General features: G+C 40.3%; 2 protein-coding genes across 4 annotated transcripts; one reads left to right on the top strand and one right to left on the bottom strand.

Annotated features, from left to right (window-relative positions):
• The first annotated feature begins 20109 nt into the window (after positions 1-20109).
• Positions 20110-186557, top strand: FSIP1 (fibrous sheath interacting protein 1). 2 transcript variants are annotated; one of them, XM_040968534.1, is made up of 11 exons: positions 20110-20664; positions 26421-26553; positions 35858-36044; positions 41903-42057; positions 43994-44087; positions 61710-61808; positions 64449-64573; positions 66810-66920; positions 72681-72839; positions 83795-83932; positions 185956-186557. In XM_040968534.1, exons 2-11 carry the CDS (start codon positions 26428-26430, stop codon positions 186508-186510), a joined length of 1749 nt encoding a protein of 582 aa, XP_040824468.1. In that variant the 5' UTR covers positions 20110-20664; positions 26421-26427; the 3' UTR covers positions 186511-186557. The 2 variants fall into 2 exon arrangements, with proteins under 2 accessions (XP_040824468.1, XP_040824469.1); XM_040968535.1 differs by lacking the exon at positions 20110-20664 and having other exon boundaries at positions 26169-26553.
• A 13216-nt stretch (positions 186558-199773) lies between these two features.
• On the bottom strand, positions 199774-215862 carry THBS1 (thrombospondin 1). 2 transcript variants are annotated; one of them, XM_040968533.1, is made up of 22 exons: positions 215687-215862; positions 215077-215178; positions 214291-214850; positions 213435-213510; positions 212955-213148; positions 212699-212821; positions 211576-211669; positions 209810-209983; positions 209148-209324; positions 208639-208812; positions 208336-208463; positions 208075-208227; positions 207428-207646; positions 206862-206969; positions 206123-206282; positions 205858-205976; positions 203913-204147; positions 203498-203725; positions 203060-203331; positions 202536-202633; positions 202274-202413; positions 199774-201827 (listed from the first exon to the last, which is right to left on the bottom strand). In XM_040968533.1, exons 2-22 carry the CDS (start codon positions 215141-215143, stop codon positions 201820-201822), a joined length of 3507 nt encoding a protein of 1168 aa, XP_040824467.1. In that variant the 5' UTR covers positions 215144-215178; positions 215687-215862; the 3' UTR covers positions 199774-201819. The 2 variants fall into 2 exon arrangements, with proteins under 2 accessions (XP_040824467.1, XP_040824466.1); XM_040968532.1 differs by having other exon boundaries at positions 215077-215172; positions 215687-215728.
• Between the last annotated feature and the right edge of the window lie 41374 nt (positions 215863-257236).

Here is a 257236-nt window from a genome sequence, read left to right as displayed (position 1 = left end):
AGGTCTACTTAAAAGAATTATTTTATGCAAACTTTTGGAATTAAAAAGGATAATTTGAAATGCACAGTTGGTGTGAACTGGGTCCTTTGGAAATTTCAGGCTAGAAAATGCTCGATGAGAAACGATGACTCTGTGCAGGACTGGCAAGAGAATGATGAAGAGAGCTCTGTTTTGAAGAGGAGTCCACAACTCATTTTCAGTCTGTATAACTAATATTCTCCTCTTGCTGTGGACATAGAGGAAGAGCATAACATCAAGAAATAGAGCAAGGTATTAACTGCTAAGGTGACGCTGGCTCAGGTGTGCCCTTCCCAGTGAAGTTCCATCAGAAGCCAGAGTGGGTAGAAGAGGGAAGTCAGTGTCCCAGCTGCTCAGACTTAGAGGTGATTGGCATCCATGTGGGAGTGGGTTCAGGCAGCTGAATCCCCCCAGCCTCTCCAACCCTGAAGCTTCATTCATAAGGAGGGAAATGGAGAATCAGCTTTGCCTTTCTCTCTAGAGCATCTTGTTCTTGTTAAGAGTACTTGGGGGTGCCAAACAAGATTGATACGCAGTGGGTCCTCATGGGCAACAACCCACACCTCCAGGCCGTGGTCGTCACACACTGCCTTCTGTGGCCACCCTGACCCTTTGATCTCCGAGCAGGCTCTGTCCATGGGAAGGAAGGTTTTCTTGTCTTTGTGTTCTCTTGGGTGTGACATCTTGTGATTCCTGATCGAGAACGCCAGGACTTGATCGCTGGAGAGGGAGTCCCTTCCTCTTTGTGTTAGTCTTCTCGCAGAAGAAACAGGGCTGCCTTGTGGCCCCCTGCCTTCTGGACCCTATGTGCATGGCATCTGTGGCTCATTGCCTTGGTAATTAGTGTCGTGCCCCCCCCCCAAGTTTATCTTTCCAAACCTTCATCATTGTAACAACCTCCATCAATATGAAAAATAATCTGCCAGACAGTGTGTTCATCTAGAGACATCTGTCGAATGTAGCCCCTGTGATGTCATTGTAATACTATATACATGTACAATTTACTAAATGCTGATGCATCAGGATTTGGTTGGGTACGTTTCTTATGCACATGTGAAGCAGATGGTTGACTTCTAACAGGTCATCACCAGATGTGTTTCTATACTCCGAAGAACATTTTAATAAAAAATTGAAAAGCAATTTTTGAACTCAAAGTTGTGTGAGCTTTGCTTTCTTTCCCCTTCATTTTCTTCTCTGTTTCCACATGGTCATATATGGAAGATATTCTTTTTTATTTCATAATTCAGATGGCAGCATCACAATAGCATTTTCCCGAGTTGTTGCTACTAAAAGAAAATGAACTCCCAAAGGAAAAAAAAATGTAACATTTCCATGGATATCACAAAGACGGAGTTCAAACTGATCTCTAAGTGGAACTACACAAGGAGGGAGTGGGATACACTGCCGTCACCTGTCGTACAGGAGGGGCAGTGGTATAGAGTGAGAACCAGGGGCTCTGAGGTTAGATTAGTCTATACAACTGGCTTACCCTGTGGCCTTGGACCTCAGGTTCCTCTCTGTGAAATGAGGTGATAAGAGTTATGCCAAAGGCTCTGTCACTCTGGCTGCATTCCTCATCTCTGATGTGATTATAGCTGTGTGTGCAGGGGGTTGTTCCTGGCTGCTTCGTCTCACTTCCCTGCTGGAAGTCAAGGCCTGGCTTCTCTGCTTTCTGCCCTGTGGGCACCCCTTGACCTGTGGGTCCTGGAAACGTGTGGATAAGCACCTCTGTGCTGGGCACAATTGTGAAGGGCATCTGTTCAGTGCCCTTGCGGAGGTCAAGCAGAACTGTGGCCTTGTTGCATATCCAAGGGGCCTAAATAATGCATATCTGTGTTGGCTCTTCTTCTTCCTAGTCTCTCTCCAGTTTCATTCATGCCCTCAGAAGCTACCCTCCAAATCTGCCTGCACAAAACCTATGAAAGACACTGTAATCAGGAGAATCCGAGACAAAATAATGAAACTCTTGGGCAGGATGACACCCAACAAGGTCTGCTGAAGATGATGTCTAACACACATTGACGCTATGTCAGCATTTATGCTTACAGACTATGTTGAAAAAGTGATTGAGAAATGTGTTTGGAATATTATTCAAAGAGTGCATTAATGTGTTTTCACCTGCTAGTTCATCAATAATTAATATTCATAATGTTGGTACTTCAAGGCAATACATAATTGACTTCCTGAAAAAATAATTGTAAGTCATAATATTTCTTAACTAGACAATGACAATTCTGCTTTTTAAAATCGTTTTTAAAAACAGAATGTTCAACTTTATTACAACTCTCTAATTCAGACTGAAACAATTTGCCATGTTAAAGTTTGAACCGAGAATACAGCGTATCTAAGGGCAGGCCTGCAAGTCCAAGTGGCCCCCATTCATAGAGGAGGTGCTGTAAGGTAAGTGACCCAGCATCCTGAATCTCCTCCTGGGGTTCAAGCACACTTCCAGTTTAGTTGGAAAGAAAAACTACTGCTCACTCATGCTCAGCTCTTGCAGGCCTGCACCTGGACTGGGCTGTCATGACCTGCTCACAGCTTCTGACATGTGAGTACTCTGAGATGCTCAAGAGAAAAATGCTAATTTCAGACTGACTTGGTGTGGAAGGGATTTATGTATTCATACTGCTATCTACTAGTGTATCAACATGCAAGTGTTGCTGTTACAATGTGTCTAGCTTCCCTCAAGATTTGTATATATTTAGCAGGTTTATATCACAACTAATGTGCTATGTTAGAGTACTATAGCCAAAAGAAAAATGAATTGTGGTAAATAATGTGTGAGTATGAGAATAAAGCAGGGATTGAAATCAGTGCTAATGCCCAGGGCAGCATTCAGACCTTTCTGTGAGCACTCTGTAAATTGAGTTGGAATGAACGTCAATTCTCCACAAATCAAGGTTCTCTTAGCCTAAGGTTCAAATACTGTTTCCTCCCATTTGTACCAACGGGAGAAGTTAGTTAATCAGCAGAATAAAGGCCTAAAGGCCTTTCAGAGAAACTATAACCTCTAACAATGTTCTGGGAACTGGGGGCTTCTTATCACCAAATTTAAGTGACACATGAATGCATAAGTAATATCACCTGGAGCAGCAAGAACATTGTCACACAGAAGCTGATGAAAGATTCACTTTCAAGTCTTGAAGGAGAAATTGAGCTCTAAGGTTCTTTTTATCACTGAAAATTTGATTCTATAGCTTTTTAGCTTATTCCACATAAAGACAAGCTTATAAAAAATCTTATACTTTTTATTTATTTGACAATCTGGAACACAAAAAGACAAGCAGCTAGAGATTTTCCATCTTTTGGTTCATTCCCCCAGATGTTTGCAATGGCTGGCTAGGCCAGGCTGTAGCTGGGAGCCTAGGACTAGGGAGTACCTTGTGCAGGCAGGGAACCAAGTGCTTGAGCCACCAGTTGCTGCTTCCCAGTTTGTGTATTAGCAGCAAATTGGAATCAGAAACAGATGCAGGACTCAAATCTAGGCACTCTGATGTGGCACATGGGCATCCCAAGCAGCATCCTAACCACTGCATCACCCACCTGCCTTCAAAAGTGCTTTATAGGCTTTTTGTTTTTCCTTTCCCCTACCAAAATCCTCACTACCTGTTTTCATTTTCTTCCTTGCCAGACTTCCTGGAGGAAATTTGGTGTAAATAATTTCATATAATAGTATTCTAGGATCCACATCAAAGTAAACTCTGGTTTCTGCCCAGGTTGTTTCCCTCAGTTCATGATTCCTTCGAAGGCAAACTCAGCCCTTGAAAGACATTAGGACTGTATCCAGTTTTGCATACTGGAGGCACTGATGTGGGCAAGGCAAGGAGTCAAGACACTAAGAAGCTAAGGATGGCAACACCAAAGCCCTGTGCCCATGATCATCCACGCTGATTCAACCTGACTGCAGGCTCAGCACATCCACACCTCATCATGCAACTAGTCCTCGCTTGACTTAAGGCATTAGGTGCCTGACACCTTCATGAAGACCACTACATGCACTGTGCACTTGCCCTAAATCCTGCCTCCTAGCCTTCAGTAAGGCCCCACCCTGGGTACCATCTCTGTCAAATGAAACGGGGACCGCAGCCTAGGTGGGAACCATTCCTGTACCCATGCTGATGTGTGCTCTCCTGCCTTTCAGCTAATTCTGCAGTTTTGTTCACTTCTACTTCTGTCTCCTGGATGTAACACAGGAAGACAGGAACCTGGTCTAAGTCCCTTTGGGGGAAGTTTCCCTGAGCCTCACAATTTGGGGATCCCCATTCCCACAATAAAATCGTGATGGCAATTCTTGAGGAATGAGAAACTTGAAATTGCTACAAAATTTGATCAAGTGTTACACTGGTGTACTAGTAGGTGATTGTGGGAAAGAAAGGCTGGCATATGTAGTCACTGTGGAAACTTCTGGACACATGAGAGTATGTTTACATGATCACAGATATGAGCTATCATATATGTCAGACCCTAAGCATCCATATGTCTCCTTTCCTTTCCCTAACAGACACCCCATAAGAAACCCCTAACAGATCCCCTTTCCTTTTCTCCAGGGACAAGTGATGATTGGGGAAAACTGGTGACTCTCACTCTTGCGGGGCCAGGATTGTAGCCTGAGCTGATGGATCAGATTTGGAACCCGGGGTTTCTTTTCTGTGAATGACTTAGCAGTGAAGCTCTCCTAACTGGTGTGAGTGAGCAAGCATGGAGATCAGAACTTGTCTGGTGTTCACCTTGGGATTGTAAAATACGATCCTCAGCATATTCTCCTGGTATGTAGAATTTATAATCTGATGAGACTACTGGATCTTGTGCTCCAACATAATGAGGGTGTAACGCATGAGAATGGAAGACAGGAATTCCAGGGATGGGAAACCAGCTCAGGGACTCAGAGCATGAGAGTGGGAAAATATCCAGGGTAAGGTGCAACAGACTCAGGGAGAAGAGGATGGGAGTCAGTATGAGGGATGTATCCAGGAAAAGAGAACAACTCACGGGTTATTTGTTGTTCTTGAGCTAATGCACAGTGAGGTATTTGGGAAATGTGGGAAGAATTAGCAATTAAATGCAAGGAGAACTAAGCAAAGGAAACAATAAGAAAATTCTTAACTTTAGCAGAAATTAAAGGTGAGAAAGTATAACCATAATAGGATGTAATTTTTAGCAGTCAATAGTATTTTTGTAAGCATGTTAATAAACACATTAACTGTTGATTTAACAAAAAATGATAATGATGTTATTGGGAAGGTGAAAGAGGAAAAGCAAAGGAGATGGTTGTGCAAGAGCTGTACTGTTATCTACCTTGATGGGAGGTAGCAAAATTATGTTCAAAAAGGATGATACCAAACAGAATGGAATGTGCTTGTATAGAGATATGGAGAAACTTGAACGCAGAAAAGACCGTTGATATTAGGTCCTTCTCTCCAAGACTTTGTCTCTGTATTCTTTTAAGCCTTTCAGTTATATTTAAAATAACCAACAAATATCATGTTGATAAAAATGTAGGCTAAGTTTTAAAAACTTCTGAATTTTTTAGTATGTCATCGGATTGAACTAAAGACAAAAGAAGAAATCACACGTGTCACTAAAGGAAACTGAGAAAACAAGGCAATTTCACCTGCCAGGTCAGAGGAACTGACACCTTTTGCGGCTGTACTCAGATCATGTCAATTTACCCAGATGATTTCTTTGACTGGCTGTGTAGAGTAGACAATTGTGGGCTGGTCTGGATTGTACTTTTCTCATATCTCCTCAGTAACCAAGAGGAAAGATTTATTATTTTTTTTTCTTTGTATATTTATTGCAGTGATTTTAAAGAATTATTTGTTAAAATATTTATTTGAAAAGCAGATATTTCTTCCATCTCCTGATTCATTTTCCAAATGCTCACAACAGCCATACAAGGTGAAGTTAAAGCCAGGAGCAGGGCCCAGCAGTGTGGCCTAGCGGCTCAAGTCCTCCTCTTGAACGTGTCAGGATCCTATATAGGGACCGGTTCTAATCCCAGCAGCCCCGCTTCCCATCCAGCTCCCTGCTTGTGGCCTGGGAAAGCAGTGGAGGACAGCCCAAAGCCTTGGGATCCTGCACCTACGTGGGAAATCTGGAAGAGCTCCCGGCTCCTGGCTTGGATCGGCTCAGCTCTGGCCATTGATGTCACTTGGGGAGTGAATCATCAGACAGAAGATCTTCTGTCTCTCCTCCTCTATGTATATCTGACTTTCCAATAACAATAAATAAATCTTTTAAAAAAATGCCAGGAGCACAGAACTCAACTGAGTTTCCCATATGTAATGGCAGGACCATCACTACTGTTTTCCAGGGTGCCAATTAGCAGGAAGCTGGATTGGAAGTGTGGAATAGCTGGGACTTGAACCAGACACTCCAGTATGAGATATGTGTTCCCAAGCAGTGGCTTAACCTGTGGTGCCACAATGCCCATCCCAGTCTTAAAAATCATTACTACTTTGTTAGAGTAAGTTTAACTAATGCTAGTTTGCTTTGGAAACTTAGAACCCAGGTAGTGGTTTACATAAATAAACTTGGAAGTGCTGAGTCTGTTGAGTCAAAACAGCCTACAATTTGCTCACCTCCTTATGATTTATATTCTCATCTAAACAGTCTAAAATGAATGCTACCTTTGTATAACCACTTCATATTGTTAGAATATTCCATGCAGCTCTTGATGAATTTTAATTTGTAATTTTCTGTGTCTTAAAACTGGTTCTTTTGGGAGCACATGGCTTCTGTTCGTCTGCTTGGCATTTCTATGAGAAATTTCACTGGGGACATTAAGTGTAGCCCACCAAATTTCTGCAGGAAGTGATTGAGCTTCTGCTTTGCAGATGGAGCAGCTGGGGGCAGCAATGGCCTGCCTCTTTAGCCCTGAAAGATGAAGCAGTCAGAGGCAGAGCTACAGGCAGGGCAGAAGGCAGGAAGGACAACCCTTCTCTCTCCAAAGTACCCAGCATCAGGATTGCCCACGGTTACGTTTGAATGCCTAGACGGCATATCTCATTAAACTGTACTGAGGACTAGATAAAAATCCTTAATGCATGGTAGCTGTTTGTCTCAGTGTTTTCCAATTCCCCTGCCCCATGATTCTCTGTGTTTCTTTGTTTTGTGGGTTTTTTGTTTTTGTTTGTTTGTTTGGTAAGGGCATTCAGTTCAGAGTCATAGTAAAGAAACTCATCAAGGAATGCCAAGAATGAGACCACTCTGCTGGGAATGCTTCGTTGTAGGCCTCGAATGTTCTCTGTTGATTTTAGGAGTCACTGCTGTCAAACCATTCTCACCTATCATCCACACTCCCAAAGGGCACTTAATAGTTTTCCCTCCAAGTAGATAAAATATTAGTAAGATTAATTTATTTACAGCAGTAAATTATTACATTGAACATATACTATTATATTAGAATATAAAGTGTTCAGGATACAATCCCTGCTCTTTACATAGCTTAGGGAGGAGACAGAGAAGGAGAGAGAGAAAACATGAACAAAGACTGTTAAGAACTGTGTGAGCAAAGAGAAAATTGTTTCATGGAGAGAATACATCCTCCTCAATGATGTTATTTGATGGATGGCATAATTTTTTGTTTTTAGATTTATTTTATTTTTATTGCAAAGTCAGATATACAGAGAGGATGAGAGACAGAGAGGAAGATCTTCATCCGATGATTCACTCCCCAAGTGGCTGCAATGGCTGGTGCTGCGCCAATACAATGCCAGGAGCCAGGAACTTCTTCTGAGTCTCCCACACGGGTGCAGGGTCTCAAGGCTTTGGGCCATCCTCAACTGCTTTCCCAGGCCACAAGTAGGGAGCTGGATGGGAAGTGGAGCTGCCGGGATTAGAACCGGTCCCCATATGAGATCCTGGTGCATTGAAGGTGAGGACTTGAGCCGCTAGGCCATGCCGCTGGGCCAAAGAATGGCTTTTTTTTTTTTTTTAAAAAAAGATCTGCATTTCTTTTTCTATAAAATGCCCATTTACTTTATATAGTCATGGCACTTAATATTACAATGATCTTAACATAGCTTTATACCAACTTTGATTTTAGCATTAAAAGGATTTTAGCCTAACCATCTACCACTTCATAGTCTAATTTGAAGAGTTGGTTTTTTAAAGATGATTATTTCTGCTTGAAAGGCAGAGTTACAGAGAGAAGAAGAAGCACAGACCAAGATTTGCATCCACTGGTTCACTCTTCAAATGGCCACAACAGCCAGAGCCGAGCTGATTCAAAGCCATGAGCTTCTTCCAGGTCTCCCACATGGGTGCAGGGACCCAAGGACTTGAGCCATCCTCTGCTACTTTCTTAGGCCATAAACAAGGAACTGTATTAGAAATGGAGCAGCCAAGACAGGCACCAGAGCCCATAGGCAATGCTGGAGCCGCAGGTGGAGGCTTAGTGTACTAAACCATGGTACGAACCCCTCATTTAAAGACTTTAGTACTCCCAGGCAAGTAAGTGTTTTGCTGAAGATTATAGACCAGACGTCTTTAAAAAATTCCTAATAGATAAGTAAGGTATGGGGAGTGGAGACCAATGATTTTTAAATACATTTTCATTATGAAATTTAAGTAATTTAAATAACTGATGGAGAAGATAAGGAAATACTTCTCTAATCAAGACTTTCCATTTTCTCAGTGCCAGTTAATGTGGATGAATAAGCAACAGTGACTTAGTTTATTCTCAGCCATACCCTTGACTCCTGATGCTGTTTTTCTAGAATGAGTGGAATTAGGAGTGGGAGAGGTTTTATGTGACCAACCAGTTCCTGCCCCAACAGTCTCTGAGTAACTAGGTGTGATTAAGGAAGTCCTGAAGAGAAGTTTACTTGCCCAGATATTTCTTGCTAGAGAATTTGACTCAGTAAATAGCCAATGGATGATAGACAAACAAATGCTTTAATGTAAGCGTGTCACTTGAGTACAAATTCCCATTAATTTTTGTCAATTTGCTGATCTCTATATTCATGAAAAATAGTTATAACTTCCACAAAATGCTAGCTTCTACAGCTAGGTATGCACAATAAATGAGCATTAAGTGCTGAACAGACGAAAATGTCCCCTGAAAATGCCTATTTTCATTTTCCAGCATTGATGGCTGGTTGGTTTTATTGGAAATAGAAGTGCTCATCTTATTAGCAATTGCAATAAAATGTTCAGTGTAATGTCTCAAGAACATTTTTTACCCTATTTTACAGAATAAGTAAACAAGTTGAGGGGTTAACTCCCCATTATTTGGTAGAAAGGCTTGTCCTTTCCGAATCAATAATAGAAATGCAACATGAATGGAAATCTTATAAACCCAAAACCATATCTCAAACCATTGTGTTGCATCATGCTGTCAAAATAGGCCATGCCTCTTGTGGCGTAGCTTTGCTTAATTCCTTTTTGGAAGGCTGCAGGGGACAAAACAGATGGCTGTCACCATGGCCCAGATGTTTCTAAACAGGCAATTCTTGTCCAGCATATTTAGCAGGTGCCTTTTACATTGATGCGAATATTGTTTTGGCTTGAGCTGGAACATGGGAGCAGTTTATTTTCACAGACGAGAAGCTACTTCAATCGGAGGATCACAATCTCTAAGTTGAGAGTAGCTGGGAAAACCTTCACCTTCTTGATCCTTCTATTAGATAGATATTGAGATGGAAAGGGTTAGCAGGCTGGCCCCTGGCCTCATAACTCTTGGCAGAAATAATATGAAAACCCAAGTATGGATAACTTACAGTGGTTTTGCAGGCTGGGTGATGGTGGTGGAGGTGGTGTTTACAACTGTTAAGATACCCTCAGAGACTCGTGCATCTATGCTGGAGTACCTGGCTTCAATTCCTGGCTCTACTTATGATTTGTTTCCTGCTGAGTCACACCTTGCACAGTAACAGTGAAGGCTTCAAGTGGTTGGGTTCAACATGGGAGATGTGGATTGAGCTCCAGGCTCCTGGTCCTGTGTGGTGCATCCCTAGCTGTTCTGGACATTTGGGGAGGCTTCCAGTGGATGAAAACACATTCTCAATCTCTCTCTTTCTCTGTCTCTGAGTGTACCTTTCTGATCTCTCAAAGAAAAATATTAAATAAATCAAAAATAATTTTAAATGGTTTTATGTTTCCTTTTGGATAGAATATCATAAAATATACATTTTGAATGAAATGAGAACATTAACACCAATTGGCTATTATGATACAAATGAGGGGATGATAAATAAGCCTCACTAAACAAGGAACTTGGAAGATCAAGTAAGAAAAAGATCTAAATACCAAATCCAAGAGTAATCAAAACAAGGATCAGTTCTTAGTCTAATAAGCACATTGTATGTTCAGATAGGAATGTTACCTTGAATTTCAACTAGGAAAGGAGACCTACAAAAATCAAGTGAGGGCCTGGCACGGTAGCCTAGTTGCTAAGGTCCTTGCATAGCACGCCCCAGGATCTCATATGGGCGCCAGTTCAGCTCCCTGCTTGTGGCCTGGGAAGGCAGTCGAAGATGGCCCAAAGCCTTAAGATCATGCATCTGCACGAGAGACCTGGAAGAGGTTCCTGGCTTCATATTGGCACAGCTCCAGCTGTTGTGGCCACTTGGGGAGTGAATCAATGGATGGAAGATCTTCTTCTCTGTCTCTCCTCCTCTTTGTATATTTGACTTTCCAATTAAAATAAATAAATATTTGTAAAAAATAAAAAAAAATAAGAAAGTGGGTTGGAATTGCCAAGCTGGGGCTGAGATGTTGTTGGTAGCCTGTTCATTGTGACCAACAAACAAACCTCTGTGGCTGTTCCCTGATACTACCTTCAGCTCTGTGAAGCCGATTCTGAGAAAAGTCCGTTCTGAGTATTGTAGGATAAGATCTGAATAGCTGGTTTGAATATATTTCTAACATTGTGTTGTGTTAGTTACTTTATATGAAAAGAATACAAAAGTTTCCATAACAGTAAAGGTTTTTCTAGCTTACTGTACAAATCAGTAGGTCTAATTTAACACAGAAGATAGGGCCCGGCGCGGTGGCCTAGTGGCTAAAGTCCTTGCCTTGCATGCGCCAGGATCCTATATAGGGACCGGTTCTAATCCCAGCAGCTCCACGTCCCGTCTGGCTCCCTACTTGTGGCCTGGGAAGGCAGTCGGGGACGACCCAAGCCTTGAGATCCTACAGCTGCATGGGACACCCTGAAGAGCTCCTGGCTTTGTATTGGCGCGGCACCAGTCGTTGCAGTCCCTTGGGGAGTGACACATCAGATGGAAGATCTTCCTCTCTGTCTCTCCTCCTCTGTATATCTGACTTTGTAATAAAAATAAAATAAAGCTTTTTTTTTTTTAAAGAAGATAAACAAACAAATGCCCTATGGGATCACAGGGGCCAACTTCAACAGAAAAGTGCTGGTTTGGACTCAAAGACAAACTTGCCAGCAGGTTGAAGCCTGCAGCATGACATTCCATGCATAACATATCAGGCCAGGATTGATGGTGGCCACGAAACTACCTAATTCCTCTTCAGCCATTGTTGGCAAGCAGTGCCTCCTACATTCTATGGACAGAAATGGAATGCCAGGTGCAGGACCCGAAGCTGGCATCTGACACCCACACTGCAGCTCCTTCATTTGGTTACTGTCACACTCCACAGGCACAGGGCTGCTGCAGGAGGCTCAGCTTTGGAGCCGGCAGTTCAGTGGGTGAGTTTAGACCCCTTGTTCCTGCCAGCAAGGAAATAGAGTTCATCCTTTCTGATGAGCAGCACCCTTGGGGCGGAGACCTGATGTACCCCCCCTCCACCATTTTCATCGGTTGACTTTACCATCTTTTAACAAAGGAGCCATCACCTGCTGTCTGCCGGGTTGTACATGAGATTAGAAATGAAAGAGCTAGGACTAAATGTGCATTGTTTCCTTGTGGCCACTGGAGAGGAGGATTCTTAACTGCGACATCATATTTTTATTGTTTGTTTTGAGGTCTCATTTTCACTTTTCCTATTTAAATAGATATTTAAAGATGCACCAAAGTACTGTTCAAAACATACAGGATTTTTTGGCTTCGTGGTTTCTTGAATCACATCTAAAATCCATGGAAAATGAGTGACAGTGCTTGCCGTGGTTTTCTTTACCAGAAGACAACCAGCGCCATCTAGTGTGCACAAATAACATTCTTTCTTTATTTCAAAAAACTGGGGTCCGCTCGCAGTGACCTGGGCGCTGAGGGTGCAGATTCTGAGGAGGATAAGAAGGTAAGTTCCAAAGACTTAGTAAATGTAATTTTTGTGATAGTAAGCACAGATTCACAGGAGGTGGGAGTTGTCCAATGATGTACACTAATAGTTCCCTTCATAAGAACTGACTACTTCACCCTGCCCGTATCATCTGTGACATGAAGTTTAGTGGGATCCATCTGACAGCATGATCTTACATGTGGTTAAAGCTTAAGATGAGAAAGGAGCTGTGGAGAGAGGAAGGTTGGAGCCCAGCTAGACCACACGGTGGGCTCCCTCTCACTCATCCCAATCTGACTCCACACAGGAGGGTGTCGAGAGTAGGGAGAGCCGGCAAACAGAAACCAAAGCTAACTCCCAAGCCCACACTGCCATGTGTCACCCACCTGGAATAAGGCCAGGGATATTTTAACTTGAAATCTCCTGATTCTGGAACACATTTTTTATGAATGACTTTGAAAGGCATGGAACGTTCCCAGAATATGTTTGCAGTGTTTGAACACAGAACTGTAGAAGGCACAGCACAGAGAAATATGGTGTTGACTCCTATTTGGATGTTGAGTTGAAGCTGCCACCTGCAATGACAGGAAATCAAAAACAAATACACAACAAAAACACTTTATTGAAGTTTGCCCTAAAGGCACACACAGCTTCTCAGCTGTTTGCAAAAGGGAGACAAATAGGGTGAAATGATACAGACAGAAGACAATTCAAGATAAGGCTTATGCAAAATACAATCAGTGGGGACTTGGTAAAGACACTCATCATTTCTCTTGAAGCTGAGTTTCATTTTTACTTGCTTTACATGTATTTTCTTTTTTATTGTATAAATTTTATTTTTGATGCTTTTAAACCTATTTGATTAGGGTGTGAAGGGCTAGAGGAAAGTGGGTGAGGCCATTGTTTTCATATTCTCTTTTTCCCTTCCTGTATCTGGAGGGAGGGGAGAGACAAGGGGAGAAGCCACACCCAGCCTCCCAACCATCCCAGAGTCCCGGATGTGAGGCATGTATTGAGGGTCCTGCTCAAGTTCAACAGTTCTGCATCGCTACCAAACTTGCCACTCCAATCATGATGAAATCTTTCCAGAATCTACCAGCTGACATAGTCCATCTTAGAGTCTCTGTTTGCCCAGATATTCATTGCCAACTCTTGCCTGGAGTTGGTGATCGATTTACTCTGTCCTCTGTCCTTTGTTATGGCACCAGGTATCCTCTGCAGGCTCCAGTGTACTGCCGAATCTTCCATTTGCATCTGGATATGCTGTCCCCTGCTCCATCTAAGCTACTTAGGAGGTCCAGCTTTGACACATGCATTCCATGGTCAGACCATACAACCTGCAATTTTCTCCAAGGTTGGAGTTCTGAGTCCAGTGGTTCAGTTGGGAGGATTTCGAAAGAAACTTCATCTGAGGTAATCCCAGACCTGATTCTTGTGTGCACATGCCAATACAGGGTCTGGCACAATCTGTCACCCAAATTGGCCTGTGCACACTGTTAGCATCAATTGCTGGGTCAGTTCTGTTCTCCAGCCCTATCTTCTATGCAAACTAATGGGTGATGTAGTCCAGCCCTATCCTGCCCTTTGCACACTCAGCCCCCACAGAAAACAGTGGGAGTTGTACCCTAGTAGGAGTGACCCACAATAACCCCTACCAGGCCCACCTCCTGCCCTGGTTTCCATGCTTGTCAGTATGTACAGCAGACTGGTCCAGTCTGTCCCACATCCCATTCAGCTCTCATACATGTCAATGGGCATTGATGTCTAGTTCATCCCAACCAAACCCACTATCCAGCCCATACATGAGCTGGTGGGTGCCACTCTGCCTAGCTCAGTCCTGGTTCTCATTCTCACCAGTTGGAGTGGCAACCCAAGAGGGAGGTGTTCACTGGTTCCCTACTGGGTCCATTCCCACTCCTGGATCATGCACCCTCCAAGTGGTACTGTAGTTCAGCTCGACAGAGTTTTTCCCCTGTGCTAGCATCTGCTAGCTGATGCTGCAGCAAAGCCTAACCAACCCTCACTCCCTCTGGCTTATGCATGTACCAGTAGGTACAGTTCACCCAGCCTGGCTTATCCCCAATTCAACTTACATGCTGGTCAACAGGTGTTGTAGCCCTGCCCTCAATCCCAGCTTTCAGTCTCACCAGTGGGAATAGTGGTCCAGCAGGGGAGCTCCCTGCATCCTCCCTGTTGGATTGGCCCACTCTTCCCCGTGTCTCATGCGTTCTGGTTGGATTCTGCAGCCCAGCCTGGTATGTATGGCTCACTTCACCTCAGCCTTTGCCAGTGGGTGCTGTAGCCTGGCCCAGCCCAGCCAGTCCCCAGTCCCAGTCCTAATGTGAATTGGCTGGTTTTGTGGCCCAACCTGGCATGATCCATGGCTCTTGAATTTGGCAGTGGATTATATGAACTGGTCCAGTCTGACTTGCCCCAGACCTGAGCCAAAGGTAAGCCCAAAGCTGCCCTGGTCTGGGCTGCTCTCTGTTGTGATTCTTGTACTCATCTGCAGGGATTGTGTCCTGACAGAGGACCAGCCTTTGTATGAGCCAGTGCAGTCTTGATCCACTGCAGCCTGGATCTGCCCCACTTGTGTCAAGCCCCAGTACTGGTGTGCATTAGTGACTTCCATGATCATGCCTTGCTCAGCCTATCACCATCCCAACTCTCAAGCTAACCAGTGGGACTTGTAGTTCCATAGGGTTGGGCCCACATACCCCTGACAGAATTTACCCTGGACCTGGTTCTCTTGCGTGCTGGTTGATGTCATGGCCCAGTCTAATGTAAACCATCCCCTGATCTGATACTTAATGTCAGGTATTGGGATCTAGCCTTGCCAGACATGCCCCCAGTCATAGCTTGTGTGTGTGCTGGTGTGTGGTGGTCAGCCATGTTCCATGCTAACAAGCCCAACCCAGGATTTTTATGTGGGCTGGTGCATCAGTCTGACCCATAAAGAGCCTCAGGTCTCTCCCCTCCAAACCACCAGGTCTCAGTCCCCTGGCTTACCTTCAAGTACAGTAGCCCTGTCATTGGATGTCCCTCAGAATTCATTCCTTGCCTACAAACACTGTGGCCTTATCCATGGATGTCTCAAGGCAGTAATTCCATAACCTCAAAACCCCAGAGTTCACTGCCTGGTGGCCAGCAGGCAGAGTCTGGTGCCACTTGGTGTACTGGCCGCCAAAAGGCTCAGGACCCTCCCCCTGCCTAGCAGCATTGCATGGGAGCTAGGTTCCCTAGCAGGAAGCCTGGGCTGGCATGGGTATCCCCAACCATAGCTACATGGCTGGGGGACCCAGACTCCCATGCTGTGCCACTGCTCAGACTTACCTGGACTCCCTGTATGTATTTTCTATTGCATATAACTCTTGAAAGCAAGAGTTAACAAAACACCTACCAAATCTCTCTTCTTCCTTAGTTCTCTATTCCTTGTATCTCCAAGAAATCTGGAATGTGCTATTGTCTTAATGGCCACCATTTTGCACCAAAGCTTGAAAGCTGGAAAAAAATGGTCTTTGCTTGTAGCATCTGAGGCCTGGATGGGCTCTTGGAGATGACTCAGTCCACGGCTGCTCAGAGAGAGGCTGCTGGAGCAGGAGACCTGTCATTGCCTGGGAGCCAGGTAGAGTCTTTGGGCCCACCTGACGCTGAAAACCAGCAGTTTAAATGAACTCCCCAGGTGATGTGTCTGCATGTAAATGTCTGAGAAGCCCCTGGACTACAGCTTGAGATTCAGTTGATCTCAGACACAGACCTGGGATCAGTACTCAGAGTGAGTCTAATGCGCAGTGGAATTAAGAGTCAAAAAAACAGCTCCAAGGGTGGAGTGGTGGCACAGGAGGTAAATCCACTTCCTGAAATGCCTGCACCCATATGGGTGCCTGGTGGGGTCCTGGCTGCGCCACTGCTGATCCAGCTCGCTGCTAATGGCCTGGGAGCAGAAGATGGCCCAAGTCTTTGGGCCCCTGCCATCATGGAGAAGATCTAGACGAAGTTCCTGGCTTTGACCTGAGTCAGCCCTGAATATTCTGGCCATTCTAGAGAATCAAAATGGTAGAATAGGGTAAGGACATGTTTAAACAGAGAAACATTAGCCAGTGTGAAGCAGAGAGGGCACATTCCAGGAAAGAGGAGAGGACAGAACGACAGCAGAAGGGCGTCTGGAGACTGACAGACACAGGAAAGCAGCAGACACAATGGTGTGGTGTTGCAGTGACCGATACTCCAGCTGCAATCAGTGAGTGGTGATCTGAACTCCACCAGCAACAAGGTGGGAAAGGGCGTTCACCAGGAGCTCAGGAGGTGAACCCAGACAAAGAACTGTTCATCCTGCTTGTCTGTTTGGTTTGACCAGGAGCAGAGACAGAGTGGCAGGTCCCAGATGGGTAATGCAGGAACAGGGTGGATTTCACAGCCCAGTCTGCTCCCTAAAGCCGAATCAGGTGCCATTTAGCATAGGGAGGCAAAGGCTATGGACAATACTGTGCATGTACTGGGCTGGAAGTAAATTCATTTCTGGCTTAGTGAACTGCAACACTATGGCATTCTACAGGTTCCACCCAAGACATTCTGGCCATTCTAGGGGAGTGAAGCAGTGTATGGAGGCTCTCTTCTCTCCAACTGTCTCTCCCTTTCTCTGTAGCGCTAACACTTTTAATTAAATAAATGAATAAATCATATTTTTAGGGAAAAAACCAATTCCACTTCATTTTTCAAATGAGGAATTCATGGCCCACGGAAATGTCGTCGTTCAGCTATTTAGTACCAGAATCCAATTAACGGCGTTTCTCCTCCTTATAAAAAATAAAGATTGAGGGAACAGAGGGTAGGGAGTATGAAGAAGAAGGGGATGATCATTTTGTTCAGGGTGGTTAGGAAGGGCTCCTGGCAAAAGACTGAGCTGGAGGTATAGGGGTAGCTGGGTTTCTGATAGAGAAGCCAGCTGGGGGTAGGGTGGGGTGGTGTGCGTGTCTCATTGCTTGCATTGGCAGAACAACAAACATGAAGTAACATTTCCTGATCTTTGGATATAGAAAGAGGAAGTCAGTATTGCTAGGCATTCCTGACACTTAAGTTATTCTTTTTTTAAATAAAAGATTTCTTTTGGGTCTCCCACATAGGTGCAGGGTCCCAAAGTATAGGGTGAACCTCTGCTGCCTTCCCCGGCTACAAGCTGGAAGCTGGATGGGAAGTGGAGCAGCCAGGATATGAACTGGCACACATATGGGATGCTGGCACCACAGCTGGAGGATTAGCCTGTTATGTCACTGTACTAGCCCCAGAAACTTAAGCTATTCTTAAAACACTTCCCAACATTCTTAACATTTTTGTTATTAGAACTGAACATTTGTTTGAAAAGTTAGAGCCACTATAGAAGTGCTTATAAGAACTGTATCCCACAGCAAAATGCAAACACTGGGAAACGCAGAAAACATTATTGGTTGCTATAAGCTAAGATAGACATACACATCAAAGAAAATAGCATTTATCTGGAAGACAAACCCTTGTAAATGGGTAGGGCTGAATAGCATCCTACCAGGCAGGAGATTTTTTATTTTTAATTTTTTTTTTTTTAGATATAAGGGGATTTCCACAGACTTGTTTTCAAAGGCAGTTAATTGGCTGGGCAGAAATTCTAACTTGCAAGTCCACTCTGATTGGTGAGTTCATTAGTCCCAGCTGAATCGTGTTGAAGGCAAGGAGGATAGTGACTTGCTTTGTTTATGTAAGCCCACTGGAACATTCTGTGGTTTGACCTTTAGCAAGTGTGGGTGCAGTCTGCTCCCAGTCTCCTGACTTCCCATTAACGCTAGAGCATCAGTAACACAGAACTCTACCAGCAAGGTTGAGCAGCGCCACACAGCATCACAGGTTGGAAATAGCAATTCAAGGACATTATTACTTCCAAAATTTTTTAACGTTGGAGACAGTGCTCTTATAAGTCGCATGAAGTATACAATGATGATCAACGTATTAATATTTCTTTTCAAGGAACCAGTGGCAGACAGGACAGGGAACAAGCACCTAACAACAATACACTCCTACACCTAGGATAGATCTGATTTTGACTACGCTTCCTCCCCATGCTCCTGCCCTGGTCCCCGAGAATATTGCCCTCACATTCCGACTCACAGCGTCCTAATTTCCTGGTCTTGCTTTTAGTGAGGTATCCATGAACCTCTCCAGGAACACCCTTCTGTCACCTGCCAGACCCATGGCTGCAAATGCCAGCCACACATTTCATTCTCATGGGAGAATTAGAATGTGACGTCTTGTTTTCCTGGTCCCTCAATTGTCATTCAGCATTTTTTCCCTTTACATTTGATTTTAACAAAATGCCAGTGTCTGGAGAAATTCATAGTGAGGACAGTGTGGAGGTGGGGGCAGCAGTGAGAACGGTACCAGAACATGCTCTCATAGGACTAGGACGGGGCACCCGCAGGACTCCGCAATGCAACAGGGGAGCCGCCAGGGACTCACAATCAGAGGCAAGGCATTCAGGCTTTTCTGTTGATTCCTGGGAAGGGACAAGGGAGGCCTTTTGTAAAACCAAGGACAAACTACCGTTAGGAAATTTGCTAAGAACTGGCCCGAAGGTGCACTTGCAGGCGCTGAAGCCATGAGAAGTGGTTGGATCCTGCCTATGTTTCGAAGTTGAAGCTGACAGAACACATGGTGGAGCTTGAGAAGAATTCCTGAGGATGTCTCTGAGGTTTCTGGTGAAGTCCGGCAGGATGCAGTCTCTACCCACTGAGATGGCCTGGGGCTGGGGTAGGATGGGAGGGCAGTTTGTTCAGCGTGCTTTCGACACACGTCAATCTACCTGCACGCTTCAATGGACATGTCAGATAAAGCAGTCTGGACTCGAGGGTGGATCTGCAGGGCTCAACAGCGCGTGGCTGGCATTTGCAGCCATGGGTCTGGACTGTGGGCTGTGTTTCTTGGGCCAATCACTGAACCTGGACCTATTTGCTGCACTGAAAAACCCCTGCACAAAACCACGAGGTCCAAAGGGCCATGGATGTGAAAAAGTTGAGAAACGGCAAAACGCGCCTGGCACTGGAAAGCAGCAGAAATCTGTCCGAGATGGGGAGGAAGACAGTTTGGGAATCCAGGGACACGGTTTCAGTGCACCGAAAATGAGAGAAACTACGAATACAAGAAGGTGCAAAGCGCAGTCGCTAAGAATGCCTGGATTGTGGCCCGTCCTGTGCAGAATTAACCCTTTTTAACACTGCTACTCAGGAGCCAAGGGTTTCACCTGAACCCGCTAGCTGAGCCACACAGCAGCCGGCTGAGGGACTTGTCATCACCCCTGTTCTACGGCGGAGAATCTGAGTTCAGAGGGAAATCGCAATAACAAGAGGCACAGCCATGGAATTAGCCAGACGCCCACTTTCCGCGTTCAACCCCAAGAGCACCAATCCAGCGGTGGTCGCGAAGACGCCAGCTGACAGACTGCGGCGGCGGCCTCGCCGTCCCCACCCACCCACATCCCGTTTCCAGATGGTACGGCTCTTCTCGCATATCGCGAGATCGGAAGCGGCGAGCTTCTGGTTGCCTAGGTAACGGCGTCCCCGGACGCAGGAGGGCTTGGGACCGGCCGCCTCTGCCGACTCCAGCGAGGCTGCGTTGGCGGGAAAGAGCCCTCCTCTGTGGGGAAAACAGGTGAAGCTCCCAGTGTCACTGGGCGTTTCTGCGTCCGGCGGTATCCTGCCGAGGGACCGTCGTTCCTCGGGTCCCCGCCCGGAGGCGAGAGCCGCGGAGACGCCCGCCCCTCCCCGCCGCGCGTGTCCCGAGGACGCGCTGAGGGAGAGCGTGCGGAGCCAATGAGAGGGCCGTGCGGGCCGAGCGGGGGCGGGCCCTGTCCCCGGACGGGCCAATGAGGGGCGGAGGAGGAGCCGGCCGGCCTAGTTCCCGGGTTTCTAGGCTCTCTTCGGGGTGGCTCTGCCGAGCTTCCCTGGAGCTTGTAGTAAAGTAGCCACCCTCGGGAACCCGGCTTTCGCCGCTGAGACTTAGAGCGACACTACACCAAACCCGCCAGAATGAAGCGGGCCTTCCACACACGCACGTTTGTGAGACGCCACTTGTAGCTTTTATCCGTGGCCAAAGAAACGCAGGGTTTTCCCTGCGTTTTGGGTGTAGTGTTCTTTGAGCTTTCACAAACGCACCCGCGTGTTGGTGTAATTGCCACCAAAATCGGCATACAGCTTAGCTTACAGCGTTCCCCCAGTCACCCAGCATAACCTGTGGTAAAAGCCCTCAGTTTTCGGTCCGAGTAGCTTGTTTGTCCCAGAATGTCACGTTGATGGGAGCGAACGCCGCACGGCCTTATGCATTCTATGGGTGGCTGGCTGCTCTCTGACTTTGCCGAGTACTGTTCCACTGAATGAATGCATCATGATTTCTCAACCCATTCTATAGAGGGCACAATTGGATAGTTTACGGATTTTGGCAAGTATTATGTTTCTGTACATATTCATGTATAGTTTTTGTGTGAATATAAGTTTTCATTTATCGGCTGAATGTCTATATATGGTGAATATACGGTTACCCTAAGAAGAAGCCACCAGGAATTTGGCTAAGTGGCTGATGTATTTTTTTTTCTAATGGTTTATTTATTTTTATTGGAAAGTCAGATAAACAGAGGAAGATCTTTCGTCTGCTGAATTGCTGCCCATGTGGCTGCAATGGCTGGAGCTGCGCCAATCCGAAGCCAGGAGCCTCTTCCAGGTCTCCCATGCGTGCACGGTCCCAAGGTTTTGGGCTATGCTCTACTATTATCCCAGGCTACAGGCAGGGAGCTGAATCTGAAGTGTGGCTGCTGGGATTAGAACTGCCACCCATATGGGATCTCGGCACATGCAAGGCTAGGACTTTAGCTGTTAGGCTACCGCACCAGGCCCTGGCTGATGTATTTTGCGTTCTCACCAGCTGTATATGAGGGTTTCTGTTCCTCCTTAATTTTGGTAATTCTTGGTATGTCATTTTTTTTAAAATTAATTTTCACCGAATAGGTGTGTATTTGAAAAGGTATTTAATTGGGGTTTTAAAATTATTTTTAGAATTTTATTTGAAAGGCAGGTGTGTATGGAGGGTTCATATTTTATCTATTGGCTCACTCCCCAAATGCGCAATAGCCAGGGCTGGGCCAGGCTGAAGTCAGGAGCCTATAACTGTTTCAGGGTCTCCCCAATAGATGTCAGGGACCCGTGTCCATGAACCATCACCTGCTGCGTCCAGGATGTACACTGGTAGGAAGTGGGATGTGAAGTGGAGGAGCTGGGACTGGAACCCGACACTCCTGCATGGGGTGTGTATGCACTGCTGAGCCAAATGGCCGCACTGTCATCGTGGTTTAAATTCAAAGGTTTCTGAGGACTAATGGTTTTGAACATCTTTGTGTACTGTTCAGTGGCTTTAAGAAATGTCTAAATCAGATACAAGTTTGGCAGATATTTTTTCTCACAGTCGTTGGATTTTATTTTCCATTTCATGAAATCTTTTGAAGAGTTCAAATCTTAAGTTTGATGCATTGCAAATTGTCAGTGTCTCTTTTATAAATTATGATTTTAGTAATGCATGTGATAAATCTTTGCTTAGCCTACAGTTGCATATATTTTCTAAAAATTTTATAGTTATAATTTTTCTTTTTTACCAATTTGTGATCCATTTGAAGTTTTAAAGTTGGTTTTATTAGCAAATACTTTATATACAAACTACATGAGTTGACTTAAAGAATAGTTTATCTATGTGATGGAATATTATGGTGGTATTTGAAAGCATGAAATAATCTAGGGATAGACAATTCTCTAAAACATATAAAATTTGAGAAAGCAAGTTGCAAAGTACCATGCTGTTTGTGTTTGTGTGTGTCAGGGAGAAGTAAGAAGGCCCAAAGGATTTAAAGCTTGCATATGCCTTCAAAGATGACATAGGAATCGATTACACTGGTTCTTGGGATGAGGAATATTTTAAAATTTATGGACAAGTAAAGATTCTGTATTTGTAATTTTTACACTTAAGAATTTATGATAACAGGGCCCTGGACAGAAGCCTAACAGCTAAAGTCCTTGCCTTGCACGTGCTGAGATCCCATATGGGTGCTGGTTCTAATCCCGGCTGCTCTGCTTCTCATCCAGCTCCCTGCTTGTGATCTGGGAAAGCAGTGGAGGACGGCCCAAAGCCTTAGAACACTACACTCGTATGGGAGACTCAGATGAGGCTCCTGGCTTCAGATTGGCTCAGCTCCAGCCATTGCAGCAACTTGAGAAATGAATCAACAGATGGAAGATCTTTGTCTCTCCTCCTTTCTATATATCCTACTTTCCAATAAAAGTAAGATAAATCTTTAAAAAAAATTCATGAAAATGAAGATTGCACTTTTAAAGTTTTATTGTACATAATTTAATACGCGTTTTTGTTGGATTGCTTTATTCATCTAAAATATCAAATTAATGGCAATTATATGTCCCTGTTTTGGTTTTAAATTACCCATAGTTGTTGCATTTCTCTTTAATTTCATCTTGCTTGAACTGACAAAGTTTTATCTTATTTGAATCAAATGTTATATAAAGTTGGTTGTGTTGGTTATAGTTTTTATAATTTAGAATTTGATTATATATGTATATATATTTAATCAAATGTAATTAAGTGAATAATAGCCTAAGTGTAAAGTGTCTTGGTGACATAAGGAGGAAATATCAGTCTAGTTTTGTTGAAAAAGACATACAGCAAAAATGGAAAATAACCAGTAGTGCTTATCATGGAGTGGTGAAATGTTTGGTGATTGCTTATTTTTGAATACTTTTTAGTAAATTCTAGAAATCTTCTTCCAAAAATTGCGTTCTTTACTTATGGTTATATGACATGCTTAATTGAAATCAGCAAGAACATTACTTAAAAACAAGGAGAAATTACCAATTTAGAATACAGTGCTCTTCCTTAATATGTAATAATTTTCCAAATCTCTTTCTTACATATTCCTTTAGTTAGAGACACTGAAATTTTTAAAAAAATATATACTTATTTATTTTAAAAGTTAGAGAGAGAGAGAGACAGAGACTGAAGGAGATTAATATTCCAGTGGTTCCCTCCCCAGATGAAGAGTACTGAATCAGATGGAAGCCAAGCGCCAGGAGCTTCTTGTGGGTCTCACATGTGGCTGCAGGGGCCCTCATGCATGGGCCATCTTCCGCCGCTTTTCCCAGGTCGTTAGTAGGCAGATGGATCAGAAGTGAAACTCTGGGACACAAACTAGGACCTATATGGGATGCTGGCATTGTGGGTGGTGATTTTACTAGTTATACAACGTTAGCCCCTGTAATTGAGGTTTTAAAAGTAAGATTATTCACAGTTTTTGTTTCCCTGTTCTCTTTTCCTCCTTTCTTTCCTCCCTTCTTCCTTTCTTCCCTCATTTTCTCTTTGTGTTTTTAATATTATACTGATTGTTTATGCTTTTAGTCAGTTTTCTATTGAACTGTGCTTTCCTCTTGATTAGTAAGAAGTCTTGAGATAACTTTATTAATCTTTTTTATATTTGTGTTACGTATATTCTATCCAGCTTTTCTGGTACATTTTAGTTTTAAGTTAGATTTATTTTTTATGGTTGAGATGCAAGATAATTACATGTTTTACAATCAAATTTTTCTGTTCCTTTTTTTTTTATTTATGCTCCTGATAGCATGCTTAACCAGTCACTCATTCTGTGATTATGAAAATTGCCTTTTCTTTCTAGTCCCTTAGCAATTTAATATTTCATATTTATTTACTACCTTTAAAATTAGTTTTTCCTCTTATTATAGTAATATAGTAAACAATGCCAAACTGTACTGTAACATGCATCATGGAGGGGAACAAAAAGACTCCTTGTTCTCCTGTTGCAGAGGCAACCGTCTTGAACTTGTCAAGTTATGTTTATTTAACTGTTTGGATTTACCAAATTTGGCATATTCCCTTTGATTCTCTGTTATGACAGCCCTGGTGTCTTAAGCAGTTCGCTTCTTTTTACACACTCCTTCCCACGTACACTCAATGTAGTAATGAAGCCCGCCCCCACCACAAAAATAAAACAAATAAGGAAGGCTCAATATTTGGTTAAATTCACATTCAATTCCTATGCAACTATTATTGCTTGTTGCTTGTCTATTTTCTTTCTATTACATGCTTTATTTTTCTTGTGAAATTTCTCTCTGACAACTGAGATTTCCTACCAAATCCTGAAACGTATCTTCAAGAGGCTATGTCAGTGTCCTTTAGCCACCTTTCTTTGCACATGACCAAATTCATGAAATAGTTGGTAGTTACATCCTCACTTATGTCTAGACTTACATTTCATTTAATGCATTATTTTTAGGGACACACATAATAAAAAGCTCTGCTGCTGAAGCAAACTGAAAGGTTTGTGGAACTTTTTAGCTGAGCTGTGTCATGGATGGCTTCCTGTGCCCTGCCGGCTGTTGGAGTGTATTATTTCGTCTTGCACGTGCATCCATCTCTTTGCTCCCTCTGAGAGTTACAATAACTCTCCCTTGACAGGCTGCTGGGGCATTTACAAGACATTTGGCCTTTGGCGACTTGTGCTTCATGGTTGTGATGTGATAGACTAGAGTGATCCATCATTCTCCTATAAGAATGTCAATGCCTTCTTAGCAAGCCCAGAGCCCTTTACAGAGGTGAATAATGCTGGGCTCAGTGCCTTTTTTCGTTTGTGGAGATGGAAAGAGTTGACCTGCTGTTCTCTTGAGCATCAGCTCTGACACATGTACTGGTTAGAGGCCAAGCCATCTTGTCCCATGCTTAGGAGGAGCTACAGGTTGTTTATGTGTGTGCCTCTGCTGAAGTCCTAAGCTTCTCTGGTGTCTGCCTCTGAGGTTAAACAACAACAACAGCAACAATAGCAACAACAGAAAACGACCGTTTTATAGGCTAACACAAAAAGATAATGTTACACATGCAAGTGGGTAGATTTGTCTTTTTTGTGTTTTGAGAGAAGTGGTTTAATTTAGAAAAGGATTTGCAGGAATATACTATTCATATGTACTCTGAATGCAAGCTAGCTAGAATTCTCCCTGTTTTCTTCTTTTACCCAACATGCATGTTAGACTAATACCACCGGACAGATCTGCAATAGTTTTGATTAATGTGTTGCAGTGCCTGCACTCCCCATCTACCTTAAGCTGTTTGCTCAGTATTCCTGGCTTCAGAAATCAGTATTGTCAGTAGAGTAGCTGGAATGGTGAAAGGCCTTGGTTTCACATAACACTAACTAAAGAGATGGGCCAAGAGAATCAGATGAAGGAATTCTGTCTTCTCCTAAGGGAAATAGATTTTGTTCTCCTATGCCAGAGGGCACAAATAGAGTATTGGAGCCTGGCGTGATGGCTGTATGACTAAATCCTCACCTTGTATGCGTGGGATCCTGTGTCAGCACTGGTTCATGTTCTGAGTGGTCTACGTTCCATCCAGCTCTCTGCTTGTAGCCTGGGAAAGCAGTAGAGGACGGCCCAAAGCCTTGGGACCCTGCACCTGTGTGGGAAACCAGGAAGAAGCTCCTGGCCCCTGACTTCAGATCACCTCAGCTCTGGCCTCTGAGGCTACTTGGTTAGTGAACCAGTGGATGGAAGATCTTTCTCTGTCACTCCTTCTCTCTGTAAATCTGGCTTTTCAATAAAATAAATCTTTTTAAAAAAAAGCCCAAAGTAGAATGTTGATTTAGAAAAAGGGAAGGTTGGTAAAATTAGGGCAATGCCCTGGAGACAGGAATTCCATGAAAATGTGACACCAAAAGAGTATTAGAAAGCCCAGGCTGAAGGCTGAGCCAGGATGGCAAGGCTGGTGATGGGGGGGTGAAAGCAGGAGGAGAGAGCAGAGGAGCCTTTGTGTGTCATGAAGATCAAGTAGATTGTGGTTGGGTAAGTGTCAGCTCAGGGAGCACCAGGACCACTGTTGCTGTTTTATTATGGCTGCACAGGAAGCCACCAAGCTGTTGTTCACTTCTGCACTCTCTTGGCTTCCTTTAGTATCTGGTGTTCTGAGCCTACAGTGATATATGATTTAACAATCTGCACATAGGATGCCTTCATAAAATTGTGTGACTTGGGGAGTAATAAAGCACTTAAAGGAAGACTGAATAATTGGCTGTTCACATTACCTAATGGGAAAGATGAACATTGAAGTCACCTTACTTTTTAATTCTTCATTTCTTTCAGTTTATCCATGGATATTATAAAGGGGAACCTAGATGGAATTTCGAAACCAGCCTCAAATTCAAGAACCCGTCCTGGGAGCAGAAACTCAAATGCTTCTATGGAAGTGCTCTCACCGGAACCTGCCTCTTTTAAGGTAGTTTGCTATTGAGAAATATAAAGGCATGAGCTATTGGTCAAGGTTAAAATAGCTTTGCATATAGCTTATCTAATTATTTGGTATTAATGTGCAGCTCCATATAATTTTTAAAGGTTTACTTGCTTATTCAAAGGGCAGAATTACACACACACACACACACACACACACAGACACACACACACACACACACACACACACACACACACAGCAACAGAGATAAAGAGAGAGAAATATCTTCCATCTGTTGGTTCACTCCCCAGTGACTGCAATGCCTGGGGCTTGGCCAGTCTGAAGCCAGGAACCAAAAGCTTCTTCCAGGTCTCCCAGGTAGTGCAGGGACCCAAGGTCCTGGACCACCCCCTGCTCCTTTCTAGGAACATTAGCAGGTAGTTTGATAGGAAGTGGAGCAGCTGGGACTTGATGCCTTATTTAAATAGTGTGCTGCGTCACCAATGACAACTTTATGTGCTATGCTACAGCATAGGCTCCTCCAAATAATTTTTAGGCATTCTGTCTTTTTATGCTTTAAGCTGTATTTTATTTTATTCAATCTGAAGCCAGATTGAATCAATGTTTTATTCTGGATATAGTAATATATTCTTACATATTTGGATTTATTTCTAGCATATTTTAAAATGTGTCCTATTTTTATAGAGTTGGTTGACTTTATTTCCTCTGCTTCAGTCTACTGTATTGAAAATTATACATTTATTTCTTTTCTTACCAACCATCCCCATTTAAAAATGATTGATTTATTTGTCTGAAAGGCAGAGTTACAGGAAGGGAAGAGGAGAGACAGTGCAAGAATATTCAGTCTCCACAGTAACCCAGCCTGGGTCAGGCCAAAGCCAGGAATCAGGACCTTCTAGCTTTCATGTGGGTATCAGGGCCCCAAACACTTGGGTCATATTTGCTGCTTTATCAGCCATGTTAGTGGAAAGACAGACTGGAAATGGAGCAGCCAGGACTTGAACTGGTACCCATAAGGGATGCTAGTGTAGCAATTGGTAGCTTAATCTGGTGCCAAAACTCTGACCTTTCCTTAAAATTTTAATACACATACATGAAATAATAGCTTTTAAAGTTTCCCAATATTCCTACTTTCCTCTAATGAAATACAAAGACTGCAGAAGTTAATTTTGTCTTTCTGGTTACATATAATTAATGTTCTGTGTGGTGGATGTTATTATCATGACTATTATTTGGACTTGCTAGTTTCAATTTACCTTTCTGGTTTCTGTTTTTTTTTTAATTTCCTCCCTTTCTTCTAGCTCTAATTTTCTTGAACCAACGCTACAGGGTACTTCAGAAAACACATAACACACAGAAAAAATCAAATTAAAAGTTTGTTTTGGTGCAAAATATTTTGAAACTCATGCATAGTTTCTCATAATACACATTATCCATGAACTTTTCTATAACCTCTATATATGTCAATTTCAGAATCTTTTTGCACAATGTTTTGAGAACTTTTTTGTGTATCCTTGTACGTATACCCTCTAGTGCTCTTTCAGTGGGAGTTACTGAGTGGTAAACACAGTTTCTTCTGAAAAGTGTCTTTATTTTCCCCTCATTCTTGAGAAATATGTTGGCGGAATGTGAAACTCTAGATTGACAGTTATTTTCAAAAAGCATTTTGAAGATATCAATCTCTTGGTTTGTGGTTCTCTTGTTGCCAACAAGAAAGCCTTTGAAAGCCTAGAATATTAATTCCACTGTAGTTTGTCTAGCTTAGATATTTTTCTCTGGGTTGCCTTTTTCTCTTTGTTTTTGATGTCTGTTGTGACTCACCTAGGGATGGATTTATTTCATCTGTCTTTCTGAAGATTAAAACTTTTTTTTTTTTTGGTAATCTAAGCATTTGTGTTTTTCATTTATTCTTAACATTTCCCAGCCGTATTTTCAATATCGTATTAGTCTGCTTCTCATTTCTCCTTTGAAGTACTTGAGATGATCTGATTGTGAATGGAAGAGGTTTATTTTGGCTTATGGTTCTGGAACTTCTAGTGCAGGGTTAGGCAGTCCCTTTGGCTTCATGTCTAGGGAGAGTGATAGATGGCAGTGGGGGGATATATTCAGAGGAAAAATTTCAGAGAGAATGGTTGGGCCTGTGGCGGACTTTGCTGATCATTCGTCTCATGAGGATTTTCATCCAAGAGTATGCTCCCAGTGACCTGAGGACCACCCACTAGGCCCACACTCCAAACACCATAATTGGATTAAGTTTCCATCCTATTCAAATGATTGATTTATGACTTTGGAATTTCAATGTCAGTAGGAGTTTGGAAGCCATATCTTGTTTGAAGTATACCACATATTTTCACATGCTGTCAAATGTTTACATATTTTCACATTTCAAATATTACCTGTATAGTTTTTGTTTCTGTATCCTAGAAATTTACATTTGCTGACCCTTCCCTTTTTATTTTTCATGTCTCTTATTTTGAAGACCTACTGTCCTATCTCTACATGGGACTTGAAGGTCAAGCCAAAATCTTTGTGAAGATAGCAAATTTTCATTCCCCTCTCCTTGTTGCTCTTTCTTCCACCTACAGCCAGGGAAGCTGATATAGGGATTTGCACGGTTTCTATTCCAATTTTCAGTTTTCTTTTATTTTCTATTATTGGCAATTTCCCAAATATTCTTGTGAGTTCATCTGTGTATTTCTTCATTTTTTACATTTGTTTGAAAGGCAGAGTTACAGAGAAAGAAAGAGAGAGAGAGAGAGAGATTGATTTTCCAGTTGCTGATTCACTATGCAAATGGATCAGAATGGTCAGGGCTGGCTCAGGCTGAAGCCACAAGCCTTGAATCCCTTCCAGGACTCCTTATGTGTATCTTATGGTTTTCCAAGTGTATTAGCAGGGAGCTGGATCAGAAGTGGAGCAGCCAGGACTCAAACAGGTACTCATGTGAAGTGTGCTGGCATCATAAATGGTAGCTCAACCTTCTGCTCTATACTCTATACACTCTCTACAACTGATGTGTTTGTAGGTAGATGGAGGTCTGTTAAATTCCTTGTATAGCCCAGCTGGAACATACAACTTATTTTAGGTTTTTTAGTCCCACGCATAGTTGTTAAAAGCATAAATTCCTGAGTTATGCCGTGAGGATTCAAATCAAGGGTCTACCAGTCACATTTTATGTGATTTTGGGCAAATTACTTTCACTCTCTGGGCCACAGCTTCCTCTCTGGTCATAATATATATTCATCTGAGGCATAGGAGATTAAATATATAATGTTCTTAGAACAGCTACTGTTACCCAGTAAACAGTCAAAGCATCTTAGTTATTGGCCTCAACTTTTGAACTCATTTGATGCGTCTTTCCTGTATTATTCCCAGCATTTAATATAAAATCTGTAGGTATTCATGAAATGCTCATTCAATAAATTTAAAGTCAAGACTTTCATATTTCTTTTGTAGCTAGGATGTTCTGTAGATACTAAATCATTTCATAGCAGCACAGAATTAGTATTACTACTTATATATTCCTGGATGAGTTTCTAAAAAATAACATGTTTATGATACTGACACATGTTTAATACACAGAATATTCCTTCATTTAACACTTATTTAAAAGAAAGATGTCAGTGATCACTTAAAGTCATTTCATTGGAAGTTCCAAAGCTTCAGATCAAACTTAACATATTTATTAGCCAACATAGACTTTAATAGTTACATTGAATGCAAAATTTTCTATAAGTTGTGATTTTTTTGTTAATCAAAAATTCACGGACAATTTCTAAGGTCTACCTCATATTGGGGAAGAGCCTACAAATATACTATCTGCTCCTTGCTGGTGGTGGAGATTTCAGTGTTTATGAAGCCTCACCTATTGTTGGAATAATAAGTCTTATTTTGGTTAGTTTTATTGTGAGATATGCTTTCCAGTAGATTCCTAATACAGGTTTATGCAGAATAAAAAATGACTTTAAAAAGCTGGAGTTTTTGGGCCCGGCGCGGTGACGCAGTGGTTAAGGTCCTCACCTTGCACGCCCGGGATCCCATATGGGCACTGGTTCTAATCCCAGCAGCTCCGCTTCCCATCCAGCTCCCTGCCTGTGGCCTGGGAAAGCAGTCGAGGACGGCCCCAAACCTTGGGACCCTGCTCCCACGTGGGAGACCTGGAAGAGGCTCCTGGCTTTGGATCGGCATAGTATCGGCCGTTGTGCTCACTTGAGGAGTGAATCATTGGACAGAAGATCTTCCTCTCTGTCTCTCCTCTCTGTATATCCACCTTTCCAATAAAAATAAAATCAATCTTTAAAAAACAAACAAACAAACAAAAAAGCTGGAGTTTTACTGAAATTTCTGTAGTAATGTGTTTCATTCTAAATTTTTGGTTTATTGTGGCTTATTAATATTTTCCCCCCAAATAGCCAATAATTGCATTTCATGCAAAATTTCCATTTACTCTAATTGTTGGGAAGGGTTTTCCTGGGGTATTTACCTTTTCTGCAGATATGAAGTGGAGATCATGGAACAATGACAACTGGAGGTGGGGGTATGGTATTGAGAGTGTAGAAGAAAGAAGAATCAGGCATGTAAGCCGACAGAGTAGAAGGGCAGAAGGAATAGGGCACAGAGTCCAGTGGGCAGTGGGATGGGGAAGCTGGGTGATACCTAGTTAGTGAGGAATTATTGGTTAACTGTGAAGTTTGTCTGTAGTTCTTCAGTTTCATCCTTTTGACTCATTGTTTTCTATTCCTTCTGAGTCAGAATCATGTGGAATGTTAGGAGTGAAAGGTCTTTGTATAATCAGAAGCATGCTGTCCAAGTATGTTACCACCATCTGGTTACCATTTGTATATTGTCAGTTCCCTCGTCTGGAACACTTGTCCAGAGAAAGGGCTGCTGCCTTCACTTATGCCCAACATGTAAGTGACTGATGGAACTTTTCCCAGAAATTGTAGCATTTCTGTAGAACCAGATGGCCTAGAGGACTAACTGGATATTGTGGGATTTTAGACCCTTTCAGACCTTCAATAAGATTGTTTTTCAGTGGCCAGCATGGTGGTTCAACAGGCTAATCTTCCACGTACAAGTGCTGGAATTCCATGTGGGCTTCGGTTCATGTTGTGGCTGTTCCACTTCTAATCCAGCTCCTTCCTTATGGCCTGGGACAGCAGTTGAAGATGAACCAAGTCCTTAGGACCCTGCACCCATGTGAGAGACCTGGAAAAAGCTCCTGGGTTCAGATCAACTCAGCTCCAGCTGTTGTGACTATCTGGGGAGTGAATTAGTGGATGGAAGATTTTTCTCTCTGTCTTTCCTTCTCTCTGGAAATGTCCCTCTCAAGTAAAAATAAGTATTTAAATAATTGTTTTTGAACAAGGAATCTTTTTTTTTTAAAACAACTCAAGAATACATAAAGTAGGTACTATTGTACTTACTTAAAAGCTGGATTTTCGCTAGCTTCCTTCTCTTCTGGATCTGTTTTCCTCACTGTTATATTGGCCTGGCAATACCTGTGGCACAGGGTCATTGAGAGGCTGAATGCGGCAATGGGTGGAAGGTGCCTAACACAGGACAGACTGATAGCAATTCTTCAACAAGTGGTAGATATCATTGCTACACTATAGACTCAGTGCAGTTCCACTGGGTTTATATCTTGGTTCAGGCAAAGAGATGCTTGCCCAATGAACTGTATTCCTGTCAGTTGAATTCTTAGCACCTCTCATCTTCTGCCCTGGAGATTCCCAAGGCGAAAGCAAAGTGCAGTAGTGCAGCATTGAGTATGTTGGTGTACAGAGGACAGGGAGCATGCCAAAGGCTGAGGCCAGCCACAGTCTGTTTGTTGAGAAGGGAAGCCCTCTTTGAGAAGTGGCTGACACTGTCTCTGAGGTCTTGCTGTTCCTTTGGGCTGTGCTTGCTTCTGCTGAGGGCACAAATGAGGGCCCCATGATCTCTGTTGGTTCCGATTCAGCCATGAATATCCTTTTTTACTCTGTGAAAACACAACTCTATTTTCCAAATGAACTTAGCCAATGTAAAGGGAATCCAAAAATGAAATAGAAAACTGTGAATAACATGAAAATAAATTACCAAAGCCTATGATTCTGATGGGAAGACACTCATTAGCAGCATATCTCCATTTGGCCTGGCCTCTTTGCCGCTGTCCAGTGACCACATGAGACAAGTCACTGTCATTTTGGATGGTGCCTGCTGTACTATTGCTGGAGGTTGTGAACAATGGTGCATATTTCTCCAGTTTAAATATTGTCAAATATAATTGTGTGTAGGTTAAATTATACCAAATTGGGGTATGTGTAGATTAAATTATACTAAATTGTAGCGTGATTAGTTGCAGTGTATTTTTTTAAAGATTTATTTTTTATTTTTTATTGGAAAGGCGGATATACAGAGAGGAGAGACAGAGAGGAAGATCTTCCGTCCAATGATTCACTCTCCAAGTGAGCGCAACAGTCTATGCTCTGCCGATCCAAAGCCAGGAGCCTCTTCTGGGTCTCCCACGTGGGTGCAGGGTCCCAAGGCTTTGGGCTGTCCTCGACTGCTTTCCCAGGCCATAGGCAGGGAGCTGGATGGGAAGCAGGGCTTCTGGGATTAGAAGCAGTGCCCATATGGGATCCCGGGTGTGCAAGGCGAGGACCTTAACCACTGCGTCACCGCGCCGGGCCCACAGTGTATTTTTTTAAATTTTATTTTTGATGATGTTTACATAGTTGATTAGGGTGGGAAGAGTCCAGGATTAGGGGAAAATGGGTGAGACCTTTGTTTCCACATTTTCTTTTCTTTCTTCCTGTATCTAGGGTAGGGGAGAGACAAAGGGAGAAGCCATATTCAGCCTCCCAACTGCCTCAGCCCCCAGAGATGGGGAATGGCCACCCGATGTCATTCCAAAGTCCTTGATGTGGAGGCTGCTCCGAGGGTTCCACTACTGTCAGTCTCGCATATGCAAGGATGACGATATCCTTCAAGGGTCCATTGGTTGACACAGTCCACCTCTGAGTCTCTGTTTGCTCAGAAATTTGCTGTCATCCTTCACTGGGGTAGTTGACCAATTGGTTCTGCTTTCCTTCCTCTGCTGTGGTACCAGGTGTTCTCTGCAGGCTCTAGTGGTCTGACATATCCTTCATGTGCCTCTGGGTATGCCGTCCACTCTCCGTCAAAGATGCTGAGAAGGTCCAGTTCTGACACTTGTGCTCCCTGGTCAGACCACAGGTCCTACCATTCTCCCCATGGTTGGAGTTATGAGTCCAGCGGTTTAGTTGCAGGGACTCTCAAAGTAATATCGTTTGAGGTGATCTCAGACATATCTCTGTGTGTGCCTGCCTGCATGGGGTCAAGTTCATTCTGTCACCCACATCAGCCTATGTCCACTCTGGTGATTGTGATTGCTGGGTCAGATCTATCTCCAGCCCAATTTCTTAAGCAAACCAATGGGTTTTGTGGCCCAGCCCAACCCTGCCCTCCACACAGTTGGCCCTCACATACACAGTTAGGAGCTCCAGCCCAGTCAGAGTAACCCCCACTGGGTTGGCCTCCAGTCCTGATTTCTGTGCTGCCAGCATGTGCAGTGGACTGATCTGGTCTGTTCCACCTCTTGTTCAGCTCTCATACAAATAATTGGGTGTTGAAGCCTAACTCGTCCCAGCTGACTCCACCCTCTATCCCACACTCATGCCAGCAGTGCCTCCACCTGTCTATCCAGGCCTGCTCACAGTCCTGGTTCTCATGCTCACCAGTGGGAGTTGCAGCCCATCAGGGTGCCCACAGTTTCCCTACTGGACCTACTCGCAGTCCTGGATCTTGCACTGTCCAGCTGGTTCTGCAGTTTGGCTCAACAGGACTTGCCCCCTGTCCCAATACTTGCCAGCTGATGCTGCAGCAAAGCCCAACCAGTCTGCACCAATTAGTCCAGCCTAGCTTTCCCAGTTTACATGTAGGCCAACAAGTATTGTAGCCCTGCCCAGCCTGGTCTGCTCTCCGGTCCCAGCTCACACACTTACCAGCAGGAGCAGTGGCCTAGCAGGAGGGTCCCCACAGTCCCCCTACCAGGCTTGCGCCTCCCCTGTACCCGCCGGGTCTTACATGTGTTGGTGGGTGCAGCAACCCAGTCTGGCATGGCCCATCTTACCTCAGCATTTGCTAGTGGGTGCTATAGCCTGGTCTGGCCTGGTCTGCCATCAGTTCTAGCTCATGCTGGTAAGTATTGCCACCCAACCTGGCCCAGCCAGCCCCCAGTCCTAGCCCTAATGTTTACTGGCTGATACTGTGGCCTGACCCGGCCTGTCCCACACCCTATCCTGGTTCTCAGATCTGTCAGTGGGTTTTATGAACTGACCCAGTTTGGCCTACCTCCAGGCCTGAGCCACACATATGTTGATGGATACTGTAACCTGATCAGTTCTGAGCTTCTAGCACACAAATTTTTGAAAAAAAAAATCTATTTTGGGACTAGCATTGTGGTGCAGTGTGTTAAGCTTTTACTTGCAATGCTGGCATCCATGTGAGCACAGATTAAAGTTCCAACCTCTCTACTTCTGTTCCAGTACCCTGCTTGTGTGCCTAGGAAAGCAGAAAAACATGGGCCACATGCTTGGAACTGTCACTCAAGGAGAAAACCTGGATCGAGTTTCAGGTTCTTAGCTTTAGCCTAGCCTGGCCCTGGATGTTGCTGTCACTGAGGAATGCATCAGCAAATGGATGATTTCTTTCTCTATGTCTTTCCCTTCTCTGTAACTATGCCTTCAAATAAATAAATCACAAATTAAAAAAAATTACCTGGCAATATGTACACACACACACACACACACACACACACACACACACACACACACACACAATCTCCCATCTGCTGGTTTATTCCCCAAATACCTGAGGATCTGGGAACTCATTCCAGGTCTTCCATAAGGGTACCAGGGACCCAACTTCTTGAGCCATCATGTTGTTTCCCAGGGGCTGCATCAGCTGTCATATTGGATAGCACAGCTTCCAGCAGCAGGCTAGAGTTAGAACAGAGCTAAGACTCAAGTCCAGGCGCTCCAATGTGGTTTGCTGATATCTACAATGGTTTGTTAACTATTGTACCAAATGCCCATCCCTCCTGAGTGCTTGAATGATAGCATATGTATCTGTGTGTCCCCACATATGTGGTTCCTCTAGTGCTAACATATTCTAGAAGTGTATAGTTTAAGAAACAGATTCCTTGCTGTAAAATATTCCTTTCTGCAAAGTCCCCACATATGCTTCTTCTAGTGCTAAAATATTCTAGACATGTATAGTTCAAGAAATAGATTCCTTTCTACAAAGTTCTGTTTTTGACACTTATTTTTAGGTTGATACTGCGATCAAGTTGCTGAACTCTGGTGAAGAAGACCAATCAGAAAACAGTGATACGGAGGGAAGAAGAGAAAGTAACAATGAGGGTGGAGAAAGCTTCCCTGAGGAAACAAAACTGGACAAAGAGGGCTCAGATGATGATTTGGAGTTGGTTCAATGTCAGATAATCCCTGAATGTTCAGGTAGGAAAATCCTTAGATGTTTGGCTAATGATAATTTATAGATGTTCTGTTTAAAATATTGGAACCACGTGTGTTTTTATTGACTGAGCAGAAATAATAAGCTTCCCCCCACCAAGGACATTACTTGTGTGAGCAAGCAGTTATTTCTGAGAATATTAAGAGTCCTGTCCAAAAAAACGAAGGGGCCCTGTGCTGTGGTATTTCAGGTTAATACTCTGCCTGTTGTGCCAGCTCACATATAGGCATCAGTTCGAATTATGGCTGCTCCAGTTTCCATCCACTTCCCTGCAAATATCCCTGGGAAAGCAATGGAGGAGAGCCCAGTGCCTTGGACCCCTGCACGCACATGGAAACCCGAAAGAAGCTTCTGGCTTCAGATTAGCCCAGCTCTGGCTGTTGTGACCATTTGGGAGTAAACCAATTGGTGGAAGATTCTGTCTGTCTATGTAACTCTTTCAAATAAAATAAATAAATCTCTTAAGAAGAGTCCTTAAATGCACTTAGAAATATAACAACATTTATCGTTTCTTAAAATTATAATTGTGGTGATTTTACATAAATTCAGTAGGGAATATTTCAACATTTAATATCATAGTTTATTGATGTAGTTGATGACAAAAGTGTACATTAAGATGCTTTTCTGGAATTTTATTTATTTATTTATTTTTTAAAGATTTATTTTTATTATTTTTTCATTGGAAAGGCGGATATACAGAGAGGAGAGACAGAGAGGAAGATCTTCCGTCCGATGATTCACTCCCCAAGTGAGTGCAACGGGCCGATACTATGCCGATCCGAAGCCAGGAGCCTCTTCCGGGTCTCCCACGCGGGTGCAGGTTCCCAAAGCTTTGGGCCGTCCTCGACTGCTTTCCCAGGCCACAGGCAGGGAGCTGGAAGGGAAGCGGGGCTGCCGGGATTAGAACCGGCGCCCATATGGGATCCCGGGCGTGCAAGGCGAGGACCTTTAACCACTTGCGCCACCACGCCGGGCCCCTTTTCTGGAATTTTAAAATGCCGTTTTAGGGACAGTCCCACTCAGTGACATTTGGAATTTGAAAGACTACTTTTTCTTGATGCTATTGAATCATTTCTGAGCAGAGTGAGTTATAACAGTGGTTTTCAAAATGTGATCTGCAGAGCACTTTCAGAGGTTCTGTAGGTTCAACACCATTTTCAAAATGACACCGAGGTGCTTTTTGCCTGTTCGTCCATGGTGTTGATATTTGCATTAATGGAGTGACAGTAATGATGGACAGGATTGCTGATGCCTTCACATGGATTAGTGGCAGTATGTTTTACTGGCATCCTTGCTTTTTTTGCAAGCAGGTAGTGGCAGGATAAAGAACTACTCAGTGACACCCAAGGATGTTCTTGGTGAGGCAGTAAGAATTATTGATACCGTAAAATCTGGGCTCTGGGGTATTTATCTTCTTCATGTCCCCTGGGGCCAACTGGGAAAAATACATAAAGCAATTGTGCTGTACACCAAAGTGTGACAGTTGTGAGGAGGGCAAGTATTTGTGTGCCAGTTTGAGAGCCTGAACTGCTGCTTTTATTTAGAGAGAAAGAACTCTTCCATCCATGGGTTCATTCTTGAGATGACTGTGATAGGACTGTACCAGAACAAAACCAGGAACATGGAACACCATCTGGGTTTCCTACCTGGGTGGCAGGGGCTCAAACATTTGGGCCATCTTATGTTGCCTGTCCAGTTGCTGCAAGGAGCTGGATTGGACACAGAGCAGTCAGGGCTTGAACTGATGACCATATGGCATGCCAGTGTCACAGAGAGTGGTTTAACGTTCTAAGCCAAAATACTAGCCTTAGGACTGTCTGCTTTAAAATGGACTACCAGTTTTTATTGGAAAGAGAATTGAAAGAAAAAACTACCTGGAGTATTTGACAGGCTTATGCAGATGGTATGTTTTACCAATGGTGAAGTCTGAATTTTTATGTTTAGGATCAGAATATTTGAAAAGATGGTGTATGTCACTGTGAGTTTGTTAGCTTGCTATTTAGGCTCTTCTGATAGAAATTGGTGTCAGTATTAATAAGTGTTATTTCCTAATGTTGTATAATGAAATGTTAACATTACTTATGTCTATGTAGTTCAGTGAACCAGCAGTTAGATAACCAGTGCAGGAGAAAAGAACCATACAAGATGGAAGATAGAACCATGGGTTTTAATAGAAAAAAATGTAGAAATCACACTGATGAGGTTATAGATTTCACATTACAACTTTTTTTTTTTTTTTTAAAGATATGTGCGTCGGGGCTGGCCCAATGGCTCAATGGTTAAATCCTTGCCCTACCCACGCTGGGATTTCCTAAGTGCTCTGCTTTGTGTCCTGGCTGCTTCACTTCCCATCCAGCTCCTTGCTTGTGGTCAGGGAAAGCAGTTGAGGACAGCCCAAAGCCCCTCTGCCTACGTGCGGGGTCTGGAGGAGACTTCTGGCTTTGGGATGGCTCAACTCTGATTGTGGCCACTTGGGAAGTGAACTGTGGATGGAAGATTTGTCTCTGCTCTCTGTAAATCTCTCTTTCCAATAAAATTAATGACACCTCAAATTAGGTGTATTATCGAAGATGAATATTCAATTATCTGAGTAGGATGTTATGTTTATTTAACCTTGTATAACTCTGAAAAGCCAGATTTTCTGTATTTGCTTCCACCAAACTGGCATGTTACAATAGATTGGCTCTGGAAGCAGTCATGAGGGTCAAGCTGTTTTCTATTAATAGAGATATTGAAAACTTCAAGCACAAACCAAATCCCAAATTAACAGGAGGAAAGAAATAATTAAGATTAAAGAAGAAATAAACAAAAATTGAACCCATCTCAAAAAGATTCAAATAATCAATGAAATAAATAGCTGCTTTTTTAAAATAAGGAAAATCGGCAACTCATTGGCTCAACTGTCCAAAAAAGGAGAGAGGAAAGACTCAAATTAACAAAATCAGAAATGAAAATAGAGGTATCAATAGTGGATATCACAGAAACAAAAAGAATTATCATATAAGGTAAACTTCATGCAAAATACAAGATCAACAGTTATATAAGAAAGCATGTATGTACATATGTTAGAGGAACTGTATAATGAAGACTAGCATACTTAGAAGGGAAAACATTACAGTATGCATCTCTACTCCTGAATAAAAGATGGACTCCCAGTGAAATTTAAATATATCTTGACAGTTGGACTTTGCAACATTATATATGTCTGCGAAGTCATGATACACTTAAATAGAATAATGGACTTGTGACTATCCTATTGTTGAAGGACTATGCTATTGTAATAGTATAGGGGAAATCACTTGGGGGGAGTAGAAATGGGAAGGTGGAAGGGGAAATCTCTGAGCCTATGGAACTGTATCATGAAAAATAGGAATCATCAAAAATTACTAGAAATAGCTATATACCAGTAAATTGGAAGATAAAGAAGAAATGGATGGATTTTTAGACAAATGCAGTCTACAAAAATAGAGTCATGAGGAAGACACAGAAAACCTAGGTAGGCCAATAATCAAGACAGATTGAATCAGTAATGAAGATTCTGCCAACAAAGAAAACTCCAGTACTGGATGGCTTCACTGCTGAATTCTACTAAACTCTGAAAAAGTACTAATTCCAATTCATTTCTGCTATTCAGAACAACTAAAAGGAATTGAGGGAGCCCTCTCATACCCCTTCTGTAAGGCCAGCATCACCTTAGTTCAAGCAAGAAAGATATGGTAAAGAAAGAAAACTGTAGACCAGGGCCTAGTGCAATGGCTCAGTTGGCTAATCCTTTCCTTGCTAGTGCCAGGATCCCATATGGATGCCATTTCATGTCCTGGCTGCTCTACTTCCAATCCAACTCCCTGCTTGTGGCCTAGGAAAGCAGTGGAGGATGGTCCAGGACCTTGGAACTCTGCACCCATGTGGGAGACCCAGAGAAGGCTCCTGGCTCCTGGCTTCAGATCACCTCAACTGCAGCCATTGCAGCCATTTGGGGAATGAAATAGCAAATGGAAAATCTTTCTCTTTATCTCTCTTTCCCCTCTAAATTTGCCTTTCCAATAGAAATAAATAAATCTTAAAAAAAGTAAAGCTCCTACAGATCAGTTACCTTGATGAAAGGTGCCAGCCAGTATCATGGACTGGTAGGCTGAGCCTCTGCCTGTGGCTTTGGCATTCCATATGGATATCGGTTAATGTTCTAGCTGCTCCACTGCTGATCCAGAATTCTCACCAAAATAATAACTGATCAATCCAACAGCACATCAGAAAGATCATACCCCTGAACTACAGTGGGATCTGTCTCTGGTACACAACAGGGCTGGTTCAGCATCTGCAAATCATTAATGTGATATATCACATTAAGAAGTTGAAGAATAAAAGGCATATGTTTATTTCAATGGGTATAGAGAAAGCATTTTCTAAAATTCAACATCATTTTATGATAAAAGCTTTAGCCAAATTGGAGATAGAAGGAGCATACCTCAGAACAATCAAGGTAGTACATGACAAACCCACAGCCAGTATCAGACTAAATGGGGAAAAACTGGAAGGATTTCCATTTAGTATTCGGTATAGTTCTGGAAGTCTTAGCCAGAGCGAAAAAAAGGAACTGAAGAATGCAAATGTGAAAGGAGGAAGTCAGGCTGTTTCTATTTGCAGATGGTGTGATCCTATCTATAGGGGACTCAGAAGACTACACTAAGAGTTTGGCAAAGTTGCAGAATATAAAATTAACACACAAAAATTAATATGCTTTGTATGTATAAACAGTGTCATGGTTGAGAAAGAACTTGTAGAATTAGTGCCATTCCCAAAAGGTACAAAAAATTGAAATAATTTGGGTTTAATATAATCATATATGTGAAAGATATCTACAATGAAAATTATAAAACATTAAGGAAAGAAATAGAAGGCATGCAGGAAAAAGGAAAACTTACGTGTGTATATTGCATGAATTAATATAATCAAATGACTATCAAAATGTCCATATTACCTGGAGCAATTTACAGAATTCATGTGATCCCAGTGAAAACACCAAAGATGGTCTCATAACTGGGAAAAGTGACCCTGAAATGGATGTGAAATCACAACACACCTTGAGACCATTTCTAAGCAATAAAAATAAAGCTGGGTCATAAAAATATCTGATGTCAAGGACTGTTACAGTGAAACTATAATCAGAATAGCCATGTAATGTAGCTGTCAAGATTTTTCATTATCACTAACTTGTATGTCAAAACTTAAATGGTAGATGTTTTGTAGAACCCTTCATTTCACTTAAGTTACTATCTGTTATCTACAACTGAAGAGTGTCTTCAGGAACTTTACCAAATGAGGACAAATGGGAGGGATGTGAAATATCATGTGTAGCTGTGTGAAGTACTTGTTTGCTTTTTTCCCCTACACCTTGAATACACTGTATGTCAGTTTTGACATACTACTTTTTTTTTTTCTTACTGTAGCTCTTTGTGGACTTATTTTCTCTTTCAGTAAGTCTGTAGCAGCTTTAGGATAGGACTTATGTCTTCTTTATTTTCTGCTTGTTAATCATGAGTAAGTATAGAACGAGGGGGAGGGAATTTGGAGTCAGTCATAAGAGATCGACTTTTGAGCTCAAAAGTATACTAGCCATGTGAATGGGCTCAATTATTTGCCTGTAAAATAGACCTAAGTGGCTGTTTATCATGAGTAATTATATGAAATCTGCAAAAATACCTCCTAAATGTGGAGATGTGACACCTGTGTAGTTACTACCATCAGCCTTCCATTTTTATTGAATGGAAGAATAATAAAACAAAATACAATTTTTATAATTTTATTAAACTTAAAACCCATTCATCTGTTTGACACAATTTAGATAAACTGAAATTAAAAGAAGAAGATTCTCAACTCCAAGATGCTATTTCTAAGATGAAGCGACTTGATAAAATATTGGCAAAGAGGCGATGTAGAGAAAAGGAAGTTAAGAAGCAAGGTCTAGAAATGAGAATAAAGCTGTGGGAGGACCTTAAGGTAAGAAATGTGTGGCCATATGCCAACATGTAACAATGAGGATTCTCTGGATGAGTAAGGAGAGTCTGGAATGTTCACGTGGTTCACCTTCAGTGACTTCCTTCTGTGGAGGTGGTGATAGAGGGGGCTGTGCATGTGTATGTGTGTGTGTGTGTGTATACACTCATCAACAGTGACATTTTGTGGGGCTGCAGGAGGTGTTCCTGATTCTGGACACTGTGCTGGTGGGTTCATTTCCCTGTGAACAGACTCTGCTGACCATCCTTAGCTCTGCCAGCCTGAGGCTTCCTCATTTCTGGAGTAGGAAGGTGTGGGGTCACTACTTTTATCAGTTCTGTGGATCTGCTGTTTCTTTATAAACAGACAAATACACAAGCATGTAAGACTCTCGTTCATATTATTACTGGAGTGACAAACAAGTTGGGGAGTTTACTTTGCCGTGTCAGGTTAAGATCTCTTTAGGAAGCCATAAAGGGTTTGGGCTGAGGGCATGCTGTATTTGTTTCTGTCTCAACGTGTTTCTCATGCTCAATTAACTGTCCTTGGCCTTCTTGGACCCCTTCTTTTCTGTGTGTAAGGTGTTGAGCACTGACTTGATGTGCAGTCATTGGCTCAGGTTTGGTTTTTACATCTCAAAGGGGAACACATCTGAGGTAAGGAACCTTGTAATAACACATTGCTTATTTCTGATAAAAGTCGTCTTTGTTCATTTAACTGACTTCAGAGGAAATTTCCAAGGCAGTGACATGAGTTATGAGTGAAGTAATTAAGAATATGTTTTTACAAGGTTCCCAGGAAAACTGTTGGAAAGTAAAGACAGGATGGAAAGAAAGCAATATCCACAATGAAGTGCTTTTTATGAAAGAAATAACTTCTGTAAATTTTAGCATTTGAAGTTAATTTATCACTTTTTCCTACTGAGTTTCTTTTAAAAAGATTTGTTTGAAAGTTTTTCTAGAGAGATGGAAATACATACAGAGATACTCTGCCCACTGATTAATTCTGAAAATAGCTGTAACAGCTGGAGCTTGATCAGCCCAAGCCAGAAGCTTTTTCCAGGCTTCCCACATGGGTACAGAGGCCCAAGGACTTGGGCCATTCTCTGTTGTCTTTCCAGGCTTCCCACTAGCAGGAAGCTGGATTGGAAGTGGAGCAGCCAGGATTTGAAGTAAACATCATAGGACTTTTATTTCCCTTAAAACAAGAATTATTTGTAGTGATGGTGCTGTGGCATAGTGGGTAAAGCTGCCCTCTGCATAATCGTCATCCCATATGGGCAGTGGTTTGAATCCTGGATACTCTACTTTTTTTTTTTATTAGTTACGTTGCATTATGTGACACAGTTTCATAAGCTCTGGGATTCCCCCAACCCCTCCCCGTGCCCTCCTCCTACTTTTGATCCAGCTCCTTGCTAATGGTCTGGGGGAAAAGGCAGGAAATGGCCCAAGTGATTGGGCCCCTGCCAACTTCATAGGAGACTTGGAAGAAACTCCTGGCTGTTGACTTTGGTCTGGCTCCACCCTGGCCACTTAGAGAGTGAGCCCATCAAGGAAGGATCTCTGTCTCTTTCTCTCTGTAGCTGACTTTCAAATAAGTGAATAATTTTTAAAAAGGAATTATTATGAAATATTAAAAATGCAGCAATGGATAAAATATCTAAAATTTTGATCAGGTCATGTTTCTTAGTTCTATCAATAGGAATGTAAGGTAGTTTAAGAAAGGTAACTATCATAATGATAGGCTTGTACTTCAACTCTAGTTGTGGACAGACTTTTATAGATTAAACAGGTTAAATGAGTTGACTTCCTGATTTGATGAATATAAATGGCCGAACAGTTTTGTTTGCATGTCAATGATTGGGAACCATTTTGGCGTTGAAGAAAAAATCAAGTTGCTTTTTTTCCCCAAGTTTAAATGTTAATTTTCATTTCAATAGTCTGCACAAAAAGCTGAAGCATTCCAAAGTAATGAGGAGATTGAAAATACCAAAAAGTTTTTGTCTTTGACGGCTGCGTCTGAAGAAATGCATGGTGAGTAGACAGAAATCTTTAATTTAGTCATAGAATATTGGGATTAAACGAATGCTCCCACTCTGATCTTTGCCTTCCCTTACCCCTGCTTTTCCTTGTACATTTGCCTGTTGCTTAAGTAAAGCGGTTATTTTCATTAGGTAGGAGTGTATGGAACTACTCTGACCTTGGGTATGTTTCAATGTCTTTGAGAGTTTGAATCTCCTCAAGAGTAAGGGGACAAGGAAGGAGAAACTTGGAAAGCAGACTGCATTTGTTTGTCTCTTCACATGCTATCTCTCTTAGATCATTCTGGATGCTGGTTTTGTAGAGTCCCATCTTGCTCAGAATCCTCTCACCGCATATCTCTGAGGCCTTGGCAACCTCTGGCATCAGCATTCACTACTGATTTGACTTATTTCCTGTTCTCTCACAGTTTTATTTTTTGAGACTAGCCAAATAATTATACATCATATTTCTACTCCCAACCCTTGCTGTATGTGTGTATTTGTGAGTATTATTTTTTGGAACAAATATTATTGGGATGTATACCTCTTAATATACCTAAAAAAAGTGTTTTTTCTTTCTTTATTATTATTATTTGATAATAATTGATGAGAGTACAAAGGGCCAAGGGCTATAGGAAAGTGAGTAAGACCATTGTTTCCACACTAATATAAAATTCTGTTTATTGTTTTTCCCCTCTATCTGGGGTCAGAGGAGAAATGAAGGGGGAAGCTCCACCCAGCCTCCCACCCCAGGTCTGCGATGTAGAGTATGTTCTGAGGGTCCTGCTCAAGCAGTTTTGATAGTTCAAGAGTTCTGAATTGCTGCCAATCTCGCTGTTCCGATAACGATGAAATCTATTCAGAATCCACTGGCTGACATAGTCTCTTTATGTTTGGGGTTCTGAAATCAGCAGTTCAGTTGGAGGGATCTCCAAAGAAAGTTCGTCTGAGGTAATCCCAGACCTGATTCTTGTGTGTGCTTGCCAGTACAGGATATGGCACTGTCCGTCGGCCCAATCTGGTTATGCACATGCTGGTTATTGCAATTGCTGGGTCAGTTCTGTCTTCCACGCGAACCAATGGGTGTTAAAGTCCAACCTGATCCTTCCTACTTCATACTCGGCCCTCATGCAAATCAGTGGCAGCTGCAGCATAGTTGGGGTGACTCCCTATAACCCCTACCAGGCCAGTCCCCTACCCTGGTTCCCATGCTTGCCACTATGTACCGCAGACTTGTTTAGTCTGTCGCACATCCCATTTAGCTCTTATACATGTCAATGGGCATTTAAGCCTAATTCAACCCAACCAGCCCTACTATCCAGCCCAGACACATACTGGTGGGTGCCACTCTGTCTAGCCACCCCTGCCTTGTCCTGGTTTTCATGCTTTCCAGTGGGAGTGGTAACCCAAGAGGGAGCTGCCCACTATTTCCCTACTAGGGCATTCCCACTCCCAGATTATGCACTCTCCAGGTGGTTCTGGAGTTTAACTTGACAGATTTAGTCCCCAGTGCCAGCCTGTGCCAGCTGATGCTGTGGCAAAGCCCAACCAGCCCTCACCCACTCTAATTTTTGTTTGTACCAGTTGGAACAGTCAGCCCAACCTGGCTTTTCCATGATCTAGCTCACATGAGGCCCACAGGTGTTGTAGCCCTGCCTGGTCTGGTCTGCCCCCCTCCCAACTCACACTCTCCAATGGGAGTAGTTGTCCAGCAGGGGAGCCCACATTCCCTCTGCCGGCTTTGCCCCCTCCCTCCCTAGTTCTCATGTGTGCTGTTTGGGTGTTGCAGCCACATTTGATACGGCTTACCTCACCTTGGCATTCCGTAATGTGCACTGGTTTGTGTTGCGACCAAACCTGGCCTGACCCACACTGTGTTCTGGTGCTCGGATTCGCCAGCGGGTGGTGTGAATGGGTTCAGCCTGGTCTGCCCCCCACCTATGCCAAATGTATGCCAGTGGGTGTCTTCCTCTGGCCTGGTCTGGGTTGCTCCCTCTGTCATGGTTCTTGTGCTCACCCGCAGGGACTGTGTCCCGACAGAGGAGTTTCCCAAGCTCCTCCATCAGAACCTCTCCCTATTGCCAGATTTTGCGCATACTGATGAGTCCATGGGCCAGCCCTACTTAGTCTACCTCCTGTCCTGGTAGGAACAGTGGCCTTTTCTTGTGGCCTTCAATCCATTCTGGTTCTTACTGTTGGTTGTTTCAGCCCAGCCAAGGCTTGTCCATACCCAAACACGGCTCACACATGGTTCAGTAGGGGCAGAGACCTAGCCTAGTTCGTCCTACATCTATGCAGGTTCTCCAGAGCACCAGATGGTACTGGTGTCTAGCCCGGCTAGGTGTATGCAGCCCCAGTTCATGCTTGTGCCAAGGCCTTTTAAATGTATAACTATATTAAAATATGCCTGCATGTTCCTATTTAATATAGTTATCTTATGACAATATTATATGTTAATATACTTATAATGTATTTTGCTGTCAGTATAGAAAGTTGATTTAATTTTTGTCTTTTAAAAAATTTATTTTATTTACTCGAAAGGCACAGTTACAGATGGGGAGAGACAGAGAGAATGATCTCACATCCGCTGGTTCACTTTTCAGGTGGCTGTAATAGCTGGGGTTGGACTGGTTTGAAGTCAGGAGCCAGGAGTTTCTTTTGGTCTCCCATGTAAGTGCAGGGGCCCAAGCACTTGGACCATTTTCTGCTACTTTCAAGGTGTTGTATTGGAAGTAAAGCAGCCAGGATTCAACCCAGTGCCTGTACGGGATGGTGGTGCTGTAGGCTGTGGTTTTACCCAGCAATCAAAGTGCCAGCTCCTGGTTTATTTTTTTTTCCCCAAAATTTGCTAGTCATTTATTCCAAGACACTTTATAGTATAATCCGCAACTCCCTCCTTTATTTGAAATTCTGTTTATTGTGTAATAGTTAGATTTACTATCAAGTTTTTCTTTTATTGCTATAATTTTTTGTGCTAATGCTAGAGACATACTATTTAGATAATTGTAGTTTTGTAAGATATTTTATTAGGGTAGTATAATGTCTTGTTTTTTACTTTTTTTTAAATAAAACATTCTCAAACCTATTTTTCTCTCCCAAATTTAGCAATGACTACATTAATTAAAATAATAGATGGCAAACATTGTGTCACAAAGGGTTTAAGCCATCATTTGTGATAAATGGCATCTCCTGTTGGAGTTTCCTGGATGATAGGAATGAGAGATGCATTGTCACAATAGAGAAAGTATCAGTTTCTGGTAAAACTTTGAGCATTTTTCTACCAAAGCTTTGGATAATTTAAAAAACTCATAATGTCTAACTATTATCATTCTTTGGCCTTCCAAAAACTCAAAAGCAAAATGCCTTGAGTATCCCAAAATACTGTTCATGACTTTTGCTCAAGACTGTCTGCTTTTGCTATGATGAGGTAATTTTGACCTCTTGGTAGACATTACTTTATTTGATTTTAGGTAGAGCTGTGTTTTCATCTCCTGTTAATGTTCTTTGAAGGAAAGTGCTTCAGCTTTCAGTTGAAACCTCTGCTCTCGTCTGTAGCTGATTTGAGTGCAACAGTCTTGGCACTCACGGAGAGAAGGTTTGCCTTGCCTGAGTTTCTCCATCAGAATTGTGTACACTGAAGCAGCTGTTATGTCTGTGGTGTTGATTATGGTTCTGCTGTTCATCATTGCTCCTTTTCAGTGAGGGCATGAACAACTGTGTGTACCTATAATAGTGTTACATTACTGTTATTCTAGCATAGAAATTAAGCAGACTTAGTGAACAGAAAACTGAAACTAGAAAGATATGCCCAGAGAATCTGCTCTAAGCATTGTTTCACTTTGTAGATTTCACATTCCTAGTTATTATATCTTAAAAGTATATGGAGAACATAGTAGATGCAAAAATTGGGTCATTGTAACAGGAGATGGTAATAAAAGTTAGTGTCAGGCGAATCAGATGTCTGTTGTCTTTTGTGCTTGCTGTTTGCAGTCTTGATTAATTGACAGTTCAGCAGTTCTCCAAAATAGAGACTTTCTTATATTCCTCTTCTTCAGATTTACTTTTTATGATCACTGTTTTATTTTACAGAAAAGCCAATTCATTAATGAAAGTTTCTGTTTACATCATAGCCATGTTTAGCAGTGGCTTATCAACCCATGTATGTGATTTTCTGAAATCTCAGGAAGAGAGGCGGGTGTAGTGGCATAGTAGGTAAGCTGCTGCATGCGATGCCTGCATCCCGTATCAGAGGGCTTGATTCAAGTCCAGTTTCCTCTGCTTCCTGCTAATGTGGCCTTGGAGGAAGCAGGTGATGCTTTAGGTGTTTGGGTCCCTGCCACTCATGTGGAAGACACAGCTGGAGCTGCAGGCTTTGTCCTGTCCTAATAGTGGCTGCTATAGTCATTTGGAGAGAGAACCAGTGTGTCTCTTTGTATCTGTTGCTCTGATTTTCTAATAAAAACAAGTAAGTAAAACTTGACGATCTTGGAAAACGAGAAAGAAAGTAATATTTATTGTTAGGCAACACCATTAATCTAATTTAATATCTTGAATTTTCTACTACATAATTATTACCTTATTCTAAAAGAGGAAACTTTGGGAGTGAGCAGCTTAAGAAAAGTATCATTAGCAGATTATTTTCACTGTAAGAATGAAAGAAATGAATAAAAATTTAAGAGTCCAGTTTGATCACATAGTACTGACTTGAAAGTCTCGTATTCTTCCTGGTTTTGTTCAAGATAGCCACATACAAGTGTTATGATAGAAGCTGCTCCTATTTGTTTCATACTAAGATGAATTTCTTTCCACTTGTTTATAGAACCTCAGATACCAGTCTTAATTAGAAGTGTAAAAATTTAGAAATGATTTTAATCAGCCTTATTTGTATATATAGACTTTTCAAGAAAATATTTCTGTAACCAGCAATCTTTCTCTGTATTGTGCAAAATACTTGTAAACTGTCCAGTAGGTGGCAGCATCTGGTTATAATAATGCTATACAAGACTGCATGCTCTTTGAGTTAGTCCTGTTTTGATTTGAACTTCAAACACATGCTGAGAAGATCTGTATTCCCCCTTTGTTTCAATTGTCTCGTTTTAAACAAAGGAAGAAATCCTCAGAATGAATATTTTCTTTGTCTACTCCAATCAATTTTCCTTAACTGCTTACTTAATAGCTTATACTTTAGGTTGGTGGCTGAATGGTAGTCATCAACCTATTTTCCAAATGTTAAAATGTTTAAATTTACATATATATATTTATATATATATTATATATAAATAAAATAGGTTTATACAAATATATATTTCTATAATATATAAATTTATAGATATATATATAATATGTACATATTATATATGTATGTAATGTGTGTGTGCATACATACACATACATAAATACACACACATACACACATACATATATATTTAATTGGAAAGGCAGAGATATATAGAGAAGGAGAGATAGAATGGCCACAATGGCCGGAGCTGAGCTAATCCTAAGCCAGGAGCTTCCTCCAGTTCCCCAACATGGGTTCAGGGTCTCAAGGCTTTGGGCCATCCTCTACTATTTTCCCAAGCCACAAGCAGGGAGGTAGATGAGCCTGAAGCAGCTGGGATATGAACTGGAGCCCATATGGGATCCCAGCAAATGCAAGGCGAGGAATTAGCCAGTAGGCTATTGCACTGGGCCCCATTTTTGAAGTTTTTTATATAGTTGAGAGTGATACAAGCCTATGTTGGCCTCCAATTAGGGTGAAGAATGTCAAGATATGGAGGAAGGTGGGTGGGACAAATTTTCCAATTTCTTTTTCTGTGTTCTCAGAGGGGGAAAGGGAAGGAGCTGCTCTTTCAGATTACCTCAGCACCTGAGATTGGGGAAGTTCATCCGATGCCTTAGAGACCCCAATATTGAGGAAAAATGTTCTGAGGATGTTAACTTGAGTAGATTGATAGTTTTGAGACATTGTTAGCTTCATTGCACCAGGGTTGGAAAAATCTTTCCAAGGTCTGTTGGCTAAGTCTACTTTAGTGCATCCACAGGTCCAGACATGTGCTGCAAAGCTTGACCAGGAGAGTGGTCCTACCTGTTCTGCTTTCCTTGTTTTGATTAGGCACTCGACATCCTCTACTAGCCTAGGTGAGCTGGCTGTCATGACCCCTGTGTGCCTCTGTGCATGCTGTCCACTGCACAGGCATCAGTGACTGAGGAAGCCCAGTCCTGATACATATACTCCAAGGTTGGACCACATGTCTTATAATTTTCCTTGTGGCTAGGGTTTGAGTTCAGCGATTTAGTTTGGGAGTCTCCCAAGAAACCTCCCCACCTGGGGTGACCTCAGACTTGTGTCTCTGTTTTCCAACCAGTGCAGTGTCAGGTTTGGTCTGTCACCTGCAGCAGCCAATGCACATACCAATGGGTGCAGCTGCCTGGTCAGTTCTACCCATGGCTCTATCTCTCACATGAATTGACAGGTGCTGTGGCCTAGCCCAGCCCAGCCCAGCCCACTACAAGCCTGGTCCTTTTGCACACCAGCAGGGGACCCAGTTGGGGCAATCCACAATAAATCTCACCAGGCCTGCCCCCAGACCCAGCCCACGCATCTGCTGATGGAGGCTGCTGCCCAGTCCAGCCTGCTTACCAGTGGGAGCTGCAGCTTGGCAGGGGAATATCCATATTTCCCCTAGCAGGCCTGCTCTCAGCCCAGGATTTTGTGCTTTCCAGGAAGTACTGTGGTTCAGCTTGACATTACTTGACCAAGTCCCAGCACTTGCCAGCTAGTGCTGCTGCCTGAAGCAGCTGGTCTTCACCCATTCTGGTTCTCACATGTACTAGCAGGTGCGGCAGCCTAGCACAGCCTGGCCTAATTCTGACGAAGCCCTCATGCTGGCTGATGGGTGCTGCAGCTTTGCCCAGATAAACCTGACCCCAGTCCCAGATCTCACACCCACCCATGGAAGCAATGGCCCCATAGGAGAGTGTGTACAGTTCCCCTACCAAGCCCACTCTCAGCTGGCAGGTGCTGCAAACCAGTCTTATCCCAGTCCCTTTTATGTCACAACAGCCAAAACTGTTGGGTTTTGTAATTGGTTTTGTTTGTAGGTGTTGAATACAGATGAGACCTTGATTCTAACAGAAAAAGGTCAACATTACGTTGAATTTTCTCTTGATTACCAGCGTTTGTCTAATGAGTACAAGTAAAATCCAATATTGTTTGAGGTGAAAAATTCTAGTGATAACAGTTGTTTATCATCTGTGCTTTGGATAGAATTTCTTCTTTTTTGCATTTGTTTAATTTCTCTTTTCTGTTTTCAGCTCCAAATTTATGAATATATATATAAACACAAAATATATCTTAATAGATTAGGTTTTTCATGTTTTTGTATACTTCTTTCATGGTGCTTTTTTTTTTTAGAAATTGAGACATATTATATATCTGCTTTTGACTAACTATTCAAAGAAAATCTGGTAGTCTTTTGCTCTGGTTGGCAGAGGACTGAGGGGGAAAGGTAAAGGCTTGTACTCACTGATACAGTTAACCATTTCTGGGTTTTAGCTTCAGTTGAGTTCTCTGCATTGCTTAGTCGTCTCTTGCATTCTCCAAGGTGACTGTTCTAAACTGTCCCTTTGTGCTTTACCTCTCATATTTTGTAAGGTCTTCATTCTGGTGGTCTTACTTACCAGAGAAAATGGGCCCACTAGGTGGGAATCCCTTTCATGTTGTTACTTCTGTTTTTTTTTTATTATTTTGTTTTAAGATTTATTTATTGATTTGAAAGAGAATTACACAGAGAGATCTTGTGTCTGCTGGTTCACTCCCCAAATAGTTGCAGTGGCTGGGAATGGGCCAGGCTGAACAGACTCGAGCATTGGAACAACTTCTCCTGTCATCTCAGGTGCATTAGCAGAAAGTTGGATCAGAAGTGGGGCAGCTGGGACTAGGACTGGTGCCCATATAGGATACCAACACTGTAGGTGACAGCTTAGTCTGATATACACAACATCAACCACTTTAATTCTGTTTTTGTTTCACTCTGTGCTTGTCTCCTATACCCTCACTCTGACTTTGGATAGAAGGAAGGGACTGTTACTCTCCAACATCCCAGTCCTGTTGTCAGGCTGCCGGCCCAGATTTATCTGTCATTCTATCTTTTATGTAATTCTTCGTTCACTCTCTTCTCTGGCTTCAGTGACTATGTTTAAATTTTCGCCTTCTAAAACAAAACCAATGACCAACCAGACATACAAATAAAATTTTTTCCTTTAGTTTTTCACCTAATTTCCAAATGGGTATCCCTTTTTTAAGCTCAGGCTGCTTGAAGGCACAGTTCACACCTGCTGACGCTAACTGGGCATATCCTACTGGTTCTCAACTCTGACTGAAACTACTGCATCAGTAGTTCTCTGAATTTCTAAATATCAGGGCATACTTCTCATTTTTTTCTTGACATCTCTGTGGCAGCTGATACATTTGAGTGAGAGCATAGTAAAATTTTCACTGGGTTCATTATTTCCTGCTGTTTCTCTTTTGTTGCTTCCTTCATTCTCCCTATTGTTGAAATGTCTTCATTTTTATTAAACATTTTGGGTTTGAGAGGCAGCGATAGAAAGAGAAACTGGGAGGGAATAACAGAAGAGAGGGGGAGAGAGAAAAAGTGCTTCCATGTGGTGGTTCACTCCCCAAAAGTCTAGGACTGGGCTAGACCAAATCTGGGAGCTGGCAATTCAATTCAGATCTCCCATGCAGGTGGCAGGGACCCAGTTACTTGAATCATTACTTTTGCTTCCAAGGATCTGTTTCAGTAGGAACCTGGAGTCAGGAATAGAAGCAAGAAATCAAATACATATACTCCTATTGTGGCGTATGAGCATCTTAACAGACATCTTAGCCATTAAATATCTACCTCTTCCTTCTGTTATTTTGATTAATGGTTTCATCATACATCCAGTTTTCTAAACTAGAAACCTTTGAGCCATTCTTAGTTCTCCCCTTTTCATGTTTACACTTTTCCTAGAGGAATGGTTCCTCAAAAAGTGTGTTTGTTCTACCTTTTGTGTAGTTGACTGTGGTTTTCATCTCTGTTATCAGTGGTTTGAGCCTAGATTTTAGCATTTATCTCTTTGGCTATTGAAATAGTTGTCATCCTTTTCATCCTGTCTCCTAGGTGTCTCTTTTTCTGTGCAGTTTGTTTTGTAAGGCTTGCCAGCAAATTACTGCTAAAACATGGAAATTTTAAATAATGAACATGTATATTCTTACAGTTTTTCTTGTAGGGGAGGGTCAGGAATCTAGGAGTACTTAGCCGGCTGGCTCTGCCTCAGTATCCTTCATGAGGATGCAATCAGATGGGCAGCTGGTGCTATTGTCATCTGAAATTTCAGCTGTACTTCGAAGCTCTGCTTCCTGGCTCACTTCCATGGTTTGAATCTTACTGAATGATGACAGGATATTTTAGATCTTTTTTTTCTTAGTTCTTCTAGAGGTTAGAACCTCACCATGAGACGTCTGTGTGTTCTCTCAACATGGCAACTTATGAACCTTAAAACATGTAGCCAGAGTCCAGTAAGTGAGCCCTATTTGTATTTCTGTAATGACTGGACATCATCATCAACAACATAGTGTCGTGTAAATTATCTTTCATAAATCAAGAATATTTTTGCAACTTTTGTGTATTGAATAATCCATAGGTTTTATGTATCTTTATTGTTATCACCCTGTTTGGTAGTTATGCTGTCATATGTTGTTAATGGTTTATTAAATGATATAGCTAGAGAAAGGCTAGTGACTTTTTGAGTGTTTACAATTGGACATTTACGAAAGCATTTCATTAATTTTAATTGTCTTTAATTATTTGCCTTTTGTTAGTCTAGATTATAACAACAGGGAATAATGGTAAACCTTGTTTTTTTTCAGTAGTTATTTCTAAGAACTGTAAGACTTAGTGTTGAAATTTATTGAATATATTTCATTATATACTTAAATTATTACAAGTGTTTTCTCTTTACAGCCTTATTCAATGTTTTACGGTTAACAGATTTAAATAGTAAGTTGATCTTTTATTTGTGGGCCAATTCTTGGTTATGGAGAATTGAGTGACTGACTGATTCAGAATTTTTCATCTGTGAGTAAGATCAGTTGTGTGTGTGTGTGTTTGTGTGTGTGTGTGTGTGTGTGTGTGTGTGTGTGTGTGTGTGTGATGAAGGTGATTGTGGAACTTGCGGGAGTACATATGTGTGTGTTTGCCCTGTCAGGTTATGTTAACTTCATGAAATGAATGGGAGTTTTTGCCCACTTATTTCCGTGCTTTGAAAATGTTTATATAACATGGGGATTATCTGTTCCTTAAAAATTTGAAAGATTTCACTGGGAAAGCCATCTGGTTCAAATAACATCTTAGAGGCAGTTCCCTGATTCTTTTCTCAGCATCTTTCACAAGTGCCATTCTGCTTCCAAAATTCTCTAGTTCTTCTGGAATATAGCAATATATCCATGTCACTGAGATTTTAAAGTATGCATTTCACAAAGATTCAAACTCTTTGTTTATACATTCCATTGTTTCTTTTATATTGTTTGTATTTTCATTCATCTTTTATTCAGGAGATTTAAAAATTTTTTTGGAGTTTTTGCTTTAATTTTACAGAAATATCTCAAGGGTAGTATAGAGATTTTCCATATATACACATCAAATTTCTTCTATTAGAAACATAATTTGTAGAGTAATTTATTATCATTAGTGAACCATTATGTATGCATTATCCTGATTAAAGTTCAGCTCTATTCAGATTTGCTTTACTTAGATTTCCTTTTGCTTTCACACCAGTGCTAAATGAGGAAGTTCTTGTTAATTTTATGCCTTTGTCTGTAAATAGTGTCATCATTTTTTCACCATTCTAATGGATATGCAATGATATGTAATTATTACTTTAATTTGTACTTCCGTGATGATAAATGATAAGCATCTTTTCATATTCATCGGCATTTAAAACATGTTTTGAAAGTCAGGACAGTGAGGGAGAGATTGAGAGAGAAAGAACTTTTTATCCATTGGTTCACACCCCATATAGCTGCAAGGACTAGCACTGAACTAGGCCAAAATGAGGAGCCAGGAGTTTCTTCTTATCTTCCATATGGGTGTCTGGCCTAAACACATGGGTCAATCTCTGCTGCTTTTCCTAAACTCCCAAGTTGGATCGGAATTGGAGCAGCTAGTCGGATTGGAATTGTATAAGTGGTACAGCACAACGCCAGACTCAGTGTGATGTTTTCAGATTTGTTGCTCCTGTTTTTATATTGAATGCTTTTCTTACCATGGCCTTTTAACAGTTCTTTGTGTGTTTTGGGTACAGATATTTTAATGGACATGAATTTTGCAAGTACTTTTTTCCAATCTATGGCCTGTATTTTCATTCTCTTAACAGTGTCTTTTGGTAGGCAAAATGAAGCAGGATTATAAGGAAAGATGCATTTATTGCACTGCAGAGTGTAACCAAGGAAAATCAGAGCAATGAGGGATGTCCCACAAACTGGGGGAGTAAATAGTGAGGACATGGTTAAAGGAATGATAAGCAGTGTTGAGGCTGGAAACAGGAATCTGAGCTGAAAATTATGTGAATTCTTGTGAGTTTATTCAGTAAAATTCTTACTGAAACAGTATTCAAAGGGAACTTTGATTACCTGAAGATATTGTATACTTATTAATGCTGAACGTACATATAGCCTGCAAAGAATTTTAAACCATGGGAGTTCATTAGAAAAATCTTACGAGCACTTGGGGCAAAATTAGAATAACTTTATTTTGTTTCTCTGTAAAAGAATTAGTGGCTGATTTTTTTTTTCAGTAAAGTACAATAATCAGGAATATTTATTTTCTTTGTTGTTTTTCTTAAAGATTTATTTATTTAACTTGAAAATCATAGTTAATGGACCCGGCATGATGGCTCAATGGTTAAATCCTCACCTTGCAGGTAACAAGATCCCATTTGGTTTCTGTTTGTGTTTTTGTCCAGGCTGTTCTACTTCCATCCAGCTCCCTCTTTGAGGCCTGCTAAAACGGAAGAGATGGCCCAGAGCCTTGGAACCCTGCACACATTTGGGAGACCTGAAAGAAGCTCCTGGTTCCTGTCTTTATATTGGCTGGGGTCCAGCCATTGCTGCCATTTGGGGAGTGAACCAGTGGACGGAAGATGTTTCTCTGTGTCTCTCCTTCTCTCCAAATCTGATCTGCTTTTACAATAAAAATAAATAAATATTATAAAAAAAAGAAAATCAGAGTTGCTAAGGTGGGTAGGGGACAGAGAGGGAGGCAATGAGAGTGAGAGAGAGTGAGAGATTATCCGTTCTCTGTTTCACTCCCAGATGTCCTCCAGGGCCAGAACTGTGCTGATCTAAAGCCGGGAGACAGGAATTTCCTGAAGGGCTCCCATGAGGGTACAGGGCTCAATGATTTGGACTGTCCTCTTCTGTTTTCCTAGTCCATAAGAAGGAAGCTTGATCAAAAGTAGTTGGCACGGGGCCCGGCGCAGTGGCACAAGTGGTTAAAGGTCCTCGCCTTGCACTCCCGGGATCCCATATGGGCGCCGATTCTAATCCCGGCAGCCCCGCTTCCCTTCCAGCTCCCTGCCTGTGGCCTGGGAAAGCAGTCGAGGACGGCCCAAAGCTTTGGGACCCTGCACCTGCGTGGGAGACCCAGAAGAGTCTCCTGGCTTCGGATCGGCATAGCATCGGCCCGTTGCGCTCACTTGGGGGGTGAATCATTGGACAGAAGATCTTCCTCTCTGTCTCTCCTCTCTGTATATCCGCCTTTCCAATAAAAAAATAATAAAAATAAATCTTTAAAAAAAAAAGTAGTTGGCACGATACGAACTGACACCCATATTGGATGACAGTGCCATAGGCAGAGAATTAGCTTGCTATGCCACATGCAACCCTCTTGTTATCTTTTATTATTCTTGTTAATAGTGCATAAAGGTAACAATGACATTCTATTATGGCAGAGACTAGATAGTTCACCACTAATACTGATTTTGGAAAAAATTTTGCTTGAAAACATACTAAGCCAACTGGTAAGTGAATCAAAATTTAGATACAGTGTTAGTAAACTGCTATATAAAGGAATTATTAGTAATGCCACTGTTAAATCATTTAAAATTTGTCATTTCTGAACAGATTAGTAAAAATAATTGTTATTTACCCAAAAATCAGGATGTCAGAAATTGCTCAGTAAAAAGAGGTGAGAAAGATGATCTAGATCTAAAACTCCATATTGCATTAACAAACATTTTTAGGAGGAAAAAAAATCTGAGTGTAGGCAGTGTAATTTCAACTTTCACATGGTAGAGGGACACACATCACATTTATTCTTGACTTACTGAGACTAGAAAAACATATTGTTCATGGAAGGCTATAATTGATCATGATCTATATGGGAAAAAGATAGAAAAAAAGAAACAAAGGAGCATTACACAAATGAAAGGAAGGAATGGAAAGGGAAGAAAAGAGGAGGGAAGGAAGAAAGGGAGGGAGATGAAAGGGGAACAGGGAAAGAGGATGAAAGGCAAGTCAGCCAAGCAGGAAACCAGTTAAGGCCTGGGAACATACCTGTTAGTTAAGGCAGTATCCTTTTTTTAAAAAAAAGATTTCATTTATTTTTATTGGAAAGGCAGATTTACAGAGAAGAAGAGGTAGAAATCTTCTGTCTGTTGGTTCCCTCCTCAAATGGCCACGATGGCTGAAGCTGAGCCAATCTGAAGCCAGGAATCAGAGTTTCTACTGGGTCTCCTATGTGGGTGCAGGTTCCAAGGCTTTCGGCCATGTCTACTGCTTTCCCAGGCCACAAGCAGGGAGCTGGATAGGAAATGAAGAAGCTGGGATAAGAACTGGAGTCCATATGATATCCTGGTACCTGCAAGGTGAGGATTTATCCACTGAGCTATCACTCTAGGACTGTGAGCATCTATTTTTAAACTAGCCTGTTAAAAGGCATATTTTCATAGTGGTTTCCTTGCAATTCTTTCCATTATCATCCTCCTTCCTCCTCATTTGTCCTTAATTTTAAATCTTACCTCTTGGTTTTATATCAGCTATCTTGCGACATTTTTCTCTAGCATAGCAAATATCATGTGGTCTGTGTACTAAGCATGTCAAAGAGTATTCAGTGATTTTATGATAAACTCAAAATGTCTGCTTTCCTGCTGATTGCCAGGAGGTTGTTACGTTTCCATTTTCTGTTTCCCCTTCTGTTTCTTTGTCCTCCAGTGAGGTGAAATCCATCCACAGCTGGTGTTTGCCAAGAGTGTAGGGTGCATCTGCCTCCAGTCTGTCACTGTCCATCTGCGTGCTGGCAGATTGCTGAGGGAGATCATCCCTGGATCTCTGCCTACTTGGCCCATGTAGGAGGTCATAAGGACATGGCACAGTGTCTCCCTGGGGGAGCCCCTGGCAATGGTCTTGGCACACAGGGACCTCAACCAGAGCTGATCATTGGCCAGTCAGGCAAGAGCGAGGTGCTGTGGCCTAGTCTTCTTTGTCTGTCCTTGGAAGCTGTACTGGGGCTTTCTTCATAATAAGCTCTGAGAAGTTGGTGAAGTTCCACATTACATGCCAACCATATGCAGTGTCTGTGACTGCAGCAAGACTGGAGGCTCCAGAGAGAGAGCTGCTTTCTAGCCAATTACAGTGCCATTGTTTGGTGGGAGGATTGCTGCGAGATGCCCTTCTGCCTTTCCCTTTTTCTTGGGCTACAAAAGATTGTTCTTGCTTTGCAATAAACAGACATACTCTTTGGTCATTCTTGCTGAGGACCATGCTGTTGCCTCATCCCCTCAGTGCTTGTGGGGTCTTGATGGTCACACCCCCAAGAGGTTGTTCCTCACTGCTCTTCTAACTTCAATTGGTATTCACCCCTTTGGCTCGACTATACTGGGTGGGGTTTTGAAGCCCCTTGGCTTATATAGTTCTGGAGACAAGTACAACCCTGACCTCCAGAGCTCGTCATATCAAATCTGTGTCCTCACAAGGAGGATTTGTCTGCATTACTCTTCTCTGCATCCATGCTGTCTGGGTGTTTTCTAGGAGTTACAGCCTGGGAGGAAGGAAAATGACAGGAGTTGGGTAACAGCATGTGGGCTGCCACAAGGGACACCACGGGTGCTTAAGAAGTGGCCTTGGTGTTCTGGTTGCTGCATTCCCTTAACCTCTGGTTTAAGAGGCAAAACGTGGTGGCCTGCTGTCCTTCTATACCCAGGTCAGTCCTGCTATTAGAGGTAATGCTTGCATGGCCACTGATAGCTCTTTCCTATCCCTTTCTATTGTTAGCACAGAGGCCATTTCTCTCAGATCCTGCCAGTAGGTGCTTGTGTAATGGGTCTAAAGATTCTACAGTGTGACTTAGATATTCTGGTGTTAGGGCTGTTTTTCCCTATCTGAATTCAGGTTGACTGATGAACCTCCATCTTTGCAGAGGGGGAACCATTCAGGGGAAGTTATTTTTGATGCAAAACTTAGCCTTCTCCAAGAAAGTTCAGTTTTTCCAGGTAAATGCTGACTTATTAAAATTTCTTCATCCCTACTAAGGAGGAGGATTGTGGAGCATCCTGCTGTCATTGGGGTGCAACCAGGAAGGAAGCACTTCTGGTCCTTACTCTTCTCTCAGAGGTGTCTTGTCCTGCTTGATCTGTGTCTGTAACCCAGGCTGGGCCCCTGCTGATGATGGTTAGTCACATTTAGCCTTTTGTCAAATTCTAGCAGATGCTACTCATGTACATGGGTCCTGCCATCCTCCCTGGCTTTGAGGATTGCTATCTATCCCATCCTTTCATCATTACCTCAGGAGGCAATGTGAGAAATTCTGGTGCCTTCCATTTCACAGGCTGGCTGTGTCGCATGTGGCAGGTGTGTGACTACGTCAGACCCTGTCTTCCTGTATGTATGTATGGCCTTGTTGCTTTGCACCTGTTTTGGGTAGATGGTGAGCAGCTGTGTGCCATGTCTGTTCCCCAAGCTTCAGGAGTTCAGTGTAGCACAGCCTAGACTGTTCTGGGTTCCATCATCCTGTAGTGAATCTCTTTTCACCTCCGGGAATGCCTTCTCATTTGTGGGTTTGTACATTTGTTCATGCTCTGTTATGCCCTTGTAACATCTCCTCCTTTATCTAGGGTGAGTTTAATTAGTTTCTGAGATGGCAAGAAACAACAACATCTTGTCATCCTTCTCTTCCAGGACTTGGTCCTTGATCTCTGCAGGGAGATGTTTTTTTTCTTTTTCCCCTCGGTCATATAGATGTTTGTAATGAGGAAACAAATTTTTCCTCTTAACATTTTATTTCGATATAATTTCAGATTTAAAATTGCAAGAAAAGTACACAGGATTCTCAGATATCCTTTATCCAGCTTTTCCAAATGTTAACATTTTACTACATTCTCCCCCCTTGCTGATTTTTAGATTAATATTGTTTTTTAGCAAGAGATGACTGCAGATAGTGCATTGCTTTTAGTTGTTTTTGGTCTTTCTTTTTGTTAGGACACTGGTGTTTTGAAGCCATAAGTCTGTTATATTGTAGTAAGTCCTCTACTTTGGATTTGTTTAGCCATGGTAGGCTCAGGTCATGCATTTTTGCAAGAATCCCAGAGAAGTGAGACCGTGTCCTTCTTGATAGACTATTACAGGAAATACATGATATTGATTTCCCCATTATTGTGGTATTAACTTTGATCTCTTGGTTAAGAGGTTGTCTGCCATTTTTCCTCACTGTAAGGTTATTATGTTTTTCTCTTGAAATTAATAAATTACCTTGTGGGAAGATACTTTGAAGCTATTAACTTCTTAGTTCTCAAATGTTTATCATTTCATTATTTATTGATGACTCTTCCCTGCATCAGTTATTATTATGAAGTTTGCCAAATGATTATTTTCTAATTCAGCAACTTCTTCCGGGAAGACTCTCTCATATGAAGTATTGAGACAAACTTTGAGAAAATAAATATATTTATGTTAGCAGTTTCTTGAAAAGATGCAATGTCTAAATTGCCAATAGAAAAATATAAAAAGAAATAGATTTAAAAGAATTTGGAAAACACAGTGTCCCATTTTTTTAATGGAGATTGGAAGAGAATAAATTGCAAAAGAAAATTAACAGGTAGGGGTCTCCTGAAGTTTGCTCTTCCAAACACATTCTTTGATCGTTATGACTGATCATGTATTTGAAATCTCTGCCCAGGAGTATCTAAAGTAAGGAAGAGAAACACAATCATAGTTATTCAGCATCGATTCTTGGCCTTTTGGCTAAGATCAGGTGTGTCGCTATTCAGCATGTGTATCTGTGTACTCTAGACATTAGGATTTGAGTACATTGTCTCTGCAGATAGAATGATATTTTATCACACTCTTGTGTCACACTCTTCACATTGAGTTTCTAGAGAAAAGCTTTCTAACCATACTGAGCTAAGTTGTGTTTGTGATTCATGTTCATAAAGTGATTATCATTTGCATTTAAAAGTGACATTCACATCATGTAAAAAAAATTTGTGTGTGTGGGTGGTATATATTGGAGAGAATACTAGATCTTACCTCTCTTTAAAATAACTTTATAGACCTTAATTATTTAGTGAATATTGAACAAATAATTTTTTAAATTGATAGATCCTTCTCATTGTAAGGATGAAGGTGTGTTTTTCTCAGTGTTTCATACTCAAGTCCCTCCAGAAGAATATGAAAAACACATGCAGACTGTTAATCAAGGTATGTTCTGCTTCATGAGATTGTCAATATAGCCACAGGGAATGCTGATTATGTACAGAAATATCCAATTGTTTTCATAAAAATGTATTCCTTAATGTTTAAACCTGTTAAATCTTTGATAATTTGCTATAAACATGCCAATTAAATGGATTCCTTATTCCTTGTTAGTGTGGTTACTGTACCTAATAGATGTCTAGGTTAGTTACTGATACATTTTTCCCACTTGGGCTTTAATGTGATGGTTTGTCTTATTTTGTAGATGATCACCATTTGTCATTTGTAAAGAGAGGGTTATTTTTATTTATAAGAACTTTTATATAAGTTTATATGACCTTGATTTTTTTAATTAGAAAATTTTAAAGGTTTATTTTACTTGAAAGTCAGAGTTACAGACAGAGAGGAAGACATTTATGTATAGAGAGATCTTTCATCTGCTGTTTCACTCCCTAAATTGTTACAGTGGCCAGAACTGAGCTGATCAGAACCAGGTGGTGTTTCTAGGTCTCCCACATGGGTGTAAGGTCCCAAGGCTTTCGCCCATCCTATAATGCTTTCCCAGGCCGTTAGTAGGGAGCTGGATCAGAAATTGAGTAGCCAGGACTTGAACTGGCTCCCATATGGGATCCCAGCACCATAGACAGAAATCAGCCATGGTGCCAGCCCCATGGCCTTTTGTAGCGAAATAGTAAAAACAAGATGTTTATTTAAAGGAACAATGGTCTGCAAGTATTTTTTTGAAGATACGTTTGTTATTTATTTATAAGGTAGAGTTATAAAGAGAGAGAGAGAGGGAGGAATGGAAAAAGAAGGTTAGATCTTCCACTCACTGATTCATTCCCATATTGCTTCAGTGTTGCCAGGAGCCCATCACTAGGCCACCAAAACCAAGAACCTGGAGTTTCCCCTGGGTATCCCATGTAGGGCAGGAACACTGCCTTTGTGCCATCTATTGTTGCTTTCCCAGATACCTTAGCAGGGAGCTGAATTGAAAGTGGAGCAGCTGGAGCATGAACTGGGCCAACTCATATGGGATTCTGGTATTATAGGTACAATTTAACATACCACACAGTAATGCCAGCCTCTACAAGTATGTTTTGTATTCTGTAAGGATTTAAGATGAAAGAGAAAGAGGAGACAGAATGAGGTAGAAACAACATGAACTTAAAGGCACAGTTATATTCAGGGACAGATCTGCTAGAAAGGGAAGAGAGCCCCCTCCTGCACAGGCTGAGTTTACATAGATGAGAGTGGGTAGGCTCTGGGCTTGAATGGGGTTGGAATAACTGAGGAAGAATGCAGGGTGTTGGTATCTGCTCTCAGTATTTTAGGCATGAGACAGAAAGAGATCTAAAGCTTTTGTCTTTGCTCTGCTGCTTGCTTGAAGCCCTCAGGATCTGAATATTTAAGAGCTTTACTTAAGAGCTTCTTCTGAAATGTTGAGACAAACCGATAATCTGACATGGACTGTGGGAATGTGTAAGGACGGGAGGTAGGTCCAGGACACTTACTTCTAAACTTCTTCTAAAAGACAAGCTGGAGTTCAAAGTTTATTGTTCAGAAAGGGTGATACCAATTTAAAATGGTCTTTAAGGGAAAGTTTTGTTTCCCATAACGACTAAAAACCTACATATTGGGGGCTGGCGTGATAGCTCAATGGCTAATCCTCTTCTTGCAATCTCTGGGATCCCATATGGGTGCTGGTTCATGTCCTGGCTGATCCAATTCCAAGTCAGCCTGAGAAAGCAGCAGAGAATGGGCCAAAGCCTCGGGATCTTGCACCCATGTGGGAGAGCTGGCTGCTGGCTTCAGATTGGCTCAGGTCCAGCCATTGCAGCCATTTGAGGAGTGAACCAGCTCTTTCTCTCTGTAAATCTGATTTGCCTTTCCAATAAATGTAAATAAATCTTAAAAAATAACCTGAAAGCTTTAGTCTTTGTCACATAATAACTTATTCTTTCCATATATACTATGATTTTCTGTACATATTTCCTGTTATTTATAAGGAATCAGTAGTAGAAAGTTTAATATGTGATAACTCAATGTATTATGAATAATTCAAGGAGTTTTATCAGAACTTCATTGTAAATTATGGTAGCACATTTACTTTTTTTTTTTTAAAAAGAGTTATTTATTTATTTATTTAATTGGAAAATCAGTTATACAGAGAGGAGGAGAGACAGAGAGGAAGATCTTCCATCTGCTGATTCATTCCCCAAGTGGCCACAACTGCCAGAGCTGAGCCTATCTGAAGCCAGGAACTAGGAGACTCCTCTGGGTCTCCCATGTGAGTGCAGGATCCCAAGGCCTTGGGCCATCCTTGACTACCTTCACAGGCTACAAGCAGGGAGCTGGGTGGGAATCAGGGTGGCCAGGACATGAACCAGCACCCATATGATATCCTGGTGTGTACAGGGTGAGGATTTTAGCCACTAGGCTACCACGCTGGGCCCAGCATACTTGCCTTTTAAGAAAAGCATCTCTATACATTAAGTTCCTGGATCTGGAATTTAGACATTAATTCTTTTGTGTATGTTTTATCTATATTTCATAAAAAAGTTAATAGATACATAGAGTGAAGTTCTGGTAGACCATATAATTCTAATTGGGAGAAAAATTTTATGTTAACTTTTTGAATACTAGATTTTACCAATGATGTGGAAAGACATGATTCATTGGTCAAAGCTGAAAAGAAACCTTCCTCAACTACAGAGAAGATGGAACTCCAGGGTAAACACAACCAGGATTTTATTAAGAGAAACATTGAGGTATGTAAGTGGAAAATTGCAAGGTAGAAACAAGGACTAAATTAATTTTAAAATGGTAATAGTATGTTCAGTGTTTTAAAATATTTTCTGATCATGACAAATCTATGTGAATGACTACAGGAAAAGTTTTGTTAAGCCAATGCTTATTATTTTCTATTCTGTAATGATTTTTTAAAAAATTATTTTTTATTCATTTAGTTTAGAGGCAGACACACACAGAGTAAACAGGGGTGACGAGAGCTCTCATCCATCTGCTGTTTCTCTGAGTGCTCACAAGGCCTGCCAAACATGGGGATGGAGCAGGAACTCAGCCCAGGACTCCTGTGTGGGGAGGAGGAACCCACCCACTTGAGCCATTCTGTCGTAGCCTGATATGTTCTATCCTGTTCTGATCCCTTTTAAAAGGTACTGACGGGCAGCTAGCATTGAATCATCACCCAGAAATCCTTTAGTTTTTGCAATCCAAAAGTAATTTATTGAGGTACTAGCTTTGGACAATGTTTCATGGAATATAAGTCACATATTAACATTTTTAAAAAAGGTAGCAAGACTGGTTTTATAGCCCAAGCCTCTAGAACTCTGAATGGAAAATGCTCCTGGCAGAACAGCAGCAGGTGGAGGCTGAGAATCAGCTGTTTGGCTGTAACCTGGTGAACCTCCTGGAGCTGGTCACTCACTGGCCTTGATTGGCCCCTGGCCTCAGAAGCTCTTCCTTGATCTTGCAGGTCCCTCAAGTTGACTTGGTTTGTCTTTGAGGCAAACTTAGACTAACCAGGAACACAGGGGCTCCCAAATTAGATCACATGCTAATTACTCTACAACCAGAATAGACATGGGCTGGGCAGAAGGCTCATGGCAAGTGACCTGAGCAGCTTGTTGCAAGAAACTGCATTGGCGGGTGTGAAAGGCTAACAAGAGGACAGAGTGAGGCAGTTCCTCATGCTTCAGATCTGATGCTGTTTAACACAATTGACTATCACTTCCAGGCATAGTGGATTCATGTGTCAGCTCGCCACTGCTAGGATTGGCCCCTGGAACTCTTGATTTTTCTGTGTTCCATCTTATGATTTTCTTCAGGAAACTTTCTATTTGATCTGCCTATTTTTTGTACTGGCCACAGCATAGTCATTTGTTGTTTAGTTTCCAAGTGAAGTGATTTACCCAGTATCCCAAGTTCTTATTCATACAGACAACAGCCTCACCTTAGATTTCCCTTTTAATAATAGAAGCTTTATTTAATAACAGAATCTTTATTTAAATTATTTGCATGATATTTAACAGCAGTTTCAGGATTGGTTGTTCTGGTGCATGTAAGCTGCCACTTGAGATACCCACATCTCATACTGGCTTTCTGGGATGGAGTCCCGCTTCCACTTCTGATCTGGCTTCCTGCTAACGTGCCTGTAACTGGGCAAATGATGGTCTACGTACAAGGGTTTCTGACACCCACATGGACCCAGATGCAGTTCCCGGCTCCTGGCTTTAATCTGCCTGGCCCATTCCCCTCTGTTGTGGGTATTTTGGAAGTGAACTGTAGGTGGAAGCTCTCTGTACCTGTCTTTCTCTGCTACTATGCCTTTAAAGTAAGTAAGTAAAAAAGAAAGAAAGAAATAAAAACTTAAAAAAAAAGCAATTTCGTTTACTGGAGATATGCCAGAGAAGTGGCAAGATTTCTTACAGATGTCTTAGCAAGTATGTTTTTGCCTGTGAAATGTATACACTCATATTTTTCGTATTTCCATTTTCCTAGGTATCTTTAGTACTTCAGAAAGCTTATGAAAATGGAGTTAAAATAAGTTTATTTTATTATAGTTTTTTGAAATCTGTGCATATGAGGGATCTTGTAAGTTTGTATAAAGTGTGTACCATGGAAAAAATATACATGGATTTCACAATTTTTTGCAGCAGAATAAATTTATTTTCTAATTCTATTTTTTTGCAAACTTCTTGAGATGCCTTTATATTTTTTTGAACACTGCTCAGTTTATTTTAAGAAATGAAATGTTTATTGAAATGGTTAACAAGAGAGGACCTACTTGGTGGGAATTTTTTATTTGTAAAATGACCCTATACAAATAAGTTGCCACAGAACAAAATTACCTAGCAATTGTAAAATGCCAAATCTCCCAAATTTTACCTTTGTGTATCTATATTGTAATAGCCATAAGTTTCATTTTTATTTTTTGAACTCTAAATTGCTCTAACTGTTCAATATTTTCCTTAATAAATTCTGTAGTTGGCCAAGAACTCAAGAGACCTAGTGGTTATGACTGACAAAGAGAAGAAAAGACTGGTTGAACTTCTGAGGGATTTAGATGACCAAGAATCAGTGCTGCCCTGTTGTGAGGTATATAGATTTAATGGGTGATGGCTTCTGAATTTCATAGCTTTGATTCTTTTATTATGTTATTGACCCATTACTACAAATTTACAAGAATTATTCAGATTATGAGATAATGGTTTCTAGCTTTAAAAACAATCCTGTTTTACACATTTATTTTATAAGTTTTTAATATATTGTCTGTCAATTTATTACCTACTCTGAAAGGATTATTTTGTGCTTTTAAGAGTTATTATGATATCTACCACTGCTTTCAAGAAAATAATTATGTTTATAAATATATATGTGTGTGTAATGTTAATAAATGAAACAAATATCACAAAGTGTTGAACACAGCTAAAGTAAAAATAAAAAAGAGTGACAACACCCTGAATATCATACCTCTGCCTGTGATGGCTTAATACTGATGACACTTGAATGTTTATCTGTGTCCTTTTGGACATCTGTTCTTACTCCTAAATTGACTTCTAGGTGTTTCTGTGTAGTCTTAAGTGACCCCAGAGAGCACCATCTGGCTCCTATCCAGTTAGAGAAGCTCCTATCCTGGAGTTTCTCATTCCCTGGAGAGTCTGGTGGGAGTGAGGGGGAGACAAAGACTGAGCTGAAAGTAGGGCAGCATGTAATCTGGGGGAAAAAGATATCACATAAGGAGTACAGTTCATATAAGGAGAGCAGTAGCCCAGTATTTGCATGCATTTGCCTTTTAAAAGTGTAGGAGGATTCTGTACTTTCACAAAGAAGTAGACTCTCCCATCATCCTTGAAGCATTTAGTCACAATGCCTGATTTAATTCTCCTCTATTGAGTGGAGACTTGATGAAGTGAATGAAGTTGGCATCCTGCCCAGATGCCCTTTGTCTGATGCCTGTTTGAGTCCATTCCCAACCCCATGCTAAGGGCATGCAGCTTCCTCTCTCCTAGTTTCCCCAAACAGGATTCCCGTTTGGTGTGATTTGTGCTGTGGAGTTTCCCCAGGAACCATTTTGAAGCTGGCCATCAGCCCAGAGCACATCCTGACCTGGCTCTGTGCTCACCTCCTCATGCTCGTGCTGCTAATGGCACGACCCCCATCAGTCTCTTGAGCAGGAATCCTTGTCTCAGCTTCTGCATCCAGGAAGCCCAGTTTAAGACACAGATTTGGAAGACAGTTTCTACTTTAGCACCCGAGAGTAAGTAGCCAAGTGCCATGGAAGGAAATTCCTATTCAGTGGCAGCCAGTATTCAACATCAACTGCTTGAATTGTCTAGTTTCTCAAGAGAATCTGGAAACTCAGGTTTTTATGAGAAATAGTACATTTTTAAAATTGTTAACAGTGAGTTCCATTTAAAGAAGTCATATGGAAACAAACAGAATATTTCCTACCCTTTCCCACACACCACAAGCAAGTCTGCATATTGTCATAGACTACAACCTCTGGAATCATATTTGCTGTGATGGGAGGGTCTTGTGCTGGCTGATTGGGAATGGATGAAGGTGTTACTTTGGGTAACACCTTCATGGGCTGACACATTATTCTGATATAATTTAGGTTGACTTATCTATGGTAATTTTCTTGTTTGATTAACAAAAGTTTTTGATAGTAAGACTAAAAGGGACTTGATTTTAATATCGATTGTCAGGTTGGACAAGCTGCTACCTACTGTGTCTGTGAGTACCCCACGTATAGATACCTGTCTATGTATTCTAGAAGAAGCTTTACATTTTTCTTATGAATATTGCCTTTTGCATATTATTTTTGTTAGTATTTATGTCTTGTCCCTTTGTTTTAAAGCCTTGTTATGATAATTTTGAGCTTTCACAAATATTGTGCAGCTGAATTTCTTCAATTTCCTGAAGAAGCAGTAAGCTTCAGACTGAGAAGGCCTACCAGGCGTCAAGGAGCAACATTTTTAATGTCACACATAAATATAATCTGATAAATATGCTTACCCTCCCAACTACAGAAAATCCTGCATGCTTTCAAAAGGAAAGAATTCCGCATCTAAAATCATCTAGAATTTAGTTTCCATCAAAGTTATTTGAAACAAGAAAAAGGAAATTTTAGAATATACAATGTTCCAAAATTTTTCACATAAAAATGATATGACTAAAAATTTGCACTGAAATTCCTAAAGTGGAAGAAACTATTTTAAAGGTAAAAAAGCTACAGTATTCTGGAACTAAAATGTAATTCATTTCTGATTTCACTATGTACCAAAGGAAAGAAACTAGGAGAAAAGGGTAATAAAAACATATCAAAGATTCAGCCTTGTTAATATATGGAACTTTAGAAAGTAATCACTGAAGTTGAAAAGACAACATATGTTTTTCTGTGTTAGGGACTGCTTCTTCAGGAAATTCTATTTTTTTCCTTCATCATATCTTTGCTCTCCCTTTGGGGTATCTGTAGAATGGGATATTATTTGGGCATGTCATTGGTTGCAAGTACCAGAGAAGTTTAGTAACTGTGGCTTAAACAAATAACGAGTTAATTTTTGTTTAGTAAGAAGAAATCCAGGAGTAAGTGGCTAGTGTTTTCCTATGTTTTTCCTCCATATTCTTTTTGTGTCTTTTTTTTTGTCTAGGTGTGCAAAAATGCTGCTATACCTGTAGGTATGTTTTCTAGGCAGAAAGGGTATATAGACCCAAGAGTCACTTCTCTGAGGTTTTGCCTCACCTTCTGAGGAGTGGTGTGTCCCAAGACTTCTACCTGCAACTCCGTGTTAAGCTGTCATGTAGCACTTTGTTTTCTATTTTGCTTCTATATTCTAAATTGCTTTTGTTTTTGTAGCAGAGGTGGACAAGGAACAAGGTCACCCTCTTCATGGAGGAGCTCCTGGATCTGTTTTCCAGATCATAGGACATTTTTCTCATAAGATTCACTTTTTGTGTCATTGTTCTCATATGAGCTCATTTTGCAGTTTTCTAAGTTGGGTTCACCATTTTCCTTCTGCTTATTAGTTTTGTCACCCCCCTTTTAAAAAAAATTTCTTTCAGTTATTGTTTTTGGAACTATTTGCTGAGAGTCCTTTCAGCAAGTGCTCCATCTGATAAGGGAGATGAACACAACATGCACAAATTCTGTAATGGCAGCTCGATGATGACACATGTTGGCACAGCATTTCCTAGGGAGAAGACACAAAATGTAGCAAGAAGAATTCAGGAAGACATGAAGGAAGGAGCTCGTTGACTTGTAATCTCAAACCACACCAGACTTCTTTGGCATTCTCCAGTTTCTCCGTACTCTTTCAGAGCTCCATGTTCTCAGATATTCCTTTTCCTTCATCTTTGTCGAATGCCTGCACAGCTTAAAAAGGATGACTGAAATGTTAATTTTGTTTAATCTCCAGTCCTTTATCATGACAAGTTTGATTTTAAGGATGTTATATCCTCTTGATTCTTAGATGTTTGCTTAGAGTTTAAAAAATATTTTCCTCTGTGTTGGAAATCCATACTTGAAACTAATTGAAATTGTGCATCAGATCGCTATTATTCATGCGTGTCAGAACTGAAGAGATGAGGCTGTTTTCTGGGCCTTTGTTCAACACTAGCTATAAAGAAGACTAAGCGAAGAACATTTTGGTTTATGTCTTAGGAAGGCAAGAATTAAAAGCTGGAAGTTTCTCACTCATAACAAATATATGTAGAAAGTGCTAGACAAAAAAATACCATCTACTACTTACATATAACTTATTTCAGTAGTTGCATAGTACATGAAGCATTTAGTTTGCTGTTGGATTTAATCTAACATGTTCTTTTAAGCACCAATGCTATTAAAAATAATTTGATTCAGGTAAGAGTTTAAAATTTGTTAACCACTAATATTAGTCATTGACTCAGCAGTGTCTGTGTTCTGAGCTGTAATCGTAGCAATGAGTGTGTTGGGAGATTTAGATAGATCATACATTCAGTAGGAAGTCTCCAGAATCAGGTTTGTTAAGCAGGTGAAAAATCAAGGTGACCAGCATTGATAGTTCAGGAACAGCTCAGGTACAGGTTGATTAGGGGCTATTCCTGGTACCACCAGAGACATGCCCTCAGTTGACGCACACTGCTGCTGATGCTGGATCTCACAGTCACCATTAATCATTGCCTGAATTGTTCTGCATTAGATCTCAGATTTCGAAACCAGTAATATGGAATGTGTGGATCTGGTAGGTGGGCTGTGCTTGAACCCTAACTATAAAGAAAGCCAATGAAGAACATTTTCTGTTACTGACTTAGGAAGGCAAGACTGAAAAACTAGAGACCTGGTGCCATGGCATATCAGGTTAAGCATCTACCTGTGGTGCTAGCATCCCATTTCACTACTGGGTCAGGTCTTGGATGCTCCACTTCTGCTGCAGCTCTCAGCTCCTGGTCTGGGAAAGCAACAAAGGAAGGTCCAAGTGCTTGGGACCTTGTACCCAAGTAGGATATTTGAACGAAACTCCTGGTTACTGGTTTTGAACTAGTCTGGCTGTTAGCCATTTGGAGAGTGAATCAACAGATGAAAGACCTCTCTTTTGTAATTTTCCTTTTCAAACAAAAATAAAATTCGAAAAGAAACTCAAAAATTGAAACAGTCCATTAAGAAATAGGCAAAGGACATGAACAGGTATTTTGCAAAGAACGAGATACAAGTGACTTATAGACACATGAAAAAATGCTCAGAATCACTAACCATCAGAGAAATGCAAATGAAAATCAAAATAGATTTTACTTAATCCCAGTTAGAGTGACTATCATCTAAGAATCAGCAACATTAATAAATACTGGCGAATATGTGGAGGGAAGGTTCCCCAATATACTGGGAATATTGATGGAAAAGTAAACTCATACAATTGTTATGGATGAGAGTATGTAGATTCCCCTTCTCTCTGTTAATCTGTCTGCCTTTGCAATAAAAATAAATTTTTAAAAAGAAGTCTGAAAATAGATTTACCGTATGACCCAGCCATTCCACTCCTGGGAATTTACTCAAATAAAAAAGTCAGCTTAGTTAATTGTACCTACATGTTTATTTTATATCAATTCACGGTAGCTAAGCAGTGAAATAAACCTAGATGTTCACTAACTGATGCCTGGATATAGGAATTGTAATGTACACTATGAAAAACTCCTCAACTATAAAAGAATGAACTCTTATCTTTCGCAACAAAATGAGTGCAACTGGAAACCATTGTACTTGCTGAAATAAGCCAGTTTCTTTTTTGTCTCTCCTTTCTTTTATTTTTTTCTGATGTGTAACAGTTAATATAGAATAGAAAAATGTGTAGTAAGTCATCTTGTTATTTATTGTTGTTTTTAGTCCTTGCTTATACTCTTCTGAAACTGTCCCCTTTCTACCTTTTACTTGTTAAGTATTATAGTAAATGGCGCATTAAGCTTGTTGCTATAGTGTAGGTTGAAATTTCCTTTTTGTAGAAATTAAAGGAGTGTAGAAAGGGAGGAGATTGAGGGAGAGAGGGATGGAGGAAAGTACAGTTATGCTAGAATTGTACCTCTGAAATGCATGAAATCTGTTCTCTAACAAAAATATGTGGGGACAAAAGAAAATGATAGTTTCTATTATAAAGCAAAACTAATTTGTTTGTATTTAAGATATCACAAACTAATTTTTTAAAGTTGGGAAATGAGAAAATTTTGGAATTGAAGCTGTGAGTTTAAGAGATTTATTCCTTAGAGGGAAAAACGCACAAAATATAAGATACTTTATATACAGGGTTGATGGACAATGGACTTAAGGTCTGTTTTGGAAAAAAAAAAACACACTGTGAGAATGACCTGGTAATCCTATCCTCTTAGGGTGAGCAGAGTGGCTGGTTGTTTCCCGGAGAAGGATACACACTGGCTCCCACCCAGTATGCACAACTTGCTGAAATCAACACAAAACTCCAAGAACTTTCTGTAGCCTCATTGGCCGTGCCCAGTTTGTTCCCAAAACCCGACTGTCAGAATGAACAGGTATGTTTACCCAAGAACACATTGGTGGTGTAAGTTTGAACTGGTTAAAACTTGTTTGTATAATTTTACACAAATTTTATGTAATTTTACATAAATGAAGATGTTTCTTCCAAATTGCTGTTGCCGTAACTGCAACTGTAGTAGTGATAATCTCCACAATAATGTGTATTTTTGTCTGATTCCTTCCTCTTTGTAACCTGTTTTTGTTTTATTTGGCAATTCTTAAGGAGGAGAGTCATTGAGGAAGCATTGATAATGTTGAATCTCTGTGATTTAAGCTAGTTCTTGGTTATGACTAAAGAGAAGAAAATTGACATAGCACACATAGTCCATTGAGTGTCTTATTTCTTTTTGGTACCCTGGCCCCACTGATTCCGTACTCTGCCTTATTCATCTAGCACCTTGAATTTAACATCAGGTGGGGATGCTCACCCTGTCAATCACATCTCTCCTGTGAAGAGTTTAAAATGAATGTGTTCCTTCTTGTCAAGTCTTATTTCTAAATAAAGAAAGTAGATGCTTTTAATGTTTATTTGTCTATTTGAAAGGCATAGCGGGAGAGGGAGAAGGAGGGAGGGACGGGGGGTGGGGGGAGAGAGAGACTGACTGACTGAGTTGTATCTGCTAGTTCTTTCCCTGAAAGGCTGCAACAGACAGAGTGGGCCAGGCTGAAGCCAGGAGCCCAGAACTCCATTGTGGTCTCCCATGGGCAGCAGGGACCATCTTCTGCAGTCTTTCCAGGTGCATTAGTGGGAAGCTGGATTGGAGGGTAGAAAAACCAGGGTTAAAATTAGCACTTGATGCTTGATGCCAGCATTGCAGGTGGTGGCTTAACTCGATGCAGCACAGTACTGACTCCACCTTCAAATATTATTTTGCAACGCTGGTTGAGGTGAAGAGGACTTTAGAGAGTAGTAAAATGCAATTCTTTACCTTCCTGTAATCTAGTTCAGGATGACTGTTGGTCTGAAAAGAAAAATGTCTGGTCTTTTGTTATTCTACTAACCCTTTACCAGCTTTGTAATTTTCACTAAATCATTTTCTGTGTAGTTGTAGATGGTTGTAGTTTTCTTGATCCTTCAAAAGATTTTAATATCAGTAGCCTGTGGGTAATAATGCTGAAATAAAGTGGGTAGTAATGCTGAAATAAAGTGATCCTTGCTACAAGCTCTCAAGTGTATATGAGGGATCTGACCAGTGGCCAGTTGAAACCACTTCAAGGAGAAGAGAAGAGCCAAGATACCATAGATAGAGTTGCTGGCTGGCAAAACAAATCCCATTTGGGAAGCCTTCTCTGTTGCCTTGGGATATGTTTCTGAGGGCAAGGCATAGCTTCTGACCCCCCGGAGATAACAGAAGTGTTGGTGGTGTTCCCACCACTGATATTTGGATTGGAATCAGTATTCAAGAAAACAGAATTCGAATCTTTTTTTTTTTTAAAGATTTATCTATTTTCATTGCAAAGTCAGATATACAGAGGAAGAGAGACAGAGAGAAAGATCTGTCCAATGATTCACTCCCCAAGCGGCCGCAACAGATGGTGCTAAGCCAATCCAAAGCCAAGAACCAGGAGCTTCTTCTGGGTCTCCCACATGGGTGCAGGATCCCAAGGCTTTGGCCCATCCTTGACTACTTTCCCAAGCCACAAGCAGGGAGCTGGATAGGAAGTGGGGCCACCGGGATTAGAACTGGTGCCCATATGGGATCTCAGGCATGCAAGGCGAGGACCTTAGCCACTATGCTATCATGCCAGGCCCAGAATTGGAATCTTCATCCCCACCCAAGTGTTCCCCATGACTTTGACATGAGTTATACTCATTTGTTTATGTTATTGATTTCTCAAAAGAAGAAAGTCAAGATTGAGTGACGAAATGGTTGAGAGATATGCTTTGTACTGCTAGTTTTTATTGTTGCTAAATTTTTGCAATAGCTAAGGTTTCATGGCTGAATAATGGTTTTAAAGATAGAAAATGTTTTCTTCATGTCTGTCAAATGTTACTATTGAGAGACCGAGGATTTAGAGATTTGTTCAGCCAATTGGACATTAGAACTTCAAATAAAGCATGTATTTTATCAGATTCTGTCATCATTATTTCAATCATATTTTTGGAATTCAGTTATAGTTCATTTAAAATATTTGAAAAATGATGAAAGGAAAAAAACAGTACATTATTTTGTTGTTACATACTGAGGTTATGTATTATTTCTATGAAATGATATACATTTACAAAGCCAAGACAGAAATACATTTTTACACTCTGAATGCAGAAATAAAAATGGAACATCATAGATGTTGAAATAATTGATACTTTTTGCATGAAAAAAAGAATCTTTTGGGCTTCTGCTGAATTTCCATTTGTCATTTTCCAGTTTCTAACTAGCAGCAGAAATTGCATGCTGAATTTTTAAGTCCAAAATGTTAACATGGCAAATTATTTGGTGGATATTGTTTTTTTTTGATTATAGCACTTTTTGGATAAAGATACTTTAAATAATATCTTGAATAAACTCTGCCTGTGTACTTAGCTGATATATGGCTCCAATCCATTGCTGAACTATAAATAATTATGGTATTTACCCACTTTATTTATGCTTTTCACTGTTCTTCAAATGATTAGAAATTTCTCCCCATGCTCCTCAAAAATAGCTTAAGGTGAATACAATTTCCACTTTAAAATAATTAATCCAATGAATATTAATTGAGTTCTCACTGTATATAAAGAATTGAAGGGACCTAAAGGTTTAGCACTTTGCTTAAATAACTTTGCTTCAAATTGTGGCTCTCCCACTTGTTAGATTTATGGACTTGGATATTAGAAACACCCTAAACCTCAGTTTCTTCATTTATAAAAGTCATATTTAGATTTCTTAATATTAGTAGCTAGATTAATATATTTGTAGTCCTTAACATAATATCTGAACTAGAACTCAGTCAGTGACACTAATATTGTTACAGTAATATGCGAGTTAAGGAACTTATTTCCTATGAGTACATGTGCATGATAACATTGGTAAGTGCCAGCATGTACTGGGGTGGACAGAGGAGAGAGAGAGCACATCCAGAAGGGTTATCAAGAAAATTGATTTTCCTATGGGAGGAGAAAGAGGAGGATGAGGAGCTAGAGAAGGAGGCAGAGTCCCACAATATTGCAGGAGGTTGGCAACTGGGGACCAACAGAGCAAATTCAGCTCACAGATTTCTATTAGCTCACTACCGATAAAAAAAAAAAAAGGTGCTATGTAAAGTTCAGGCAAATTCATATAAGAATACAAATAGCTAGTTTCTCTTGACAGATATGGCAAAATATGGCAACATTGCATCCGAACTCTTGCTTTTTAGTTGCTCTGTTAGACGGAGCTGAGTAGCAACTGGTTCTTTCTAGGGGACCCAGACCCTCCGGTTTGTCCAAGTACCTGCCACTCTGTGTTGGAACTGTCAAGAAAACAGTTCTCTGAGTAAGGTGAAGCGTGCAGACATCCTGACTTTTCCATTAGTGAAAACTAAAAGGTACAAAATTGATGGTCACAGAGGTCTAAGATGATGCATGCAGAGCAGTTTGAGGGACTCAAGAAAAGTGGCTCAGAGGTGAACGAATTGTTCATCATTATAGGAATGACAGCTAAAAAATCTTTCCTTATGAGTTTGGAGTTTGCTTATTATAATGTTCTCCTATAGGTGGCCTGGCCTGCCACTTAACTGTATGGCAGAGTTTTGAAAGCAGCATTTGGCTTTCACGTATCTGATTTCCTTGGTGTGAAACAAAACATGCAAGCACAATCAGGAGAAAGAATGGCATAGTGTTGCTGTCACTGTCATCTAGGTAATGTCAGTTTTTACATCTGCTTTTTATTTTCATTTCGTCTTAGCAAAAGAGAGCTAAATGAAGCATATTCCCCTGTTAGGATCAGTGGTTTAACTGTGCATGCGTTCTTGCGTCCATGCCCTAACCCTCCAACAAATTAGCTAGTTCTTTCCACATATTGTAAATCCCACCATAAAATTGACTGATGTCCCAATCATCTAGTTTTTATTATTTATAGATGTATTGGAGTCTGGTTTTTGGCATTTTTTGCAGAAATGTCCAAGATGCAGGAGTTACATAAGCATTCAGTTTCTTAAATCCTTAGCAAATGGATTCAATCATGAACTCTATTCTGTTTGGCTCTGGTAAATAAGTGTATTTTATTCATCTCTCATGTGGTCAGTCTTACCAAATCTAGAATTCCAGATCATGGTTAGGTCGTTTTTTTTTTTTTTTTCTCCTGGTGGAGGGACTTCAGAAACAGCTCTCATTGACAAGAGGCATTTCTTTGTTCTTAAACCAAAAAGTTTAATAGAATATAAAAGTCTTGGGCCCAGTATGATAGCTTAGCGGTTATATCCTCAACTTGAATGTGCTGGGATCCCAATATGGGTGCCAGTTTCAATCTCAGCAACCCCACTTCCCATCCAGCTCCCTGCTTGTGGCCTGGGAAAGCAGTTGATTACTGCTCAAAGCCTTGGGATCCTGTACTTACTTGGGAGAGGTAGAAGTTCCTGGCTCCTGGCTTTGAATCAGTTCAGCTCTGGCCATTGTGGTCATGTGGGGAGTGAATCATCAGATGGAAGATCTTCCTCTGTGTCTCTTCTTGTCTCTGTATATCTGACTTTGCAATAAAAACTAAAAAATAAATCTTTAAAAAGTTGGTAGGGCAGTGGGGGGTGGCTCAGCAGTGCTGGCATCCCATATGGGTGCCAGTTTGTGTTCCGAGTGTTTCACTTACATTCCAGATCTCTGCTTATGGCCTAGGAAAGAAGTGAAGGATGGTCCAAGTCCTAGGACCCTTGCTTCCTCATGGGAGACCCTGGAGGGAGCTCCTGGCTTTGGATTGGCTCAACTGCAGCTTTGTGGCCATTTGGGAGTGAGCCAGTGGTTGGAAGATTTCTCTCTAGCTATCCTTCTTTCTCTGTAGCTTTGCCTTTCAAATAAAAATGAATAAATGAAAGTCTTCATTTATAAAATAAAATGAAGGTCTTCCTTCATTTGATCATTTTCCTTATAGTATTTAGTTTAATAAGTTACAAATTTTTATTAAAATAAATTTTATTTTATAAGTTTTATTAAAATTTACAGCAATAATGAACTTTTCTGGGTCTCGTTAGCTAAAACATAGGAAATAGTCCTGAAAGATAGTTTATATTTGAGTTCAGGGATTTGTCCAGTTCCAGTGATGACCATGGAATTTACTTGACCTCAGATATACTGTGCTGGTTGAAGGCAGGAATCTTGAACTTTTTAAATGTATACTAGTGTCAAGCACAAAACTCTTATTGCCATCTGCTCATTTCCAGAAATATGGCAGCATGCCACAGGAACATGGATTTCTGGACTGGAGAGTAAGCAAGAAGTTACTTCCAAGGTCTTTGGTTCCAGTGCCAACCTGTCAGACATTCTCAGTTAAATCTGGGAAATTGCTTTTGCCACCTGTTTTACAGTTTGCTTTGAAGTTTGTATTTCTTTGTTTTTGTATGTTAAACCTCTGTTGCAGTCAAGGTTTCTTTCATTTCGTGGCAGTATTCCAAGATGATAAAAACAATCTGCCTAAAAGACTTTTTCCCTACTTTGAGTACTGGCAGGCAAATGATCCATCTGATGACAGGAAACAGCAGTAGCCTGTGGACATGGATAGCATTAACCTGAAAATGCAGGGCAAGGCTGGCTTCGTTTAGCCAGGTTTACACTTTCTAGTCCTTTAACACATGGTTTATTTGCATACCTGTTAACTTATGAACCTGTTAATAATTTCCTCTTTTGAAAATGGGTTCTTCTAGCTTCAGAGATCCCTTATTGGTTTTTCTAAGGATGAACTCAGAACCTCTTGGCAAACAATTGGTGAAATCAACAAATATCTTTTGTCCTCAGGGACAGTTCTCTTTTTGTGGCTCCAAAGACATTCTTTAAGTATTTGGAAGTGCTTTTACTGAATTCTTCCTGCAAGCATTTTTGTGTGACTCAGAAATACGGAAATAGTATGTTGGCCAATGGAGCTGCTTAAACATTTCTACTGTGTGTGGTACATTTTTTCATGGTGCTGTAATTTGTTGTTGATGTTGTTGTTGTTGTGGCTGTTCTAACTCATACCATACCAGTTGTTGACGTGGTTTCATGCCTTCTCAATTATGGAAATGTATAGTGATGGAGTACTGGGGTCTGTCATGTACAGATGTGGGGGTATAATGGAACATGCGTCTCTGCTTTCAGATGAAAGGTGGATTCCCAGTGAAACTGTTGGATATGTGTGGACAATGGGATGCTTGACTGCCTGACATTGTCTGTACCAACAATTTTGGGGTTCACTTAAATAAGAGACGAATACAATTATGATCCTTATGAAGGACTACACTATTGTAGTAAAATGGGGAAAATATGTCGGGGGTGGGAGTTTGCGGGGGAATCCCAGCCTATACGAAATTGTACCGCATGATTCAAAATTTAAAAAAAAAATATATATAAAAGACATTTATAAACTTTATTTTTCTCATTACAACTTCTCTACCTTTCTTCCAAATTTTCCTGTAGTATGATCTGTATCCCATGTAATCACCTAATATGTAGTTTTACAAGTATATCATGAATACATAGTTTATTAATAACAAATGATAATAATCATATTAGCTATATTTACATATGTGCTTTATATTTCTGTATGTGTATAGCAGGTAATATACCTATCTGTAAATATCTGGACACACATACATAGATGTACAAAGTTGTCAGTTTCATAGGTACTTCAAAGGTACTTCAAAAAGTTATGGGAAATACAAATAAATGAGAAAAAACAAAATTAAAAGAAAACATTTCTACTGTATGAAAGTAAAATATTTCTTGATGCTCATAAAAGCAAGCAGTACTGGTTGGCATTTTGCTGTGAGCAAAAGAAAACACCAAATTACTTCTGATGCCACAGAACTTTTTGAATATGCAAGTGAGCCTGTTTTGCCAGCAACAGTGACTACCTTTTCTTGCTCCTTCTTTGATATTCAAATATTTGAACTATATGGTTATGCTGTCAGACGTCCAGGAATTATAAAAAAAATGAGAAAAATAAGATAAAATAATTTAGACTTTTGCTATCCAGTTAATTACAATGAAATTTCCAGTATGTCTGCAGATACATACGCAGAGACATGCATGGAAACAAGTGTGTACACACAAACATAAGTAGTCTAACGGAATTCTGGACAGGAAATAGAAGGAACTTTCAGCCTGAGTTATGAAGATAAATTAAGAGCCTATTGTCAATGTAAAAGCAGTAACAAGGGATACTGGGGTTCCTGGAGACTAGCAGCAATGGACAGGGTGTTAAAAACTGTTCTAGGAGCCTTAGGAGAGTTGGTGTCATGGTTGAAGAATTGGCCATCTGGGTGCTGACAAAAGACTTACCGGCCCCTCCAACTTCAGAGCTGTAGTTAATTTCTTAACTCTGTTTCTATGGTGATTTGATAAAAGTTGGAATACTTGCTGTGCTAGGAGGCATCTTTGCTTATGTTAAAAATGTTCCCTGGATTGGGAGAGTTATGAAGATCTGGTAGGGAAACCTTAGTTCGGGCTTTCCTAAGTGCTCTGATTCCTCTGGCTGGGCATGTCTCTTGCTGGATCCCTGGGCTCTCTGCCTGTGGTATTATTTCAGGATTTTAGGATGAGGTAACTTCCTTGCCCCTCATACCTGTTCTGTTTTAGTATGAATGATAATAAACACTCCCATGGCAAAAGGTGTGCCCATTACTGCCTTGCTGAATTTCTTAACCTCATATTGGTTAAGTGTGATTTTGTTAGCTTTGTTATTATGAATATTCAGTTGGATTTCAGAAAATTCTGGCCAGTACAGAGGTATATCACTGCTTGGACTGTGATATCAAAACAAGAAAGGGAAGGAAAAAATTCATCAAGCCATCCAACTTTGCTTCTTCCGACGTCTTAGTAACAGCCTTCTTCTCACATTGACTAAACCTTTTCGGTGAAAAGAAATCAAAGAGAAAGTCTGATTTTCCCAGCCTAGTCTGCTGTTCACCAGTTACCATTTTCCTGTCAATGGATGCATGGACTTTTTTCAGTTTTTGGCTCATTGACATTGGGCTTGAGTCATATATCTTAGTTTGTAGGATAGGCAAATGTTTACATTTATAAGAAAGTGTGAGGTTTTCAAAGTGGTTGTATGATTATATATTCCCATCAACAATTTATAAAAAGTTCTGTACCGTAATTTTCCAATATTTGGTGTTAATGAACTTTTTCATTGGATCATTTTAGTGATGGTGTAGAGATATCTTGTTTTACTTATAATATTACATTTCTCCTATGGCTAACACTATTGGCAACTTTCTTTTGCTCTTATATGTCATTTTTGTATCTTTTTTTTTTTAAAGCTATAGCAGTATAACATTCTTTTTTTTTTAAAGATTTATTTTTATTATTTTTTTATTGGAAAGGCGAATGTACAGAGAGGAGAGACAGAGAGGAAGATCTTCCGTCCAATGATTCACTCCCCAAGTGAGCACAACGGCCAATGCTATGCCGATCTGAAGCCAGGAGCCTCTTCCGGGTCTCCCACGCGGGTGCAGGTTCCCAAAGCTTTGGGCCGTCCTCGACTGCTTTCCCAGGCCACTGGCAGGGAGCTGGAAGGGAAGCGGGGCTGCCGGGATTAGAACCGGCGCCCATATGGGATCCCGGGTGTGCAAGGCGAGGACCTTAACCACTTGCGCCACCGCGCCGGGCCCCATTTTTGTATCTTTTTGATGAAGTATGTGTTCACATCTTTGTCAAATTCAACTTTTTTTATTGCTTATTTTATTATTTTTATTTTTGGATTATAGGAGTTCCTTGTATTGCTTCTGTTCAAATTCTTTGTCTGATTTGTATGTTATAAACATTTATCTCAGACCATGATTTGTCTATTTTCTAAATGGTAGTTTGGGCAAGCAAAAGTTAAACATCCTATAAGTCAAATTATAATTTTTCTTTCTCTGTTACACCTCACGTTTCTTTTAAAAATCATAGTTATAAGTTATTAAAGCTGTTTTGTTTTTTCTATTTAAAAGTGCTTACCATTTAAAAATGAAATCCTGGGTAGCTGTTTTCAAAACACCGTGAATCCCCTTTTCTAGGATTTTCCAAATACGTACTGTCCTGTCTGAACTACTCCCTAACATTAGGTTGCCCTTTTTAAAAATTCTTTAAAATATTCAGCTTCTGGAAGCTTTTAGAGATTGAAATATCCCTGAAGTAAAACAAAATATCAATATTTTCTTTAAATTGATGCACTCTCTTGGTAGTTTACTCATTAGCATTTTATACAACAAGAATTTCACTGAAATCTTATTCATAGGCAAACATTTGTTCTAGAGACTGGGAGCTAAAGCAAAGTGTCTTGTACCACACCTAGGCTTCTTTGGGATTCCAGTTTATGTTGGGATGTAGAATAGGATCAGTCATGTCACTCCCTGGTTTATGACAGTGTAGTAAGTTCAGCCAAGTAACACTTGGCAAACATGAGAGGATAACTGCTTGTTCCTTGCATGTTAGGGAATATTTTAAACAGACTATGCTTGAGCTAGGCTCAAAATGGATGAGTTACCACAGAGTTTGAAGACAGAATCATAGATGAGAAGTGGAAAATTAGCAGGAGTAAATATTGCTGGGGTTTTGAGTCTGAGACCCAAGCAATGGGTGAGATGAGATGGAGAGCGTGGCAGGGCCTTGACCCTGTTCTATGGTTTCTCGGCAAAGAGCAACTGGTGACATCAAGATCTAGTAGGACCCTCAGGCAATAACTCGAGTCAATAGTTCTCAGATTCTCTAGTGCTTCTGAATGCAGGTTGGCAGGGCTTAACTCTTGCCCTGTGAATGAGATCTGGAGTCAGCATTTGCTGGGTGGAGCTGTGGCTATGTGTTTATTCCCCACAGCCTCTGTAGGTGATTCTGAAGTGTGCTGGAATTTGAAAATTACTGGTGAATGGAAGAGATCTAAACTAAGGCATGAGAAGAAAGTAAGTGCCATATTAAAGGAGATGCCATATTAAAATGCCATATTAAAAACTAAAATGGTGAGTCTTGTTGATGGCCAACAGTGTGGCAGGAAGGAGGGAGCAGGAGAATTCTGGCTTGAGTAACTTTTTAAATTTCATCTCATGCTAAATACTTAGGTGGTAGTGCAGAGAAGAAAGTCTATGGAAGAGGGGAAGGGAAGCTTACATTCAAATTTAGGATTAACTCGCTATCAGGAAATACCAATTTTTGTCACATAAAAGTAACATTAATTGGTGAATAATGATCCTGTCAACATTAATGTTGCTTTCAAAATTGAAGCACTTTCATCACATAATGGTCATTCTTTCACATTTGTTAGATGCTAGGATCTGCTTCATCTGGAGTACGTACTCTAGAGACTTTTGGGCTCCATCATGTCATTGATATCATTTTACTGATCTTGGAACTGAAACTCAGAGATTGATTTGCGTAAGGCCATCTTTGTTAGGAACCAGGTTGAAACAAGATTTAAAAACTCCTGCGTTTCTTCCCAATATCACTCAGCTTCCTCTTATACCCATGGATCTCGTGGTTTTTCATATGATTTATATGATGTTTGATGAACTTGAAGTCCCAAGAAATTATGAGTTGCTGGCATCCCAAGCTTACATGTATCACACCAGAGACCAGAATATGGGTCCTTACTTCCTGGCAGCCCCTTTTTACCACTGTATCTTCCTGCTGTGCAGATGATGCAGAAGTTAAGTTTGTTTCCTGATTTGTGAGGTTGAACATCCACTCTCTCAAATAGGAAAATTTTAAAACATTATGAATATTGATCTGAAGAGAAGACACATGTTGTGTAAGAGGTCAAAGCTCAGTTGCTTTGGAGTAATGAGTGGCAGAAACTCAGTTTTGCCTATGATTTTTTTTTTTTCAAAAATTCAGGCATGTGGCCTTAATAATGAAAGAAATATGGAAATATCTCCAGGAGAAAAGGTCCTCCGGAACACCAAAGAGGAGCGGGACCAGCAAAATCGACTACGAGAGATAAATGAAAAGCTGAGAAGGATGAAGGAAAACGTGGTAAGTCAGTTAAAGTTGAATTGGAGGCAGTGGTGTAATTGGAGGTAGTACTAAGAGATGTTTCAGTCCTTTATTTTAGGGTTGTTCTTAAATGTTAAACCAAACATGGCAATCTGTCAGTAAGAATTTGAGTAACAGCCAAAAAGGACTTATAGTATTTGTAACTTATGCAATGTAATAAGCCTGAAAAATACTATCTGAAATCAGGGTAATGATTCATAATCCTAATAGGCCCTGTTGGAGAGTGATACAAATGTTTTCATGGGAAACTTTGGTAGTTCTCCAAAACTATCTGTATATATTGAATTTATAGCTTAAATACTCCTACTTTTGTTCAGAATGACTATATTTATTGATCATTATTTTAACATGTACTAAATCTTTTTTTGAGCCTACTTTATATTTTCATGTCTTTTTGTCTTTTTGTCTTTTTAATTTAAAGACATATTATTACTGATGAGGGAGGAATGTTTGCAACTGAATACTTGGCTTTTACCTACAATTAAACATGGTAAAAATTGAACTTGTCATTCTTCTTACATCCTGCCTTCCATGGCTGCTCCAGCTGCAATTCATAGCTGTACTATTTGATGTCTCTTACTAAATTCTATCACTGGGATGATCATTAAGATGCATCACGTTTTAACCATATGGCCCCTTTGTTGCCATACCCTGCTACAGGTTCCTATGACTTGTAATTTTTTTTTTTTTTTGGTTCCTACTTTTATCATCATTCTCAGCACTGTTGCCTCATGCCTAGCTTCTTAGAACCTGGTCCTGTTTCCAGTTACTATGTTATGTTATTATTCAATCTATATGTTGCTCCCTGGCAATGATTAAGGTATTATCCCAAAAAGGTAAGTCAGTCCTGACTGTGGGTTGTTATATCTCATGGTCATATCTAGCTGAGCTGTTCTTACTACTCACTGGCAATGGATCACAGCACTGACTCAGCCCTAATGGAGATGTCAGACCACCTAACATGAGTAAGTTGGGAGATTGAAAGGGAGTACAAAGTCTTGTACTTCTTACTGTAGATTGTCTTTGTTCACTTTTCATGGAATTTTGATTTCTGGAGCCTTCTTTCCATCTGAAGTTTATTGATATGGTAAAGAAATAGAAGAAATGAGAATTCTTAAGAAGTGTATAAGAGTTTTTGGAAGTAGTTGTAGTAGTAGTGATGGACATTGCAAACTTGATATGATAAATAAAATATTTGTGGTTTGACTGGTTTTGAAAACTTTGGTACTTCCTCTTACCTTAAACCTGCCAATCTAAGGTAGGTAAGACTTATCATTCAAAAATTTATTCAGACTGCTATAGCCTGGATGTATTTTTGTCACCTTAAAATTAATGTTGAAATCCTTTCCCCCATGGTGGTATGGTGGTGTTAAGAGTGTAGGGGAGCATTTGGGAGACTATCAGATGGAGCCCTCATGAATAGGAATGGTGATGTGATTAAAATAGTCATAGGGTACCATCTGTCAGGAAGCCACCCTTTCTCAGATACTGAATTTGCCAGCACTATGTTTCTAGATTTCCTAGCTTCTATAGCTGTCAGAAATAAAATTTTTGTTACTTTTAAGTTGCCATGTTTAAGGAATTTTGTTACAGAAGCCAAAAGAGGCGAAGATATGGCTTATTTATTATATGTCCTGAATATGTGTCTGTTTTCTCTACCATGTTTTTATGGTTTTATTTTTGGCTGAAAATCTGGATTCTATAAGAAATCTTATATATCATTCCAGTGCCTTGTGGTATTTGGCTGCAGACTTAAAGAAATAAAATAAATATCAGGAGTTGGTTATTATCCGAGTGGGAAAGAATACTGCAGAATTGGACAACAGCAATTCTTAAGTAGCAGCTCTGGGCCAGATATTATTCTAAGTTCTTTACAAATATTAAATTATTTAATCCTTACAACTGCAGTGTAGGATAAATGCTGCCATCTTTATTTTGTAGATGAAGCAGTGGAGGCCAAGATGTGTTGCAAAACCTCCTCAGGGTTACACAGCTTGTAAGTGGAGAAGGCTGGATGGAAGTGATTAACTGCTAGTAACTGTCCTGTCCTGAAACTTATTCTTCTCTTCATGATTAATTTTGTTCTTTGTTTATTCCAGTTTGAGAGTAAAATTTATGAGTAAAATGTTTGCACATTCATATAGTTTTACTTTCATAGTTCTTTGATTTTGAGTCAACACTTTTAGAGGGTTTTTCAAATGATAATTTCTAGAAATGGCTAATCTTGAAATTTTGTCTTATTTTCCTTCCTATAACATAATATCCTTTCAAGATCACTGATGTGGGCAAAAGAGGTAAACTGTAGCCATAAATTGATGGTTTAGGTTCAACTCCATATTTAATATTAGAGATAAAGGAGGAATGAAAAAGCTAAGGGATAACACAGAGATGCTAAGGGCTACTTCTGGAGATGCCTAATATTAGGATTAGTTTGCCAGTAAAGACTGAAAAAAGACTTAATTCTGTGTTTCACATGTTAGGCTAAGGCCATTGATGTACTCTTGTCTTGATCAAGATCAGTTGAGGTAGTGGGACTTAGTTTAGTCTGTAATGTTTTGGCACTAGTGGATTTAGCTATTAGAAGTTAGGGGAAGTAGTCACAACTTTTTAAATGAAGTCCAAGTTCACAAATCTGGTATTAAATTTAGTAGGTATACAGGGACTCTGTAAAATAGCTACATGAGTAGAAGAAGGGTGAACAATGATTACTAGAAATAACATATATGAAACAAATCTTTAGAATATACTTAGGGCTTGGTGTGGTGGCCTAGTGGCTAAAGTCCTCACCTTGAACGTGCCAGGATCTCATATGGCTGCTGGTTCTTATCCTGGCAGCCCTACTTACCATCCAACTCCATGCTTGTGGCCTGGGAAAGCAGTCGAGGACGGCCTAAAGCCTTGGAACCCTGCACCCGTGTGGTAGACCTAGAGGAAGTTCCTGGCTCCTGGCTTTGGATTAGCTCAGTTTCAGCTATTGTGGCCACTTGGGCAGTGGGTCATCAGATGGAAGATCTTCTTCTCTGTCTCTCCTCCTCTCTGTATATCTGACTTTCCAATAAAAATAAATAAATTAAAAATATATGCTTAATATGAGCAAGTATCATAATATTCCTGCTATGGGACACAGTAAGAGACAAGTGAAAAACATAGATCATATTTGGACATTAGAATGGGCAAGATGAGGAAGTGATTTATTTTATTTTATTTTTGAATAAGTATTTATTTATTTGAAAGAATTCAGCCTGCTACAGCCTGAATGCTGGAGCCTGAGCTGTAGCTGGATGTCCAATGTGGGTTCAAGGGCTCAAATACTTGGGGCCATTTTATGCTGCTTTCTCAGGCATACTAATAGGGAGCTGGATCAAAAAACAAGTAGAGGGACTTGAACCAGCACTCATATGGGATACTGTCATTGCAGATGATGGTTTAACTCACTGCTGTAAGATGCCAGCCCCTGATGGAGTGATTTAAACCCAAGTTAAATGAAGGGTTGTTTGTGCAGCTGAGCATATGTATTTGGAAGGCAGGTAGTGGTAAAATCACACATGGTAACTTTTAGAAGAGATTTAAAGAACTATAGTTTCAAGTACAACTCTTCATAAAATATATAGTAAAAATGACCTGGTGACGAGAATCTCAGAGAAATGTCAAGGAATGAAGTTGGAGTCATCTCACTAGGAATAGGCTGTCTGGGAGCAAAGTATTCAAATTAGGCTGAAGTGACACTTGTTGGGTGGCCTAGAAAACATGCAAGTATCCCAAGGCTGCCTGAATAACTTTTGAGTTTCCAGCACAACCTGAAGTATGCTGGGAGGGTATGAAGAGGTGATGGACTATACGCCTTGTCACATGTCAGAGAACATTCCCAACCTCTTACCTGATTGGTTTTGTGAGGTTAGGACTATCGGCTTTATCCCTGGATAAGAGTTTGTTTGCCAGGCTGACTACTTGTATGGAGGTTAGTTGAGGTGACATGTTCAAAAGACAGTGGAAATGACCATTTTGAAAGAATAGGCCCTAAAAGACAGTTCTTCACACTGTCATTTGCTATGCAGTGTTCATTGATACTTCTAAACTCTGATTTTTTTTTTTCATACGGCCCAGAGTTGCTTTCTCTTGAGTATCTTACAGGCCTCTTTGCCCATCTAGTTTTCTAACCCCACTATGGTCTGCATTGCTTCTCTGGGCTTCTCTGAGTAATTATATGTAAGATTCTTAGTATAGAATATTGTGGCTTATTCCATAGCCCAGAGAACTGAAATTTGACTGTGTGACCTTGACTTTCATGCTTCAGTTCTCACATCTGTAGGATGGAGATAATTGTGATTGACACCTATCTCACAAGATTGTTGACATATATTACATTGGCTTATATATTAAATAATTAGAATGGGGCCTGGGATAATTTAAGGGCTATATAGATGTTATTGACATTATTATTATGATTTTCGTTCCCACGATACAGATTTACATGCATAGGGGATCATCCTTTCTACTCCCTCTTGCTCTTCCCCCTTTTTATATGCTCCTCCTATTATTTGTCCCCCAAATTATTACCATGGTTTGGCCATTAATTTTACCATTACAGGTTTGCTTTCTGATATAAAGATATATCATGACATAACAGTGTAAGAAAAGGAAGAAAAGGGCCTGGCATGATGACTCATTGGTTATATCCTTGCCTTGCAAGTGCTGGGATCCCATGTGGGCACTGGCTTGTGTCCTGGTTGCTTCACTTCCCATGTACCTCCCTGCTTATGGCATGGGAAAGCCTTTAGGCCAGGGGCCAAAGCTTTGGGATCTTTTACCAACTGGGAGACCCAAAGGAGTCTTCTGGCTCCTGGCTTCAGATTGGCTCAGCTCTGACCATTGCGGCCATTTGAGGAGTGAACATGTGGATGGAAGATCTTTTTCTCTATCTCTCCATAAATTTGATCTGCCTTTTCAATAAAAGTAAATAAATCTTTAAAAAAGAAGAAAATGAAGTAATGTAACATAAAAGTTTAATTTTACTATCATTCAGGAATAAAGATGCATACTGTATACATTCATTATTTCCCAGTATGCCAATCTCATTTGTAGAGTTTGCAGTTTGTGTGTGTGTTCTGTGTGTTAGTTGTCACAAATCAGAGAAAACATGTGACATTTGCCTTTTGGGGATTGACTTATTTCACTAACGATAATGGTTTCCATTTGGGTCCATTTTTGCTGCAAACAGTAAGATTTCATTTTTATGGCTGAATAGTATTCCATGGAATAAATGTACCACTTTTAAAAAAAAATGATGTTTACATACTTGATCAGGGTGGAAAGGATTGAGGGTTAGGGAAAAATAGGTGTGATCATTGTTCCCAAATTTTCTGTTCTTCCTGAATCTGGCGAAGAGAAGACATAAGGGGAAAAGTCATACTCAGTCTCCCAACCACCCAATACCCAATAATGAGGAAAGGCCACCCAATATGAACCAGGATCCCAGATACGGCACATGCTCCGAGGGTTCTGCCCAAGTGGTTATACTAGTTTTAGTGTTGTTAATCTTGCTGATCCAAGGGTGAGGAACCCCTTCCAATGTGCATTGGTTGACATAGTTGACCTTAGAGTCTGTATTCACCAGATATTTGCTGTCATCATTTGGCTAGGGTAGTTGTATAATTTGTTCTGTCTTCCTTCCTCTGCTATGGTACTAGATGTCTTCTGCAGGCCTCAGTGGGCTGCCATATCATCTGGTATAGCCATCCACTACTCATCTTATTTACTGAGGAGGAACAGCTCTGAACTCCATGGTCAGACCATCAATCTTTTTTTTTTTAAATTAATTGGATTGCATTATGTGACACAGTTTTATAGGCAGAGGGGTTCCCCCCCACCCCTCCCCGAACCCTCTCCCCATGGTGGATTTCTCCACCTTGCTGCATTACCACAGTTCAAATTCAGTTGAGGTTCTTTCATTGGAAGTATTTACCAAGCATAAAGTTCAGCATCTTATTATCCTAGTGGGTTCAACAATTTCTTGGTGAGACCATCTCTGGTCTGAAGGTAAAGCCGGCAAAATATCATCCCAATCAATTAAAAGCCCCGACATAACATTAACAACCATTTACAACCTTATGGCATTAATTGACATGGTATTGATTAACAATATGTTAATAGGAAAATGCGGGTTCTTAACTACATCCTGTGACTTCTTCATAGACATTTCAATTTTTGGTTTATATTCAACTGGATTCCATACACCTCAAAATGGCTGTAGATTACTATTCAGCTGTCTTGTCTATTTTTATTTTAGTATTTAGCTGTTTATAGTGTTGAAGCATGATTTTGCTGAACTTAGTTGTTTTTCAGATGGTCTGAACTGGCTTATAACTCTAGCAAGACGTGTCATCAGTTTAGGTACAGAAAATTTTTTTTTCTTTTTTTTTTGAGGAGTGTGCAGAGAAATCCCCAATACCCCAGTGAGGCGTAACTAATATTTGTGTCCCACCTAGCGAGGTATAAGTGAATCCATGCTGACCCTTTCATGTCTGATTCTTTTTTTTTTTTTAAAGATTTATTTTTATTATTTTTTCATTGGAAAGGCGGATATACAGAGAGGAGAGACAGAGAGGAAGATCTTCCATCCGATGATTCACTCCCCAAGTGAGCGCAACGGCCGATACTATGCCCATCCGAAGCCAGGAGCCTCTTCCGGGTCTCCCACGCGGGTGCAGGCTCCCAAAGCTGCTTTCCCAGGCCACAGGCAGGGAGCTGGAAGGGAAGCAGGGCTGCCGGGATAAGAACCAGCGCCCATATGGGATCCCGGGCGTGCAAGGCGAGGACCTTTAACCACTGCGCCACTGTGCGCCGGGCCCTCATGTCTGATTCTAAGCTTTCCTTGTTATCTGTTCATTGTAGTAGACCATCAATCCTTAATGTGAGACCCCAGGCTTCCGCACTCCCTTGCCTATGTCATTGCCAGACCACTGGAAGCCTATACACTAAGTCTCCACAAGTGTGCCTCTGGGTGGGCAGTGAGCTTCCCTGTATCATTGGTACCCCAGACTGCCTCATCAGGACACCTTAGGGCTGCCTACCTCTGGGGCTCATGGGCCCAGCCCCCCCAGTGCAGGTGGATTCAAGGAGCTGGGCCATGCTCCACTGGACTCCCCACCTCCAGGGCTGATGGACCTGGCATGCCCTGAACAGGCAGGCCCAGGGACCTGGGTAAAGCAACCTAGGTCCCATTAGACCCCTTCCACCAGTACCTACCAGGTAGGCAGGCCCTAGGACCCGGGACATGTGACCTGGGCTCTGCCAGATCCTCAACCCCTGGGCTCATGGACTTGCCATCCACCACACCTAGATTGGCATGTCTTGTCTTACCTTAGCATCCCTAATGGGAACTGGCTGGTGGTGTGGCCTGACCTGGCCTATCCTGTAACCTGTCCTGGTTCTCGGATCTGCCAGTGGATGTGTTAAACTGGCCCAGCCTAGCCTGCCCCTAGACCTAACCCACTGTGCCACTGGGTACTATAACTTGGCCTGGTCTGAGCTGCTCCTAGTCTTGGTTCTTGTGCTCACCTGCAAAAACTGCGTCCTGACAAAGGAGTTCTGCAGGTTCCTCTATCAGATCTCCTCCCAGTGTCAGATCTCGTGCAAACACCGGTGGGTCCTTGGTCAAAGTTGACTTAGTACATCTCTTGTCTGGGAAGGAACAGTCTTTATCAACTGGCCTACACCCGTTCTGGTTCTTACTGTTGGTTTTACAGCCAAGTCACATCTGGTCCACACCCAGACACAACTCTCATGTGGTTCAATGGACGGGAGTCAAGACCTAGCTCAGCCCGTTCTATACCCACCCTGGCTATCAAGAGTACCACTGGGTGCTGGAACTAGTCTATTTGGGCGCGGTGCAGACCCAGCACAACAATGCCAAAGGAGACTGCAGCCACATCCAAACCAGACTACTGCCTCCATTTCAGTCCTTGTGTTCACTAGTGGGAACTGCTGCCCAGTCAGGGCATCCCCTAAGCTCCCCATCCAGGCCTGTTTCAATCCACAGCTCTTGGGTGTGCCAATGGAGATGGCAGCCCACTGAGAATGAGACTCTCAGTGGTGTGCACTGTGATCTGGCTCTGCCAGGTAGGCCCACAGCACTAGCTTTAGTGTGTACCAGTTGGTGGTGTTCAGTGGTGGTTGATGCTAACCACCCCAGAAATTTCCCTTATTATTTCATTAAATACATTTTTAAACCTGGCTTTCTGTACCTTTTGGGAGTTCATAACTCTTATATTTGGCCTTTTAATAGTGTCTTTCAATTCTTGAATACTTTTTTTAAAGCTTGACCCAGCTCTGCTTCCAGTGTTTTGTTTGTTTTCCCCCTGGTAACAGGAAATATCTACCAGTTCTGAGATTCTTTTTTCTGCCTAATTCAGTATATTTTGGAGACTCTCCATTTTGCTTTTAATTTGCTCCACTATGTCCTTTATTTCTGATATATCAGCTTTCATTTGAATCATTTCCAGTGTGACATATTCCTTACATTCCTTGAACTCCTGCTTTATGTGCTTCTCATTGCTGATAAGAAGCTTTATGACAAGAGTTTTGAATTCTGTATCCCCCATTGTCTTAATGTATTCCTAAGTTAACTCTGAGGTTGGCATGGGGTTTTGCTCCTTTGCAGGGGAGTCTTCAGTAGTTTTCATTGTGACTTTGTCTCTTCTTTTGCTTTTGGTCATTGTACTTCTGGTTACCAGAGTCTTCTTTTTGGGGCAGGGTTCTAAGCTGTGTCACCCACAGGTCTACAATTTGATCTTACTTATTGTGGTTGGTACATGGCTCTTTGTTTGCAGTCACTTGTGCCACTCCCTCCAGCAAGTTCCAGGTCTGGGTTCTTATGTTAGACTTCCAGCATGGTCTCCACAGCCCTGGCTCCTGGCTCACCACTTTGACCTCCTGTTATACCATCTTGCAGCTCCACCATTGTCTGTACAACCTTTCTCCCACTTCTCGTTGGAGCAGTTTCCAGGATTAGGGAGACACCAGAAGTCCTATATAACTAGATTGTTGGTGGTGCTGGTCTTGCCAGGGCCTCTTGGCTGTTTGTTCTGGGGCCACATGGACCTATTTTGACCCTTATGATGCCAAAGTCAGTATTGTTTTCCTGTGGGACCAGTGCAATGCACTGATCTTCATGAGTTCTTGCTGAGCTCAGCGCATGAGCAGCTCACTCTTGTCGCTACAGTCTTAAAATTTTTCCACACTGACAAAATGGCATCTAATGTGGCACTATTAGAGTTCTTAATCTGCTGGCCATCAGGTTTGAGGGCTACCCAGACCTGTCTTGGGTGGAACCTGTAGAATGCCCCATTGTTGCGGTTCATTGAACCCGAAATGAATTCACTCCCAGCTCAGTGCATATGTAGTACTATCCCATAGCCTTTGTCTCCCTACACAAAATGTTGCCTTATCCAGCTGCAGGGATCAGGCTGGGCTGTGAAATCCACTCTGTTCCCCATCTGGGACCTGCCACTCTGTCTCTGTTCCTGGTCAGATCAAACAGGATGGGCAGTTCTTTGGGTTTACCTCCTGAGCTCCAGTGATTATCCCTTCCCACATTGTTGATGGTGGAGTTCCGAATGCCAATGTAGTTCATATCACCGTTTGCTAAATGTGGTCACTGCAGACACTGTTCTGTCTGCTGCTTTCCATGTCTGTCACTCTCCATGTGCCCCTTTGCTGTCGATCTGTTCTCTCTTATTTCCTGAACTTATTTCCTCTGTGCTTCACACTGGCTAATGTTTCTCTATCTGTTTAAATATGCCCTTACTCTATTTTCTGCCATCTTGATTATCCCTTGACTCAGTTTTGTAACTGATTGTACGTACACAAAATAAAAATCTGTATGCCAGCAAAAAGTATGAGGTAACTCTGTATGTCTTGAGCATATGTCTGTGTTACAATCTTAAGGAAAAGGAAACTTTTTCAGAAGACACTGGTTAGTGTGATTTGGTTTTTTTATTTTAAAGATTTATTTTTATTATTATTATTTTTTTTATTGGAAAGGCAGATATACAGAGAGGAGAGACAGAGAGGAAGATCTTTCGTCCGATGATTCACTCCCCAGTGAGCGCCACTGCCAATGCTATGCCGATCCGAAGCCAGGAGACTCTTCTGGGGCTCCCACTTGGGTGCAGGGTCCCAAAGCTTTGGGCCGTCCTCGACTGCTTTCCCGGGCCACAGACAGGGAGCTGGAAGGGAGCTGGAAAGGAAGTGGGGCTGCCGGGCTAGAACCGGCGCCCATATGGGATCCTGGGCGTTCAAGGCGAGGACCTTAACCACTTGCGCCACTGCGGCGGGCCCGTGATTTGGTTTTAATACAAAAAGCCATAGGGACAGACATTTAATGTAGTGGTGAAGATGCCACTTGGAATGCCTGGCTTTGAATCCTGGCTTATCTTGCAATTCCAGCTTCCTTTTAATATGCATTTTAGGGGTAGCAGCTGTTGGATTCAGTCATTGACTCTGTTACCTAAGTGGGACACCTGATTGCTTGGCCTTACCCTGACACAGTCCTGGCTGTTGTGGGCATTTGGGAAGTGAACTAGCAGATGGAAATCTCTGTGTCCAGATTTTAATGAAAATAAATCATTTTTGGAAAATATTTATTTATTTATTTATTTATTTATTTATTGGAAAGGTAGATTTATAGAGAGAAGGAAAGAGAGGAAGATCTTCTGCCTCTTGAATTACTACCCAAGTGGCCTCAACAGCTGGAACTGAGCTAAAAGTCATAGATAAACCTTGAATAATATGGACTAAACACTTAGCAGTGATTATATGTTGTGGGAATGTAAGTGTATGGAGAAGTGACTAAAGAAACTGTTAAACTAAAGTTTAGTTAAATAGTAATAATTGTTCATTATTTTTTTCCTATGTTTTTAAAGTTGTACTGATTGTTCCACAAAGAATTTTGTTTAAAGATAAAGAACATCTTTAACTTATGGGGGGTGATGTAAAAATATCTTTAACGAAGTTGCATGCAAATTCTACCTTTCACAAATCAAAAGAATTCAGTTTTAGTGTTTGCATTTTAGAAAAAAAGAATCATCAATCTATTTTATTTCATTGATCCCTTTAATGATAAAATGTTCTCAAAGCTGTTTTGTTTGGATTGTTAAGAAAACCTTTGTATGGTTTCAATGATTCCAAATGAATTGACCACACTTTTTTTTTTAGTCTTTATTGTGTTTCTTTTTGAGTCTCAGTTTGAACTTCATTCACTTTTTTCATCATGTAAAGTCTCCACGATTTCTTTCCACATTCTTTCTCTTTCCTGTCTCCTGGAAACGGCTGAGCTTGGCCCTCTTTCGTGAACTGCATTGTTTCCACTGCATCAAAGTGTTGGGCACTCTCAGCTTGGGTTGCTGAGCTTTGTAGATAAGAATGTGGCTCACAAAGATGGCAAATCCTTATGTTCTGATTCTTATTTCAACATAGTTTTGTCATTTAACCTGGTATAAGAAAATACGGACCCCAGTCAGGAGATTGGAGGATTTCTTCTGCTCAGAGAATAGGGTCTACCTTCATTTTCAAACATGTTATAGAAACCAATTTCTAGAATGTGAGAGCTGACAGACCCTTAGAAGCTACATGGGATAGTTTTATAGATTAGACACCAATGTACTGAACAGCTGAGTGGTTTTGAAAACACTACAAGCAGTTCATAGTAGACCTGGGCGATCCTGAGTTCTGACATCTCCGTCTATGAGCCTTGCACTTGCTGCAACAGCTCTGTTACATCTGTGTAGTTTAGCCAATTTTCAGCTAAGATTTATGGCCACCAACAAATGTGAGCTTCTTTCTAAACCTTTTGAACTGTTACCAGTTGGATATACATCTTTTCAAGATTCTAGAAACCTGACTTTTTTTGTGGTTAATCAGGATTATCTGCCTGTGTGCTTTGGTATTCTTATACAGCTAAGGCCCGAATTGGAAAAGTATTTATCCTCTCTTTTGGAGTCATTGTATACAACTGTATAAGTAATTTTAATTTTTCATTGCTAATGACTTTTAGGAAGATAGGCAATAATATTAACACATGATTGGTATTTTTATAGGATGTACAACATTTGTTCTTTGGATGTGTGTTTTCATCTGTCAGGTGTGTGCAGTAATGATCCAGAATACTTGCTTGTGAAATTTTGAGAATGAGACTTATGTACTAACATTTAATTAAAACTTAAAAAATTTTTCTTGTGTGGTATGTTGAGCAAAGTGTTTCATAAAATGTTTAGAAATTCTTGTGAATGTTTAGAAATTACTTGCAAATGCTTATGATATATAGTGGTTGAGAAACAGTCTGCAGCACAGTTATATGGTATATGATTGGTGCTTATGGACTATTTTCAAGCTGGTGATTATTTGAAAGTTTGTGGTTACATATGATATTTTAGTATAATTTTGGATAAATGGAACACACATTTAGCTAGAGTGCTTTCAGAAGATGGTAAGGAAAATTGCATGTTTTTTCATTGACTGCTTCAAACGTGGTTGAAGTAGCCCCAAGGTTCCCAGACACTGAGACTATCTTCTGTTGGTCTCCTAAGCTCATTAGCTTGGAGCCGGATTACAAGTGGGCCAGCCAGAACTCAGTGCTCCTGGGGAGGCAGGCCTCTCAGTCAGAGGTTTAGCATGTCACACCACCATGCCAGCAATCTCATCTTTGTCTTTTAAATGGTTTGATTACTCATTTTTTTTTTAACTACTGAGAAATACTCAGTTTTATGGCTATACCACATTGACTTTTTAAAAACTCCATCTTGATTACTTACAAGTTTTGGCAATGGTAAATGAAGTAGCCATAAACAGTTATGAGTTGTTATGTGAATACATTTTCAGCTTATTTGCTGGATCATGAGTGAGACTATGTTTAATTCTGAAAGAAATTGCCGTACAATAATTAAAAGGGACTATGTCATTTTGCATTGCCACTGGCTTCGTGTCCTTGCCAGTACCTGGAGGTGTAAGGGTTTTGGACTTTTGCCATTCTAATACATGTTTGAATTTATAGATGCCTGATGACAAATGATATTGAATGTATTTTTACATGTATTTTCCATGTATAGATTTTCTGTAATAAGGTGTTTGTTCATCTTTTGCCCATTTTAAAATTGAGCTGCTTTCTTATTGTTGAGGGTTTTTTTTCTAAAGATTTATTTATTTTTCTTTGGAAAAGCAGATTTACAGAGATAAAGAAATACAAAGAGAAAGATCTGTCCATTGGTTTACTCTCCAAGTGGCTGAAATGGCTGGCACTAAACCAATTTGAAGCTAGGAGCTTCCTCTGGGTTTCCGAGGCAGGGACAGGGTCCCAGGGCTTTAGGCCAACCTCTACTGCTTTTCTAGGCCACAAGCAGGGAACTAGATGGAAAGTAGAGCTGCTAGGACGCAAACTGGTGCCCATATGGGATACTGGGGCAGGCAAGGAGAGTGTTTAGCCAGTGAGCCAATGTGACAGACCCTCTTATTGTTAAGTTAAGAATTCTTTGGAAAAAAAAAAAAAAGAATTCTTTGGGGCCCGGCGTGATGGCGCAGTGGTTAAGGTCCTCTCCTTGCACGCCCGGGATCCCATATGGGCGCTGATTCTAATCCTGGCAGCCCCACTTCCCATCCAACTCCCTGCCTGTGGCCTGGGAAAGCAGTCGAGGACAGCCCAAAGCTTTGGGACCCTGCACCTGCATGGGAGACCTGGAAGAGGCTTTGGATCGGCATAGCATCAGCATCGACCCTTGTGCTCACTTGCATAGCATTGACTGTTGCTTGGGGAATGAATCATCGGACGGAAGATCTTCCTCTCTGTCTCTCCTCTCTGTATATCTGCCTTTCCAATAAAAATAAAAATAGAATAAATCTTTAGATATAAGAATTTTATCAGATATTGGCCTCACAAATATTTTGTACAAGTCTGTGGCTTCTCTATCATTCTCTTAATGCTTGATAAAATTTTCAATGATTTTCAAGTAGTATATATACATCTTTGTTACAAAATTTTTTTTAGAATATGTATATATTCTAAATATTTACTTATTTTTATTGGAAAGTCAGATTTACATAGAGAAGAAAGAGGAAGCTCTTCCATATGCTGGTTTACTCCTCAATTGGCTACTTTGGCCAGAGCTAAGCCCATCTGAAGCCAGGAACCAAGAGCTTCTTCTGGGTTTCTTATACATGTGCAGAGTTCCAAGCATTTGGGCCATCCTCGACTGTTTTCCCAGGTCAGAAGCAGGGAGCTGGATGGGAAGTGGGGCAGCTGAGACACAAACTGGCACCCATATGGGATGCTGGCACTTGCAAAGTGAGGACTTTAGCCATTAAGCTACAGCACTGGGCCCTGGAAAGGCAAAGTTTACAGAGAAAAGGAGACAGAAAAATCCTTCATTCACTGGGTTGCTCCCCAAGTGGCCACAACTGCCAGAGCTGAACCTATCCGAAGCCAGGTACAATGAGCTCCCTCCAGGTCTCCCACCGGAGTGCAGGGTCCCAAGGCTTTAAGCCATCCTCGACTGCTTTCCCATGGAGCTGGATAGTAAGTGGAATAGCCAGGACACAAACTGGCATCCATATGGAATCCTGGCACTTGCAAGGTGAGGATTTAGCCACTAAGCCATTTCATTGGGCCCTAGAATATAATATTTTAAAAATGTAAAATACTAGGGTATTAAAAACTAGTTGAGCCATATACAGTTCTTTTCCATAGATTAAAAATAATAGAATATTGGTAATTTTGTAGAGCTCAACCTAATAGAAATGAAAAATATTTCTCTGTAAATCTCTGCATGTGCACTTCTATCAGCAACAAACCACTACTTTGTGTTTGAGGTAATTTTTAGTGAAAACCAATCCTATGTTGAAATCAAAAGCAGATGGAGAAGTTATAATCACAAAGTCTCAATTTAGAAAAGGTAGCTATGGTTTTAAATGTTCTAGTTATTCCAAGACCTCTTCACATTTAAAACTATGCTTTAAATGGGAATTCACTGGAGAGCAGCACAAAAATCCAGTTTTCTGGTTTTTGGTTTAGGACATCTCTTTATCCTCCACAGAAAATCAGGAATATTTGTTCCACTGCTGAATTGATGTTGTGGGAGTGGGAGTGTAATAGATTGCATAGTGAATAATGAATGTCTTATGTAGAATCTTTTCTCCTTGCTAAAGCCATAAGGCATCCCTTTAGATGTTTGTAAGTGTTCTGTGGACTTTAGAACAGAAAGCAATGTGGTACGTATAATTTTGAGAGTCATATTTCACAACTAGACTTTGAAAACTGTTGAAGTCATTGATGTTGCAAGATAATTTTTAATTGTTGTGTCAAATAGAAAAAAGGTTTTATTAAATAGGAACAAATAGCTGCATGTGTATTATGTGTAAAACATTGTTAAACATGATGTATAGTGTCAAGCATTTGATTTGGCTTGAAGGTTTAGGACTGGTCATCAAAAAAAGTAAAATATAAAGCAGAATTAAAGAATAAAGAAGTGCAAAGGAAGTGCTGTATTTGTTTTAAACAGAGAACATTTATAGTTCTGAAAAAAGTTTTGTGAAAAATGTTAAACCTGAGTTGTGTCTTGAGGAATGAGTAGGGTTTCCTTTCCCTTGATTCGACTGAAGTGGGGATGTAGAAAGAAGACACTGCAGAAGGTTTACTGTTACAGTTTCGGCCATTTTAGGCAACAGAAAGGTCATCAATATTATTGAGTTAATTATAAAAAGTTTTGCATTCCTGTCCGTGTCTCAAAGTTATAAAACTTTGAGTTTGGAAACCTGAATCTTGCTGAAGTAAGACTGTGAGGTAAGCTTTCTGGAGGTCAGTTAGCTGAGTCTCTAACATTCAGAGCCAACACAGCTTTCCTCCTCTTCTCACACTGGCATGGGCTCTCACACTTGTAAGGTATAAAAATTATGTTTTTGTCTTTTTTTTTTGAAACAAAATGTACTGCAGTGGTAGTGACTGAAATGCAAAGAGAACAAAAGTAGCATACTTATTAACAACAGCAGCACTGTTTCTCATATATGCAAGAGAAGTTCTGGATATGATATTGGATCAGATTGGAGACACCAGTTTAAAATTTTACAGATGGCCTGGGACAACATTTTTATTTTAAAAATATTTATTTTCATATTATTTCAAAGACAGAGACTGCTTCATTCTTCCGAATGTCTGCAGTAATTATTATTGCACAAGGTTGAGGCCAAGAGCCTGGAATAAAGTTCATGTCTCTCATGTGGATGACCGAGATCCTGATATTTGAATCATCACCAGCTGCTTCCCAGAGTGTGTGTTAGCAGGAAGCTGGGTAGCAACTGGAGGACCTGGGGTTCAGATGCAGGTACTCCAGATGGGATGTGAGCATCCTAAGCAGTGTCTTGACTGCTGAACCAAGTAGGTCCCCGAAATCCTTCTAATATTGAGGGTCCACTTTGTAGTGTAGATGGGAGAAACAGAGGGAAATAAGATTATAAAAGCATAAAGGAGTTATATCGGGGTGCGTGCAGTTCAGAATGACGTGAGGAACTAGCATCCTAGACCAATACTGTTAATACAGCTACGAGGAAATCCACATGATTCTGAGTCTTCTAGAAGTCACATGAAAAATGTAAAAAGAAATGGAGTTAAACTAAGCCCAACATGTCCAAATCTTATCATTTTAATATGTAATAGATATAAAATTGAATATTGTATATTTCATATGAAGTTTTTAAAATCCAATGTGTATTTTTCACTTAGTGCACGTCTTGGCTTGAGTAAGTCATATTTCTAGTGACCTATAGCTGCGGGAGGCCAGTGACTCTCAGACAGGGAAATTCAAGAGAACAAAGTGATGTATTTATTCAAATAATAATACATTTATTTATTTATTTTTTTTTTTTTAAGATTTATTTTTATTATTTTTTTTATTGGAAAGGCGGATATACAGAGAGGAGAGACAGAGAGGAAGATCTTCCATCCGATGATTCACTCCCCAAGTGAGCGCAACGGCCGATACTATGCCGATCCGAAGCCAGGAGCCTCTTCCGGGTCTCCCATGCGGGTGCAGGGTCCCAAAGCTTTGGGCCGTCCTCGACTGCTTTCCCAGGCCACAGGCAGGGAGCTGGATGGGAAGCGGGGCTGCCGGGATTAGAACCGGCGCCCATATGGGATCCCGGGCGTGCTAGGCGAGGACTTAACCACTTGCGCCACCGCGCCGGGCCCAATACATTTATTTTTTAAAAAGCTATTTCAGGGAAATTACAATTTTCTAGGGTTGTAGAATAAGCAGAATTAGCAACTTCTGGAGAATCTAACAATGAAGAAAAAAGTCCTGTAGAATAATCTGTTTTTACAGTGAACATGCTTTACATTATTAGATGTGGTCTAGAACAATGATGGCCGACGCATGAAAATTGAAATCTAAGAAATATTGAAACCACATGAATGAACTTGGAAAAGAAAATAATGCTTTCAATTTTACCTTTTGGTTAAACTGTTAAATAGGAAAAGTACTTGTGTCTTTTTAGGATTATTCCCTGTCTGTGTAAGACGGTGGGATTCAATTGCTTTACCCTTCTGTTGTTTCAAGTTTTTTCCTTCCTTACATTGGAAGAAAAGGAGAAGACAGATATGGAGAACACAAGGCAGGCTGTATCAGTCCCTTTTTACAGTAGTTGAACTTCACTTCAGCTCATTTTGTGTCTCACTCCTGAACCCTGAATATCTCATTGATCCTTTTTGGGGCACTGTTTGTTGGCTAATGTGATTATTACTTATCTCTATTCACTTAATGAATGAACCTTCTGGAAGGATGTTGAGTTCATTGTTACAAATCCTATTCAACCAGCATCGAATACATGGTATGGTCTTTTAGATCATGCCTCCACTAGAAGCTCTAGAAAAAATTGAAAGGATTTTATAGACATACAGCAAGTTTTATTGTCTGTTTTTCTTTGGGTGTACTGCAAGCTTTAGTGTATATTTTTCTTTTCTTTTTTTTTGGAATACCTAGAGATACTTGGCAATATAAAAAGTTCTGTTTAGCTTACTAAAAATAATAGTATTGCCTTTGTAAATAAGGTAGGAAAATTTCTTGATAGATTTCTCTTTAATTATAGAGTGGTTATACAAACATGGTAATGGATTAAATTTATTTTTGTACTGGGTATAGCTTTTTAGCAAACTCAGGTAAGCTAGAAAATTATAAACAAAAATTATCCAAATAGCCATGATTAATATATACTTGGAAATTCTCCTATGTGACATTTTTCTTCCTCACATGTTCCCTATAGGGTTATACTTCCTCTCTGTCTGTCTGTCTCACACACAGAAACACACAAACTCCTCTGTTATCTTGCTTCTTCTCTTTCTTCTCTTTACTTCCCTATTTTTTGTCTTTTTACAAATAAAATATCATATTCTTCCATTTTAGAACCTCCTCTTTTTTTAAAAAAAGATTTATTTTATTTTTATTGGAAAGTCAGATATACAGAGAGGAGGGGAGATAGAGAAGAAGATCTTCTGTCCAATGTGTGCAATGGCCCGTGCTGTGCCGATCCGAAGCCAGGATCCATGAATTTCTTCCAGGTCTCCCACATGGGTGCAGGGTCCCAGGCTTTGGGCTGTGCTCGACTGCTTTCTCAGGCCACAGGCAGGGAGCTGGATGGGAAGTGGAGCAGCTGGGATTAGAACCAGCACCCATATGGGATCCTGGCATGTTCAAGAGGAGGACTTTAGCTGCTAGGCCACGCATGCTGCACTGGGCCCTAGAACCTCCTGTTTGATTTCACAATACATTATGGACAAATTTCTATGGTAATGAAGTGTATGAGGGTACTTCAACAAAGTCATGGAAAGGTGGAATTTAAAGTTGTCAGTTTTTGTGTGAAAAATTTGAAATCCGTGCTTATGAGGTGATCTCTCATGGGCAGTGCATATTATGAAAAAAACCTATGCATGGATTTCAGATTTTTGCACCAAAATAAACTGCTCTTGTTTCCAATTCTCCATGGGATATCTGAAGTGTCTTCATAAATATACTTTATTATTCATAATAGAATGCTCTGCTATCGAATGCTTCCTTCTTTGTATTTCTGATCATATTCAGTATTTTTGTAGTTATAAACCCTGAAGGAGTATCCTTTCTTGCGTATGAATTAGTTGTTTTCTAAGGACATGATTTTTTAGTGGAATTGTGTGTGTGTGTGTGTGTGTGTGTGTGTGTGTGTGTGTGTGTGTTAGGAGTTTGGATCCATCTGCCCATTTGCCCTCCGGAGAGGATGTTTGTTTTGTATGTGCGCTAATGGTGTTCCAGAGTACCAGCAACGTTATCATTCTTTTTATTTTTCCCAATTTGATAGTTTTAAGAAGTTTTTGTTGTAATTTCATTAAAGATTTATTTATTTCTATTAGAAAATTAGATTTATAAAGAAGGAAACAGAGAAAGATCTTCAGTTCACTGGTTTATTCTTCAAGTGGCTGAAATGATACTAAACCAAACCGAAGCCAGGAACCAGGAGACAGGAGCTTCTTCGGGGACTCCTACGCATGTGCAGGGTCCCAAGGCTTTGGCCCATCCTCCACTGCTTTCCCAGGCCACACTCAGGGAGTCGGATGGCAAGTGAAGCAGCCAGAACATGAACTGGCACCCTTATGGGATGCTGGCATGTGTAAGAAAAGGATTTAGCCACTGGCCACATTGCCTATTAAGGGCACCCTATTAAGATTCTTTAAACATATAGGACACACTCTGTTTATCACATGTGCTACAGACTTACGTGTTTACAAAATGTGAATTATACTTACTGTCATCCAGTCTGCAAGGTGCTATTTTTCTTATTTTCATATGGAGCCATTTTATCAGAAATATTTGTTGGTTGTTGCAGCATGATTTCTGTTTCTTGAAGTGATCCATCAAACATATTTAAATGCTTTCGTGTTGAAACATTGCCTCATTTTTAGAATATATTTGGGTAAATATTGTCAAAGAGAAATTATCTTCTAATTAAAAGTACCTGCTGGGCCCAGCACAGTAGCCCAGTGGCTAAAGTTCTCACCTTGCATGCACCAGCATTCCATATGGGTGCTGGTTCATCAGCCAGCTGCTCCATGTCCCATCCAGCTCCCTGCCTGTGTCCTGGGAAAGCAGCAGTCGAAGATGGCACATGGCTTTGGGACTCCACACCTACATGGGAGATCTGGAAAAGCTCCTGGCAACTGATTTTAGATCAGCTCAATGCTGGCCATTGTGGGCACTTGGGAAGTGAGCCAGTGGACAGAGTATCTTTCTCTCTGTGTCTCCTTCTCTCTGCATGTCTGCCTTTCCAATAAAAATAAATAAATCTTTGAAAAAAGTGCCTGCTAATTGCTTTCAAGTCTACTGCTACTTTTCCTAGCTGCATTTTTTAGCATCTGAAGTTTAAACGAGCAGTGACAAGTAGAAACACACAGAAGAATGCAATTTTTGAGTGTCTGGTTTAATGTTCAAATTCTGTATTAATTGAAAAGTAGCAAATCCACCATATTTATTTTTATTTATTCTGTCTGTACATGATATATAAACATACATAATTAGTATCAATGATCTTAGATTATTATACAAAAAAACCTTGGTAGTCAGATATTCAATGTCCAATAGTCAGTGAACTATTTTCATTTCTATTAAAAAAAAAATAGGACTTTTCTTAGCATGGAAAGTCCTTCCATTGTCATACTTTTGGGCATCAAAATAACATGATAATATTATGATTGTTTATTAAAGGTAGTGGCATACTAAACCTGGGTTTAAGAGAGGAGACCCAGAGGCCAATAAATATAATAAGAATGTATAAAGCATAAATTCAAAGTTGTGGAGGATAGATTATAAGAGAAAGAACATAAAAGTTTGTAAGTGTTCAGAAAGGATATTTTATGGGTGTAACTTAAATTATCACCCAAAAGGAATGAAGTGAGACAAGCAGAGGAGAAACAGTTGAGTACTGGAAGCTGAAGGATGCTAGTCAAGGTTGGCAGCCAGTGAGAGCTAGATGGCAGAGAACACCAAGGCCGTGAACAATGTTGTACCTGGATGTAGGGACATGGACTGTACCCTGGTGAGATGCTAGTGCTTTTCTAGAATGGTGGGCATGACATGGTTATTACAAGCCATGTAGTTTATGATTATAACTAAAATGCTGACTATGTTCAAACAGGATACAAGTACAACCTACATAAAAGCAAGGCAGTTCTAGAAACCGTGTGGTTCTGTGATTCTTATTAACTAGGAGAATGTCAATGTCACCGACAGTGCATTACTAATCACAAATTTATGGGAGTACAAATGACCTACGAGAAAGAGGTTTGGTAATCCATTATGATCTTTCTCATGGTTTCCAACTGACTTTAGATAAGTTTGTAAACATTTTTACTAATTGCAAAAGTACTTTTAAGTGCTTTTTAGGTGGGTCACCGTATGATTCAAATTTTGCATATAAGTATGTATAAAGACCTGCATGTGGTAGTCACTGGCAGTTTTGCATTGGATCTCTTAAAACTGACTCTGTTTTGTATTCCTTGTTCATTTTTAGCCATCCGTTTTACATTATATATTCCCTTTAGAAAAATTTCATAACTCTTAAAATGTTGACATTCTGATCTTTGTATTCTTGACACTGGATTTGGGATTACCCAGTGATTACTCATTGAAAATGAAATGTGATTTCAAGACCTCCTTAGCTAGGAGGGCCACATGTTGAAAGCCTTAAGTCAAAGTGAAAAAAAAGTTGCTTGGTGTTATTTGCAGAACATGATTGTTCATTTTATTTTTATAGTGTGTCGTAGCTTGCAAAGTGCTTATTTCTGCAGTTTAAAAAATATTTATTTGGAAAATAATTATTTTATAAATTTATGGAGTACAACTGGACTTTTCTTTGTATGTACACATTATAGAAAGGTTAAACAGCATAATTAAAATATCCATCATCTCGCTCCTTTTTAAATTTATTTTTGGTGGTGAGAACATTTAAAATCTGTTCTTTCATATTCTGTCTTTTTGAAATGACATTCCTAAAAACGCTGGAGTTAGGTGGCATAGCCATCATAGCATCTGCTGGTCCAGGTGAATCGCCACGCAGGGTCACCCACTTCTGCCTTCCCTGAGAGTCCTTCAAATGCTTCTGGCTTCTAAAACCATTATTTGATCATAGCTCCTAAATCAGATAATAATGGAAGGTAGGAATCTTGATTTTCTTCTTTATCTGTGCCATTCTAGTTCAGGCTTTACAAAATTGATGCTCAAATATTTAAACAAATTTGTTTTCCCAAATGAGAAAATGGTCTAACTCTATCATAGGTGTTATAATACTTAAGTGTTACTCTGGCAAGTGTTTTGAGGGGGAAAAAAAAAAAACTAGATGTAGTGCTGGATCTGCTTGATTGCTTTCCAGAGATTTCTGAGAGCAGTTAAGCCTAGAGAGCGAGGCGGGGCAGGCGAGGCTTTTAATCGGCCGTGATCTTGAAGCATGCCTCGTTCATTAAATGCATCTGCAAGGGCACAAGCAGCGGCCCTTTCAAATCGTTTTGGTGCTGTTTTTGCGTTTTGTATACTTGACTGTTCAGGAGCTACCAGACCATAAAATCCAGCCAGTGAGAGCGTTGGAAGTCACAGAGCTCAAAGGTTTATTAAGTGGTGTGAAATGCTATTGTTTTGTGCGTGTGTTAAATAGTTGCTGTCAGTGCAAGACTGTTAAAAATTCCTGGCTAGTAATAACACGAATAGCACTTAGGGCTTCAAAAGAAACGTCTTAGTCAGCACTTTGACAGTACTCCTGCATCTGTCAGTTCTGTTATTGTGAGAACCTACTTTTGGCAGATGCTCTCCCTTCTGGCAGCAGAGCTCTAATTACCATATAAATTAAGCTGGGAGATGAGTGGAGGGCATGCAGCTTGGCCCCATCTGCTTGTGCCCAGGTTGCAGGGGCTGCAGCGCCAAGCGGGCATCACGTGCTGACACTACAGAGAGGGTTTTGCCTCCCCTTCTGCCCTTTCTTCCCATTCACATCGATTAGAGGAACATTAAGCGGCTTAGCTGCTGTGCAAACACAGGAGCCTTTCTCCTCCTCCCCCTTCTTTTCACTTTTCCTTTCTTTTTTAGCCCAGGGTTTTGTCTCCAATAGCATTCTAGGAATTAGCTTAATCCATCATGCCTTAATTCATAGGCATTAATTATGTTTCCGTCTACATTCTTACACTCTAAATTATAAGTATCCTTACTTTAATCACTTGTAACCAGTCCTTAAAATGAGAGGCTTGTCCTTTCCTTTTAGAGGTTAACAGGCTTTGGTGTGTTAGGTGATGTGGGATTAAACCTTTTATTTGGGATGTAGCATTGAAGATGTAGATGATACATTATTTTTTTTTTTCATCCTGAAGAACTTTGTATTGTCTTCTAGCCAGAGTACAATTCAAAACTATACAAGGTCCTTTTAAATTTTGAAATCCGTGTCTAAGGCTTAGGTGATTGGAAATGTGTGCCCATACAAGCACTATTTGTAGGACCACAATTTTAGTCCTTAGAGATGAATAATGGTTTTTAGTTTATAGTGGCAAAGCATTGTTCTCACTTTAGGGATTAGTGTGAGATGGTTCCTGCGGGCCATGCAGGTAGCAGAACTGGTGCTGGGACCTAAGTCCCCTCTCCTTTCAGGAGCTCTTGCCTTCCACCTCATGTGCCTGTTGACTGTATGGTCCCGCTACCAAAAGGCTTCCATACTTAAGAAGCTTCCTATCAGCTTTCCTCATGTTTTCATTAGATTGCGTGGATAATCATCATGATTTGTGCTTGTGAAGTGAATCACATTCAAGCATCCTGCAAATTTCACATTGTATCGATGGTGTGGAATCAAGCAGAGTTATCTCTCTCTCTCTCTGGGAAATTATTGAGTTTCACTGTCTTCAGTAATCTGTCCGATAGCCTCTCCGTGTTTTCTCACAGGGTTTTAACTCTTTTCAGACAGTTGTACGGAAGCTAGGTCGGTGATTATCCCTTGGAGAAGGGACATTCCAGAGAAGAGGGGAGGTTATGAATCACCTTTTTTTCTGGGTGGAGCTAGGGAAGAATCAACCCCATTGGGAAACACCATAACTTCTAGTGCAGGGCACCAGTGTTCAGAATAGGATTGTGCCCATCAGACTCCCTATCTCCCCCGCAACCCACTGCCATCTTTATCTTAACAAAACCTCTCTTATTTAAGAGAGGAGGCTCCGTAGGAAGGACTATAATTTGCCAAGGGCAGACACCCGCCCTGGAGGTTAATGTCTTCAAAAACATTGCTCTCAGTAGTCTCAGGCAGTGCTGTTGGGTTACTGTGCAATGCCTAGAGGTGACTGGCTCAGGGTGAGACGGAACTAAATCCATTGTGGATTTTCTGAGCAGTGCCTGTCAATACTCTGCTTCTGGCACAGATGACTCCAGGCTCATCATGTGGGGTTCCTTTCACCTGGAGAGCAGGAGGGACAATTTTACCAATTTCCTCAAAGGCCTCCCATCTGTGAGCACTGCCAGCTGTAGGCATCAACAAAGGCAGTTCCATTACCATCAACCCAGCCACCAGAGCAAGAGAACCAAGTCTTGGCACTTTGCTCTTAAGGTGTATGTGGGAAGTCACTCATGTGACCTAAACATTTGACTGGACTCTGTTAATTCTACAAGGGCAAGGCAAATAAGTAACCACCATTGAGAGAACAGGGACAGAAAATTGGTGGTCAAAGTCACCACTTCTAGTATCCCTTAGTGTGTGTGTGCTGATTGTACACGGGACCAGGGCACTCCCTGGGAGGAAAGGGAACCCAACTAACCCTGTTGTTTCTTTGGCTCAGTTTATCTAAAATGTTTCTGATGGATTGATACAGCCCTAGCTGAGGACCATGGGAAGGAAAAATTCCAAGTGACCCAAAAGAAATTTCACCATGGAGGAAGGAGGAGGGTGAACAGGTTAGCATCAAAACCTTCTAGGCTTGGGAAGAGGGCTTCTGCCTCAGCCTGGGTTCCCAGCACAGCACTGGTCCTTTAATGGAGCTTGTGAGTTAAGGTGACACAGCAGTTCCGGTGGATCCCAAGTGCGAAGCTCCAAGTGCGAAGCTCCAATGCGAGGCAACACGGTGAACTCTGTGGAGCTTTGGACACCAGGACTTGGGGCTGACAACCCTAGAGCCTCACCAGGCACCCTGGCAGCTGGACGTGGGTGCCCATCTAGTGCTGTAGAGACAGTTCCAAAGTGCCAGGGACCACATAGGAGGCAGAAACCAACCCTGGAAGTAACAGATTCTATACCTTTGCCTGGGTCATTCTGGGGAAGGGAGGAAGGGCAGAAATTGACATTGGACAAAAGGCTATTAGAGAGTGGCACAGTTTACAGAGGCAAAGGAGAAATTGTGGTTGCCTTAGAGAAGTGGCACACACTTAAACTTTGAATAGTACCTGAAGTCAAGGTGGTATTTTGCAAATATACAGAGCTGCTTGTCCCATTCTTGCCAGTTACAAGCACATAACAACATTCCCACTAAACAAAATGCCTTCCCTCATCGAATCTAATGAAGTTACACCAATCTTGAGAGATTTACTATTGTTTTTGATTGCTGCAAGATAGTATTTTATAACTGGTTTTAAAAAGTATTTAAAACCGCAACACTTTTTAGTTTTATAGAAAATAAATTGTGTTTATAAATTGTGAAGAAAGGGTGTACACTGCCTGGTCAGCAGTGTTGTCTCCTATGTCTCGCTGCTGGCTGAGGCCTGAGGGATATCTGAGGATGCCACTTACTGTTTTTTTTTTTTTCTCTCAGACACAGTCTTTGCCCAGAGAGGCATTTTGAAACTGTTTCAATTCAGTTACATGCGCTGTGAAAACTTCACCTACCGAGTTCCCAAACATGAAAAATCTCAAATCATTTTGAATAGATGCTTTTATGTGTATGTGTCAGTAAAGAAATTTAGTTGCTAATGGCCTTTTTCAAAATATTTTGAAAAAAGTGACATTATATGCACTATTCCACTTCCAGACACATACCTTATCTACTTCTCTTATGTGCTTCTAGAAGACATTTATAACAAATAGGAATGAAAATAAATTTATCCCAATCCTATATTGGAATATTGCATTGCCAAAGACATACAGTTAGCATACCAATTTATACTTAGTTGGGCGAGAAATTCTTCAGTGTCTGAATACCAAAGCATTATATGTAGAAGTTATAGGAAGAATTTTTTATTAAGATATTATCATCTAAATTTGATTTTACCGTTTTTTCCATCTGCTAAAGTGGGGCACCTGTGTTTTGAATTATTCATTCACTGCTGGTGCCTTGGCAAAGGTTAGTGAAGGCCCATCCATGATTTTGAGATGAAACAGTGTGGAGGCTCCACCTGGTGGTTACATAGCTGTGTCTGTCCAGTCGGCTCTAGTTTGCCAGTAGTGTAGGTGGTTCTCAGAATCCTCTAAGACATAAGTGGAAATTTGATTAGCATATTATTGTCTTTGATAAGCTTTTATTTTATGTTCACTAAAATTATTTTGCTTCAAATTCATCATTTGAAATTAGTTTTATTAGTTGGGCTGTCTTTGTTATCTTTTTGGTTAATAAATGTGTTTATTTTTTGGGTGCTGTGAGACACACAGATAGACATACACACACACTCTCTCTCTCTCTCTCTCTCTCTCTCTCTCTCTTTCTCTCTCTCTCTCTCTCTAGCATACTCCTGCCCAATGGGTCACTCCCCTGATGCCTTCAGTAGCTGGAACACCACAGCAGAGAACCAGGAATTCACACTAGGTCTCTTAGGGGTTACAATGACCCAGTTACTTGAGCCATCACTTCTGCCTGGGTAGCAGTGCCTTCATTAGCCAGGGTCCGCATTAACAGAAAGCTGCAATCGGGAGCTGGAGCTGGGCTCCAACCCAGGCGCCCCAGTGTGGGGTATAGGCATCGTAATCAGTGTCATCGTTGCCAGATATACACCTGCTTCTTTGCTAAGAAGCTTAGCTAATTATGTCAGAAAAAATAGGGTTAAACTTGAAAATCATAGCTTAAGTAGTATTACACCATTTCATTGAAGTATTCTCATGTGTACCATATAAAACCATACTGAATATCTGAGCTGGGTCAGGGAAACCTCACCAAATCTGGAAGGTGACCATTTGCAATGACATTCCTTTCAGAGTCTTTCTTGTTCTTGCAGGAGTAATCTCTCTCTATTAGAAGGTTGTAGAAGAAAACTATCCATGATAAAATTCAGGGATTTCTTTTTGCAGGTGAGAAATGTTCAGGAAGCAAAAACTTCATTAACGAGAGGCAAATACAATAATTTCTTCATCCTTAACTACACATAATTCAGAATTATGCTAGATATTGAGTTTTTTTTTTTAAAACAAACCACAAATGCTAGAGATCTTGGGAATGATCGCAATTCCTGGAGGGCACTGTAAACTCTATCTCCTCAGGGACAGTCCATCTTTTTGAAGTTTCCTTTGCCATCAAAAGGAGAGGGGGTCTGCAGGACAGAATTTTCACTGAGAGAGAAAATGATTTTCCCAAGAAGGGTTGTCACCTTGATGTTATTGTTTTATTGTCCATTTTGAGCAGTGTTTTCTTAAAAGTCTTAGCATCTGATGAATTTAACATTTATTACACTTGAATAGTTTCTGTCATGAAAGTTCTCATGGTGGAATTAAAGAAAAATAGAAATTTCAAGAGGGCTCTTCGGGACAGGACAACACAGACTTGAGCTAACAACTTCTTTCAAAGGTTCTCTCAGTTTCCAAAAGACAGCTCAGAGAACACACAGGTCGTTTGGGAGCATGCCCAATACTGTGCTATGGGTTAGTTGCTAAGGCATGGGTTCTGTGCCATAGGTTGCTATGGCACAGTGTGGGTTCACAGGACCTTTCTAGGAGGCAGTGGGTGGAGGGAAGAGTGGACTCAGATGGTGTGTGTTTGAGTTCTTGCTGTGTCAGGTACCAGCAGTTGTGACCTTGAAAAGTTACTTGACCTCTCTGTCACAGTTTCTTCTTCTCGGAGAGGCACAATAATAATCTGTCTTGTGGGACCAGCAGGAAGTGCTTTTTCTAGTGCTGAGTGAGGACTGCTACGTGTCAGCTGGTTGGTTGCCTCCTCACCCTCTGTGGGAGAGGCCGAGCTGAGGTATCCCACACTAGGGAACAGAGTAGTACTATCTTCCCAGGAGGGACTGTTAAGACCACTTGCTAGGAGAGTCAACAGAAAGAGAAACCAGGTGGTGGTAAGGTTTTGGAAGAGAAGTAACAAGCGATAGATATAGTCTTCGAATATTCCAATGCAAAATTTAATTCTAAACAATTTTTCCCCATTTGGTTTTAAAACATATACGTCTGTGTTTTCCAGTGTAACATTGCCTTGATTACTATAGCTTTATATGAAAATTTAAAATCAAGTCATTGAATTTCTTCAAGTTTTCTTTGGTCAAAATTGCTTTGTTATTTTGTACTTTCATGTAAATTGCAGAGTAAGCAATAGAAAATCATCTTGAGATTTTGATTGATATTATATAAATCTGTTAATCAATTTAATGGGAACCCACATGTTTCTTTCATTGAGCCTGCCACTGCATTAACATGACACACCTCTTTTTTGTACTCCGATTTTCTTCAGGAGCATTTTGTTGTCCTCAGCACATAGATCTTATAAATGTTTTTCAAGATACATGTTTAAGTATTTATTTTATGGAACAGTTATAAATGGTTTTTAAAAATTTCTAAGTATATATTGCTAGGTGTAGACATATGATTAACTTTTGTGCTATATCCTGTTAAGTAGCTAAAGTCATTTATTATTAGTACAAAGAGTTCCCTCCCCTCTTAATCCCTTGGAATTTTTCTACATAGTTCATCTTGTTTGTGAATCAGATCACTTTCAGTTACTTCCACTTGTTAGGTCTGGTTTCTTCCCATTTCCCTTTTTCTCAGGCTAGCTAGATCTTCCATTACAACATTAAATAGGTGTAATGAGAGGTGACAGACATTTTTTCCTTGCTCCTGATTTTAGGGAGAGAAAGTAGGTTTTAATAAACTAAAGAAGTTCCCTGGCATTCCTGATTTATTGAGTATTTTTTTCTTGTCATGGATGGATGTTACTTTTTGTCAAAAACTTTTCTGCATGAGTTGGTTTTTCTCCCCCCTTTAAACTACTCATCTGGTACATTACACTGGTTGGCTTTCGAATACTGAACTGTTCTTACAGTCCCACAGCAGACTCTGCTTGGTGAGTGTTTGAGTCAGGCCTTCCAGTGCCAGTCGGCTTGTCTCATATCGGCAGTTGCGGAGATCAGAGAGATTGGTGTTTGTGTGTCTGCCGACCTCACCTGCTTCCCCAAAGCCACTCAGGAGCAGCGAGCTTTGACTGGCAGCGTGCGTTTCCTCCACCCCTCTACCTGTGTGTGTTTATTCATTCACTTTCCTCACTCATACTGGGCCAGGAACTTTCCTCTTTTGGAGTCATCTTTAGACATCCTTTCCTTTCATTACGTATGAATTTATAACTAGAGAACTCTGGAAGAAATTGTATTTTAAGAAACAAACACATATTTAAATGTATGCATATCTGATTAGAGTTTACAGTTTACATTTCAGTAATATTAAACAATAGTTTTTCCATTTTCATGGGGCAAAAATATATACGGAGGTTTTATCAAATGTAGTCTTCTAATATGTGACTTTAAATTGTAATTTATTTGGGGAGGTAATGGAGGGGAAAAAAACCAGACAGCAATATAAATGTTTGCTTGTGGTTAACATAATTTTCCTGCCTCCCCAGAGGTAAAATTCCAAGGAATCTGGTTCTGTATTTTTGGGTCTAGAGATCCCTGTGAAGTTGAGCTGTCATCTGGGGAGTCTCAGAGTATGTGCCCACCCCCCTCACCCTCCTCCTTTGCAGAACTGACAACACCAGGGGCTGCGGCATGAGTTCACAGGGCAGCTTTCTGTGCAAGCATCTTTTCAGTCTCTTTGAGCAAACTGTTAATAGATGTCAAGTGCATGTTACAGATTTTAGTTCGCAACAAGGGTTAGAAGCAAATGTGTGCGGCTTTATGATTCCGGCTGTCCCTCTGGTGCCCCCCCCCTGTCATTTTTTTTCAAAGTAAAATATGTAGGTTTTGGTTTTCAGCAGGCCACACTTCTTCTAATGAAAACAGTTGGAACAAAATGTGTTTTATAAGCATGTAAAAATGTCACAGTGTGATTATTTTAGTGCTGCATATTTAAAGCCCATTGCTAATATTTAAGATACTAGCATCTGCAGAGAAAGCAGTTTATGAAAAGAAAATTACAATATGTCTTTTATGTAAAAAAGAAGTGGCTGGAAACTAACTAGCCACGGCATTGAAACCATTTTATTTGAGCTTCTACATAGCATGCTTACCTTTCAGCTTTCAGTTATCCAGATTTACTACAAATTGCTAAACTTCCGTACTTGAAATTGGGCCCCAAAATTATAAATTCTGCTTGTCTTAGAAAGTTTGTAATGTGAAAAAATTCTTCCCTTTGTGTACTCACTAGAGAAAACAGCTCAGTCTGCACCCAGGTCAGCTGCTTCTCTGTGAGTTGCCTGCTTTCTGCTGGTCCACCAGCGCCCCGAGCTCCTTTTCCCTCAACTGCTAGGAAGGTCAGGAAACTCTGGCTCCTGTCTAAGGCGGGCACAGGGTGTTAACCAGTGTGCCCCAAGAGTCTGCAGCCATTTGTATCTTCTTTCCTTAACTCCTTTTTTCCGCCTTGCTCTCGTCATACTGGAGCTTGTTATGAGCTGCTTTAAATCCTCATTGCCTCTTACTGTTGAACTCTTTATTAAGTAGAGCATAAAGACTATGACATCAATTAAAAAATATGCTTCTCAAGGAGGGAGGAAGGAATAGGAAAGGAGGCAAGGAAGGGAGAATTAAGGGAAAAGGGAGGGATGGAGGGGAGGAGGAACAGAGAAAAAAGAGAGGAAGAAAATATGATGTTGTTAGAATTGTATTTATGAGCTACACTGTATTAATATGACATTAATGTGAGAATTGATGAGAATTATTTTGTACTAGTTATCAGGCATTTGTTGTGACCCTGTGAATCTAATCTATTAATAAATTCCTTTAGTAAATCCATTTTGGAGAAATGTAGTTGGAGATAGCTTTTATAAAAACTCTGATTTCATCTTGGCATTTTGTTATTTATGAATCTATATGTAAACTTAAATAAAAAAATTGCCCCCCTCCCCTAAAAATTAGATTAGATAGACAGAGACCAATAAAGAAAGCTTAGAACAGACAACAAATGGTCAACCTGGACTCATGCATACCTTACTAGGTAGGACACAAAGATTAGTTACTCCTCACTAAGGTATTGAGGATTTCTCTGCACACCTCACCTAAAACTGTCTGCGCCCCTATTGTTAACATATGCCCTGTTAGAGTAATCAGCCTGTCTAGACTGTCCTAAAATTTGCCAAGTTCAGTTAAATCAAGCTTCAATACTATAAGCTGCTAAATGTAAAAATGAAAAAAGACACAAGATAGCTGAATAGTACCCTATAACCTTCTTAAAGTGTATAGCAGCCAGTTGTGTATAAACTAAAATTGAAATGTCAATGAAGTAGTCACAGGATGTGGTTAAGAACTTGCATTTTCTAACATATTGGTTACTCAATACCATGTCAATTTACTCCATAATGTTGTAAGTTGTTGTTGAGGTTATGTTGTGGCTTTTCATTGGAGGGGATAATATTCTGCCAGCTCCACTTTCAGACCAGGGATGGTCTCCCAAGAAAACTGTTGCAATTATCTGGACAATAAGAGGCTGGACTCTATGCGTGGTTCATGCTTGCAATGAAGGAAGCATGACTGGATATGAACTGTACTACTGCAACAAGGTGGTGGAATCTACCATGGGGGGAGGGTACGGGGAGGGGTTGGGGGAATCCCAGAGCCTATGAAACCATGTCATAAAACGAAATAAAAAAATCAAATAATAAAATCCCAGACAGGAAAATTTGTGATTCTCATTATGGCACATTTTTGGAAGTCTTTGTTGCCTTTTTGGTGATAAAAGAAAGTCACACTGCATGATTATGGAAATTTTGAACAGTATAGAAATATATAATATAGTAAATAAAGGTTCTCCATATTTTCTTTAAAAAAAAACCCTCGGAACCCTAAAACCCAGAACAAAGACACAAAAACGTGGTAATGATATGACTTTAAGTTGCATTATATTAGAAGGGTAGTGGGAATAATTCGTATTTTCCTGAATGAACCTTGTCTGTATAATTTTCTCATTGCTGTTCTGTGATTTGATATTTTCCCTTAATTCTTTACCATCCAGAAGATGATGTCAGTCCAATTTTAAGGACACAGCTCAATGTTCATGGGACGTTTTGCAGGAGAGATGATGGTTGTTCTGTATTCCAGGCAAATGAAGCCTGAGGTGTAGAGGGCTGTGGCCCTGAGACTGGCCACTGAATCAGCATTGGATAGGTGTGTCTTCAATGCTGTAGTGTGACTTCAGGCAAGACCTCTTTTTCATAAGGCTGGATTTTCTTTTTTATCTTTTTTAAAAGGAATTATTTTTGTTTGAAAGTCAGATTGAAAGAGAGAGAGGGAGAGAGAAAGACGTGGGAGCTTGTTGCAGAATTTCACTGCTTTAGAATAATATGCAGTCTTTGAGTACCTGATTATAAACATTCAGAAAGTTACAGGCCTGAAAAAACTGATGGTTTATTATCTCATGAATAATGGTTTTGGTACCTTATGGCTGTTTCAAGTATTAACATTAAAATTTATGTCTGTGACGAATGGGAAGTTATATAGTGAGGGCAGCACCTGTGCAGGCATTGCTAGTACTGACATTGTTACTTTTTTTTTATTCTCTAAGAGGTTAATATTTCTTACCATTGGCTAATCATTAAAATATTTGAGCATAAATATTGCTGTTGGCAGCTGCAGTCTTCTTGCATTTGGTGATAAGGTCACCTGTGATCACGTTATCAGTTCTGCACCATCACAGACACAACAGAATTCTTGTTTTGAAATTGGGTTCCATGGTTGTCTCAGCTGAGCCTATAGCCAGATTTGGCTGTTAACCAGGACAGAAATGCTTTTCCTCATATCAGTTGATCAGGTCAACAGGTCAGAAAAATGTACAGTATTTTTCCAGATCTTTTTGGTTTCTAAAGCCACTTTTAAGGTGTTCAATGTTCTTGATTGCTTAAAACTTTCATCTTTTTTTTTTTAAATTAATGTAGCTTACCTAAACGGACAACCTCCTAAAATTGCATGAAAAGAAGCTTGACATACTTTAATTAACAAAAAGAGAAGCAGACTTAGAGACGTGGAACCACATAGTGTGTTAGCCGAGGATGAAGAGTGAGCCTAGGGATTCAGACAGCTGAACACCCAGAGAAAATGCACACTTGCTTTTGGAATGTGTTCTGTGACCTTGAGAGTGGGAGGCTTTTCCCAGGTGAATAATAATGAAAAAGATGACAGTAGTTGTAGAACAGTATCCAAAGAATCGGAAAACTAAAATCCTTGTGAATTCTTATCTGTGAATCGAGTCTGTGCTGTTTAGTTTTCACAGCTTTTGTGGCTTGCAGTGGACGGCTTACACAGGAGGCCACCTCCGGCTGTGTGAGTATAGATTACTTTCCTATAGCAGTGGAATGTTTCCCTCTTGTGAGGCCAGAAGTCTGAGACAGTTAGCATCTTTAGGCAGTGATAATGTCAGACAGCATGAAGGAAGGAAAATCCCAAGCCCTTGATGAAAATTGACAGCAGAATATTATTTTTGGCAAGTAGAATTTGGGAAAAAAAAACCCTGTATTTTTTGGCATTTAGTATTTTAAAATATTTAGGGTATTGTAAAATCTATTTCTCTGGTATTCTGGATATGGATGTGTCTGTATTTCAAGAACTTTTCACTAATATTTACCTTTCCAATGAGATATTTTACTTGCATGGCTATTTTTAAAGAATGTGTTCATTTTGGTGGAGTTGATCTTGTTGGTGTTTAAACTGTATTTACATATTTTCCTCAACCTTGTGAATGTCTCATTTTTGACTTTTAAGACTAAATATCATAAGCCTTTTTTGTGATTGTTGGGTAGGTTATAAATAGGACACACACTCAAAATAGAGTATGTTTATTAAATGAATCCATTTGCTTTTCATATATTAAGTATAATTTTACTGTTTTTTTGCAAAGTTTTAAGTATATTAACTGTTAAGTTCCATTTATTAGTAAAATATGTTCATCAGTTTTAATATCCTGGTGTGCTTTCTTTTTATAACTTTTTCCCTATAGATACAAATATTCTCATGCAAATCTGTATAGTACATTAAAGCCTATGTATATGGATATGTTACAGATATATATCATATGTTGGATAGATCATGTTATATTATGAAAATTTCCCCTTGTTAATGATTACACTGTGTAAACATGCTTAAAAATTGTTTGAGAGGATAGAGAGAGAGAAGATAAATTCCTCTTTTCTGGTTCATTCGTAAGTTCTTGCAACAGTGTGGAGATGAACATCCCCAAAGTCAGGAGTAGAAAATTCAATCCAAGTTTCTCACATGGGTGGCAAGAACTCAAATACAGAAGTCATCAGCTGCCGCCTCTGTGAGTGTGCTTTGGCAGGAAGCTGGAGTGTGGATCCAGACCAAGAACTGTGATATAGATCATAGATATGGGATGCAGGCTTGTAAAGAAACCTCATCACAACCTCTCAGTATCATGTAACATTGCATTATAAGCCACACTTCAAATTTTCCCTGAAGTTGAATGTTTAGGTTTTGTGCTATTAGATGCAGTGCTATAGTATAGATCCTTATGTATTTATCTATCTCTGATTATTTCCTTAAAATAAATTCCTGAAAAAACTTGAAATCCTCTTGCTGCATAATGCCAGGTCCATTCTGTCAGTCAAAAAAATATTTGTTAAATGTCAATGTTGTGTGATGTGTCTTGGATATAACATTGAATAAGACACAGGCTCTGCTCTCAGTTCACAGTATAGTTGGGGCCAGCTGCCTACATGGTGACACTCAAGCCTGTGCTCTCCACAAATGTGTGGTTTGCTCGGCACCAACACTGTCAAAGCACACAGTTTCAGAATGTGTCTATGTGTTCTTCTGAAATGAGTCCCACATGGAATGCTGTTTAGGAAATAAAAAGTAATTTTCAACTTTTTAAATATAAAACACAGAATCAGTTTCCACATTTTCATTTGTGTGTGTTTTCATTTTTATAATCTTATGCAAGCCTTTTAGCTACGTCTTGCTAGTGTCATTATGTTTTATGCTACCAACAACTAGCACACAGCTACAATACTTAGAAGAGTTCATAAATAAAACTAATGCTTAAGATTATTGTATTACTATTTTCTTTTAAAATGCGAACAATTCTTGTTTTTATATGTACTCTTTACACGTATGGATAAGTCATACAACAGTGGAGCCTAAATACTTACACTAGTGCAAACTCATGGTAATGCCATTATATTTCATTGGCAGTCTCTCCTCTGTCTACTAAGCACTGGCTTAATTAAAAATTCAGGACAGAAATAGCAGATTTTCCAGTTTTCAAGATGGAGTAATTGGCTGCATCCACCTATTGAACAGCTAACAGCTGGGGAACAATGACAATTATTTGTCAACAGAATACACTAGTGACTTTTAGAAGGGGAAAAAAAGTCACATTTTGGCTGTTGTCTTAGAGCAGGGAAGGCAAATATGGCTTTCATAGAGCAAAGCATGGCGCTGCATTCCCATGTCCAGAACACACCGTTCTTGAGAATAATCCTGCTATTCACTGCTCAATAGGTTTCCCACATGTGAAGGCTGCCAAGCTTCCCTGGCTTCTAATTTAGGAGCTAAAGGGATTTCCTTACTGGGCTTAAAAATGATCTTTGAGCAAATGTATGACCTTCTCCATTCACTCCCAGATGGTCACAGATGGACACTGTACTGAGTGTGGAAGATAAATTATGTGACTGAGCGGGTTTCCAGAGCGTGCCTTTTCAGAGTAATGCGCCTAATATATTTCTGGTCCACCAGATTTTCTCAAGACTGTCTTTATGACTGAGTGTATGACATTCCTCTTTGTAAGCAGGCAAACCATTCTGATAAATAGAGAGGCTGTGATGTCTATCACTGTTTGTATTTCATTTGATCTTGGTGAAATACATAATTTTATTTATCAAATAGAAGAAGTATGTTGTATCATAGGAATTTTGGATATTGGTTCTTTGAGGATAATTTTTAGTGGCATAGGGCTAGATTGCTAACTTGATTTCTGATTTAATATGAACTTAAATTTTAATGTTTGATCTCATCTTTGCTAAAATTATATCTTGATGTTAATTATCTTTTGGGATTTAGCTTTTCAGTTTATGCTATATAGCTAAGATGGAACTATGATTTTGCATGAGCAGTAGTATATTCTTTTTGGATAGTGTGTAATACTCTATAGTGGGAATATACCTCAATTTGTTTCTGCATTTTTTCAAACAGATGTTTGTGTTATTTGCAAACTTTTGTTACTAAGAACATTGTAGCCATAGACATACTTGTACGTGTTCTCTGCTATGGGTGTACAACAGTTTCTGCCAACACTCCCTGAGGCAACTGTACATGATCAGATGTCCCTGGTTTTAAGGTCATGTTAATATCTGGACAATAAGACGCTGAACTTCATGCTAGGCATGTGTTTGCAAGCAATGAATCTCAACTGAACTTGAACTATGGTTATGCAACAAGGTGGAGGAATCCACCATGGGGGGAGGGGTATGGGAGGGGTGGGGGGAATCCCCAGCGCCTATAAAACTGTACTACATAATACAATGTAAGCAACAATAAAAAAAAAAAGAAAAGAAAAAAAATATTTTATTTTTAAAAAGGTTTAATTTATTTTTATTGAAAAGACAGATTTATATAGAGGGAAAAGCAGAGAGAGATTTTTCTATCCATTGGTTCACTCCTCAGATGGCCACAATGGCCGGAGCTGAGCCAAACCAAAGCCAGGAGCCAAGAGCTTCTTCTGGTCTCCCATGCAGATGCAGGGTCCCAAGATCATCCTTGACTGCTTTTCCAGGCCACAAGCAGGGACCTGAAGAGGAAGTGGAGCAGCTGAGACATAAACCCACGCTCATATGGGATCCCAGTGCATACAAGGAGAAAACTTAGCCGATGAGCCATCATGCCAGGTCTAGTATTTTATTTTTCAGTAGGCACTTCTGAGTCTTAAAAATATCCTTCTGTTTCAAGCTCAGAAGGAGTTTTTAAAAACCATTTTTAACTAAAACTTTTGAAGTTTTAATTCTGATATTTTAAGCTCTTGATACATCTGGAGCTAATTTTTGTGTGAAATGAAAGAGGTTCATTTTTGTTTTTGTCTCATATATTTGCTACCCCGTACTGTATTAAAGTTCCTCTTCTGTGTGGGATTTTCTTCCCCTAGGCTTTCCTCTGTGGCATGGGTCACATGTCTGTGTCTGTCCAGAGCTGTTATCTCTGTGACCTTCAGAAGGAATCCTGACTGCCTCCTTCACAGCCCCCCTTGCTTTCACAAGTCCTGGCTCTTCTCTCATGTGGATTCTTTATTTCTTAAGTTCCATGTTTCATAAACAATCCTCTTAGGATTTTGATTAAAATTAAGGAAAAATTTTAAATAGAATAATTCAGAGAGAAAATTATAGGTGTCATTTAATATCTCCTAATATACTTTTAACTGTTTTTCTGTTTGACTCTTGCAAAGATACTTTTTCAAAGATGTTTTTCCTGGCGCTGGTGCTATGGTATAGTGGGTTAAGTTGTCACCTACTGTGCTGACATCCCGTATGGGCACCAATTCATGTCCTGGCTGTTCCACTTCTGATCCAGCTCTCTGCTTGTCACCTGGGAAAGTAGCAGAGGATGTCCCAAGGCGTTAGGCCCATGTGCCCATGTGTGAGACCTGGAAGAGGTTCCTGGCTCCTGGCTTCAGATCAGCTCTGCTCTGGCCATTGTGATCATTTGGGGAGTGAACCAGAGGATGTAAGACCTCTCTCTCTCTCTTTATGTGACTGCTTCAGATAAAACAAATAAATATTTAATAGTAATAATAATTTACAGGCATACTCTTTTGGATCTTTATCTGCGTAGTTGAAATTTTTATTTCCTCTTTTCCATTCTTTTCCCTTTTTTGTTTTGTTACTGTTTAAGAACTCCACGATAAAATTACATTCAAATGGTGATAATAGCAAATTTTCTTGTTTTTGATTTTAAAAATGGGACTTTCAGTGTTTCCCGTTAAGTATTATTTTTTTAATAGGTTAAAAAATTAAATGAGGAGAAGGTGGTGTTGTCTTGCTAATTGGGTCATGGCTTGGGGCTCCTGCAGCTCATATCTGAATTCCTAGGATCGAGTCCTACTTCTGCTTCCAGTCCAGCTTCCTGCTGACGTGCCTGAGAGCCATCTAACAGGGGCCTAAGAACTTGGTTTTTACCACTTGTGGGAAACCCAGATGGAATTCCTAATTCCAGCTTCAGCCTGGCCCCCAGGCATTTGGAAAGTAAGTTAGCAGATGGAAGATGTTTCTAAGTGTCTCTCCCAGGGTTCCCCCCAACCCTGTCTCTCTAGCTTTCAAATAAACAAACAAATAAATCCTTAAAAATTTGGAAGAGTTAAGGATGATTCTTTTTCTTTTACTAATTTACTAAGATTTTTTTTAAAATCAGGAATTTACAGTTACATTTTATCAAATGCTTTTTCCAAAACACGGGATAGGAAATCCTTTCTCTCTTTTAATCTTCTAAATGACTTAAAAATAACTAAAATTATTCATAAAATTTTAAGATAGACACATATGCTCTGGAAGTGTGTATTAAGAGCAAATTGATAATGGTTATGTGGTTCAAGATAGCGGTTGATACAAAGGGAATGAAAAAAATTTGGTAGGTGAAAACTGCTGTCAGTTTTCAAGGTCTTGGGTCAGATTGGTTAATGACAGTTTTTTTTTTATTATCTAAAGCATATAAACCTATGCGTAAAAACATACATGATCAGTTGCAAATTTAGATCATGAACGCACAATTATGGAGAGATAAACACACATACACACACACATATATATAGATAGATATAACTAAGAATTGTAATGAAAAAATAAATTTTACATTTCTTTTTAAAAAACATTTGCTTTTATTGAAAAGGCAGATATACAGAATGATGCAGAGACAGAAAGATCTTGCATCTGCTTCTTTACTCCCCAAGTGACCTTAATAGCTGGTGCTGAGCTGATCTGAAGCCAGGAGCCAGGAACCTCCTCCAGGTCTCCCACATGGGTGCCGGGTCCCAAGGCTTTAAGCCATTCTTCATTCTTTTCTCAAGCCATAGTAGGGAGCTGGATGGGGAGTGGAGTAATTGGGACACAAACTGGCACCCAGATGGGATCCCAGGCACACAAGGTGAGGATTTAGCCACTAGGCCATTGCACTGTGCCCTTTGCTTTGCTTTTATAAGGCTATATTTTATCTGTACCCAGGTTAGTAAGGTGAATTTTTTATAAATGGCTATTTTTTTAAAAAAGAAATTTACTTCTTTTTATTGGAAAGACAGATTTACAGAGAAAAGGAGATACAGAGAGAAAAATCTTGCATCTACTGGTTCATTCCCCAAATGGCTGTAACAGTTGGTGCTAAGCTGATTTGAAATCAGGAGCCAGAAGGGTTTCTGCTTTCTCTACTGCTTTCCCAGGCACAAGTAGGGAGACAGATAGGAAGTGGAACAGCCAGGACATATATTAGCACCAGTATGAGATCGATGTGAATGTAAGATCCACCAAAATAATCCAGTTTCTACTTCCAATTCAGTTACAGTTAAGTGACAGAGGACACTTGTTCTCTGAGTGGAGTTTAGGGAGAAAAGAGGAAAAGGTATGAATAGCTGCTCAGCTGAATAATGCTATTGAAAAGGAGTTACTGGAAAGAAGGAAACATGATCCATATGGTTGCGCCTATGGATTCCCCATTCATGGTATTTGCAAGGTGCTGGAACAACAGGAGGCAATGAGTTTTCAAATGATAAGGGAAAAAGCAATGAAGAAAACATGGGGAAAAGAAAATTTGTAGAAGATGACGAAGTGGATGAGGGTGACCTAAGTGACTCTGAGGATGTGAATAAATGGGTTACCAATAATGGTGAAGGCCAGAATGGTAAATCCTCCAGCAAAGAGGAAGAAAGACCCTGATTACAACTCACAAAGGCCATACAAAATGACCCTGTGGAAGAGACAGAATGCAAAGAGGAAACAGAGCGCATGGCCAATGCCCAAACCACTTCTGACCTTCTTCAGAAAGGCACAAACAGGAGTGAACATGTTGAATTTCTTTTACCTTAAACACATGAACTTTCAGGTTTTGCTCTTCAAATTATATTTTAATACAATATTTGTGTTTTTATTGTTTTTGTTGTTTTATCTGGATTGAGTGGAGGGCGCCTTAATTTGTGAACAGAGTACTTTTGTACAATTAAGACTTAACGTATCAGTCCTTGAAGCTGGAGTGAAATTGTGAGCGTAAATAGTTCTCTAAAATTTTTGATGCTAAATTCCTCACTGTGTTTTTTTTCCCTCCCAAGCTTCATTTAAGTATGTTAGGATTACCATTTTTTCTTTTTCTTTTATTGCTCTTTTGTTTTATTTTGTTTTTGTCTACTCCTCTTGGAACAAAATGAAAGAAAAAAGGAAAAAGAAGCTGTAACTTTAAAATATTTGGTATAAAATGCATTTTCCTTAAATGATTACATGAATAGGATTATGTGGGCTAGAAAGCAAATCATTTGTGTGGGAAGGTAAAACTATATATTTTAATTAATTTATTTTTATTGGAAAGTCAGATATACAGAGAGGAGGAGAGATAGAGAGGAAGAACTTCTGTCTGTTGATTCACTCCCCAAGTGGCCGCAACAACTGGAGCTGAGCTGATCTAAAGTCAGGAGCCAGAAATTTCCTCCAGGTTTCCCATACGGGTGCGGGGTCCCAAGGCTTTGGGCCATCCTTGTCTGTTTTCCCAGGTTGCAAGCAGGGAGCTGGATGGGAAGTGGCACTGCTGGGAGTAGAATGGCATTCACACGGGATCCTGGTGCATTGAAGGTGAGGACTTTAGCTGCTAGGCTACTGTGCCGGGCCTGGAAGGTAAAACTCTTAAGTGCTCTGTGGGAGCACATCCAGAAGCCTCTGCACTTGTCTGAATCAGCTCACCCATTCGCTGTGGTCACAGCTTCAGAGGGTTTTGGCCAGAAGACCCTGAAATGTGAAAACAAACAGGCTTTGCTTTGTTGCTTTTGTTGTGATCCCCGCCTTTCCCCCTTACTTCCCCTTGAATTCTTTGTTCTTGGTATCTGCCTCTGACAAGGAAAGTGTAGGTGATGGTAGATCAAAACAGATGTTCAAACAGATGTCCTTGTAAGCGTCCTGCTGAGCTTCCATGCCAGGCACTGCAAAGTAAGTGGATCTAAGGCTTAACTACCCAAGACTAGAGAGTTAACATGAAGTTGAATAAACTGATCAGACAATAGCAACAAATGCTAGCAAGGAAATGGCAAAAGAGGAGCTTGTATATACTGGTGATAGGATTGTAAATTAGTAAAGATACCTTGAAAACAACGTGGAGATTCCTTTAATTAAAAACAAAACAGAAATGGGTCTGCCACTTGATCCAGCCGTTCACAGCTGGGTAAATATCTAGATATGAAATCATTGTCAAAATAATACCAGCTCTACTGTGTTTATTGCAGTGCTATTCAGTCACTGTGAGTAACTGCAATCAACAGGATCAGCCAAGGTGTCCATCATCAAGTGATTAGATCAAGAGAAAGTGGCTGATTTACATAATGGAATATTGTTAAGCTGTAAAAAAAGAGAAATGAAATCCTGTTATTTGCAGCAGAATTGATAGAAATAGAAGACACTATATTAGGTGAAATAAGCCAGACACCAAAAACATAGAAGTTAAAAAAAAGTCAGTCTGAGCACAGAATAGCAGCTAGTAGAGGCTAGGGGAGATGCTGAGAGTCATAGAGGGTAGTTGGATAACAGGCACCAAATGAAAATGAGTTCCTTGTACTAGATAGCACAATTCAATGGCATATGACAGATGTTGTATTTTCTGAGCAAATGGAAGAGAGAAGCTATAAGGCTTTAATTAAAAAAAAAGAGAGAGAGAAGGAAAGATGAACTACTCTGAGTTGATTAGTACATTGTATACATGTATTGAACTATTACACTTTACCCTAAAAGTGTGTATAGTTATTGCCAAAACACTAAAAATGTTTTAGCAAATATGGTACAGAGTTGGTACTGTGATACAGTGAGATAACCTGGTGCCCACCATGCTGACATCCGTTCTTTAGAGTGCCAGTTCAAACCATGGCCACTCCTTTTCTGCTCCAGCTTCCTGAGAAGGCAGCAGAGGATGGCCCAAGAGCTTGGACCCCTGCCACCCATGTGGGAGACCCAGAGAAAGGATCTTGACTTTGGCCTGGACCAGCCCTGGCCATAGAGGCCACTTAGGGAGTCAGATAGAAGAGCTTGATTTTGATCGCTGTCTCCGTCTGTCTATGTCTGCCATTCTGCCTTTCAAATAAATAAGTAAATAAATAAGAAAATATGGTACATAAACAATATTTGAAAATTAAAATAAGTAAATACCATATGTTGGTCGAAAACCGACAAAACCAGGAGGCACTCATGGGGCTTATGTCCATACTTGTAACCACTGTCCTTGCAGATGCTGTTCTCTGGGGAGTCTTCATCTCTTTTTAGTTTTTAGATGCAGAAAACTAGAAGCTGTAACTGGAGGGATATACTGGGAAGGTGACTCTAGGTTGTTGTTTTTTTTTTTTTTTCGGTGTGTGTGTCATTTGTGAAAGCCAGCTGGCTCCTGGCAGAGGCCGGAGAGGCTCTGTAAACCAGGGGACAGTTGGATCATTTTCCACTGAATAATAATTCTAGAATGATTCAGTACGGGGAATGGTAGATTTAAGCCTTTTGCACTATTCACTTTGGATAAGGAATATTTAGATATGTTGGATTCATGACTGTATTTTAGACTTTTAAGTCAGAAAACTGGAAGATTTATAAAAACCTTTGGAAAATATCTGTAGCATGTTAAAATGAAGCGAGAGCTTAATAAAAATGTACATTAATGCAGGAATCCACTGCCCTCACTCTAAGCACAAGAGATCTCTGTTGAACCTTGGGAAAAATAAACTTACTCCCTTGGCTTTTATGGGGGTGGCATAAAAATTTGGTGGTTGTGCCCAGGAAGAGGGTAGTAACAGAGAATGAAAACAGTCATCAGGAGCCTTGACGTTCCCTAAAAACATAACCCAATTAAACATGAACATAAGTCTTTATAGAGCAAATCCCTGATTCCTTCATTCCACCCAGTTGATTTTTTTTTTTGAAAAAGAAATCCTACTTAAAAAGACAATTTACCTTTTCTACTTTTATTAAGTATTTAACTCACCATTAGGTGAAGGATAAGGGAATAAAATCTTCTGTTTAATATTTTTATTTTTCTAGCACATCAAAACAAGGGCACAGGAGTTTTAGTCAGAATTATTACATTGTGTTTTGTGCCCTTTTGCTAGTTCTCTGTCTTAATCCAGTTAATATAAAATGCTCAAAGAGCAATCACCATTCATCTTTCAACTTGATAAACTAGCATTTTCATTGCAAATGAAGTCTATTCTGTAAATGATTAAATACTAATAAAACAGGAGTTAACAAGATTTGTTTCAACATCTTTGTTTCTCTGCAGGAGGTGACATTTTTCAGTTTGCCAAGTGTTACCTTTTCAGTCTCTTTCTGGCGGCCTGAATAGTGATTGTGTATGTTGTTCGGTTTTGAATTCAATGAAGAATATGACTGCATTTCAAAAAATGAAAAGCGATAGCATGCCTTTCAGATTCTGTTTATAAAAATGTTGTAAGAAGTTTGTGACCCCCTGGAGTTCCAGTGGCATCCCTCAGAATACAGTTGTTCTCAATGATTTTAGGTGGTTGGTAATACTTGAATAGCATGCAGCCCTCTTAGGCTTGCCATATAAGCAACCTTGGTAAGGTAACAGCTGACTAGAAACTACCAGCTCGGTCTGCCTACGGAGGAAGCTGGTGTCAGCATTCTAAGTTGAACTTAGTTTGGAAATCTTCTGGACACCATCAAACAAGCAATAATCACAAATCTTTAGAACCTCTGAGCTTGGTCCTGATATGTCTGAGTTTGCTTGCTGCCCTTGGAGTGTGAAGATCTTTTGACAGAGTTTGTTTCCTGAGTTGCTGTTTCTGTTCAATGAACAAAATAATCACTTTGGAATAAATCTGCTCACCCTGACAGTTTTGGGGGACAGAGTGGGCACCCAGTAAATAATGTTTGAATGAATACACAGTGGACATTGAATAAAGGAACTCTGGCTTCTTTGCATATCTAACTCAGTGCTTGTATATTTAGAAATTTAGAGTGAACATTGCTCTTTATTTCACAGCTATTCATAAAGTATCTTAAACAGTCTCTACCTGGATGGTTTAAAATTCCAGACTTTAAAAATTGCCTCCAGATTTAGATAAAAGTAAATTTTTGGCATTGGATATAAGCAGGAAGCTAAATATATTAATTTCGGGTTTGTAGGACAATTGGAAAAAAAGACTTTCCCAGAATAAGCAGAATTCCACTGTGATGGGAGAAATAAGTTAAGTCATTCTAGTTGCATAAAGCTTGGCACTCACTCATGAGTGCATCTACTCTCCTTTGTTGGTTTTACCTACATGCTGATGGCTTGGCTGGCAAAAATGCTGATTGTTAATTTATTGATGCCAAGCAGCTATAGAACCAGCTTTGTGTAACACATTGCAGACTAGACTGAAAATGCCTGGCTTATTGTATTTATTTTTGTATTCTTTTACATCAGTTAATTATATGTGTTCTGATAAGAACTATCCTATTAATGTTCCTAATTCTTTATTTTTTTCTTTTGACTTCAGAATTTCTCTTTGGAAGATATAATTAAAATCCTGTGCTGTGTAAGAGTAGCGTTATGAGTCTTTTGAAAGATAACCTAAAGTAATTCATTATAATAAGAATATTTGTCTTATTATGATTTTTGAAGTATACTTTACGTATTTTTTTGTGATGTTATATAAAGGGTAGTGTTCACCTTAAACCTTTAAATATATGATCACGGAAATGGATACACAGAGTAGAGGCTAATAATTCTCTCTTGTAATAATTGCAGGAGTGGTTTTTTTAAGATTTATTTATTTTTATTGGAAAGTCAGATATACAGAGAGGAGGAGAGATAGAGAGGAAGATCTTCTGTCTGTTAATTCACTCCCCAAGAGACCGCTACAGCTGGTACTATGCCAATCTGAAGCCAGGAGCCAGAAATTTCCTCTAGGTCTACCACACGGGTGCAGGGTTCCAAGGCTTTGGGCTGTCCTTGACTGTTTTCCCAGGCTGCAAGAAGGGAGCTGGATGGGAAATGGAGCTGCTGGGATTAGAATCAGCACCTATATGGGATCCCGGCACTTTCAACGCGAGGACTTTAGCCATTAGGCCACAGTGCCGGGCCCATTTCTTTCTTCTTTTCTTCTTTTTTTTAACATTCTTGGTCTATATTATATAATGATGCATGTAATTCTGAATGCCACTTTCATTTGTCCTTTAATCTTCAACTTCATAACTTTCTCCCTCAGTTAGTTGGGTTAAAAATTTTTTTTTTTTTATTGTTGCTTACATTATATTATGTAGTACAGTTTTATAGGCGCTGGGGATCCCCCCCACCCCTCCCATACAAATTTTAGTGTTTGGGCTCAGCATAATAGCCTAGTGGCTGAAGTCCTCACTTTGCATTGGCCAGGGTCCCATATGGGCATTACTTCATATCCTGGCTGCTCCACTTACTTCCTAGCTCCCTGCTTGTGGCCTGGGAAAGCATAAGGACAGCCCAAAGCCTTGGGAACTTTCACCCGTGTGGGAGACCCAGAAGAGGCTCCTGGCTCTTGGCTTCAGATCAGCTTAGCTTTGGCCCATGTGGTCATTTGAAGAGTGAACCAGTAGGTAGAAAATCTAATAAATAAATAAATAAATAAATAAATAAATGTTCTATCTTGGCATATAATTCAATTTATATATATATTTGCTATATATATACACACATATATACTAAAGCATTAGCTAGGCCCTCACTTGCATGAAATGTGAAATGAAACTATTTTTAGTCATTAAGAGAAAAATTTCATACCAAGTTATTCAATAAGCAAGGTCTTAGCATTTTAAACGTGTAGTTAGGTTTTCGTGTAGACTAGCTGTTGTATCATCTCAAAGATAAGAAGCACCGTAGAGTGTGGCAGTTACGGTTCTTTAGAAGCGCTGCCAAGGTGGAGTTTGGGGTGCAGAGTGTTGGTAATCATGACAACAAAGAGGGACAAGGCAAAAGCAAATTTGGGTTAAGGGACCTGCTGGCCTGACGAGAAGGTCTGGAAGCCTTGGCCGAAGCAACAGGGAGTTCTGGAAACAAGGGCTGCTTTCAGTGGGGCCTGTGTCAGAGGATACGGACAGTCTTTTGTTCTGTCTCTGAGGGCAGCCCATCCAGGAAAATGTGTGGCCCAAGGTGGGTAACTACCACCAAGGCTAGCCTGAAGTCGCTGCTGCCACCCTTCCTTCACCTGGGCATGAGACCCTTTCTTGAAGGGGTGCAGAGTGTCACCTCTCTCTGTTTGTCATGTAGACCTGTCCTAATTATCATCAGTAATAATACTTCTATTCTTACCTCATTGTCTCCGTATGACTAGTAAAAAAAATGAAATAGTATGTATAAAATCTTGTGACTAATATCTGGGCAAAGCAAGGAAAAAGCGCGTGCCTCAGTGCTGGATTTTAACAAACTGACGCCATACTGTGATGTACAAGTTTATTTACTTTTAGGTGGCGCTCAGATATACCAGGAATACTCAAAAGGTCATGGAAAGTGTATGTATATGTATATGAATAATGCATATATATATATATAATATATATATAATATATATGGATGTATATATGGATTTAGATTTTTTTGAATGAAATTAAACTTTTGATTCTGTTACTCCTTGTGAGAATCTTCATATGAGAGGAGAAGGAATTACAGCTATTACAGAGCCAGCCTAAAAAACAAGAAAAAAAACAGGTTTAGCTTCCAGTTGATCTGGCCTTCCGGTTCATGTTTTCTTTGTCTCTGGCCAGGCACATCACTTGGTCACTCTGACCTTCAGGGTCCTGATATGTCAATAAAAGGAATGTGGTCGTTGTGTTGATTAAATAATAAGAAAAACATGAAGAAATAACTGAACATTGCTAGGTATCACAAGAATGCCAATCAGAATCATGGGTGGGCAAACATTTTGCACCTGTCTGCTGAAGGTTCACTTCAAATGCATTCCTTTTGTTACAGTGTCAGGAATTCGGTCAGGTTATTCCCGGCCCCTGCTGCTTTAGCAGAGTCCCAGATCCCTTTCTTGACTTTCTGATACACTTTGTATTATTTCCTGAGCTTGGCAGTCCCTTTCCTTTCCATTTACATGTGGTTAACTCTCAATTGATGTAAGCCATTACTTCCTTTGTGAGAACTTTTGCTGCTCTACAGACTAGGTAATGTCTGCTTCCGTAAGGCTCGCTCCTGGAACACAGCAGCAATGCCATGTCTGTCTGGGGATTGCCTGTTTCCCTCCACAGACTGCAGTCCCAACAATGCAGACAGTCTGGTTTCAGTCAGAATGGCATCTATAGACCTGGCAGAGTAGGGAATTGGTGAATTTTTCTGAATGGAGAGATTTAAAGGCCCTCCTCTGAGCCTGGACCCCTATATCGCTGCTTGGCTTCTCTAAGGAGACATAGAACATTTTAAGTCTCATGGGCATTAAAGAATACATTTGCTACTGCAAAGATTAGGAGCCAAGCTTTGACTCTTGTGTCTCGCTTGAAAAAGACCTCTTATCTGTGTTTACACTTTTTACTTTTCATGATCTTGCTGTACATATTTATACCATGTTGAAAAAAATCATGGTATCATAGATTTGTTTTAAAAAGTTATTTCCCTTAATCAAGTGATTGAGTTACAAGGAATGACAACTTTCAGATATCATTATTCAAGTTAGTTTCTTTTTCAGGGAGCAGTTTTCCAGGGTGGCAGAGTAGAGTGTTAAGCGTTAAGCACTTCATCCAAGTTTTGTGTAGAAGGCTTCCCCAAATTATTGCTTTTCAGTGTTTTATGACAGTAAGGATGGAACTGGAGGATTGAAATTTCTAAAGTTTGTTTATAAGAGCTAATGTAAACCTTCTTGCAGCAAATGCCTATCTTGGCTATTTTATGGTAGTATGTTTTCAAGGCTATCCTATTTTTAAATGGATGTTTTCTATATTTATTGGAAAGTCATGGAATGTCTGGAATTCTGCTTAGAAAAAGGAATCTGTATCCTGCTGTGCAGTAGTGAAATTAGTTGTGGTCTTAGACTTCAATTCTAAAGGCATCCTAAAAATGGACATGATTTATTCTGAAGTTCTATATTGCACATTTAAGAAAAAATGAGAACACTTAGATGTGGACAAACTGAAAATGAGAGGGGCTACATATAGTTAAGCTTAAAAATCTGAAATTTTTGCTTTGCCAACTTTGACACTGTGACTTAATTGGTTGTTTTGTCTTCATGTTTTATTTCGTAACTATTTAGTTTATAAAGTTTTCCATGTGGACATTTTTGGTTTTAATAAGTTGAAACAATTTGTAGTTTAGTTTCTTACTTTTATTAAATTTCAGTAAGTTATATATGAATGCAGAATAAATGGACTAATATATTTAATAATCATTCATACAAATATTAATAATTGAAATAATACTAAGAATGATGTAATTTAGAACTTTTTTGTATGTTGCTATTAAAACTACTTGTGAATTGCATGTTTACAGATCTTAATCTTTGCAAATCTTGGCTATGTCTCTCTGACATATGAGAAGTGGGGCTGGCGGAGTTTTTGCTCATACAATCATAGGCTGATGTGATTTTTCAGTATAGCATACCACTCTCACAACTGATAGGTTAATCATTGCAGAGACCTGATGACAGATCAACAAACTTGCTGAACATCCCTTTCATGAGCTAAGCAAAGACTTCAGGTAGTTGATACTTAAGTTTACTGGAGTTAATAAGCATGGAATATTCTTCTAAGAGACTTATTTTCCTTATTGTGTATTTGTCTCATGGGAAATGTTAGAATTCAAGAAGAAAAGAAAATTGTTTTTCTTGCATAATCATATCTTGTGTGAGCCCATGTAGAAAAGAAGGTATTATTACTCTGAGGGAATTCTTAAAAATGGGCTTTTGTTTATCTTTGTGTAGCATATTTCAGAGGAAAATGTTTTTTGTTGTTAATAGGATCAACCTGCATTTTGCTAGTATATTAAATAATTAATTGATTAATTTGCCAAATGTTTATTTTGCTTTTACCATTGCACAAAACGACATGATCAATTGCCTCCGTAATAACAAAATCCTGAAGCTTAACTATATGAATTTGTGGAAAGTGAAGGTAGACTGTTTGATGTCAGTGAGATTAAGAGCATTTAATTGACTTTGCTACCATAACCGTGATCTATGACTGTGGGGAAAAGTCTGCTTTCAGTTTTCTCATACATAGTTAGACTAACTTTCCATCAGATTAGATGATACTCTGCTTGTCTGCTTCAGTGCTGAATGATTTTCTGCAAATAAAAAAAAACCAATTTTTTTTTTGTTATTTATCCGGAATGTATCTTCCCTTGTGTTTTTCTTATGTAACAATGGGGAAAGAGTTGCAAAATAATTCACAGAGCAGTTTGCACTTTTGCATAGATTCGGTTAAAGAAACATTTTCTGAGCTCATTGAGGCAGTGATTTAGAATCCAAGAAATGGTAAATAAGGCATCTTATTTATTTCTAAACTTACCAGGTACATAAAAATTGTGTATTTATTTGGGGGGTATTAAGTGATATTTGTTGGTTGCATAGTGCCTAATCAGGATAAATAAATTTATCAGGATAAAGCATTTAATATTTCTTTATAGTGAAAGCATCTAGAATCCTATCTTCTAGTTTGGAAATAGACAATTGTATAATCCCTTATAGTCTTCCTACTGTGCAATAGAACCCAGAAACTTCCACAGCAATAGCATAGTGCTTGTCAATCTTTACCCACTCTCATCTCCCCAGCCTCCCCAGATAACTATCTCCTGTAAGATCACATATACTTTAGACTCCATAATATGAGTGAGGTCATGTAATATTTGAGTTTCTGTGATTGACTTATTTCACTTAACGTGATTACCTTCAGTTCTGTATATGTTGTTGCAGATAACAAGATTTCATCCTTTTATGACTAATATTCCATTGTATTTGTGAACCACAGTTTCCTTTTTAAAGATTTATATATTTTTATTGGAAATGCAGGTTTATAAAGAGAAAGAGATACAAACGGAAAGGTCTTCTCTCTGCTTCTTTACTCCTCAAGAGGCTACAACAGCCAGAGCTAAGCTGATCTGAAGCCAGGAACCATGAGCTCCCTGCAGGTCTCCCACGCAGTTGCAGGGTTCCGAGGTTTTGGACCACCTTCTACTGTTTTCCCAGGCCTTATGTAGGGAGCTAGATAAAAATTGGAGCACCCAGGACATGAACTGGCACCCATATGGGATCCCAGCCACTGAACCGTCATGCTTGGCTCAATGTACCACATTTTCATTATACATTCATCTATGGATAGATAACTAGGTTGTTTCCTTTTCTTGGTTATTTTGAGGGTGCTGCAAAAAATATGGGGGTATAGATGCCTCTTCAACAGATTGATTTCATTTACTTTGGTTATATATCCAGGAGTAGGGATTAGTAAATAATATAATAATTGTCCTTTGTAGCCTTTTGAGGAACCTCAGTATATATTTTTTCTGTCAAGGACATATTAATCTACAAATCATCAAACTGAAAAATTTCCTTTGCTTCACATCCTTGCCAGCACTTGTTGTTTGTTGTCTTCTTGATAATAAATGATATTATTGGAGTAAGATCATATCTCATTGTGAATTTCATTTGTATTTCTCAGATATTGGTGATGATGTTAAACCTTTTTTTATGTCCCTCTTGGCCATATTTATGTCACCCTTGAGCAGTGTCTGGATCTACTACCCATTGTTAAATTGTCATCCACTGCCTCCTCAGGTGTATTAGCAAGAAACTACATCAGAATTGGAGCAACTGAGACTCAAACTGGCACTCTGATTGAGATGCCAGTGTCACAAGAGGTGACTTAATTGGCTGTGCCGAGGCCTAGCCCCAGGTGGTTTTTGGTTTTGTTTTTTGGTCCCTGTATGTATTTTTGTTCTTTTTTGTGTGTGTGGGTTTTTTTTTCCCCTGTCTTACAAGCTTCGTTTTGTTGATAAGTGATTTTTTTTACTAGTGTACTTTGATTCCTTGATGCTGTTTTTGGTGTTTGTTTTGTGGTTACTAGTTATCTTACAAAAACTATATAAGCTATCTTGTGAAATGATAAAAACTTAACATTGACTATAAAGAAATGAAAATAGACAAGGAACTTAGAGATACACAAATCCTGATAAGGAATGCTGTATTTTTCCTCATTTTCCCTGAGCTTTAAATTTTGATGCTGCATTTGATTTTTTTCAGTATTGCCTATCTCAGCATTTTTTAAAAAAAGATTTATTTATTTTTATTAGAAAGTCAGATATACAGAGAGGAGGAGAGACAGAGAGGAAGATCTTCTGACTGATGATTCACTCTCCAAGCGGCCGCAATGGCTGGAGCTGAGCCAATCTGAAGCTAGGAGCCAGGAGCTTCTTCCAGGTCTCCCATATGGGTACAGGGTCCCAAGGATTTACCCCATCCTCGACTGCTTTCCCAGGCCACATGCAGGGAGCTGGATGGGAAGTGGGGCTGCCGAGACTAGAACCGGCGCCCATATGAAATCCTGGGTATGCAAGGCGAGGACCTTAACCACTATGCTATCACGCTGGGCCCTATGTCAGCATTTTAAAAAAAGATTTATTTATTTTAATTGGAAAGGCAGATATACAGAGAGGAGGAAAGACAGAGAGGAAGATTTTCCATCTACTGGTTCACTCCCCAAGTGACTGCAATGGCTGAAGCTGAGCCAATCTGAAGCCAGGAGCCAGGAGCCTCTTCTAGATCTCGCATGTAGGTGCAGAATCCCAAGAGTTTGGGCCGTCCTTGACTGCTTTTGAGGCCACAAGCAGGGAGATGAACCAGCATCCATGTGGATCCTGGCATGTGCAAGGCAAGGACTTTAACCACTAGGCTACTGCACCAGGCCCCTATCTAGACATTTTAATGTGGCAATTATAATTTTCTGTTTTTATAGTGAACATATAAATTATTTACATACCATTTTCCAACATTGGCTGTCGTTATTCTTACCAGTAAGTTTTCTACTTTCTGATATTTTGTTCTTACATGTTGTCATATCTTTTTAAAAACCAAATGATTTCCTGTAACATTTTTCTTGACATTAAGTATGGTGGTGATGAATTCTTTCACCTGTTGTTTTTCTGCGAATGTTTTTGTCTTTTTCTGATATATGAATTACGAATCTGGGGGCAGAAGCTGGGAGCTTAACTGGGAGATTAACTGAATTTTTCAGCAGGCCTGACATTGGACTTATCTCATCTTGTTAACATGATGAGACACTCACCTGCTTCTGTAGTTCTTGTGAAGGTGACTTGCTGTTCACTTTGGTGTTGGATCCAACAGTTCTGTAAAGCCCATGTTTTAATTACCTTGTTTTACAGTATGATGTGAAAATCAGAGTAAGAATGGTTATAGAATGTTCCTTCTGTGCAGCAGTGGGAGTGCAGATGCTATGGGAGCCGAGAAGATGTAGTGATTAATTTTCCCTGCATGCAATTGATGTCATGTTAGGTGTCAATGGGATTGATAGAAGTGGAATATTTAATGAAAGGTGTGATTTTACAACACAGAACTCTTCTCTGTGTTAGAGAGCCAGTGTGAATGACATCTCTGCCCTTACAGAGTGTATATTCCAGTAGGAAGAGGCAGCAACATTTTAAAACTAGGTAGTATTTTTACAGTAGAATGAAGGGAGGTCATTTACTGCCATCCCCCCTGCCCCCGCTTGGGTTTTTCATGCTTTGCAGAAGAGCAAAAGCACATGGGGCTGGTGTTGGGCCCCTGGGAACAGGAGGGAGAGAGGGAAGGAAGGAATTGAAGCCTTGAGGCTTGTTATTTGATGGTGGGGTTTGAGACAGAGTTCTTTTCTTTTCCTTTCTTTTCTTTTCTTTTCTTTTTAAAAGATTTAAGTATTTTTATTGCAAAGTCAGATATACAGAGAGGAGGAGAGACAGAGATGAAGATCTTCCATTCGAGTCGGTACTGCGCCGATCCGAAGCGGGGAACCAGGAACCTCTTCCGGGTCTCCCACACAGGTGCAGGGTTCCAAGGCTTTGGGCTGTCCTCTACTGCTTTCCCACGCCACTAGCAGGGAGCTGTATGGGAAGAGGAGCTGCCAGGATTAGAACCGGCGCCCATATGGGATCCCAGTGTGTTCAAGGCGAGGACTTTAGCTGCTAGGCCATGCTGCACTGGGCCCGAGACAGAGTTATTTTCTAAAAGCTGTTATTTTTTTCCAACAAAGTGTGCATGAGGGTGTCATTAGAGGGTGAGGTCAGGTGTGTGTATTCTTTTGTAGAAACAAAAAGTAAGAAATAATTGCCTGAAATTTAGTTAGAAAATCGCAGCTGGATATCTGGGCAGCATTAATTCTCCACTTGATGTTGTAATCATGTGTTTAAAATCAAATAAGTATTTCTTTATGTGACTTTGTGGTATTTATTTCCTTGGTTATACTGATTTTTTTAAAAAAAACTTTTTTTGCAAGACACTGAGAGGAAGAGACAGATATGGAGGAGAAAACGGAAAGGCCCAGGGAGTCTCCAAAATCTCCAAATTGCTTGTACCGTCCATGGCTGGATGAGTGTGAAGCCATGAGCTTGGGTGGGTGGAGGGATGGAAGTAATTGAACCATTGCCAGTTGGCTCCCAGGGTGTGCACTCAGAGGAAGGTGGAATTGGTAGCTGATACAGGATCCAAAGCCAGGCACTCTGAGATGGCATAGAGGCACTCCAAGCGGTCTCTGAGCTGCTGTGCCAAATGCCTGACCCACATCTCTGGGGTGTTTGATGATTGGATGGATCTTTGGTCAATTTTATATAGATCTGATGGAACCCAAATGTTTATTTTCTAAAATAAATTTCATTTGTTTGAAAGGCAGAAAGGGGGGGGGGGAGAGACAGACAGACAGAGAAATCTTCTATCTGCTGTTGTACTCCCCAGAAGCCACATTGACTGGGGCTGGGTCATGCTGAAGCCAAAAGTCAGAACCTTCACCTGGGTCTCCCATGTGGGTTGCATGGACCCAAGGACTAGGGCAATCTTTTGCAGCTTTCCAAGATACATCAACAGGGAGCTAAATTAGAGGTAGAGTATTGGGTGTTGTATAGGGTGCCCATATGGAATATTGGTGTTGTAAGCAGTGGCTTAACCTGTTATGCCACAACACTGGCCCAAATTTATGTTTTAAAAATCATTCAAAACATGCTTGTTTATTTGAAATAATATCAGAGTTTGAAAAAATTGAATTCTTTTGAAGAATGAAGATTTATGCAGGTTGACATTAAAACCATGCCTCACCTTTCCAACTGACTTACTCTTTCATTTGCCTCCTTCCTAACTGGAACAAATTGCACCATATGAAAATGTTATTGCTGAATTTTCCATTTTTGAAGATGAATATAATTTATGTAATGTAATAAATATTCTTCTGTCAGTGCTAAGTGCGAAGACCTTCCTTGGTTCACCCCTGCCGGTTACTTCATGGACTGTGCTGCCCTTGGCACTTGTTCCTTTTAACAACCCTTTAATGTTTTCAATTCCAAAAGCTGTCAGTCACCATCAAGAATGAATCTGGAATCAGTGACAGAAATTAAGACACAATGCCTTTGAACAATGCTATTACATTTCATTGCAATGCTTCTGTCCTCAGGAAATTCTTTTTTTTTTTTTTTTTTGCAGTGAAGTAAAGTTAAAAATAGAGCACGGGATCACTGCATAATGCCTTAAGAAGTATTTTAAAATCCTACTTATCCCTTTGAGACATTATCCATCCCTCTTTAAATTTTCCCTAGGACAGTATTTTATTCCTGGAAATTAATTTTGGAACCTTTTTTGTTTCATCCCTGATTTTTTTCAGTATGTTGCACATTGTTATTTCTTTCTGCCCAAGTTATCTTCAATGAAAATGGTCTTTTCATTCCTAAACTTATATGATAAAGATGTGTTATCAAAGTGCCAAGATCAGTTCCTAATGTTTTGATTTGTATCTAACTATTATAGAGGCCTGAATTTTCATTATCTTTTCTTTACTCTGTGCCAAAATAAAAATTGGATTTAGTTTTGAGTTGGATATAAATATATATATATACTGAATATATATTGTATAAATAGAATATATTGGATATGCAGAAATAGGTGTAGAAATTGGTTTTATCTACTTAGATACATGTTAAAATATATAAATTTATATTCTGTTCTTTGGACAATGTGTTTTTCTTCTGATATTAATCATTACATTTTTAGAAGTTTAACATTAGTGGATGTATAGAATTTTTGGAAAAACAAGTACAAGTGTTTTTAAAATATGTCATTTACATTTTTGCTAGATAAGTTTTTCTTGCAGATGATAAAATGTACAGAGTGCCTGATGTGTTTGGCTGTATTTTGATTTATGGCCTCTTGCTTTGTGAATTTACTGTGTTTTTTTAAACTTACAACTTTGGGGAATTGTTTTCCCAGGGCCTATTTAATAGAGGGAGCACTTTATTATCTTGTCAATTAGTGGACTTGTTAGTGTTATTTTATTAAAACTTTTCATTAACATTAAAAAAGTTGTTTCTACTATTTTTTCTTGCACCTTAATGGATTTTTCAAACCATGTAACCTAGTGTGAGATAGGAAGAGCATCATTTCTATGGAATTGAGGCAAGAAGACATTGATTTAATTTCCCTATGCTGTTCAATGTGCCAGGTGGGAGCAGACCTTTCTGCTTGTTAATATACCCACCTTATTATTCTTCACTGAGCACCATCAGGCAGATTAATTGAGAAGAGAGTAGGAGGGTCTGTGACTACACATCCTTTATTTCCAGAACATCTGTTACTTCAAAACGGCTTGTGTTTTTCCTTCTCCTCATGATCATTCATCTGCTAAAATATGCATGTATGCATGCTCAGCTTTTAGCTTTTCTGAAGTATATAGTTGAACTCTCACTGTTCCTACCTATAACCCAAAATTACATATATAATTTTGGCATCTAATTAGATTTATTCTAGGCATAGTTCATTTAGCTTTCTGCTAATTAGTAGAAATTCACTATTGTTTTAAAATAATACAACTGGGCCCAGCGCTGTGGCCTAGTGGCTTAAGTCCTCGCCTTGAACATGCTGGGATCCCATATGGGCACCAGTTCTAATCCCGGCAGCTCCACTTCCCATCCAGCTCCCTGCTTGTGGCCTGGGAAAGCAGTCAAGGACGGCCCAAGGCTTTGGGATCCTGCACCCTCATAGGAGACCTGGAGTTCTTCTGTCAGCAGCTGGTTCCCTGCCCAAATGGCTGCAAGGCTGTAATGACCAGGGCTGGGCCAGTGAAAATCCAAGAGCCAGGAATTTCTTTCTGGTCTCCTACATGGGTGCAGAAGACAAAGTACTTGAGTCATCTTCTGCTGCTTTGGGGAACTGGGTCAGAAGTAGGACAGCTAGGACTTGAACCAACACCCATTGCTGGTGACGGTTTTATCCGTATGTTACAATGGTGATCCCTGGGCAGTATTGTATGATAACATAATGTTGACTTATCATGGGTGCTCTCCAAGCATTTATTTTATAAGTAACTAAAAGACTGAATGGAATGTGGTACTGTATCATATTATTATCTCCAAAAAGGAATGATAGAATAAGATTTTATTTAATGTCTTTATAAATGTTATTAAGCTTCCTCATACAAATTTGTTACTGAGTTAAGAATGTAGTTTTATTATACTTCAAGAATACAAGAAATAGAAAAAATAGGCTGAGATTTTTTTTTGTTTGTTGAAGCATACTTCTCAAGAAGTTAACATATTTTTGTTTACACTATGTTGTTTGGGTTATACTATTTAATATATTGACCATGTGTATTGAATGAGCCGTGTTTAAAGTTACTTTGTAAGTTGTGTCTTTGCTTTTGTGTGATTTTTTTTTTCAAGTTGAAGAGACACATCTTTGGAATGAAATTGATATGTATAGGGAGACACTAGATTGATTTTTTTCAAATTGATAGAATTGGCATTTGTCCAAAATCTCATCCTTCTCTCTACTTTAGATTAAATTTATCATATAATAAGCATTCTGTAAACTTCTAGACTAAATCTGATGTGAAAACCCTAGTTTCTTATTTCTTGATGGTTTTATTACTAAGATTTTCCCTGGTTGCTTTTTATCATAGCAAATTTAATATTATAGGTTTTTTTTTTTTTTGCTCTTTTGTAGTTCGAATTATTCCTGCAAAGTATGATCTATTTACCCTGAGTAAAAGAATTCCTTAAATGTATACTGGGTACTGTTAAAATATTGGTAGAATTATGATCATCCATGAAATTTAACCTTTCTTTTTTTTAAGATTTATTTATTTTTATTGAAAAGGCAGATATACAGAGAGGAGAAGAGACAGAGAGGAAGATTTTCTGTCTGATGGTTCACTCCCCAAGCAGCAACAACGGCCAAAGCTGAACCAGTCCGAAGCCAGGAGCCAGGAGCTCTTCCAGGTCTCCCACACGGGTGCAGGGTCCCAAGGCTTTGGGCCTCCTCAACTGCTTTCACAGGCCATAAGCAGAGATTTGAATGGGAAGCGGGGCTGCCAGGATATGAACTGGTGCCCATATGGGATCCTGGCACGTGTAAGGCAAGGACTTTAACCACTACGCTATTGCACTGGACCCGAAGCTTATCCTTTCTTAAGCCTACTTTTTTCTTCCAGTATTTGCTGTGTATATTTGAATGTTTCAGTACTTACTCTACTTTTTTCTTTTATCTTGGTAACTGGGAAGAGTTAAGAAAATGCATTTTATGCCTAGATCCTCCAATTTCCTGCTGGTATAGTTCCAATAGTCACTGAAACCAAATTTTACCCTCTGCAGTTCTCTCTGCTGATCATCTGGTTGGGTTTCAGGAAACCCTTTCTCAGATTTAAGCAACCTTGCCAGTTCTTGAAAAATCTCACCCCATGACAGATTTTATTAACTTGGACTTTCCATTGAGAAGAGCTAAGAGTTGAGGAATGACAGTATCAGCCACAGTGCTTGTCGAAGATTCAAGGGGAGACAATGATGAACAAGAAGAGCTTAAGTCATCTTAATTGTTACTCTTGGGAATTTGACCAGTCTGGCCAAATGCACCGAGACCCTGAGTGTGTGAGCTGTGGTATGTGTTCTGCAGCACTCGTACAGGGCTAGTATCCTGAGCATCAGCACGCGTGGATTTTCACAGAATAGACAAGGGACATTTGGGGCTTGGTCTGTGGAAGTGCTGCCAGTAAAGTCAAAGCTCAACTTTCAGAAGGCCAGTTTCACCACTGGTAACTTGTTTGATTTAAAAAAACTAGTGATATTGTTGATAATATTTTTGTTTAAACTTAAAAAACAAACCTTTAAAAGTTAACCTTTATGTGCTAAACAAAGAAGTGAATATTTCCAAAAATAAATAAAGCAAGCAGTGCATAGGCTCCCGGAAAGGGTCCTGTGATTCATTCCACAAACAACCACACGAACCAAGGCTAGGACATGCTGAACGCAGAAACCAAAAGCCAGAAACTATTTCTAGGTGTCCCATGTGGGTGGCAGGGCTCCAAGCACTGAATCATCATCTTCTGTCTTCCCAGGCGCCTTAGCAGGGAGCTGAATCGGAAGTAGAACAGCTGGGACTCAACTTGGTGTCTGTATAGTATGGAGCTTTAACATGTCAACATACATGTTATGCAAAATATAAAATGTAGGATGCTACTGATCATAAAATGGTCAAAATGGGATACAATTAATAAGAAACTGTATAGAAAAAGATTGAGGAGGATTTTTTGTTTTTAAAATGTTTATTTATTTGAAAGAGTTAAAAAATGAAAGACACAATGAGATCTTTGGCTGCCAATAGCCAGTGTTGGATCTGGCAAAAGGCACAAGTCTGGAGCTTCATCCTGGTCTCCAGTCTGGGTCAGGGCATCTTCTGCTGCCTTCCGGGTGCTTTAGCAGGTAGCTGGTTGGTTTTGTAAGAAAGAGCTTGCAAGTCTTAGAAAAGTGTTGGTAATCCAGGAAGGCAGGGCTTAAAACAAGGCTATCTAGGTTGTAATTTTGTTTTGGCCTTTAGTTTTATTGGAGCTATAAGCATAAAGATTTTGTACATATTTAGGTAACATTATGATAATAATAATTTAACTTTACCAGCAGCTATACAATACTCAAGGCTGAGAAGTGCTGTGTTAAAGTCTTATGCTAGAAAACTCTTTTCCTTCCTTATGTTCCTGTCTGAACTCTGACCACAAATTACTGGATTTGCAGCGTCCTGTCACTCCCTGCCCCAGGCCAGTCTGTTTGATGTTGACTGAGACTTTTTTAAGCTTCAAACCTGTTCATACCCTCTTCTCCCCTGTATACAAATGTCCTCACCCAGCATTCAAAGTTTTTAAAAATATGCACAGCCTGCCTTTCCAGTTTCATCTAGTCTCTGCTTCTTGTTGGATCATGTAATTCTATGCTGAATTCCCCACCTACACTCTCAGATTAACCACCCAGTGACTTTGGCACCCTCTTTGTTCCCAGCACTGGACTTCGTTTGTTTAGTCTTCCCCAACCTTCACAGTCAGGTCAAGATCTTTTTTTCTACAGCAAGTTTTACCACATAAAGAGTATCACTAGTCATTAGGGAAATGAAAATTAGGCCCCAGGCAGAAACAGTATATCTCTCTTATTTTTTTTTCTTTATGTCCGGCAAAAGTCACATAGCGTAAAATTGACCACTTTAACTATTATGCAGTTCAGGGATATTAAGTATATTCAGGTTATTGTACAGCTATCACCATCAGTATCAATCTGTGGCACTTTCTCAGCTCCCCAAACCCAATTTCTGTATTTATCAAACAGTAATTATCCATCCTTCCTTGATGCCCCTGGAAACCATACTCTAATTTCTGACAGTATGGATTTCACTGTCTCAACTACTTTATATAGATGGTTTTAGACAATTTTTATTCTTTGTGCTCTGGCTTATTTCACTTAGTATAATGTCGTTTAAGTTCCATTTATTTGCAGTGTGTGTCAGACCTTCATTATTTTTGAGGCGGAGTACTATCTTGTTGCAATTATGTACCACTTTTTGTTTATCCTTTCATCTCTCAGTGGGTTACTTCTGTGTTTGACTATTGTGAATAATGTTGCTGTTAACATGAGACTATAAATATTTGTTTGAATCTTAGCTTTTAATTTTTTGGGTATTTTCCAATAGTAAAATTTGTGGATCGCATGTTAAAGTTTTGAGGAACTCTCATTCTGTTTTATAGCAGGGGCACCATTTCACATTCTTACCAGCAGTGCATTAAAGTCCTGATTTCTCCATATCCACAATAACACTCATTATTTTCTGTTTTTTTTTCCTAACTTGCATGTCTTTAGTGATTTGTGATAATGATCATCTTGTGCTTATCTATGATTTGTATGTTTTCTTTGGAGAAATGTCTACTCAGGTCCTTTGCTTAACTCAATATTGTTTGGTTTTCTGTTGTTGAGTTGTCCCTATTTTTTTAGAATTTATTTATTTGAAAGGCAGAGAGACAGAAAGGTGAGAAGATCTTCTATCTGCTGATTCAATCTCCAAATGCTGGAAACAGTTGAGGCTAAGCCAGGCTAAAGCCAGGAGTCAGGAATGTAATCCGAATCTTCCATGTGGGTGAAAGGGACACTGCCTACGAAGATGTACATCAGCAGGAAGCTGGGTCAAAAGTGAAGCTGGTTCTCTAGTCTAAGAACTCTGACATGGGATATGGGCATCCCAAGCATTGTCTTCCTCACTGTGCCACATGCCTAGCCACTGTGTATCTTCCACACCATTTCTTTTAAATATGTAGTTTCTGTCACTCCATAGCCTGGCTTATATTGATGTTATTTATGTGTTTTCTTTTCTCTCTGGGCTGGCCTAGCTCCTAAAAGATAGCCATGATTATCTCATTTTCTAGTAGTACATAGCAGAGATGTTATCTTACATATAGTATGCCTCAACTACAATTTGGTAAATGAGTGAAAGATAGTATAGTCATTCATCCAACAAATACCTGAGAGCTGACTGTTTCAAGATTTTCTTCTGGGCATTGGGCTCAGCACAGGGAAAGAGCGGACCTGGCTCAACGGGTGGAGAGCATCATTGGATGAGAGGAGGGGCAGGATCAGATTGGGCGATGTGGCGTGTAAAGCCCCTGTGAAATGGTACCTTTGAAAATACTCTTATGTAATAGCAGAAGCGTGATTTCATCTTTGAGTTTTCCATAGCTGATTTCTTATTCTCCTAATTTCCATTTTTTCCCTCAGCCTCCTTTCCTCTTGGACTATATTTACTTGGGGCGTTAGCTGGAAGGTTCAGGTTTTTCATGAGAACATAAGGAGAAACCGTGGTGTAAACCTCCCTTCTCCCTCTTCCCTTTATAAGGAAACTTAGATATTTTGAGATTCTGTGGTTGTCCTAGCTTTGTGTCCCAGCTTCATATAAAAGTTTTTATTAATATAAGCACAAACTTTGAAAAATGATATCATTTAGCAAGTACTGCCAAGCTGCTGGCACTCAGGGGTGTGTCAACCTAGGTATAGTTATGATGACATAACCTTGTTGGTTGTGAGTGGTAAATGAGTGTTTACATTGAACTGCTGACTTGTGTACCCTTTCTGGATGACACTGTAATTTTAGCTCCAAAAGAGCCACCTATATCCTGATTACTTCTGGGTTTGACTTTCCAGTCAGATCCATTCACTTACATTAACTAAACTTTTGGGTTTTTAGTAGATACCTTATGTATTGTGTTCTTGCAATGTCCTCTAAGAGACTACACATTTCCATGGCAATAGGCTTTTAAATATTAGGAATGACAGATATTTGCAGGTGTTCTCAGATGCTATTAAATTGCTTTAATTAAGCCAGACACAGTTGTATTGTTCTCTAATAAAAACACATTTGCTGCCAATTTCCCGAGTTCAGATTTCTTTGAGAGGAGTTTGCTGAATATACCTTTCAGTCATTTGTTACATTAATTTTTTTATGTGGTATGTTCAGAGTATATGCTTTTCTAATGCACAAACCCCCACAAAAATGATGTTGAAGTTCATTTTCTAGTATGTGCTACAGTGTGTTAGGAAGTATTCTTAGGAACTAAGTGTGTGTTTTATTAATGTTTTATTAATGTTAGCATCTGATGCTTGCAGATTATTTTTAGCACATAAAAAAGTTTGCATTGTCTGCTTATGCCTTTCCTACTCTCTTGGTCCATCTTATCAACAATTAGTATATTTTGGTGTTTTAAGTAAGTTAACTGTAAGCAGAATGGTGGAAGATAAATTTGCTGGGGAAATGGAAATAATTCTTCATTCCTTTAAGAATGTTTTCTGATGTTTTAGCCCTTTTCAAGTGTTTTAATTTTGTTGCAGCATATGCTTGTACAGATATGAAAAAGAAAGAACTAGAAGCATTTCAATAATACTCAAGGAAATTGTTGTTTATGATTGTTGAAGAAAGCTGGGTTACTGAAAACTTTTATGTTTCAGACATTTCAATTTTGAGTGTTTCTAAGTTGGGACCCCTGCAAGACATAGATGAACCCCCAAGTTGGGTAAATAAGGAAATGAAGAGGTTCAGAGTAAAGTGAAACCAACAAGGCGGTGCAGTGGCCTGGAGTGAAGCTTAGTTTTTCTTTAAGAAGTTTACAGTCTAGCAATGGTGCTAGATATTGAAAACTCATGTGTTATACAATATTATGGGTTTTAGATCTGAAAAATTAGTTGATGCATTCCAGCTGTAAGTTGTTATACTTTTGAAGTAATCTAATACTTTCTATTTTATGAGGAGAATTTTAGATCAGTCATATTCTCCAATTGAGGAAATTTTGGATTTGACATAGAAGTCAGATTTCTAGCCTACTATCTTTTCCTTTGTGAATGAATATGCAGCCCAAAAGAGACAAAAATTGCTTCCACCTTTCACTCATAGCTACAACCACCTAAGGTACTCATGATTTCTGGGAATTTTAGGTACTACCACTATTATATATGCTCGCTCTCTCTCTTTCTCTCTTTTTCTCTTACTCTCTCTTCTTTTACTGCCTTTGGGACAGAATTCCCAACCAGTATTGCACCTTCAAGAGTCTCTTGATTTTAGTCACTGTGTGTGATAGAAATGTCCACCTGCTCTACGTGTATACGATAGAACTGATTGCTTCCAGTGCCTCAGTGAATGATCCTGTTCTTTGTGCCGGTGGAAACATTTAGAGCAAACCTGCATGAGATTCTGTATCCTGTCCTAAATTTTTTTCAGAATGTATCCGTTTTCCTATAGGGCAGCTGGATAAGAAAGGTGGGCTTTCTCTAGCTTGGGTCTTAAAAAGTAGTCACATTCCAGAGCCGGTATTTTATGGATGAGGACACTGAAACTTGAGTGTTCAAGAAAGTTATCTAAGGTTTCAGATTTTGAGTTTTGGAATCAGCATTCCGAGAGTCCATCGAGAAATTATAATACTAAACTTTGTAGTAGGATTCAGTAAATGTTGAGTGAATTAATGAATTAATAGATTTTCAGTCTTGTCAGATCAATGGAAAAATTACTTGGGTGTTTGCATCTGAACAAAGAGTTATTTTTTGAGACTTGTTTGTCTGAAAAAAATTTTATAGGATAGAAATGCCTGGTTTATGCCTCTAGTTCAAAACATTTGTCTAGAAGATAGCCTAAGGGAAGACCCTTAGAAAGGTCCCTGCCAGTTTATAAATTTCTCTTCCAGAATGGAATGTTGTGATGTAATAAAGTCTGTGATATGTCTTGCATCTCTATATACAGAGTTTCTTCTCACATTGCCAACAAAGAAAAAAACAGATATTAAGGAAATTTTAATTTAAAGAACACAAAAGAAATATGATTCCCTTGAGATTTTCCCCTAAATTTTATCAACTGCTATAACTCAGTATATTCTGATTGATGAAATTGGTAAGAAGGGCCCAGCGGCGTGGCCTAGTGGCTAATGTCCTCACCTTGAACACACTGGGATCCCATATGAGTGCCGGTTCTAATCCCAGCAGCTCCACTTCCCATCTAGCTCACTGCTTGTGGCCTGGGAAAGCAGTTGAGGATGGTCAAAAGCCTTGGGACCCTGCACCTGCGTGGGAAACCCGGAGGAGGTTCCTGACTCCTGGCTTCGGATCGGCATAGCATCGGCCGTTGCGCTCACTTGGGGAGTGAATCATTGGACAGAAGATCTTCCCTATCTCTTCTCCTCTCTGTATATCTGACTTTGTAATAAAAGTAAATAAATCTTTAAAAACAAAACAAACAAACAAACAAAAAGAAATTGGCAAGAAAACTGAATGCCCATTTCAAGAATATCACAAAATTATAAATATTTTGATGTTTTTCACTGATTAATGAAGAAGCCACTTTTTTTTTAATCAGGTAGTGGATCTTTTTCCATAAGATGAGTGATTTCAGAATCACCTTTAATTTTTTGGGCAAATTTTGCTATAAAAGAATTTACATGGTTAGAAGGTAGGTCAGTTTTGTTTGTTGTCACTCATCACTTCCCATATTTGGAATCCTTGCAATACTGCTTCCTTTCCATGCCATGAGCACATGGGAGTCATTGTTCCCCGGTGTTTGAGATTTGTGTGATGTCCTTATGAACACATGATCCTAGTCAGCTAGTGCTGTCTGAGACTGGTGGAGAAATGAATTCAGCTATTATGTCTGAGAGAATATGTCTTCTTGCCTCCCTTTTCAAACTTCCTTATTTGCCTGGGCAAACTGAGTTGAATGTATTGTCTTTCAAAAGGCTCTAGCAGTTTTTCCCCATAGATGATCTATTTTATGTTTCTTTCAATTTATATTTCAAAATTCAGTTTCCTCATTTAATATGCTTTTGAAATGTCCTATCTTCAGGAGCAACAAATTTAAGAGAAAGGTTATAGTTTTTAAATTTAACAAGCAACAAGATTGGCCCTCTTGTTTTAACCTTCAGGTATATGCCTCTAGTAGGAGTTGTGGGACCCTGAGAATACTTCCTGGGCTCATGAACTTGTGAAAAGACAGCTTCTTTGTTCTTGGGCAATTTGGGGACCTTGGCTGAAACAGCTAACATGGAGCACATTATCTAGTTACCTACTGCACCAGTTAATTCTGTGATTCATATAATCATTCCTCCAATGATCGTAACCATTGACACTAGTAAAAAAATCTTCTGAATCTGAATGAGGGTAAAAAGCAGCAGGAAATGCATGACTTAAATTTTGTGGGTCATTCAGCACATTCATTCTTGATATTCTCAAGGATGTACTTGGACCTCTAAAATGTCCTTATCTGTATTCCCACTAACGTAGGGTCTTTCTGCTTTTTACTCAATAAACCTCTTATTTGGTGAAATATTAAACCTTTTTATTATAATGTAAATTTAACATGTGTTATCTCAGAAATTTAAAAAAAAAAGAAGAAGAAAAGGAGAAGGAAAAAGAGTGGTGAGAGAGGGAAGGGAGGCAGGAATGGAGAAGGAAATATTATGTTAGAATTGTATCTGCAAGTTCATTGAATCTTAAAAATTAATTGAAAACAAATAAAGGATTAAAAATGTAGCTTGATATGTTTTATAGGTAAGAAATATATTATTAATCTTTTTTAAAGATATATTTATTTATTTATTTATTTATTTATTTATTGAACCAGAGCCCATATGGATCACGGCACATTTAAAGCGAGGACTTCAGCCTCTAAGCCACCATGCCGGGCCCTATATTATTAATCTTTATCAGAATTTAATTTGGAGTAAGTAAGAAACCCCAGCAGCCCCACTTCCCCTTCAGCTCCCTGCTTGTAGCTAGGGAAATCAAAGGAGAACAGTCTAAGGCCTTGGGACCCTGTACCCAATGTGGGAGACCTGGAAGAAGCTCCTGGCTTTGGATCAGCTCAGCTTCGACCACTGCAGTCACTTGGGGAGTGAATCTTCAGGTGGAAGATATTCTCTCTGTCTCTCCTCCTCTCTGTATATCTGACTTTCCAATAAAAATAAATCTTAAAAACAACAACAACTAATGTGGTGTTGAAAAAGTAGTATGAATTTTTATGTCTGGAATCTGAAATTCATTAAACTTCTACTCAGTAAGCTCCTGGAGGCCAATACACTTATAATTGTGTCATGCCCTTGGTCAGCTCTAGGTTGTTTCTTTTCATGTCAAGCTAATGAGAATGAAGCATTTCTGAGCTACTTTGTGTTTCTAGGCTGCAGCCTAAAGTACTGTGAATCACTCAGAGTGGGAATGTCAAGGAGCTATACGTCCTTGTTTGTTAATAATTTTGAAAATATTTGTTTATTTTGAAAGTCAGAGTTAGCAAATGAGAGACACACAGAGAGAGAAAGAGAGAGAGAGAAAGATGAGAGATAGAGACACACAGAGAGAGAAGCTTCCATCTGTTGCTTCACTCCCCAGAAGGCCATAATAGCCAGTACTGGGCCTGACTGAAGCCAGGAACCACAGGTATCATCCAGGTCTCCTATTTGGGTGGCAAAGACCCAAACACTTTGGCCATTTTCTGTTGTTTTTCCCAGCCATTAGTGGGTAGCTCCATTGGAAGTGGAGCAGCTGGGATAAGAACTGTTGCCCACATGGGATAGTGGCATTAATAGTACAGGCCACAGTACTACTACCCTGCAATACTGGCCCCAGTTAGGTTTTTCTTTCTTTCTTTTTTCTTTCTTCTGACACCGTTCTAAAGAAGTTGGTATGAGGAACTTTCATTAGTTAATAATTGCTAAACGTTATAATAGTAAAGAGGTATGCTGAAGACTTGAAAAAAGTGTTTGAGCAATTTCATAGATAAGGTTACTTTTCCTTTGTTTTCTGGAGGCATTATTAAATCTAATAGAAAGGAAGCTTGATTAGATAAATAGGATCCAAAATTAGGAAAAATAAAACAAAAACAAAATAAAAATATGGGAGGAAAAGTTCAGGTAAATGAACTCTTTTGATTATTTTGATTATCCTCCATGTGTGAAATCTGCAACAACAGATTTTTATGAGTGTTAGTATTCTGTTAATAGAACTTGCTTCTATAAACACTGATGTAAGTTTGAAATATGCAACTAACAGTATTTGCTCTGAATGTAGCAAATTTTAGAATTAGCTTTTAATCAAAATATCACTTGAGGTTATCTTAATTATGGAACATTGGAAAGTGTTCATCTAACAGATTAAGTAGAGGTTTTAGTTCTTGAACTTCATTTTTTTTTTTTTTAGATTTTTGTTTATTTGAAATGCAGAGCTACAGAGAGGGGGAGACAGAGGCTTAATAGAATCTGTTATGTCCTTTTTGTAATGCTACTACTGCTAGTAATAATCAGAGTAACCATAAAACAATAATGGCAACAATAATGTGTCAAGTACGCTGAGCATATTATTTTCTTGAATACTCATGTGGCCATATAAGGTAAATGTTCTTATGTGTCCCACTTTATAGATGAAAAACCTGAGGCTTAGAGAACTAGTTCAACACATAACAAGGATAACTACATTTTTAACTCATTAGATCTTGCGTCGGATGTAATATTTAACTTTGTTTTATATTAATTTATAATACCATCCAGAATTTATGAGAGTTATCCCTAAATACTTGCCAATGATTGCTATTTATCTTCTTTTTTTTTCTTTATTTATCTTCTTGATCCGATCTAATAGGTATGAGATGGCAGCTCAATGTAGTTTTAATTTGCATTTCTCTGATGATTAGATACGTTGAGTATTTTTTGTTGGTTATTTATATGTCCTCTTTTGAAAGATGTCTATTCAAGTCATTTGTCCATTTTTACAGCATGTGTTTGGATAGTTTGAATTCCTTGTGCATTTTTAATATTAGCCCTTATTCAATATATGACTTGCGTTATTTTCTCCGCATCTGTGGGATGTCTTTACACTCCATTTGTTATTTCCTTTGCTGTAATTTCAGGTCTACTATTTATTCTTCAACACATATTGAATCTATTTATTTATCTATTTTTTAATTTTAATTTTTGATCATGCTTACATAGTTGATCAGATTGGTAAGGATCGAGTGTTAGGGAAAGTGGGCAAGACCTTTGCTTTCAAATCTTTTTTTTTTTTTTCTTCTTCCTGTATCTGGGGGAATGAATTCTTTTATAAGAGTAAATAATGGTTCATTTTTAATTTTTAGCATGAGAATATCCATTTTTCCCAACAACATTTTTGGAGGATATTTCCTTTTTCTGTTGTGTATCCTAGGTATGTTGTGTAAAACCAATTGAATGCGGATAAGTGGGTTCATTTCTGCGCTCCCTATCATATTCTGTTGGTTAATATTATCTCTTTTTTTTTGCCAGTACCATGTTGCTGATCATAACTTTGTGATATGTTTTGAAATATGGAAGCATGATGCCTCTAGCTTTTTATTTTTGGTGAAAATTGCATTAGTTATTTGGAGTCTTTTTTGTGGTTTCATTGAGTTCGCACTTTAGATAGCACAGACCTTTTAGCATAAATATTTTTTCCTATTTATTTGTATCATCTTCATTTATTTCATCAGTGTTTTGTAGTTTTTAATATACAAAACTTTCACTTCTGTGGTTTACTCCAGAGCATTTTAGTTTTGTTTGTACTATTGTAAGCTAACTTGTTTTCTTATTTTTTACAGTTTTGGTGTTACTGTATAGAAAATTACTAATTGCTATAAGTTGATTTTGTGGCCTGAAAATTAATTGAATTTGTTTTAGCAATTCTTACTTTTGAGTAATCCCTAAGATTTTCCATGTAAAAATTTGTCATCAGCAAACAATTTCACTTCATACTTTCTGATTTTGATGTCTTTTATTTTGCCTAATTGCTCTCAATAAAACTTCCAAAAAAAGTGGTGTGATTGGGCATCATTGTTTTATTCTTGATTTCAGATGAAAGGTCTTGAATTTTTCACTATTCAGTGTGTTTAGCTTTGGGATTGTCATATATCACCATTATTGTGTTAAATATACATTTATTCTCTATGTAATTTTTGAAACTTTTTATGAAAGACTGTCGAATTTTTCAGATGGGTTTTCTATATTTGTTGATGTGATCATGTGATTTTATCCTTTATTTTGCTGGTACTATGAATCATACTTATTGATTTGCATACCAGAGATAATTTCTATTCTATGCTGGTGAGTGATCTTTTTATAAACATTAATATGCTTTGCTAATAATTTGTTGAACATTTCACATCTGTAATAAGAAATGTCAATTGGTCAATTGGTCTATAGTGTTCGTGTAGCACCTTTGTTTGCCCTTGGTATTAGGGTACTACTGGCTTCACACATGTGTTTTGAAGTAGTTTCTCCTTTTCAATTTTTCTTTTTTTTTCCTCTTCAGTTTTTCGCAGTTGAAGAAGGGTTGGTATTAATTCTTTATGTGCCTGATAGAATTCAGCCATGAAGCCTCTGATCTGTTTTTTTTTTTTTTTTGGTTATTTATTTATTTAGCATGTCTAGGGGAGACTTTATTGTGCTAGTTCAATCTCTCTACTCATTATTGGTCTCATCAGATTTTTTGTTTGTTTGGGATTCGGTCTTGGTAGATTCTATCCATTTAGAAACTTAATCATTTCTTCTAAGTTGTCCAATTGTTGGTGTGTTTATGGTAGTTTCTTTGTATCCTTTGCATTTTGGACTAATCAGTTATAATACAAATTGTTGATTTTGTTTAAGGCAGATTCTCTTTCCAGTTTGGTTAAGGGTTTGTGCGTTTTGTTTTCCTGTCAGAAAAAAAAAAATTAGTGTCACTGATTTTTTCTGTTGTTATCTAAATTTCTATTTATTTGAGGTTATTTTTATGTAGGCATTTGTTTCTCTAACCTTCTCTGTTGGAACTGCCTTTGATGCATTCCATAAGTTTTGATGTGTTTCCATTTTCATTCACTTCAAGATACTTCAAAATTTTCCTTTAAATTAATTTTTTTTTACCTAATAGTTGTACAGGAACATAGTATTTCCACACATTTAAAAAATTTCCTTCTTTCTTTTGTTACTGATTTTTAGCTTCATACCGCTGTGCCCAGAAATCTTTATGAATACATACTAAAATGAATTTACTTACTTATCTGTGAATAAATACTTTTTGTTTGCTTGTGAAACCACTAGAGCATAGATGTTTTTCATAGACTCCTGACCATCCTTCGCCTCCTTAAATGAATTTTTCTGTCTGTGGCCAATGTCTTTTGGGACTCCCAGGGACCACTTACTGGTGTGCATGTTGTAAATTAAAGAACACTGGAAGTGCTACTGCTACCATTTCCATGAGTCATTCCATCCTCTGTCCAGTGAAACCTTTGTTAAATCCGAATGACAGGAAGTCTGAACTCACAAGAATGAATGATCCTTGAAGAAAGAAAAACATAAGAAAATAAGTCATCATTTCATAAGAATGCAGAGTACAAGCACATTTAAAAATATTTTGGGGATGATGAATTCAGCCTAATATCTTACTGTTTTACCTTTATAGGATTGTACAATGAGTACTTATTTAATTTAAAGAATTAATCTAGTCTGTTGAGACTTTCAACTTTATTTTAAGATTTATTTATTTTTATTGCAAAGTCAGGTATACAGAGAGGAGGAGAGACAGAGAGGAAGATCTTCCATCCAATGATTTATTCCCTAAATGGCTGCACTGGCTAGAGCTGAGCCAATCCAAAGCCAGAAGCCAGGAAATTCTTTCAGGTCTCCCACACAGGTGCAGTATCCCAAGGCTTTGGGCTTGACTGCTTTCCCAGGCCACAAGCAGGGAGCTGGATGGGAAGTGGGGCTGTCAGGATTAGAACCCGCACCCACATGGGATCCCAGTGTGGTCTAGGTGAGAACTTTAGCCACTAGGCCTCCATGCTAGCCCTCAACTGTATTTTTTATTTGACTTACTGAGTTCTTCTATTAAGATTTCTGCTTCCATCCACTTCCCCAAGAAGTCTATTTGCTGAATTATTCATATCATATGTTTACTTTTCAATTTTGTCTCTGTACATTTTCTTGCATCACTTTGAATATCATTATAATCACTGTTTTGAATTCTTTGTCAGGCATTTAGTCAGTATCCCTTGCTGCACACTCTGATACTAGAGTGTTACTGTGTTTGTTCTTTTAGGATGTTATATTGACTTGTTTTCTCATGTTTCTTGAGTCCACATGCTGATTTTTGTGTTTATTGTTTCTACCATTCCCTTTTTTATTAGAAAGGAGGATTTTACAGAGAAGGGAGAGACAGAGGGAAAGATCTTCTATTTGCTCGTTTACTCACCAGACGGCCACAGTAGCCAGAGCTGAGCTGATCCGAAGTCAGGAGCTTCTATTGAGTCCTGTGTCCCCACAAGGGTACAGAATCCCTAGGCTTTTGGACATCCTCTGCTGCTTTCCCAGGTCATAATCAGGGAGCTATATTGGAAGAGAAGCAGCTGGGACACAAACAAGCACCCATATGTGATCCCATCATTTGCAGGGGGAGGATTAGCTAATTGACCATCACACTGGGCCCTCTGCCCACTTCTTAAAGTTCTGAAACCTTTAATGAATTGAAGATCTGAAGAAGTGTATTTTGCTGTAAGGGTAATTGACTGCTCTGGCCTTAGTTTCAGCTGGAATTTGTAGTGTAGTTTCTTTAAATCTTCTATGTTGTAGTGGCACTAGTAGGACTCCTTGAGGTTGCTTAGGTTGCTTATATGTAGTCCCTCTGCCATTGTTGAGTGAAGGTTGAGAGCCCATGGGGCAGTCATGGGCATTGGGATGGTTGAGTCTCATGGATTCCTCTGTCACTGCCTGTGAGGACCCAAAACCTTTGAACTGTTTGGGGTGTGCAAGTATTTCCCACCCTGACATATTCACTGTTGCTCCAGGGAGGGCCTGAAGCGTGGGACTCATGTCAATATTGAAATGTGCATCACGCATGATCCCCTAGCCTCTTTGTGAGACACAAAGCTCAGGACTTGAATTGATGTCAGGAAGCAGGGAGCATGCAGACAAGGCCTCTACCATACAAAGTTCCAAAGCAAGTAGCTCATGTTGGTATCAGGAAGGATGAAACATGCATCCTCCTGGCTCTGTCCTGGTGACGGCCAGGTACAGAAGTAATACTGGCACTATGATAAGGCTGGATACCTGCTCAGTTCTAAGAGTGTGCATGGTTCTAAGCAATAGTAAACAGACCTGCTTCCTGTCCTCTGGGGTTCATGGTGCTGCATGTAAGGATTCTAAGGTTCACCATTAGATTTATGAGATTGCGGACATTTTTTTACTAGTGAGGTATAGTATCTGGGATGTCTGAGATGGGGATGGGTCCAGGCTCCTGTTCCGCAGGGCAAGGTGGGCTCTGAGAGTGACTCCTTTCTCAAGATGTTGCTCCACTACTGTAGCCTGTGTTCTGTGGTGATGGAGGCCATAATGTCAGATATGTGAATCAAAACAACCACTATGAGAGCTCAGGCAGCTCTCCTTACCGGGCTGCTTGTCTGTAGGATTCCTGCTTGCCTGTGGATTCCTCCTGTAGCTAGGATTGCTGCTCAGGTGATTGTGCAGATGTAGAGATAGGCTGTGCATCTTCACCTCTGAAACAGACTCCCCTCTGCTATTCCTGGTGGAAAAGAAAAACAAAACATTCCCAGAGATAACTTACACGGTGTTCAACTTAGGAACCTGTAATGTTTTTATTACTAAAGTGCATTTGTCCCTTATAATACTTTTGGATGTGACATTTGGTAAAAATTATTCTGTCAGGAAGTGTCACCAGCCAGAATTCTTAGCGTGTGAGCAACACAGACTTTGCAAGTGTTTTTGGTGTCTTCATATTGCAAAATAATTCATGTGAGTAAGCAAGTAATTTCTCTTTATGCATTAAATTCCCGATGAAAGCTCCCATGACTCTGTATAATTCTTTTTTTTTTTTTAAGAAGGAATGCTACACTCATGTTCAAGCAAATGTTCAGATACTTGTTTTCATCGTAGAGTTGAGTTATGGGTTGTTTTGTCTTCTCTGCCAGGTTCTCTTTCATTCACTCTTACGATAGATTTTAGTGTTCTTCAGGGTGAGATGTTTTCCAAGATAGTTAAAAAAATCAAACATTGATGCAAAGATAAGAAACATTGTACCAATGACTACTGCTGCTTGTTGGATTACATGCCAAAATTATTTCAAGGCATTGTCTTAAAATGCTTGTACTTTTATTCTGTGATTTCTTGAGTCTCTTGTGTCCTTTATAAATCAATTCAAAATGTATCTTTCTTAAGAACACTCCTTGATAGGCCCCAGGCTATCTACTACAATGTGTATTCCATCCTTTCCAGTGAACATCACAACTTTTCTTTTGTGCACAGACATAGCGTTTATATGATTAGTTTTTTATGCTATTGAACTTAGTTTTTCTGGGTTCTTATTTTGTGCCCTTATCTCTTTCTTTTTGTGAGAAGACAAGGAAAAAAGCAAGAGTGCTATTCTGTATCAGTGGTTCTTGGCTGTAGCAAATGACAATTACCTTCTAAAACATTTGGCTTCTTCCAAAGTTATAACCCAAATTATGGAACTGGTGGTGTATATCAAATTCATATTTTTTAAAAAACTTTGTGATGTGATGAGTAATAGAAAGCCATGAGCTCTGTGAACACATGGGATTAAAATTACAATTGTATAGGAAATTTCAAAATGCCAGCACACTTTCAAGTCTCTCCTTCCTTTGTATTTATTTTGGGTACATTTGAAATAGATTTACTTATTTATTGTTTCATTCAAAGACAAAATGATGGAAGGGTCTGTGCATATGCAGGAGGGAGGGAGTGAGGGAAGGAGGGAGACCAAAGCCAGGAGACAGAGACCCACAGATTTGAGCCATTATTTTCTACTTTCCTATGTGCATGAACAGGAAGTTGGATTGCAATCATAGAAACTGGGACTTGAACTTGTACTCTAATATGGGATGCTGAAATCACAAGTAGTGGCTTAATCCCTAATAACATAATTCCAGCTTGTTTTTGTAACAATTTTATACTAGATTCTTGTGTGTTAATGCTAGTGGCTTATTTATTATTAATTTAAGGGTAAAGGATGGTGTTGTTAAATTCACCTTTAGCTTCCAGACTTACATTGATTCAGATTTTTTTCTTTTTCCTCCTTCTTCTCTTGCTCCTCCTCTTTTTTCTCTACCTCTTCCTCTTCCTATTTTCTCTTCTCTTTTTTTTGTTTTTATTAACATACTTGGTCAGTATCTATGTAAGCTTATGCAGTAGATACTGTTAGAACATTTAACCATGGATATTTGGGGAAATCTGTCTAAAGGAATATTTTTTTCCTGTGCTTACCCCTATTCTTAGTATGTATGTGTTTTTTTGTCTTTAGGTGATCACTTTTTGAATGGTTCTTGTCATATTTTAACTAGATCATTATCCCATGGCCTGAATTGTTAGAAAATACCTAACTCAGGAGTAACACATCAGCCACGTAGTAGGGGTGGGAAAGGTGCAGAAAGGGTTTGCATAAATTTCTTCTTAGCAAAGATTGGGCTCATGCAGACCTAGAAAGGCCAGGGAGGGATGCCTGAGCCCTCCCTTTCTGAAGGCAAAACCGTCTATTCTGTGTGCAGTAAACTCCAAGTTGTATGTTCACAGGACCTCTTGTTCTCCTGTTTACTAGCAGCTTTGTTCTGAAAAGCTTTTTTAAAAAATAACTTCTTGATAATTATTCAGCTCACTGGTGCCTGGATGAGAAATAGAATTATGTCATTTTATATGAGCAATTGGAAAGCTTGAGTTTATTAATTTTTTCTCAACTTTTCAGGAGCATTAGACCTTAACAAAAGAGCTTTCTGAACAATTTGAAGGTAAAAGCAGTGTAGTTTTGCCATAAGTTGGAAAAACTCTGTTCAGTTTTTTTCAGTGCTTGCTTGTAAATCACAATGCCTTTTAGAACCCTCGAACATAGTGTCTGGAGACTGCTCATGAAAATACTCACACTCCTCACCTTCTGAATTTGTAATGACTTTGGCAGAAGTTCACATGCGTTCTTGGAGGCTATAAAGCAAGTCACGAACAATGAAAACAAAGGTCTCTTGTTTATGCCTCAGGTGCACCACCCTAGAAGAATCATGTTGGCAGATTTGATATGGACTAGATACGGGGGTGCATGGCATGCTGCTTGAACAGGACTCTTGACTGGTGGTGGTAACAGAGGGGCTGGAGTGACTTGTCCTCAGGAAATGCAAAGATTGCGTGTTTCCAGTCACTAATGACCCTGAAGCAGCCAATTTAAATCCTCAAGCCTAATTGAGAGAGACATGGGACACTCAGCAAGGGGGCTGGGAGAACAGTGCATTTTCCTGTAGTGAAGGGAAGTGTTAGCCTGTGCTCACAAGCATTTGGCTGTGATGAGCATCAAGTCCCAGGGGGAGGATCAAATGTACATTAGAAAGTTAAGAGACTGAATTTTGAAAGCACTAGAAGCCTGGTGAAAAATCTTCAGGCGCAGCAGAATGTCTTACAGGCCATTTTAGGTTTTCATTTCAGCTAAGGAAAATTACTGTCACCAAGGTTTGCTACTCAACGTCATGACGTTAGATGCTTTGTAGGCCTATAAACTGTGTAGCTGAATTTTGCCCCTTCGACTGTTATTTTAATTTATGGCTGGCACACTTTCCCGGCTTTGCAGAATTGTCCAGTCATATCAAAGCTGAACTGGGGAGTTAAAAAATGTGAAACAGAATTGTGAAGCTGAGATCCAATTTAAATAACTTGCTTGTGAAAGAATATTTATACTGAAGAGAAAACTGCAGAAACAACTTTGTTAAGTATGTAGTAAGTCACAGGCAAATCCAGATTAAAGGGCCAGACTATCTGGGTGATGCTGCTTGTTTCTTACAAGATGGAAGAAGCATTAACAAGTGGACATTTACAGATATAGTCAGAAGTTCCAGAATAAATTTAAGTGAATCTGTGACTCACCAGCCGTACCAAGTCTTTGTGTCTTACCAGAAATATTGCTATCGTTCATCTGGTTCTGTAAGCCTTCTTTTTTTTCTCTCTTTTCCCTTTTTTGTCTTTTTTCAGATCACTTCTTTAGGTACTTCAGGACTTTATAATGTACAAATTAATCTGGTTGTATAGTTTCATTCAGGAATACCATCCAAAAACAGATCTAATCAAAATGTCTGCGTGTGAATGTGTTCCAGCATAATTCTCAGTAGTTGTTTCTCTCTAATGACTTAAGTTTTGAAATCCATGAAGGAAAACAAAATTCTTGTGATAATGTCATCATTGTCTTACTTGTTTTTCAAAAAAGTTTTATTATTTGGAAGGCAGAATTGGAAAGAGAGACTGGAGAGAGAAATCTTTCATCTACTGGTTCACTCCATAGCGAGCAGCATGGAGGTCACTCACTCTTATGAGTGGTGGGGGCCCAAGCACTCGGACCACCTACCATTGCTTTCCCAAGGACGTTAATAGGGTTGAATTGAAAGGGAAGCAGCAGGGACTTGTGCTCATATGGGATGTTGACATTGCAAGCTGCAGCTTAACACATGGAGTTACAGCAGCAGTCCAGTGTTACTGTTTAAATACAATAACAGTCATATCATATCTTTCGTCTGTCTTTCCCCCCTTATATTGAACTTGGCTGTGCTCTGGCAGTGCCCAAATTGGTATGATTTTTCTGCCACATTTTCAGTTTCAGGTATATAGTAATAGGATTTTCTCTAAAGGCAGAGTCTGAATATGATTTTATGAATCAAAATATCTGGCTACCTCCTAAAAATGAACCATTTGAAGACTGAATTATGTAAATAAACTGTCTACGTTAGAAATTTTATTTTCCTCTCTGTAATTCTTTGAAAAATTATAGCAGAAGATTATTTTGGAGACTTATTTAGTGAAGATTAGCAAACAATGCCAGTAGATAGCTTATTAATAAAGTTACCAAAGAAGAAAGCTTATATGTCATTCCAAATTGAGATTCAACTAGTGAAAATTAATGGCTTATCCCATGGCACTTCCTGCTACTTGACAGAAATTTGACTCACTTTGAAAGCTGGTGCCATGTCTCCTTTGAGAAAGGATTCTCTTGGGTTTTCTTGGAGATATTTTCCCTAATGAAATGAAAAATGAGTATGTAACTTTGAACTTGCAAGCTGCCTCACAGCAGGCCTGTGTAGAAAGCAACTGAACACATATGTGTGCATTCCTACCCGTGTAGCATTCTTTATTCTGTAGATCTCTGTCACTAAAGAATTCAGTGAAATACAAAGACCCTCAGGTAGAGACAGGCACTTACCACCTCTAAGTCTGTAAGCGAGCTGGAGATTGCCACTTGTGGAAGCCAGGCCTGCTGGAAAAGCCATTAGTAAATGCCTGTCACACCTGGATAGGAAATGGACTCTTGGACCACAAGCAGGTTAAAAAAAAAAAAAACCAAGCAAGAAAGAAGACAGAAGTGGGAAAAGAGTTTGCATTAAGATTCTTCTGTTCAAATTAGTGAACACACTTTGTGCTCTAAGTTACTTTTTACTTTAACATTCTTTGCACCATGAACACTTGAAATATTACATAATGATGCTATTACTGCAGTATAAGTCATGGATACTATCTAAGGCTCATTTTAGTTTCATGCATTCTGACAAGTACAATGTTAAAGTGGCAGGCTTCATAGCAGAGTGTCAAATATAGGTCTAAAAATGAATAATTTCAAAGGTCCCAACCCAAATTTTTATCCTGTGACTGCAGTTTGTATTTTTCATAGCAACCTATGAACGTGGACTATTTATAACTTTATGTGATTAATATGATTAATATGATTTATCATATAATACAGATTACTGTAAATCTAAGGTTGCAGCAGGATTATCTGTGGAGAGTTCTAAAGTTTTCCTAATTTACATTTGGTGATTGCTGCAAAGGTCTCCCAGGACATGAGTGTTTTGGGGCTTAATTCTGCAGTTTTGTTATAAGAAGGGGATTATATTTTGACCATAAATCATATAAGAAGTAAATGGCCGAGAGAGGCTGGAAGCCATGGCTCAGAGTTCATTCACTGAATATCTGAAACATTTCATAAAACAAACCAAGAACGTACTTTCATTTAGAAAAGCAGCTAGAACATCAGGTTGAATTTATATCATTTTTGTACATTGTATTTTATGGCATTAGTTGTAGTGCCTATTTGCCTTCAATACCATAAACCTTGTTCATTATATTCAGTGAAAATCTTTGACGTTGTTGTGTTTTGTTTTGGTTACTCTGCATGTTGGGATGAGAGGCAAAGAACAGACATCCAAGGAGGTTTTATGTGTTTACCCATTGGATGATCTTGACTGTCATCAACCACCCATGATAATTGTGAAATGAGTGCCTGCCTGTTGCCTCAGTGCTTTGGTGCTGGGCGAGGTGCCTCATCACCTCCCCTCCCCGCCACACACACTTAGACTGCAGACTCGTGGCCTATGAAGAGCAGATTCTGCCTTCCTCTCCCTGGGAAATGTTGAGAATTCACGTATCTATTCTAGTTCGGATAGGGACTTAGATACATTTTGTATATGTGGTGTATTGTCTTCCTTAAACATTCCTTTCTGTGACTGAAAAATCTTTGCTGCCAAACATTTCTAGGTGATTTTTCTTGGTAGAAATGAGTCATTTCTGCCCTTTAGTCTTTTGGGATTGAGCCGTTTGGATCAAGTGATACACATGTGTAATTCAGCGGTCTTTATAGTGGATGATATCGAAGTCATTCTCCATAATACAGGGTGAATACAGAGTTTTAGAGGATTGCTTTTTACACATTGGCTCTCCTGATTAGCACCACTTTTTACCACTTTTTAAGGTTACCTCTGTCACCTGTTGTGGGGCTTGAGTAACTATGGAACCCTATCTTTTTTTTTTTTTTGAAAGATTTATGTTTACTGGAAAGGCAGATTTGAAGAGAGAAAGCTCTTGAGTTTGTTGGTTCACTCTCCCAAGTTGCTGCAATGGCCAGAACTGAGCTGATCTCCTTCTTCCAGGTCTCTCATGTGGATGCAGGGTCACAAGGCTTTGGGTCATCCTTCATTGTTTTTACCCAGACCACAAGCAGGGAGCTGAATGGGAAGAGAAGCTGGGATACAAACTGGCACCCATATGGGATCCCAGTGCATGCAAGGCAAGGATTTAAGCCACGAAGATACTGAGCTGACCCCAGGCCTATCCTTCTTTAAAGTATGTGGTTCCCATAATTTATTATCAAATGAATTTATAAGGACTTGGTAGTATCATTTAGACAACTTATTGATTATTAAGTTCCTTTTAAATACAATTTTTAAAAACTTTATTTGAAAGTAAGACGGATATAGAGAGAAGGCAACAGAGACAAAGGAAGGGAAGAAATGTGAAAGAAAAGGAAGGATAGGAATGTATATGTGTGTGTGTATGAGAGAGAGAGAGAGAGGTTTAGAGAGAGAGAGAGAGAGGGAGAAAGGAGAAAGTGGAGTGTATATACCCATCTCCCACCTACTGATTCAATCCCTAGATGCTTGTAATGTTGGTTGCTAGGAAATCAATCCAGGTGGCAGAACCCAATTACCTGAGTCATCACACTGCCTCCTAGAGTGTGCATTGACAGGAATCCAGAGCCAGGAATAAATCCAGGTACTGTGATGTGGATGTGAGCATCTTAACTGCTAAGCTGTAAAGCACCTGCTCCAAGACGAGTTTTTCAAGGTTCCATGAACAGTTGACAGACTGCTGATAGGAATTTGCAAAGGCAAGTTATAGTTCTCTTAATATTTTTACATTTTTATATTTTATTCTTTTGCCTCTCCACATTTGTTTAACTATTTCTCAAGTGTTTTTTTATTTAAAACCTAAACGTGTTTTAGACATGTTATGTATACAAATGAAATTAACACTAAGTATTTGTTAAATTATTATTTTGCATGATAATGTTCATTTGTTCAATCAACAAATCAACATGTATTGATGTTTGGCCACTCCAGAATCTGCTTGTTGCTAGGATGACTACAGTGGGAAAAAAGCAAACTGGATGCTTTTCCAAGTGGCAATTACAAGGGTAACACAATACTATTTTTGTTGTTTTGATTTTTGTGCTGAGTTTAAAATGACTGTTTTATAATAAGTAAATTAGGTTGCTCTTTACTTATTTGTGGACCTCCATTTCTTTTTTCCTTCATGGGTGAATAAGAATTTATATGTAAAAATAGCCTGTATGTTGCCCTGTGCTACATTCTTGAGTATCTGGAATATGCTGTTGAATGTGGTACTCTTTACATTTTGTTCTGGTTTGTGTTGTGATTTCAAATAGGACAGTGTTCTCCATGTATTGTTGTCTGCTTGGATAGGATCAAAAGGACCACTTGGAGGGAAAAACCTCCAAGACTCGTAAGAAACCCTAGCATATTAACTGTGCTGTAGAATTCCAATACAAAATGTGGCATATCTAGCTCTTGATTGTAACATTACAGAAAGTATAATTGTAGAGTTTTATATATCAACTTCAAATTCATTTTTGTTGTTACTACTTTTACCATCTTGAACTGAACTTGTTAAATTACAGACCAAACTTGTGGTTTCCTAGCTTTCGTTCCCCTGTTGGCAAGGGCCTGCAGGGTATATCCTAGGGATCTATGTTAAAACATTTTTAAAAACATAGTTAGCAGAATAGAAAGATGCTCATTCTGCCTCATTACCTTGAAGGTTCAGTCATTCCTTTTTACTTCTACAGAACCCCTACATGCCGCTTTTCTTTGGCAATGACCACTAGGGCTGCAGTTTGAGAAAAGGGCAAAAATGGTGAAGTTAGTCTTTGATGTCCTTTGGGAACCCAGATAATTTGGTAAACTTTTAACCTCTATATTGAAGTCATTTCTCTATTTTAAAAGTTTATACTATTTATTTGGAACACATATACACAAATATAAAATTGTAGTCTCATTTCCTTTTTTTTCTTCATCTTGCTCTCACCTTTTCCCCTTTCTTGTTTTATGTTTGTTTCACCTTTTCTTCTTCCTTATGACTCATCCAACCACATACCTTAATTACTTTGCTTTTTAGTATCTCATCAAAATATGCACAGGAAAATGAATATAACCTACTCAACCACAAGGAAATGGGTAGATGAAAGTTTTATGTGATGCTGAAATGATTTAAAGCAAGATGACAAAATAAATCCCTGTTCAAAAAGATAGATAACTGTACTCTCTGTTTTCTTAATATGGAGGAAAAGATGCCCTGATCCTCACCAGTGACAAAGTATCTAAAATCACCAACTACTCCTTTCCAAGTCACATGTTTCCTTTTATCCTTTTCCAATTAAATTTCCAACTTTCCATTATTTCCCCTGTTAGTTATACTTTGTGGATAACAGATTGCTTTGACATGCTTTGATATAATGTGCTTCAAGTATGCTTAAAAGGAAGTATGAAATCAGGTTATTATAATGTTTTTCTCTTCTTTGATGCTCATATCCATTCAAATTGGTAACAAATGTTCTCCTGTAGGTCTTCATGGAATTTTAAAACATTCTTGGGAAAATATTAACAGATAGTTTAAATACTTCTTATGAATCAGCCTTATTGAATACTGAAATAAGGATGAAGGATCAAGAAAATTATTTCCAGATTACCTAATTTACATGGTTAAGCTTGGAGAACCATTTCCCTTCCTGAAGTTCATTCTATCCACTATAAAATGTTCCTCTTTTCTAAAAATGCCCAAACCTACAAATAAATACAATTTCCACAGCATTCTATTAGTACTGGAATTTTCCAACTTTGATTCACTTACTTTTTTTTTTTTGCAATATTGTTTCCCAGTGTGTAAAGAATGTATTTATAAGGGCTGTTCGCCCTTTCTTTCCCTGTCTTGTTAGCTGATGGCTTCCCTTGCCACTTCTTTGGGAAGTTTCCTATACTTTGAGTCATAGCAAGATTCAGAGCTTGCATTTTACCATAAAATCTGGGGTGTTCCACTAATCAGTTTTCCACATGCCTTTTCCAAATAAGAGATATGCTAGACCTAGTCCCATGAAGCTTATCTTTTGAATCAAAAGGTGAAAGAAAGAATAGAGAATCCACACAATGCCAACAGTAGTGATAGAAGTACCAATTTATTGAGGCAGGTCTAGCAGTTGTGTATTGCTTCTTATGTGTGATATTAGAGCAGTTAGCTCAGCTATTTGAGTACAAATTCTAGTGGATTTTTTAGATTCTTTGGCATGAACTTGGTTGTGGTTGAGTATCCTCCAATGAGGGAACTCTTGAAAGCTCACTAAAACTCGAAATTTAAGAATAATGTGCATTTTCCATGAACTTCTTAAATTTTCTAATGCTATCTCTGAGCATTTTGCTATTGCGAAAATTTCTCCAGTATTCTTAATGAATTTCTTTTGTGATGAAAGCAGCCAGTCTCAGTTTTATTGTTTTTATCATTAAAAATAATAACCTTGATAAGAATTGGTACTAGGAATGATTGTAGGAAATAGAACTTTAAGGAAAAAGGGACAGGGGATAGAGACAGGGGACTGAAGTTATCCTGGCTTAGTTGGAGCTGAAGGCAATAAAAATCTCCAGTTCCATAGAGATGAGGCCCTGGCATACCATAACATCCAGTGACAAATCAGCAAGTAAATGGTCTGTTAACTTCTAGAATGAAGTGTTAGTTGAAAAAATTGTTTTGGTCACCAAGTTGGAGCTTCTATAAAAATAACCATGACGGGATAAAGGAATGGTGAACTAAGATGCCTGCTTGTAACAGTGCCACATAGATTCAAGAAGAAAATTTGAGTTCACATTCCTAAGTTTTCCAGTCTAAGCATAGATTTAAAGAATACCGAGTTTTATTACTATGTTTAAAGAGTTGTTTTTGTAATTCAGGGTTGAAAAAGTCAGAGGTTGGAAGTGGCCATTCTAGATGCTAGTGGAACTGATGTAAGATGTTACAGTTCAGATTGGGCTCCCTGTTGCGAGGGATGATAGAATCTTGATGTTGGAGCTTAAATAGAGGTACTTGGCCATCAAAATGCAAGCAAATGGGTAACATAGCTACTATAGAGGCAGCAGGAATGGGCAGCAATAATCTTTGTAAATGGCTGTTAATAATGGGATCTTGGTGACTGAAATAAATAGTCATTTACCATTGCTACTTAATTTTTACAACAAAGATCAGATTTAAAATACTATAATAGCAAGTTGTATCCACTATACAGTCCATAAACCCAACATCCCTTTCATGGATTCACGGTCAAGCATTTGCTGGATAGGCCCATGTGAAAGAATCCGAGTGTATTTACTAGAGTAACTAGAATTTAAAAAAAAAAAAAACGAGTCCTTATAGAAGTTACCATGAATATGCTCTGTTGAAGATACGGTTTCTTTAGTGTGTCAGCTCTACATATGCTTTGCTACTTGCTAGACACTTGTTCATTTTGAAATTTTTTTTCTAAAGGCGAATAGGCAGAGGCACTCCATTCTGCATATAGGAACAGCAAATTTAGGAGTAGATGCAGAACAATTGTTACATCTTCTTTTTGGCTCTGTGTTACCATTGCATGTACAAAGCTGTTGGCAAGCACATGAGTCACAAGACAATGTTAATTAGGTTATATTGTAAAATCATGCAAATATGATCTTGAGAGTAACATAAAAGAGACTATCTGGGCAGTGCTGCAGCTTCTACATAAGTGAAGCTCCATTCTCTGTCCTCACTATTGACAGAATTCTCTTTGTGTTACAGAAGCTTAGTTTTGTTGTGATTTAAAAAACAAACAAACAAACAAACAAACCTGGAAATGTCCTGTGCTGTTTCTTGTGGTAAGAAAAGCCAAGGAAGAGGGCCCGGCATGATGACCTAGAGGCTAAAGTCCTCACCTTGAGCGTGCCAGGATCCCATATGGCCGCCGGTTCTAGTCTCGCTGCTCCACTTCCCATCCAGCTCCCTGCTTGTGGCCTGGGAAAGCAGTTGAGGACGGCCCAAAGCCTTGGGTTCCTGCACCTGCATGGAAGACCCAGAGAAGGTTCCTGGCTCCTGGCTTCGGATTGGCGCAGCACTGACTGTTGTGGTCACTTGGGAAGTGAATCATCAGATAGAAGATCTTTGCCTCTGTTTCTCTCTGTATATCTCACTTTGCAATAAAATCAAATAAATCTTAAAAAGAAAGAAAAGTCAAGGAAAGAAAAGTATTTTAAGATGATTATGGTCTGGAGCCAATAATTGAGGTTACTGTATAAATTAAAATAGAAAGTGGTATTTGGTAATGGGGCTGCCCTATGGTTCTATTATATGTTCTATTCAGGTGTTGTTAAGTGAAATTCTTCCACACGTCAGAGAAGGTAACATGAATGTGTGAAATGGTTTGAAGGTAGGATAATAAGGAAGAGGATTGCTCTGCTTGAGAAGAGAGTATGTATATTCTTCTAAAAGAGATTTAACTTATGATGCTATACTGTCTCAATAAATCATTGATTTTTGAGATAAGGAAAGAAATTTATGGAATTACTTGAGAAAAAAAATTTTTAAAAAAAGTTAAATATTCTGATCAAGTAGGAGATAAATTTTTCCAGAAAACAGGAATTATGATTGAATTGAGTTGTGAGTATGTATGTGTGAAATGCTTAGCTCTCTAGGAGGAAAATATTTCATTTATTGAACAAACTTTTATTAAGTTTTTACCAAGCCAGAATACATTCCTGGGATCTGGGAAAAGAGAAGTGTAATGATCTAGGTCTCTGATATCATAGAGCTTATATATTCTAGTGAGAGAAAGCAGACAACAAACAAATATGTTAATGCTCTAATGTGTAAAAGTTGTGCTTTACCCAGGTAGAGAAAAAGAATGACGGATAGGGATACAGAGTGGTGCAGGTGAAACTGTTCAGGGAAGGGCTCAGCAGAAGATGACATTTAAACTCATGTTTGAAAGAGATGAGAAAACATTGTGCTGATGGAAGGATGAGACAATTTTAAGAAGATAGGCAGCCAGGCAAAAATCCTAAGATCAGAGCATGTCATTGTAGAAGCAGCAAGACAGTAAATGTGGCTGGAGGTGGTGAGAGAGGAAAGGAAAAATAGAAGTATTGAAAGATGATGAGGTGAGGAAGCTCCTGGAGGAGTTTGGCTGTTACTCCAGAGAGCTGGGGACCACTGGAGGATGCCAAGCAAAAAGCACCTGGTGAGAGAACTCAAATTTTAAGGACTACCTAGTTTGGGTTAAGAATGCTCTCTTGGGCTGCAGAGGTAGAAGCAAGAAGAATAATTTGGTGGCCATTTCAGAGAGCTAATAAGGAAAAGGTTGCTGTGGTAGCATGGAGGAAGTGAGAATGAGTTAGAATCTGGATTTTTTTGAGAGTATTTCCAGATAGATTATGTATGTGCTATGAGAGAAAAAGTGAAAGAGAACCAGGGGTGTCTCCAAGGTTTCTCACTGGAATGAATCAAAGTTTGCAATCGCTGTTAACTAAGATGGAGAAGACTGTGTAAGGGCAGGGTTATGTTTCACCAGATTTGATTGTGGACATCTTTTTTATTTTAAGATTTATGTATTTGGAAGTCAAAGTTATCGAGAGAGGGGGAGGCATGCATGTGTTCATGTGCACACACACACACATGTACACACATGTACACATGCACATATTTCATCTGCTGGTTCACTTTCCAAATGGTCACAATGGGTACGGCTGGGCCAAGCTGAAGCCAGGAGCCAGGAGCTTCATCCTGGTCTCCCACATGGGTGAGACGGGCCCCAAAACTTGGCCCATCTTCTGCTGTTTTTGCCAAACCACTAGCAAGAAGCTAAATGGGAAGTGGAGCAGCTGGGGAACAAACTGGTACCCATATCTAGCATCACAGGCAGCAAGTGGCTTTATTCACTATACCACAATGTTAGCCTCTTATTTGGACATGCTAAATTTCAGATGTGTAAATTGCATATGTATGTGGAAATGTTAAATATATAATTGGGAATATGAGTTTAAAGTTGAAGGAGAAGTTCAAGAAATAGTTAAAAATGTGGGAATTATAACTGCATTAAGGCATGTGGTCAACAAAGTAGTGAAAATGCACAAAAAGGAGATGAATCTAGATACTGAGCCCTGGGGGGATTCCCCAAGGTGAAAAGGCTGGGGCCAAGTGACAAAGGAGAGAGTAGAAGCAGCTAGTGAAGAAGAGGAGGATCTGGGGAGAAGAGTGATCTGGAAGCAAGATGAAAAGTGATCAGTTATGTCACGTGTTGCCCTGAGTAGGGACTGAGAAACGACTGCTGCTCTCGAAATGAGAAAGGCATCAGTGTTATGGAAATGAGCAATTTCACTGGAGCCATAGACTAAATCCTGCTTGGAGTGGGTTTAAAGAACAATGAAAGAGGAATTTGGTGATGGTAAGACTATTTTAAGAAAATCTATTGTTAAAAAAATGAGAGAAATGAAGTGGTAAGTGCAGAGAAGCATAAGGTCAACAGAGAGGTTTTTTCTTACGACGGGAGAATGGATCATACAACCCTGATCTTAGGTAGATGAGAAATTGTGGCCTCTAGATTACAGATGTAGGGGCTGGCTGGTGAGAGGAGCTTGTTATGGGTCCCAGTAGACATAGGGTCAGATTGCTGGAAGAACTTGTGAGAGAACCAGAGACAATAAATTTCCATATTTATGAATTTAGAGATTGTGAGAACCTCAAAGATTCGATCTTTTACAAACATCAGTAATTTGTTCGGTTGTTAATCTTTTGCCTCTTTTCTGCATTGTAAGAAATTCTGATGTTTAGCTTCTATCAAGATAATGCAGTTGACCTTTAACATTTTAATATCCACAGCTTAAAGATGGGATGTATGTTGAAACAGAGCAGTAGCAAGTGAAGATATCAATTTCCCAACAGAATATTTGAATTCCTCATGAATTTTGTTATTCATATGCGTATTGAATTAACTGCGTCTGAAGCATTCAGCTCCACTAGCTTCATGGATATATTGCTGGCTTTAATATAGTATGATGGGTGTAATATTATAATCACAACAAGGACTGATAGACTCAGGATAATTTATAATTGTGAAATTCACTTTAGCATGTCAGATATGGAAAACTGGCTTAATTAATAAATTCAGTTGATAATACATTTTAGTAATTAATCTGAGATTTCTTGAATTAGTGAATTATTTTGTGAAGTTAAAATATGCCTTATGAAGATTTTGGACATTAAAAATAGTACTTATTTTTGGAACACTTATATCCCCCAAATGGAAATACCTAACTGAAGATACTCTCTCTGTTTTTGTTTTAATGCATGCTGTATTTCAATTTATCATTTTAAAATTAATTCTTGTCATTTGACTTAGAGAAGATAAATTATAATTTTACTAGGCACACTTGGTGTTAACACAGCAACTTAGAAAACTCTTTAAAGCAAACAAAGGCTGTTCATGATTTTGACTTTGATTTTCAACATTATCTAAAATCAGAAGGTGTGAAAATTTGAAAGAGTTTCCTCTATTTCTTCAACCAAGATATTTTAATAGGTTCACTTCAGTGGTACTTCCAACAACTACCACATTAAGCTTCTGTTGCACTGTCAGTATTTATATAATCCCTATTCCATTCTAAATAAATGACTTAGCTCCCTGTGTAGTACAGAGGCTGCAGCTCATAGTACCTCACCATCAGAAATGAAAACAGAAAAAGTAAACATGACAAGATTAGAACATGTTAGAAGGAGCCCTGTTTTGGTTTATTTGAACTATTTATTTACTATAAAGGACCTATTGAGAGGACTTTTACTCTGTAAATCATTATAAAAAGAAATGTAGGATTTTGTTTTCTTGCCATTTTTGTAAAGCTTCTATGGTAAGTATGTAAATAGCTTTCCATAACTGATCCTAACCTCAATCCAAGACTTACTAGTATTCAGTTCTATTTTCATGGCAGGCCAAATTGAACCTCTGAGTATCATTGTGGCAGTTCCAGAATGTAGGCTTTTTATTGCACTTGGGAATTTTTGTGAATCCAAAGAAAATACTTATGCTTGCTGATGCATATAAAATTTGGGCAATATCTTTGTTAGCACTGCTTTTGCCCATAGGTAGAGAGTGACAAAGAACATACCAGAAATACTCCTTCCTTCAGTCAATTTGTTTACTTATCTACCTTTTCTTGAATCTGAAGTTCCACAAATTGGGGAGTGTCTTAAAATTAAAGCATTGATTTGTGGTTTGCCAAATAATAAGCAAAATTTTATTAATTGGCTAGACCATTACCTTTCAAAGTTATTTGGCTTCCAGGTCCCAGAGGGAGAGGAGAAGAGTCTGGAATCACTGTTCAACAAGGGTATAAAGTAGGACTCTTGCATTTATGAGGGTTATGGTAATGTTGAAGAAGTTTCAGGAACACCAAACACATTATCTTTTTTGTATGTCTGTCTTATGCCAAGGCTGTGTGCTAGGCATGAGGACAGAGAGATTGGAAAGATCTGCTCCCAGCTTTGAGGAACTTAGCATCTAGCATGTATAGCAGGTTTAGAAGGCGTTGTGATGGTGTAACCTGGTACTATGTGTTTTGTGGACATATAGGGTAGCTGCCATCCACTGGAGGGGGCCTCTTGTTTACATATTTCTATCACTCTAGGCTGCTGTGCAATACAACATTTTCAGATGGAAAGATGAGAGGTGGTGTGGATATATGGTGCTGTGTTGCTTGCCAGGGTATTCCTCCTGGAATGTGGAACTTAAATTCTTCTAAGTATCTGTATGGAGACAGTTATGAGTATGTAAAAGTCCTGGATTTATGTTCTGCCTTTGCTTTTTAAAATTAGTTTCAGGCCTTGAACCAAGATATTCAGTGTTTTCAGTACTTAGTTTTCTTGTCTGTTCAGTCTGAAGAATAATTTCCCACTTCTCTGATTAGATAGGTTGGACTTTTAAATGGAATATTTCAGCACTCTTCCAAGTGCAACTGACCAATGAAATGGACTGATCAGGACTCCTGCCTAATATGATACCTAAACTGGGGCTATTTCAAGGAAAATGCATATCATGCAAGAACTAAAAAATAAATATATATTTTTATTTTTTTTCATGAACATTTTGAAGTACTGTTATAAAGAATTTATGAAAGGAAGAGTCAAGGCAAATCCATCTATTAAAATTTCTGGATGTGTGTAAAAGGGATACTATTTAAGTGTGTCTTTTTTAAAAGGAATTATTTTTATTGCAAAGTAAGATATACAGAGAGGAGGAGAGAAAGACAGGAAGATCTTCCATCCACTGATTCACTCCCCAGGTAGCTGCAACAGCTGGAGCTGAGTCCATCTGAAGCCAAAAACCAGAAGTTTCTTCCAGGTCTCCCACGTGGGTGCAGGGTTCCAAGGCTTTGGGCCATCCTCCATTGCTTTCTCAGGCCACAAGCAGGGATCTGATGGGAAGAGGGACTGCCACGACATGAAACGGTGCCCATATGGGATCCTGGCACATGCAAAGCAAGGACTTTAGCCACTTGGATACCGGGCTGGGCACTAAGTGCATCTTTTTCACAGAATCTATAGTTACCTTTTTGCAAAGGATTTATTTATTTGTTTGAGAGTCTGAGTTACACAGTGAAGGAGGAAGAGAAAGAGAGAGTGGATTTTTCATTCAGTAGTTCACTCCCCAAAATGCCACAACATCTAGGGCTGGGCCAGGCTGAAGCAAAGACCTGAAAAGTTCAGGCAGGTCTCGCATGTTGGATGTGAGGGGTCAAGTGTTGGACCATCTTCTGCTGCTTTCCCAGGCACATTAACAGGGAGCTGGATTGGAAATAGAACAGCTGGGACTCAAATCACTTGTTCATATGAGTTACTGGCATTGCAGGTGTCAGCTTGACTCACTATACCATAATGGTAGACCAAGGTGTTCAACTTTTTGTATCCTTATGAATCTGTATCCAATGTACCAAGTCACTTTTTTTTGGGGGGGGGGAAGGTTTGACATCTATAGAATTTCATGCCTATAATTTGTATGACAGTATAACTTAGAGTTCATTTTTCAAATCTTACCTTTTCTTTCTCAGCAGTACCATGATTTCACTTTTGGATGGCCAAATGCAGAAGGACAGCTTGTTGAGCAGCATATTAATAGCAACATATTAATATATTTACACAATGATGTTGGGCTTTATGTGCTGTTCAGAATGTACAGGTGTATTTAGAGGTTTCAAATATATGTCTAGAAACGAAAAAAACTCTAGGGGCACTTGCTCAACTCTAGGAAAAGCTACAAGTCAGCTATATGTGACTAGAAAAGCTCTTCTTGAAGAGTACATTAAATATTAATGTTGATGGTAAGCTTTTACTGAAGAAACTCAGCTCTGATGAAATTTGATAGAACTGACTAGGACTGAATGGGCTTGATTTAAGGACATTAAAATGTCTGTCTTCTAGATATCCATACCATCTAGGATTGGAGTCTGAATTCTGTTCTTAGAATTACCTCACTGGGTTGGTTCATTCTGATTGAAAGAGGCTCCTATGAACCTTGAGAGGGTTATGTACATTGACCTAGATGGCTTAGTCTTAGGGGGAGTAATGAGGAAGCCTTCTAGGGCAGGTAAGTTTTGATATGTGGGCAAACAGAAAATGTTAAAGGGTTATGCTCCTGAGAAGAGTGTGTTCAGATGTAGAGACCTGCAGGAGCAGTGGGGTGTGTAAATGCTTTGGGGAAGAGGGCAGACCAAGGGAAGGGGGCTGGTGAAAGGGCTTGTGCATGCAAGAGCAAGGGACAAACTGGTTGAATCTATGTCCCTGGGCTTCACAGGACACTCCTATCATTCTAAGCAAGGACAAAAACATTTAGAACCCAGCCTTTTTCTGGTTATGCTAGCCATTTCTGGTACTAAGATCTTAATCCCTGTTGTTTCATTCCAAGTGAAGCTCGGTGTTGAACTAGTGTTGACTGGAATTCTACCTATTCTGCTTCAGGAATCATGTGAACAGCTTCACACATGGGCCTTGTATTTATTGAAAATTGTTGTTCACTGGTGCTCCTCACAAGTAATTAGGAGGCAACGTTGCTGTTTCTATTTTACTAATTAGAAATCTGAGGTTTTGGGCCTGGTGTGATAGCCTGGTGTCTAAACCCTCACCTTGCATACAACGGGATCCCATATGGGTACCAATTTGAGTCCCAACTGCTCCACTTTCCATGCACCTCCCTGCTTGTGGCCTGGGAAAGCAGTAAAAGACGGTTCACAGCCTTGGGACCCTGCAACTGTAGAGACCCAGAGGGAACTCCTTTTTCCTGGTTTTGGATCAGCTCAGCTCTGACTGTTGCAGCTACTTGGGGAGTGAGCAGTGGATGGAAGATCATTCTGTATCTCCTTTCTGTATATCTGCCTTTCCAATAAAAATATATCTTTTTAAAAATCCGAGGTTTTAAGAGGTCAGGTTATTTACACTCCCTGGTAGGAGTGTCAAAAATTTGTGTACAAGAGTAAGCAATGCTTAAATTGAGGGTGTTTCCAGCGTAGAATATGAATGAGAGTAAGCTACAACAACACAGAGCGAAGGACGCTGGAGACTGAGGGCTACGATGTCAGAGAATAGCACATTTATGTGACTCACTTCATCCCTTGTTTTGATCCATTGTTGGTTGGTAGGTTCTACTTCTGACGGACTCTCTTTAGAGTCAGGTCTGGTCTTGCACTCTGTCCCCAGAATGAAAGCAGGTCTCGCCTTCTTTACAGTGGGCATGTCTTAGTAATTGAACAACATGCCACAACCACTTTTATATCACAAGCTAGTAATTCTTTTTCTAATCATCTTGACACTTCAACCCGAACTTTGACCTTGGCTCTCACAACACAGTCACAAATGATTTTATTTCCAGCCATGTTGGTTCTGGCTGTCCCGGGCACTTGTCCTCTCAGGGCTCTGAAGGACTTTCTCTTGGATCTACTGCCAAGGTTCCAGCAATGGCAATAGGAACCAGCGGTTAATCTCTGAGCCCCTAAGATCCTGAGACATCATTTTGCTTCTTGCAGTCTCGATGGTGTTGGCCATGATTCTGTAGTGCTTGCACCCAGCTAGCTATGCATGTGAATCTTGACTTCTTTACAGAAACGCTTTAAATTCTAATCCTGTCTACCCAGGTAATCTGGTATAGGCCAAGTTGCCTTTTTCAGAGACCTGACAGGACTTTAAAACAGTCATCCATTTTTTAGTGTCTTACTCTGGAGCAGCAGAGCTTGAAACAGATAAATATATGTTGCTTCCTCTTCTCTGGTGAAGAGAAGTGTAATGGAAAAAGAGAACAAGCATGGCAGCCATGTTGTTTATCTTGCTGCTGTCAGCCAGTATTGCTGATCTTATGAGATAATACCAAAGAAGTGCTCTTTGGAGTAACTGCGTTTTAGGATGGTCATCCCTGGGGAAGGTAGTGCTTCCAGGAAGAGGAGTTAAAACTCAATTTCTGTGGATATGACTCACTTATTTATTGGCTCCCTTTCACCTTGGTCAGAGTCCGCTCAAGGGAGGCCAATTCTCTTCTACTTTTGGCTTGCATAAATCTAACAGTGTCCAACTGACCAGCCTATACCTCATTAACAAATGTAATTTGCAGTAGTAGAGAAATCATGGATGAGAAGCTATGACTGAGTGATATGAAGGGCCATGATGGTGGTGTCAGTAGAGCTAGCCAGATGCATTGTCACAAGAGCAGTATAAACCTTGTTAGTTCTGTTCTGCCTGGCAATAGAGAAATCATGCCAGATCTGAGTGATGGAGGCACGGAATCCAGTCATGTTGTAATATTTCGCATCAGTGTGTCTTGATCCTTGAACTTACTATTGCTACTAGGAAGTTTCTTGATCATTCAAGGAATGGTTGAATTTTAATTTTCAGTTTCCAGGAATGAATATCCCTCTGAGGAGTCTCTTTGATGTGAGTGGAGTTCAGCTAGGTGTTTTCTCCATGGGGTTTCTAGATAATGATAACCCAGTGAGGTGCTCTCTAGAAGAAGCTAAAGCCCATTGAACCTGAATGTGACATTGGTCACACATGATGGGGCTATCTTTCTGGAAGGCAGAAGTACTCATGGTTGTTATTTGCGGTGTTCCCTTTCTATTGACAGCTCTAGGTAACATTTGCTAAGCTATGCCATGTCTCCACTTGTTTCGGCACCCACAGTTGTGGCCATGTTAGAACTTCTGGCTTGGATATGTGTAGAGATCATGTGTATTTCTTAACACCTGCTGGATATTCTGTGGCTTGGTCTTAAATGAGTTTCCTGTTCAGAGTGATTCTATACAGACTCTAGCATCATCACCTTCATATCATCCAAGACCAAACAAAGGTGTTGAAGATCTCATAAACAGAATTCAGAGGACATCTTTTCAATCATGAAGCTTTGATGATGTCAAACAAAGTACTTAAAGTTGTTTAGAGGCAGCCCCTGAGGGTGTACATAAGTTCCTTAGGTTCCAATTACATCTAATTTCTCCAATTTGACTCATCCATCATTTGACATATTGCAAGGATGAGGCATAAACTGTGAGATTAAAGCATTTAAATAGCCAATGGCTTGTCTTGCTCTCTGATTCCATCCTGACTTCCTTATCTCTGCGTAATAAAAATAGACATCATCAAACAGAGCATAGAAAGCCTTAATCAATACAAGCAATTTTCATTATAGGCATTAAAGCATAAACTAGCCATCTTGGTGAGCACTAGGAGCTGAAGTGACATCTCAGAGCTCCTTTCTACATTCTTTATGCAAATTTGCACGCCTCAACTCTTGGTCAAGCATCTTTTACTGGATATATGGGACAAAACCAGACCCCCTAAAACTGCATGGCCAAGGACCCATCCTTGTTTCATAAAAGAGAATGATAGGCATGTGACAAAAGGACCATTCTGGCAACTTGCTCAGGATGATAAGAATCTGATTCAAGTGGACTTAGTCTCTACTGATAGAAAGCAGCCCTCAAGTGGTAATCCATAGTATGGAAAAATGAGTCTCTTTTCATATTCTGTTATAAGTCAAAAGTGGTGCAGATGTTTTATCTAGCTCCCTTCAGAATATATCCGTACCCTTCTGACTATGTCACCAATTAAAGCCAAGTTCATGCCCCATTGTGATTATAGGAGTTGAGAATCCCAGCCCTTGTTTCTGCTTCTCACATCCTGGTATTATACACTGGGGTCCTGCTGCAGGCCACTTCCCTAATGCTGGTAGAGCTGCAGAAACAGAAAGCTTGAATTTCTGATGCATGGGACTGCCTCTGGCACCTGAAACACAGGAGAACCATCACAGATTGCTCAGAGATATAGCAATCCCTCATCAGGAAAACTGATCACGCAAACCTTTTCAGGCTCTGCCTCACTCAGCTGTTGAGTGAAGATAGGTGGCTCAGGTAAGGCTGTCTAGTTCTGCACTTACTGTCACAAACCAGTCCCCACATCAAAGTGGGTTTTCAGTATGACCGCAACATTCATGGTGTCACTTAGATCTGCTTTCCTTGATCTACTTTACGCTGTTATTCATTCCACAGATCCTGCTGGCTTCTGACTTGTCAGCAGACTCAGTTTCTAGTTACAGCCTTACCTCAATCCTCATTCCTGATGCTTTATGTAGTTTCTCTGGTAATAACCTCTGGTTCCCTTGTGATTACAGCTCAGATTTTCTTTGGTCCAGACAGCCCCTCCAACTGCTCTATGTAAAACTGTGCCAAATCTTCGCTATTCCCTGGGATGCCATGTTCCTGCTGTGGCTTGCAAAGAACAGTGTGGATGCCAGACTGGACTTTACAAGAAGATGGGAATATAAAACAGGGATGGGCGGAGCTGAGAGAGGCAAGAAGCCCATTCCTTCTGTGAACCTTTAGCAACATGGATACATGTGTTCAGTGAATAACAGTTATTTTACTCTCATGGTTTTGTATTTGTTTAATCTGTAAGAGCCGAATAAGCATCATGAATCTCTAGCATATATGATCCTTTTGGGAGCACTTTGACTTGTTATTGCTGCTGTATAGTCCAACAAAAATGTCTTTATTATTCTAGCCATGAATGAATGTTTTCTGGAAAGTAATCTTATGTTTATAACTCAGTTAACTATTTAAAGAGTTATTTTCAAGCAGTTTTAATGAGACTGGCCAAATTTGAAAATACCTTGTTTGCTAATCTTTCAGTTATCTGCAGGACTTCATTAAGTGGTAGTATTTTTAATGGTTATTTATTTTGTAACAGTTGTAGTATAGAATGTGGTATACTTGGGATATAGTTGTCTCTGTCTGGCTCATACTTTCTTTGTGAAATCATCCCAGCTCTCAGCCCTGCCAAAAACATGAACCTGAATGATCCTGTTTGCATCAGGTGACTCTCATCATAGATGAATGTACCCATGGTGGGCACTTGAATCCTTTTTAGTAAGCATATGTATTTTAGCAGTAATCATTGAAGTTATCTTGCTAAGGAGTAGTGATTGTGGTCAGTCATTGGTGGCTGCTAACCTCTTACCATCATGTTTAATGAGCATCAGAGTCCTTTCATGTTACATATGTATACTGAGGTTGTAACAGAACAGAAACCATCAACAAGCAGAGAAAGCTAATGGATGCATCAAATAAATTGTGAATTAAGAGACTGCAAGGCCCCAGAAAGAGTGATGGATCACATGCCTTTTGTTTCAGGTGTCTTCTCAAGTCCAAACTCCAAAAGGTGTTTCTCAGCTTTATATCCAGCTTGTTTTTATTCACGAGATACAACAACCCTCATCTCCACCACTTCTATTATTGAGATAAAGGTTTCTGTTTCCGACAACCAATGTTTCCGACAGAAAACCTTGAGTAGGTTAATGGCTAGGAGTTTCTGGCAGTAGTTTCAACATAGAGTTATAAACTTATATCGTGGTGATTAAGCAAATGGTGTAATGTTTTTTCATTGACTGAAGTAGAACAAGATATCACTAAAAACTGTTTAGATCCATATCCTTGTTGTTAATCTTTTAGGACATTTGGCTTTCCTCCTCACGCTCACTTATTACAGGCTGCTAGGCTTAAAGGGTGGGTCATCTAACAATAGCTTACATCGAAGGACAAGACTGCATCTACTGGTTTATAATGGTGAACTTTCTGTCTGCTTGAACTAGAGACATAACTTTGATTGCGTTGTCAACAAATCTATTGCTGTATGACCTTGGCCAGATTATTTAATTTCTTGGTGCCCCAAATTTTTCTGTAAACCAGGAACAACAACATTATATATAGTTGCTTGAGAAGATTGAAAGAATAAATGTATATAATATGCAAAAATTAAAATCTTTATGGCCGTAAAAATGACAATGTATAGCATAGGCTAGGCAGCTGGGATGAGAATGAGGTAATCCACAGTTTGTATTCCGTCTACAGCTATTGCAGTAATAATCAGGTCTAACTCCTGTTCCAAGAAGGCCTTTATCTAGATGGAGTAGTATAAAAAGTGGGCACTCTGGGAAGGGAGCTGTGGATGTTAGTTTTTTTTTTTTTTAAATGAGCCCAAAGAAAGGGCATTGTATAAGGTGTATACTTATATAAATGGTTATTCAAATTTGTATGATGATAAGTTCAGCTATGGAGCTGATTGGTTCAGGAGTTTCAAGAATATTCTCAATGCAGATTGGGTTCTGGTCCTTTAGCTATCTAGGATGAGTTAGAGGTATTTGTGTTAAAGCTGTAGGGCAGATAATAAGTTCAGTCTTTGTAAATAATGTGTGTTAATTTAGCACTTTACAAAAAATAGTTCATATATCTTTAATTAAGAGCAATTTAATGAGATTTACGGTTGGCAAAGACTTAGTTGGAAATTGAAGGTTTGAGAAAATGGGTCCTATTGATGTTTCTGGTCTATATTATTATCCAGAGATTCTGTGGTTAGACTAATTTAATTTGAAGACTTAATGTATTTGCTTTTACTTACAATGTTTTGAGATGAGAGAATTTTTGGCCATTATTTTATTGTGGAGTTAAGCAGTTTATCACATTTTAAAAAATGTGTGTGTGTAAGAGAAAAAGAGAGATCAGTGTTTCATCTTCTAGTATATGCTTCAGTGTTTATAACAGCTGGGTCTGGGTCAGGCTGAAACTGGGAGCCTGGAAATTAATCCTGGTCTCCTGTGTGGGTGACAGGGAGCTGAGTACTTGAGCAGTCGCCAGCTGCTTCCCCGCTCCCCGCCCGTGTGCAATAGCAAGAAGCTGAAATCAAAAGCAGAACTAGGAATTGAACCTGACACTCCAGTGTGGGCTGCTGGAGTCTCAACTGCTATGCCACATGGCCAACCAGTTGTAAGAGTTCCAGATTGAAATTGTGACAAAGTCAAAGCAATACAAATTCTGTTTTCTTTTACATTGTTTTATTTTTAGTAGTTCCATTGTGGTCTTTTGTCAGTAGAAAAGTTCATTCTTTTGCTAATCTTGATTTTGAGTAGTTATTCATAAAGATGTTAAGAACTGGAAATTAGTTTGGAAATCATCTTTTTCAGTTCCTTGTTTCTACATGAAGGTTATTGACCCTTGCTCAGGGCAGCAAAACCTACGCAGAAACCCAAGTTCTGGTCTCCTGTGTTGTCTTTCCTTTTTGGCTGCTTCCTGTAAAAGGACCAGGGAAATTACGGTTCAGCTTATTTCTGTGTAGGTGAGCTGGAGGAATGTGTAACGTTTTTGTCTCAGAGTATCCACAAGAAGCTTCTGTGGAACCAGTGTCGCTTCACAAGACCCCTCAATTTTGTGAGGGTTAGGGAGGGGAGCCATGACATCAGAAAGTACTGAATTTTAATTTTGTTGCAGTAGTAAAGGAAACATTATGTTACAGTGTTTTCAACAAGAATGGCAGCCCTTGCCTCAGTCTTCTCTATGCTTTAATTTATTTTCCAGAATCTACTTTTAATGTATTTAAGCACATTTTCCTCATACTTACCCCTGTATTGTGCTTTCTTTTAAAAAAAGATTTTGTAGTTTCGTCTCTTCAAAACACTTTCTTTCTCATTAAATTACTCACTGACTCATAAATCATAAAGCAGCATCATTTTTTTCAAGAAGGTTCTTGATTTTCTTTTTTATTTCTTCAGTGACACATTAGTCATTCAATAGCATATTATTAAATTTCTAGCATTTTTAATTTTTTTCTTCCTGTTGTTGATTTTGTTTTGTGGCTCTTCATTTAAGGGGTTGTCCATAACTGTGTAATGGAGCCTATCATATCCAGTAGCATGTTACTTAACTTTATGGCATTGTAAATTTTCATTTTTCTTCCTGTTGTTAAAAAAAGATTTTGTTATTTGAAAGTCAGGATTATGGAGAGAGAGAGAGAGATCTTCCACCCACTGGTTTATTTTCCACATGGCTGCTAGCATCATAGGTGGCAGCTTTATCTGTTACACCACAGTGCCAGCCCCAATGACTTTCTTAGTTAATTCTTACAAAGTATATATTGTGGTTTCTGTAATAGTAGCTCAGGATTTACCTTTGTTAGTTCAAGCACCACTTCTCTCTTCCCCGTTTTTCTTTAAGGTCAATCAGTATTTTTTACTTCAGCCATCAGTATTTACATTGTGATACTGTATAAATGTAATTCACAGCAGAAGCAAATTGCATACCTTGGTATCGTTTCTTACATAACTTTCTTTACCTAGAGCTAACGGTGGTGCTTTTCTTTTACTTGGTTTTCTGTGTGTCAATATAAAATTTCACCTTAGTTTTATCCTTTTTGTATAACTTTTTGTTTTTCCTCCATTGTTCATAATTGCTTTACTTTTACCTTTGCTTTACTTTTTTGTATCCCAACTCAAATACATCATCAGACTTTCCAAGCATCTATCAATACTATTTTTGAAGTAATCAAACATATCAGCTAATCCACCAGTATTCCCTCTTCTCTCTCCTCCTTCTTTCCCCTGAAGAGATTACCTTTTTGTAATTTTTTATCCTGCTCCAATATAGACTTCATTTTTTCCTAGTTTCTGAAAATTTTACGATAAACTTTTGGTGAGGACAGTTTTTCAGTGGGAAAATTCCTATGGACAATTCCTAGATATCATCTACTTATTATATGAAATGTTATATGGGCAAATTTTACAGGTACATTTTAAGTATCTAATAGCATAAACACTGCTTTTATTTTCTGTGTGATAGGTTTACATAGCAGGATGAAAGGAATATTTTTGATAAGTACCACATCTACCTACCTCAAATGTCTGATGATCCAAAGTAGGCTTTGCTAATTAACTGAACTGCATTTTTAGGTTTATCTTATTTATTTGAAAGAATTAGAATGAAAGTGAAAGAGAATAAGAGAGCAAGCAAAAGAGAGAGAGAGTGCAAGAGAGAAAGAGATAGCTTCAAACTGCTGATTCACTCCCCAAATAGTCCCAGCTGCTGGAGCTATGGGCTGATCTGACACCAGGAGCCAGGACTGTCTTCTGGGTCTTCTGTGTGGGTGCAGGGATCCAAGTACTTGAGCCGTTTTCTCCTACCTTCCAAGGCACAATAGCAGAGAGCTGGATTGGAAGTAGAGCATCCAGGACTTGAACCAGAATCCCTTTGAGATGCCAGCACTGCAGGCAGCAGCTTTATGTGCTATGCCATTGTGGCAGCCCTGAACTTCTATTTCTTGATGTCTAAGTTAACCTAAGGGTGAATTACCTGAATCTTAAATTCAACATAATTGCTATGAATATATTCTGCGACAGTATCTTATGAGTTCTAAACCCATAGTGGTTGCTGTGATGAGAACTAATTTTAATATATGTAAGTTAAATATAATTTTTAAATGTGATAAATTTTGAAGTATATTATCTATGTAGTAACTTATGTTACCTGAGTTGCAAAAATGCATAGTAATTTGAAGTTATTTGTATTGGTCGTCCAAAGATAACTTTTCCCTGTGGTACTCTCTGTACACAGAACTCTCATTTTTTACTATATAGTTTTCTTTTTTAAAATTTTATTTTTCATGATATCATTCCATAGGCTCAGGGATTTCCCATTCCTCTCCCCATTCTCCCTTCCCCTTACTCTGTCCTCCTTTATGTTATTGCAATAGTATAATCCTTTAATAACAGTCACAAGTACATAATTATGTTATTTAAGTATATCATGACATTGTAGGTATAGACAATGTTGGAAAGTCCAGCCTGCTATTGTCATATTGTCAAGATATATTTACTAGTTTCATTGGGAGTCCATCTTTTATATGGGAGTAGAGATGGATATTGCAATGTATCTTCCCTTCTTGGTATGCTAGTCCCCATTATAAAGTTCTTCTAGATGAATATATACCTACACATATATTTATACCTGTGTATAAATTGATCTTGTATTTGCCTGAAAGTTGCCATATATCTGAGAGAACATCTGATATTTGTCCTTTTGGGATTGGCTTATTTCACTGAGCATAATACCCTCTAGTTGGGACTATTTTTTACAATGGATATTGTGGTTTCTTTTGAGATAGAATACATCTTTTGCCTTTTACTATGTACTTTCACAGTGCAATATTAATTAAAACCATTACAGCACCTGACTAAAGTTTTATTGTAGGAAGTTCTTGAATTTTTTATTTCTCCATAAGTGAGGATTAGTGATAGTGTTTTCCTAGGTAGTGCCATAGTGAAAATCAAGGAAGACACTGATTTTTTAAAGAGGTGATTATGTGTGTGTGTGTTTTAATGGATTTTAATCCCATTTCTTTTTAAGATTGTTAACTCAAGTGTCCTGCTGTTCATTTGAGTTCATGTAGAAAGTGGGTCAATACTTATATTAGATTTATTTTTATTTATTTTTTGAGACTATCACTGGAAGAAAAAGCATTTTTTAGTCCCTGAAATCTTGGTTGAAATGCCCAGCCTTGGTTGCTTTTATAGGCAGCAAATAGACATATGTGATGAAATCCTCTTTCTCAAATGCTCCGATTCCTGCCGGGGCCTGTAGCTTTGAAGCATCTACACAAATCATGATGGGCACCCATGCACCTTTCCTTTACTGTCTTCAGCAGTATTGTCTGAGGAAAGTCATGGGCAGATTTAGGAGTGGTTTATTCCCAGGGGCACAGGGGATGTAGTTCTCAGAGAGGAATGGGCCGGAACATACCTCAGAGAAACATCTCCTGGTGGCTATGGTAGAGTTTCTGGCACTTTATCCAAGAGATGCTGCTTCCCTGCTTGATGGCTTGTGACATTTTAAAGGAAGAATGATTTTCTGGTATTTCCATTCCAGCTTCAAATACTGATTCCATGTGTAGAGAAGGGTGACAGTGGTTAATATCTACAGGAAAGATGCTGTAATTAATTGTCATCAGTGTTACAGAATTTCCATCCTGGATTATTATGAGCATGATTGACTCTGAAGTTATTCTGTAAGACTGCTGCACAGTTCTGTGACTTGGGGTATTGTAAATGAATTGTTTTCCTATTTGTATGTATTATGTAAGGGCTTTCCTGACTGTTGGATTTATTTTGTTACTGAAAGCTTACCACAAATAAATGTGTTTACTTGAGCAATTGACCATGAAGTCTTTTATTTTGTTTCATCAGTTAGATTCCCCAACACTGCTCTCTGATGAGCAGCTAAAGTGTCTTCTGGATGAATGCACATTCAAACCACAGTCCAGCATTGTACTTCCTGAAGGCGGAGAAAACAAAGACATCGAGGATGTTACATCTGAGTCACCCCCGCTATCCATGTCCATCCTTTCTAAGTTGCTAAACGGGTCAGAAACAAAGGCCCAGGAAACTGAGGCAGAAGCTGCAGGTATGCTTGAGAATGCCGACTGTGAACCACCTTCTCAAGGCTACTACCTCGCTAAAGCTTTGACTGGACATCAAATGCCGGAAACTCTGGTTGCTGAAGTGGAGAATATGAAATGTCTTCTGTTTTCGGAGGCTGGGGTTTTCAGTGACACAGAAGACTACTTTATGTCAAAGGCTCTTGGTACTGGGAGACTTAGAAGGCCCTCTTTCTTGGATGACCCACTGTATGGTATTAGTGTGAGCCTTTCATCAGAGGATGAGCATCTGAAATCCAGCCCTCCTGACAAAGCAAAAACAGGTGAGGCTTGGAGAACAAGTGCTTTAGTGAGTAATATTTAAGATGATGTCAATAAAAGCTTCAAAACATAAAAAAGTGTTTATGAGAATGTCCCAGTGAGTTCAAGGTTATGATTAGTATTCCTATGAAATATGTGATGTTTTATGGCAAATAGTTCTATTTATGTTTCATAAAAAAAGAAATTCATTTGTATAAGGCAAATAACTTGGGATTGATTTGCCTAGTACTTCAACTTCCAAACTTTAGTGTTGAAAATTTGTCTAAGGACTGAATTTGAAAAACCACATAACTTGAGGGGTTATTTTTGTTTCTTACTGCAGACTTCCTGTCCTAATCTACTTCTGTATCCTTAGGTATTTTGTCATGATCCAGTGTTGCATCTCAAAATGATACAACATTCAGATATCATAGGCAGATTTTGACATCAGCAGATATTCAGTTGTTAAAAAGTCTATCATAATTCATAAGTCTATTTAAATAGCTTCAACTTTTACCTTTAATCAGATTATTCTAAGTTGTATTTCTTATTAAATATGTTTGCTTCTTATTAATCCATTTACAGATAAACATAAGCCTATAATCTGTTTCCTCTGTACTGACACCCCAGTTTCACATGTCTAAATTCCTGGTGGAAAACTCTGGATGTGACCTCAGACTGATTTCCTCATCTTTCCCTCTGAACTTAGATGTTCCCCTTACCTTTTGCGATTTCAGTCACCTGGGCTTAGAATCCTAGCATTATCCTTCTCCCTTGCTTGCTTCTTCATGTCTTTAAGCATTGACTCTTCTACTCCTGCAGTGGCGTATCCCTTCATTTGTCTTCATGCTGCATTCCCTTGAGCCATGCAGTCACTCTCCACTAGGTCTCCTCCTGCTCCTGACCTCTTGCCATTGTTGATTACCATTAACCCAGCTTCCTGACATGGTTCTGATAATCACACCCTCAAATTCAAAAAGCTTCAGTGGGTCTCCACAGCAGTTAATGAATGAAATCTGAATTCTTTTACTTGCTTTCAAGATCTCTGTGTCTGACCAGAAATTTTCTTCTGTCAGTCTCAAATTTGTCAGTTGAATGTGATATACAAATCATGGAGGTAATCTGGTCTCAGGATTTCCACTGTATCTGCCATGACTCAGGCCCTTTAACTGACGTGAATTTCAGGTTTCCTTTGAGCAGTAGCTGAATTCCAATCCCATTCTTTGTGAATGTGATCTTCCTGATCTCTTCTGTTAAAACCTTTGTTCCTGCTCTGAGTGTCCCAGCATTCCAGTTCCCTGCTGGGTCATTTTACATATATTGCCTTCATACTGCTTTGTACTTATCTCTTCCATAAAATTGTGCATCTGTTTAAGCACAGGCATGCTACCTTGCAATTCATGTTGCATTTTCCATGATGTCCAAGGTAATACCTTTCTTTAATGAAAAAAAAATACGTTAAGTTTGTATCTAGTTTTAAAACATTGTAGTGGAAATATAGTTCACATTTATTATATACATTATGAAGAAAAACACATAATGTCAATAATTATGTAAGCCTCATATTCTGTGCAAAGATTTGGATTTTTTTTCTCTTCATTTGAAAAGAAAAAAATTTCACAAATTGTGTTTTTAAATTAGTATCATTTTAAACGGACAGATCATAACTATATATTATGGGATGCAGTATAATGGTTTGATATGAAGTATAGAATGATTAATATCACCCAGTCACTTGTAATTTTTTGTGGTAAGACACTTGAAATTTGCTGAATTACTTCTAGATATCAAATATCATTAATAGCAGTAACTTTGCTGTTCAATAGAGATCAAAATTTATTTCTCCGAAGTGAAACTTTTGTTTCTTGTGAACAACTTTTCAGTCCCTCTCTCCCCTCACTCCACCTGCAGCCTTTGGCAACTTTCACAATGCTCTATGCCATGAATTCCATCTTTTGAAATTTCATGTATGAGAGAGATCGTGTGATGCTTTTCTTTTTGTACCTGGACTATTTAGCATACTGATTTCCAAGTTCACCCACATTATTGCAGGTGATAGAATTTCTGTTTTAAAGGTTGAGTAGTGTTTCAGCATTGTGTCTACTTTATTCATTCATCTGTTGACAGATACTTAGATTATTTCATATTTGGCTTTTGCAAATAGTGAAAATGGAAGTGAAGATAGCCCTTTGGTATAGATTTAACACATGCACATGTGTATATAGCTCCCTCCCATGTGGGATTGCTGGATCATACGGAAAAGCTATTTTTAGCTTGTGAGGAGCCATCAGTGTTTTTCCTGATAGCTATGTTCAATATTTTCACTAACAGTAACATGAGCTGTCTCTGCTTCATAACCTTGCTAACACTTAACATTTTTCAACTTTTGCTCTTAAAATATTTCATTTAATTTTGTTTGATTAGCATGTATGGAGAGCAGCATGCTATCTCAATATGTATATACAAGTATAAACAAATCAAACCAGGGAACTAAACATTCTTTTTTTCCTGCCTTCTTTCCTTCTTTCTTTCCTCTCTTTCTCCCTCCTTTGCTTCTGTCTCTCCTTCCTTTCCTCCCTCCCTCCTTCCTTTCTTCCTTCCTTTGGTATGATTTAAATAAGTTTTTTATTTCTGTAAAAAAAAATGACATCAGGATTTTGACAGATTTCATTGAATCTGCAGATCACTTTGGGTAGTGTGGACTGAGCAGTATTTATCCTTCCAATCTATGAACATGGGTTTTTTTTTTCATTTATTTGTGTTTTCTTCATTAACATTTTGTCGTTTTCAGCTTATAGTTTGAACTTGTTTAAATTTATTCCCAAGTTTTATTGGTTTTGATGTTATTATAGATAGATTTTTTCAATTTCCCTTTTGAATACTTTATTGCTATTGTAAGGACACTGCTGATTGTTGCTTGTTGATATTGTATCTTGCAGCTTCACTTAATTTTCTTATCAGTTCTAACATTTTGATGAAGTCTCCAGGGTTTTCCCTATATGAGATCATGTCATCAGCAAGTGAAAAATTTGAGTTTTCGCTTTCCTATTTGGGAGCCTTTTACCCCTCTTGCGTAATTGCTGTGGCTAGACTTACAGAGCAGTGTTTAATACAAGGGTGGAGTGAGCATCCTCATCCTGTCTGTGATCTTTCAGAAAATGTTGTCAGTTTTTCATTATTGAGTGTATTAATTACTGATTTACGCTATAAATCTATTATTGTTTTTTAGTATATTATACCTAATATGTTAAAGGCTTTTTTTTAAACTGTAAAAAGAGTGTTGAATTTTGTCAGATTTTTTTCTGCATGAATAATCTTTGGTTAATGTGATATTGTCTTTGAATTCCCGAGTTAAATCCAACTATTCTATAAAGAATGGTTCTCTTAATGTTCTGTTGGGTTTGATTTTTTTCAAAGATTTTTGCATTGATATGTATCATGGCTATTGACCAGTAGTAGTTTTCTTTTAATGTTTTTGTCTAGTTTTAGCATCAGGATAATGCTGGTTCTGTAAAGCAGGTTTGGAAAGTTTTCTTCCACTAAACTTTCTTGAGTTTGCAGAAGATTAGTAGTATTAGTTCTTCATCAAATGTTTCATGGAATTTAGCTGTGAGGATGTAGGGTCCTGGACTTTGCTTGGTGAAGACTTTGGAACTGATTCAGTCTGTTTTCTTATTATTTCCTTAGATTTTATTCCTCCATGATTCAGTCTTTGTAGGTGGTATATGTCTAGAAATTTATTAACTTTTTCTAGGTTATCCAATCTGTTGGTATATAATTGTACATAATAATTTCTTTTAAATTTTATATTTCTATGGCAACTGAATTCCTCTTTCATTTATAATTATTATAGTTTTTCCGTTTTTTTCTTCTAGTCTACTAGTGGTTTGCCAATCTTGATTGTCTTTTTTTTTAATGTTTAGTTTTATTGTTTTCTTCATGGTTGGTTGTTCTGATCTCTGTTTGCTTTACTTCTCTACTCTCTCTCTCTCTCTATATATATATATATTTTTTTTTCTCCTTCGTTTTGTCAACTTGGGCTGCTGTTGTTATTTTTCTGGCTACTTGAGGTATACTATTAATTTGTTTATTTGAAACCTTTTAAAAAATGCAGACATTACATTTTATCGTAACCAAAAGGCTGAGAAATGATAAATGAGAAATGGAACAAAAAATAAAATTTTTTTTATTATAAAATTTCCCTTTTATATCTGCTTTTGTCTGAATCCCATAAGTTTCAGCATATATTTCTATATTTGTTTGTATATATTGTATGTATTTCTATATTTGTTTTTTTTAATTGTTTTAATGTTGTAATGACCATGTTGTTTAATATGATATACAAATTTTCTATTTTTAAGTTCTGCAAAATCTCTCAATAGTGACTTCCAATTTAATGCTTTTATTTGGTAAGATACTTGTTATTGTATCAATCCTTTTAAATTTAAGGCTCCTTTTTTTGTCTTAATATGTAATCTTTCCTGGAGAATATTCTAGGCATGATTGAAAAGAACATGTATTTGATTGCTGGTTGGTGGAATGTTATGTATACATCTGTTGGGTCTGTCTGGTCTAGAGTTTCGTTCAAGTTCAGTATTTCCTTATTGATTTTTCTGATGAAATGACCTGTGTATTGTTGCGGGTCGGGTATTTAGGTATTTTACTGTTTTGCGTCAGAGTTTACCTCTGCCTTCAGATCATTTGATAAATGTTTAGGTGATAATATATTTAGGTGTTCTGGTGTTGGGTGCATATTTATTCACAGTTGTCTTACCCTTTTGTCATCCTGTGACGACCTTCTTTGTCTTACAATTCTGACATCAGTCTATTTTAAGTAGACCTATCACAACTCTCCTAAGGTTTCATTTGCATGGACTATGTTCTCTGTCCCTTTTCTCAGAGAAGCTATGGTCCTTATCAGTAAAGTGAGTCTCCTATAGTTAGATATAGTAGATCTCATTGTTTGCCTTTGTTTTATTTGTTTTTAAAGCCATCAACCATTCTGTGTCTTTCACTTTGAGATTTTACTCAATTTAGATCCATTTGCTGAAAGGTAAGATTTGCTAGTGTGATTTTGTAATTTAGTTTCTGGTAGTTTTATAGATCTTTTATTTTTTCCTCTCTTGCTGTCTTCCTTTGCAGTCTTATGTTTCTGTATGCTTTGCTTTGAATAGTTTCCTTTAATATTTTGTGCAACTACCATTGCTTTTGTGTTTGCATTTACTGTCAGGCCTATATAGAACATGTAACAGGCTATTTTAAACTCATAGCAATTTAACTATAATTGCATAGCAAAGGTTATACTGGCAGTCCTTTCCCCCACCCTTTATGATTTATGTTTTTATGATTTATGTTCAATTTTACCACATTCTTGCAGCTTGTATCTTTTGACAATTACTGTTACTCTTGTACATTAGAAGATAAAACTGTTCTACATACCTGTATAATATGAGAGTCTTTTGAATATATGTTCAATTACTTCATTCAGGATGTTTTTCTTGGCTTTGGTATGTTTTATTTTATTAATTATGAGCCTTCTATATCAGCTTTAAAATCTCCTTTATTTGGAAGGCATGCCTAGTTGTGATGAACTTCTTTAGTTCTTGTCTGGGAAAGGTTTTTCTTTGTCCCTTCATGACTCTGTTAGGTGAGTTCCCCCCCCCCCCCTTTAACACTTTGAATATATCATTATATTCCTGGCTTGTGAATATTTTGCTGAGAAATCTCCTGAAGGCCATAGAATTTTTTTTAATATGACTTAAAAAACAAATAAACAAATATTTTGCTTGGGCTGACACAATGGTCTAGCAAGCTAATCCTTTGCCTGTGGGGCTGGCACCCCATATGGGTGCCAGTTCATGTTCTGGCTGCTCCATTTCTGATCGAGTTCCTAGCTTATGCTCTGGGAAAGCACTAAAGGATGTCTCTAATTCTTGGGCCCCTGCTCCATGTGGAAGACCTGTTTTCAAACCTACCAAACTCTGGCCATTGCAGTCTTTTGGGGAGTGAACCAGCAGATGGGAGATCTTTCTCTCTCTCTCAGTCTGTCTCTTTCTCCTTTACTCTATCCTCCCTCAGTAATTCTGACTTTCGACTAAAATAAATGAATCTTTAAAACAACAACAAAACCAAACTCTTGCTGCTTTCAAAGGCTTTCTTTGCCTGTGCTTTTTGATAGTTGATTATGCTGTATCTTGTTGAATTCCTCTTGAGTTGGATTTGAATACTTCTGAATTTCTTGTACCTGTATGTTTTCATCTTTCACCTAATATGACATTTATAACCAATTTAATTTGTGGCATTAAAAATAAGTTTTCAACATTAAATACTGCCTTTTCTCATGTTTGTTGTAAGCATGTGGTAATGCTATCATTTCTCTTTAAAAAGCCTGATATTTATTTGGTGTTATGTTCACAAACTATTAGGACTTAGGGTTCCAATAAGTGGCGTCCTCATTCTCCCTACCCAAATTAGAACCAATTGTAAGAGAGAGAATTTTGGTGGCTGGAGATCAAGGAAGCAGTCTGTATTGAGGATGAAATGTATAGAATTGCTGTGACATATGGGGAGAGGCAGTGGAATTTTTTAATACTGTGTCTCCAATTTTTTAATACTGTGCTCAACAATTCACTGGCAGAGGTGGAAAACCTCAGACCTAACCTGTGACTTGTCTATGTAAAATCAAAGTTAAGGAGCAAAGAAAACACACTGGGGTGTGTGGTAAGGCTGGGTGCTAGCTCACCTGGAGGAAAGAGTAAGCTTTGACGGCCATTTCATGCCCACAAAGTCTTCAGATAACTGGCCCCTCTTCTAAGGAAAGAAAGTCATGACACCTAACAAGTTGAATATATTTCCTTGTTGAAGTTCTGACCACTTGGTTGTAACTTGTTTAGGAAGCCTGGCTGCAGTTGGAGTGACTTTTGGAGAAGACCTGGTGGTGGTGGAAGGGGCTGTGTGCACATTACCATTCTTCATACCACATGGGCAATTCCAACGGTGCTGGATTGTGACAACATTCTTGTTGTTTTGTGTAGTCCTGCCTGTTTTCAGTGCAGCAGTGAGATTCTACTGGTAATGACATTTATATTAGCTATTTTCTTTTACATCTTTAAAAATATTTTGGCCTGCATTTAGGGGAGTTTTTAATGTTTTTCTGTCTTAACTGAATTTTGTTTTTTTTTTTTCAAACAGTGCATACCTTCAGTCCTCCTAGTTATTCTTTGTTAAATCACTTCTCAAGGCTACTAATATCTTTTCAGCTGCTCTTAACAACTTAATCTCCCTTTGTGCAGTCAAACCAGCTTAAGAGTGTATTTGACCAAAACATCAGAGCTTCTGATCTAAAAATGTCCAGTATTAATTCTGTTCATCTAAATCTTTTGTGATAGTAAGTTTAAATTGTTTGAATTTATTTCTTTAAGTTATTTTCAATCAATTTTTCCTAATTATTTTTTTTCTGAATCTAATTTCTTCCTTGAGGTAAACTTTATTTTTGTAAATATTTGTCATTGATCATTTTCTCTATTTATAAAATATTACTTTACCTATAATTTTATTTCAAAGTCTAAGATGAATATGTGATGCTTTTAAAGTCTTGGCATTTAATTGTCCTAAGCTTACTACATCAGTTGTTGAGAACTTTCATTCCATTGCTTTACTTAGATTGGATATTATAAGGAAAAAGCTACTGAAGCTCAGTTGTCATAACTGTAAATAAGATGTGTGACCATCAGTATCAGTATCACATGGAAAGTGTGTCAGGCAGAGTCCCAGGACCTGCTCCAAATTTACTGAGTTGGAATCTGCATATTAACAAGATGCCTTCAGCAGGTGACTCAAGGGCACTAAAGTGTGAAAAGCTCTGAACTAGGTGGTTTGCTCATCACCTGTATGTCAGGAGTGTTAAAAATACCAATGTGTTTAGTGATGGTGAAAAATAATGTCCCGCAGTCTTACTCAACTGCTCAGTGTTTGCTTTCTTCTTTATTTATTTTCAGCAAAGATACTACTTTCTCCAGATTTTCTGATTTCTCCAGCCATCTTTATTATCATAGTTTGGGTAACCTTCCTCTTAGCTACTGAAGAAGGGCTTAGCTGGAGTTCTTCATTCTTACTGGACAGTGTTGTGTTTGGAGACATGAATAGCCAGTATGAGATTAACTATTTGCTTTTGTTTTGCAGATCTTCCTAGTTGGCCTCTGCCCCTAGTTAACTTGGTTCTGACACTTGCTACTGCTTTTTACTCTGGCTACATGTTAAAATCAGCTAGTGAGACATAAATCAGATTAATATCTTGATTCCAGCCCAGAGGAATTAAGCTAATTTCCAGGCATTGACTTTGGGCATATATTCTTAAGTCAATTTCTGAGGACCTCCGAGTGATTCTTCGATGTTTGAAACTATAGTTACCATTCTAGGCCCCATCTTATTTATTCATTATCTATTTGCCATCCTACTGGTCAGTCACTCACTTGTCCACCAGCCCTGCACATTGCATGAGTTTCTACTGTGTTGTAGATTAAGTTTCAGAACAGTTTTGTTTGTTTCTTTGCTTTTTAACTCTTACGGCAGTATCTACATTTTGAGCTGGACATTCCTTTCTCATGAAAGGCTGTCATGTGTATCAGAGGAGGTTTACTGTCTATCATCTCTGTTCTCTATTCATTAGATGCTGGTAGCATTTGGCGCGCGCACACACACGCACACACACACACATTTCCAGGCATTGCCAAATGTTCACTGGCCTACAGAATCTCCCTTATTTTTCTAGGATATGAATCTCAGATGGTCAGTTTATAATCACTGTTTTGAAGCGTTCCATGGTTTATTGATGAAGGCAGGCTCTTGCAAAGATAATTGCAGTTGAATAGAACAAGTATAGGAAGCGTCTCGAAGTTCATGAGCAACGCTAGAGAAGGAACGATGAGCACTAGAGAAACGGGAGGTGACATTTGAATTGAGCCACCAAAGATGAGTGGTTCTCCTCAGGACAAGCAAAAGGAGTGCTTCATAACAGAAGGAGGAGCAGTTAGGTGTTCTGGTCCCATGATCCCCCATTTCCTGACTGGAAGCTTTCAGTTCACCTCTTCTCTAACTTCTCACTACATCCTGTTTAATATTTCTTTTCCGTATTAGCAATATCATTGTATTTCTTAGTTTGCTCTTTGAAACTCTGGATTGTCTGTCCTTTTTTAAAGCAACACTGTTTTGAGATGTAATTTATATACCTTTTATTAGTGTCCTGTTGTTACCATGATGAATTCCCACAGCAGAAATGTATATCCCCTTACAGTTCTGGAGGCGAGAGTGTGAAGCCAAGTTATCACCAAGAGCACTATCTGGAGGCCTTTCAGGAGAACACTTCCTTGGTGCTACTTTCAGTGTCTGATGACTTGTGGCCTTGCTTGGCTTTCTTACTTCATGGCCACATCGCTCCATCTCGGGCTTCTTCCAACTTCCTGTTGCCCCCCTCTCTATGTGTGTGTCAGTCTTCCTCTAAAGATACTTGCTGCTACATTAAGGGCAGTCTGGGGTAATCCAGCATAATCCCATCATAGGAAGATCTTGAATGGACTTGCTTCTCTAAAGACCCTTTTCCCAAATGAAGTGGCAGACCTATTGGTTCCAGGGACTAAGATAAAGACATAAATTTGAGGGTGGAGGGCAGTGTCCTATACCATATCCAAAGCTACAGTACCATTTTACATTCTCTCCATCAATGCCCCAGAGTCCCAGTTCATCCAGGTTCTCTTTGATTGTCTTGCTTAGTTCCACAGTCAGTTCTGCCTTTTATTAATGACTTTCACAAAAGGTAGAAAAAGATAGCCATTTGAGTTATGTCACAATTTTTCTCACTTTGAAAGAATGAATGCAACCAACTCTTGTCTACTTTGCATGTGGCATTGATTTTTGGCTTCACTTTACTTTCCAGAAACTTGGGAATTGTCTCCAAATCGTTATCATGTCAGCTCTCAAAAGAAAGTGTTCCTCCCTAAGCTGCAAACTTAGTAAGGGCAAGCATTTTATTTTTAGACTTTTCTTGTAAACTTTGTATGTTTGTGGTGGCCATTCAATAAATATCAAATGAGAGTATGATTATTGTCTTGTGTACAAGATTTATTGTGTTTTAGGATGAGTTTTTTCTTACTCATGTACACATTTCTGATCACCTAGTACCTTTGGTTATTGCCTTATACGCAGATGAACTGGAGACTAAAGATGTGCAAAAATGTGAGGATTCTAAACAAAGACTTGCTGGGGTATGCTCTTAAGAAAGCTGGTAATCATGTTTAAACTATTTTTTGAAAAATTGTTTAAATTCAATGAATGCATTAGAGATGATTTTGACATTTGGATTCATTCCTTGTGGATTACATTTCCTTGATATTTTTGAGACTTTGGGCATACTTTTTCTGTGATTTTTCTTCAATGCAACTCCTGGGAAAATTGTTTGTAAGTATGTTTACTAACCTTGGATATCAGGGATGTGTAATAAAAACCAACATTTTAATATGTGTGTACGTTATGTTAAAACTAGCTGAAATGTTATGATTGCTTAGGGATTTTACTTTATACATTCAAACTTAGTTGTGACAGATTGTGGTTCCTATGAGTTTTTTTGGCTGGTCTTGCTTTTCCTTCTGTCTGTCAACCAACTATTAAGTAATTGCCATTTGCACTTAGAGGATATAGCTTTCCTAAATAACAACAGTGTGCTGTCTTAGTGGTAATGCTTTTCTTAAGTAGGTGTTTGAATTATTTGATGTATATTACTTTCAGATTTTTTTTTCATTCAGAGCTTGGGGCCATTTGTAATGCAGCAAATAGAGATGTGTCACTTTGTAGAAAAATTATGGTAAAGTTTGTTTATCTATTTTCAAATCAGTAACATAGATTGATGAAGAAATTTTGTCAATATTCTATAAGATGAATTTGCATTAGGACCGGAAGTTTAATTTATTTCCATTTTTTAAAGTGAACTGGCTGTTGCACTGCCTTTAATAAAATTTGTAGTAATGTGTATGTAGCCGTGCTACTGTTTGCTGGGACATGTTCATCCAATACAGGATGACATTGATGACAGCTCACATTTGATTTACTCAACTTTGCAAAGTGAAGAACTGTACAGTTACTATTTTCACAGTATTCTTAGGCAGTTTCTTTCTTTTTTCTAGTCCTTCTATTTCAGTTGACTGTTCATTTGAAATAGCAGGGTTTCTTGCTGATGTCAGTTGAGTTATAATGTAATTCATCTTAATGTCATGAGTTTTGCTGTGGGATGCCAAATGAAATGAAAAGCCATGATTTTGGATTCTTGTAAGAATGAATTATTGAATTCCTGTGTGCTGTCATGTTTGGGTGGGAACAGTCAGAGTAGAAGTGATTCGGGTGGGAATTTGGTGTGCACCAGAGAGAAGCCGTCATTGCCTATCAGCCTTTCAACGGAGCATGGCTTTCTAAATCCATGCTTTCTTGGCGTTTGATGTGTGGAGTGTGTGTCTGGAGACACAGAAGGAGAGGAAGAAGGAAGACAGTAAAAAACAGAAATGATTTCTAAGCCAGCACTGCAAATGAATTATGTCTTGAGAATGATATCTCTGCAAATAGTATTTGAGGGCGTTACAAGCCCCACTCACCATTACAGGAGCTCAGTTAAAAGGGAAGAAAGCAGAGATTTGATGCAGTGAATCTTGCCGTGATAAGAAGTGACACCATTCCACAGCAGGTTAACTGAAGGTAGTTCTAAAAAGGGGTTGTAAACGGAACTGATCATTTAGCACAAAGAGTTCAGATAAAAGAGTCATTCTGATCAAATTATTCTTACTAATATTGCTTTTATTTTCACATTGTTTTTATGCCTAGTCTTTGTCCCATAACAAAATAGAGAATGAGAAGTATAGAAGAAAGAACTAGCTAATTTGTTGTAGGAAAGAAATTAAGAGCTTAAAATTTGAGGCTTTTCCTCTATCTCTTTCTTTCTTTCTCTCTCTCTCATTCTCTCACTCTGTGTATTTGTGTGTAAATTCTCCTAAGGCATGAACTTTACTGGCTTTTAATCTAACTCTCCAGAAGCACATGACAATAAACTCATATAAGAAAAAAAAGCTATCATCTCTACTTTACAATTTTAAACAAACCCCTTATTTCTGTATAACCTGCTGATTTGAAGGCCTGTGTGGGAATGAAAATAGAACATGCCTGGGAAAATAAAGCCGTCTATCCCAACCAGTTCTTCTGTCTCATTTTGGTATTTTCAGTCACTTTTACTCTACCTCCTAAAAAGGGATTCACATTTTTTCTTAGGACTTAATATGTCGAAATGTGACAATGATCAATGTTGTCTGTCCGAGTCATTTTGTTAGCCCAGTTTTCTCAACTCCACAAGTATTACCTACACATTCCAGTTCCTCCTTCAGGATCTCTGCATTATAAAATGATTGGGTAATTCTATTGCTATGTGATCTTGCTACCTAGAAGATGTTTTTATTTAAGAGGGAAAAATCAACAAGGGAGGAGGATTCTCACTGCCACTCCTTTCTAGTGTTCCACGGGTCTTAAAGTCACACCTTTAACCTACTCATAAAATTTTCTCTTTGTAATGTTTTTATTGATTTGAAAGTCAATTGGTGAGTATTCTACTTTCTTGGTTAGTTTATCCACAACTTATATCTGTTTGCTGTAATACTTTGGTCTTCTCTTATCAGATTAAGTTGATATGCGTGCATACACACACACACACATACTCACACATACACCCCTGACACAATTTATGCTTTCCTTCCATATTTTGTGTTTCTCTGTAGTAATGTTTTTGACCAAAGGAATTTCTCCGTCACCAGAATGTGTCATCTACAGTGCTGGGGTCAACTTTTCAAGGACACTCCCTCCCTCATACAGACTTCTGAAGCGTCTCTGTGACATGCACAGTACCTGCCCAGAACCATCATTCCTGGGTCAGTAAACATGGCTTTAAATTCCAGGTCTTACTGTCAGTTCCTTGCCTTCACTCTTAGAAAGGAAATGGACTTTGGAAATGATTCAGTAAATGACATCTCATGACATTAATAACAAGTTAAATTATCCCTTTTTGGGCTTTATGACATGGCAGGCTGACTTGCTGTTTTGTTTTTATTCCACAAACCCAGCAAACAATGTTGTAAGCCTCAGCTTTGGCAGCTCAGTCTTTCTAAATTGTATAGGAACCATGAATGCCACTGTTATTTACTATAATTTCATGTTCTGAATCCCGTCTTGGTTTAAGAATGATATGTCTTCATATTCCATAAAGCCGGGGAAGAAATAAACATGGATACAGTAGGTATAAATATAAATTTCTGTATGATTTATTGTTTTCCTTGTATGTAAGAAACAGTAATACACAACTTACACTGTTTCACAATGTAAAAATGGATAAAAATGTGTACAAAAAGCCAATTTCTAGAAAATGTATTGGCAAATAGTAAAAATTGGGAGGGGAGTATAAAGCAAAAAAACAAATAATAAAAAAGAAAAACCAACAATTTTTCAATTCAGTGTGCAAACATTATATAAAAATAGAAATACTAACTCTACAGGCAGTATTTCCTGATAAATTATTTAAATAGCATATCTACACAATCTGAGATATCTACTTATTCCAATGGCAATGAGAAAATAATTTATAAAAACAAAGCAATGGTATACAAGATGATAGAAAAAAAAACACAACTTTCAGAAACTGTATTCAGTATTTTAACGCAATTTCCTTACTGGGAATACTTTTTGCAAAGAAATTTTATACTATGTACAAACATTGACTTTTTTAGGTACTACAGTAGCTTTAAGTTGTTAGACACTTAAACTTTCTGCTTGATCCAAAAATTCTTTACTCAGTCACACAACAAATGAGGTAATATTTGTATATAAGTTTCACGTTTGTAATTTTTTCTCTTTTGGAAAAATGATTTAAAAAAAGTGTATGTGTGTTTTTTTTCTCCCTGGAAATAGGCATAAGGGATGGGATAAAACAGTATTAAAGACCTCATGGCTTTCTTCACAATCTAAAACACTTGCAAAAGGACACAATGAATTCCACTCTACAAAGAACAAAGAAAACAGAGTCCCAGATGTGTCCCTCTAAGCACCAGGGGCAGCTGCTTACAGCTAATATCCCTTGTGCCATTCTTGTAAGCCACTTGCTGATAAATTTCAGTAACCTCTCAAACACCTTTCATATGAAATATAATTCCAGGTAGAACAGAGTTAATAAATAATCTGTATTTACAATCTTACAGTCGTGAAGACTCCTAGCAAAGATGATATGGACAGTCCTGACACTTCTTCCTGTTCCATGAATCCTCTGTATCAAGTCAAAAATAAATATTTTACATTGTAAAGTCTTTGTTTTTAAGAAAAGAAAGAATTCTACCATCCGAAAGAGAGGACTGGAGAACTCCATGCTAATTCAGGAAGCAAGAGAACAGGAATGTTTTAATTAGGTTGATAATTTTGTGCCTTTCTAACCATAAAATAGAAACCCGCTACCCCTCCCTTGCGGGGCAGCTGGGGTTCACTGAGATGGTAGGTTTTCCTAGTTCCCTGCTACATCTGCACAAGCTACCTCTGGAGGAAAACTAGCCAAGTTCAATGTGATCGGAAGTTGGTAGCCAGCACTGCCTGACACTGGTTTGATTTTGATTTTCTAACTCTGATATGTAACAGCTGGGGATCAGGGAGGGCGTCCAGAAGCCAGTCCTTCCCTTCCTCCCCTGCTTCTCTCTAAGTGCCTATTCACATGGGTTCATCAGCCAACACCAGTCAGCATCATGAGATCCAGCAAGAGTCTTTCAGTCCCCTGAAAGTGATTTAGTACCAATTGTGTAACAGTTCCCCCATTTTTCTTCATTCAATCATCTCTTAGGTTATGTGTCCTCCCCCTTAGTGCTCCGGGCTCCTGCTCCCCACCCCCAGTTCCTGAGGGAGTATGTCAGGCATATTTTTGTTTGCTAATTCTAGTGATTCCTCCCTTCTCTGACCTGCCTGAGGATGCTGTGGAGTCCACTGCTCACAGATGGCCTCACAAGAGCACCCTGCTCTGACCAGAGCAGCGCAGGGCAGGCTCCTTTCTAGTTGAAGTGAGTAGATGTATTTGCTTTTTGGCAAAAGCACACCATTGTTTCTATTCTTGGAAGATGTCCTCTTATTCATTGGAGGCCGAAGGCTGAGTCTGTTTTTGAAAACCACATTTCCTTGAGGCAGGAATCCATATGGATGCAAGCAGAGAAAAAAGGAAGGCAAAGAGAAGTGATCCTGGGGGTTTTCTCAAGCCCATGGTTCCAGAAGGTGCAACACCAGCATTGGTTTATCATCAGTCTTTCAATCAACAGCTTGATGATTAGGAATCTATTAAAACAGACAAATGAATATATGTAAGTACATCACTGAAAAAGTAGTTAACAGCACAGTCATCTTAATGTCAGCTAATCACCTAGCAATAGTTGTTATTCTATACTGACAGAAGCGATAATTTAAGATTGTTTAAATGTATTACTATCTCATTTTATTGACCAGTATTGATGCCAGGGGAGTGACAGATACAACTTTCCAAAGTTGTGCTTTCTAAGGCCTTCAATATTAAATGCATAGGGAGTAATTTTTTTTTAATTCAGACTTGAAAATTATAATATAAGTAGTTCTTGAGAACAATAATTCTCACAGGCATTATTTCATTTTTTACCAATATGTCCTAAAAACATTTTCTCTCTTTCAAATAATGTTTAAATTGGCCTTTCCCATAATTGTCGCCCTATATATCAGTCAAAATTAGAAACGTGTAATATTGCTCCTACCTCTACATTCATATTTCATGTCGGAGAAGAACACCATTTCTTGGGAGAAGACGAATAATCCTAGCCTGCCACCAGCATAGGTTTTGTCATAGATGGGTCCTGAGTCAGCCATGATTTTCTTCCCTTCATACATTACCACTCTGTGGAAAAAACCAGAAATCTCAGTAACTGTTACTTTTTCTTTTATCTCCTCATTTGTTTTTGTTTGTTTGTTTTGCCCATCAGTATAAGCTAAATGCAGCTTAATCAATATAAATCTTACCTAATGTAACCTGTCTTTGGCCTGTGGCTGAGACGCCATCTGTAAGCAGTGAAATCTTTCCAGCCAATGTGACGAGGGTCATGCCACAGGGTACGCACCTTTAGGAAAAGGAAAAGAGATTGGAGCACAGTTGGATCGGAACGAGGTCCATGTTTCATTCTTTAACAAACAGTGCTTGCCAGGTGCCAACCTGTCTCAGATTAGATGGCTGCAATGGAGGATTTTCCATCCCCACCCCCCGCCAAGGGTTCTTTTATTTGCTGCATACCACTGAATGCACATAATAAAGCAGAGAGATGGGAAGGAAGTGTTCTGTTTTGAAGATGGTCACACCATCTTCACATTTTAAGGATGATTCTTGGACAGAATGAGCTCCCCTTTCAGATTAAGTTTTACAGAGCACAGCTTAGCTAGCAATGCTGGCAAAATCAAATCTTAGATTTCCTATTGGGAAAAGCAAAGCAACCAGAGTGCTCATAGAATACCCACTGACTCACTTCCTTCTATGGGGCATTGCTTCTTACCTGGCCAGGAGTGTTTCCTGTGTGCCACAGGGCATTCCGCAGGTGCTCCCCAGGCCCTGTGGTAGAGTTCACAACCTTCACAGACAGGCCTGAGTATCCTTGAGCCCTGGTAGGGTTGGTGTCCCAGTAGGACTGAGTGAGTTGCTTCCACATCACCACGTAGAAGCGGCTGCTAGACTGATAGCCAAACACAAATCCAGCGTAGTCATCGTCTCTTTCCGTGTTAATGAAGAAGGTGCCACTGAAGTCCACAGCATTAAACTCAGCAAAGCCTGAAAGATGAGGTCAGAGCCAGGTTACAGCTGGAAGCCTTGAGGTTCCTCATCATGTTCCCAGACACTTACAGCACCCACAGACAGGTGCATATGGTGGTTTTTGTTTCTGTTTCTCTCCCACATATTAAATATTGGCCTTGTGATCCAGGAATTCCATACTCACCTACAGCAAGTCCAGGGTCACAGTTGACAGTCTGGACAAGTTCTTTACCCTGATGGCGTACAACCCAATTAGGGTCATTTTGGGAGGTACCCTTGGGGTCTAGAGGAATCATCTGGAATTTGCGGAAGTCAGTTTCACTGATATCAACATTCTCAGGGCAGATGTCAAGGATGTCTGGAATTGTGTCATGATCAAAATCATCTTTGCAAGCGTCACCTCGACCATCACCTATGGTCAAAAAAGGCAAGGGTTTGTGAAATTCTGAAATGCCATTATGGGTATCCAAATTTACTGTTTTGTCAAAATTAACATTTAGTTACTTCATCTCCCCAAGTGCTTTCAGCTTTTTCTCTTTTCCATAAGACAGCTGTGGTGTCTGCTACTTGTTAAAAAAAAAGTGGCTTGACTGACTTACCATCTGAGTCCTTCTGGTCAGGATTGGGCACAAGCCGGCAGTTGTCCCTGTCATCAGGAATGCCATCATTGTCATCATCATGGTCACAGGCATCCCCCTTGCCATCTTTATCATGGTCAGCCTGGTTGGCATTGGGCACATAGGGGCAGTTGTCCAGATTGTTCTGGTGGCCATCATCATCAATATCCTGATTGTTGTCACAGGTGTCTCCAATGAGATCCGAGTCAGAGTCCAGCTGAGAAAGACAGACATGGAGAGTGAGCCAGAACATAGATTAGCCATGACAAAGAGAACGTGGGTGTTTCCACCGCAGGGACAAGTCCCGTGTCTGATTTGGCTATTGGGTTTCCTGTATTTTTTCTCTTTTTTTCCTGTCTTTTGGGTTTCCTTGTTTTTATATGAAAAAAAATCAGAATACTTTTTAAAAATATAAATTCCATGAGTACATTTTATAATTTTCTATTGAAAGTTCAAGTATGAAATTGTTAACATGTCAGCTTGTTCTATGTCATGAAATTATGGAAACATAGCAGTAATTCCTGTGTACAACCTGGGTAATGTACATGATAGGAAGCTTTTTTTTAAGGTATTTGATTTATTTATAAATGTCAATAAGTACTGTTATGTATGGCTCAGGCAAAGTCAAACTCTGTATTTCTTTGAATCTGTATTTTTCAGATTACTAACACTGTTCACTCTGCACTGGGTACCTAGGACTCTATGCTAACTGGAATTTTTCTTTTCAGTATACATTATCTTTGCTTTTAACATTTTTTGCCTGATTCTCATATTTTGCCATAGAATTTATCAAAATCTAAGGGAAAAAATCTCCTCCATTGAGGTTAAATGACACTGAGATGATTTAATTTATGGCAAAATCAGAAGGAAAGATAGATGGTCTTTAATGTTATTTGATCAGCCACCCATTCCAGATGTTATGCTTCCCATTGTGACTTTGAAGCTCTTTATCTTATCACTTTCTGCTTGCTAGAATTTCATACAAGCAAATATCAGGGGTGGGGGGAGACTCTAACAGTCTCATTTCTTTAGTCTTACAAACTGTTACCGTTTAACCAGGGGTGGAGAACTTTTTTTTTCTGCCAAGGGCTATTTGGATATTTATAACATAATTAATGAGCCATATAAAATTACCAACTTAAAAATTAACCTGCTACAGATTTATTGAGTTTTGAGTCCCACCTGAGTTGCTTTGGCAGGGCCAGATCAAATGATTTCATGGGCCTTATACAGCCCATGGGCCAGATATTCCCACCCCTGAAAACGAAAGCTGTTTTCCAAGCTCTCATAACAATGCAATTTGAGAAAAAAAAATGCTGTTTCTTAGGTTCTATCTCTAGATAATAATTGTGGGAAATTACACAGAAAGAAAAATGTTTTCAGCTGAGAGCCCTGTTCCATGCAGTGTCTTTTTGCAGCATCCCTAATATGGACAAAGAATGAAAAAAACATGGTTTCTTCAGCTTTTGGGAATACTTCTAGTTTGATGATTTTACAGAACCAGATTATATCATTAGCCATGAAAAAGGTTCAACTGCTTAAGGATTTTTTTTTCTGCAAAACATAGTTATAAAATGTATGCAAAGAATACATTTAAAACACTCTTAGTCTTAGACATGATTAATATGATGATAGAATTTTCAGTCTCAAATCTTTGCTCTTCCTAATTTATCTTAACAGTGGTAAGTCACAGTGATCAAGTCAAGTGCACTTGCTCATGGAGAACATGTCTGATAGGATCTTCACATTGAAGACACATGGGGGCTCTGGATAAGGTCACATCAGACAAATTGTTCCCATGAACATACTGCATTTGAGAATACTGAAAGCATTGGTGATGAGTTTTTAAACTCCATTTGACTGATTTTGTAAAGGCCTAGAAAGAGAAGTTCACAGACTTGACTGACTCCTAAAGTAATCGCCCTACCTGGTCGGGATTGTGTTCCAGGGGACAGTTATCACACTGGTCTCCAACTCCATCCATATCAGTGTCCTCCTGGTCCACGTTGTAGACATACTGACAGTTGTCTCGTTCATTGAGGATACCTGTGAGGAACAGGGGACCCATCAGAGCTCATATCTCCACTCTTGAATGAAACTACCTAAGCATGTCGAGGACACTGGAGAAATGGATTGAAATCTGAGTGTGTTTCCCATTGTGCATGGGCCTGTGGGGCCAGGTAGGGCCTTACCATCTCCGTCAATGTCCACAGCACAGGCATCTCCTTCCCCATTGCTGTCTGTGTCTGCCTGATCTGGGTTGTGGTTGTAGGGGCAGTTGTCACAGCGATCACCCACGTCATCTCGATCATAGTCATACTGGGCTGGGTTGTAATGGAATGGACAGTTGTCCTGCAGAAAGAAGAAAGAAGGAGCACATTAGAATGCCTCCAGTGGAACCAGCTTAGGCTTTGGCCCACATGAATGGTAGGCAGAAAATTGCAAAAATGCTTGCAATTGATTATTTCCTACTTAGGGCACATGTTGATTGATTATCCAGTGTAACATGATCGCTATAAAAGTCAAAAGCCAGAGTACATAATGAATTAAAAGTGTATTTCTGTTGGTTTCAAATCAGTACAAGTAAAATGTCATTTGATCATCTTAGCTCTTTGTATGCCCCAAGTAAATGTTACTGACTGAGACAGGACATGTGAAATAAATCTGAGGGTCAAGGGGTCATTGGTAACTAATTTCTCTCTCATATTGGGGGGGGGGTGTTGTGATGGTTAACAAAACTCCTTTAAAAATTCTCCTGGCATTATGTATGTCTCCTAAAACTACTAAACCACCATGAAGAATTTGTTATTATCTTACATATCCACTGGCTGTGTTTCTTGCTATAATGCTGTAATTTTTAAATCCTAAAATATTTCAGGTTGTAGCTAAACTGAAGAGAAGAAACAGGTAGGGCACATATTCTGTTTTTACCCTGTCGTCTGGGATTTTGTCATTGTCATCATCATCATCACAGGCATCACCGATTCCATCCTTGTCATAGTCTTCCTGCCCTGAGTTGGGGAGGTTGGGGCAGTTATCCTAGGAAAGAGAAGAGACTCGTTACAGCTATAGATTGCATTCCCTTTGCCCAGCTCACAAATCATACATGGGCACTAGGACACTTTCAAATCAAAAAAAAAAGCATGGACTGTCACTCTGCTATGAAGATGAGATGTTTTCTTGGGGGTTGCACATAGACTGTCTAATTGTTCAGACTTTACACATGCTATGAACATATAAACATGTATGTTCTCTGTTTATCTGCCAGAGCAGTCAGAATTCTCTTGGACAAAGGAATCAACTTATACCATAACTGCCCAAAGAACCTGTTCCATCCATGTTCTTAGCACCAAATAATTTAATATTAATGACATTAATATCAATAACATAATGTCCTCTTTCATGGAGATTTCATCTTTCAGTTTCATTTACGAGGTTTAAGTATGTAAAAATCTGTTTGCTGAAGGTGACAGGCACACACAGGAAGATGGCCCTACCTTTTTGCAGTGGTAAGTTGCATTGGCGATGCACACCAGGTCCTCATTTGGCCAGCCATCGAGGTCTGTGTCCTCCCCACAGATGATGCCATTGCCAGCATAGCCAGGCTTGCACTCACACAGGTACATGGGGTCACTGTAGTGGCCCAGGTAGTTGCACTTGGCATTCTTGTTGCAATTGTGGGTCCCATCTGTGCAGGGGTTGCGGGGCTTGCATACCTGAGGGTACACATCCTGATGTCAACACAAAGCCACCCAGAATTCCCAGATAACACAGAAACAAGAAAAATCCAGATCCCTGTTGGTGCCCTCTCATTGCTAAATGGACAGAGGTTGCAGTTGGAGGAACACGGTCAGTTTCCCATTCTGCCCCCAAGGATGGCCAGGCTACATGCAAATTTTGCTCTACATTTATTTATGTTTTTTGAAATTGCTTATCACCTTGACATTTATGAGTTCATACTGCAGAGCAGCATTTTAAGATGGGCCTTTTTGCCCCTGCAGGGTTTATCATGGATTTTCTACTCAGGCTTCATTTATCCCTCCCCTTTGGGGAAGGCTATGAGATTACACCTCTGTACACTCCTGGGTGTTTAGGTCAAGATCAGCTCTTCTCTGCTCTGGAGTATGAGTCTAGCCAATCATACCTGTTTGTTAGCCATGGCATGTTCAACACCCCGGCCGAAAGGCTGTGTGCCAGTGTAGCGTGGAGGGCAGGGCAGGCAGTTGTAGCCGGGGTCTGTGTTTCTGCACCTGTGTTCCCCATTGTGGTTGAAGCAGGCGTCAGGTACTTCTTTGCACTGAGGAGGAGAAATTTTGCTTATTGGTTGGGAAACACTGCAGTAAGGATGTGGCTGGACATGTCCATGCTGTCCTGGATCACCTAATCAGAGCCCTCTGGTCCTCACCTCATCAACATCTTTACACTGGATGCCATTTCCACTGTACCCAGGGGGACAGGCGCCACACTTCCAGCTGCCATCAGGGTAGCTTGTACACTTAGCACCCGCAAAACAGGGATTGGACAGGCATCCATCTGGGACAAGGTGAGAGAGACAGGTTAACAGTTGGTCTGGGATGCTCTTTCTCAATCACAGTGTTAAGCTAGGTGAGGAGGATGTCCTTGACTGCAAGCCACATGAACACTGACTGCGATAGTCAGCAAACTAGGAAGCTCTGGGGGAGTGTTTGTCTTGGACTGTGTGACTCACCAATTGGACAGTCCTGCTTGTTGCAGATCTGGTTTTCTGTCTCATCACCGACGCAGTCCTTGCCTCCAAACTGGGGTGCAGGGTTGTTGCAGAGCCGGCTTCGTTTCTGCACCCCTCCTCCGCAGGTGACAGAACAGATGTCCCATGGGGACCAGGGGCCCCAGCCTCCGTTGACTGGAAGAAAATGAATCCCATGCAAAAATTAAGGTCCATTTTCAAATCCTTCGCCAGTCCTGGGAGACTTTCCTGAACCTCTTCAAGAAACCTCTGCCTCCCTCCTCCTACATATGGAAATAATGTCTGGGGGAGGGTGAGCTTGACAGGGCTTCTTTTCTGTTTTTCATTAAAACAAGCTGCTGAGCCTGCAGGTATTTCCTTCTGTTTGTTTATCTAGCAGGTAACCTTGCCCCTTGCTGACCCACTGAACTGCAGGCTGCAGACACCAAGCACCCAGCTGGGCAGAGCTGTCGCCATCCTGGCCCCCACCCTGCAGCTGAGCGCCCACTTACTCGGGCAGGCGTCTTTCCGGCAGGCTTTGGTTTCCCGAGCTTCGCCTTCACATGGTTTCCCGTTCAGCTGGGGGCTGGGAGAGTTGCAGAGCCGGATCCTTGTGATCACACCATCTCCGCATGTCACAGAACAGGAGGACCACGGGGACCAGTGGCTCCAGCCGCCATCCTGTTTAACTGAAGTACAAAGCTGATGGTCATACAGATGGTATCAGCTGGGTAACCGTTGGCTCATACAAAAGTATTTCCAGTGGCAGCCAAATCCTGTGTGTGGCAGAAAATGGCGCTTGACCATGTGTCCGTTAATGCTAGCATTGAACGTTTTCTACCAGAGTGCAGTTAATATGTAGCTGTCTTTGTGTGTTTGTTATTAATGATCCAATATTTACTAGGTGCTTACCATGAACAAAGTTCTGTGCTGATTGTTTTACAGGCATCATAGAAATAACATGCTCACAAATAATCTTATCAAGAATGATTACTCTCCCCAAATTACAGATAAGGAAAGAGAAAGAATAAGTCCTACTCAAAAGTGCACAGGCAAGTAGGAGAAGGGGTTCAAACCCAGAGCTTCTAGGACCTGTGCTTCAAAGGTCCTTGCTGTGGAGCTGCCGTGAGTGGTGACAAGGACAGATTTATCCTCCCCAAGCACAGATGCTTACATCGCTTGTCACACTCCTGGATGTGGCAGGTCCGGGTCTGCACTGAGGAGCCCTCACATCGGTTGTTGAGGCTGTCGCAGGAGCGGCCACGCTGCTGAATTCCATTGCCACATGTCACAGAGCAAGAGGTCCACTCAGACCATGGAGACCAGCCATCATCTGCCGAGTCGCTGGCTGTGGGGATACAGGCTGGTTAGTGTCTGGTGATGAATGTAGACTATTCCTTAGCCCGCTCTGCTCACAGCCCTCCTAGCTAGAGTGCAAAGCAGTGCATTTCTCTTATCCAAGCTTTACTGAGGGACAACGGATAAAAATCTGTTAAGGTGCACAACTGCTGTTTTGGTATGTGTCCCTTTTATCACTGTCAAGCTTGTAGTTCATGAACTTGCCTATGACCTCATAAAGTTAATTCCTTTTTCCATGGTAATGGTTTCAGAAATGTCAAGGGTATAATTTAATATTATAACTATGGTCAGTGTGTTCTACATGGGATCTGGGGAACTTAGAATCAAAGGTTACAAGGTGCTGATTAGGCTGGCTGACAAGGGGTTATCTCAGGCTGCTGGGGGTGTAGCACTGGCGTGTTGGGATTTTAGCATGTGCCGCCTGGGTTGACCCAGCTGAGCCTTCTCCCAGCCTGCTTGTTGCTTCCTCTTCTCATCCCTCATTTCCAGGGAATTTCCTATTACTGACTTAAGCTATCTAGACAGGCATTTCCAGTCCCAGGCTTCCAAGAATGCTAGAGTTTCAGGCATCTGGCACTTCAGTTACTTCTGACCATGAGGGAAACCATGGCCATGTGCTTGACAGATGAGCCTGAAGGCAGCTGAGCTGCCGTCAGCTCAGGCTCCAGCTCGGTCACCAGGTTAGTCAGTTTGGTGTTCCTCTTATGCTGGTATGTGGGGTATTTTCTGCACATATATGTGTGAGAGAATATGTTTGTTTACCATCTGCCCAAGCACCATGACTGCAATCACATCTAGTTGTATCAGAGAAAACAGTCTGCTTTCTTTTTCCTCAGTTGGAAACTTTCCTAGCAGTCCCTGATTCCAGTTCAGAACTCTGCTAACACCCAGCAAAGTGCTAGTGTTTATTCTGAGTCATGGCCAGTGTGTGTGTGTGTGTGTGTGTGTGTGTGTGTGTGTGTGTGTGTGTGTGTGTGTGTAGGCCAAGTGCTACTTTCCTGTCGTCTTCCTTATCTTAGTTGGAATGACTCATTTGGATGATCTATACCCAGTATATTAAACATTGTTCCAGCAAAGCGATCAGAGTACACTGACGATCCAAAACCAAGGAGAGGATGCCAGGGAACACACAGAGCCTTATCACTCAAACGGATCCTAGTCTTGTACTCCTATCAATGCACACACTTCCAAGCCCAGTTCAATCTAATGCTCATCCCATAAGCCTATTCATTCCTGTGGTAAGCAGGTTTTTCTTAAGTCTTTACCTGTAAGAAAAAAAAAATGCTAAAAGCAGCCAACTTAGAGATATTGTAGCTGCCTATTTATCTCCTTTCCTTGAGGAAAGGAATCAATAGCCATACCAAGATTCTTACTGCCTATACCATAATATTTAGCTATAAAAGAAGCTTTTGGCTCCACATGGCAGACAAGGTCTCAGTTACCCAGCTGCTGCAGCAAGAAGCAGAATAAAAGCCTGGAAGGTGGAGGAAGTGATGAGGGTGGGGTTCAGCATGGTGCTCAGCTGTCCAGGGTGTGTTAGAACTGGCCTAGAAGAATGGTGCTGCTACTTGGGGAACTTACGCCAACATCGTGGGCAGCATTCTCCATCAGGAACTGTGGCATTGGAGCAGGGCATGATGGGGCAGGAGACCTTTTTGCAGATAGTTACTGAGTTCTATAAAGCAAGAGAGTGATGAGAAGATGGGTTACTTTGTGTATGGCCAACAGAAGGTAACATATTCTATCATTTTCATTAGAAGCCAAATGGTGGAATGCAAACATCCTAGTGAAATGATGTGCTATATCTGCAACCATGCCTAACAGGCAAAGATTTCTGGTGCTAGCTACTTGTCATTTAATTCCTTGGAGAGCCTTTTTAAATTGCTACTCAAAGACAGAAGTTCCACTATGAGGAACTTCAATAAAGGAACCAGTAAATAGCACTCGTCAAACTTGTGTCTGAAATTGAGCTCACAAAACTCAGCCAGAACTTTTGAACGTGTTAGATTTTCTTTTTAGCGGGGGAAAATAAGATTCTGTAAGCATTTTTTTTTTTTTGGCATTTGTAGATCTGGATTAATCATATTGGAAAAGAATGGAAATTTAATGAAGTTGGCTTCCAAACTCAGTAACCTGTGATTTGCATTAAAACCTAACTTTGCTTCCTATGCCAGGAAAATCTCTGAACTTGTCTGCCAGGAGTGTGGGCAGAGCAGCAGCAGGCAGTGCAATCTGAGCTAAGAGTCCCGGGACATCCTAAACAATACGGGCTAAGGGATCTCCACAACAACCTGTATGGTAGTAAAAGAACCACTGTGCCACAGCTGAATACAAACCAGAGCTGGAAAAAAAAGAGGAGGATTGTTTCAACTAGGTTTTAATCACCTGACATTCAACACTTAGCCTTTGAACTAAAGTAGGTAAGTTATTCAGCTGTCTTCAAGATTTGTTTTCTGAAATGCTTCTAGCCTGCTGTATAATTAAGACTTGAACTAAAACCTTCTGAGAGTTTAAGAAAGAATTTATAGATGCCATCATTGCCTCTGAAAGTAAAAAACAAAACAAAACAAAAAGGCACTGTGTGGCACCAAGCTTGGGAAAATGACAAGAGCCTGTGTGGTCAACTGAGTATTTCCCACAGAGCCAGTAGCTTCAAACACCTGGCATCCAGCCCTGTTTTCTCTTAGTGTGTCAGAGCCCTCACCTGGCAGCGACACTCCGTGCAGCTGTCGACTGTCCATTCCTCGTTGTTCCTGTACTGGACTCCATTGTGGTAGCACAGAGGAGGTTTCCTGAGCTCGTTGGCCAACTCTTTGTTCTCTTCAGTCTGAAAGGAGGAGGGAGAAGGTTAGTGTGTGAGCCTCTGCTCGGTCCCTGGGGGCTCCCCTGCTCAAGGTATCCCAGGGCTAGGTGCGTGCAAGCAGCTGGGCAGGGAGCTGTGGAGGCCACAGGCCACTGACCACTTTGCGGATGCTGTCCTGCAGCGTGGTCACGATGGTGCGCAGACCTCGGAGTTCCAGAAATATGTTGGACAGCTCTTCACAGGAGATGCCACAGATGGCATCCTTTGTCTTGTGGCCAACGTAGTCAGTGCGGATGGCAGGGCTGGATCCATTCACCACATTGTTGTCGAAGGGGAGAAGGACACGGCTGTCTGCCAGGAGACAAGATGAACAAAGCAATAACTGCAAACGGAGGATCTGACTGTCGAGCCCTTTCAGGTCTCAGTTTTAGAAGGCATTTACTACATCTGGAAGGAGGGGTGCAGGTGGAAGAGATGCTTGTGTGTGGAAGACTTTTGGAGGCAGGTCACCTCTTTGTTCCCTGGGGAAAATGTGTTCATGATCACCAGTGCTTACACTGCTCAGGTGGCTTTTGGTGGAAATCCCACCCCCCATCTGAATTTCCCCCAACTGCCCTAAACAGACAGGGATACTCACTGCTGGAGCAGCCTTTGTTCCTCAGAATGTCTTCCGGTGTGGTTCCAAAGACAAACCTCACGTTCTGCAGCGCCCCCTGTGGGCAGAGGTCACAGATTACTCGTGTGGAGCTCTAAGCCCAAAATAGGTCATTTAAAAAGCTTCCAAGGGTCTTGCTTTTTAGATCACCCTATCAAAATAACACCCCAACATAAACTTCCAGACACCTTCAAAATTTTACTTGTGCCTCTGCCAAGTCTTCAGTGTTTGAAAGAATCCAGCTGATTTGAGTACACAGGAAATGGAATTGGATACAAAACCCAGAGGATGCAAGGACATTCTCCAATGTCAAAGAATTAAATGTGGGCGTTCAAAGCCAGTTACAAAAATGTAGACGCTAGGGCAAGGAGGGAGCTGCAGCAGCCAGTGACCATGACTGGCTCGTCCCCAGGAGGAATCCAAGAGCAAAGGGATCCCGGTTCTACCCACGCAAGCGCTCTTGTCAAGCTATGTTAGTCCTGGTAACACACATTGAAAATAAGGTGTTCTTGAGAGCTTCCCATTCAAATGAATTTTTCTCAAAAGCTTAAAAAGTACCTATGGCTTGACTAGACTATTAAAGGAAAATCATCTGAGCAGTTTTCACAGTATGGCTTCCCAGACCACTGCTCTAACCTCAGCATCACCTGGCACCCGTTAGAAATGCAAATTCTCAGGCCCCAGTCCTGGTAGTGGTGGGGGACAGCAGTGTGCAGGTCCCCTAGCCCTCCAGGGAATCGGATGCTTTGGAAAACTGGGGAGCTGTCGCCTGGATCTTCCGGTGTTCCCTGCAGCTTTCCTGAGCCAGGTCAGCTGGCTTGCAAGGAAGAGGCCTCACCTGGAAGTTGTCATTGACGCCTCCCTTTGCAACGCGAAGTCGGGCGACGTTGGCCAGGTCCCTGGTGAAGATGCTCTGGATGGGGACATCCAGCTCAGCGTTCTCCATCTTCTCGCAGTCGATGTACAGCTGGGCCCTGTCTTCCTGCACAAACAGGGTGATGCTCTTCCAGTGGCCGGTCGCCAGGAGAGCATCTTCCACCGACACCACGTGCTGCTTCCCCTGCACGGTCAGGCTCAGGTCCAGGGTGCCCGCCTTGCCGTTGGAGACCACGCTGAAGATCTGGCCTGAGTTGTCTTTGCGCTCCAAGGCCAGCAGCGTGCCGCGGGTCTTCTTCAGCTGCCTCAGGGAGGCCAGCAGGAGGAAACCTTTGTCTGCCCGCACCGCATCCACTAGGTCCTGGAACTTGTCATCAGGCACCGGGGGGATCAGGTTGGCATCTTCAATGCGGAAAGCAGGGCTGGACGGGTCGGGGCCCTTGACTAGCCGGCGCCCAGAGCCCCTGCGGGCGGCCCCCGTGAGCTCAAAGATGTCGAACACACTATTGTCTCCCCCGGATTCTGTGGGAGAGGAAAGGCCATAGTGAGAATTTTCTAGGTTGGGGCTCAGGTGGGGGGCTTAGCCCTGCGGGAAGCGGGGATGGGACCACAGGGCCAGGCAGCCACTGAAAGAGCTGGAGAGAGGCCCCCGTCCAGGGTGGGTGGGGGCAGGCAGTGCTGAGGGCTCCATCATGGCAGCCAGCACTTCCCTCCCTCCTGCTGCCCACAAGCTGTCCCACAGACTCACCTGGAATGCGGTTGGTGCCACACGCTTGCAACAGGAACAGGACACCGAGTCCCCAGGCCAGCCCCATGGTGGAGCTGTCTGTGCCCAGCCGGGAGCCTGCAGCTGGGAGTAAAAGCCCAGGGTCAGGGACCACTAAGCAGGGGAGGGGAGGGTGGAGCCAAAGCTGGGGGGTGGAGAGGGCGCCTCTGGCATCCTCCTTCAGTCTCAACATTTGCTAGAATGAGGACCAATGGGATTTTCCCCCAGAGGGAAAACCAAGGTCAGAGGGCACAGGGGCCACCCACCTGGGAGTGGTGGGGGTTTCTCAGGAAGGTGAGAGGGAACAGCTGGGCCCCGGGATGTCTGTTAGGGCCAGCAGGGAGGGCTCCGCGAAGTAGCCTCCTCCCCAGAGGACTGCTATGGAGGTTTAGATGGACTCGGAGAAAACAGGAAATCTTGGGGTGCTCCAATGAGGTGGTTTGTAAATCTCAAGATGAAAAGAGCCCTCCAGCAGCCAAGCAGAACAGGATGAAGGCAGCTAAAGGGGCAGCTCAGGAGAGCCCGAGAGTTCGCGAACGATGGCGGCCAGCGCAGCATGGGGTTGGCGGGGTGGCCACCCCGGGGCACTTACCTGTGTGGGCACGGAGCTGCTCAGCGGCCGGGAGCGGTAGCAAAGACGCAGCAGCAGCAGGCAAGGGTGCTGGAGAGGCGCAGGGCCAGGTGGTGCGCCCAGGGCAGCGTGGCCGGAGGCAGTGGGAGACTTGGGCTGCTGAGGGACCCCCTGTTGGAAACCCGAACTTGCCTGCCGGCTCGGGTGCAGTGGCTGGCGAACCGAGGCACCGCGCTTTTAAAGGGGCGCTCACATTCCTGGGGATTCCTCCGGCCAATGGGCTGCGACCGGGCAGGAAGCGCGGGCGAGGGGGGTTGGCGGGGGTGTCTGGGTCGCTTTCTCCGCCCCCCGCCGCCCGGTGAGCAACTTTCCAGTTAGAAAGCCGAGGGGGAGGGAGGGCCGGGCACAGGGGCGCTGGAACTTCTCAGAAAAATAGGTGCCCGCCCAGAAAGCCTTGGCGCACGCAGGCTCAGGACTTGTGCTCTTGCGCCACGCGGCTCGAGGCTCTTGGCGGCAGCGTCCCGAGCTGAGAGGGGGCTTAGCAGCCATCCCCACCCCCAAACCCCTGACCCAGGCAAGCTCGTCCCCTTGAATGCCCTCTCGGGCCGCGTCTGAGGGATATACACTTTATTAAAGCAGTGGATCTGATGGGCACACAGGGGACCCCGGTAGAACCAGCCAGTGAAGCAATGCCCCCTCACGTCCTGGGGGTGCTGGCTGGCTGGCTGGCTTTTGTGCAGCCCGCCGGGCGAGAGAGCCCATGTCCTCAGTGCCCTCGCCCCGAGCCTGACCTGCAGAGGGCTCAGCCTGCGGCCAGTCTCCTGGACGCTCGCTCCTGGCGGCTACTGCCGCGCTTCCCCGAATGGCCGCTTGGGGGCGGTATGCGTATTCTGATCGCTGTGACCTGTGAGGACCACTTGCTTTGCTAGTGGTGGAAATTTGAAGCAAAGGAACTCTTCTCTGGCTCCCTCAAGCCAAATTTGAAATCGTGTCTTGAAAAACAGTCTTTGTGCCCACTCATGCTCCTTAACGTGACTGCTGGTTGGAGAGTTTGCAGAACCATCTGGCTTCAGGGTCCCAAACTATTTACAGAACAGACCCATGGAGTAATAAGTTACTCTCTGCCTATTATTTTATTTCCCTTTTTCTTCCCTAAACATTGCTTTCATTTTATTTTTCAGCTCCTGAAACCAAGGCATGGGTACACACATTGCCGTGGGGCCCGTGGTCTGATGCCTCTGTCACTGACGTGGTCTGGTCTCCAGGCCACTGTCCCAAGTCAGCATGACTCCAGCAGCCTGGAATTCCATTCATCTCCTTGGGATGGGATGCCAACAACCACTGCGAACCCTACTGTGGTCCTGTGCCGTCAGGCTGTCCTGGAGACCAGGGCACAGGTAAAAGTGTCACCGAATAAGGGGACCTCCCTCTCCTTACCTCCCTTCTCAGCAGGGACACCTGGCAGGACTCCCCGCTACCGGGAACACCCATGGTTTGCACGTGTCTGACTGCAAATTTCACTTTCCTTGTGTGTCAGTGTTATGTGGCAAGGGGTGCCTGTGTGTGGGTCCACCACAAGTGCCTTTGGCAGATAACACCTGTTCCTAAGACGCTGTCTTTCAAACGTTGCGAAGCAGGAGTATAAGTTTGTATTGGAGGATGAGTCATGTCGGATTCCGGTACTGGAAGTCAGAGGTAGTGACTCATCCATCCAGATCTGAAGAGACCAGCACTGTGCGTGTCCTCCCCTCCCCTCTCCTCCGCAAGCAACCAGCTTGCTCTTGGCAAGAGGACAGATTTTTTTTTCCCCTCTTTTTTCTGCTTGTGACTAATTCTTCATGACACTGGGCACGTGGGAAACATTTCTGGAAAACTGGCCAGCTGCTGGCATGGGGCGCCTCTGGCCCAGTTGATAGCACAGACAGGCCAGATGAGGGCTTGATATCCCATGAGGCCCACTGAGGCAGGGCACGTCTTTCACAGAGCCAAGGACCCTCACCCCGAGGATTAGCCACACAGGTACAGTAGACCTAAGCACTTGTGGCCCTGAGTGGGGACTGTGGAAATGTCTCTGGATTGTCTGGGAACTTGTGGTGGGCTTCCCTACTAGGGCAGGGACATAGGTGTAATTGGAAAGGACTACCATGTGTTTTGTGGGAGAAAGCGAATAGAGCATTGGTGCCATTTAGGAAAAACACCAGGTCTTCCCCAAACCCATAGGCAGCACAGTTGTTCTGGTGGAAAGCAGAGGAGTGGGTGTCTGGGCAGCTCTCGGGAACTCTTTCTTGTTCCTCCTGGCCAGTGCGTGCTCCACATACTCTCTTGGAAACCTCAAGCATCTTTGGGAAGTGTTGAGGAAAGCAGGAAAGGGAGCCTTCCCACCTTCGGTGCAGGAACATGAGCCCTTGTGTGTGTGTGTGTTCCTGCATCTGGAAGCCCTGTGAGGTCAGGTCAGAAGACCGGCAGGGACTAAGCAGGGGACCTGTCAGGGCAGACTCTGGGAGAGTCCCTAACCACACGCTCTTCGCTACTAATGTCCAGGAGGGAGCGTTATATCTGCATGTGCTGCGCTGTGAGATCCTTCTCCTGGGGAACTTGGAAATGTAGTCCATTGTCTTCCTTATTATTTAAAACGATGAGGCATGTGACATATCCCCAAGGGTGTTCTTCCTCCAAGACCCCCTAGTTGGAGATGAGGTTGACCTAATTGCTTTGGCAGTAAATAGCGGGAGGGCACTGGCAGGGACAGCAACTTTAACATTGTCTGTGACCAAGGATGGCCTGGCAACTGAGGGAAGAAAAAAAAGTGACTGATTCTGCAGCAAAGGATGGCCACATGGGGTTTGATGTTGGGGTTTGGAAAAAGGTAGGCAGCGTTCAGCAGTGAATATTTTCTTAGAAATGTACAGCAAACAACAATTGTATCTGATTTGTCCAAAAGCTATGGCATCTCCAAAATGAAGCCATCGGAAATCCATTCCTTGGGAATATCTCCTCTAAGTCCAAAGTTGTGTAAATCCAGCTGTCCCAGCCATCTGGGTCACAGGGAAGTTGCATGCAGACTTGGCCCACCTTGCCATCCAGCATGAGGTGCTGCTCCTCTTCCTCCTCCCTGAGCCTCCCCAGGCCCTTGGTGATGCCCTGTGACTTCTTTGGGAATTCGAAGGAGGCCTCGATTCTACCAGAGGGCTTATCACTTCATAGTCTTCGTTGTGTAGTTTTTGAAAAAAAATCAGTTTTTATCTCGTCAAAAGTACCCAAAGGCATGGGCTCCCAAAGAGCCCTTACATTTGTGTTTGCAAATCTCTTTATATTCAAGTCAACTTCAGTTGCACGGTTTAATCTTTAGCTCTGGGGGCGGTGAGAGTGATTGACTCCCAGGCAGGTTCCTCTGGACACTGACGAGGACTGGTCCCCTGGGCAGGGCCGGTCTCCACGGGAGGAGCTCCATATTGGTATGGGGATCTGTTTCTCTGTCCCAGATGGTGACAGATTTTGGAAAAGGTAGCTGACTGAGCTCCAGCCACTGGGAGGCTTGCTGTGAGCTTCTGGGAAAACATGTTGCTTCCTTCTAAGAATGAACAGCAGGAAACCAGCTTTCTCTGTGTCTTTTGGACACTGAGACTTCTGCTCAACCCTCTGGCTCCATTGCCCAGTAGCGGAGCCAAATTTATTCATTTATTTATCTATTAATTTTAAAACTTTACTTTGTAAAAAGATTTACTTACTTTTCCCCCATGATACAGATTTATATGAATAGGGGATCAGCTCTCTGCCCTCCTTCCCTATATCTCTCTCTCATTATTGTCCCCAGGTTACTACAATGGCACAGTCATTATTTCCACCATTACAAGCTTAACTTTCTGCTATATAACAGTATCATGGCATGGCAAGTATAAGAAAAGGAAGAAAATAAAGGAACAGAAGGGAAATCTGGGCCTATGGAACTGTATCATAAAATAATAATAATAAAAGAAGTAAAACAAAACAAAAAAATAATGGGAATCATGATGTTATTTAGGAGTAAAGACTCATGCTGCATTCAGCATTATTTCTAAATATGCTACTTGTAGAATTCATAGTTTTTTTTTTAAGATTTATTTTTATTATTATTTTTTATTGGAAAGGCAGATATACAGAGAGGAGAGACAGAGAGGAAGATCTTCCATCTAATGATTCACTCCCCAAGTGAGCACAATGGCCGATACTATGCCAATCCAAAGCCAGGAGCCTCTTCTGGGTCTCCCACGCGGGTGCAGGGTCCCAAAGCCTTGGGCTGACCTCTACTGCTTTCCCGGGCCACAGGCAGGGAGCTGGAAGGGAAGCGGGGCTGCCGGGATAGAACTGGCGCCCATATGGGATCCCAGGCGTGCAAGGCGAGGACCTTAACCACTGCGCCACTGCGCTGTGCCCGAATTCATAGTTTTTTATGTGTGCTCTACATATTAGTTGTCATGTATCAGAGAGGACATACAGAATTTGTCTTTTGGAAACTGACTTGTTTAGGGTAATCAAATTTAGCGCAAATTTAGCTGGTAACAAAGCAGGAAGTGCAGAGACAGAGAAGGCACCTGTATGTTAGCTTATAACTTTGTACTATGCAGTGTACCAGCTCCAAGGACAAACTACCTCCAAGTTCTTTGGAAATGTATTCACTCTTGTTATTGTCTGTGACTTAAATCACAGACATTGGAGTAGAGAACAGCTCATTCTTTTTCCTTTGAGTTGCCCTTTCACTCACACTTTGCATGAACCTGTTTATTTCTTCAAGATAAGGGACATAGGGATAGAGTTCTAGGAAGAACTTTCTTAAAGTCTTTTCATCTGCTAGCATCCACTGTTTGCCAGAAACACTCCTTGCACTGTCACTGTCCTCCCGGTGGCAAATACCCTGACATTTTGCTGTAGCCTCACACACTGCATCCTGCTGTGGATCAGGAGTGAGTGTCACTCCCCATACGATTACTTCCTGCTACTCTGTTCTGGAGAACTCTGAGATGTAGTCTGGCAGCTTCATGAAGGGAAGCATAGCCAGTAGGAGCTGCTCATGAATGAAGGAGCTCGGAAGTCAAGGATGTAGGGGCTGGGAGCTAGGAAGGACAGAATGTCAAGAGCTCAACCAGGGCTCAAAAATGGAAGTGGAGATAATTAGACAGGAGAGCAAGGATACAGAGAACAGGTCCCTAGCATAGGATAATGGCAAATTCCCAAATGCCATCTTTGGCAAAAAACCTGGTAGCAGTGTGTAGTAGAGTCTGGGTGGTTGTATTTGGGAGCAGGCTTTGTGTCTGGAATCATCACTCTTCCTTCTTCTCAACCTTGACCCTTTGTCATTGGGACTGGGTAGGTCTCAGTTTGGGAATATTTTCACCACCTCACAAGAAAGCCATTAAAGCCTTGGATGAGAAAAGTGGGAAACTATCCATGTGATGCAATTTGGTGAACACCACCCATACCTCTCCCTCCTCAGAGCTGAGTTTTGTTTTTCCTCCATAATTAAAACCAAGGACTTGTTAAGCCAGAGTTACCTACTACATCCACTAAGTGGATTAAGAAGTTGGTCACAAGAAGAGAATCCCTTGAAAAAGGTCACAGATACTGTTGATGGTAGAGGCCCAGAAAAACTTGAGCTCACTGCCCATCCCTATGGACTGTTCTGCTTGTGAGATTCATTTCATAGGATTCTGAAGAGGTCTGAGTGTTAAAAGAAGCAGAAATGTCAATTGATTTTCTAGTTAAGAATGGGATAGCTGCCCAAATGGGGAGATGGGAAGAGGTGAGGCAAGGAGGCAAAGTTAAAAGAAAGGCAGAGGCAGCAGAAAGTGAACATGGCATATGAACTAAAGGCCAACTTGCTTTCCCACGCACCTATTTCCCCTCAGAGGCCTGGGTCTCTCAGGTTTACCTTCTGGGGCTCTTTTCAACTGTTTTACAAGTATGCTATCATTTCAGATTTTACCCAGCCTTGGATGTGAGGGTGCATTCTTTCAATTCTTGAACATGCTTGATGGAACTGGAGGCAATTTTGACCTCCCAAGTTTCTAGCCATTGTGAAATGACATTTCTTTGAAGTTAACACAAATCATTTCTTTTGTAGAGTGAGATGTTTAGATGTTCTGGCCACAGCTGAAGGAGCCATGCAGATGGTTAAAGGCCTGAACAGTGTCGACAGGTTGGTTTGCGGACGAAAAGGATATGAGTTAATTTTGTGCTGTGTTTTGCCCTGTTGAGGTTGTGAAGGTGTTGATGTCACTATTTTCGTAAAAGATGTGTAGTCACAGAAGTACGTTTGGAGCTTATGAAAGATTTCCTAAAAGTGAGGATCATAGCACAGTGGAATGTACTGGGATGGTTATGCAACATTTTCTGGATATCTTGTCCAATATATGGATTCGGTGGTTCATTTGGAATCCTGAGTGAGGTTAGTCTCACTCCATGTCTGTTTGTTTACTGAGTGACCGCCTGAGGTTTCTGACTATCAGGAAGTCTGAGTCTCTAAAGCTATGCAATAGTGGAGTTTCAGAGTTGACTTCTGATATTGATTAAACTCATTGTTCCTAAAGAATTTAACTCTTCTGAGGCTCAACTTGCCTTCAGCCATTGCTTTGAGAATTACAGGTTAAAATTTTTCTGAATATATTCCACATGTGCAGTCCAGATGATGTGATAGTTCCATTTTTTTGGTTATTTATTTATTTTGGTGCAGAGAATTACGGAGTAAGGTGAGCGCACAAAGCAAACCCCACACTCCCTGGGAAGTGTTGATTGTGTGAGAAACTTTGGAGATTGAGGATGACATGGAGATTGGCATTCAAGTTAAGTCTGCATGCAAGACTCACATGCTGCTGGAGAACGTGGACCGCAACCAGATGGCAGCGTTACTGGGCATTTGTTTAAAGTAACAGCCATCTCTTGGGAGGCTGTTTTTCTCCTTTTTCCTTTTTTCATAGTGAGATCATGACAACTTGTACTGTGCAGAAGCAGGCCAAAATAATTGTCACTCTTTCTAATTTAAGAGGATGAGTGAATAGGCTTTAAAAAAAAAAAGGCTTTCATTTTACTAGGTCACTGAAGATAAACACTGCTGCTTCCCAGACAAGAGGTGTGTACTGTGGATGTTTTTTCTCTTTCTGCTCCTTCTGCTGTTGGGTCTTGTCCTTCCCTTCTCTTTTCATGTTTTGATAAACTTTTGTCTCCCCTTTCTTTCCTGCCCACTCTTGTTGCTTTTACTTCTCATCGTCTTCCCTTTCCCCCTTTTCTGCCTCTCATCCTGCTCCTCAGGGTGATAGTGAGGATGAAACACTACAAAGAAAGCACCTGGTTCACTGTCCTCCAGTGCCCTGGAGTTGGTTTACTTGAGTTCAAAGACCCACCTTTCTTCAGAACCCCAGCTACTCTCTTCCACTCTCTGTGCCAGCACTTAAAGGTCAAGATCACCTGCATGATGGCACTATTGATTTTTTCCCCCCCAATTTGTCAATCCTTCCCTAAAGTATGGTGCGTGGTGCCTTGAGAGCCATGGTCCTGTTGAACCTAGGTCATGTTGGATTGCATGGCAGGATGTGGAGAAGGGCAGAGGTGGATTTACCAGCAAGCTAACCCGAAGTTTGAGCTTCAAAGGCCATGGAGTAGTCCTAGTGATTCATTCATGTCTCCATGTGTTGGGTGAATATTACTTGCAAAAATAAGAGTAGTTGAGTAGAACTGGTAAAGTTCACTATTCTGTCAATTTTTAACTAGCCTCTGTCCTACTTCTGCACTACTGTTCATGTTGGACTACATGATTACAGGCATTTTCTTTTAATCTGATGCAGGCTGATCTGATTTGAATCCCTGCTCCCTGGAGGGAGACAAAAAGGAGATGGAAGATAGTGCCAAAGCTAGAGCTAGAGATGGATGGATAGATAGCTAGATAGGGAAGTAGAGAACAGAACACACACTTGGGGAGTGTTTCCTCCTGGGATAGAATTGGGCCAGGGTCCATAGGCTTTCTGCCTTCTGCTGTTTGCACTCAGGTGTGTATGTCACGGGCACTAGAAAAGACGTGGTAGCCAGGATAATGTAGACACAGACACTTCCACATGCGTCAGAGAGTAAGTTCAGCCGGAGGGAGAAAAGGAAAGTGTAATTAACCGTACTAATTATTGTAATACTGTATATGAGGTGTTTACTACAGATGCCGAATTACCATGTAACAGAATAATAATTAGGTGCACCAATTAATGTTTCATATTAAATTGCCTAAATTTTATTTGGTTGTAACCTCACTCATTCTCTAAAGGCAATAATCTTGCAAAAATTTGAAGGGTGAGCTCCAAGAATAAAACTTTAGTTAGTCTCAGGTTTCAGTAGCTCAGATGACAGTGCCCTCAGTTTGTGTGTGTGTCAACATCCTGTTCTGGAATGCTCCCCACTATTAAAAATAAGTGGACCCCACATCTTCAGTGGTTATAACTAAGAGTTCCCTTTAGGCTAATTGCCTCTCTTTAGCAGCTTGGAAGTTTGGAAGATGTGGCAGATTGCATATACTCCACAGAATGAGTCATTGTTTCTCCTTTGTCTTCTGCCCTATTTTCCTGTTTTTAATATGTAAACTTTCCTTTATGTGTTCAGATAATTTAAATGTATACAATAGCTATTTTCTTTTATGTTTCTTTTTATATTTATGTTCTGAAAATTTCATGAGCTATGTGTCCTGGCTTTTCAGAAATCATCTACTGAGTGCCTGTGATGGCCCGGGTGTCCATGAGCCTTGGGAGGATGGTACCACTAAGAGAGGTGCTGTGAAGGTTAAGTACAGACCAGTGGGGATGTGGAGCAGGGGTATGGTGGGCCTCTGTGTGGAGCTGGGGACAGGGAGGGTCCCTTGCGATAGTGTTGTCTGAGCTGAATCTTCAAAAGCTCCATTCAGGAAGGCTTGGACCTTTGGATGCAAACAAAAGACCAAGTACTGCTCTAACCTCACAACCATCCTTTTGGTTTCCACTGAGCCCCGGGTAAAGGGACCTACCTAACCGCAAGGCCAGAGGGAAGCAGCTGTGTTTTTAATTGTCCGGAGTATATTTTGGAAGGATTTTTTTTCTGCAATCCTTTCTTGCCTTCTCTTGCCTTCTGCATTAAGATTGCAGAGCCAGGAAAGCAATTTGACCAAGCTCCTCATTAAGTTTTACTTTGGATGGACGTAATGAATTGGGGCTTCCTGGCTGATGAAATCTGTGGATTGCTCTGCTCAAGATCTCTTTGGTTGGCAGTTTTGCCAGCTACCTGGATGCTGCTTTGCCTGAGCTTTAATTGGTCCAAGATTTCAGCAGCTTAAGTCATGTGCTTTCAATGGCTCTGTGTGCCAACTCCGTGCTCCTGGGTATACATGGCTCTTTGCTTCTGTCTTTTTCTCAGCACAGTGTTGGTTGACTTCTGAGAATGAAGGTGTGGGGGAATGAATGAAAGCATAACTGGGATAAACCTTATCAACATGAGTAAGCCTTGGAGAATGACCTAGTGTGGCAAAGAGTTTAATTAGTTTCTCTTTCCCTGTGATCTGCTTAAATATAAGTCTCCCTCCTCTCTCCACAACAAAATGAACCAAAAACCCAAATTATTACAGAGCACTTTAAATTGTAAAGCAAGGGGATTCTGGGAAGAGTTCTTAGTTTTTATGTTTACAGATTTAATGCTAATTCTTTGTAAAAAAAACACATTTAATTTGGAAGATAATGCCATGTTAAGGTCTGATAATGATACAAATTTCCTTTGAACAGCTTCAGTTTTAAAACACATATAAAATTCATACAGAAAATAAAACACCAACAAAATTCCCACCACAGATATGGCTGAATGTCAAGCCCAGAGGAGAGAATTCTCCCGATGACATCCATGGCAAAGTAGCAGTGCTGTCCCTGGCTAGTGTGGCGCCTGAGCAGGGAAGACCTGGGGCTGGGTTTGAAGAGGAGAGGCCCTTCCTTCTCAGTTTCTCCCAAGGGTGACTTCCTCCACTACCTAGAAAGATGTGGCTCTAAATCCTGGCTAAGTCGTGACACAGAGATGACACAGAGCAAGATGTGTCATAACCAGCCCTCTGTGGTTGATGGCTGAGGTGGTGGCGTTGCTGCCCAGGTGAAGGGCTGCTCACGGGGCGTGCTTTGGCTTTAGTGTGTCTGCTGGAGAGACATAGCTGTGTTCAGTTTTCTGGTACTTTTTCTACCTTGCACTATTCATCTGAACAGAAATAGGAAATTCTTTTCTCCTGAATTACTTGCCCCGCCCAATAGGGACAATTGAATATAATAGATACTGTATTCACCTTTCAGGCTAATAAGCTTAGGTTTAGAAATTTAACCTAGGGCCTGGCACGGTGGCGCAGTGGTTAAGGTCCTCGCCTTGCACGCCCGGGATCCCATATGGGCGCTGGTTCTATCCCAGAAGCCCCACTTCCCATCCAGCTCCCTGCCTGTGGCCCGGGAAAGCAGCAGAGGACGGCCCAAAGCTTTGGGACCCTGCACCCGCGTGGGAGACCCGGAAGAGGCTCCTGGCTTCAGACTGGCATAGCATTGGCCGTTGCGCTCACTTGGGGAGTGAATCATCGGACGGAAGATCTTCCTCTCTGTCTCTCCTCTCTGTATATCCGCCTTTCCAATAAAAAAAATAATAAAAAGAAATCTTTAAAAAAGAAAAAAGAAATTTAACCTACATAAAAATAACCTATAAGCTGAGGACCATTATTCAGAGTGGATGCTGGAGACTGTTTAAATGTCCTTTGTTCAGTAAGAGTGAGATCAGGTGTGACACAGTGTGCTATTTCTTCTCTGGGACCCTGTTTTCTTTATCTAGACCTGACATCGGCAGTAGAGCCTCCTGGTTCTCCCTGCTTTGTGAGAGTCCCTGTTCCCCCTGCTTTGGGTGCTGATGTGGCTGAATGTAGGTGGTCCAATTGGTCAACCAGTGGTATAGTGGTTGTGTGAGAGAGAATTCCTTTATACCACTGTGTACTTTGTGAAAATTCAAGGAATGACATCTTCTGGTTTGGATGTAACGAAGTGAATGCTGGGTAGCTTAAACCTCCATGGAATTTATTATAAGAATGATCTGTAAGGGTCCTTGTAGAATCTACAGGAGAAAAACAGCCATGGAAACGGTGAAATATGGTGAAACTTCACACAAAGCTGTTGTTCCCATATGGTCACTGCACAATCGATGGGTATCTAGACTTTCGTTGTCTGCTGGGTCCTCTCAGGTGTACATTTTCTATCAAGGCAGTTGGCTACACCTTAGGCCTATAGCAGGCATACACGTGGTATCACACCTTTATGTTGAAATCACTAAAGGGATGTTGAAACAGCATAAGGTCAAACTTGACTCTGTGAAGCCCCGACTGCAGCACGGAAGTCAGAAAGTCGGCTGTATTCGTGCATAATCAGTGTCCGTTAGCAATGAGGCATGTGCACAGTGACAAACCTCTATTTTAGAGACTAAATAGGGAAATGACTCTGTGACAGGTGTAAGGCCCAAGTTTTACGTAATTTAAATGTTGGTCTTCATTTTCTTAACTTTTTTTAAAAAAGAATTTATTTATTTATTGCAAAGTCAGATATACAGAGAGGAGGAGAAACAGAGAGGAAGATCTTCCATCCAATGGTTTACTCCCCAAGTGACCACAAAGGCTGGATTTGAGCCAATCTAAGCCAGGAGCCAGGAACTTCTTCCAGGTCTCCCACACGGGTGCAGGGTCTCAAAGCTTTGGGCCATCCTTGATTGTATTTCAGGCCACAGACAGAGAGTTGGATGGGAAATGGGGCTGCCAGGATTATAACTGGTGCCTCTATGGGATCCTGGCACGTTCAAGGCAAAGACTTTATAACTGCTATGCTATCGTGCTGGGCCCATTTTCTTAACTTTTAAATCAAGTTATCTTTCAACTACCATGCTTTATTTTCATTATCTTTAGAGTACAGCTCTGCAAAATATATGCTGCAAAGTGCTCCAAAAATAGGTCTGTGGTTAAACTTCTGGAAAGGTTTTATTTATTTATTTAGAAAGTCAGCGATATAAAGAAAGAGGGAAAAATATAAAGAGAACTTTTATCTACTGCTTCACTTCCCAAATGGCCACAATGGTCAATGCTTATCCAGGCTGAAGCCAGTGGCTCCTTTTGGATTTTCTATGTGTGTGCAGGGACCCAAGCACCTGCTGCTTTTCCAGATGCATTATCAGAGAGCTGGATTGGATGTGGAGCAGCTAGGTGTTGAACTTGTGCCCATGAAGGATATAGGCATTGCAGGCTGTGGCTTTACCTGATATGCTACAGTGCTGGCCCCAATTTTGTTTTAATTGTTAACTACCCCCCTGCCTTCTTGTGTACTCAGACCCTGTTATCATCATACTAAAGGCCTGTCTTCTTTATGTTTAGCATGGCATTACCCACATTACCACAGATCATTTTCCTTTTCCAAACACCTGTTAACATCTAGGGAAACCTTATCCCATGGAGCACTCTGTCAACTCCGTGGTTGTAGAGGGGAGACCATGCCCAGAATTAGATTTGCCCTGTTTTATTTGTTTGCACCATGTAAATCGTGGAGTACTACTTTTCACTATTCAGCCATGCAAATTGAGGCAGGGAATAATATAAAATCTATATGAACCAAGTAATTGCCTGAGCTGCTCATATGTCATCTCCTTAGATTCAGGAGTTTATTCTTTGAATGGCCAGAAGTATGCAAGTATCTCCATGTTGATGGATCAGAACCTGGGAAGATATCCCTGCAGAGTTGCTGTTGGCAGTTTTCTTGAGTCCAGTTTGTCATGTTTTGCAAATGATAATTCCATGCTCTGTGTGTTTCAATTCCTTGCTTTTATTCTCTGTCAATGCTGATTGTCTTAGTTCCTGTTGTTTCCTAATATTCAGAAGAAGTATAGCAAAAAGGCCTAAGATGGCACAGAATACACATTTCTGTACACAGGGTATAGCCAGCCAGTGCAGTAAAGGAAACAGACGAACAGGGGTATGCCTTTGGAGTTGCAAGTGCCTTTGAAGACAGAGCACCTTTTCATGATTGAGAAACTTCTGGGCTAGTGAAGGCTGGTTGGATTTAGAATGAGGGATATGCTGCAAGGGAGAGCCAAGAACAGTCATTTCTGGAAAATGTCATGGCTAAGCCTCCAATAAACCATGCAGAAGGGGTGTCCACTGAAGGGGGTATGGTGCTAGATTTTCCTTTAGCGTGATATGCCTTATTTTAATGCACCAAAATATTAACTAAATTTCCTCCTTATGCAACTTTCTGCTATAAAACTTTGAGTAAACTTTTAGACTTTACCATTGTTTGATGAAATAAAGGTCAAAACGATTTCTGCTTAATAGTTTAGACGTATGGGGTTTAAATGGAAAGTGATATCTGGTACTTAGCAAAGTACCTGGGTCAAGGAACATTCTCACCAAATGTTGGGATTATTTATACTACCACTACCTTTAACACCAAAGAGAATTTCTGCCAGGGATTCTAATGTCAGTAGATGAAACTTGGGCAAACATTCAGCACACGAGTTAAGATGCTGTTTGGATTATCTGGATCCTATAATGGGATGCCTAATTTCAAGTCCTGACTCTGTTTCCAGTTGCAGCTTCCTACTAATGTAGATCTGAAAGCTGTAGGTTTCTAGCTCACGTACCTGAGAGACCCCAGTTGAATTACAGACTCTGCTTTGACTTGGCCTAACCATGGCTGTGTACAGAAGTTTGGAATTTGACAGTAAATCAGCAGATGGAAGACTTTCTCTATTTTGAAAATAAGTAAGTAAATGCACAAATAGAAATGTAATACATAGGAATAGGCACTGTGTACACTACTTGGGATACCCAGAGTGCAAGATCAAGCCTCACCTCCACTTCTGATCAGCTGCCTGCTGATGTGCATGTGGGGAGACAGCAAGGAAGGCTCGAGTGCTCAGATCCCTGTCACCACATAGTACAGCCAACAGCTCCAGCCTCCTGGCTGCAGCTTGAGCCAGCCCAAGTTGTTGTGGACATGTTCAAAAGAAGATTTATTGATTTTATTTAAAATAGTTACAGAGGGAGAAGGAGAGACAGAGAGAGAAATGTTCCATCTGCTGGTTAACATCCCCAGATTCCCCCATCAAATGGCCACAATGGCCAGAGCTGGGCTGGTCTGAAGCCAGGAGCCAGGCACTTATGCTAGACCCACTGCTCTTTCAGACCATTAGAACAGAGCTGAATCAGAAGAGGGACAGCAATGATTCCAATATCCCATGTGGGAGATTGGCACCACAGGTAGAGGATTAGCTAGCAACACCACCACACCAGCCACTATTGGACATTTGGGGAGTGACTAAGAGGGAAGAAGATTCCCCTTTTTCTCTCTGTATTTCTGTCTCTTATTATTTCCTTCTCTTTGATTGTGTGTGTGTGTTTGTGTGTCTGCCTTTCAAATGAATAAAGATGCGTCTTTATAAAATTAAAATGTCTCTTGAGAAATATATGCTTTAAAATATATGATTTTTCCTGTGTTGTTAGCTAGGCACTACATACTTTAATTATATATTTGCAGATTTGTTCACTGACATTTTGGAGATACATGAGAAAATTTCTATAACTGAATTTATAGGTGAAACTGCTAAATCTGTGTAAAGTATGACACTTATAATATGGAATCCCTTCTCCTAAAATGCTAGAGTTTTTCACTGGAGAGTAGTAACTAACTCACATACTGACTTCATAGGAAGATGTTTGAAGATTAGAGGTGTTCCTCTATGAGGGTGAACATCAATTGGAGAATTTAGAAAATACTCTGAATTCTGTTCATCTCACATTTTTATTAAAAGCTTAGAATTGTGAGGCTCAAGAAATTGCAAGAGCCCAATCCTGAAGTCTCATGAGAGCAGCAAACCCTCAGAGGAGCTCCCACTTCTGGAACAATCTGTTGGATTGTGAGGAGCATCACAAGCTATCTTGAGAAGTTCCAGGGCCATGAGGTTTTACAAGTAATAATTGCATACCTTCATGACATAAAGTATGATATCTCAGCACATTATACACAGTTCAATGAGCAAATCAGGGTCATTCTCTTTTCTAGTTGTTTTGAAATATCCATGATATTGTTGTTAATTATACTCTGCTGTGCTGTAGGGCACTGGAACATAACCCTCATTGCTATCTGTACCTGTTGTTTTAACAGCAGTCATGCTTGTCCTAGAAGGCAAGTTTGTTGCTAACAAAGGCGATTTTCAGATGTCCTTTGAGAATGGTGGTGGATTATGCTTTGTGGATAGATAGGGTCAACAAAGCTAACAGTAAATGTACCTGGTAACCGCTTTGTTTTGTCAGTGAAAGCACACAATCTTAAAGACATTGCATTTTGTTCAGGTGATTTTCATCTTGCATTGCCAAACAGTAATTTTGAATGTCTTTTATGTTGAGTCAACTGATTTTCTAACTGAATTTGGTTGATACATATTTTATTATTTATCTGTGCAGCTATTGATAGAAGCTGGTAAGTAAATTGTAGGACATGTCTCCTCAACAGCCTGCCTCAAACTGTGTGTGCATAAAACTTGGTGTTGTATACTTTTTCAGGCACATGGAGAATGAAGAAGCCTTCTTTACTCTGACATATTTAGAAATGGCATACAGGCAAACTCCCCTGTCAGGATAATCTATTCTCATTCACAAATCAGGAGATGCAACTGTAGCACAGCAACAGTAACGTTTGTTGACAGCACTGTTCCATGTTCATAATCAGTGGTGCAAAAATTAATCAGTATATCAAAAGAAATTTCCTGTCTTCTCATTCCCAAGAGTTAAAAGCCAAGATACAAGAGCACAGGAGTAAGATTTTTACACACTGCAGATAGGTGCTCTGTCTCTTGAAGGCCATTCCCATTCAGAGTTCATTCCATTTGATTTCATGTCTTAGGCATAGTAGCCACAAGACCGTCATAATGGAAAAGCCTACTCTAATTGGATTTTTTTTACTATCAAGCAGGTGTCATATAGAATGTGTTAGAACTTTTCAGAGGATATAAACAATAAGATATATTGATATATTAAAGGGGGTTGATGATAGGAATTGGCTCAGGAGGTTGAGGAGGTTGGCAAGTTCCCTCTGAGCCATCTGCAAGCAGGAGACCCCGGGATGCTGGTGTGGTGATTCTGGGTTCAAAGGCTGAGAATCAAGTGAACAGGATGTAAGTCTCAACCTGAACTTGTAGGCTAAGAACCTGAGGGCTGCTGGGGAGGGTCCTTTGGTCATCCAAGGACCCAGCATTAGGATATCCGAGGGAAGAAAGAGGTGGATATCTAGTCCAAAAGACAGAGTAAATCTGTCTTTCTTTTGCCGCTTTTGTGTATCCAGACCTCAAAAAAGCTGGACGATGCCTGCTTAGACTGGTCAGAATCTGCTGCTTCAGATGCTAAATTCTTCCAGAAATAATGTCCTCACTCATACTCCACAGAAGTTTTCTCAGCTCTATGGGCATCTGATATTTAATCCAGTGTAGTTGGAGTCACATATAAGAACGCAACAAAACTCAAATGAGAAATCAGTAAGCAATATCTTTGGCTGAGAATGTTATTATTTATTTGAGAGAGGGTGGGGGAGAGTTTCCATTAGCCTACAATGGGTGGGGCTGAGCTAGGGTGAAACCAGGAAGAAGGAACTCATTCAGATCTGCCACAAGGGTGGCGGGAACCCAATGACTTGAGCCATCCGCTGCTTGCTCCCAGGGTCTGCATAGGCAGGAAGCCAGAGTCAGGAGCCAGAGATGAGAACTGAACCTGGGTACCGCTATGTGAGACACAGGCCAGATGCTCCATTGGTGGTTTTTGTCGTGCTTGGAAAAGGTTTCAGGCTTGATTATTCAATAATTTGCTGGTGTTTATTTTATTTGTGGCCATCATCTCTGTCATTTACTGTCCCAAGGAAATTTCTTAGCGCATAATGACCCAAATTTTTTGAAAAAGTAAGAGTTTCGGGCCCAGCGGCGTGGCCTAATGGCTAAAGTCCTTGCCTTGAATGCGCCAGGATCCCATATGGATGCCAGTTCTGATCCCGGTAGCCCTACTTCCCATCCAGATCCCTGCTTGTGGCCTGGGAAAGCAGTCGAGGACGGCCTAAAGCTTTGGGACCCTGCACCCATGTGGGAGTCCCAGAAGAAGTTCCTGGATCCTGGCTTCAGTTCACATAGCATTGGCCGTTGCGCTCACTTGGGGAGTGAATCATCGGATGGAAGATCTTCCTCTCTGTTTCTCCTCCTCTCTGTATATCTGACTTTCCAATAAATAAATAAATCTTTGAAAAAAAATTTTTAAAAAAGGAAAAGAAAAAGTAAGAATTTATACTAAATTTTGACCTCTTTAGGATTATTTGCCTTTATAATGATTATAGTATATGATTATAGCTTATAGTATGTGATTATGAATCTAAATCTGAAAATCAATCACGAGTAAATTCTAGTATAATTTAATTAACTTAGGGGAAAGGAATCATTATTGCCCCCAACAATTCATAGACTTGTTTCTTTATGGGAGGTGAATGATATTGGGCTAGAGAGTCTTGTTAAAAATCTCCTAGCTAATCTACACAGTTAACCTAGATCACAAGTGTGTTCTCCAAAAGTCTGAGATATTTTAAAAGCCTGTTACCAAGAGTGAAGGAATCCATCCTTGTACATTTTGAGTGTACCTAACAGATCCTTTGTTTCCATTTTTTATATGGTGAGCTTTAGTCTTCCTAATGTTTGGGGAAATTCAACCTCCCTATAACCCCTTATCCAACCTCCCTTATCCATCCCCTTCCCCACCTCTGGTAATTATTCTAACATAGGAAAAGAACATATGTTATTTGTCTTTCTATCTACCCAATCTCACCTGACATAATAATCCTCAATTCTATGCATTTTGCTATAGATGACAAGATCTAATTTTTTTAAAGCTTTATTTTATTTTTTACTGCAAAGTCAGATTTACAGAGAGGAATATTTTCTGTCTGTTGATTCATTCCCAAATTGGCTGCAATGGCTGGAGCCATGCTGATCCAAAACAGGAGGCAGGAGCTCTTCCAGGTCTCCTGCATGGGTGCAGGTCCCAAGGCTTTGGGCCATCCTTTACCACTTTCCCAGGCCACAAGCAGGGAGCTGAATGGGAAGTGGGTTTGCCATGATTAGAACTGGTGCCCATATGGGATCCCGGCACGTGCAAGGTAAAGACTTTTGCAGTGAGGTTACCATGCTGGGCTCAATATCTCATTTTTTTGATGGTTAAAAATATTCTGTGAATATTGGAAAAATCTCAACAATACAAAACTGTAGACTGTAACATCATTTAGGAATTTCCTATCTTCTCCATTTCTCATGCAGGAGGCTGGGTGTGATGGGAAATCCTTTACTGGGAAATCCCTATGCCGCTGTGCAGAGCCCTCCTCTCATCCTGTCTGCTCTCTGCAGAATCAGTTCTGGGGTCACATCCACTGAAATTATTGGCGGCAGCATTGGCAGCAGCTGTCACAAGCAGCGGGCGTTTAATGGATAGTGAGATGTGGTGGGAAGAGGGCCCTTATAAACTCACTGGAGCATGTTCTTTGATTTTTTGCTATTTATTCATTTATTCTTGCATAAGATCAGAGGTTCTGTGATTGGATTTCATTTTGATTCAACATCCCAATAGCTTCTCAGATTGCTCAGGAGATATAAATCATAACAGCAAGAATCGTCTGTTACTGCTGGGAAAGTTTAGATTGGGCCTTTTGGAATCTGATTTCATGATTGTTTCTCCTTCTGTTCTATAACTCCTTTATTCTTGTTTGCCCCAAAGATTTTTTTTTTTTTCAAATTATTTCTGTGAAAGGGAGGGAGACAGAAACAGAAACAGAGACCACAGGTGCATAGAGTGATATGTCTGCTGGTTCTTTATCCAAGTGCCTGCAGTAGTCAGGAACTTGTCAGACTGAATCCAGGAGCCAGAAATACGTTCCAGGGTCTCTCGCATGAGTGGCAGGGACCTAGGCACATGCGCCATCACTTTGCCTTCCAGGGTGCACATTAGCAGGAAGCTGGAACTAGACTCCAACCAGGCACCCTGATATGGTTGGGGATGTGCCAAGCAGTGTTTTGACTGCTGTGCCAAATGCTTGCCTCAAAGATGTCCCTTAGCCACTGATTTCAGTGTGTGTTTCGCTTGCTTCTGATCCTTGTCTTACTTGGGGTCATGGTGGCAAGAGGAACTTCAAAGGGATAATCATCCCCATAAGAAACACCAAGCAAGAATTAGTGAACAAAGAGCAATGAGTAACTGAAGTAACTATGTGAAGTCCCTGCCTAGGGATGTTGAACTGGCATTTTGGGGCTTCTGTAATGTTTTTTAAAAATACTTATTTATTTGCATTGGAAAGTCAGATTTACAGAGAGAAGGAGAGACAGAGAGAAAGAACTTCCATCTGCTGGTTCACTCTTCAAGTGGCTGCAATGGCCAGAAATGAGCTTATCTGAAGCCAGGAGCCAGGAGCTTCTTCTGGATCTCCCACATAGATTCAAGGATCCAAGGCCTTGGAATATCCTCTGCTGCTTTTCTAGGCTACAAGCAGGGAGCTGGAAGGGAAGTGGAGCAGTCAGGGCACAGACTAATCTCCCTATGGAATTCAGTATTTGCAAGGCAAGGACTTTAGCCACTAGTCTATCATGCCCTTGTTTATTTATTGATTGATTTATTGATTTATTGATTTTTATTGGAGAGGCAGATCCGATTTATGGAGAAAAGAGAGACAGAGAGGGAAACCTTCCATCTGCTGATTCACCCCCCAAATGGCTAAAACGGCCAGAGCTGAAACAATCTAAAGCCAGGAACCAGGAACTTCTTCTGGGCCTCCCATGTAGCTGCAATGTTCCAAGGCTTTAGGCCATTCTATACTTTTTCCCAAGCTTGAAGCTGATGGGAAGTGGAGCAGCCAGGACATGAACCAGTGCCTATATGGGATGCTGATAATTGCAAGTTGAGGATGTAGCCATTGGCCCATCGTGTCAGGCCTGGGGCTTCTCGAATTTTTAGCTCTGTTCTCTTATTGTTTCTCTAGCATCCATTAAGCATTGCTAAATGGGTTCCTCTGAAGGCACACTACAGCCTGTTTTACTGATGAGGAAATGGAGTAGAGAGAGTTAGGCAGGCTGCTGCTTCTCCCATTGGAAGGGTTAGATCAGAATTTACAAAATGACTTGTTAGCCCTGGGTTGCCACTCATCCGCTCTCTGTTCTTTTAAGCATTCTGTCTCCTCTTTCTTTTATTTATAAAAGGTGAATGCATCTCATGTATTTCACAGTATAGATCAGGAATAGAGTGAAACTTCCCATCCTACCCTTCCTTCCAGCCGTGTTCTGACTCCCCCTTCCTTATTTAAAATTTTTTTTTACAATGATGTAATTTTAGTTCACTTCACAATTACAGGTTTAAGTGATCATTGTAGTATTTTTTTCAATTCCTTCTACCTGAATGTTGATATAGTGGCATGAGTTTGACTTCCTGGAAGTCAAAAGCATCAGAATTTGTGTGAAGCATTTCTTTTTCTTTCTTTCTTTTTAATTTGAAAGGCAGAGTTACAAATACAGGAGGTGGAGGAGGATAGGGAGAGAGAGAGACAGACAGAGAGGGACAGAGACTGAGATAGAATCTTCTATTCACTGATTTGTTTCCCAAATGACTGCAGTGTCAGAGCTGGGCCAGTCTGAAGCCAGGAACCTTGAAGTTCTTCCAGGTGTTCCATGTGTGTGCAAGGGTAAAAGCACTTGGGTCATCTTTTCCCGGGTGTATTAACAGGGAGCTGGATTGGAGTGGAGCAATGGGGACTCAAACTGATGTCTATATGAGATGTCCAAAGCAGGGGCTTAACCTGCTACATCACACTTCCAGTCCCATGTAGCATTTCTAAAAAAAAAAAATAAGATGACTTCCAAATAAGAAAATTTCTTCTGTCTCTGGGTCTGTGGTGTGCCACAGGAGCAAAGAGTTAGTGGGAAGCACTGCAAACACCAAGAAAGATGTGCTCATTGGCAGGGCCACACTAAAATGGCTGTGTGCTGGTTCCCTCTAGCAAGGCTCTGCAGACTCTAGACAGAAAGCAGAACAGATGTTGGAAGGAAATGGGGGAACGAAATGGAGAGAGAGCGTTCTTAAAGGGATCAGTGACTAAGCAACATAGGGAAAGATTGTGGTTTCCGAAGCATCCAGAGGCAGATATGGACAAGTACGCCCAGTGGGTGTGTCTTTTCATGGAGCTGCTCGACCCCTGTAAGCTGTTAGTCTGATACCATCTTTATGAATTTGCCATTACTGTCCGGTGGAACAAGGATGTGTCTAAATGGCCCTAGATCCATAGCAGCACTCAGCAAGCAGATGGTGGCTGGTACTCTGCCCAGAAAAGATGCTGAGGTTGTCCACATCTGCTGAAATCTTGTGTTTGATCCAGGGCCAAGAGGCCATTCTGTTTGGGCCGTCATCTCACTGTGTCATGTTTTCACTAATACTGGGAGTATTGGCACACAGAAAAAAAACACCCAAAGGCCTGACACCTCAGGGAGAAGGGAAACCTGCCATTTAACGGAAAGGCCACTGTTATCGCCTCACAGGTCTCCAGGAAATCACAGTTTCAAGTGGGCAGCACACGAATTGCCCTGCCATCCCTTAATTGGTTGAGAGTGCACCAATGGGAATGTCTTCCTCATGGCTCCCGCCCAAAGAGAGCAGTCAGAGAAAGCTTAAAAATCTGAGACACTTTCTAAAATCATGCTGTTTCTCTTTTCAAGAGGCACCGCATCTTCTGGATTCTTCTTAGGAGGTGCTTCCCCTTTTTTCTTCTTTTCCTGTTCACCTGTTCACTTCACAAATGAAACTTCTCTGTCTGCAGCTGACCCTCGGCTTTTTGTTTCTATACTAAGCTGAGGAAAGAACCCACAGAGCTTTGCTGGTAACAGATGCTGGTAGCAAGATTCCTTCCCCTGCCGTGACCACACACCCAGCCCACCCTTATTCTTTGTGGGTCAGGCTGTTGCTGAGGTGTGGACACTTTTCTGGCTTGAGCTATTTGGGTGCACTAAGCCTAGTGTGGCAGTGGTTGGGGAAAGAAATCTTTAAGTGGCTTATTTCGTTAGTAGAAGTTTATTGTAACATTGTTTTTAGGAAGAAATTTTGTAGCTGTTGAACAGTAAACTGAGCACCTTTGCTTTTGTCATGGTGGATGCGGAGGTGGAGGCTGGTGGGTGGGAAGGCATGGGACGTGGCTGGCTGCCTGGCTCCTCCAAAGCCCATCCCCACCCCCAGAGTTCTGTCTACTACTAACTCTTTAGAAAGTACAGACGGTTTTGTGTCTTAAATGTCCTTTTGCTCCTGGAGCGTAAGGACTGCCAGCAAATTTTCATCCCGCCAGATAGTTTGCCTTATTATGTGTAGTCTATTTTCTGGCACTTGTCCCCAAAGTTTAGACTTTGAGGGCTCACACCTCTCCTTTTGCTCTGTTTCCTGGCCCTTGCCAGCACCTCTCTTTGCAAGTCTTCTTTTGATTTCTTTCAGGGATCTTTTGTTCTCTCTTCCAGTTTGCTCAGCAGTCAGCAAGTCCTGACCTCGGGGCAACCTGCTGAGCGCCTTCACTTCTTGTTGGCAGTCTGCCACAGAGCCTCACCTTCCCCCCATCATCTTTCTTTGGTGTTAATCTTGTGACTTGCTCTCTCTGCCAGTTTGAACCATATAAGCAATTAAGATTTCGTGAGCAGCCCTATAAAATGCTGTGCCTCAAGTCCAAGAAGGCAACAGAGTCTGCTCTGTTTCTTTGTTCTTCTGTTATGGTTGCTCCTCTGAAAACAAGTTCTTGTCTAGTTTGGCATTCTTTGTCCTTAAGAAAATCTTGCTACTTTTTACTTCGGAGATTCCAAGAAGCTTGATGTATTTGCAAATCATAGTTTTACCCATAACTATTTTTACATTGTCAATTGTAGACCAATACTTTCCTGATAGTTTCAGGACAAATGACTAGACACTTTCGGTTTCTCTTGCCTCCTGTCCTTTGCTTGCCAATAAACTCTGTACTATAAAGAAAACTTCCATTGGTACCTTAGCTACATCTTTGAGCAAACCAACTACTTATTACCTGGCCCTTTTGATCTGTAAGTATTCAAATTAACCAAATATTGCTTTTGTTTGTTTGTTTGTTTTGTTTTTGTTAATTTCCTTTTTTTTTGTTTCCTTCATGTTTAATGGGGGATATTAAGGGAGAAGGCCCACCCAATTTCCCACCCTCCCCAGGTCCCAGATGTAGGGTATGCTCTGAGGTTCTTGCTCAGGTGGATTTGATATTTCAACAGTTAGGAATCGTTGCCAATCTTGCCACTCCAAGCACTATGAGGTCCTTGAAGAATCCACTGATTGACATAGTGTTTTTGTTAATTTCCATCAGTGTTACTTGTTGCTTGTAGTATCTTGGAAGCAGTATCACAGTGTCCTCTTTTATTTATCCAAGGAAATCTTTATTTGAGAGTTGTGGCTTTTAGCTAGGGCTGGACTTTAGAGTTTATGGAAAAGTCTTAAAAATACAGGTGCAAGGCACCCCAACTCTACTAAAGCAGAATACTCCTGAAAGACCTGTGGACCCCAGGATTGCAGTGGTTAGACTGCCACCTCACCTGCCCCGGTGGGCCCTTGAGCCCTAGCTCCTGGACTCTGCTTCTGGCCTCTTGTAGTTCTCCATGATTGTATGGTTCCAGGCAAGCTGGAACTTGCACATGTGGAGGGGGTGGTTGCGCACACGTGAAAGGAGGATTTGTAGGTCAGAGGGGAGCAGGATGAACAGCACAGAGGCAGGACCACCCAAGTTCCTCACACTGTGAGCTGGAGTCTAGTCCAGACCAACTGGGAAAGGGCAGCCAGAGTTCTGGGCAGATGTGGTCCTTGAACTCTACAGGTTCGTCCTGAGGGATCGCCAGGCAATGAACTGCACATCTTCAGAATGTCACCTCTTTAAAGCAAAGTTCTGTCTTCTTTTGTTGTTTTAAGAACAGCTTATTTAGAAATGCTTTATGAATATATACTGTACAAATACTTATTTATTTTAAATTTTAAAAATATTTTTCTCTTTGCTAGAAATGCAGATTTATAGAGGAGAGACAGAGAAAAAGATCTTCCATCCACCTGTTCATTCCCTAAATGGCTTCAGTGGCTGAAGCTAAGCTGATGCAAAGGCAGGAGCCAGGAGCTTTCTTCTAGGTTTCCCACACAGGTATTGGGTCCCAAGGACTTAGGCCATTTTCTGCTGCTTTCCCTGGCTATAAGAAAGGAACTGGAAGGGAAGTGGAGCAGCCGGGACATGAACTGTGCCTACATGGGATACCAGCACTTGAAGGTGGAGGATTACCCTGTGAGCCACAGTGACAGCCCTTACAAATATTTATTAATTATCTTCTTTAATAAAAAATAGAGTGATGAGGCATGGCAGGTAAAGCTACCATCTGTGATACTAGCATCCCATGTGGGTACTGGCTTGTATTTTGGCTGCTCTACTTCTTTTTTTAAAAAAGATTTATTTTTATTGCAAAGTCAGATATATAGAGAGAGGAGGAGAGACAGAGAGGAAGGTCTTCTGTCCTGTGATTCACTCCCCAAGAGACTGCAATGGTCAGGAGCCAGGAGCTTCCTCCAGGTCTTCCATGTAGGTGCAGGAACCCATAAGTAGGGAGCTGGATGGGAAGCAGGGCTGCCGAGATTAGAACCGGCACCCATATGGAATTCCAGCACGTTCAAGGCGAAGACTTTAGCCTCTAGGCCATGGCACTAGGCCTGGCTGCTATACTTCTAATCCAGTTCCTTGTTCATGATCAAGGGAAATCAGAATGTAGCCCAAGTGTTTGGGTCCCTGCCACCAGTAGGGGAGATTTAGAAGTTCCTGGCTTTTGGCTTCAGCCTAACTCAGTCCTTGTCATTGAAGCCATCTGGGGAGTGAACCAGTGGTTGAGAGATTACCCCTTTCCTCTTGGTCTCTTCCTTTCTCTTGGTAACTCTTTCAGAACAAATATTTTTTAAAATGCAGTGTCTGTTTGTGTTTGTGAGAGAGAGAGAGAGAGAGGGCGGGAAAAAGTCTCTCACTGAAGGGACTGCCAAACAAAGGAAAGTGAAGATGGATTCCCTCTTTCCAGGAGGCTTAGCTGTATTCTTCTCCCATGACACAAGCCAAGTAGTCATGTGAGTGGGGAGGAATGGTTGAAGATGGCAGATCTTCCTTTAATTTCATTTCTTAATGCCTTCAAATGATCTCTTCCAGGTGTTGAAATGACTTGGGTAGGGGTGAAGAACTAGGAAAATAAGCATTTGATTTTTATTCAGAGCTAGAAAATGTCAGGGTCTTGGCAATGGGAAGGGGTCAGATTCTTTGAACTGTTTTGGTGTGGTTGAGCTCCGCCTGAAGTGAGAAATTATGCACATGGGAATATTTAAACATGGAACATAGAGCTTAACATCACCATTCATTTTTCTGAATATAAAATCATGCTTTTCAAACGCTCTCCCCTTGCTTTCGTGCCAGGGTGGAGCTGCACTTTCTTATTGCCTAGAGGTACATCTTAGCATCATCTTTGGTGAGTTTTTTTTATTATTATTATTTGAATTCTTTTCCTGCAATGCTTGTGATAGAGGTCTGTGGGTTATGGGGTTTTGAGTGGGGATGATCAAGCACATTCCTTGTTACTGAGTTGTCAGAGTAAGCCCAAGAAATCAAATGTCTTGCTAATGAAGAAAAAAATAATGAAAGCAAAGTAAATCAGAGGAAAGCAAGGGAGAACAGACCACAACCACACACTGTGAAGACACCCAGCCTGGAATGGAATACACCGGTAGAGATGGTACCTTAAATTTGAAAATTAATACGTAAATTTATATCAAGCTTGCCAAGTGTCATTTGTGGTACTCTTGAAATACCCAATACTGAAGGATTCATTATATTCATTTTAATCTCTATTTTGATCTCATTTTATCTCTATTTTTAACTCTATTTTGATCTGGCCTGTAGAATTTTACTTCCACAACATTTCACCTTTTAGACTTCCTTCACACATGTATCACTGAATTCATCAAATTTCTCTTAAACATGGCTGTTCAGTAGTACTCCTATGTACAATTTTCAGTTGTATCATTTTATGTCCTGCTGTTTTCATTAAAAAGATTGAAATTCTACCATTTGTAACAAAATGGTCCCAACTGGAAATCATTATGTTCAGTGAAATAAGCCAATCACAAAAGGACAAATGCCATATGTTCTCTCTAATATAAGGCAACCTTCATGCAAAATACAATACAAAGAGATATAGAGGCGAGCATGTACATACATATATTCTCCTAGATGAACTGTATAGTGTTCATTAGCATACCAGCAAATGAAGATGCATTGGAGTAGGCATCTCTACTCCTGAATAAAAAGAGGTCTCCCAATGAAACTGTTAAATATAACTTGACAATATGATACCAGATTTCCTATCATTGCTTATTGTTACAGTGCCATGATATACTTAAATAAAAGAATGATGGACTTATGACTGTTATTGAGCACCATGCTATTGTAATAATATAGGGGAAAATAGTGAGGGGGTAGAATGTGGAAGGAGGGGAGGAATTGGAGGGGAGAATCCTTAAACCTAAAAAAATGCCATGGAAAATAATACTAAAAAAAAAAATAAAATCACACTCTAAATCGTTTCTGAATCAGTATTCTTAGAAAATATGAATTGAAATGGCTGCCAAGAATTCCATACCTTTGTTTATTTGTCTTCTTATGGACTATTTATAAGCTCTTTGTAGCAAAAATTAGCAGTACAGCAGTCAACTGAAAACTCTGATTTTATTATTATTTTCTCAGACTGTCTTAGATGTGAGACTGTGGGGTTGCACCATATGAATGTTTCTGGGGATTTTTATGTAATCAGATTTGGGATTATGTTCCATGGGAAAAGGTTCTGAGAACTTTGTGTGAGCGCATTTTTCTAAGGTGTTCCCTTCACACCGATGAGAGCCTTGTCAGCCTTCTAAGCAGTGATCTCTTCCGGGATGGTGATGTTTCCTGGCTTGTTGATCTAGTAGAAGAGACATCAAGTGCTTGGGAAGCAGCAGTAGCTTAAAGCTGAATGGGATTCTTACCGTGTCCCCGATGCAAGTGTTTCTGCTTATTGAACTATAATCTCTAGAACTTCAGAACCCAGAATTTTAGGGCTGAAAAGCACAAATTCCTTGAGTTGGTCATTGGCTGGGATGGTAAGTGAAACTACTGCTAACAAGTTTGTTGTCAGTGTATGCATACACACCTGATTTTGAATAGTGTTTGTAGCCTGCAGACTTACTGAATTTGTTCTAAAAGATTTTGGGGTGGATATTTAGTTTTCTACATATATAAGATCACATCATTTACAAACATAGTTTCCTTTTTCCTTTCCTGGTTTGATGCTTTTTGGTTTTTCTTCTTGCCCAGTTGCTCTGCCTACAACCTTTAGCATATGTTGAATGGAAGGAATGAGAGTGAGTAACTTTGTCTTGTTCCTGATATCTCACCATTGAGTATGTTAGTGGGAGCTTGTGTCTTTCATGGCTTTTAAGATGTTAAGGTACATTTGTTATATACCCAGTTTATGGAACAGTTTTCTTTTTAATCATGAAAAGACATTGGAGTTTTCAAAGTATGCTTTCTGTATCTGTTTAAATAACATGCTTTTTATCTCTCATTCTGTTAATGTGTAATTTTTTAAAATTATTTATTTCAAAGGAGGGGGAAAGAAAGAGAGAGAGAGTGTGTGATTTTGTACCTATTGGCTCAGTCCTGAGTGACCACAACCCCTGGGGTTGGGCTAGAGTGAAGCCGGAAATCAAGAACTCCATCCAGGTCTGCCTTGTGGCTAGCAGATGCCCAAGTACTTGGTGCATTAGCAGAAATATAGGTGGGAAGTGGAACAGCCAGGACTCCTCCCAGCATTCCTATCTGGGATACCAGCATCACAAGTGGTGATTTAACACACTGAGTCCAAGCAAGGACCCTGGATTACAACCTTCATTTGTTTACATATGTTGATTCATCTTTCTGCCTTTGGGCAATCCCACTTTATCATGGTGTCAAACCCTTTGAATGTGTTGTTGAATTTGGTTTATCAGTGTTGAGTACTTTTGCATCTATTTGTATATTTCTCAGGGATATTAACCTTACTTTTTTGGTTTAGCTTAATGTTGGTCTTGTAAACTGAGTTTGTAAACTGAGTTTTTGATGTCTCAATTTTTTAGAATAGTTTGGGAAAAGATTAGTGTTGATTCTTCAAAAGTTTGATAGAGTTAATCAGGGAAGCCATATGGGCCAGGGCTTTTTACTCATTAAGAGGTTTTAAAGTGAGGCCAGTGTCATGACTCAATAGGCTAATCCTCTAATAGGCACTGGTTCATGTCATGGATGTTCTGCTTCCAATCCAGCTCTTTCCCTGTGGCCTGGGAAAGCAACCGAGGATCACCAAAGTCCTCAAGGCCCTGTACCCATGTGGGAGACTTGGAGGAGACTCCTGGCTTCAGATCAGTTGTGGCCATTGTGCCCATTTGGGAAATAAACCAGTGGATGAAAGGTCTTTTTGTCTCTCTTTCTCTATATAAGTCTGTCTTTCTAATAAAAAAATAAGATTTTTCTTAAAAGAGGGTTTTTAAAAATAATTGATTATATCTCCTGGAATGTTATAGGTCTGTTCAGATTTCCTATTTCTTCATAATTCATTTTAGGAAGATTATATATTCTGGGACAATATCCATTTCTTCTAGGTTGGTATATAATTGTACACAGTAGTCTCTTGGTCCTTTGCACTTGTGTGTTATTAACTTTAATATCCTTTTCATTTATAGTTTTATTTTTAAGTATTTCTTCCTTTTCCTGATTATTATAACTAAGCATCATCAAGTTTATCTTTTAAAAAAATACAGCTCTAAGTTATACTGGTGTAACTTACTTATGATCTCTATTCCTTATTATGTCCCTTCATTATCTGGCCTCAATGTCCTCCATCTAACAAGGCAGCATGATATTGCTTCAGATTCCCAGCTATTGATGTGGTTTGGACTCTACATCCAACAGTTCTCAAACAGTTGAGCTATTGCCTTTGCTTCAGTTTGTAAGACTCTTTGAGTAAAAGGCTGGGGGATCCTTTAGGAAAGGACTCAGGCAATTACGACCTTATCTGCTGTGTCATTCATTGAAGGGTAGCTCTTCTGACAGAGTGGCCTTTCCTTAAGTTAATAGATGGAAGGTCTGGAACTGGCTTAGTCCCGCAGCTTTGGCAAGGGATCACAACTGCCTCATTTTCACAAGCAGCCCACCCTACAGTGGACATTTATCACAGTGTTCTTGCTGCTGCTGTTGCTCTCCTGGGACATCTCTCATCACACTGTGCTCCTGCCCTGCCTTAGAGCATAATATGCTCATAGCTTTTTCAGCTTACAGTTTATGTTCACATTTCAAAGCTATGCCTTTTTTTTTTTTTGAAAGAGTTACATACAGAGAGAAAACAGAAATCTTCCATTTGTTGATTCATTGCCAAATGCTGTAATGGCCAGGGCTGGGCAGGCCAAAGCTAGCAGCAAGGAACTTTATTTGGGCTTCCCACCTCATCTGAAGGTAATTAAGGAACTCCGTTGCAAACTACTAGAAGTCATGACATTCTCCCTTGATGTCCTCAGGCTCTGTGATGTCCACATTCTGCTTCCTGGGATCCTTTTAACTGTGTTAGGTTACACAGCAAAAGAGAATTCAGTTGTAGTTGGAACCAAATGGAGAGGATCCTGAATTATCCAAGTGGATCTAACATAAATTAGTAGGATCCTTGAAAATGAAGTAGGGATGAGAGCAAAGAGAGCAAGAGAGCGAGAGAGAAATATAATGCTGAGTTGTGAGAACTACTTGAGTTCAAAGATGGAATGGAGTCATGAGCAAAGGAATGTAGGCAATTTTAATATCTGTAAAAGATGTGTGTGTGTGTATTCTTCTCACCAAACAAATTTAGTTCTTCCATTTTAGCCCCATGAGACCCATTTTGTATTTTTGTGTCCAGAACAATAGAGTAATACATTTGTTTCAGACATTTTTAATATTTGCTTAAAATAAATCACAAGGTTTGTGGTCATTTGTTGCAGCATCTGTGAGAGACCAATGCAGCAGGCTGTACTCTTGCAACCAGGAAAATGGCTCTCTTGGTTCTGAAGGGAAGATAGGTTGGGTTCACAATGCATCCACACTATTCAAGCTGTACCATTTTGTATCTCTGGCTATACTGAGTGAGTGATACCACTGTCAGCACAATGTACCATGTCTATAACTATTTGGTCTTCCTTTATCAACATGCCTCTGCTATGCCAATGTTGAGCTCCATTTCAACCAGTCCCGCTGAAACCTTTTGAGATCAAATTTCCCATTCAGTTTTGGAATCTGTCTTCTGTTGCCCCACATTTGCACATTGTGATGTAGACAGTGTCTTAGCATTGTTTTTGCTTGCTTTTATTTCATCATATGATTTACAGACCACCTGTCCAGTTGTGCCGTTTTGCCAAACTTGTACTTTAAAGTTGTTCTCTGATATTTTTTTCTCTGTTAGTTAAAGCCTCAGGGTCAGTTCATTTGGTCTCCCAGTGTTGTGAGACAATGTTCCCCTCTTAGACAGGGACTATAAGTTTAGTGTCTGAAACCAAGATCAGACATACAAAAGTTGTTTTCAATTCCATTTGATTACCTAGTCTTTTGCTTTTCCTTTCTTTCTTTTTGACCACTACCTCCAGTCTTCCATTGGAAGAATCAAGGAGAAAAGCCATTGATTCTCCCATGCCCTTTACTTTTCTAGCGGTCTCTGGAGACTGTATCTCAAGCTTCTTCTGTTGTTGTTCTTTATCATGCAGAGAAATGGGAGGGGAGATCTGTGTTCCAGGTGCGGTGCTCAGCACTGTCCGTGCTATCTCATAGTCCCTAGTCAAGTCCATACTCAATTTTGGAGGCAACAACCATTGTTATCCCTGTTGCACAAAGAAAATTTGTGTCTATATGGCTCCAAAGTTGCATCCATTAGCATGGAAACACTTGAGCACATCTGATAGTTGACTATAGTAAATATTTTGCTAAATTGGAGTCACCCTCATTGCTGCTCAAAGGATGATTTACTTCCTGACTGCCTGTCCATATTATTTGTGGGGCCACTTCCAACCCCTCCATGGGGAGATCTACTGCCAAACCTCACTGAGACCTACAGATGATTTATGCTACAATTCCACTTCAGTGGATCACATGGCTTCTCTAAAAAGACCAGAGGCAGACTGTAATGGATGAGGCTCTGGCCAGAGCAGCCATCTTCCTTTTCCTCCCTCCCATTTAGGCGCTGTTATTCCATTCATTATGGTCTTATCTCTGATTTTGATTTTGCTTTGTTTTCTCAAATGTTTCCTGTGTTTTTTTTTTCTGTACCATACAAACTGAATCTTCCACCTCTACAATAAATCTATGAGAACAGAGATCTTCAACTCTTTGATCTTCTAAAGTGTGATCTTTTTCTTTCTCTCACAAACATACTTCTCCCATCTCTACAAAGTCCTTGTGGAAACAATGCATCACCGGGCAGGTGGCTAAGGCACTGCTCTGCTCCTCTACCCTTTGCCTGGGTTTGGCTTCCCAAGTCAAATTGCCATCCTCCATAGCTCTCATTGACACCACCCTTGGCTAGTTTCCCCAGTGCAGTAGCAGGGTACTTTTGGCATATGTGCTGTCCACTCCAACCTTAAATTGCCAGGGGCATCCATAAATCATTTTTAACCTTTCTTTCTTTTTATTCCATTCCTGGTACCTCCCTAGTTTGGGCCATGCACTGCTATTTGGAAATTCTTGAAAAATTACTGCCAGTGAGCTCGTTCCTCCAAAAAGCTATTGGCTTCTTGTCTACCCAGTAAATAGAAAACTTGGAAACATGTTAGAGAATATTTCACCTTTCCTTCCTTCCAGCCTTTGTAGCAAGGCCAATCTGGGATTCCACTGCAGAATCTGAACACAGGAAATAGGCCTAGGAACCACCTAGGTCTGTTGGTTCCTGGGCATTCTTGGGAGTGGGTAGTGTTTCTGTCTGGCCAAAAAATGCTTAGCTGGCTGCAGGCCTTGCAGGGCAAAGCAAGGACAGCCCTCAAGACAGAGGCAAAACTGTACCCTGTGTTCTGAGTCTGCCTTTAAAACAAAACAGGAAAAGGCACGCATGGTTCAGGCCCTGTGTCTAAAAGGGAAGTGCTCTAAAGGGCACACATTCATGAAGGAACTTTTCCATGAGCTGCCAAGCTTCTTGCGGTTGCCTTTCTGTTAGGGAAGTTAAAGTTCACTCTCTGGGATATTTGGGTGGCCATTCAGTCCGATAATGCAGAGCCTTTGTTCTTTTCCTGTATGTTTCACCTGTGGCCTTTAACCCCAAGGCAGGGCAATGCTCTTCTCTTTCTGAGGTCACACCATACCTGGTTTTGCCAAAATGGCAGTTGCATTCCTCTCTGGGAAAACATGGTTTTCTCAATTTTGCTTCTGGGATGCCAAAATATTGAAGAATCTGAATGCTGATTTTATTCTACAACTTTTTGGAGCTTTTTAGAACCCTTTTTAGAATTCAGCACACATTGAATCAGTGATTTTTCCAGAAGAAATAGCATGGTGCCCTGTAAACCTACCAGAGAATAGTTTACTAGAAAAGACAATAGCTAAAAAGGGAGAATGCTGATTCTCTTCTGCTTGGGGGGCATTTTGTTCCCATAAGTTTTTGAACTAAGCCTTAGGAATCTGGAATGCAGCGGACTTAGCCCAAACCCTGCACAAGCCCTTATGAAAAATGTCTCCTGAGAGTTCTCATCTTCATGTACAAGAGACAGGGCCATGGGCCTCTGTGCCTTCTCCTCAAGTCTTCACTGGTGTCATCATGGTGTAATGAAGTTGAAGAGGAAACCCTGTGTTTCTGACTTACAAAGAGGGAAGGAGATAGTTGGGGCAGAGACTCACATTCTCTGAGTTTTTTTTTTATTAGTAAAGGGTTCTTGGGAAAGTGATTGAAGGCATTTCCACAGTTTTATTATGTGGGTAAATACACACTTGTTACTCATTCTTGGTCATTAAAGCCATTTATGGAGTGAAACAGCAGGTGAACCAGTGAACCATATCTATTAATCTGTTTCTACCTTTCTCTCTCTGCAACTCTGAATTTAGAAGTAAAATAAATAAATCTTAAAAACAAATAAAAGAAAATAATAAAAATCAAACTATACAACTTCTGCAGGGATGGGGAACCTTTTTCTGCCAAGGACCATTTAGATATGCATAATGTCATTCACAGGCCATACAACATTTTCAACTTAGAAGCTAAAATTGTGGCATAGCATTCTAATCCTTTATCTTCAGTACTGTAATTCCATATGGGCACTAATTCCTGTCCTGGGTGCCTCACTTCTGATCTAGCTCCCTGCTAATATGCCTGCGAAAGCAATGGAGGATGGCCCAAATGCTTGGATTCTTGCACCCATGTGGGAGACTTGGAAGAGAGGTTTTCTCAGGCCACATGCAGAGAGCTGGATGGGAAGTGGGGTAGCCAGGCACAAACCAGAGCCTGGGATCCCAGATTAATCACTGAGACATTGTACTCTGCCCAACACTCATTTTCTTTTCTACAGTACTAGGTTTCTTTCCATGACTGTATTATAAGCTTTCTAAAAATTGATCTGTGTCATCTTCAGAATCTCTCATGGAATGTTATGATATTTGTGCTGAAATATGATCTGCTTCCTTGCAAACCCTATACCAGTTTCTACTGAGGGAAAGTAAAACTTCTCAAAGGAGTCATGTTTTAAATGATTTTTATTAATTGTGGAAACCTTATTCCAGATTAAGGCTGCTAAGATGCAATCAAGAGACTATCTCCATTGGAGTCAGCTAGTCAACTGTGGAAACATGTAGAATCCAGACTGGTCTTTATTGCAGGCCTGCTAACTCAGAATGTCCAGAGTTAAACACAGGAACTTACATTTTAACAAACTTTCTAGTGAGTTTTATGTGTATAGTACATATGAAAAATTTAATTAAACACCTATTTGATCCTGCAATTGGCATGTGACTCAAAGCCTTTATATCTCTGGAGTTTGCTGTGGAGTGACCTCATCATGGTGTGTCAGGTGGCTCTGCTCTCACTTCCAAGGAGCGTTCCCTTTTCCAGGTGTAGCCTCCTCACTCTGCTCCCTCATCTCTGTTCCCACATCTGGCCTCATCCATACTTTCTGGGGGCCCACCATGTTCTGGAATATATGTCAGTTCCTCCCAGGAGTATTGAGCTACACTACTGCCAGGTACAGTCTCACCATCATGTCCCTTGCAGTGCAAAAGGGAGAGAGTCATGCAGCAGACAGCAAGGGAATGGAAAATGGGCTGAAGTTTCCATAGCTTCCATCACAAGCAGAGAAAATGTCCTCATCCATTTCTAAATCAGGGGGTTGGGATTGGTGGTGGGGGGACTAGGAAGCCAGCAGCCTAGCTGATGAGCAGGAGAGCAGAGAAACAGAATATCCGCTCCTGGCATTTTCCTGCTTGCTGTTGTAATTCTAAAAGGATGATAAAATGCAAAGATTATAAAAATACCAAGGCAAGCTTTATAAAGATGTTCCTGTTAGGCAAGGGCCTTTACAAGCTTTCATCTCAACCATATTTTAACACAGGAAGCAGGACGCCAGGGAGGTCTGGACTTCTCTGGGGGCTTCTGCCCAGACCTGGCTCAGCCATGGGGTCAGAGGTGGGGACATGCCCCAGTGCTGCCTGCAACAGGGAGAATGGAGCCTTCCTGCTGATAATCGTGCCGCCTGTGTGGGTGGACATTGCTCATGCTCTGGCTGGGGGAGCACGTGTCTCAATGCATCGCTTGTTCTTCCCTTCTTGCGTCGAATGCGGCTTGGCAAGCAAAGGGATTACGAGGAAGCCTGTTGGCTGAGATCCTGGTAGAATTCCATGTCTGAGATATTCACCCCTGAGTGATAGCTTTGGGGCTTCATTAGGGTCATTATCAAATCCAAAGATAATGTTCTGTAGTGTGTGGGCCCCTTCTTTACATACCTGTCCTTCAATCGCAGGAAAGCACAGAAGGAATAAGAACCCTCTCAAAAGGAACTTCTGAGAATTTGCTCCCTGCCTAAATCCTTTGCTCTGTGCTTTGTCAGGTACTTGTTTTCCAAGGGCTGCCAATTAAGACAAAACAATTGCATGTGTTCAGACAAGTTTGGACAAAAAGGCCCGTGGGGTCAAGGGGCCATTGATGGTGAAGGAGCTTGAGAGTGGGAAGGTTGCTCAGGGTGAGTTAAACCCAACTTCTCAGGAAGTGGTAGCTGGCTCACTTGAGGCAAAGATTTCAGGACATCTGTGACATAGCCTCAGGAAGAAAATGACCTTGGCTTTGCATGCCATGTGGAATGTACCATGACTCTTCCATGTGGTTAATGTTCTGAATATATATGACCAAATATACATCATTGCCTTTTAATAATCCTTTTGGTTCGTTAACTAGCATAGAACCATGCTTCCTTTGTTTGATTAATTTGGTTTTGGAAAACATGAAAGAGTCACGTTGAGTCAGAGGTACCCTAAGGATAAGATTTCTCAAAAGGATATTTCCTTCAGGTTCATGGCCATGTGTTTCTGTGCACAAGATAAATGAATGAAGGAGTGTACATGAAAGAATACCAGTTCTTTATAGAGTCCCACCTAGTTCCTTAAAAGCTGCCCTCTTTCAAAAACCAGGTTGCTTGTTTACTAAGCAGCAAGTACCCGTTTTCCTCTGCAAATCAAGCCTTACAAAAGTAGCTAGCCTGATTCTTCCCCTTTCATGTTAGGAAGGCAAGAACTTCAACTTGAGTATCAGGGTTAAGATCAGATTTTACAGATGGAGTATTGGGCATCATTAGAGGCTTAAATTAGTGTTGAGATCCCCAGGAAAGAGGGCATAGGAAAAACAGGTCATAAGACCAGGGTATCATAATTGTTGGTGACTGGGGGGATATGGAGAAAAATCAGGTAAGGGCACAAGGATGGGGCATCAGAGAGGTAAGAGGAAAAGTAAGTCCATGGGGTCCTCCTCAAGTTACCTGCAAGAGTGGTTATCTGCAAGGAATATTGACAGGAATAGTAACAAGATGAGCTTTTTTATTATTATTTTTATTTTTATCAGAAAGCCAGATATACAGAGAGGAGAGAGAGAGAGGAAAATCTTCCGTCCGATGATTCACTCCCTAGGCCGCAACGGCTGGAGCTGAGCCAATCCAAAGCCAGGAGCCTCTTCTGGGTCTCCCATGCGGGTGCAGGGTCCCAAGGCTTTGGGCTGTCCTCTAGTGCTTTCCTGGGCCACAGGCAGGGAGCTGGATAGGAAGTGGGGCTGCCAGGATTAGAACCGGCGCCCATATGGGATCCCGGGCGTGCAAGGCGAGGACCTTAACCACTGCGCCATCGCGCTGGGCCCCAAGATGAGTTTTACAACCTGTTTTTGGAAGAATTGGGACAGGCCTCTGTGTCTCTCTGTGTGTGTGTGTGTGTGTGTGTGTGTGTGTGTGTGTGTGTGTGTGTGTGTAGGGGTAGAACCGAAAGCTTGATTAATTTGGGCTCAAATAATTCACTCATCTTTGCTGCCTAATGAACTGGGGGAAAAGTAAGAAAATCAAGAGCTTTCGGCTGGGGCAGATGCAACCCAGTCTGTTTCTATTCGTGTCTCCTACATCATCTTTGAATTTTGTACAGATTTCTAGCTGATGGGAGTAAGGAACCTGTTTCAGTCATAAGAAATTATGCAGTGAAACATTTCTACTTATAAGTTGTTACTGCTAATCTTTGAACTTAAAGTTGGAAATTTGAGCTAGAAAAAAATTAATTTATTTTTACTAAAGTTACTAAAAATGAGAGAATGCTAAACAGAGAGAAAGAGCGAGACAGGAAGAGAGAAAGTGAGAAGCAAGAGTGAGATGGAGAGAGAGGTATCTTTTATCCATGATTCACTCCTCAACTGTACTCAAGTGCTGGGTTGGGCCAGGGTGAACCCAGGAATCCAAAACTCAGCCAGGTGTCCCACATGGTGGCAGGGACCTGAGTACCCGAGTCACCACTTGCGGCCTGCCAGAGTGTACGTGAACAGGAAACTGAATTGGATTCAGAGGGAGGGTGTAAACTAGGCACTCCGATATGAGCTACTGGTTTTACAGATGGCATATTTTATTTTTCAGTTATGATTTTCATTCATGAGAATCCTACCAGATAACCCTTCCTGGGGATTCCTGCTCTGGGGGTGCCTCAAGTTAGGCTAGCAGGGGTCACCCCTTGACTGCAGATGCCAGGGCTGTTGTGTAGAGCTGGCCCCATAAAGCAGGCTTGCCTCAGAAACCCGATGATGATCCTGCCAATCCTTCTGCCCAGTTCCTTCTGGCTCTGCTGCACAGGGATAGCAGCTGCGCTCCCAGGCTTCTCGGTCTTCACTGCTCCCCGTGATGAGGGCTGGAGGTGGAGGGCTCCTCGGGCTCTGCTTCTGGGCCCCCCATCTCCATCTGGGCCTCACTGCAGCTTTCTGCAGCTGATCCAGGAGTGCTCATCCAGAGGGATAAATGTGGCCATTTGCAAGCGGTATGATGATTACTTGAATAATTTCCAGAAGGAAACAAGGAAGCTATTTATTAGTCTCTAGAACTTAAACATTCAAAGGAACCTCTTTCTTTATTTATCACCCTTTATAGGAAATGCAAGCTCTGTAAGATGGACAATAAACAGATAGGTTGATAAAAGACACAGAAATGTTTATAAAAGCAAATTTAATAAGCTACACTCTCCTTTGCAGATTCCTATTAATTATTCATGAAAATGGGGCTGAATGGCTTATCTTTTTACATTTTGTAAAAAGAACTTAAGAAAATGATTAAGGGAATAGTAATACAACCTTCATATCCCAGGAAATTATGATGTTCAATTAGTTTTTTACCTTCCTTTAATGCTGTCTTCATAAGAATCATAATTCCCACAGGTGTCTGGTAATACTGCATCTGTGATGGTCAGAAAAGCATGTGTATGCTTGTATATTTGTGATTGTAGATACACTTTGAATATAATAGGTATGTACCGATATATGCCTTCACACACATCTTTCATATGAAATATATATACACCTATATGACACACAAAACAATAAAACACACATGGATACACATGTGACAATATGTACATAGGATATATACATCCATATATATGATACATGATACAAACCTTTGCTTCACAAGGGTGACGCTGCATGATCCTGTGATGTCACAAACACATCTATGCGAGTTTGAGGGCTCCCTGGTTTCCAGCAACCTTCGGACTAGGAAGGCGCTGTGAATCTCCATAGAGGAACTGGGGTACAGGATGGGAGTCAGCAGCTGACACCTGCAGCCAAGCCTGTTCTTAGTGTTTCACACTTGCACTGCAGCCCCTGCAAAGCTGCCTTGTGCACAGAGTGAAGCTTCACCACAGCAGCTCACAACTCCCACTGTGGGGCGTGCTGCCTCTCGCTCAGGCTGCAGATGCCCCATCACTTTCCTAAAAACTGACAGATAGTGCTGACAACACGTTTTCCTTAAATGTACTTTCCTAGTAGCCTTAGCCTATCTTAAACACTCAAAATTATTACAGTCATCTTTTGATAGTGACTGTTAACATCATGCTAATTATGAAATAATGTTCCAAAAATAAGCCACTTATTTCAAATTTTATTAAAATGGTCAATTAAATTATCAACATTAAAAATGATGGTCACAATGCCAAGTTTTTAGATGTTATCATTTGGTTTGTGTATTTCATCAGGCATTCTGGGAAATATACTAGAATCTGGCCTAATGATATCTAAGTAACTCCTTCGGTTTCATCTTGTATATAGATTGGGGAAATAGTTTGGGGAAAGAAGCTGAAAAAAAAAAAAAAGAAAAAGAAAACAACCAAAGCTCTTAATTGTCAAAATGATGAAAATGGAATTTCTGTACAAGTGTACAAAAGAATTTTATATTTGTACTGGCAGTATTAGATGGTATTCCTGTCCAGTCCATGTCTATACAATGACCCGGATTATGTGAAAGCATAATTAGTGGGCATGTGCATGCAGTCATGTGAGGTGTATCACAGCAGAATTAGGGGGTGTGTCTGTGGCTATCTTACAGTGCAGTGAGGGAAACAGCACTTTGAGGTGCCGTTCTTGGGTTTAGCCATGGGCACGTGGTTAACTGTGCTGCTGTCAGAGCACTGATCCCTAAAGAGTGTATACACACTACGGCTGCTCCTGCTACTGAAGGGACATACTCAGCTCCTGGACAACTCCCTAGACCATGTTTTGAGTAACATGTCCTGTGTATATTTCCACTCAGATGTCCTGAGGTGCTGAAAGCCCACACCCAAGAGTCCTCCTCAAGAGAGCCACATAAATCTTGAGCACTGAATTCAACAGTCACTTTGTCTAAGTCCTGCAGTTCTTTCTTTCTCTATTCATTTATTCAATTGAGGAGGAGGATGAGTGAGCTCTCTTCTAGTTCCCTCCCCAAATGCCACCATAGCTGAGGCTGTCATGGTGCCCAAGCTGGAAGCAGAGAACTCAGTCCATGTCTTCTTTCTTATCGGCTGGAGCCATTGCCACTTCCTCCCAGGATCCTTATGACAGGAGGCTGGACGCAGAGCTGGAGCTAGGCATAAATCCCAGCATGGTGACTTGGGGAAAGCTGCCTTAACCTGTGTCCTGATTGTTCAGGGTCCACCAGTTCTTAAGGCACATTCCAACCACGAAAGTTGACTTTCACGTGGTGCCATGGAATTTCTGATCTGTATAGAAACTCAGGCTATTTTTTTTTAAGTTCTTATTTTCCGTTTTACAATTTTGCAGGTATAGGGCTTCTTCCTCTCCCCTTTGTTTCTCTCCCTCCATTGTCCCCTGTGGTTTGTAGTAAATTAGTCTATCCGGTATCATTTTGATTCCAACTTTCTGCCCTTTACATGGGTCATGACACTGTTGGTGTAGACAGTGGTAGAAAGTTTAATATTTTGTTCTCTAGTTACATTTAGAATTTCATTGGGAGCCTACTTTTATTCAGTAGTAGAGATGCATTCTGTTGCTTTTCTTTGATTCCTGGTACTTTTGTCTCCATTACATCTTTTGTTTGTGAGATTGTAAGCGTGTATTTGCTTACCTTTATTTTTTGTTTTGCATTTTGGATGGAAGTTGTCTTATATTAGAGCGAAGATATGGTATCTGTACTTTTAGGACTGGCTCTTTCTACTAAGCATATCAGTCTTCAATTGGCACCATTTGATTGCAAATGGTAAAATTTCATTCTTTTTAATAGCTGAGCAATATTTCATAGAGCAGATGTACCACACTTTATCCAGTCCTCCTTCAATGGGCATCTAGGTTGTTTTCATGCTTTTGCAATTGTTGATTGTGTTACTATGAATATAGGGGTAAAGGTTGTTTTTTCATGTGTGTGTATCAATTCTTTTGGATATATTCCCAGGAGGGAGTTTGCTGGGTCATATGGTAGGAGAATTTTCAGTTGCCTGAGTATTCATCATACTGACTTTCTTATATGGCTGCACTAGTTTACAGTCCCACCAGCAGTGGAGTAGGTTACCTTTTCCTCCACATTCTTGTCAGCAGGTGTGTTTGGTAGTTTTCTATTTGTAGGCCATTCTCACTGGTGTTAGGTGGAACCTCAGTGTGATTTTTATTTGAATTTCTCTATTGCTAGGAGCTTGAGCATTTTTTTACGTGTCTATTAGCCATTTGGATTTGTCCATTTGAAATAGGTCTGCTCATTTCGTTTACCCATTTCTTAATTGGTTTGTTTGTTTTGTTTTACTGTGTTTCTGGATTTCATTGTGTATCCTGGATAGTAGTCCCCCAACTGTTGTGTAGTGTGCAAATATTTTCTCCCACTCTGTTGGTTGCTTTTTTACTTTGTTGGTTATTTTCTTTGCTGTGCAAAAGCTTGTTAGTTTGATGTAGCCCCATTTTTTTTTTTTTAATTTTGGTCTTGGCTGCCTGTACTTTTGATGATTTTTCTGGGAACTCTTTGCCTATGCCTAGATGCTGTAGAGTATTTCCTATGTTTTCTTCTAATAGTTTGACGGTTTCTGGGTGTGGATTTAGATGCTTTATCCATTTAGATTTGATCTTTTTGCACGGTGAAATGTGAAAGTCTTATTTTTTACTTCTGTCAGCAGCTGTCTAATTGTCCCAACAGCATTTGTTGAAGAGACCAACTTTTCCCCGATTGTTGAAGATTAGATGGCTGTATATAGGTGGACTCTCTTCTGGTGTTTCTTTTCTGCTCCATTGATCTTCGTCTCTGTTCCTGTACCAATACCAGGTTGTTTTGATTACTACTACCATATAATATATCCTAAAGTCTGGAATTGTGATCCTGCAGCTGGATTTTTATTTCTATGTCTTTAGTTAGGCTTATTCCAAGGTATTTAAATGTCTTCTCTGCTATTTTGAAAG

The sequence above is a fragment of the Ochotona curzoniae genome, unplaced genomic scaffold (assembly GCF_017591425.1).
Source record: "Ochotona curzoniae isolate NIBS_2020 unplaced genomic scaffold, NIBS_Ocur_1.0 scaffold_4701, whole genome shotgun sequence".
NCBI lineage: Eukaryota > Metazoa > Chordata > Mammalia > Lagomorpha > Ochotonidae > Ochotona > Ochotona curzoniae.
This window is presented reverse-complemented; position numbering and strand designations above follow the sequence as displayed.

Bases quoted from the DNA above. Each gene is read 5' to 3' on its own strand.
- THBS1 (XM_040968533.1), bottom strand. From the start codon at position 215,143: ATGGGGCTGGCCTGGGGACTCGGTGTCCTGTTCCTGTTGCAAGCGTGT. The intron at 214,851-215,076 runs GTGAGTCTGTGG...CCTCTCCCACAG, and splicing joins TGGCACCAACCGCATTCCAG to AATCCGGGGGAGACAATAGT. The intron at 204,148-205,857 runs GTAGGGCGATTA...TGTCTTTCTCAG, and splicing joins TGGAACACAATCCCGACCAG to CTGGACTCTGACTCGGATCT.
- FSIP1 (XM_040968534.1), top strand. From the start codon at position 26,428: ATGGATATTATAAAGGGGAACCTAGATGGAATTTCGAAACCAGCCTCA. The intron at 26,554-35,857 runs GTAGTTTGCTAT...ACTTATTTTTAG, and splicing joins CGGAACCTGCCTCTTTTAAG to GTTGATACTGCGATCAAGTT. The intron at 83,933-185,955 runs GTAAGTCAGTTA...TTGTTTCATCAG, and splicing joins GAAGGATGAAGGAAAACGTG to TTAGATTCCCCAACACTGCT.